Here is a 288,358-nt window from a genome sequence, read left to right as displayed (position 1 = left end):
CTCTTCGCTTCTAAAGAGGAAGAAGTACTTTATCACATACAACTGCGATTCTAAAACATTGCTTTTCTAAAATCCAAGGATACTGGATCTGCTAGGAAAGGTAATTGCCAAATCTCACCACTATTTTTTTTATTTATTTATTTTAAATTAGCCATATTCTTGGAACATCTGAATCTTACAAGATGTTGTCATAGCAAAATTCACCTCAGATGGTTCAAATTTGGCAGACACTTGGGAAACAGAGTTTTAGAAAGGGACTTGCTGGGAAAACTTAATAAGAAACAGAGCTAACAACCCAGTCAATGTTTACACTAAACGAACAAACAAATAAACAACTGTGCCTTTTAGGAGCCCTGACAGTAGGTCTAATCAGCATAACAGATTGCAATAGATCTCTTTCCCACAGAATTGAGAGCTTCAAGTAAGAGTCAGGAAAGGTGGATCTTGGATTTTTTTTATTAGCTGAAAAACAATGACAGTGAACACTCCAAGTTCAATCAGAGAGTAAATAAAAACTGTCCTAAGGAGTAAAACACAACTGTCCTAAGGAGTTTTTTATGAACAAATAAATAAATAAATCTCTCAAAGCAGACCCCTATTTTTCTCTGTGCTGTGGACCAACCTGACACCTCATGCCAGAACTGCCACATGTCACACCTTGAAAACGCATCATAGAATCATTAAGGTTGGAAAAGACCTCTGAGATCATCTAGTCCAGCCGTGCACACAAATACTGCCTACTAAATCCTGTCCCTCAGCATCACACGCACCCTATCCTTACACTTCTCCAGGGTCAGTCACACCACAACTTCCCTGAGCAGCCAGTTCCAAAGTCTAATCACTCTTTCTGAGAAGAAATTCTTCCTAATATCCATACTTCCCACATAAAGCTTTACCAGATCAGAACGCAACTCTCTTTCTAGCAGTTAGGATGTAGCTCTAAATATGCTTTTGGTAGCAATTGCAGGAGTAACCGTGTGCCAGAAGGCAGAAAATAGGAGTTAAATAAGATTTTACATAGGAAAGAAGCTTTATATATGTCCACCGGTCAGCACACATGAGAAAAGGGCATTATTACAGCTGTAGTCACTAAGCTGAATCAATTTCTTAGAAGGATGCAGATTTCCAGGCCTTCTCCCACATCTCCAGTCTCTGATGATGGGAAGCATACTGAATATTATTCCCACATCCCCCTCAAATATCACATGCATTAAACTAAATCAGTCTTGCTTTACAGGTTGGTTATCAACTATCAAAGGAAGAAAGTGCCTTTTTTTTTTTTTTTTTTTTTTTAAGTGATAGAAAGAAGCACTCAGTAACTTATACCCTGTTTGTAATAAAGCAATGAAACTGAAAAGCCACTACTTAAGTTAATTCAATACCAGCTGCAATATAGCTCAATCCAATTGAAATTGAATAAACATTTTCATATAAATTCAATTAATTGATATGGGCTTAAGTATGCAGTCTATGTTGTGAAATTATGAACAATAACTTACACCACCAGCACTGTCAAATAATTGCCTTAAGTCAGAGGATAAAGAATAGAGAAAGCTGAAAATCCATTATACGCTGTAACAGTCTTACTAAAACTAATTAGCTGCTATCTAAATTTTCACACCTCTATTTCATGATCATCTTCTTGCAAAAACAAATACATTCTGACTGAAATGAGGTAAATATAAACAATATGTGAAACCTGAGCATACTGGATCCACTTCTGTGCACTGTTCTGGCACCATGGCACACTGTAGAGGTACCAGTATTGTGACATCAGGGGCTGTAATGTCATAATGTGATGGAAAGTAGAGCAAGGTAACAAAGTACTTGGCTGCAGCAAACAAGGACACAAAAATGAAGTAAAGGAGCCACTTACCTTTGGAAGACTTCAGGTAGGCAGGAAATTTCAGCTAGATGATTTCAACTCCACTGCAAACCCATAGATGAGGTCTGGGAAGGGGAGGAGACAGGATCCACCCCATCTGGTCATTCGTTCAGGGGCACTACATGCACCTGAGCTCCCACAGATTGGTCCTGCCTACCAGCAGGTGCTCAATTACTGTTTCAGGCCATTACTTGGCATATCCACTACAAGGTCTCAGGAGGGGCATCTTCCCATGAGAGGCAAGATGAGGCTGCTCCAAACAGCCCTTTTTGTGGAGCTCAACATAGAATCATGAATGTTGGAAAAGATCTCAAAGATAATCTAGTCCAACCATCCACCTTCTATCAACACTGACCACTAAACATGTCCCTAAGTACCACATCTACATATTTCTCAGAAATCTCCAGGGACAAACGTCCCCTCAGAGCTTTCTAAGTTAACAGAAAATAAGAATACTTTAAATAAGAATACTTTAGAGTAAAACAAATAAATAAATAAATAAATAAATTTTAGAAAAGTAGAAATAAAATAAAATAAAGAAATATAAGCAAAACCCAACCAATCTGTTTGCTTTTGAATATAAAAAGGTCCTGACATTTTAAATGATGTCATCCTGAGTATAATAGCACTTAATATTTTTGCACTGGTTTGTATAACACACTTGAGCAATTTTGGAAGGGGAACACTTGTTGGGAAATGGATACTTCTGCATACTTATGTAGACTCAAAGGGTAGGTTTCAGGAAAATAAGTTTTTGTAGGAAATTTAGATGTTATCTTGGAGTGCATTCTTACGTACTATGACAACATTCACTGGGCTGAATTGTGATGCCATGACATTATTTTCTTGTCAGAAAAACATTTATCATTGTGAAAAGACAAAAAAAGCCACGTTCATCTTGTTTTTGTAGGGTGATATGGCCAAGTAGCATTAAATCTATCTATATTACTGTTATTTATAAATTCTCATAAGGAGAGATGCTAACATGTATTGGTTAATCTGGTAGAACAAACAGCAACTTGTTCAGCTGGTTGAGTTTGATTAGATAAGAAGACAGATATTGCCCTATAATTAAACACTTTATTAATTTTCAGTATTAAATTTCTAATCTGAAATTCATAAGCATTTATAAAATGCTTTATGGAGACAGGATAATACAGATTGCTAATTTAGCAGAAGAGAGGCCTTTTGGGTCTTTACTTTGGAGACATTATTCCCAGAACATCTGAATGAAGAATTCTATCTAAACTATTTTTATGCACGATGTCTTTTATGCAAGTATTCTCAACAAGAAAGTTCATCCCATTGGCCTTCTTTAGCTCATTATAAATGAAAAAGTCTTGAAGTGCTTTCAAAAAACAGCATTTTGCTTGGAAGCAATCAGTGAGTGCAGACAATTGTAGAACAGAGAACAATAACATTTACCTTTCAGCCAAAATAAGAGTTGCCTTGCTTATTTATCAGCTAAAATAACACTCTTGCTGCCTATGAGACAGAAATGGACTTTCTATATTGGTAATTACTAGATCAGAGCATCTTCCAGCTGTTCTGGCAAGGGTCAGCCTTTATTTCCTCACTTTGCAGACCATGAAACTCAATGGAAAATGTAATAATCAGTTCCTGAGCAGAGCATGATCCTTTCCTATCCTCAAGCTGTCCTTACACAGTTTTATGAACTCAAGCTCATTCTATGTTCTTAAATTTTGTATTATACATTGGCATAGTTTCAGCATTAATTTAGATAGTTGTCCAGTTTCAGCTTTGTCTGTAATACAGTTATTTGGGCATTCTTACTGAAATATATTCGTATGCAGTCTTAGACATTCATCCTGATGAAGATCTAAACCCTAAAATGCCCATGTACCAGGAGAGTTCTTCAATCACTCTATTTTCAGACAAATGTCTGCCCAGAGGAACCACCTTTCCCTTCAGCGCTGCCCATGCCCTGAGCACTGTGTTAGCAGAGCTATCACTTCTGCAGATGTGTCCTCCAGGCAGGTGTTCAACCTGAGCTGCATTTCACTCCCACAGACAGGGGAGGACATGCCTCCAACTTGTTTCCCCAAGGGTGTCATTTAAAAAGAAGGAGCATTTCTCCACTAGACTACTTTTGTAACATTTTGCTGCATCCTCCCAACAATCAAACCAATTGCCTCCTGCTAAGCCCCAAGTCTGCTTGGCTATCAGCTCCTATTTAAATCAATGAGCAACATTCTAAGCAAAGTAAAATGTTCACAGTCTGAACTATTCTTGGTGAAATGAGAATAGTCAGTGCATTGTCTGGGAGAAGTGCTGCCCCACTGAATAAATGTCACTTTGGAAGGACAGATATTAGCAAAAAATACATGTAGGCAAAGTCCAGATACTTGTTTTGACAGTACACAACTTTGCTCCCTTGTCAGACTTCCTATTTTTGCTTCCATTATTGTACATGGAATTACATACTCGTTTTTATCTTGTACATGATGATACAGGAAATTTCTAAAATATAGAATACATATTTGCTATTAGATTGGCTTAATGTATTTTCAGGTTTATGCAGCTGGTTTGGAGAATAAATATGCACAGAATTCAAGCACTCTTATGCTTTAATTATAAGGGTTTATACAGGGCCAACTCTCTGCACATTCCCTTTCCACAGAGGTGAATTTCTACAAGGTGATTTAGGTACTTAACATGCCCTACTGGATCTACTGGTTGTGAGCGTGCAACTTTATTTAAAATATTAATTCCTGAATAAGATACAAATAAAATTTTATATAAGAGACCTTCATCAGTAATTATCTACCAATAAAGATAGTTTTATATCCTTAATAATAAAAATAACTGGAAACTTTTATACACATTAATGTTGTAAGTATTTGCAATTATTGGTTTACATTATTTTTCTATCAATCTTTATATCTCTGTGGAATAAAAATCTAAAACATTTTTAACCTAAGCATATACATTTGTAAACCAGATAAATGTTGTGATTATCTCTTCCTGTACATAATTCCTCATGAGGGATTCAGTTAATTGAACATACCTTTCAAAACATAATCTATGGCTTAATTAAGCTTAGCAAATATAAAATTTGAAACCACACACACTCTATTGGCAGCAAAGTTAGGGATTTTTTTATTCCTTCTTATCCAGCACTGCTAATGACTGCTTTGCTCAGACACATGATGCACGCAGGTAGTATGACTGTATCCAAAACAGAAGTTAAGTTTTTGATTTCACTGTCAGAGATCAAAAGTCGATTTTTTTTTTTATACATGCATCAGCTCTTTCAATAACAAAATAAGAACTTACTGACGTTGAGTAAATTTCATAGCTTGTAGAAAAGACACATATCATTGTAATGTGTGAAATTTTAATCAGAAATGTTGTGAAGGATAAAGGTAAACTGACTGCTATAATTAATGTGTTCTGCCACAGAGATTTAGCTGGCATATTTGAGTAGTGTGGTTTATGTTAACTATTCCACTGCTTGAATTCTGTCCTTGCTGAACTGTAGTGCTTTAACCTACACTGCTCTCCAGCCGTCAGTAAGCTTCTTCCAATCTTAGGATATGGTTCTTTTGAAACTAAGAACTTGCAGTAGTGCAGTGGTAGATGGACAAACTGATGGTGATAAGGCTGTACTTGGAAGTGAGCATTAAACTTGACAGCAACTGTTTTCAGAATTGAGCCATTTGAATGCTACATTTTGGTTCCCCATCTCTTGTAGCCCTTCAAATATTCTAATTATTTTATAATTCAATTTTTGACAGCTTGTGCCCACAGACATAGTCTCCTGAATCAAAAAAAAAAGGTCATGTTGCCAGTGGAATGCAGAATACTAAAATCTATTATCACAACAATAAGGAGGACAGAGTTATAAGAAGATTATTGTTCTCAAAACAAAACACCTATCTGTTACATCTAATGCATTTCTGGAAAAAGCCCAAGGCCCTGATTCTGCCACCATTTCTTGCACTGAGTAGAACCATATGGTCCCACTGGAGTTGATCTAACTGTTTTTGGAGCATGCTACCACTCAAAATAAATAAGAGTGGCAGGATCTGGCCCCAAATGAGCACATGGGCTCTGCACCCTGCCCTAGAGGTTAACAAACTGGGTAAGAAAATTCCAGGGCTGAAGGGGATTCAGCTGAGAAGACTCTGATACTGGCTCCCACCCCTCCAGATATTGGTTCTCTTTTGGAAAATGCTCATTTAATGTGCATTCTCTTCAGTAGGTTTTATAGGACACATACTTTTTTATATAGAGTTTGTATACTATCTGACTTTCAGAAAAAATGAGCAACCACTGTAACTAATTGCTCTAATCTTTAATGAAAGAATAACAAACCTGGGACAGACAGAAAATAACAGCATCAGAATTGTGCTTTTCATTCTGTAGTGAAAGAAAAGACTTACATGGTGCAAATAACGTTTGTTCTAACTACTAACATACTCATTCTGCAATCTACTCAAGCACCCAGTTTACCCCTGCCCAGCAAAGGCTGGATTAGCCCCTAACATACATTTTATTTCCCATGCAAATTAATTTCCTTTAAATTGTTCTTACAAATAAAAAATAATAACTTCTACTGTATCTCAAAGAACATGTCAGTACAGCACATTACAGGACATCTTTTCAAAGGGTATTGGGTTGTGATTATGTAAAGCAAATCACTGCAGTCTGTCTGAAATAGATGATTAAACTGATTTCCTCAGACTGCAAGGAGAGCAAAAAGGACTATTCACTAAATAGTAATAATAATTCCTAATTAAAAATTAGGGGTTCTGATTCTATACTTTGCTTCAGTCCTGGCTGTATCAATCGTACCTGTAAAGATCTACTGTAGGCTCTTCTTCACTATGCCAGTATGGGTGCGCAGCAGACAAAAGACATACCAGAAAGGGGAAGACAGATATGCCACTTAAATTAAATAGGAAATGAATTGGCCAGCAAGTTGGCATGTCTGCTGAGACAAATCATAGACAACATGTCTCTCAACAACAGAACTTATTTGTTTTCTCTTGCCAACAGATTCATCACTGCCCAGGCAAAACAGGCAAAATACATTAGTGTCATGGTAAACTGATAAAGAGAAGTGCCTCAATCTAGCATCCTCAATGGCGAAAGTCTTAGGGCTGTATTGATCTGTGTTATATAAATCTTGTTTTCTGTCTGCAGAAGTGAATCAGGAATGACCCTTAAGGTTAACAAACATTGTAATGTCTTTCAGCTGGGGCAGATGCCTATGTGCTCCACACATTGTATTTGGTCAAGTCCCATCTTGTCATTTTACTGCCAAGGAGCTTAACTAATTGCTGGCAATCATAAGACAGTTTGATGGAAGCAAAGAATTCCTACAATTGTGGCCCCTCTCTTTCTCCCTTTTTTTTTTTTTTTTTTTTCCTTTAGCTTTAACAAGCACTGAAAGCCATGTAGCGGAAAACAATCAACACTGAATTAGTCAGCAGGAGTCTTAGCTGAGCTGGAACTTTATGTAATTGGCATGTCATGTTCGTACATAGCCAGAAGCAGGCCTGATTAAGCTGATGTATTTTGTTTCAGTAAACTTTTACAAAAGCAGGTTTACCTCCTCTTGTTTTGGTTGCACGTCACTGCATGTACTTAACATGACTTTTTTTCTAGGGGGAAAAGGGATTAGAGAACTATTGCAAGCATTTGGGGTTGGACGAGTATCACCACATAGGCAGGGGAAATGTTATATAAAAATCAGGTGTCTGGAAAAAGCTAATAACAAAAGAAACACATCCACTATTGAAGTCTTACTTCTACACCTTAGAACTATATTAGGTATAGTTTGTGTTAAAGCCATTTCCATTTAAACTTTCGTAGTTTTCTTACCATTTAGAAAAATATTCCTATGAAATACGAAATCCTCCCAGTGAAGATACTACTTAGGGCACTTAAGCATTCCGTCCTATCTGATCCAATAAAATTTTACTGTGTGTTTCACTTTGCCCTGTAGATAGATTTAGTCCTAAAATGCTAAAAATGCCAGTCTGTATGGAGAAAGAAAGTAGCTAATACTTATCGTTAAAGGTAACTCATAAAGCTTAAGGCATGCCAACTGTATTCCTCTGCACTGCACTGGTGTCCTTCTTGTCATAACCTCATATCAAATGATATAGTTGAACTTGGCATAGATTATTAAAGTTAAAAGAGTGAGTACTTTGTGCTTCTATTACGTCACAGTTGACAATATAAAGACAAGATTCGGGGAACTAATGGAGCTTTTTTTTCTTTTGTCATAGAAAGGTCAAGCTAGTTTTCCACATTTTATATGTATGTCATTCTCAATATAGCAACAGAATCTCTTATAGAAAACAATGCAAGTAAATGTCTCTACGAAGCTACTAGTCACCTGATCAAAAGCCAATGTTGAAAAACACTTCTAATGACTTTCTCTTATGCATCAGTGCACCTACTAATGAGCTGCCAGAAAAGGCTTTGCAAAGCTTTGCTAAGATAGAGCAGGAATGTGAGAAGCCTGAGATCTAACTTCCCTGCTGTGATCCCTGCCTTTCTACTAACAGGGAGCCCAGGCGCAGAGCTACTAATGAGCATGCTGGAGAGAGTGTCCAAACCAGCGCTGGCTATAGACAATCCACCTGTCTGCTCTCCGATGCAGGGTATGGTGCATGACAGTAAGACACCCCGTTGTATTTTATCCTTAAATAATTTAGGTATTTATTGATTTTCTTCACATTTTTAGTGTTTTTTTTTTCTTTTTTTTTTTCATTGACCTTACTCTCAATAGCAACTATCACTCTCTTTGGAAGAGTGTAGGAAGTTTTAAAACAGGTTTTCCCTCACAATTATCATGTAATATGATTTACGGGAAATAATGCCATTATAGCACATTATATCTTTCCAGAATTCTGAATTTATTCCTCATTAAATATAATCATGCTTCCTGAGCTTGATATTACACAAAAATTATCAAGTAATATTAATAACTTATAAAAAACCCCAAATGTTCTTTATTTGAATGGAAAAAAAATCAGCTATAACAGCTGTCTGACGCTAAAAATAGTGCAAATTGCATAAATTAGAGCCCATATTTCAAAGGCGCCACACTCAACATCTTTATCCACAGTCAAAAGCCAGCAGGATACTGGTATAAAACATTTTCTTAACTCTGTTTGCAGAAATTCTGTATAAATGGAATAGTTACTGCAGGATACCTTTCAACTCCAAGCTGTTCATATAACGCATCATGATGATACCTAGCTCCCTTTGGGCTTTTCTTGAGGTTACCCTGCCAGCTAATATTTTGTTAGCCAAAGTGACAGGCTTGCAGAACAGACACTATAGAACATTGCCAGTTAGCAGTAGGATATCGCATTTACTCTGAAAAAAAAAATCCATAAAAATGCATAACAGGAATCAGTAATAATTACTTGTCTTTTGCTCCACATTCTCATTGGAAAATGCTTTTCAGTTCAAGTGAGCCAGCCAAATGATTTGCTATTTCCCATTCACGTAGCCTGTTTTCTACCTGAGGTTTGACATTAAAAAACATGTTGTATGTCACAGCTAGGAAGAAGATGTGTCCTTGGTACATTATTGATCTTCCATAGTTTGGTCTTCAATGTTATGAAAAAATATCTTGGGGATCTATAGCCTCCTCTTGATACTAATTCTTGCTGACATTAATAGCAAAAGAAAACAAACCGGTGATATCTGGGATTCATACAAAATTTAGCATTAAAATACCATTGAATATTATTAGCACACTGTCACCTCCTCACACGTAGGCTAGTCTGAGTGGCAGCATAAATTTTAAATTCAATAGCTTTCATTTCTGTCGACATTTTTAAACAATATTTATTCTTTTTCAGTTAACACCATGGCTTTCCATTCCTTAGAATGTTCTTAAATACTTGATAATTTTTTCTTCTTTGTTGAAATGAGTACTTAACATTTTCAAAAACATGCTGATTTCCAGCATTTCAGCTGAATTTACAGAGGCATGTTGGATATACAATCTTGAGAAAATAAAATTTGGGGAGCAAAGTTTATGCATGATGAAATAAATTATTCTAGTGCATAAAAGTTTGGGAATGCTAGTAAAAATGCTTTAGCTAGATCTGTCCAACTACCTACAGAGTTTTATGAAAGATCTCGTATGAATACTTTGCTGCTCTCTTGATACTTGGCCTCAGTAAATACCTAAACAGTAACTGGTAAAGCAATCTAAGTAACCTCTACAATGTGTTGGAGTCTGCTTTATGAAAGTCTGCCGAAGGAGGCTTCTGAGAAGCAAATAGTTGTCTGCTAGGAGAAAATGCTGGGCCTCACCCAATGCTGCTGAAAACATTATCTGGATTTGGCAAGATGGAACTCCTACACTTCATGTTTCCATCATACCACAAACTCAGTATCAGTGGGAAGCAGAGACATCATTATGTTGAGCTGATTATGTTTGCTTTTTACCATCAGACACGCTTACTTGGAAACTCTAATATTTCAGTACTGTACAGTATCTTAAGTCTGAGACAGATCTGTTTTCTAGTTGGACACAGCTTACAGACCAGAATAAGGGTCAGTGGAAATAAGTCAGGTGCACAAAGGAAAGCAGGTACACAAATCCCTTAACTCTCCATCCTCTTGGTCAATTACTGCCATAGAATATCTGTGAGAGGCCAATAATCATTTTATCACCTTGTACTCAACCATAGAGCATAGGCTACCCTATTTACCTTTTTCCCATTCTGTGAGATATCCATTCTGGAAGATGTCTGGCATTGTAAGGCAGCAGCAGAAGACAGATTATGGAGAAACTCTAGAGAAGGGAGGGACATTCAGACTTTATTATATGCTGTCCTGCTATGTTCTTCCAGATGCCCAGGATGACCAAAATTGCTCAGATCTATGATAGCTCATTAAACTTCCTAGGACCATTACATTACAAAGAACATATAAAATCTCTTTTTCATGTGAGATTGCAAAGCCTTTCTTGCACATGAGATAACTCACATAAACTCTTTCTGTATTTTTCTATAAAACCCTCTATGCCCATTAGTACATCAGCCTTATTCTCTAAGGATACAGTATAATAGAATTAGAAGTGCTTTGAAACTGTCAAACACCTATTTTAGTCTGTGAAATCAAGAAGATATGCTAGAGAACGTAGCTTTTCTAGGTCTATCTCCTTGACAGGAGCTGATCGAAAAATGTCTGTGAAACATTTTTCCCAGTTAATGTACACTTGTTGAAATTTCAAATGTAAGACTTCAAAGTCTGTTGATAATGTAAAGCATTCATTATAATATCACTACTACTATTTTTAATACTTCGATTTATCTAAATATATACTAAAATTACAAAGTCAGAATAGACATACTTCATGGTTGAGTAGAAGGTGATAAAATGATATTTGGCCACCTGCAGGTACCTAATAGTGGTAATAAACTAAATGTATGGAGAGTGAAGAGATTTGTGTACCTGATTTATTGTTGTTACCGCAAATTATACTTCAAAACATGTTTCTTATCTCTTTCTTTTTTTAAAATTCATGGAAGATTACAAAAAATAAAAAAAAAAAAAAAAATCTTACTTCTTTGGAGTGAAGGCTAATTTTAAAATGTGAGATTGACATTTTTTTATCAGCTCTAATTCATTGTGAGCTTACATTTTTGCTGTTGATTTGACAGCTGAGTTTTCCCTCTCCAGTACTGCTGACATGAAATAAATATTCCTTTTAATAACTTTGATTCATTAGCAGAAAAGGTTGGTTTCCCCAAAGTAGCCGAAATATATATGGATTTATGACTCAGTGCAGAAGACCTCTCTAATTGATAGCAACAATTTACAGAGAGTTCCGAGAAGACTAATAGAAATGGTTATGAGGCTGGAAGACATGTATACATATAATTTCACACAGTCATAAGTAAGACATATGGGGAGAATGATAACAGTCTAAATTTTTAAAGCATATTAGCAAGAGAAATAGTGAAAAAATTTGACTATCAGAAAAAAAAAAATCCTGAATTAGGATTCAAAAAAAGCTGAATTAGGCAGTTGAATAGTCTCCAAGGGACTGATGGGAACTCAACTGCAAGAAACATTTACAACTAGATTAAGAAGGCCATATGGATGACCTGTCAGACTTTACAGTTTTCCATGTTTCTCTTCAAAGACTTGAAATAAATAGGTACTAGAAAGTCAAACATAATTATAAAGGAGAACTTTTAGGTCCAAAATGATTATTTTTATTCCTTAGCTGAGATTTGCAATTTCCTGTCATCTTATCTGGATTCCTTGGTCAGCTCTGGGTGTTATGTCAATGAGATGCTGAGTGACTTACCTTGGCTGCTGGTAAAGTTAATGTGTTATAACAGATTTTATACACTATGATTTATGTATTTAGGGATTTTATGTCAATAATTACTGTACATGTTATACGACCATTTCATAAAATTACACATCACCATAAAATAACTGTATATGGCATATTTAATTTTGAACTTCTAAAGACAAAAAATGGAAGTAGTTGCAATAATCATTATTTTCAATTTTATGTAGCTAAGTGGTTTTACAAAAAAAAATTAGCCTTCCAAATTACATAGTTATAACGTGTTAATGGTAGCATAACATGTCATTACATTATGCAACTTAATTTCAGAGGTATTATATATAGTTGGATATTTTAGACTCTTTCATCCTTACAGTTATTACAAGACACTAATTTCTTTCAAACCATACTCTGCTTAACAGTTATTCAGTATAACCTCTGATGATTCAACACATTTGCACAGTTGGATCCCAAGGGAAATCGGTGCTGTTGCCTCCTTTCCATGCTTTGGAATATTGCTCCATCTCTGTGGTTTCCTTTGTGGACTCAAGACACTTTCCTTTATCTTTTTTGCTACTAAAAACATATTCTGCCAAGATAACTGGTGAGGTAAGGATGCTGCTTGAAGAGCAGATGAGGTTGGACTTGTTCTTCTAATTATCACCAGTGAGGTTTGGATTCATCCTATATAGCTTTCATAACTGAGCACCTGATCTAGTGCTTGCACTTAGGTGAGATGGATTTGGGACTAAAAGTCCATATATAATGAAGGTATCTGGAGTATTCAGACCTTGAAATGATGCAATTTTACTGTACTGTGCTGTTGGCCCATATGCGTGATTAGAGAGAGCACAAGAACAAAAAAAGTCTTATGACAAAAAATGACAGAACTGGTAGTGTAAAAAGTCTATCCAAACTCACTGATGTTTGGCAAGATCTTCAGATTTGTCTGATACATCACACTGCTTTTCTTTACAGGAACTTAACCTATTCTTGATCCACACAAAGCCTCAAAATATTCAATCCTTTGAATTTTTAACTTAACGACTTCTCTATTTACTCTACTTCTCAGTTTTGTTGTCTAAAAATTTTAATCAGTATGAAAATAATTTTGTTCTAAAGCTCACCAATGAATATATTGGATAATGCTGATTCTAGTTTCTGGCTCCTAGGTACTCCCATCGACACAGCCTCTCAGTGCATTGAAGCCACATTTGCAGTGTCTGTTCATCTGCTGTCTATAGTCATGTCTAATTATGGTAGTACAGGGGAATGTATCATCTGAGTTTAAAAGAACTTTCTTTGACCATGCTACTGCAAAGAAAGGGTAACTTCATGGCTGGAGACCTCTTTCTCTCTCTCTCTAGCCTGTCTGGCTTCATGTGGCAAGCACAGGCTTTAGCTCAGCTACTAAGCACAATGGGCTGTCTGCTCTATGAGGCATCTGGTGCCCATGTGATGCTTCTTTGTCTCTCAGTTATGGATTGTTGATTTTGTTTACCCAGAGCAGAGCCAGAGTGAAGACCATTTCTAGTGCAGGGAACCCGATCTGATGCTGAACCCATATTAAACACTGGGAACTATTTCTGAGCATTCAACCTGCAGTCCCACACTTGAGCCCATGCCTAGTCCCATTTCAGGTAGCATAGAAAAAAAGCACAAAGACAGAAATGCAAACCTCCTTATTTCTGCTTGGAATAAAGCATGACTGAAAATGCTGGGCCATAGATAGTAAGATAGTAACATAATGGGCTATAGTGAGTAACATAATCCACAGCAGTGTGAGAAACTTTTTTTTTCTTTAAAAAAAAAAAAAAAAAAAAAAAGAATTAACAGCCTGTATCACAAAAGCTTGGGTTTTAGAAGAAAGTGTGGAGTTACAAGAAATCAATTACTTTAAACCTGTAAAGGAAAGTGTTTCAAGGCATAAAAAGAAAGCAGAAGAGAGTAAAGCATCCCACAGCTCAGATAAGAAAACACAATCATTGCCTAAGGACCTTCCCCATGCAGCAGAGTAAGTCAGGTATTGTAGACATGGCTCAGTATAGTAAGGCATCGCAGTCTGTGCACTGTGAGAAGTACTGTACTCTATTGTTAAAGACTTTTTAGTCAGAAATTCCTATGTCCTCTTCTAATTATAAAGTCACTGCTTCTGTTTAAATTTCTCCATTCTGAAATTTTTGATAGCTATACTGTAGTATAACAGTAACTATGAGGGCTGCTCCAAAACTGATGCCTCCTGTTTTATTATGTTGGCTCATGATATCAGAGACTGATTTTGGTGCAATGGCAGTAGAGAATGAATCTTCCCACCAATATTCCACTACATTTTGTTGCTGTGTGACAGACAGTAGCAGAGAGGCAGTCTGACAAAATGGCACCTGACATGGAAGTATGGATGAAGCAAAGGCATGTCACTGAATTCCTCCATGTGGAAAAAAATGGCACCCACTGATATTCATCAATGCTTGCTGAACATTTGTGGAGACCCAACAGTGGTGTTAGGATAGTGAGGTGGTGGGAGGTGTGTTTCAGCAGTTCAGAACCTCCGCTGGTTCAGATTTTTAACAGCATGACATTCAGGCTCCTTTCATTGCTGGCAAAACTGCTAATAGTGGTGACTCCCTATGCTAATGGTGGAGCCTATGCTGAAAAAAATAGCATTTTATTGCTGAGAATTTTCTCTATGAAGTATTGTAATTGTGCTCTTTGTATCTGTTGCCATTTCTATGGAAATAAATAGGAAGCATTACTTTCAAAGCAACTTGTGTAATAATGATTTGATATTTTCCTTAGAGAAGGAACTATTTCACCAGCTTCTGCTGAACGCTACTGGAGTCACATATATATTTTTTATGATCCAAATTGTATTAAAACCTGAATTCAGGCCCAAGCACTTGTTATTACAGAGTCCAACAAGTCGATAAACACCTTGTAGATGTGTAGCAGCACTGTGCTAATTGATCCTAAGATCAGAACATTATGCAGGACTGCAACGATTAAAATACTAGCATGTCTACATTTTTTTCATATGACATATTCCTTCAATTTGCTACTGTGAAATGGTGTTTCATCAACTCATCATCTAAACAGAAATGAAATATATGTAACAACTCTCATGTCTGTCTTCACACTGGAAGTGTTCATAGGCTGCTATATGTTATGCAAAATCAAAGAAGCAAAACTGTTTCTAAATTCATCATTAGAGTCCTGGTAATATGTTCTCTTTTTCCATCACCTGAAAAGTTGGCAGATATATGCTCTGCACTATCATTGTAACAATCTCCATCCAATGTTGTAATGCATGTCTCCATAGCACTTGTACTGCGTAACAACATAAATCATTGCCACTGCACTAAACAGTATACGTAATTTTTAACAACTGTAGCCCGTCCCGATATTTCTATAACATATTGTAAAGGCAGATCACAAATGAAACTAAAAAGTAAGTTTGTGAGTATTCTTGCCCAATAAAGTTCTTTCCAATGTGATTAGGGAAATAAATAAATAAATAAATGTGTATACAGATATTGTTTAATAGTATGTCAGTGAACATCCCTCTGAATCCTGCTTTGGCTACAGCTATGGACTTGGACATACAAGAAATGCCAGATAAGAGCTTTCTGCTACAGCTGTGAAGATAACCTTGACAGAGAAAATATCCTTAAACAACAACAACAAAGAAAAAACTAAGAAAGATTCTCTCCTAATCTTTTGGTCCACAGCTTTACATAACCTAAGGATTTATAGGTATCTGTACAGTCACCTTTCACAGAAAAGTTTATTCCCTTAACTTTAAACTGCATAGGAAGCAGTATCTTTGGATACACGTTTATACATTATACATTTGCCTTCAACTCTAACTCTTCTGAGTGAGTAATTACACATTTCATGTCTTTAAAATAAAGCAGAAATTCCAGGCTTTAGCCATTTGCAAGTCAGCAAAAGTTACTGCAGCTGTGAACTACTAAGGAGAACGATAATTCTCCTGGATATTCAGCCACTTTTGATTCTGTGAGTCTATCAAAATATTACTAGCATCTGTATTTCCTATAACATATTTCATCAAAATTCACTTGAAAACTCTTTACAGAGGAGGTAAATATCTTACACCATATAACAGAGAGAAGCCAAAACACAGGGAGGCTGAGTAGCTTCCCCAGATTTTTTCAGTGTGTCAGTAGGGATTACAGCTTCAGCTTTTTGATGCTCTTTCCAAATAGTGCTACCTGTTCATACTCATGTTTTACTCCCTGCAAAGAAATCACTCACAATATAATGATACTGTAGTTTCAGAGTCAACCAGCATATTCTTGGAGTAGGTTTTAAGTGATAGTTTCTATTAAATTGCTGCTTGGTGTGTTAATTTTTATTAAGATGACCATACAACAGATCACACAAGGCACATCAGTGCACATCAGTGCTATTATTCATCACTGGCCCCAGAAATTGGACTAATGTCAATGAACAAGTGAACACAAGTAGCAAACCTAAACCTTGCCTAGAAGCAGGATACCATTAAAGAGGATTTTAGCTCTGTAGGTTACAACAGCAAGACCTCAGAGTTCACAGCACTTTAAAAAAGTGTTTGAAAACACACAATGCAACAGTAGGATAGTTGCTATACTTGTTAGCTGTTATATTAAGATCTATTTATTTTAAATGGTGTTTTATATTTTCCTTTCAGTTTCCACAGACTTTGAATTGGCAGAAGCAATCAAAGCAAAGCTATACTATGTCTCAGATGGGCCATTTGAATTTTGCTGTGAAAGGAGTTAATCATTTTCCATTTAAGCAGTCCTCTTCATGTTCTGAGATTAACAAACCAATGAAGAAAAAGGACCATTCATTTTTAAAAAATTTTTGGCCAATGAAAAGCAACAGTATTTATTCATTTACACTTGGATCACATGTGCAACGTTTTACTTCTGCTTTTAAACAAAAAAGAATATCTTAGAAAAAAATTTGTGATAACAGAATATGGTGCATGGGCATCCTACATAGCACAAAGGTACAGACTAGATCCCATTTTTGAGTGACTGGGAAGATCACATTTAGGAGACGGGTTTTTCAACACAGATATTTTCTTTTGAATAAGCATTTAAAAAGACGGTCTGGCATATGTAGGAACTGAGACATCAGGTCTCCAGGCAAACCACATATAAGTACACACAGCCTTAAGTTAGAACTTCTATCACATCAAAATAAGCAAAAAAGAATTAACCACTTTGGGCTACATTACCAGAATTCTGATTTTTATTTCAAGTACTGCATTTTTTTTCATTGCACCTAATATGTTTTTTATTTTATTACAGTCATATGTTACAATACTTTAACACCAGAGTCCTACAAAAATGTCCTCCTTTAAACTGAATTAAACTCAGGCGCAGTGTGCTAGCAGGGTGAACCTGGCTCCATTGTTCTTTTACCTTTATATATGAAAGGTTTCCTATAACCACAGCTTAGCAGGGAGGCAATGCCACTTGGAAAAAAAAAAAAAAAAAAAAAAAAAAAGTTACATTAAGTGCACTTGCTGGAACTGTTTATACTTTGTTCCTGAGAAATAGATTGAGTACTTGATAGTATAACACAATAAGAGGTACGGGTGGTGGAGCTCGGATGGGATGCTGGCACGGGGGGAGCAGGGAAGTGTTGCTACCCCAGGAATTTATTTTTAAAGTGTCTGCTATTTCATGCAATCTGGTCTATTTCAAAGGCAAACAATTTGCTCTTCAGAAGTATCTTTATGAGCCCCAAGGGATGAAACTCATCCCTGGCAGAAATGATTTAGCAGTATCCAGAGAGGGGGTGAACTCCTTGAGAGGCAAGAGAATAATTTTTTGAAGGGTGGCAGAATTTTAACAAGGGCCTCTAGTGAGTTCTTGTGAACCCCTTTCAGCACATCACTGTTTTATTAAAATATTCTTCTCAAAATACTGAAACACTGACAGCTCCTGTAAGCTTGCCAAAAATTGAGTAAGGAATAAAAATAAAATGTTAACTTGACATGTGTGAATAATTTTGATTTGATGATAACACCTTTTGGAATCGAGGCCATATTCAAAGCTGACTCGTAACACATTCACATTTCTAAGTTACATGAAATAACTCAAACTTTTCAGTTATTGTTCTGGTGTGGTAAAAGGAGGAGATGTTAGGCACTGTGCTCAAGCTTTTTTCTGAATTAACTGAAGTTAAAAACATTTTAGGTCTTCACATTTGACCCTAAAAAGGGCTAAAGAGCATATCTGGTGCTTGCAAATCAGGCTGGTTAATGCAGGCTGCCTCATTAGGGTAACAAACTGCCATCAGACAAATCGAGTAAACACCAAAAGACAGGTGACTTGCGTGGCTAAAGATAATTTTGAGATAATTGACTTCTAAATCAGGTTACAGTGTTGAGAAGACATTTTAAAGAACGTCCATATTGCAATAGGATTCAGCTTGCACTGGCCTGAAAGCTCTACCTTCCACCTGGGATTCTTCCTAACCCCAAGGACAGGCAAAGCAAAAAGGAAGCTCACACAAATTTTATGAACCTCTTTGGGCAAATCCTTCAAATTTTAATTTTTCTAATTTTATTTTTATTTGTGTGTGTGTGTGTGTGTGTGTGTGTGTGTGTGTAAAGATCTCTCTAGCAAAGACCTAAGAAATGCAATTCTTTACACGCTTCACATCCTATTGCCATTCACACTAGAACCTCAGTCTTAGTGTTGTAATACCGAACTAGCTTTATCTTTCCCTCTGACCCACCATAGTGTTGTCCCTGCTCCTGAAGGCTTGGTAAGTAAACAACACTTAATGACAGTAAGGCTAGCACTGGAATGGTTGTGACCAGTATTAATTTATCCATAAATCTTTGACCAAACCCTGTGGTCAGGAAAGCTGGAGAACAAAGCTGAATGTGGAAAATTACCTTAGACAGATAAAAAATAAACTAGTTCTACCATGATCAGTTGTATCTCCTCACGGCCACAATCAAGGAAACATATCTACCACAGTAATGGGGTTGCAAGTTTCTAGTAGAGTATTCATACCTAGGAGTCATTCTCCTTTTGTGTGCAAAAAAGAGAATTCTTAGGCATTGTACTTTTAGATATTCCCAAAAGGTATCCCTTAGGATCTCCTTTGGGATAGTTTCTCATGTAGACACAACTACTGTACACTGTCTTTGGAGAGAAGTGACATTTATCTCCAACTCATGGCTTTCTCTTGGGTCTACTTTATAAGTCAAAGTGATAAATCAAGACCTCAGAGGTCAATTGATCCTGTACAAACACATGTGACACAAACTCACCATCCTCTGGTTTTTGCTTGTATTCCTCTGCTTGACTGAGTCAGACCGTCTGCTTTTGGTTGATGAAAGCTGTGACCAGGATAAAAACACAAGTGAACATTTTTGTTTTCCAGCATCGTGGCACATTTCCATTATTTCACTGGCCCTGGTATGTATTTAATTTATCGTGTTATTATTTGTATTGGTAATATTTGTATTAAGTGTAATATTAGAATGTATAGTATAATATGGCACAGGTCTCTCTTAGCTGCTACCCAAGGGCATGAGATAACGTTTTTGAAGAATATCAAGTAAATGGGCAAACAATTAATGAACAACTATTCCATGAGTGCAGGAGGTTTTATTTGCCAGAGACCAAATTCAACAGCTTTCTTTTGAAAAACAACAATAGGCTGTAGTGGTAAAAGTAGGAAAATGGGTAAATGAGACACTCTGGACCATACTTTGTTATCATTTGGTGAACACTCAAGATCAATGTTAATGCATTTTAAAGAGAGCAGGCTCCCTACTTGAATTGACTCCTTACTTTAAATGGTTCTAGTTAGGCATTCTTCTCTTTCACATAAGTACAGATTTTATGTTTGTCCCATTACTATATAGAGCACAGAGCATGCAAAATGGATGAGGAATTAAGACAATTTTAGCTAGGCACAATGAACAAGTTATACTGTCTCTCTTTTCCTGAATATCTGAATATAAAATGTTTGGCCTTTTTTTTTTTTTTCTTTTTAAACATTATATCCGTGTAAGCAGGTTAATGACATATTACAGCTGAAATGCTGGTCTCAAAAAATTAGCACATTGGACTACAGACTCCTATTAGAAATAAACTCAGTTCGGTTACATTACGGAAGCAGAAGGTTCTTCAAACATATGAAGGCATAATTTACAGAGGTTACAGAAATAGATGCCATTTGTCTGTATACTGTAGAAATGACAAGTTAGAAGACATAAGCTAAAGGAGGATTTAATATCTCTCTTAGGAAACTACCCAACAGAAATCCAGGCAATAGGAAAGTTTGTCCCAATCTGCAGTTTCATAATCTCTTATTTTAATACCTCATTAATTTTCCCAAATGCCATATTTGTTTGAAGTTCAATCATCAAGTACTCCACCCTGATTAAATTTACTCTTTCACTGTCTGTAATTAATAAACACTGTATTCTTTCTTCTAGGTTGTATATTCTCAAATGCTAATTTCTACCATATTTTCATCTTTATTTCTATGATAAATCATCTCTCTCTTAACTTCAAGGTATTCTGGCATATTCTTCCCTGCAAACTCACCACTAGTCATCTCTGTATGCTCATAATGACTTGGTAAAGTCCCATTTTTTTCTCAAGATGGATCAACCAGTCCTGACCAACACTTCACTTGAACTGAGAAGTGCCAGATCCAGCAAACAGCCGCATGCACACAGGCACAGCCAAGCACACAGACACAGTTGGGCTTGGCACAAAACCTGCCCAGCTAAGTTTCAGGCCACAGATCATGGCACAGAGCAGATTGTTTCCCACAGTCACATAGACAGGATGAGACATTCACAGAGGAGAATCACCTCTCAACCCTATAAAATGAGACAAATGTAGTTGGTATGGGTGTGAGGACAGAGGGGCAGAAAGGCAATAGTCAGCAGGCAGAAAGGCACACCTTTGAGTTTACCACTGCAGATTGTGCCAAGAGCAGTACAGCACACACTCACAGAATTGTAGGGTTTGGAAGGGACCTCTAGGGATCATCTAGTCCAACCCCCCTGCTAAAGCAGGTTCCCTACAACAGGTCATATAGGCAGGCATTTAAGGCAGGTCTTAAGTATCTCCATATTGTATATAAATACAGTCCACAACCTGTATGGGAAGCTTGTTCCAGTGCCACTTTAACAGTAATGATTACAGCATGGTTGTAACTCCTTAGCAAGAAGGTAAAATAGCTAAGAATTGGTTCCTAGAAAAATATCCTTGAAGCACATCCCATACCTCCTCAGAAAACAGGGAGGTTTTGCTCTCACACCCTTTTTTGATGAAAAGTTGTGCTGGTTGCCTGATCTGCTACCACAACCAATCCAAATTTAGAGCATGTATGAAAAGATATTAAACAAGTATCAAAGCAGATACCTGAAGTAAGCTATGACAAGAACATACTAGTCCATCTTTCACTTGGCAACAATGTCCTGTATGCCCATGGACTGCAACGGGGGAGCTTGCTCCCAGTGCAGGGTCACTGCACCACCTGAGCTCCATTGCTGCCACAGGACATCTTTGGAATAACAGCAGAACTACGTGAGTGCCTTCTGCATACTCATCTGTCTTGTGGATACTCAAACTGTTCCACCCTGTAATATCCCAGTGCCCTAAAACTCAGGACAGTGCAGCCAAGACTTTTTCATCCAAGGTGTTGACCCATAAAGGGCACAGAGAAAAGCAGTAGCATGTTTATGGACTAGAGTGAGATGTACATCTTGTTTCCACCTGCTCAGACTTGGAAGACATCACCTCTCTTTAGCAGCTCATCTGGCTGCTTCAGGCTCTGGCTTCAGGCCACCTCATGACGGTACATGAGCACAATTATGTTATCATTTAAAATGACAATTCATGACAAGCTGCTAGTAGGGTGATAGTCCTCCTTACATGGTCCACGTCTGCAGATTATTATAAACACTGACTGTGAGACAAGGCTCAATGCTTCTCTCAGTCTTATCCATCTAAATATACTGACTTCACTGGTCTTTATTGGTCTAACTCTCAGAATTTAACCAGTTGCTTTCAGCCATAAGAAATATTGACGATGTGGGAAAATATGTTAACAGTTAAAATAAGTCTATATGTTGCCTTATTCTAAAGCAGATTCACTTAGGCAAGTGACTCTGAAAGAGCTGTTTGCGAAATATCTTCTAGCTTGTCATAATATATAGACTAATTGAGCAATAATGTTGCCAGTCATTGCTACTTAATCGTGTGATCACTGGAGAATGCACAGCGTAGCAGCATGTTCACCTCTGGGCATGCAACCTGCGCTAAAGAGGTTACATTGCCAGCCAGTGACACAGGGTACCCTGCACCTCCATAATGCTGGCCAAGCACAAATGAAGCAATCATTCACAAACTGTTTTCCTTCTTATTTACATCTGTTTGTTGGTATAGCAACTCAAAGAAGTTATTCACAAACGAAATGTATTACACAAACTGTACGGATCTTTAGTACAATTTCTGAAACAAATGTTAACAGGTGATATTTAAATGACACAGTTTGGAAATAGCTGATCCAAGAAATGCGAAGAACCTTTCCATCAAAACTTTGAATCCTCTGCTGCACGGGCACCTCTGTGGCTTTGGTTCTCACACAATTCAGATTCACTGGAAACAGAGCTGAGCCACATCCAGACAACAGTGGAGGATTTAAAGAGAAGGACGATAAACAGAGATCTCAAAAAGATAAGCATACATTTTGTAATAAATACCCACATTTTCATTTTAACTTCATTCCTGAAAGACCAGAAAGAAAAAGAGGTTTTCAAAAAGGATTTACCAGTGGTAACCCAAAGTTAAGGCAATTATTTTTTACATTATTATATACTGCTCAATTTTGTCAAATTTGTTGGTGTTGCAGTCTATCCATAGAAATAGACATTGAAGCAGAATACACTTCCATCCAGCCTAGACATTCAACTGCAAACCCTGTGCTGGGAGTCAACCCTTCAAACTTTGTCCTTAGGCACAAAAAGTAAGAGATGATTCTTTGGCTAGGGAAAATTACATGAGCATCAGTCAAAAGGAACAAAAACTCATCTACTACCATTTTAGAAATAAAGATGCTCATATTGGACCTCTAAGAGGCTGCAATATGCAGAACCTCCTCCACAAGCATTTCTGTAAGAGAAGGGATAACGCCAGGCTGTGACACAAGGCGCGCCTTCCAGCAGCACCTTGCAAGCTCTATCAGTGCCAAGCACAGGAATTTTATTTCTCTGGAAATACCTCCCACTCACTATTTGGGGTAATTCATGGGAAACAGCAGCTTTGTAGCACCTGTGCTTGCAGCGGGGCTGCAGGCTGGGAGGTGTCTGACTCCCCGGCCGGTCCCTGGTGCCACCTGGTGTCCAGAGAGTGCTCCTCACAGCCCACAGCACCTCGGTGGTACACAAGGCTCACCGTCCCTGCCTGGCACCCACCGGCTGCTGGAGGGCAGTTCTGCTCCACCCCCACGTTCCATTCAAGGCTTCCAAAAAGATGCATTCATTTATTGATACCTCGTGCAGACTGACTAATGATGTATTTGTTTTGACCAAATTACCCTGAAACCCTTTCAATGCAGCACTGGTCAGCTGAATTCCTTTCATTGCTTTTTGAGGCTGTCTAGATGGCAAGATGTGAGAGCTCACCACTATTTAGCACAAATGACAACTGAGAAATACGTATCCCTTCTGTAACAAAAATGTACGACAGAAAAAAGATCCAGGGCATACGCCTGTCAGTCACTGGAAATTTGATGTATATAAGCCAGCCACCTAATTTGCTTGCTGTTCAGAGGTGCTGAGCATTCAGCACAAGCGTTCTAAGTGCCTCAGTGTTGAAAAAATAAATACCGAAGACTCTATTTGGATATTGTGAATTTAGGCACCTAATTTTGGCCACATGCTTTTTTAGGCATGGAGCTTTCCATGAAAAGAAGCCTCTGACTGACCCATATTGGGAACAAGGAAAAGATAAAAGAATGCGTCTGGGTTTTCTTTGTGTACGTGGAGTGACTATACCATACACAGCACTGTTCTAAAGCATGAAAAGAAATATGGCTTTATATGATTGCTTTTTTTTCTATATATATTTTGAAATCTGTGTACTTTCGAGCTCTATCTAGGCTAGCAAGCAGCAATACTGTAGTGCCAGCAGAGCTGTTCTTCTTGTCCTTTAATCTGACCCAGACGAGAAACTACTAAAGATCTCACAAGGAAATCCAATCTTTGGAAATTACCAGCATGAATTCTCAATCAAATAGGCCGAGGTAACATCTGATAAGCTTCTGAACCCAGCCTCCAAGGCTTTTGATGTTCATTCCTAGTATATAGTACCATCTATAACATTTGCTACTTCTACTCCCTGCAAGCATTCTTCACCTCTCTCCCAGCATCAGTTATTAATCCTATTTTTCCTCTTTTTGAGCATGTAACCGAGGCTCACCTCTAATTTTGTTACATTCCTTCATTTTTAATCACATTTGACGTTCTTGTAAGGTGTTAGATTGATAGTGTAGGAAACCAGAGTCCTCCCTTTATCGAAAGGATAAGCGCAATATATGCATCAATGGAATAAATGAGTTCTTAGGCTACCTCATCTGTAGTCAGGTTAGTGTGAACGAGAGAAAGTACCTGATCAGACACAGGTGCTTTTGGTATAGAAAACCAGAGTTAAATAATACACCAAAACTAGCTATTTACTCAGAATGTAGAAAAAAACTATTCAGATCCTAGCTGCATGTGCATCTTCCTCTAAAGCTCAGAGGAAAAGGCAGCTGTTCTGGCACTGCTTTTTGCACGCTCTATTTCTAACATTAGTACCCCGACAGAATGCCCCCAGCCCCATGCCTTGCCTTTGCTGCAGCAAAAGCTTTCTCACCCAGTTCCAGTGGCTGAAGAGAATGCCCTTATACTGCATCTGCCCTACATTATACATAGGTATTCCAGTGTTTTATTTTTGTGAGTATGCATGTAGAAAGCTTTGGCATATTAACCTAAAGAAGTTTCCTGAATTACACCTCAGCTTTCCAGGCTCTTTGCTACACTTCTTCTGAAGCTGTTTTGTACACATACACACTTAAGTGCAGCTTGGATTGAATGTAAAGAGTCATTATGGTGTTCTTCACAATCCTACTGCAGTGTGAGGCACTAAGTACACCCTTGTGGCTAGTGCATTCCAGTGCCCCAATTCTTCACTGTCACGCACCTGCAGGTGTTATTTAAACCACTCAAAAATGGGTGTAAATCACTACTGAGCCTGAATGGCAGAATTTCACACTCTGTAGAGGCAATAATGATGAGATAAAAGGGCAAAGAGGTGGAAATATCAGAGTGGTTTTTTTCTTCCCTTCTGTTCCTGTCACTCAAGTGCACAATTCAGAGGAATTGCTGTGGTCTTCTCAAATACATCCATGCACATCCCTGAAAAACCATGCAGACATGCACACAAGAAGACATACAGACCAACTTTTAGGAAAGCTCAACCATCATAGTGAAATGCATGTTACAGCAATACAGCACTCCTGTTTCTGAAAAGCCTTTTAGAGACTGATTCTAAACAAACTGAAATCATTGTAATCAGTCCCCAGGACTGTCAAGCAAAAAATTAACCTTCAGGTGAATCTTCTATACAATAGGGAAGAACATTAGGGTTTATGTATAGGCAGCACTCTCTTTTTGTACATAAACACATGCTCTTTTGCTTTATCCAAGCTAAGGAAACTTAGAGTTTGGATCTTGTGAATAATAACGAGCGTTTCATACACTCAGGACGAACGGAAAGAACACTTAATTATAATCAGCTATAAGATGTAATTCACCAAGTGTTTCTGTGCTTTTATTCATCTTTCATGCATGGCAAACAAGAAATTAATTACTAAAGGTCTTTCACATATTCCAAGCTATACCTTAAATTACTTTAAAGAATATAGCATTCATCTGATTTCAAATATATAATTTCTAGTGAAATACTGGAATAAGAACTAAGCCGTCCAGCAATGGAAGTCCTTCACTCTAAGCCAGACACATCTAATTATAAAAGATGAAGGCTTTGAAAATTTACATAATTGCTAGCTCTGGTAGGGGTCGGTAACATATTTGCATTAGCTACTTATGCTTCATACCAACACTTTTAAGCACCACTTATCAAAAATAAGTCTACCAAGTCAGAGGTGCGTAGGTGGCTAAATAAAGCCTGCTAAATATGGGTAGCACCACCTCTTTACGTCATGAACAGACATATGGACACACAAGGTATTTTGTCCTGTTTGTCACTTACACATTAGAGTAATGGGTATATTAGAAACACTCTTGATAGGAATTAATACCTTCTGCTCTCTTAGTGTGCATTTGTTACAGCTTTCACCATGGGAAACATAGTATTTATTTGGTTTGATTTGCACTTATATTCTTTTCTCCCCTAAAGTGGCTCTTTTCTCGAACCCTCACTCCAGACAGGAGGATGGCTCCTTGGTGCAGCAGTGAAAAACACTCTGGTCCAAATCTCGCTCTCTAATTCATTCACAATTCTTCCTCAATTCTTCATATAGTGTAAAAATTCTGCTGGACCACAGGTATGTGAAGGGAGAACTGCACAACAGAAAATGACAGACCACTACACACAATTCAAAGGTACTATTTAGAAAAGAGTCACATTACGTTAAAAACAGGTCTTTTTCTTATGTTTGATGTCAGCAAACGAGCTTTAAGGAGCCTGACACTGTTTGAACTTTTTTTTTTCTTTTTAAAATTTATTTTATTGTATACAGTGATTTAATGGTTTTTGAACTTTGGATCAATTTGATGACATTGTGGCTGATCCATTTTATCCTTGCTTTGCTGGGCCACTCTTTCTTTCTGAGGCGCCAGTCTCCCATGTTCATCGAAAGGCTCATTAGGCCTGATCTCTTTTAGCCTTTTTGCTTTTTCTTCTTTCTTCCCCACACTGGACTCTGGTTCGCTTTATTCCTTAGGTCCCCCTATAGGTTAAGCCTAAGCTCTTATCCCCTGTTCTCTTTAGCTCGCAGCCAGCATTTTATTCTGTTTTTTTAACCCTCTCTATGAATCACTAGGCCCGGGCACAGCCCTATCATGCCAAAAGCTCTGTCTAGGAGAGTCACAGTTTAATTTGCACAATGAAGTGTAATAACCTTACCCAGAGATGCATGACACAAACAAAACTGAGCAACTTCCAGAGAGTTGGACAAAAAAAAAAATAATCTTCTGGACTGATGCAGACTTCTATGTAGGAAATAAAATGCTTAAGGTCACAAGTTTAAGTAATAAAGTATTTTAAAGAATTTTTTTTCAAAAAGACTCCAAATAAATTACTATTGCATGAATCCGGTAGTGTAGAATTGGCAATTTGTTCTAGCTTGTTGTCTTGTTTTCTAACTACATCTCACATGCAGAAGATGAGGTTCCTGCATTATTCGTCCTCTATTGATGAATAGATAGAAGTAAGGGAATGCCTTTTAGAGCACACAGATAAAACAGAATCAATTGCGTGCTGTTCCTCAAGCACTGCCAAAAGACACATGGAAAGAAATCAATCCACTTACCTGATTCTATACCAAAACAAAGCATTTTAAACTTCATTACTGCTTTGATGCAAAGACTAATACAAATTTAAATTTCAGGCCACCTGGAGCTCTGTTGCGTTTGTCTGCTAAACCTATTTTAGTTTCTCTGTCACCTTTCCATCACCTCTATCTTCTCTATTGTCTTAATACTGTGGCCATACTTAGTTTGAACTCTCACAACAACATTTTAAGAAAAAGCTTTAAAAAATAAAAATTAGGAAACCCTTCAACTGTTCAGAAAAAATTCTAAGCTGATTTATGTGTAGAAATCTGAAGTGGCCAAATGTACATCTGAATATTGTTACAAAGAGCGTATCTGAAGATGCTCTTGAAAATCTTATTCTACTGCTATTAGAACACATTTCTGGTCATTGTCCAACGTCTCAACACAACACAGTTTGTGAAATAAAATGCAGGCTTATGGGTTTATACAGCATTGTCCTTCTAGAATGCAGAACAGGTTGCAAAAGTGTATCACAACAGGACACCTCCTGGACAACTTCTTCATGCGGACCCGATATCAGGCAAATGATACAAGTTCAGATGAGTATAGAAATAATCTGAGCAATTTTGAATAACTAGTCACAGGAAACTCAAACAAACTGTAACTGTCTTCACTCATGTTACTCTTTTCTTTGAAAGCTTATTCTGTTTTACATTCTCTGGGCAACCAGAAGCATACATATATTTTTAATATATAGAAGGAGTTACCACAGGCATTATAAATAAGAACTTGACAAATACCTTCAAGAGAATTTCCTTGAATATGAGGCATTTCTATATACTTCTGTCACTCTCCAGCATAAAACAGAAAGTCTCCTATTTCACTGTCCCTGCTGTGGCCAAGTAGCTACTACGGAAACTTATTAACTTTCTATTAACTGGATAGCAAGATAAACCGCACTCAGACTTTTTTTTTTTTTTTTGTCTGATTTTCTTCTGTTTCAGAATTGTTTAGTGTTTAGTCACTCTTATTGCATGAGAACTCTTTATTCCAACAGATTTTTCCCTACTAGTGCAATTATTTCTATCATTCCCACAGGAAGTGATTTATTCAACATATTTTCACAAAAGCATTCTTAAGACTTCACTATTGTTCTAAATAATTCTTCTTTGTATTTTTTATTGTGGCTATTTATTTTAGCTGCAGTTTCACTTATCGCGGTAAGCTTCTTATACAGAGAAGAATTTTTAAAGGCAGTACCAACAGTTCCTACAAATAACTTTTTTTTTTTTTTTTTTTTTTCCCCTGAATGCCTATTAAGATGGTGGAACTCCAGTGCTCAAACGTAAAAGACTAAATTTCAGATCAAACAAGCACAGTTGTGGTTCTAGGTAGACTGCATGAAACTCATCATAGTAATAAGGTACACACTTCCTTCATTTAATCCCTAAGCCTACATCAGTGCAATGGGGAAACCTTCCACTCCCTGCACCACAGAAATATGGAATGGTCTGGGATGAAAAGGACCTAAAAGATAATCTAATTTCAACCCCCCCTGCCATGGGCTCCCAGTAGCTGTAGGTGGAACCCTGCCTTGATGTAAACAAGTAGAATGTTTTTACATTTGTAATGGGGACAGTACTCTCCCTACTCTGGCTAAATAGTTACTACTAAACCCCATTAATAGTCTAAACACTTCAGTTTCTAGTCTTGCGGCTATGATGAACACCACGGGTTGCTCCTGAATGGGATGAAGACAAAAGAAAGAGTGGAAAAAAAGAGAAGAGGGATAAATGTGTGAACAGCACTTATCTACTGCTCAGATGGAACACTTATACAGTAACAATAGTAACATCAACCTCACTCAGGTCTGAAGGAATTAATGTTTACAAAGCTAACCATGATTTTTGGCTGAAAGGCTTTTCCAAATGACCAGAGATTAGTATGGCCCACAGTGAGATAAGCTTTTATTTCTCTAATACTTAGAAGTCAGAAGCTGGAACTGGAATAACCACTTTATTCATAACTAAACTGGTCTACATACTTTGGCAGAAGCATGCAGACCAGTTTCCATTCTGTCACCCTCATCCCTACTCCAGGCAGTTCAGTGGCCCCCACTGAGTTACTCTGATTGACTGCACTAAGACTGGGGGAAAAACCAGGCCTTACTGTCTAACACTGTTTTCTGTGTGTTTTGTTCCTTGGTATCAGTCTTTACCTGCGAGCACTCAGGACCAATTGTGAACTGCACTGATCAAAGCACTTTCTTCTCCCTGACCAAAACAATCTATTTCCAGATGCTGTTTTGCAGTATAGGACTAAGCAAAGGACCAGGTACTTCAAAACTGCTTTACAGAATAAGTATGTTGCTATAATTCAGAAATCAGTGCAGTTCAAGGGTGTATTATTGTGTGTGAATGATAAACTGTAGTTCATGACCTGGGTCTAATGGTTACTTTATCAGTTGCAGTGGACAATTAAGTGACTGAGTACTGCATCTGATGGTGAAGAACAGATTTTGCCTCCGAGCAGCTTTCAGGAGTTAGATTTCGCTGTATCATGTTCAGAAAGGTCAGAGCTCTGGCCAGATGACCAGTATAGAAGTGCAGATGGCACTGTATGTCACCTGGCCGCTCTGGGCCTCTGCAACCTGCTGCAGAGGGCTTGGGTTCAGGGAAAGGTTATGGGCATATGCAACTGCAGTGCATTACGGTCTCATGAACAAAATGTCTCTCTTCACAATGAGGATTTAAAAAAAAAAAAAAGTAATAATCAGTACAGCAACTTTGTCCAAGATGCAAACACAGACTGCAGCCATTTTCAGGTGCTATAGAAGAAAAGTTCCCTGAACCTTTAATTCTGACCACTATCTGGAAATATGTTTACAAGTACTTATACTTACAGTATTCTCTACTTCACCCTGATATCTATGTAGTCCTTTTTTACTTCTCTGAGTTCACAATAATTAAAGCTGAATTTGGAATGGTCAAGCGAGAAAGCACCATAATAAGAAAATAATCAATAAACACATTTTAGACTAGCAAGTGTAAAGCAAGCAATTCCATTTGCTGCTGTACACAGCTGGTTAGAGATTTAGTATGATGCAAATCACAGAAAACTCTGTTCATAAGCCTCGGTGCTCTTTTTCCTTATAATTTACCTAATTTCTATAAATTGATTCATCAGAACTATGAATTAATACACAATTAGGTATAATCTATGCAGATAGAAGCGTGCACGCTGACAGCAAAGATGGGAAGGCTACCATGTCTTGGGCTCCATAAAGAAGTACTTTAACATAGCTTTATTTTATTCCAAAATGGATTCAAGTGAACTGTAACCAAAGCAAAAACTTTTTGTCAGCTAGGTGTTTTCTATGAGGAACTTGAAAGAGATGTAAGACTTTCTTTCAGACAATTTCTATGCTACTACTAACTCCTTAGAATGCTCATTAGCTGATTCCATATAATTAAAGTTTAAATGCTTCACTGTAGAAAACAATGCAAATTAAAAAAAAAAAAAAAAAGTAATAATAAAATGGACTGTTTCTGCCAAAATAGATGGTTCAGAGACAAGTTATTGGTACTGCAGGTCTGCAGAACCAGCAGCATCTGAAAGCTGGCACACAGATTGAGCAGCTAAAAGAAGTCTAAAAAGAGTTGAATGAAGCTGAATATGATTTCTAATAGCAAAACAAACCCCTCTGAACAGTTTGACATAAAATGTTTATGTGAACTCAGTGTAAATAACCAAATTTTAAACTGTTGCTTTTTAACACTTCCTGAAGTTCTCAATAAGTACATTTGGGGAGAAATAAAAAACTCAACAACTATTTGTACAATAAAAGATAAATGAAGCAATATGAACATCAGCATGAGTTCCTTCTGCTTAAGATTGAAATGTATTTGCAGAACTTTAGTATAATTTGTAAATAATTTGCCCGAAACTGTCCAGATTTTATTGTTTTTGAAGATCAGAAGATGCTTTTTATCAAACTTTCTCCACCTCTAGTGAGCAGACTTTTTTTTCTTTTTTTTTTTTTCTTTTTTTCTTTGTTCCCCACAGGATTTTAGACTGGATGTCAAAGGAGAAATGAAAATTATTAATAAGCATTCAATGCTGTGTTTAAGTCAAGCAAAAAAACCATTAAAGATGTTGGGAGCTTTTGTTTGTAAAAGCATAGCTTAAGACTCCCCAGATGAGCCTTAGGACTGCTAATCACCTGCACTTACGGCTGTTGGGTTTTTGCTTTACTAGATGCCTCATTCTGGACCTCTCATTTGTAATGAGGACCACTTTGCTCAAGGGTGAAATCCCAGTAATACTGCTTGCTCTGGGAGATACTAGCCATCCTCACGAGTAAGAGAATCAAAATCTCATGGCCTTTGTGTAACAGTTTGACAGGCAAAAACTAGTTTCACACTTTAGTAATGTTCACTCTCAATGAAATTCATGGAGTACAGTGACATCTATAGGAGATTCTACATCTCTACAGTGAAGTCAGTATTTCATGCTATCATGCATACACCTCAGAGATTTTTCTGATATAATTTGTATGAAATATCAGAAGGTAAATTAATCATCAACATTTTAACTTAGTTTACATCCCTCTGGAGAGAGAAAGAGGACTAGAATGCATTCTGTAAGATAAATGTTCTCAAATGCAGCTGAGAAAGCTGAAGGGAAAAGGAACAATTGCTATGGTAACCATGTAATGGGATTAAAAAAAAATCATGGAAAGTGGGAAGAGAGAGAACAAGAATGCAGTACTAAACATGTAATAGCAAATGAATGTTGTCATCATTGATGGAACTTCTGTATATTTTTAATGCAGTAAATAAGAAAGCCATAAGCAGAAAACAAAACACAGAAAAGCGTCTGACAGTCTGCCAAGAGATACTACATTGTTTTCTTCTTTATCAGCTCTGCACAAGGCCATGTAACTTCCCACTGTAGCAAAGACACTCCTTGCACTACCGAATCCAAAGGAGAGTATTTTCCAACTGTTCCCCCCCATATTTCCTACAAGCTATTTTTCGGAAGGCGCTGAGGCCTTCAAACCCCACAGATGAGGAGATGAACTGGGAGATCCTGGCTCATTAACCACAGTAATGGTGAAAGGTTTTCAGGCTTTCCTGGAGCTAACAGAGCTCCTGCACTTGGAGATTGCCTCAAGAGATATTGTGCAGTGTTTGCCTAATTTTCTTTCCTGTATTTTTAGTCATGTATCTGAATATAGAAACAATCTCTAGTTTCTTTTTCATTTTTGGATATGTTTTTTTAAAAAAAAAGTACTGTTGTTCTGATTTAAGCAGAACCTTATGGTTTACACTGAGAATTCCTTTCATTTCCGATCAGAGCTACGCATTCAGTTAACATCCTTCAAGTTCTCAAATTTATATGGAATGTTTCTAAATGGTTGCAGAAATGTTTTAGTTATTTTGACTGTGAGAATTAATCTTGATTCAAAACAGAAACTTCTGACAATGTTTTTGAAGTTTAATCTAAAAATGATTCAAGGAAATTAAACATTTTTTCACCACTTTAGAAAACTTTTAATTTTTATGAGAGCTGGTGAGATGAACAACAATGAAACAAAATATACCTAAAACACAGCAATGCAGTCAGTAACTGTATAGGAAAATGGTGTGGCTAGGATGATACTTTACAGGCTGTATAATTATAAAGATTATCACATTGGAAAGAGATAATCAGAAATAAATGAAATACTCACCTGTGCTCTAAGCAAGCAGAAAAACTCCAAAAGTAGAGATCTCCAGAAAGAGATCAGTCCCCAGGTTCCAGGAGAGGTGCAGCCAGGCTTTGCCCCTTCCGATCACACAGCTGAACTGCCTTCACCTGTGCTCCCACAGCTGACTCAGTGCTTGCCTCAGGTGATCAATCAGTGGTTCAGGCCATGACTAAACAGTTCCCATACACTAGCACAATTAAGCATGGCTATAGTTCAATTCATGTTTGTTAAAATTACCAAGCTGAAAATTGGTTTAGTTTGAAAATGTCATCTGTCATCCTGCTTTCCACCTCCAATGTTACTCCTAAACTGTCAGCTCCACAAAACTGCAATCACCAAAAGATACACCAGTAGGAAAAGTTATGAGGACTTTAGAAGATGTGATTAGAATTAAAAATCATCTCAAGAAATTGAAGACATTATTTGAGATTCATGAGTCAAGTCAAGAACATTGCAAAATGGTGCACTGAAAAAAAATAATAAATTGGATGGCTACAGCTGACCACAAACTGAATAGAAGCCAAGAGAGAAAATGTCATTTGGGGAAGTATTAGCTAGACTGCCAGCTGCAAGACAGAGAAGGTGATTCTTCAAGTCTATTTAGCATTAGGAGGTCTCAGAAGGAATCCTGCATCCAGTTTTGGACACTACACTCAAGGACAATAGTAGTAGCAACCTAAAAGAAATCAATACAAATAAGTTGTTTAAAGGAATGTTGAAAGAGATTGGCTTTACTCAAGACGTAGCATTCAACATCAGGTAAACAAAGTACTATGAAGATGAGGACAGTAGCTTAACCTGCAGATCTGTTAGTTATTAGAAAACAAATATTTAGTTATACATATACAGAAATGAGCAAATAGATTTTAGCATCCTAGATATAGGAGTTTTTAAAGAAAGTTAGAAAAGCACCTGTGAGCACTAGACCACAGGCACATCATCTTTTCTCAAGCACATCTGCTAATATCTGATTTTTACTTTAAGCCAACTGTCTTCATTTTCTGCGAAAATTTTCACCTAGTTGCATTTCACTGGTACTGCATGCATATTACATGCAATGAAATATAGTCATTGTATTAAAACAGAAAATTCAACCTCACTTAGAGCTACTTGTTTGAAGAGGACTAGCTGCTATTTATAACTTTCCTGCCTGCAGGATATGTTTAAAGTAAGTCAGAAGTTAATACCATTTTCCTTCTCAATGTCCATACTCAAGCAATTCCATGAAACAAGGGATGAGCTAGTAACACAAAAAAACATTTTATCTCTGAAGTATGCATCATCATATGGGGTTGTATTAAAATGCCTAAAGTAAACTATTATAAATTGTCTAATTATTAAGCAAAAGAATTTATTGCAGAAAGCATGCAATGGAATTGCCACCAAGAAAGCGAGCGGGAGTACAGAGGAGGTATCAGTGCTCAAGTACCACAGGACTGTTATTCAAATGTATTTGCATGCCTCGGGCATTGGATTTTCTTTTGTCCATTACCTACACAAGCCTTTCTCTCAAAGTAATTATATTGCATCCCACATCTGTACTCCTCTGAGATCTGTTGGAAAACATTATTTAAAGCAAAGAAGAGGAAGTAAGTTTTAAGATGTGAACCAGCTACTAGAAGAAAGAAATTCGTAGTTTTCATCTACAAAGGAAAATGCAAAAAAAATTTGCACTACGTGCTACTGTTCTAAGGTACTTGCTATTAAAAGGAAATATAACTAATTCCCGCAACAATAAGTACCTTTTGAGTGATAGTTGCTATGGTAACTTATTAAAAAGAATTAAATATACACACACACACACACACATATATATATATAAACATATATGTATATATATATACACACACTTTGTTGATATCTAAGTTAAGGATGCCTCAGGGCAGCCTAAAGAATGTCGATGGGGTAGTAAATATATATAAGTATTTAAAAAAACAACTGAAAACGGTTGAAATATGATGATATCAAGAATCAAAACACGTATATTATAGATAAGCACTTTCAAATAAGAGGAAGGGTTACAGGATACAGTCACTGCTTAGGCCACTGTGGGTTTCAGTTATTAGGAAAGAAATCTGGGTTTAAGAGTCTTTAGAAGAGTAGAGAATGAACAAACGACAATATCTTGTTCTTCCCTGAAGCTAAACTGGTATTTAGATACCAGTAAAGTGGAATTGACTTCCTTACTGAAGAGCCTCATTAAGACATGGGGACCTTTTATGCCCAACCCCCATCCCCACCCCAAAATCCCCGCAGGTAAGTTTGAGAGAAAGAACTCCCAGTTATCATAAAGAAAGGACTCCAGAGGAATCTTACCACTGACTAACAAAGTGGCAGCAGATATTATGTATTATTAAAGTGGCTAGCCACTGGATGTCATTGTTATTCCACAGAAACATAACAAAGAAAAATCTCTTTAACTGAAACAAATCTTTAAAGCCACATAAAATGAATGGCAACATGGAACCTAGTTTCAAACACATTCGGTTAAAGTTAGTCCCAGCATCATGCTTCCTGAATGCAGTTAAATTATTTTTAAATGAACAACTAAGCTCTGTCCTGTATATGGAATTTAAAATAGCTGATTAAAAACCACATGAAACAGTGCACTCAATTGGTCTTGTACATTATCTCTCAAAAGACATAACAATTTATTTATTTGTTTAAAGCATTTGTTTTGATGTGAACTAATCTGCTGGACTGCTAAATCTGCTGCATTTCCATCACTGCACCTGAGTCTGACAATCAATCTAACCCCCTTTTCAGCAAGAAACCTCAGCTTGTTCATACTGATTAGTTCTACTCCTATGTCTCTTGTTTGAGAGTACAAACCAAAATTGCAACCCCATATCTGCTCAGCTCTGTGCAGACTTGTTGCATCCCTGTTCAATGTACAGTACCAGGAGTTTGCAGCAATTGCCTTCCACACCACAAGGGAGAAAGGATAAGAACTCCTTGCCCTGCTGAACTGGGATACAGCCAGCTTGATTTCTACACCATCCCCTACTGCTTCAAGGGTATGGCAGCACAATCTGCGCTGGTCCTTCAGAAGTCCAGATCTGGGAACCAATGCTTTTTCCACTGATTAGCACAGCAGAGAATAGTTCCCATCTTACAACAATTCATCTTGTAACACCTCACACTGTAGTTTGTAGCTATGCGCTACAATGAAAAGACATCTCTAAGTCACAGTACTTATAGGATTCCTGTCAGGCTTGTTTCCTACTAGACCTACTAGACCTCCCGTCCCATACCTTGTTGCAAAGCCTGATGTATCTCTCTGTCCAACATTTACACTGGCCTCAGTGATGTGCTAGCCTGCTTAGAGTTATATGTGCACTCAATTTATTGAGAACTGGATTGGAGAGAAAGAGAATTATGCTGAAACAAGTAAGCTTTTACTTCTCTACTGAAGTCTTAGCATGGGATCTTTAGATTTTTGTTTCCTGTTGTGCTTAGCAGGTACCAAGCCATCTGCCTTACTCTTTTTTCTAGACATATAGTGTCTCCTGTAGTTAGACGAGAAGTGGATGTAAGGAATCTCCAGCTCTAGCAACTAAATAGTTACCATTTGATTTCTGCAACTGGGGGTATAATCTCCTGCAGTAGGTGCACAGAGAACAGTTGCTCATTAATCCTTCTATTTCCCTGTTCATTCTAGTACTCAGATGTGGAAACTGGGAAGTTTTCCAGTTTCCTATTTTAGAAAGAAGCAATTTGCATTGTGGGCACTCAGATATTTTCAGTCTCTCACATCCACAGGCACCACAACCAGAGACTCTGGGTGGTTAAGTAGCACGGTTTACTGGGGCTCCCATCTCAGTCAGATAAAATAGATGTAACACATATGCTCAGTTAAATCCACCCCAATTTCCCTGCGACAAAAGTAGTGTTGTATAGGAGAAATTGGAAAAAAAAAAAACAAAAAAACAACACAAATGTTAAGATGCATCCAGAAGCTGACAGAAATGGTAAATTCCCATGAGTTAGTACTCAGCTGCAAGAGAAAAAATAAGAAACAAGAACGGGTTTCTGTCTGGTAGGTAGAAGGGGAAAGAAATACATTTTCAGAAATCAGAAGGAAAAATCTGTACTAGAAAAATAAAACATTATCTTAGCAAGTCAGAGGTCACGAAAGTCTGAGTAATTCAACAAAATACAATTCATCTGAAATCACATCCAAATAGTCATAAATCAGTACGTTCTAGGCTAGTAACTTATATTCAGATGCAAGTGAAACATAGCAGGTTAGCTGCCCTCAGAATCAATGCAAGTTATCCTCAGGTAACAGTTCATGTTCATCAGCAGTAGTTACCTTTGGACTCATGTATCCAATTCTGTTGCTGTTCAAACTTTTTTTTCCGCTATTCTTACTTCATGTCACTACAGATCTGACCTGCAATCTCTAGTATATGGAATAAAGGTTTTGTTTCTCCTGATATGTACCGAGGGGAAGAGGGTTGTCTGCCTGAAAAACAAATAAATCGCCTGACATATCATAGGCAAGAGGAATGGAATGTAGCTGTCTTTAGTTTCTCTTTCAATTAATAGAAAACAGCACCTTGGGGAATTTCTAGTACCACAGGAAAAAGAAAAAAGAAAAAAAAGGAAAAAAAAAAAAAAAAAGGAAAAAAAAACCCTATCACTGAAAACATTAAAGAAGGAGCAGTACAATGTTATTATACAAGATGCTTCAAGAGAAAGTGAGAGAGAAAGGAGCTGCTTGCATGATTTAAAACCTTGTAGTTTCAACAGCATTTTAGAATCATAAAATCATTAAGGTTGGAAAAGACTTCTGAGACCATGTAGTCTGTCAACCCATCACCACTAAATCCTGCCCTGAATTCCCACAACTTCACATTTATTTAACACCTCCAGGAATGAAGACTCGACCACTTCCCTGGGCAACTTGTTCCAGTGCCTGACTATTCCTTCAGAGAAAAAAATGTTATTAGTTTCCATCCTGAATGTTTCTATGGCACATCTTGAGGCCATTCCCTCTCATACTATCACTGTTACCCGGAAGAAGAGGCTGACCTCACCTGGCCCCAACCTCCTTTCACGGAGTTCTAGAGAACAATATGACATCTCTCAAGCCTCATCTCCACAATGAACAATCCCAGTTCCCTCAGATGCTTCCCATAAGACTTGTTCTCTAGGCATTTTACAGCTTTATTGCCTTTCTCTGAACACGCTCCAGTGCCTTAATGTCTTTCTTGTAGCGTGGGGCCTAAAACTGAATACAGTACTTCAGGTTCAGCCCATCAGAGCTGAATACAGGGCGACAATCCCCTCCATGCTCCTGTTGGCAACACTATTTCTGATACAAGCGAGACTGTCATTGTCCTTTTGGCTACCTGGAAACACTGCTGGCTCACATCCAACCAGGTGTTGACTAAACTCCCAGATTCTTTTCCTGTGTGCAGCTTGCCAGCCGATCTGCCTTAAATCTGTAGCACTGTCTGGGGTTGTTGTGATCAAAGTGCAGTAGCTGGCACTTGACTTTGTTGAAGCTTATACAATTGCCTTCAGCCCATTGATCCAGCCTGTCCACATCCCTCTGTAGGGCTTTTCTGCAGCCCTAAATGAACATTTCTCCCAGCTTGACGTTATCCGCAAACTTACCAAAGGTGTGTACAATCCCCTCACCCAGATCATCAATAAAGATATTAAATAGGACTCATCCCTATAGTGACCCCTGAGGGACACTACAAATGACTGGTTTCCAGCTGGATCGCCACTCTCTGAACCCAGCCCTCCAGATAGTTCAATACTCAGCAAAGAGTGTATCTGTCCAGGCCCCAGGCTACCAGCTACTCCATGTAAATGACATGTAAAAGACATTTCTTAAGTTTAGGTAGACTACATCCACAGCCTTTCCCTCATCTACCATGCTGACCAACCAGTCACAGAAGGAGATGAGCTTGGTCAAAGCAGAACCTGCCTTTCATGAACTCATGCTAGCTCAGCCTGAACCCCTTGTTGTCCTGCTCATGCCACATGATTTTGCACAAACTGATCTGCTCCATGACCTGCCTCAATACTAAGGACAGGCTGTCTCCTTTCAAACAGAGGAGGATCTGAAAATCCAAACCAACTTGATTTATAATTCAATGAGACTATGGATTTATTATTTCAAAAACAGATATGAAATTGTTTTTTTCCTAACAATACATGCAGCAGCAAAAATAAATAGCAGCGTGGAGCTTTATGAAGATCTGAAATGACAGTATTGATAGACAAATGTAATGGACCATTTCAGATGTGTAATGAAATCTTGACACTGTAACACACTGCCATTTGTCCCCACCCCACCTGCAGTAATTTGGGATATCAGTGAAGGAATATACTGGTCACTGAAAACAAATCCTTGCTAGTGGGGGCCTTTGTATCATGTACTGATCCTAAAAGCTTATTAATCTGAAAATCATTTTTTGTTTCGTCCCCACTGCTATTGCATATCTAAATGCAATATTTTCACTTTATTTCTCTTCCAAGGAGAATCATTTTCTAAATTCCGGGCTAGATACGTGCTTGATGTCTATGTATCCACATCAGAACACAAAGATACAGAATTTACCCAATCTGTGAAGTGTATTCATCTTCACCAATGACTAAAATCCTAGAGCTAAATACTAAGGGTTCAGTAGGAGTAGCAGTAAATTGCTGCAGACAGACAACAGATGAAATGTTCATAAATGTGCTAGAAGTATCTATGACTGGATGAAACACAGTAACACAGTAGAGGCTTTCATCCCATACTATCAAATTCCAAAGTCAGTTCTCAGTTTTACAAGTGATTTCCTATGCTGTCTTGAACCACTCATTCATCTTTATTTAGCTCAGCTCTTCACCTTCAGAATAAGTAACAGCTTATTCTACTTCGCCTCTATGACTTGTGAATTTCTCAGGGCAATGATATTTCAAGACACAAAGACATTCAGAGGCCAAGCAAACCAAAAACATCTTTGTCACAAATAGTCTCTTCTTGGCAGAGAAGACAAATTCAGATCTTTCACTTCCCAATCAAGTTTTCCTATTTGAAATTAGATGCTTGATTAAGCACTATCACTAACAGTGCAATAGCTGGAGTTTCTTTGAAACTTGTCTTGGCCACCTCAGACAGACATTTCCACACAAGAGACCCTAAAATACCACATAACAAACTGCAATAATACTTATTCTGATTCAGTCTTTATTTTACACACTTCCTTCTCCCCCTCTCCCAAATCAAATATGCATAGTTTCTCAGGAGGCAGCAGTCAGTGGTTTGCATATGGTGCCTTCATATTTGGCTGCAGGACAACCTACTGCTTAATTTGCACAAGAAACCATAAAATGGCATGTTAACTTTTTATCCCCTAAAGGAACATACATGATTTATGAGCATAAATTGTCAATAGGCTCATGACTTATATATAGATATTATTGGAAATGCAATCTTCTACAACTATTCTATTAATATTTTATCCCAAATAGGATAATATGTTTAATAGTTAATGAGCTTAATTTGTTTAAATGTAATAGATTTAATCATTCAATAAGCAAATTTAGGTGTAAAGCACTAATTCCCTGCCTCTTTACCTTTTTAAGATTTCTATATAAAACATCCTGTCATCAGCCTAAAAACCTGCCAAGATTCCCAGTTTAGATGGTTGTTTCTGAACTTGGAAGTATTACTGTTTGCAGCACACCTGTGGTAATGTGGTCAAGAGAATATAGGTACTAAAAGAAAAAGAGCTTATAGGAAACTTTCTCACAGTATTTCCTAAATAATATTGTTCTGTTTAGATTTCCAACATCTGTATCAGTTTTGTATTGAAGGACTGAAGACACAGTATATTCTTGCAGTTATAAAGGAGAGATTCCAGAATTTAAGTTGGCATCTTCTTTTAGCAACTGCCACAAGATGGCGATAGATATCCTTTCACGTTCTATAAAAGCTCGAGGCTTTCTGCCTGGTTATATTGTTTGTTTTGCTACAGTGATGGTTTAAAGATGTTTAATTTTATTACAGCATTTCCCCAAATAGGTTGAACACATTAACTGCAAGGAGTCCCAACAGCCTCTAGAAAAACTAGTGCAATTAACTGTTTCTATAACCGATGGAGTTAGCTACACCTGTAAATGAAGATGTTGGAACATAGCTGTATATTTCATACCAAATAGAACTGCTGCAAAGCCTACTGGAGACCTCCAGTGATACTTAGGCTCGAAGAGGGTTCATAGTTCAAAAAACAACCATATATGAACATTCCCATATTGGCCTGAAGAAAGAGTTCTAATGCTGATGTATGGTTGAAGATGACCTGAGTGGAAATGTACAGCCACTGTGAAGGAAATTCTGCATTTTGGTAAGTTAGTATATCCCTCATTCTCTAACCTTGAGATTTTACCTACAGTTGTTGCATAGCTTACTAAGTCTGAACACAATTTCTTCTTCTTATCTCTTTGATAAGAGGTTCCGTCCCATCTCTTTAATCTGGATAGACACAGCTGCTGCCATAACAAGTAATTAAGTGCCTCCCAGAATAAATTTTCAACTTTTAATGGCCAATATATTCTCTATCTGTTTCTTATTTTGTCAGAAAAGAAATAGCTCGACTATTTTACTAAGTTTGAGACTTGTCTGGCGGCTTTATGATTAAGCCATAGAAGTAAGTTTAGTTGAAGATCATTGAATCTAATTGGACTAGTAAATGATCATCTTCAGGACATCTTTCAGAGTGTCTATGGTTTGAATGCTGATATGATTTTAAAGACCATCTCTTAATGTTAATTGGCTGTGAATATTTGAGCCAGGAAAACATCTAAGAGAAAAACAAACTTACTAGTCACACACCTTCCTTGATTAACCTGTCCAAAACATTGTACTTAGAAAATGCCATGGAAATCCCAGATGAATGTGATTGGATGATTTTGCTACTTTATCTATACCCTACTACCATGAAAAACACAAACCTTACCCCTCCATTTTAAATCAGCATAGTTAAGGAAGAAGGTTAGGCCTTAACTCTCAGTAGGTTCCTTTATTGCCCCAAGTCATTCCATGATTCTATTTCTGCATTTCTTGCAGCTTGAGTTCATTTCTCCTGAAGCACATACAATAACTATATCTAGAGTTTTCAATGAAGTCTGTATTTTTATTTTTACAATGGCATCCACCACTATATTTGGAATTATATTATTGCATTTGAATCTATGTAATGCATTTTTATGATTTATAGTTCACTAGTTGCTTTTTTTTTCCCCTTGAAAATTAAAGATAAAATCTAACAGCCCAGTGGAATTAGTTATCTAGCAATATACATTTAATATTATGTATCACCATTCTTCAGTATGGTACTACATAAAACATAATACCTTTGTACTATCAGTCAAGAGGGAAGAAAAGATTTTTCAGAATATGTAATCAATGATTGATTCAGCTTTAAAAATACTTGCTGGCAAGCTTCATTCTCTGTCTTATTGGAAAGAGAGAAAGAGAGAAAGAAATAGAGAGAAAGAGGGAAAAAAAGAGAGAAAGAAAAGAAAGAAAGAGAGAAAAGCTGTCAAGTAAATGTTGTTATATATAGATGTACAAACACCTTTTTTTTTCTTTCTTCTTTTTTTTTTTTTTTTATTTGATCCAATGTATACGATAACTACATGGCCTGGAAATTTGTTTTCAAACAAACCAAGAAAACATTATCATTTTTTTACATTATAAAACTCCCATTTTTTTTTTTTTTTTTTAATTGTCTCATTTGATCCAATGTATACGATGACTTTCACTCTTAAAATCTTATCTTTCAAGTACTTGTTACTTGGAGAAAAAAGTGCCCTTTCTCTCCTGACATTTACCAAATCAACCATATTTTTGGTTCAGCTCCCTTGCCCTTAGTATCCTGCTCAGTTTCCAGAATTTATACTTTCTGCCTTTCCTTACTTATTTACTTTTGCAGATTCCTTCATTATTTCTTGAATTTTACAGTCTCACTTTCAGCTGCATTTGACATGCTCTTCCTAAACAGTTTTTTTTTCCTTTGGATGAGATAATTTATTGTTACCTGCCTTAGGCATTCTGAGTTAGCCCTATTGCATCCTTTATTCTTTTACAATTACAAATGACTTTGTTATTTCCACTGCACTTTTGAAAGCTACACCAAGAAAACACAAAAGTAAGCCAAAGAAAATGTCAGAGGAAAAACATACCACAAAGCATAAAACTGCACCTTAAAAGCAGAAATCAGCAGAGTGGTTAAGGTATAATCAGACTTCATTTCAAACCAGAATCCCGTAATTCCAGAGCACCAAGTTTAGAAAACTCTTGCACCAGCTGGATTTTAGTTTCTTCTAAAAAAAAGGCAAAACTGAAAATCAAACAGCAAATTCAGATGATGTTTTGAAGTGTTTTCATCCTTTTACTTTTTGAACTTACTCTCCATTTTATTGCTTTGAACAAGGCAAAAGGAACAGAATGAGTCACAAAAATTAGCATTCCAGCTGGAGAAATGATCTGGTTTGTTCATTTGGTTTACATTGTTCCTCCATGTTTTGGAAATCCAGTAACATACAAGGACATAAGTATGTAGTGCCCCTATTGCCTGACTTAGAAAATACAGGCTCTCTGTTTTAGGCTCATTGCAACCATGGCCTCCTTCTATTTCAGCTCTAGCATGCATGGTTTCAACTTTTTCACCTTAAGTTCTACCTTCAATGAACTAAAGATTCATTGACATTTACTGACATGAGTACAATGCCAAGTACATGCTGATCTCACCTATGGCCTCTGGTTCACTTAATAATAGTAGCAGCTCTGACAAGGCTAATGTGTCCAAGCACAGAAGTGACTCAAAATGTGTGAGCCAAACTGTGATAAGAATCTAAAGAAAATAAACGAGTAGCTAATTCAGAGGCAGTTCACTATTTGCTTTTTCATTCAAATATCTCCAAAAATTAACGATATTGACAAACATACTGCTATTATTTACCTAAGACAACAAAATAACATACAGTAGGAATTTAGATGACTCATATGCTATGATATGACTGCATAACATGCTTTATTAGATCAGCTCTACAGTACGTCCAGTACAATGTCTATCAAATATCAAAGCAGAGAAAATAGGCTCCTATTGCATGCATAAACAGAAAGCAGTGTACTGTAATTATGGTAACTCATTTAAGTCCTATTGCTTAGAGAATATGTACAGAGGATAACATGAAGTACAGTCCTCAGTTCAGTAATACTTCACTGCTGTGACATGTTACAGAACCACTATCAGAATACAGGAAAGAGGCAGAACCTTAAAGAAAAAAAATAAAACTCTCACTGTAAAGTATTTTAATATTTGTATCTGTTTATTCAGCACAGGCAGACTGAAAGGATCCCAGTGGTTTGGACAACAGAATCATCAAGAGGGATGCTTACTGCTGCATAGATTTCCTTTGGACTTTCAATTAAACAAATATAAGACAAGTCAGAAATAAATGTTCTCTTTCAATTTGAATCTATCTGTTGAAGCATTTATGTCCTTCATTATCTCAGTGCTGTGGTACAGACTGCAAATACCTGTGAACTTTGCTTTACTTCTAGGTTAGAGAACTATTATAAATCAATTTTATACTTGAGAGTAATATTCAGAGTGACTAAATATCTTCACATCTAACAAAGACCTCTCTACTCATTCAACTAAATGCTAATACAAAAACAAAACAAAACAAAAAAGACTTTAGTAAACTGCAAGCCCTCAGAGGAACAACTAGAACAAGCAAGCATAATGACCCAGCTAGGGGATATAAAAAGAAAATTTGGTTTTGTACAGATTGCACTTTGGCAAAACTACATCAGATCAAAACTTCAGCTGACAATTTTGAACAGCAGGTCTATATGGCACACACACACACACACACACACAAACAAACAACAAAAAAAACAACCATGAAAAAATCTTAAATAAAACAGTGGCAATACCAAACAACCTCTCCACATCTCCGTTAACATGTACAGAAATAGAGTAAAGTGAGAATGGCTCCACAGCTAAGCTGAAGCCTGCTGTTAAAGTCAAAGTCCCAGGTATCCCAATAAAGCTCCTTTTAGGTCAAGCTGTGTTCAAAATATATATAACGTTAAAATGATATATATTAAAATACATAGTTAAATTGATCTCAACAAATTTCTTTTTCAACATAAGATTTAGATTTGACCTGGCGGTTCTGTCCATTGGATCCTCTAGAGAATTTTTTAAAAAAAAACCCTCTTATAAATACTTATGCATGAAAACAGGAAATCTTTATCTGAGAAGTGATTTAAAACATGGGAACATATATATCTCAGCCAGGATAAATGAAAGCTAGAATTACCCTAAGTACATAAGCACATACTACGCAAAATCAGATATTTATCTGATACTGTTATTAACAGTAGTTTGCTCTCTCAGTCATTTGCACTGGCACCACATCCCAGAGGAAACTGTACCAAAGAATGTGCAGGAGAATCAAAACCAGCTCAGTCCTGTGGTGACAGTTTGGATTGGTTAAATGACTCTTATTGAGCTGTAGCTCTGTTCTTGGAAGAGCTCCCTTTAAAAATGTACCAAACAAATCCCCATGTACCAAACAAAAGATAACTAACTCGGTATTTCTGACACAATTCATTGCTATACTTTTTATCAGATTTTACCACCAGTCTTGCATTTGTACCAAAACTGATCTTTATGAGTGCTGTCAAAGAAAAAAAAAAAAAAATAGATTTTATCAAAGCTCCAGAAAAAAAAATGCCAACTAAGATTTTGCTTATTCTTTTATCAATGGTATTTCAATATTGTTTTCAAGCTCTTTCTCCTGGAATCAACAGCACTGAATCCAGTACAATTCAGGCATAACATTAGGAAGAATTAGGATGAATAATCTGTGTCCTGAACCATACATGCCAAGAATCTATAAAGCAGGTGAATTCAAAGTCTCATTAATACATCTCTTTAAAATTTAGATATTAGAATGCAGTTAACCACCTAGCAGAGAAAACTTAGGGGTTGAGTGTAATCCCCAGTTTTTATAATCTTTTCCATAATAGCATAATTTTCATTCTAGGCTACATTCTTCAGAAAAGACAGAGGCAGGTCAAATTCTAAAAGAGGAAAATCCAGCGATGATCTGAAACAGCCTTCCAGAAACTGATGTCCACAGAAAAATGGGAAATCTGACTTTCACTGAACAAATTCTTGATAACTGACTGTTCACAAAGGGAGGGGAGCACAGGAGGAATCTCACGTGAGTAACATCTATCATTGCTGTCTCTTCCAGAAAAGTTACTCATCTACACTGCCAGTCCAGGGCAGCGGTGGTTTTGTCTCAGACCACGCTGCCTTGATTTCTAGAGTGTTTACATGTCAATGAGAATTATTTAAATTATTTCCTCTAGGTTTAGTATTGACCCATAACTCAAAACAGCATTGACATCACATATCTGCCTAAAGAAGGCAGAGTAAGATTACAACTGACAGATATAATCTGAAGCCCGCTTGAAAACATACGTTCATGTGAAATTCAAGGGATTTGGTTTCGCTGTCAGGGCACCTGCTAAGTCTGAGGGAACGCAAACAAATTTCTGGATTGGAAGTCAGACTGTTGTTTCCCAGACACTTGAGGCGGAAAATACCCAAAATGTGCTAATTTATTGAATCATTCTCTTGCAAATTAGTAATACAACTGATTTACCTCATGTTAGGTTCTGTTCTGCCTCCATTCTCTGGAAGGGAGAAAGGAAAGATTTAGAAGATGGAAGAAGCATTCACACCAGGTTTTCCCAAGTTCAACACACTGAACAGAGAAACAAAGCATTTTCAAGCAATGAAGAAATAAAATGAGGCTTGGCATTATTTTGTTGCTTGAGTCACAGCTGAGAGCTGGATCTCTGCAGCTTAGGCACACCCTGCCAAACAGGTTTGCCTGAGGATTAAGAAATCAGAGATAACTCCAGGTACCTTCAGGCTTCATCAGACTCCTACAGACACCCCAGTAAGAATGGAAAACAACAGACAGTGCTCTGCAAGGCAAAAACATTTCAAGAAATAACACCGAGGAAGAAATTCTCCACCAGCTGAGAGCTAGGAGGGAGCAAAGAGCAAAAGGGAAAATACGGTTTCAAATGGCCAGAGCCTGAAAATAAAGCAAATGTGTATAGGAACAATTAGTTTTCTGTGAGTTGTGCTAGAAGCACAGCCCGGGAACAGTGCATCTCTACTCACAGCTGGGCAGCTGGCCAGGGACTGGGGAAGTGACTTTCCTCCCATTATTTTCTCATTTTCATTAAACTGTATTTTTGGGCACCAAAAAACATCTCTATTTTCTTAACATTTTTTCAGGCACATACCCTTTGCTCCCAGCATTAGAAAATCTCTCCTGGCAAATAAAGCAGGTCCCCATTAATTATCTCTCTCTCTCTCTCTCCCTCTTTCACTCCCCCCTCTTTGCAGCTTTACTTGTAGGAATACTGCCACGATTATGGGCTGTTTGCCAAGGGGCCTTACACATGCTTTTTTCATTATTAGACTACAATAAGATTTAACCATATAAGTCTCCAGCGTTGTACCCTCCTGACAATGCCAACAGCCATTCCAAAATAGACTACTTAGGAAAGCATAGTGACCAGGCCTTTTTGCAACTGATTAAGCTGGTTTATTTTTGCCTTGTTAGTAGATGTGTCCCTGCTCTCACTGATTGGCAGTGGAGCAGGCTCAGTTCTTACAGAGTGTTTTAAAAACCATCAGACCTCACGCTCCCATTCTCAGCCCCTACTCAAAAATTAATTTAACTAACTGGGAACATTATGTAGCTGTATTGGGAAGACCTGACTCCAATACAGGAAAACCTGAATTTTACCATTTGGCATTAAGTTGTTTTGGCTCCAAATTACTGCCAATATAACCACACAAAAGAATAAATCTTTCTCTTAACTTTCTACTCAAGTCATGGAGCTTTGTTGAATCTACATAATAAAAAAGATGTTTCTGAAACAGTAACTTTTTTAGTATCAGATGACTTTACCAATGAATGCTACATCATTTTCCCCTTTTAAAAATGGTCTCCTGATGGAAAAAGGAGCAACTTTCTGGTGACCACCCCAGGGCTCACAGCAGACTACAAATACAGGAGTAAGCAGCATGTAGGCTTTGACCATTTTACTTAAATCTAATATGCAATATTTAACTTCCTATTATTGATTTCCCAACAATGGTAAAGAATCTGCCTCAAGAATACAGTCTCCTTTTCCAGTGTGTGAGGACAACACACATGGTAAGGACGCTGGAATTTATTCTCTTGGTGCAGCAGAAGATAGAGTAAATAACACTGTCCCTAATTCAACTTTCAGGAATGTCAGCCAGAGCAGCCAGGGAAGGGCAGCAGCTGCCTGTCCTTTCAGTGTGATCTATTGCAGCAGAAAGGCAATAGGATCAGATGGAAAGGGAACACTCAGAGCTCACCAGCGTGACTATATTGTGCTCCCTTTCATGATGATACTCTACAATTTAAAATTAGAGTTAAGTAGAATTATATCTGAGGCTCACCCTCTCACAAGTGTAACACACAGCAGAAAATCCCACCAGAATTTGGATTCAAACTTTAAACACGCTGTAAAAAAGCAACAGTAATGTTAGAAGGATGACAAGATCAGAGAAAGAATGATATTTTGCATATGCTTGCTAACATGTCACCTCATTCACTTCAACATGTCACTTAATATCTAGGATATACTGAATTTAGCTGAGTATACTGAATTTAACAGCTTTAAAAATATGATTAAGAGTCACTGTCCTTGGCTAATGTGTTTTTAAAAGCTTATGTCTGTAGCAAGTCCTTAGTGCTGTTAGTGTACACAGAGCCATAGCTGCTGGGAAAGTAACAGAAACACATGCTGTTGCCCACTTAGCAAACCATCAGTGTCTGCATCATCTTAAGCATCATGCCGAAGTCACACACAGGATACTTCATTAAAGAAAAATATTTTCTGGTGGAATGAAATCAAAGACATAAATAGCTGTTAGTTCATTTCTTGGCAATTGTAGGAAAAACCCAGTAACTTTAGGGTGGAGAGTGAATTAAAACAAACAGACCATAATTGCACAAGGGCACAGACACTGTATGTCCATTGCCTGTGCTTCCCCGTCATGCACGCATTGCCTAGGGATGTATAGCCCTGCACAGATGGCTTTGCATGATTTTCTGAATATGCTGATGGAGTCATTTGTTCAATGTCACTGAGATTTACTTTCCTCTTATATCTGCACTGCTTTCCCTCTCCTGAGATTACCTTCCATCTTCCATTATCAGGAAGTAGTCCTCTGCTTCCTGCAAACAGCAGCCTGGCTGAGCAGAGCAGGACACAGCCTGGTCCCTGGAGACTAAGCAAGAAAGACAGGCAACCGCAGATTTCACCGAAAATAATGGAGGACTGTTGACTAATTCCAAGATGATGGTGCTATTCTTTTATCCAAAGTGTTTTGTTTTGGATTTTGTTCTCATGTTTTCCTCCTCACTGAGCCAGGACCCACTTGTTCCACTGCGCGCTGCAGGAAGCTGCAGCCACTTCCCACTGCCAGGCCACACTGTCTGCTATGTGATGGCAGAAGGGCAAGGAGCAGCTCTGTGAAGGTCCTGCTAAGATGGCAGGGCCAGAACCACTGGCTATGGGCAGCTCTGATCTCACTCAGTGCTGCCCAGGAGGACAGTGCAAATTGTTTCTATGCTGAAGAGCTAGAAAGGCAGGGGTCTGACTGCGACCTGGTTTTCTCCTTAGGCAGTGCAATTATTTTTTTTGCAGAGTGTGTGGGAAGGCAATGATTTTCACAGCAGAATGATGCGTAATGAAAAAGACCGCTGACAAATCTCCCATTGATGGTGCTTTGTAGCTCTAAAGCCATAGACATACACCCACTGCCACTCCTTATCTGGCTCAGCAGCTGGACAGGTGCTGAACTGACCTCTCCTATGGAATTTTGACAGTGTTTCTCAGAAATCAAGACCCCGCTAATCCCATTAACCCCAATAGCTTGGGTAAATCACTGCGAAAGAATTAGCTTGAGCATTAGCTCAGTGGGCTCCCAACACATACAAAATAAGTCAACTTGTTGGTTCATCAGCTACAGATACTCACTTTACAGGTTGTTGTGGTGTTGTTGTTTTTTTTTCCCTTATTATTTCAGCCACTACATCTCAAGAAGCATCTTTCCACCAGAATTGACAGAAAAGCAATATTCTTAGCCATGCATCCCTTGAGCCAAATCTGTTATGGGAGTACAACAATTAATGTCATCAGGAATATAAAGCGAGGAGGATTTGCTCTGTACTCAGTAATAAAACCTTCTCAAAGAGATGAAATTAAACTTAGTGTAATGTAATAGGAGTGGTTGGAAACCATGTACAGTCTCTATGATACTATAATTCAAGAACTACAGAGCAGCTAGCCTTACAGCTCTGCTGCAGTATTTTACTGGAGATTATGTTAACAAGTGGTGTCTGTCAGGTTCTTGGATTATTTCAAGCTGTTATTTTAATACAGCTCATACCAACAGAGACTGAATATTGAGGATGAAAAATGCTGAAGGAAGAACTGGTACCATTTGTGATCACCGCATAGTGATTTAACTCCAGTGTGTGATAATATGTATGTAAACTCTGCATGCGACAGCACGGATACAGGAATTAGAATTTTGCTTTCTTGATTTTTGCATAGCAAAGAGCTCAGTATGTGCACAGCATACAGAGAGCACTGCCACAAATGAGTCCTTACTGTATATTTTCAGAGAGCATAGACTTGATTTTGAGCACAGCATTAATTCAGTTCCCCCCCTCCCTCTGAACCAGGTTCTCATTGTGATGTCTAAAGCCTTGATTCAGACAAGCACTTCTGTATGCGCTTTGTTGGAACATGTAATTACTTCCCATTAAAGTCAATGGGACTAAGTAGCATGGTTAAGTGCTTTGCTGAATCGAAGCCTAAGTGTCATCAACTGTGCCAGTAAGTTACAGGTGCAAAAAAAAAAAAAACCAAAAAAAAAAACCTCCACCCAAATAACCACTTTTAAAAAATATGACCTTTTTTCAAGCAAAGTTTCCTAACAGGTCTATTTGTGATTTTGTGGTGGATGTAGGTGATAGATGACATTATGAGAGTTTGGTTAGTATCCACCTTTAATCTTTCAAATGCTGCCATGCTGATCTTCACTGCATCTCTGGAAAACAGGGTAGGCATTAAAGAAATGAAAAAAGTATAATGCTGAAATGACATAATATTCTGGTTTGCCAAAAGAAAATGGGGAAATGTAAGAAAAATGCACACACTAGATTGCCCTTGATATTGTGCAATGTGACAGACTTAGTCAAGGGAAAAGATGCATTTGTGTTTGGAGGAATAAAAAATAAAAAAGTAAAACACTCCAGAAAAGCTTTGAGGGTTTGTGACTCCCATTTACCAGCAGCAGGCTTAAATAGCACACAGTACAGGCAGCATCCACGTGCCTCAGTCACACAGTTCAGATCTGTCCCAGCTACTTATTCACATCCGTTAGAAATGTTCACCCAAACTTGGGGCAGACACACAGGAAACAATTTTCTTACTCAGTTAAAAACCTTCAGGCAGCTCAGCACAATATATGTTTGCATTTGCAGCAAGAGTTGTCATATATTAACTCAGTAGAACACATAACGGGTATACTGCATGCTTAACTGGGATAAATATATCAGTGACAGCACCTGAAAGAGCCTGAGAAGCAGTGGAAAAAAATCAAAGAAAAATCATAAGTATTTGTAACTGTCACCAAAAACTGGTTACCTTTGCTCTGTTCAAGTCCTGATGCTATGAACACAGCCTTGGTATCTGAGTAGACAGATATCATACTCAGGAGTGTAACATGGAAAATCTTATCTATGTGAAAGCAACGTCATGAGGTCCACATGACACAAAACTGATGGATGCGCCCATGTCAGAGGTGACACAGAGGACAAACTGAAACACAAAGGAGTGGATCAATGGAATCAAAACAACATGTTTCAAAGTAGACAAATAGCTGTTAGTAAATAGCTAATAGTGGCAGAACAAATAGTAATACCAATAAGAAATTAACTATCAACCAAAAACTTCATCCACAAGCCACATAAGCACAATGAGAAGTACATAACATAGACAGCATGGGAATAAGTCTCTTAAAAATGTCTGATCAAACTGTGGAGTAGAATTACAAGAGCTTAACCTTTAAATCACTATTTCCAAATAAAAAAGGTTAGGTAGCTTTTCAAAAACCCTCAAGTTGAAGAACTCAAGTTCTATTATTTATTCTATTTATCTCTTCAGATTTTAAAATGTGTCTCTCTGAAGATCTAGGGAAAATATACAGATCATTTAAAATTACAGGCAAAATTCCAGCTAATCCAATGGTCACAATATAAAACCTTCCCAGAACCCGGATCCTCACCCTTCCCAGAAAAGAATCCCACCTTTTGAACCCAGTTACCATCACTCAGTCTGTTCCCTAAGAAAAAGCTTGGGAAAATATTTGGGTTCTTCCATTACCAACCAAGAGGTTAGTGATTGGCCTGTGTCTAACATCCCAGGGCACAATGTGCAGTGACAAATTATTCCTGACACTCTCTCCCTTCTCATCCTCTCTCTGGCATTCCTGCTTTATCTGAAAGTTTATTTTGAAAAAAATGATTTTTATCTGCTGTTTCCCCTTTCTCTTCAGAGCACCCGGATATCTCCAAACTATGTCCCTGGAGGTAAAAGGACCACCTTTTAAAGAAAATAATCAAAATAAAAACTCCAGCCCTTGCTTTGTGGTTTTGTTTTTGTTTTGTTTTGTTTTGTTTTAATTCTTTATCGCCTAGAGATGGTCACTCCACACAATGAACTAAGCAGAAGTACTGAACATCGGTGTTTCTCAAAACTGTAATTAAACTGCTCAGTTCCTTGCAGGTAGTAGTGCACTCATTTGGTGGGTGCATATAAACAGAAAAGAGACAGATAGAAATAGAATCAGTAGAAAAACTGGAAACAATGTAGAGCTCATTTCCCTTCTCCTTGGCAAACAGCTGAACTAAGCATTAGGGACGTTCTATTTAAGCCTATTTTTTCAGGTACAGCATCTCTGAAAGAGCTATTTTCATACCCAAGGTAAAATCAGGTCTGCAGATCTCATGAGATTCCCCCCTCCCCTTGCTTTAGTGGAAAAGAAGCAGAAGTACATAAATCACAACACATTAAAATGAAGAGGCAGGGTCGGCTTGCTTCCTATGCTGAGCAGCAGATACATTGCTTTTGTTCTAAGATGAGTTATCATAGACTGTCTGGATGACAGATTGCAGATAATTAGAAAAAGATCCCCCAAAATGAATGCTTATAATGCCATTATTGACTTTTAATTCATAATCTGCTCCTTATTGAACTGAGCAGCCGTGCTATAAATTTAATACACACTGCATAACAGTCTGCTCTTTCCAAAACTTCATTTGTAATGAGATCTGCAGTTGTTAGCTACAGTGATTTATAATAATCAATAAATATTACATATAGTGAATGTAATCCATGGTTTGTAAAACAAGAGGTCAAACATCTAACACTTTAGACCTGAATTATTCCTAGTTTTAACAGAGGATTGTTTCTTCACATAAAGTAAGTTTGATAGGCAGGGAGAGACAGACAGCAGAGCTTCATCTCAAAAGGCAGCAGGCAGGTCCACGCATTCAATCAAGCTTTACTTCACTCCAGGCAGCAGTTCATGGTCTGCACATTCTCCTGAGAAGGCAAACAGTAATTCAAGGCTTCCCTACTCTGATCTCTGAAGTTAGATGCTTTTTCTATTGCAGCAGAATTACCAAAACAAATTGATAGCTGGCTATTCGCACTCCTGTACACTTAGTAATTTTAGACCAGCACTGGGTTGACACTGAACTCCAGAGTGTGATTGAGTGCTTCTCTCCAGGTATCTGCTCTCATTTCTTGTTACCTTTCCCTTTGTATTTTCTGTGATGAACCTTTCCTGCAGCCCTTGATTTTTGCTTCTGCTCCACCTCATTGTCCTACTGCCTCTTCAAGGAACTGTTTATACTTCTGATTCACTTTACAATAAGCAATTTAAAAACATATTTAGCTATACAACATCTATCTGTAGGTAACTATCTAGGAGTAGATAGTTATATGCACCTTTCAAACTGAGTGCAATAACATGTCTTCAAAAACATAAGCTATGACAGTATTTTGAGCAAGGATATTTCAGCCCTTCCTGGTGAGCATCAGAAACAAGCAGGTATAGACTTGGCATATCATTATGTCATTTCTACAGTGGTCTCCTGAGACTGTACGCACTCAGGCTAAAACTGCACTGGTCACGGTTTTGCACAGTGCAGAACTCAGGACAGCCTCCATGCAGGACACCCCTCTGCATTGTGCCTGGTGTACTGCTGCTTGTTAGACATGTCCTGGAAAGGTGTTAGAGATAAATCTGCCTCAGACAAGAGCTCTAGGACTGGCTTTTACTTTTTCTCCTCAGAAGCTGAACTGTATTGGAGGCAATATTTGGAAAACCAGTGAATAAGTACACACAAAAGCTGCAGACAAAATAAATAAATAAATAAATAAATAAATAAATAAATAAATAAAGTAGCATCACAGGGGAGAGATGTGACGGCAAGCTCCCCACCCCACAGTACTGAAAAATCTCTAAGGCAGATTAACAACCACAAATCTGTTTCAGACTGGGGGGCTGAAAGAACTGATAGCAGACAGCTGGTTCAACAGCTGAGGGCCAACTGAGCATGTGCCTAAAAACAAAGCGTGACTATGAGTCAGTCATCTTACCCCATAAATAGTGAGCAGCCCAAGAGCCCCTTGAGCTCTCCTGCACAGCAGCTGGCTGCACAACAGGATCTCCCCTTGAGCAGGGACACCTCTTCAGGTTATGCCTGCACAGAGATCCCTTGCAGTTTGACATCAAGACATTCTGCTGATACAGGTACTCAGAACGTGACTGATGGCCTTAAGCTTTGATAGCTTCCCTAAGATTAGATCGTTGATTGTGCGCACACAATCCCTTCAACATAAAGCATGGACCAAGTCTGGGGGTAGGACTGGGTTCAACTGTGCCTAGGCTCCTAAATTCCTAGAACCACAGAGGTAAGAAAGCAAGGGGGTCCACTCTGAACCTCATGACACAGCAGAAGAGTCTCCCATATTTATGTTTGAACCTACTCTCTATGCAGTAAATAACCAAGTGTATCCAGCCACCTCCGATCCTGTGAAGTCACTGTTAAATCACTACAGCATATCCCTATTATATCAACAAATATAGTCCTGCTTCTCCCTTACAAGTGAAGTGTATAGTGTAGTTGTTTCCATCCATGACAAATGTGCTCTGCTTTGTGTATCCAGACTTCCCAGTTCATCCCCAGAAGAGGCTGTGAGAAGCTGGAAGTAGACTTGCTTGAATGCAGTTTATACCTCCTAAAAATAAAATGCAAATTTCTCCCTCATGGTTTTCATGTGTTACAAGAAATGAAGTTCAGTTTCTTTTGATTTATCAGCAAGTAAATAAGCTACAAATGGGAGCAGTAATCCCCAATTAACTACTGTAGCTTTTGTTTCTGTAACAAACACTGGATCATAAAGAAGTCAACAGCTGAATATTCTGAAGAAGTTATGGGTATCTATTTGAGGATGCAGACCACACTTTTATGTATAGCAATATTCTTAGCTGTAAATAAATTTCTCTTGTTTTAGCAACTGCAAGTCAGAACTGTTGGCTTGAGCACTTTAAACCATTCTCTAATATTATTCAGATCACAGCAATAATAACAGCTTACACACTGGTACTGGAGAAACAGGACCTTCAGGGAAGAATTCATCAGCTCTCAGCACACAAACTTTTGCTACAGCCTAATCAGAAACAGCTTTACAAAAATTCATTACACACATGAAAAAAGTGTATAAACTTATGGTCAAGTAGAGTGCTCTGGCAAGCTGACCCTAGCAGTCCTTCTGGCTGAGTGCATTTTTGTAAAAGCAAGGATACAACTACAGTTTTAGTGCTCAGAAAAGCCACTGACACATACCTTTCTAGAAATGAACAAACAAAATATATCTAAATGAAATATGCCTTACAAATTCATGTCTAGCAAGAAACAAAACTAGTCAAAAAAGATCTGCCACAGCTCAGCTGGGAGGTCACCTTGATGCTTTTCAGTGACTCTGGCAGACTACCACTACCTGGTACAAGTTATTAACTATAATAACGACAGTTATCATTCCAGCCTGGGTGAAACAAGCAACAGCCTATACTGTGGGCTGCACCAGTCTGCTTCAAATCATTTCTAAACACATCCCAAATCATGTAAAGTATGGATTATAATCCTAATTAATGCATGTCCATTTTCCCCAGTTTTGCCTAAATTCTTTAAAGGTACAATATATGCATCCAGCATTGATTACAGCTAGCCAGGAGGTCTTTTACTAACTCTTCTTCAAGCCTACAGATCCCTTTCCTACCTGTGAATTAAGAATGAAGGCCTTAAATAATTAGCTATGAGGTCATGTGTGTGCAACCCTTTATCTCACTTACATTCTCTCTCCTCACTGATACACTCAGATCACTTTTGCCATGCGCAGATTTCTCATTCTTGTTTACTAGAGGTCAAGGGAGTCTGAGCTCTGGAATTACAAGTTCAGTTGATGCAACAGCAGTGGCTTGTGCTGAACAGACCCTATGGTAATGTCTTAGCCAAAATAGCTGAAATAGTTTGATTTAACATTCTCTGAAGCAATTGCCATACATATCCATATCCATATTTGGGTCTCTGACAACAGATAGGAGCTATTGCTGCTGAAGTCCTGCCTTGTATCAAGAGTGGGAAGTTAAAAGGGCTCCTTACAAGTACATAGGTAAAGGTTGTGTCCATAGGATCCTTCCTTTTGGTGTTGAGAATGTCATACCTCAGGTGGAGAGTACAACTTGATCTCAAACTTTTACACTTACCCAAAGGTTTATACAAGGTAGTACATTAGTACTTGCCTCTCGTGACAAGGATTTTCAGGCTTCATTTCTAAGTGTAGGCTGTTCATTGAAAAACTACAGCCAGAAGGTTATCTGAAATTCCCTGTCCTTGCTAATTGGATGAAAGGCAGATGTGGACTATGCTTGAGATAATATAATCTGTCAGCAACAATATGGCAATAACATAGACACAGGGTAGCACTTGCTCCTAAATCAAGCACAGCAGGAGAATGCTGTCTTGGCCAGACTGTACATTTGCATCCAAGTTCTCCCTGCAATACTGAGGTCTGCTAGAGTATACATCTTCCACATTCAAATACTTCATAACATTTCTTCCTATGAACTTAAAAGCTTTTACCATAAATATTTCCCATTTAACATTTTGTCTGGGGAATACTCACAACAATGAATTAAAAAACTATTTAAATAAATTACTAGGTAAAAAATAAGTTTCAAATTAGTCATGGTTGACTCTTTCTGAATAAAAAGCACAGAGAAAAAGGGGGACAAGATCATACATTAAATATCTGAACTCCAACTATAGCACAGAGACCAGGTGGCCAAGAAGCCCAATGTTTTATGGGCAATCCTCTTTAAGTTTGCAATAGCAGTGACTCTGCATCAGCTAAACGATGTTGCAGACATCACAGATTATAGAAATGTAAACCCTGAGAATATTTTTATTCCTGAAAAGCACAAGAGGCTCATTACTGCAAACGTTTCCCCTAAAATTTACTGTTGTTGAAGTCTCTCTGGCACCTGCTCAGCAGCTAGGAAAGCTTTCAAGTACCTGTCACACAGTGGGTGCTCTCTAGGGAAAATAGATCTTTATAGTATGGGAACAAGAGAAAAGTAAGCATTTATTTCTCTTCACAACAGACAGGAGAAAAATAAAAAAAAAATAACAGTGCCAGAAGTGTAGTACCATAAAATGGTTTCCTAAGGGTTCTTGACTGGTATGCCAGTCAAAAGTAAAATACTACAGTTGTGCCTATAAAAGAAGAGGTTTCTATTCTGTCATGTGGATACAGTACTCAGCAGAATTGAAAATACTGAAAAGGAAGGATGCGCTGTGTCTAACCTTGCTGGAATAAAAGATACACTGATCAAAGATCCACAACGTTCTGCAGTAGAGACACCTCAAAATCAGTTTTATTCTTACCCTGTCCTATGTTACCATGTTCACTAATTGTATACTGATTGACTTGCATGTTGTTTTACCTCCTTATGAAAGGGTAGTGAAGGTAAAGGAAAGACTTAAAAATCACATTCAAAGGATGGAGTCCCCCAACATTTGGCATTTCTGATGGAAGGCTGTGGGCTTTGAGACAGTAATCAAACACTGTCAGACCTAGAGTCTCATCTAACTAACAGTTTAATTGCTTGTAGTGGCCAGTAGCTGATGTCCAAGGAGTGATAATCATGGAACTAGTTCTATTTCCCTTACATAGTTTCCTTATTCCTTTCAAGTGTTTTTTCCATACACTGTAAGCAAGTACTGTGCCTGAGTATTAACAGCCACTGTCAGGTTTATTCTTCATTAATGTGTCCTAATTCTTTCTGAACCCATTTACACTTTTGGCTACCAAAGCCTTCTGCCAAAGGATATTCCAATAAAAATATGTTGCATGATGATTTTATTTTATTTTTTTTAAAAATTGTTGCTGGACATTCTTAAGCAGCCTGTCCAGTATCATCTCTCCCTCTTCATCTTCTGTATGACATTCACTATTTTATGCACAATTTTAATCTTCTCCTCAATCACCCCTTATCAAAGCTGAAATGCTCTACTTAGGCTCACCTCACCCGTTCCATTTCACATCTTCCATTAACCTTGTCATTTTCTTTTATCCAGCTCAATTACAGCCTGCTCAGATAAGATAGTCAGAACTGTTTGTACTTACCAAGATATGGGATCAGGTTGATTTATTCTGTTTCATAATAGTGCTTTTTACATGTTTTGTAATAATTATTAGCACTCATTCCCCCCCCCCCCCGCATAAATCATTATGAGACATCAAAAATAATTTAAAGTTTGATGATGTTCAAGTGCTCACCCTCAGAAATTGAAAAGCATTTTAGTACTTGGCCCACTCTCGCTGCACTGGTATGTTAAGGTAAATGCACCGCAAAAGTTACTGTAGATCACTTAGTAAAGTCCACTGTTTACACTTCTGGACCCTAGTATCTACCGTTCTTCTTTTAGTGGCACAGTTTAAAAATGAAAATAAAACAGAAATACACCTCCAAATCCTTAACCTTTCCTTTAACTGTAATGAGCAAATAGTATTTTTAGTGGCTTTTTCCTTCCTTGCTCTATTGAACAGAGCTCTATCTATATTTACCACATTGGTATATAAACTGTTCTGTCATCACTCTGCAGTTATGCTTTTAAATAAAGCTTACATAAAGTACTGCCACTTTATAATTTTGGCAGATCAATAAAGTCAAGAAAACATCAGCCACATCTTTCTGGTAGCTATTACCAAGATTACATTAGTGGTATTTAGTGCATTTAGGCTATTAGAACAGTAATGCTTATATTTTACATAGGTAGGGCAGGTAATACCAGCTATTAGTAAGATTGCTTAACAGTTCCTATTTTAAGGTTCTGTTTTTAATTTTTTAGTTGCTAATAACTTTCAGAACTTTTTGTTTTTGGAGTTTAGACGGTAATTTTCCATCCTAGCTATTTTTACAGAGCTATCACAACAATTTGACAGGTTCCAAAGGAGTGAGGTAGGCTCTTTTGTTCCTGTAATATTTTTTTTCCCCCCAACAATAATGAAACCACAATCCTACCCTCCTCCATGTTAATACACTTCTCTTTGAAATGCGTTAGCACACCTACTGTTTCAACTAAAGAACTGAAATTCCACAAGAAAACATCTTGACTAGTTGTGCTACCAACTGCTGCACAGCTTTCAGTAGAAGTTGCTCTGGGAAGACATCCCCTGCAACACCAAAGCCAAGTGTAGGAGTTAAGACTCAGCATTAAAAAAAAAAAAAAGAGGGATTTATTTCATCCAGAAGCTACATGACTTAGACTGTCTGATACTTCAAGATTGAGGACAACATATCTGCATTTCAGCACATTACAAAATAATTAAGTAAATAAATATTTTTAAAAACACAGAACACCTAGGAAAATATCTAGTTCTTCATTTAAGTCAAGAGATCTAAGAAACAAAATTATTATTATTTAAAAAAATAGGAAAAATGAAGAGTAGCAAGAGGTGTTTTCATGAAGCGCTAGCTTCCTGCCTTCTAGAGATAAACCTGAAATCTAAAGTTAGCAAAACAATTTGAATTTCTGATCATCTTCAAGATAGAATGACCTGCATTAGTGTACTGTGTAGAGTTACACTACCTATGCATAGACAATAAAACCAGGCAATGAAGAAGAAAAACTCAATCACAAAGACCAATTTAAGAAGTAGATATTTGCCCTTGTCATTCAGATATTAAGAGGTACCTAGTCAAAACCTCTAGTAGAAACAAGCCCCAAGAAGATAAACAAGATTTACCTTGGCCTTTCTACTCAATAAGCAAACGTAGAATAAAGCATTGACACCTACTCACCAAGATTTATTTTATTTATTTTGAGGTAGAAAGGCATGGAGATGAGTTGGATGTGGGTTGGGCTTATTTTTGTTAGTTTTAAAATCAATACTCTCATTCCTGTAGGCAATCACTTTATGGTGTATTTGGATTATTAGCATTTGCCATGAAGAGGCATCACTAGCTTTATTTGGCACCACTTTCGGCTTTTACAGCTATGGAGTTAAGGCAGAAATTAGATGGAAAGCGATGGGGAGTGAGAATGTAATGAATTCAGGGAGCTTCTAGGTCAAGACAGCAAGTAAGAGTTTTGTCGACTTTTTAGGCACAAAAAGCCCATCTGTACTGTGTTTTAAGGGTCTGTATCTTGAATAGGCCATATAGGCATATCATTGATTGCATACGTTATCAACATTAATAAATGTGATTTTTTACTCTGTCCCTGAAGTAATTTTAATGAATCTCTTAATCCTAAGCTAGATTTGGAAATTCATCTTTGACTTATGCCTCTTTCATTCTTCTCTAATTAGTAGTACAATCACGATACTGATGAGAAGCAGGTTCTTTTTGCATGTGAAGACCATCTGGTTTTTCCAGCATATTGCTATTCTTATCCCAGATGGCAACCTCTTGGTAAGGCTAAAAGGTGTCTTATATTCAGTTGTTCAATTGTTTTATAATCACAAAAACTTCAATTAGTTACTGGCAATTAAGTTCCAGTAGCTTAATATTGTAAGCAATCTTTTCAATCACTGTAGCATTAAGAGGTAACAAGTTTACCATACTGGTTAATGTCTGTATGAACACAGCTCATATCAATTTAGGAAGTCAAACTACTTCATCATCTAAACATGAACGAGCTCTAGTAAAGCAGCAAGCACTTGACTGTGTATAACCTGGAATATAGCCAGAATTCTGTTTGAAAGGATGACTGTTCTCAGAAAAGTTACAAAAAAGATTACCAAAAGTTTCCAAGGGTCACAAAGAAGACAAGAAGAAGATTCAGCTGGGATCTAGAAGTAGTAGAAGTCTCAGTATTTTTGCCTCAACAGATTTTAGTCCATACTAGCATTACTCTTACCCAGTCAGAGTACGCAGTTAAGTGCCCCCCTCAATAGCCAGTCCCTGTTGCCACTTACTCTTTTCAGTGAGGCTGGGAGAGGCAGCCAAATCCTTGCCAAGGGCTACGGCACAGGAGCAATTACAAGGACTACATAAGTTAAGCATTCATGAGGAACATTGTTTAAAAATCTACAGAATTTTATTACATTGTTACAAGTCTGTAGTTCAGATGTATTCATGGTACTCTACAACACTGACAGGAAAAAAAAAGAAAAAAAAAACAAAACCAGAAGAATTTGATGTTGAAGAATAAAGTATAAAGTTCTGGTGAGGAATGACCATGGCATCCCCCAAGTAACAGACACAGTCAGCACTTGGAAATACTTCTCCCATTCAAAGGAGACTTTTTGTGCAATGTGAAGTACCCTGTATTTTCCCTTGTTTACAATTATTACCATTAAATGACTACAGTAACATGTTGCTAAAAAAGCAACAAAAGCCACCAAAATCCTGCTAAAATGATAATCTTAAATTTTGACTCTTAGTCTTCATGATTTCTTTAAAGGCAGTTGGCATGTATTAAATAAAAGCCAACAGGAGGTTTAGTGTACTAAAAGTAAAATACAAACTATTCAAACTACATGCATCAATCTCTACCTCAAGGAGAGACACATACAAATAATGCTTCTAGATTCACAGCAGTAACTTTGTTTCAAAACTCTCTATAGATAAACAGAATACATTATGGAGCCCAAACATTATTTTTTAGTACTATCCTAAAGGATTAAATCAATAAACATTATAACTATTTTCAGGAACTCCCAATATATATTTATGATGTCTCCTGCCAGTCTGTGCTCTATTTATTGCTAATAGACAAGACCAGCAGAAGTTACAGTCAGCTGAAGCAGGATTTCTTTTTACTCTGTGTTGATAGCAGATTACTCACACTTAATTCTGTTATGCATTTATAGTTACAAGTCCTAGCTGCTGATCTAGACAGCCTTTGGGACTGGTGTCATTTGTTTGTTTCTTCCAAGTCATCCATTAATGTTTGCTTACTCCATCCCCTTGCTCTCTCAGAGAGCTTTAAACGAGGACTGTCAGGAGACAAGGACTATTACATCCTGATGTATTATTTCTGGCATAGGAGACACGTGAAGCTTGAGCTTTAGGGAAAATCACCAGGGAAACTGCAAGGACAAATCACTGAATCCAAATCCTTTCTCTAGCCCTTCAGGCTCAGGAGAGTTTTTGTGACCTGACTGGCTCTTGTTAGTTCTAGATTCTCTAGCCCGCTGTACTTAAATGATTGTACTTGTACAAACACGGATTTCTGTTTAGAGGTATCCACTTCCACACACCACTTGATGTAGCTCAGCATCCCAGTATAGTTAAACATATGCCAAGAAAATCCCTTATAACACCCAGTTCTTTAATCCAGATCATACAAAGACAAGAGCTACTCATGCAATCCAATTCATTAATGTCATTTGATTCATTAATGAATAAAGTTTGAGACATATTGGTAATTCGCAATTAATATTTCCTATACTTGGGACTCAGTTTAGCAAGGCTGTGACAGAAGGCATTTTACCCTTCTGTAGGAAAAAATTTCAGAGGCAGTGCTCGAGGAACTTGACCCAACAGTGCTGTTCAGATGACAGTAAGGAACAATCTGACTCCATGACAAAGACTTTAAAAATAATCTTGGTATATTGACAGCAGCACATCTCTCATGTCTGATGGCTTCTAAGAGCCACAGCAATAATAATAGTAGCAGCAGTAGTAAAGACAAAAAACCCTCCAACACAGTGTAAAATATACCTTTAAACCAAGGACATAAGAAAAAACCAAGTTTCCTGAAACACTGTCCAACAAAAAATGTAGGGAATTTCTAGTGTGTTGATGGGGAAGAAAGGGAAGGTATTTCCTGCTCTGTAGGTCTGACAGTTGAAACACAGGTAGCTACACTCCTGCTGAGCTCAGCCATAGCAGCACTGGAAAGTTTCTCTAAACAGTATGCACTTAATTTCTTCCCCATTAAATGCATTACTCTGTTGCTCTTTCACCATTCTTTTGGATATCAGCCTTGACTGTACCTGTGTTCCTGTATGATCTTTCTCACTTCTGTAAAGTGAGTGAAAAGTGTTATTCTGTGAAAAAGGCAGCCCTTATTTCTATGCACTGGAATAAAGGAGTGCCACATTAAAGTTTTAGGTGTTGTTGTTTCTTTTTTGCCTTTTTTCTTTTTTTAATCACAAAGACAGCAAGATACAAAACTGAAATACAGACCAACTCTCATCACTGCCATCACATCGTGACTTTCTACAGGAAGTTATGGCACTGGGTTAGTCAGGCGTGAGATGTCCCAGGTTTCTTTCCTCTGTCATGAGTCTTTAACAGCCTGCACTATCAGAGTTTCTACCCTTGCCAAAATCCATACCAAACTCAGTAAAAAAGAATTCAGCTCCTTCTTTTACCAGCAGCCAAAGACTTAGGATCTAGGGCTGAGACAAGGCCAGATTTAGATACCTGTTAACAACTCACACTGCAGACCTTTCTCCCTCAGAAAATCCAAGTAGAAAAAAAAGCTCAAGCCCAAGTGACTACAACTAATTAGTCTCCTCACATCACTTTTTTTCTCTTATTTTTTTTTCTGTAAAGACACTCAATGGCTTGCAGCAGATAATTGTGAGTCAGATTTATTTATATTTTTATGAAATAAAAAAGCTGATCAGCCAGGATCAGCCCACCACCACCAGCTCTGTATCAGACCCTGCATATCAGTTCATGAAATTTCTGCCAAAAGCTCACCTCTGCAAGAAGCCCTTTTTGTTCTATATTTGTCTGTATTGAACTGTCATTGTCTTCATTGATTGTTAACTGATCTAAGTCTCCAAATAGCTGGCAGTAGCCTTCTTCATTATTTACAGTGTTATCTATTTACGGCATTACCCATCTGTGCTTTTTTCATTATTATTATTATTATTCCTATTTTCTTTGACTTTGGCAAGTCAATTTTCTTTTTGTTATGTGAACTTAGAGAACTCTCCTTAAGACACAATTTGAAGCTGGAGAAGCACCATCATGTTTACACTCAGCCTTAAAAGAACTCCTTGTATATGCCACAGTTATTAAGGCCTCAGAAAACATGACAGAAATTCCTCCAGTTCACATACATTATTTGCTACTAATTAAATGACTGAAGTAGCACATACAGATCCCTTTTGCTCAAGCTGCAAAGTCATAATGATATGAAAAAGGAAACACAAGTTTATCTCAAGAATAGATTTAAACTTCAACTCCTACCTCATGCTGTTGTACAAGGCAGTAAGAACTCAGTAGGGATCAAAAACATCATCTAGCCACAGATTTTCACCTGTAAAACATTCCTAAAAAAATAAGATTTTATAATTTCAGCAGCTTGTAAAGCAAAAAATATACTTTCCACTTATAGCCACACAAGTTTAAGATCCATGCTTACTCCAAAGCAGCTTTTTTAGGCATTAAAGAGGACCATAAATTGATCACAAATGTTGTAAGAGATCTCTCTGTACTTCCTCTTTAAGGACCTCTGTAAACAAAGCCAAAATACTTAAATCAAACTAAAATCAGGTCCTGCATCTATTATGCAATCAGCATCTTACCAGCACTTGTCTTCCACTGCCCCACAAACAGCCATCTGGCTCCAGGAGTTCTTTGCAGAGAAGGAGGATTGGTTTCCTCCCTGAATTACTACCTTAAAGAGTCTTTAAAGGAGATCTGAAGTAAACTAGGAGGGTGCAGGATGACTGACCTATCTATTGATTACTTGAATGACAAAATAGAAACCTTGGCCCATGCTTTCTTTGGAGGTGGCCTTCTCCCTAAGGCTTTCTGCCTGAGATACACACAAAAATATTTTGCCATGGTGGCTGCAGCTAATAAGGCTCATGTCCTTAGCTTCCACTTTAACCCAGGTTGGCCCTACAGATCAGCTTTTCATCTCCCTGCAAGGTCTGACACCTGAGCAGAAACAGGGCATTCAGCACAGCCTAAACCTATTGCCTAGAGCAAGCTGGCCTCAAAATCATGTGAAGAACGGGAGTGCATGTGGTCTTTAGAAAGAGGATCTTCATTTTTAGATAAAGAAAACACTAGAATTTATTTATGTTGACTTGTTACTGAGATGCAGGACTCTGATGAGAGTAGTTTGCTTTAATACAATATACTCTTTACAATAACATAAAGTTGAGATTCTGTAAAAAACTCAATGCTTCTTAGTGGATTTATAAAAATGGAGAACAAGGCACACCAAATTCATGCTTCAGAATTACTTTGTTCTCATGTACAAAGCAGGTTAATCTCTCCCAGATATTGTATGAAGTCGTACATTTTGCTAAGCCTTCTCAGATGCTTGAGAACAACTTTCTGGGAGTGGTGTCTAGGGGTAGCAGCCTAATTTGGCATTAAACTAACAATTGGTAGCCTAAACAGAAAAGAGGAATGGTCCATCAGGACAATGAGATGGATTTTCTGTGCTGTGCTGTGACTGAAAGTTATTTTTAGAAACCAGGAATTTTCTTTTCCTTGCCTTTTCCTAAAATTAATTTTACTGCTCTATTAAAAAAGTTATTTTTGGAAGCCAGATTTTTTTTTTTTTTCCCCTACTTCTACCTATTGACTATAACAATGTAACAAAGATTTATTATGTTTGTACTGAACCCAAACTGTTTATGTTTTAAAAGATATATATTTGTAACAGTTATTTATGTAATAAATAAATAAAATGGCAGCATAAATTATGAATGAGATTTAAACAAGATTCTCTCAATACATGGATCTGTGCTTTGAGACCACCATTATTTGGCCCTAAAAATTTGTATACAACATTTGTATGTGATAGGTCTGTATTTATTTCTGCAGATGAAAACGGGATCTCAGCTAACTCTGTGGCCAGATGAAAGTTTGGATGACAATGTAAAGGTTAAACACAGGTGGAATTTCTTGGTTACAGGCATCACTTGAAGTGTCTACTGACACCTTTTGAAATAAGTCAATAACTATCTTGCAGAAAAAGTAATTCAGATTAATTTTATTTTCCAGAAATTACCTAATGCCAAATACACATACATACATACATATATATCGACCCATATTTTTAATTATATTGCTTGCATCAGATTACATTCAAGGCACTACTGTGTGAATAAAACACTGTTTCTCCATTTTAAGTCATAGTTTACACACTGATGTCTACATTTTTTCTGCTGACATTCTATTAAGTGCTACATGAAATGAACATATTGAAAACCAACATCAAGGGTTTTTCTTGACCTTTTAAAAATATTTGAAGTAGTTGTACAATAAATGTTCTTAACTTCCTATTCAGCAACCTTGAAATTGTAAATACATTTTGAGGGTAGTAATATCAGAGGAAGAAATGAGCTCAAAAAGGGCACAATCAAGAAAAAAAATCTAACTGAAACCCAAAATCTCCCACCACTTTCAAACCCTGAAAGTCACAGCAAATCTCAAAAATCTGATGCTAGTATCATAATGTAGAATGCTACCCGAGAGAATAATATATTTTCCAATGCTTCTATTTCCACAGCCATTTTATGCGCATAAACCATTTTTCCACCTCTATGTTTTTAGCATTACTTTATAAAAATCTTATAAAGGGAACTGAAAATAACTCTGCCTGCATTATGCAGTGAATGCAGGAAGACCTTTAACTTCAGCATGACTCCTTAACAGAAGCTGTCCACTTGTTTCTCCACACAGCCTTTTTTGCACAATCAGGCTTAAATTAGTAAAGACATATGATGTATTAAGCCATGCACATTACACAGTTCAGGCTTGAAAGTGCCTAATGTTAAGTAAAGTTTCCCACCAGCTGTTTATATATTGTTTTGTACTCCCATTTGAACTATTACTTAATCTGTCTAAAGAAGAATTGGCAAATAGAGATTTTTTTGCTTATTCTAACAAAAACTTGACTATCATTTGGTTTCATAGTGATAGAATTAAACAGAATTTTTACTCAAATTGAAAAACAAAGGGGGGTATGGTAAATGAGGTAGAAACATCATCACTTTCCAAAATCATAATGCTGTGAAAACTTCTGCATCACAGCAGTGTGGTTATTAATGGTATATCTAAATCAACTTTTTTTTTTTCTGCCTGAATTATCATAGCCTCAAGCCTTTACGTGCACTAAATTACTGCAGTATATGAAATGAAGGGTAGAAAAATGATAAATAACATTGTGTACCGATTTTCAAGCACAAGGGATTTAGTGAATGCTTTAAAATATGTGTAATATTGAATCAGATAGATTGAATGAATGTGAATGCACACATGCAGACATTTTAGTTCTGAACTCTGAAACTCATAAATTGCAGCAGTAACATTTTGCCTATTGCAAATTTGTGCACACATTCTCATCTGAAATACAATGTGGAAGCAAAACAATCAGCATGCATAATAAGTAACCCAGTCATTAGGCTCTCACCTGAGTTATTACAGAAACAGGCTGCAATACAACCAGCTGTTTTTGCTGGTGTTTGGAATAACAGCTGAATGTCTCCTTCCAGGAGAACACCTTGGGCTAGGATGGGTCAGTCAGTCAACTAAATGTCTGGGAAAGGGTTAAGACTTACCCCTCCTCTCCACAGACTGTCTCAGATGGGTCCTTACTTACTATTATCCACTGTCTGTAGATTAGCCTTTTTAACTTTGCATTATAAAGGGAAAGTCAATACCTAACTTGCAAAATTGACTAGTGTCTTCCCTTTATGGGGCAGTAGACTTTCACATCAGAAAATGCCAGCTACAAAACTCAACCACATCATAAACTGTGTAATTTCCACAGTAGTCCCACCATAAGAGAGAAAAACACACTTTTTTATTGGTTTACTTAAGACTTTCTTCAGGAAGACGCAGGACTTCTGATCCTTTTGTCATTGCAATGGTTTTTAACCACCACATACTTTGATCATATAGTCTCCGTGGGAGACAGATTGCACGTAGGAAGAAAACAGTATCTATTTTTGATAAGTAAACCCAAGAGCTAGGACCTTTAATAAGTAGAAAGGTCCAAGGGGATGGAGCCACAAATGAATCTCACCATGTAGTAACTGAAAAGAAAAATACCTCAGTTACTTCTTCATTTTTGCTACCTAGTATTAGATGACTTTTTTTCCTAGAGGCAAATATGGTCTTGGAGTCTAACTGTCTCTTAATGCACATATACAATGCAAGCATTTTTGATCAGGGAGAGACAAAGTAGTGATGCAGAATTTACACTGAGGCTTAACTCAAGCACAAGAGCAAATTGAATGGGACCCTCAGAGCCAGGTATCCTTCTGGGAGCACATCAGAGATAAAAAAAATTGGATTCACTGCCATCCATGTTCATCTGAGCACAGACTTTACACTGAAAAAAGTAAACAGTAGTCTCATTTCACTCCTCCAATGACAGATGAGGAGCCAAAATGACCTGTACAGTTCGTATTCATGCTTAGTGGTACCAGTGTTCAGTATATTTATAAGCAGTAGCTAGTGGGAAGCGTGTCTGAAGCCTGAATGGAGGAACATCTGATGAAAGACTGTCTGTAACCATCGTTCCAAGGAGTTATATTTTGTTTCAAATATCGAGCACTGGTGGGGGTGAGAAAGCTCAGAATCAGGCAGAAGGAGATGACACTCCTTCAAAATAAAGAGGTCAGAAATTCATCAACATCAGTTTCTATGTACTCAACACCCTCTTTTCTATTTTTAAGCAACAGCCAAGCAGGCACATTTACTGGTAACACATCCACACAGGTTTCCTTGGCATTCCTCAGTTCCTGGCAGCACTGTTATACGTAAATGCTGCAATTTTCCATCAATGGACAAACTACTCCCCAAACTACCATTCCTTGTAATATTATACCCTCAGATGTCTTTGTGATCTGACAAATGCCTCCTTCTCCTTCCCCTTTCTTTTACTGCACCGGGGTTGGAGGCTAATATTTCTGATTTTCCCATTTATACAATTAAAAAACAGCCCAATGGAAGACTAACTTTTTGCAAGGGAAGGCAAGTTTAAAAATACAAAAACCCAGGGAAAGAGCAATGTGGAGAAGTACTTCAGCACCTTAGTTTAAATTCAGCTCTGTAAAAGCTCACATGAAATATTCATACTTTAATGTCCACAAAGTAGCTTAATCTGATCTGCAGAATCACAACTCTGGCAGTATAATATGTCCCATGGCCATACAAAATGCTGAAGTGAGCAGAATAGGTCCTTATTCCTCTGCCAGAAAAATTCTGACCTGCAGGCTCTGGTGCAAAGCGCCCACTGAACACCCTGTGTAACTATTTAATGTGTGCACCCTCTGGAAATGCTGAGGGCTTCTCTCTTGATGTGTTTGTCTCCGATCCTAGCAATGGACAATGTTTCTTTGTTCAGTGACCTTAGGAATATTAGTACTAAGATCTAGGAGAATTGTTATTGAAAGCCAGCAGTCGTGGAGATTTCTAAACATAACTATGTGGAAAAATACAGCTACAGAACTTTTGGGTTTCTCAGAACACTTTGTCAACACTCTGTTAGACCAACACTATTTATTTGCTTTCCAAAGCAACTCTAATTGATTTATCTGTTGCTCAGAATAACACTATGATAAATAAATTATCACTTAAACACAATGGATTACTAACATTTCCTTTTCTAATTATATTTATGACATGTTACGTGGTCTTGCTTTGTTTAAAAGCTTACATATGTTTTCCTCATCCCTGTAATCTAATCTAAGGTGCAAAGCCTGGCTCTGTGCCAGCGGAGCCCTTTGTTAATATACTGCTGCACTGGCGGAGTCCATCTGGAGTTACTGTTCTGCTTGATGTCACACGGCAGATCCTACCTGAGCAGAAGATGAAAGGACATTCAAGGCACGTATCTTGGGATGACAGTTTTCTTTGTGACGAACCACAGAGTCACAGCTTGTTAAGTAAGACTGTGACAGTGATAAAAGACAAAGGCATCATTTTATAGCAGAATATGGCCTATCTGTACATGACAAGCCATACTATCTCTGCTCACACATGCTGACATCTCATAATGCACTCTCCCAAGTGCCGGACAGAAATAGTCCCTGAAGACAGCACCACCAGAGACTAATAGCACACTGCTTATCTAGGAGCAAACGACTGGAAAAAAAAAATGAAGTGTACAATGTGTTCCTATTAGCATCACAGATAAAAAGAGCTTGCAGTTTAAAGTATTTTCTATTTTGTGTCTGTTTCATTAGTAGGATTAGACTAAAACAATAAGGACAAGTAAGTTGTCTTCGTTGTAAATTCCTCTGACTTTTTTTAAATGTTGAGGGTAAATTTACAAAAGTCAGTTGGGAACCCTTGCCCTCTTTTTTGAGGTCTGTATGTCCATACTGTGCAGACCTTTGCACTGTACTTAACATTCTTTGCACTTAACATCTTTCCAGACTGTCCAAACATAATTAGCTGGAGCTCACAGGTTCCCAAGCTCCCCTGCAGGGTGAGAACCTATGGGAATGTAGGTTATGTTAAGAGGTTAAATTCTGGGCACCTCCTGGAGTAGATGGCAGTTGGGGACAGGGAGGGGACACTGTCAGCAGAGCAGCAGCAAAGAGCTTGAGGCTGTTTCCCTGCTTGAGGGTGCTGAGTGGGAAGGTCTTGTGGCTGCCCAGGAAAGAAAAATGAGGAAAAGCCATCAGGAAGGAAAATATTTGACCTGAAAGAAGAGAGAAAGGATGTATGTAATAGGGCTACAAACTAGCTGGGGAACACTAGAAACGAATGTCTACATGAATCCGGGCAGAAATTAGCTCATCTTGCTATAGAAATCCATATGAAATCCTGTGGCTTCATACATTCCCAAGAGGAAGTGAGCTCCCTTGCAATGCAGTTCAAAGGAGAAAAAACAAAATCCAAAATAAAACAAAACAAACAACAACAACAACAAAACAAACAAACAAACAAAAGCCATAATGTTAGAGCATATAAAAATAAAGAGATATTTCCAGAAATAACCTTGGATTGCTGTGAAACTAGTGATGATGCCGTGACGCAAATACTGCTTACCAGTGAGATGCTGTAAATGGGGTTAATGTAGGTGTTCAGACTGAGTACCCATCACATGGGCTAACCTGAGAAGTACGCCTAGTGCCACTGTACATTTGAGATGCATTGGACAAGGGTTGTAAGTCTTTAGAAGTGACAGTGAAAACCTGTCTGTCACTCTCCTCTCAAGTTGCACCAGTATACGCGTCTGCCTTTCCTACTGCACATGTAATCACCCCCATCCCTGAATCCTTCAACTCATGACCTAGCACTCCCAAACGTTCCATTCCCACTTGCAGTGTAACCTACACATAGATATCTGCAAAAGTCACGTATTGCCTTTAAAATTGTCCTCAGTGGCACCTAGAAAACGCTGACAGAGGTTAAGTAGCTTGTGTCTCAAGACTGCTGCCTGTCATACTGTTCAGTATTACCTCTTTCATGTTGACTGAATATTTCTTCATACATAGATATTAAATTATTTGGTATATGTAAATAAGTAAATACAAACAAACAAACAAAAAACCAGCACCATTAATCAAAGTATACAACAGTAAACTTCTTGATTGCCATTTTTGTCCCTATTACAGTTTTCATTTTTATGTCTTCATTTACAAGGATCCTTAGATTCAGAACTCCTCAAAATCCTCTCATGATTTTGTTTGGCAAGAATCAAGAGAACAGCAACAGCCCCTCAGGTTCTTCAGGCACTTGATATTTGAGTATTTGAATTTGAGTTATATACAACACACAATGCCTATGCATGACATAACAGATGTGGAACACAGAGTTGTTATAATAACAAGATCAGAATGCACACATAGCACAGAGCTGTTGCAGTCTGCTATACCTGATATAATAAATGTCAGCTTCATATGAGCTTGGGCAGACAGTTTCCAGTTGCAGGCCTACAACAGTTGTAAATAATTTGAGATGTCCATTCCATCACCGGTGCAGTACAGACACGGGCATCGTTCATCTGCTGCAGAGCTCCACCCTGTAAAATCTCTGCTATGTATTTACCTGACTATCAGGAACATGCAATATCTTAGCTCTTCTAATTTTGCTCTGGGTGATGGCCATGCTTTTCAGACCTCTCAATCCTGAAGTGATGTGATTATGAGAGAGTTTCAGATTGCATCTGAAGTGAAATTATTTAGCTTTTAGATAATCATGTTCAAAACCCCATATTTTTATACAGAGACCTTTTTTTTTTTCTTTTTTTTTTTTCCCCCTTTCCATTATTTCCTGGTGTGTCATTCATAGTAATGATATTTTTATACTTCAGTCTTGATGTTTTATAGTTGAAGCTAACTCCAATAAAGTGCCCTGTTGCTGTGAAGCAGACTAAACTTCTAGTTTGTAAATTCATTAATAATGTTGCTTTTTACTCATGCAAGAATCCCATCAAGTAACAAACTGTAAGCATAGACAAAGACGGGTGAAAAAGTCTTCCATATTTTAAATGCTTGAGGTACAAGCATTTTGATAATTCATTTAGAACTGTTATAGCTCACCTGTTTTTTCTAACCACAACAATTTTGAAATAAGGACAGAAAAAGTGTTTTATGAAGAAAATCATCATTTCATCTGAAATATTTCTTGTTAATACTTTTTTAGAGATTGATAAATTACAGCTAGATTTTCCCCAGAGTTTGTAAGCTTTCTGCCCACCACAATTCCAGTCTGGACTAGAAGTGTCAAAACAGCATTAAGAAGCAACAACAACAAAAAGAAAAAAAAAGAAAAAAGACTGCTGTTTCCTCAGCCTTTTTGGCTGTGACAGACAGAAAACTCTGAAATCTTTGTAAGGAAAAACAGCATAGTGAGTATTCTTGCTTCGCTCAGAAGAACTTTTAGCTCAGAAAGGCTGATTAAGCACTTAAGATTTGGGGAAGTTTTATAAAGTGAACTGAGACTCTTGCTGTGGTATTGGTGAGGCAGGACTGTATACAGAAACAGGAGAGGACAAGGACCAGATACTCAAATCCAGCTAACATTTCTCACTTTCAGTTCTCAACATAAGGTGTTTCAGTTGTACTGCAGACTTGGAACAGGAACAATCCTGAATCTCAAGAAGATGCTGCATGCCTCAGGAGCAGCCACTGCAATTCCTTTCTAATCATGTCTTAATATTGCAAAATACAGGTAGGAGAATTTTTTGTCAGCAGCAATGACTGGTGTTTGTGAATTTGCAACACACCAGTTACTCCTGGAGATGCTCGCAGTGAATGTGAGATAACTTCATCCATTTCAAAAACAAAGCTGTGAAGTTAACAAGCTTTTCAAAAGCAGAATAAATTATTCAGACTTATTGCTTGCTAAGAAAATCCACAACAGGAGTTAGCACAGAGGAGCTCATGCACATTAAATTCACCTCCTCACATTTTTACTTTGGGGTAACTTCTCATTTGGAGAAGCACTGAGACATTTTGCTTCTGATAGTATTAGGTTACAAAAGTGTTCAGTCTTTTAAAAAACATAGTGTAACATTCCACTACTTTCTTCTGCAATCTATTTCTTCCATAAGCCACATTTCAGATTCTGCAGATAGTTCTAGTACAACATAAAAGATACAAATAATACGCTGATGCAGATGTCAAAAGAAGAGACAGTTAGCTTGAAATATAACTACACTGTTAACATGGATCAATGGTATATTTTATGTCTGAAATACAAGAAAAGTTTGTCTTTGGTATATAAATAATGCTAAGTTTTATACAACTTCATACAGTTTATGTCTTGCATCTTGCTTGTAACAATCTAAAAACCAACAGAACGTTTCTTCTTAAAAAACAGGAGCTCCTATAGCCCTCCCTGGCACACGTGAAAGAATGTAGCAAGAGAAGCAGTTTTTACAAAACCCTGCTGTCATTCCAGATGCACAAGAATTTTTAAAAGCAAGAATCCTGAACTACAGAATCACACAGTAATTCAGGTCAAGGGGGACCTCAGGAGGTACAGCTTCTTGCTCAAAGCAGAGTCAGTCTTGAGATCAGATCAGGTTGCTCTGGGCTTTATCCAGTCTGGTCTTGACAGCCCCCGTGGATGCAGTCTGCACATCAACCACAAAGAAGCAGGCTTCTAACCATATACCCATTTTAAATTGTTTGGTTCAAATTCCCCCTTCATTAAAGATGCTCAAGGAGATGGAGTGTTTGTGAACTGGATGGCTTATTAAGAGAAAGTGTCTTCCTGGGCAAGAAAGCACCACTCTTAGTAAGGCCGGTAAAACAAGGCTCTTTCAGTCTTTGTGTGGTAAACAAGATTGCTTCACTGATTTCACAAGGTCCTAATACAAAGTGGCTTTTTTTACACAAAATTCCAGGATTTTCTGCTAGCAATTTGTTTGCAGTGAACACTAAATTCTGTAGACACAGACTTTGGTTAAAAAGAAAAGGTCAACCAAACAGATAGACTGAAATGATTCAAGCAGAAATTAGGAAATAATTTTAAAAAACCAACACAACAACAAAAACAACAACAAAAACCTTGAATTTCTTGGAATCCTTCATTTCAACTGCACTGCTGTGTTAGGTTGCTATTGGTATCAATTCCTTAAAATACCATTAAACAGAGCACAATTTCAGATGTTTATCTGAACACAAGTCAACTGGCATTCTTTTTATAAATATTCTTTGCAAGTTCAGCTTCTTTCCTTGATACCTGGCTTTCCAAAGTGCTGAGCACCTGCAAGTTCCTGCTGACTACATTTGGAGCACTGCAGTTACCCAGGAAATCAGGTCAGATTGTGCTCTCACTCACACAGCCAGGGCACGGCTTTGAGAGGAAGCCTTGCAGTTCTACGTTGCTGCACATTCTGCTCTTTGTCCATGGATGCTGGAATTGTCTTTTAAAGCTGCCAACATTCCAGATAAGTTCCTGAGCTCATCAGTGAGAGACAAATGAGGGCTGTCGTGCTGGATAATGCCCGAAGGATCAGAGTCTGGAGCGAGGCCTAACCCCAGCTCTTGGTTCTTCACTTCTGTAAGCTGATAGCGAGGAAAAGTGAACTATGAACAGATGCTTGTTTCTGCTCTGCTCTGGCTCCTGGCCAGTCAGACTATCGGAGCAGTGTGATAAAAGAAGCAACCCTTTCTAGGGATACAAGCACTTATTCACCTTATTCACAGGAACAAAGTGAACAAAGAAAAGAAAAGGGGGGGGAAAAAATCAGTACTCTGAAAAGTACCATTTTTCTCAGAGCTGCCTACAAGATAACACAAATTTTAACCTATCCCTATGCAGAGGCACAGGCTAAAAATCCCTACCTGTGCTACATAATTTCAGGTACTTGTGCTAATCAGGGTAAAACAGAAAGGTCCTTGTTTCAGTGACTCTGTAGAGTGCTACTGAAAGTGTTACCGGAAATTAGGAAAATAATTATACATTGTTAAAAGAGTGTGTATAGCATTAATTGAGATTATAAAAAGCTATCTATGTCTGCGGCTAAAAAATGGTGCTATCCCAAAATCTCATTAATAGCATCCAATTACTGTATTTGGTTATATAACTGTTCATCTCACTATGTGGCCACTTATTGCTGAAGTCTTTTGCTGCTAAGCATAAATTGCACAGAGCACAGTGTGTAAAGGCACTAATGGCATTTACTTTGCATTTTGCTGTACTAGAATAAGCACAAGCATATCCTGAAAAAAAATTAATCTTGAGGGGGGAGGGGTAATCCGAGCAAATTTTGTTCATTTCACAAGCTGCAAAATTAGCTCCGTTTTGTTTTTGCATCACAAACATATTACTGTCATGGGATATAAAAGAAAGTAAATGCTTTCTGGTTTAAATAAGTAGTAAAACCAGTACACTAACACATAAAACATGTCATTAGTCTTAAGATATTTCTTCCGAATGCTATACAAACCGCATGCCTTACAGAGATCAAAGTGCCCTTCATTAAGATATGGGAAGATTTACTGAAAGGTCTGCATGTGTAGGCACTGGCCAAAGAAAATGTCAATGAGCCCCTAATGACAACAATGAGTAAAGACAAAGTAGGCAAAAAATGATCTGCAAGGCAGTAAATACTGCAAACAGCAATCATAGCAGGTCAAGCAATTACCAGAAGAAGAAAACTCTGATAAGTCCAGCAAATAAAATGTGATCCCCTCATAAGCCGCAGACATGAGAGTGGATGATGGTAGGCTAAAGCTGGAGCTCCCAGGATATTAACCTCACTGAGTGAAGAGCTGATGATTACTATTGTATCAAATTCAACAGCCAAGCTGTTTGCATAGCAAAATACCTATTTCCTTTTTGGAAAGGAAAACAGAGTGTTTGAGTAGCAAAGCTGCTGTGAGAAGGAAGCAAAATCAATGAGCTGCAGCATAAGGGAACAGTTGCAAACTGAAACAATAAATAGAAGAGTTATAAAGGGCCAAAACCATGGGCTGAAGCAGCAGGAGAATAAAGAAAGAATAGCCTTTATGATTTCTGAGGGGATTGTTTTTCATTTACTTCAAGGTTAATAGTGAGATTTAATTGACCCCTGCTGGAGGAGGATCATCTTCTTAAGAAGGAAACAAAAATGGCTGAAGGACAAATACTACAGCAGATAGTGAAAGGACTCTGTATACAAAAATGACCCAATAAACAACTCTAATTCTTTCCCCACTACAGACCGAATTCCATGCTTATACATTGGTATGGATATTTCAATTCAGTGTTATCTACTGAAAACTAATTATTTAACAAATCACCACAGAGGTTTTTTTCTTGAAGAACAAAACAGCCAACAACTTATTCCCATACTAATAACAGTTCTTAATCCATAACACACTGCCCACTGTGTGCAAGTACACTGCTGATCCTCAGCTGTTTTGGAAGAGTTCTGAAAGACAAACTCCTTCCCAGTCTGTAGAAAGGTAATCCTAAGAAATGAGATATTTGTTTTTATTTGCTGGTGAAATATGACTTATGAAAATAATTGTACATCAATGAGTAACACCAGTCAGGTAAACTGAACTTTCTAGAAACAGCCCAGACACTCAATTCTATGCAAAATACTTTTTGATGAACCCTGACAAAGTAATTATTCAGTTTATTGGGGTAACAGCTGTATTTTGAATTAAGCATTGTAAACTAGTCTTCTGTTGCACACGACATTCCCAATGCAGAAGTTCAGTGTTTTTTACATCCAGATTTAAACAGTCTTTGAAAACACAACTGGCTTAACAAGGTTATTATGTTATAATCTATATTCCACATATGCTTGTAAACAAGAGCTTATACCAGAGTTGTTTATTTTCCTGATGCAATTGCAGTGTTAATTGAGGAAAGTGAGACAGTTGATATAATATATTTGATTTTTATAAGGTCCTTTAAAAAGCACGTCATCAAGTAGCACCTGAAGTATCTTTGACGGATATAGATTAAAATCATGAGTAATGATTATTGATATGTCTAAATGCAACATAATTGTGTAAGATTATCCAGAGAAACATAAGCATTTGCATTTTATTTCTAATGAGTAAGAAAAAAATATCATTATAGGAAAATAAATTTATATATTGACCTAGAGAGAGGAGACGTCTATTAATAAAATAATTATGATTAAACATAAAAATTACAAGTTAATAGTCAAAAATATAAGCAATTTCAAAGACATATCTTTCAGAAGAAAGAAAAATCATTTGACAGACATTTGCAGTAGGACTGAGTAAGAATTCCAATGTAATGTTTTAATGCAATACAAGTATAAAACAAACAAGTGCATAAAAAAACTGTTTAATTTCTGTTATAATTCAATATCACATAGATATACTACAAAAACCCAAAACACACCAGAAAAAGATATCCAAATAAGATCAAAAGCACCAAGTAATAACCACTGGGTAATGCTAAAAATGAAATGTTCAGGAAAAAAAAAAAAAAAGTATATAAATTCAGAGCAGAATTGCTAAACAAAACAGAAGGAAGGGAAGGAAAGGGAAAAAGGGAAGGGAGGAAGGAAGGAAGGAAAATGCTGACTTGCATAGGATAACTAGATAGACTTGATCTAGACTAGATAGTTGGTATGAACAACCACAGAAGCACAATTCTCAGTGCTTGAGGATTTTAGGATGGAACAGAGAGTTCCTTATCGAATACAGGCTCTCCAAAGGTTAAATAGTGGCTGAATGGATTTAGATAATTTGCATCTACCGAAGTGTTGTCTTAGGTGCCTAAATTCTCACTGGATCTGACCCAGGAGAGAGAAGAGCACTGTGCAGTTAAGTGCTGTGCTTTTACAGAAAATCAATGCCTAGCTCCCATTTTACATTTAAAAGATCCTCCCCCAGCATTTGTATAGCCTGCCATTATACTAATTGGACACATTATAAATGCTTAAATACCAAACGGCATTAACAAGAAAGAAAATGTGATCATCTAGTATAGTACAAAGGGGTGTGAAAATCACAAGAAAATTTATCAGAAGAGAGAGCTGTATTCAGGTGAGGAACAGTCTCCTCTCTAAAACATCAGAAGCTCCAGCACTTTAATTATTTAAAACAAGAACTAACCTGGCACTGGCAAATGGAAGCAACCGTGTTAGGGTGATGTCACTCTATGAAATCAGATCTTTTTTCTGTTTTGATTGATTTTGGATCAGTTGATGATTGTCAGAGAAGCATGTGAGAAAATGGTGTGGCATAGGAATGATGTTTGCTTGCCAATATTTCTGAATTCATGAGTGTTTTTCCTCACTTGATTCAGGATAATAAATCCCTGCCTGATACCTTCTGGAGTTTGTTATTTTTCTCAGAAGTAGTTCAGTAGTGAATGTAGAACTACATATGGAAACAGCCTTTTTGGGGTAAAACAACAAAAAAGCCACAGCTACAACCCAGGCAATCAATAGCAGACATGATTCAAAAGGGACCACCCATTCTTTTGCATGTTACATCCAAAGGAGAAGAAATATGGCCACTGAATTCTGGAGATACATATTGTTTTCTAGACAGTAACTTCTCTGGTTGTGGAAGTTATCTCATTGCTAGGGTTTTGCAGCAAAGCAAACAAATTTTAGAAGAACACATTTATACATTTAAATGCAAAGACATTTAGGAATACAAGGAAGAAATCAGCAGGCAAAACCTATAATGAGAAATTCAGTCATAGTGACACCTTTAAAAATAACATTTTTACAAAAACAAAAGAATTGTTCATGCTACTACGATTTATTCATTTTTCCCACAATTTCTTCACCACATTCTAATTATTTTTTAAAATCCTCGTGCACTAGAAGACTATGCAGTTTTTTACTAAATGGAAAACAAAAATGCAAAGTCTGTACTGATAAAATAGGAAACAGAAAAAAAAGAAAGAAAGAAAAAAAAAAAGGTGAAGCAGGTCAATCTTAAACTCCATGATCTGGAAAAAACTTTAAAATATCAGTGCAGTGGATACATTATGACAGCTAAACATAGGTAAGCATATCAGTAGTGAAATGTTCAATATATAGAATGCCAGAAAGGTAATAAAATAATATAAACATCGGTCTTACTTTTTTTGTATTCTAATTCATCAATTCAAATGCTTGGAGATAGGCAAGATGTAATCACTTTGCATTTCAGATATAGAGTTCACAGTAACCTTAATACTAAATTATTTAAATGAAAATACTATCTTTTCCAGGAGCTTAGGAAACCAGTGAATACAAGCCTATACAGGAGCACACAGAATTTTCTATTTATTCTCATCACAGTAGAGGCTTTAAAAGCCATAAACTAATACTAGTCAAAAATGTTTATTATCTGTCCTTGTAGATATAATAATTGTTTACGATGAAGTATAAAAAATTGTTTCCCATTTGTGGAGATCATTAAAAGACTTCAGAATCACTTTCTGAAGGTCTGAAGTTCACAGACATTCTGAAGGTCACAGACATTCACTTTTGGGCTGGGAGCACTGAACTTGAAAGATACTGCATTAATTTTCCAGGTAATTACCAAGCATTTAGTAAAACAAAATAAAACAATCAAAGAAACTCTCAAGACTACCATTAACTACTAACTGGGATATCTGAATCCCTCTTCATTTTAAGATACACTCATGTTCCTAACATTAAATACAAATACCCAGAAACATAACTGGCCTCCGGTTTCACTAGCTGCAGACAGCTGAGTGCAGATGCATCAGATCCAAAACAAATGTCTTAAAAGTCTTCGACACATCAGAAATGTGAGTGGGACTGTGCACATCAGCACAGCCATTTTCCCCACACTATTATTCCATGAACTATATCAACAAAGCTGGGATGTGAATTTTCTTCACCTATTCTAAGCTATCCATTTTCTTCTAAAGGCAGTGGTTATACTAAGCAGTCTCCTTTTTCCTTAGAGGCAGGAGAGCATTTGACAGAGAGGTGAACTGGCAGACCACACAGTAAGTCATAATAACTCATCACTGGAAATAAGTTATATAAAGGAGTGGACATAGTCTGTTTCTTGACACAGTCACGTTTCTATTTCAGTCTTAATTGAAGGACAACTGAGGTCTGGGCCTACAAATACTGTTTTCTACTCTTCCATGCCAATAAGGAATAAAAATGTCACTACAGAAGTCTAGATGGTAATAGCTGAATTTTCATTATCTCTCAGTCATTTTTTAAATGCAATATAAAAAAGAAAACCAAGCTGGATATGAGGAACCAGTACAGCTATGGTTGCAGGAGCTTATCTCACACGATCCTATACCACGAGAGCTGGCATACTTTGAGTTGGAGAAATCCCAAGACAATGAGAAAATGGATTTTCATCTGGAGGACAACTACATCTTAAGGGTCATAAGCACGTGACAGATCCATATTTCTTTATTACTAGATAAATACATTTCTTAACAGGTTTCAAATATAATTCATAAGTTCATGTGAATTCTGGCAATTCTTAGACCTTTAAGGATTTGCTGTCACATCCCATGACAGATATAATCCTTCATCAAAAAAGCACATTATCTGAACTAGTGCCCAGTAAAGAAGGAGAAAAGGAAAAAGATTATGCAGACTGTTTTGATTTTTAAAATATGTATCTTGTATTTTATAACTATACATATGACTTTTTCCCCCCCATCTTTGTGGTTACAAATAGTTTATTCTTTGTTAGTGATAACCAAGACTGTTGAAGATTTTTCATTTTGTCAGTTAGTCAAATAACAGTGCCCATTGATATAATCAGTAATTAGTCCGACATCAATCACTGAGCAAATTATTAATAATTTTCACAGTTCCAGAGATTTGGTGTACAGAATAGTCATCAAATAAAATAGTCAATATGTCCTTTTTCTGACAGTCTCTGAAAAATTATCTGCAAATATTTGTTTAATGAACCAACTCAACTACCTGTCATGTTTACTGAGCAGACTTTAAGTATTCCCCAAGCTCTTTTCCAAAGTAAAATAATATCCAGTTACACAATCTTTATGTGTGCCAGTTACATGATGTTAATCGGACTTTCTTATCTGAGGTCAGGCAGTGGTTCAGAGCAGGTGACAGTCACATTATTTTTATCTGAATAAATATTCTACAGTCATTCTTTAAATTCTCTTCTGCCTCCAATCCCATAAAAAATACTGCTTGTAAGCATACCTTGCCAGACAGAAAACAAACAAACAAACAAAAACCCCCCAAATCTGTTCTGTTTAACTACCTTCTCTCTTATGTATTATTCACTTATTTCTGCTCAAAATTGTTTAATGGGTGTTTTCCAAGCAACATTATAAATATCTTATTTGCAGATATTTAAAGAATATGTCACAAAATCTGTTTGCACACTCAGGGCTAGGTGGAATTAGTTCAGGGTGCTCTGTGCTATATTTTCAGTTCAACCCAATTAGAGGTTCTTGATCCTAATGATGTGACAAAAGCAGAAGGACTTCATATTGTGCATAAATGCATACAAAAGATTATTTCGTTCAACAAACTGGAGAAGAAATGGGCTATTCTAGTTCTAATGCTAACCCCAAACAACTCTACAGCAGCTCAGCAAGTCAGTTAAACAAGACAGGTGAGGAGGCTTTTCCTGATCTTGGAACACAGGAGAGTATCTTCTGCTATGTTAGTGAGAGCTTCCGAGTATATTACTTATATTTTTTAAGTAACACAGTTATTTTGAGCCTATGTAACCTGGCAATCCTTCTAAAATAGAAAGTTTTGTTCTCGAGCACCTATTTTTTCTAGGTTGATTTCAACCTGTACTGATTACGTGAACAATTCTGCTGACATAAGGGAGTGGGCGGCATAGGAGCAAAACAAGGTGACAGTGGTGGGAAAGGCCAGGTTTTTGGAGGCTATTAGTGCCTGCCTCTGAAACCATGATGTCAAAGTTAACACCTCAGAGAAGTAGTGCTCTGGAATCTTCCCTCTTTGAGCTAGTACATTATGTTGCTGCTTCTTTTTTCAAAGACAACATTTCAGTTTTCGTTATTATCAGAAGAAAGAAATATTTATACCAATTTAATGAAGAACTTAAGTACATTTTCTATATAGTTTCCATACATTTTTCTCATATCGAAAACCTGTCAAAAAAATGAAAATTGCTTAGCTTTAGTCAAAACTGGATATTAAAGACACTGTGGTAAAGACCTGGCTGGAATCATGTTTTAGTGTGAATGGTAACACAGAGCTATAGTCCTAAAATTCTTCAATTTCTGTATTTTAATGATTCGTATATGGGGAGTATGCTTATGCATCTCAGGTCACATATTTGTTTCAGTGTCTTTGTGAGAGTTAACACTACATCAGCTTTCATGTGGCCATATTTCCAAAGTTTTGTTTTTCAATAAAGATTAAAGGACTGGATTATGTATTTAATAATGTAAACTGACACAACCTTGTTGAAATCAACATCTTTGTGATCTTTTATCCCAGGAAGGATGCACTTTAAAAACGCCATTCTTTAAATATCTTTTTAAATTTTAGAGTTTCAAGCAGTAAGAAATTGATTTTATGCTAAATTGGGTGGCCACAAAAGAAAGAAGAGCATGAATAATGCTTATAATCCCTTTAAATCCTTAATCAGTCACAGTTTGCAATTGATTGCTATGGTCTCGGACATTTTAGCAGTATCTGACACCAAAGAATAAAACTAAATTCCTTACAGCTTATGTCAGTCCGTAAAAGTAATTTAATTTTTTACCTGCTTATGTGCATGATGTTCTGTCTGGCAGTTTTTACTTTCTTTTCCCCATCATATTCTTTTCATGTACCTAGGGATTTCCCATTTCTCTATTTTTATCCACTGTTTCTACTCTTCATTTTTTTGTGAAATATTTTAACTGCTCAGCTTAGCTTTCATTTATTCAATTGCTACACAGACATCTTGCAATCAAAACTGAAATGTAAACATTTTCTCTATGTTTTCACTTTAATGCTAATATTTAACTCTACAGATAGGTGAAACATTCTTCTTCAGTGCATGAAGTCCATGAAAAATCAAGTAATAATCAGGGGTACATGCATTTGTAAGGAGTAGGATTCTTTTATTCATATTCCACTATGCTATTTACTGTATTTTTATAACAGAGTGTAATTAGCACGATTAACCAGAAAACTCCTTTTGTATTCTTACTGTTCTTATAGAAAATAAAGTTTTTGATTCTTTTCTTTACAAATGTTACGAATGTTCCAATTACAAAATATGATCAATGTCATAGAAAATTTTCAGTGATCCAAATGATGGTACTCTTTGCATGGTAATGTGTTAACAGTATCTAATAAAATAAAATTCTAATTTTTGTTTGGTTAACTAAAAAATTATTTGTCTACTTAGAAATTGGAAGGGGGGGGGGAAGGAAAAAAAGGAGGAGAGAGGTTATTTTCCAATCTGCAGTAGTCTATGCTGATATGAACAAACAACCAAGGCTGTACTGGCACTAAAAAGAAAAGAAATCAGGGTCACATACAAACACTTACTAGCAAGTACACAAAAGATCAATTATTCTGGTCCAGGTAAGTTTCATAGTTTCATAGTTTCGTGCGGGTTGGAAGGGACCTTAGAGATCATCGAGTCCAGCCCCCGGAATTCGAGCCTCTGTGTAGCAGAGCGGCACTTCTACCACTTGCGCCACAGGGGGGATTCGAACTCCGGGCCCCAGTGTTGCAAGGCGGCGTCTTTAACCACTGCGCCACCGGGGCACAGTGATAGAAATTACCTTACTAGACCTATCAGTTTGATTCTTGACAACTTAAGTAATAAGAATAATGTCATGAAAACTAAAATATTCACACCCTCCAAAGCAGTACAATTATTTTGCAGCAATCTGTGTAGTGAACTGAGTCTATTCACAATCAAGATTAATATAAAAAAAGACATTCTTCATATTCTCTATTTATTCTTTCTCATTTATTTCTCATGCTTTTAGTCAGTGACTGACTGTTTTGGTTTTAAGAACAGATCCTATGAACTCCATTCCAAAATGTTAAATTATCACTGCTTGATTTCTTTTAGGTTTCTGGGTACTTGCCATTTAGCTGTGTAAACATCCAGCAAACATGATATAAACATGAAAGGATTTTATTCAACATGCTCTTTGGGATTGCCTTCACATCAGTAAGGACAGCACAGACAACTGGCAGCTCCAAAGCACAATTGTGCTCATTAGAGAACAATTTTGTACAATTTGTGTTCTTTAGATTTTTTAAAATCTGTGACACATATGCAGGAAATACATTTGTCTTTAAATAAACATTTCCTATTGGAGCTTTCTTACCAAGACTTACATAGCACATTCATTTCCCTGGGTCATTTTCCATTTTACAGTAAATAGATTATACAAACAGCATAGCAATCTGATAGCAGCTTTTCCCTCCATCAATAGGATTTCTATTTAAAGATGGGGATTCAAAATCAGTGTTGAAGAAACATGTTTTCTCATGTCAGGGGAGTTAGCACACCTGGACATAACTCAAGTTACATTACTGTAATATGACTAAGTTTATAATTCAAAGAAATCCTGGCACTAAATCTCCAAAACCAAATCTCTACTGCTATGCAGGTGTGGTTCCAAAGCTGGGCTTAAAGCCAGCTCCACTGTCTGAGCATTTTATTTGTGTACAGGAATGCTTTTGGTGCCAGTATTGTGGGTCCAACTGGTAGACATGGAAAGAGTACAGAATCTGAGATATTCACAGTACATTACTGTGCTTTGATGGAAAACCTTCCAGCCATGTGATCAGCCTGTATGTATCCATACGCCTCTGGGGGCAATACTAAATAATCAACTTCAAACAGAAATTATAGCCTGGCCCTCTTCTTAAGATTTGCTATTGTCATTTTCAAGCCCATGTGAGATCTGAAGGCAAATGGAGATTTAGCTAAAGAATTATGGATGTCAGGGTAAGGCTTTTCCCATTTACTAGGTAGGCAGGGAAGATTCCAGCATAGGCACCAAGAAACTGCATTTCAAATTATTGTTCTAGAACCATGGCATAGAACCATTCTACAATTCTATGATTTCAGTCAAAATTACCTAAAGCTAAATCTGGGCAGGAGACAACTTATAGGAGTACACACACACACACAAAATAAACTGTATTTGAAGATGAAATATTTTGTCAGTAAAACACATTAGGGCCCGTTGACTTATGCAAAGGTGTAGAAGGGGGCAGTAATCTTTACTTTTGCCAAGCGTAAAATGTTTAGCATACGGTTGTGTTCAAAAGGTGAGGAGAGAATATACAAAGCTGGCCAAGCTTCAATGAATAGCCTGACTGAGCCATGATCCGTGACCTTCAGTAGCTGCCACAGGCTTTCATGGATGATTTCTGATGAACACAGCCCAGAGTAATTACATTCTTGTAGATTACTTGTTCCTGTGATCACAATTATAGTTACTCTGTCATTCAAAGATTAATTACTGTGTAACTTGAAGGTTTTTGCTTATATAGTATGGTTAGCTTGAAAGCAAATGCAAACATAATAGCAACATGGTGATCACAGGGATGCAGAAAAAAAATATCTGATTGTATATCCAAAAGTAGTCTGAATTTACATAGTAAGTGTTGTCCTTGAGGTAGACATCTGTATCTAATTCTAATGTTCTATGTTTGGGCTACAGAAGCAAAGGGTTGTAATTGTTCTTAGTGAACTGCTGATTTGTATCAATTGATGGAAAAATGCATATCACAAGTAAGATGAAAATGTAGATAAAATAAGAAAACTAAATGAAACATAACTTTAAGGTCTGATTAGGCATTGTATTCACTCTCTCACTGCCATCTTAAATAGGCTCTTCCATCAGAGAAAAACATGTCACTTCATGCTACTCATGTCATTTTATAGACAGAACTCCCTGGGAACAGAGAATGATTATCTGAACTTAAAAAATAAATATCTACCTATTGCTACCAAGATTCCTGGTAAAACAAGCTAGCAAGTTTTTTAAAAATGGTCTAGATGTCAGATATATGTGGCAGATGTCACATTACTGCTATTAGCTAAAAACCATTTTTGGTATATTTCTACTACTTGAGTATGTATAAACCAGTATAAACAAGTTAATCTCTAATCCCATTTAACAAGACACTGTTCATTTCACCAGAGGATTGGGCAACAATTTTTAACCTTTATAGTCCTAATTCTTCTGTACTGTATGACAGAATTGACTTCAGTAGAATTAGTCTTAATTCACTGAGTTATTTAGAAGGAAAGAACATAAGTGGGTCAATTAGAAATCACTAGGAAGGGGAGAATAATCTGAGCTTTAAAGGTGTTGCTTTGCAGTACTGAATTGTTTAAGCAGCAATAGGTTACAGGAAAGACTACTGTATGTTTAATATGTTTTATGCATTATTCTGTCTAAAGCATTCTTACTGAGAAATTTGTTAGTAGAGAAGTAAGTCTACAGTAATAGATATATACATGCATATATATAAACACTTTCCTGTTTATACTGTTTAAAAAAAAAAAAAAAAAAAAAGAGTCAGAAAAAAAAAAGACATAAATAAAATCTAAAATTAAACACAGACTGTAAGAGGCTACATGGGTACATGCGAGTGAAAAAGTTGAATGGTTCTTCTTAGAATCTGACTTATTTATCAAGAGGAGTGAAAGTGAGTGAGAAGATGGATATTTACCCATGGGAATTATTGAGAGATTTTTATTGTTTAATATTCCCTAATTAAAAAAAAAAAAAAATAATAAAATAAAATAAAATAAAATCTTTCCTCCTTTATGATGAAAAAAAGAAAACCACCCTCCAAATTTCGTTTGTTTTCCTGAGTTAGTCTCACAAGAGTTTAGCTAATGGAAGTAACAATACGATGAACACAAAAAGACAAAACCCTTTGATCTTTCAAGAATTTTTTACCTCTGAAGAATAAAATAAAAGTACACATCAGAATCCTATCTAACTCATCAACTGTTATTTATATAGAAATCACAGACAATAGAAAGGCACTGAGTAACATAAAGTAAAAAAAAAAAAAAAAGGGTAAAACTAAATTCTCTGCCTTTTAAATGCTAAAGATAGCAGATGTTAAGGATGTCTTTTAATCACTAAATAAAGAAATGATTGTTAATTTGTTCTTATTTATCTGAGGATTTAAAAGATCCCAATTAAAATTAGAAGTAAAATGTAATCACTGACAAAATCAATCACATACAATGCTATACATTTCTTTTAATTTGAAGCAATAGTTACTTTTGCCTAAAAAAACATATTACCTAACATCATTTCTTCTTTTCCTCACATTTTTTCAGGTAAGGTATTTTGACTTGAACTAGGCATGTTGTTTGGCAGTGATTGTTACACATTACTATAACACTATTGTCCTTTCTTAGGCCTTTTTACATAGGAAAAAAGCAGATGGTATTAAAGCCAGGGCTTGACTACCAGATTAACATATTCCACGATCTGTCTCAAGTGTGAACTATTACAGGACAATTTTAATGCTGCATACGTGCTTGGATTCATAATTAATGAAGTTTCTTAATAATCACAGATGTCTGCTTTCTTTTTAGGTTAAAAAAAAAAAGAACAAAAAAAACCACCAAACATGCAACTTCTTTTTTAGCTTAGTAGGTATGTTCTACTAACTGATATTAACTGACTTGTCTGAAATTCACACAAGAAAGTGTGTGCATTCAACCACCAGCAGTTATAATCCTATAATTATTAACTCAAAACAGAATATTGATAATTTCTGTCCTGTTTTCCATTTTCACTTCCAGGGGCTCTTTCTTGGTGTGAAATGGTCAACAAAAATAAAATAAAATAAAATAAATAAATAAAAATTAAATACAGCCACAAAACACAACCTTAAAGTTTAGTAGGTCTAAACAAGTGAAAAAATACACATTCATCCCAGAAAGTGCTGGATGACAGAATCTGAATCTTGTGTCATAAGAAGAACTGATATGAATAAGTTGCTCCTTTATAACTATGTAATCTACTCATCTTATTTGGAAGTGCACAATTTAGCTATTGTTTGTTTGTCCATGCTTCCATTTCCTTTGAGCTTCAGCAGGTACACTCACCTCTACTTCTTATCATAGGAACCGAACTAGAATTAAGTTGGTATATTGTCCTTTTTCTCTAATGGCAATGTTGTAATTTTTTTTGGTAAGACAATACAAGGCCAATTAAAGGTAGAGTGCTCAAATGTTCCAGGTAATAAGATGCACCTAACACTTGCCATCTGCACTGTGATTGTACTACTCACGATCAAATTACATTTCATATAATAAAGTTTAAGCAAAATTAAATCAAACTCTTTGTGTATTATCTTTACAGAGGTTATTCAAATTAGCCTGATCACACGACTACAGAAAAGGAAAACATGTCAGTGCTGAGAACAGAGAGACTAAATAAAAAAGTAAGAAGAAAATCTGGTAACCAAAAAATGATGTTATGATCCTCCACCTCTGAGATGGATTATATAAACGTGTATGATAAATTCATGAACAAAATTTGTTATTTCTGAATGTATTTTTGGAGTATAGCAGTGTTTTTGCTATTCCTGTAAGCAGAAAATTTGACTTTCATTATTCATCCTGCCAAACCCTTATACTGGATGGTAGATAAATGCTGGGAACTCTAGAAAGAGGATGACAATGTATGTCTTAATTATATTACAGTGAAATAGACATAATGGCAGAGATAAGAAATTCTGGAGAGACTGTAATAAAATCCATCTAAGACAGCAAACAACCATTTCAAAGAAAAAAATATATTTAATCTCCCACTGTCATCATAGATTACGAGAAAAACTCTCACTTGCCAAGTAGCTGCACTTTGTGTTGGCTTCAGCAGGGTTACTGACTGTAGTTCTTATGCATTTTTCTAATGAAAAATCTAGCCATTTATTTGCAGCTGCATCAGTGCAGTCCTGGAATTGCTGGCTTCAGACAGGCACCTGGGTTTGAAAATGTGGCCTACATTACATGTATTTTATCTGCAGAGACAGCAGATCAGCTTGTACACTACAATTGTGACAGAAATTGCTGTTTCAGGATATGGATGTCTCTTCAAATGAATCAGACAAACACCACTGTCAGTAATAAAATTGTCTGTGATCTCAAGCTATGAAACTATGAAATAGAAGTAGAAATACTGAAAGAGAAATACATGAATTGGATGTATTCAAAGTATTCTGGATAGCTATTTGAACACTACTGATTACTACAGTAACAAGAATATTCATTCCATATTATTCTGGACTTTGCTTAATTAAGAAGAAATAGTGTTACTTAAAGAATAATATTGAAAATTGAATGTGAGAAAATACAATAGTATAGAGAAAATATATGTGATAAGGCCAGGTGAAGAAAGCTTCACCTACAGAACTGAGTGTTAGAATATGCTAATAATGAGATTGTAAATGTCTAAGTGAGTGCAGTGTAGAAACTGCAGTTACCTTATTTAGATGAAGTGACTATGTAAAGTATGTTAACAAAATGCAGAAAGAGTAAGGAAGGTTTAGAGCACTAAAATTGAAAAAGCATAGTTTGATCTTCTGGACTTTTCGATTAACATAGAAATACAGAGTGCAACTACAAGTACTAAGATATTTAAAAGGAAAAAAGTCATCACTGTCAAGCCAGTATGGAGATATTAGCACTAAAGACTGGCAATAATTTATGTATTTTACTTTTGAGAGAAATAAGAATATTTCTCTTATGCTGAGTTCTGGGATACCATGTCCAAGATTGTAAAAATCACAGCTCCCTGTTTAAAGCCCAAAAGGCTTTTGGGTCAGAAAATTATTCATAGCAATAGAAGGATAAACACACTTGAGAAACACTTAAGCTGGACTAAGCATGTGAAAATATTATTTGAGTTGATGAAAGTAAATTTTTATACTTCCCTGAAATTGTTTGAATTAATACTTACTTTTGGCTATGAAAGTTTACCATGTAACAATTTTTGGCCTGTCTCAATGTCTTCTCTTGTACTCTCTGATGATAGATTATGAAGCTGTCTCTGCCCCTAATTTCCTAGCTAACTCAATTTCTGTTGCTTTCATTTATTTATTTATCTGGCCCATTTATATTTCCTTCTACTTTTTATTTCTCTCCTTCTTTCTATGAGGCTGAAATACAGAAGTAAATGACTATCACCAGCAGAGAAGAGTTCAGTAGTGAAGACAGAACGTTGAAATTGATGGGAAATGTGGGACAAGGAGTTCTAGGTTGAAGGGTATGAAATCTATCCTAAATTATAACAGATCAGAACAAGGAAGGGAATCAAAACAAAATCCATATTTATCTATTAGAATAAAATTCTGCTAGAATAATTTGTACTGCCAAGACAATGGTGCCCAAATGGGACCACTTTATATGCTTCAAAACTGCATTTTATTGATTTTAAAATGAACCCTTGATAGGAAGAAATTTATGTGTGGTTACTGATTGAAAACACATCCAGTCTGATAGTGTCCAAAGGAGTCTCACTGCCTCTTGGTCACTCTCAAGAAAAATCTCTAATGTGAACCAAACTCTTTCAGAGCAGCTGTTGTTCCTTTCTCCCCTGCAGCTGTTCAGCAATGTTTCACTGTCAGTTGCTACAGAACAGAGGGAAAAAAAAAAAAAAAAAAAAAAAAAAGTAAGCCAGTAAGTTCTGGCTACCCTAACTATATGGAAATACTACCATTTCCATCAGAAATTCAGCTGCTATAATCCAAAACTAGGAAAAAGGCTAAGGTATAGAAGTGGGATTCTTCATCTTTGTGACATCTTTGAAGGAGGTGGTTGAGAAGCATGAGAGATCTGTGAACAGTTTGGATAATGCACTTTTTTTTTTTTTTATGATTGATTAATATTAAGACAGTTTGAAATTCTCTGTGAAAGGAAATACTGCTTGCACAGGATGCACTGGAACTACACACCCTAAAGATCGTAGCTCATCTATTGGCTTTTGCCAAGGACACAAACACTGGATGCCTGCTGCAGCTAAAGTAAGAGAAATTTCAGCAAAACCATAAAACTCAAAACCTCAGGAAGATCTACATCACTGCTGTACTTTTCACAGGCATTAGTTGAGCAGCCAGGAATCACCTTAAACCTGTTTCAAGTATAAGATGCGCTACTTCATTAATCTTCATTAAATAAATAAATAAAAAATAAATAGAATGTGCAGACATAAAAGACATCCAAACTGCACAACTTACCCAATGGGAAATTAAGAAGAGAAGGAAAATTCAAAGAAGAGCAAGAAAATTTATGTGACAGATGATAGTCCTACCACTCAATTTGTGAATGCACTATGGAGAAGGCAGTGGGAATTTGTTTGCAAATAAGTCATTTTAGAAGTAGATGGTTTGACTTAAATGAGTAACTTATAAGCAAGAATTTACCCTTTTCATGCTCTAGCAATGAATACACACAAATCAGAATTTGTTTCTTTTCCCACTTCACTGCATTTTTATTAGGCATACACTGCTGAAAAGACCAAACTTAAGGTAAGTGATCTAGTTATGATAATTCTTACATGAACCATTCTTCTAAAATGTTATGCCCATATTATGATGGAAGATAGATTACAGGAAAAGCATGTTTTATCTTCAATTAAATTTCCCTTGTTATGGAATTATTATTCACCAAAATATGAAACAGCGTTCTCTTAATATTTATATATTGCATGAGGAAAAGAATAACTTTATAAAAGTACATTTGATATGTTGCCTAGTTATTAACAGTGTTCTTTCTGGAATGACAGCTCTCAAAATCATGAGCGTAGCCCTATAATCTGGCTAGAAAATCATCACCAGGCACAGGACATGCTGGGGTCACTTCTGTCACTCTTAATTGGCCAGAGGGGGTCAGCAAGGAGTAATCTGAGGCACCCATTATTGGCCAACTATCCAGAAAACCAGAGGAGCATCTAAATAATGTAAACTCCCAAAGCAAGAGCGCACACCAAAACTGTGGCTTAATATGAGGGAATGAAACCCTGTGGTGATACAGAGAGATATTGAAAGAGTCTCTCAGAGGAAGAAGTGGAAGCCTCATTGCTTGAATAATTTAAATCCTAAATGAATAACACAAACGCAAATATACTGAAGGGAAAAATCCACTGGCAGGACATAGTGTAGATGGATATATTGATGCCTTTTGTAATTCTGTTTTCATGACCTATATGTACTAGTTCCAGAGCAATCCTAAGGCACGAGGTTATGAATCCCTAGACATTCTAACATAGTATGTAATAAGAGCAATGTACACTTTAGAGTAACAAACTTAACTTTCGTGAATCCTTCCAGAAAAAGTTGATACCTGTTATTTTTCCTTTCTTGTCACATGATGTTATGTTACCTTTATCAGCCTGGAAGATTCAGCTCACAGAGGTTCTACGGTTCTATGTTTTGCACTTGTTATTCACACTGTTGGCATCAAGTTGCAGCTCGTAAGAGAGGATTACATATAAAATACATTATACAAAATCCAAAATAACCATAATATACATCTTCATTGGCTACTGAAGTATTCAGCTACCTGCAAAATTAGTAAGGAATTTGTAATCACTTTTTAGAGTATAATACACTGTGGACACTTGTTTTGTCCCTTTGTGATAGTAAAAATTTGATATCCTTCCTCTCATTGAGACAGCAGAAGACATGAATACTAATGAGACCCATATGCAGACACAGTGAAGAAGTAAACCTTAAGGCCAAATAGAATAATAAATTACATTTCTGCAATATCTTTGACATCCACAGCATTGCCAGAAATAGAAACAATTTTTTCAGAGAGCACGGAATATGAAAACATAAAAAAGAAAGAAAGAAAAAGAAAAAAGAAAAGAAATGAAAGAAAGAAAGAAAAAGAAAGAAAGAAGAAGAGAAAGAAAGAAAAAAGAAAGAAAGATAAGAACAGAAAGATAAAAACGAAGAAAGAAAAAGAAAAAACATAAAATATCCATAATCAGACCTACTTCAAGGTGAATTCAGCAACAATATTAATAATGAAGTATTTCCACTTTGCAATTTACACAGCTGTGTAGGCTATGTGGGTGTAATATTTACTCATCCGGGGGTATCACCACAGTGTAAGTAAAGACAAGTTGCTTTTAGAAGGAGCCAATTCTGGCAGCAGCAACTGCCACCACATGCACCCTATAATCTCAGAAGCATCAGCAGAGATTTGCTGTTTGGCTGCTCATTACGTTCAAACAGCTGATTTCTATCTTCTCCAATAGAGGAAATCTGGCAGTCCCTTGTCCCAAGCAATTGCATACTTTGCCTGTGCCTAAAATCTTGCCAGTCGTAACATAATTGATTATAACTATTACTGTGAGGGATTAAAACAATCTAATGCTATATTATAGAAAGACAGTATTAAATATTATTTAAAAAAAAAAAAAAGAAGAAGAAAGAAAAAAGAAAAAAAAAAGACAAGGAAGCAAGACAGAGAAAAAAAAAATACACACACACACAGGGTGCTGATTAAGAGACACAAATCAGTCAAGGAATCACAAAGGCCATCTTATTACAAAATGGAACCGAGATAAAGTTTCAATATTTCATTCAACAGCCCTGAAGACATTCCCAGCCGTATCTAAAACTGAATGAACAGATGGATGAATAAATGACAGTTCACACATGATATGTTGTGTCAAAGCAACACAGATATCTCATGGTAGTTGGAAACATGGAAAAATATCCACAAGCAAAAGCAACAACAAAAAGCACAGAAGAACTATTATGACTTAGTAGTATAGTACTCCAGTACATTATGTATTTATTCAAATGGGATTGCACAAATAAAACTTTTGTCTATAGGAGGGTAAGCTTTAGAATCAGGACAACGACTAAACAGAAAGAACAGAGCATTATTTAAGATTATTATTTAAAGATTACTTAAGCTGGAAAAGAACATTTCTCTTAGACATCCTCTTGGAGCAGCAAAGAGGTAAAAGCATAGATAAGGATGATACGAATACTGAACTAAAACTGAATGACTCATTAGTTTTTTTTTTTCACTAAAATGACGGGAAATATGATCAGAGGTATTTCCCCAGAGTTATCCTCTCCTCAAGATAAAAGGTTTAATTGCTAAATGCTAAAATGTCAAAATAGGACAATAACACATCTACAGACATACACCTCTGTAAATTCTCCAAAGAAACTTGAAAGGAAAGTAGTTAAAATGTCAGCAAAACCATTGACATCTCTGTTTCAATAGAGACCAGGAAATGCCATATACTGTTTTGCTGTGGAACAATGGTATTCACTGGGGACCATGGCTGTGCTGTGGCTAGGATAGTGACATGCACAACTTTAGAGATAAAACAAAAATCTCCATGGCATTCTGCACTTCTTTTATGACAGTTGAGAGGCATATTAATGATGAATTCAAACTTTTTCACTTACATGCATACATTTCCCAATCCCAATTTCCCAAATGTAAATTCTCTCAAGTGATCACTTTACTCTCTGTTACTAAAGTGCTCTCTGTTACTAAAGTTTAAGATATTTTCATCCCATACTTCTCTCACTGTTGGCTTGCTACAGAATAATGTAAAGCTTTATGCAAAATAAGTATTAAGCACTCCAAAAGTAACAGAGCACCTACAGGACTGCAGGGGTATAAATCATAGTGATGACAGATTTTCTGATGCCACCTATTGCTCATATAACTATTATATCCTGTCATTTGTGAAAATTCATTTTCTGTCAAAAAGCACATTTAAAATCTTATCTTTGTGCAGCAGTTATCTTGTTTTGACTGGAGTTAACTTAAACAGTTCCTAAACCAACTAAGTTAGCAAAAAAAATAAATAAATTTGGACCCCAGTGTGTCAGGAGACAGAAAGGAAAATGACAACTGGAGTCATGCCTCTGCTATTTCATGCAAACAAAGGTCAGAAACATGAAAAGATGGGGACTCTGTGAGATGTAAATTGCTGAATTTATTTATTTATTTATTTATTTATTTATTTATTTATTTATTGCCAGAAAAGCAACTGAACAACTCTGGAGTCTAGGAACCTACAGGGTTCCTCAGTTGACCTAGTTTGCTACAAACTGTTAACTACTGGAAGTAAACATTGATTGTTTGATACAGGTCACAATTTTATTTAATTTATTTATTTAGTATACTTTAGTACCAGTTCTTTATGTAAAAATCAGAATGATGGCAATTAAGATTTGACTAGATGTTAGTTATTATGTCACATATAAAAATAAGTATGCTCCTTTCACTTTAGGTCCACTAGTTCTGCTGCTGTTATTGGGAACTTCCAATACATTTTCAGGGCAATATGTGGTTGTCAAGACAAACAGCAGAAAGAGACAAAAAAATCAACCTACGACCTCAAACGTTTCACTATTTTAAAAGCGAGTAAAAATTCCTTCAGAATTTCATTCTCCAGTTTTAATCAGAAAATTAAAAAATCTCATACTTCTTTAAATGTTATGATTACAAAAAATGCGTATGGTTGTTATTCCTTTGATTCATATATCTGAATATATGGACTAAAATATTTGCTTCTGTAAATGAGCAACGCCCACTTCCTAAGATTGATTATGTACTTGATTACACACCACTTAATAGAGCTGAAGCTTTATAATTAGTATACAGTGAACTACTATGCATCCTTCTAAAGACAATTTATGCTTGTACAGGCGCTATTTTCAGAAATTATTTACAGTTGTGTAAATCCAGAATGATTCCATGGAGATTAAATGAAATTAGTTAAGAAATATGCCCACATACTCAACAGACTGCATCCCTCCCCTGACAGATACAGAGGAAGACACGCACAAACAGTGAAACAAAGGCAACACCTGAGAAAAACCCATGGGAATAAGGAAACACCTGCTTATGCTTTAGGAGAACAGGTGGGAGGCGGTGGTTTGTTGGCTTGATATCCTGTGCTTCCTATTACAAAGAACAGGGAGCATGTGCCCCTCTATTTTTTCCGTGTGAGTTTAATAAGAATCCGTTGCTGCCCTGAAGATGCCTTTCCAGCACCGCATGGCTGCCCTCAGCTCTCTCCTCATATCACCTCACAGTGCTGAACACACACCGTTCTGCCTGCTGGGTAGCGGAGGGAGCCCTAATGACAGCTTAAAATAACAGTCGCTTCCCCGGGGAGCTTCCTGCGTGGGGTGGCAGAACCCGAGAGGGGGAGGAGGGGGGAGTCGCAGGGGGAGTTGCGGGCAGCGGCGCCTCCATGAGCTGGTTCAGAACCACGGACAGCGCCCGACACGGCCCCTACCCCGGGGCTCGGCCTTTTAACAGCCGTGCCTAAGGACAGCGAGCGGGGCGCGGCTTGGAGGCAACCCGCACCGCCTCGGCCCCAATAGTTCCCCCTTCCTTGCCAGGATGAGGGCGTGGGGAAAAGCCTTCACCGGGTAACGCCTTGGGAGGAAGGGACGAGCCTTCTCGTTAGGACGGCAACGGATCTCGAGGGCCTTGGTGGTCCCTTTTCTGCATGTTGATACCCAGTAGCGCCCCCCACCCGCAGACAGGGCGTGCACACGTTCGGGAGCCTGGAGAGGGGCGGTGGGGCCGGGTGGAGCCGCTGGGGGCGGAGGAGGCAGAAGCCCCCCCCCCCGCCCTGGGTCCTCGCTCCCCCTGCAGCTGCGGCGGGGGAGGCGGTATGTCGCGGCGGGGCCGGGTGTAGCTCTTTCCCGATGCCGCTGTTTGTCGCGGAGTTTGGAAGAGATTTATTGGCTGCCTCTTGCTAAGCCACGCTTGAGTAACCCGAGCTGCTGCGCGGCGTGGTGAAACCCGGAGGGGGGGAACGTCACTCCCTCTGGCAGCGGAGCAACATTAGTCTTCCAGCCCTCTAACCATCGCTACAGCGTCGGAAACTGCCGGGTCACAGCCATTTGCTTTGGAAAATTGGCGATGTTTGGTGCTAGAGATCGATTACCCTCGTAATCTTTACCCCACCTCCTCCTGCTTTACCCCACCCCTACCCGCCCCAGACAATAGCGTCCGCGGTCCGCCGGGGGAAAAAAAAAAAAATAGAAAAGAAAGCAAGGAAAGAAAGAAAGAAAGAAAAAGAAAGAACTGGGGGATGGATCTGACTCCGATAGGAAAAGCGTGTGTCTAGAAGTGGTGCTAATGGGAAGAGATTTCCGAGCTCCAGAGGACGATGGTTTCTCACAAAAGGTAGCTGGCTCGGTGCTCGGGACTGGAACCGTGTAGGAGATCCTTGGAGAAGTCCTTGTGCACAGAAAGCCGAAGATCTGTACAAACATGCCTGTTCGCAGAGGCCATGTGGCACCACAAAATACATTTTTGGGTACAATCATACGAAAATTTGAAGGGCAAAGTAAGTTCTCTCTTTCTATCTATTTTGCTACAGTAGTTTGATTCTGCTTGTGACAAAATGGACAGCAGCTCCAGACTATTTTAAGTTTGTTGCTTGGAAAGAAAACCCCAGAGGTGAGGAGGGGATCACTCGCAGGAGTAACGCTGTTTTAGATCTAGAATGCAGATTACTGACTTGAATTATTGGGTTGTTGTTGTTTTCTCCAATTTTTATTAACAGTTTTTATTTTCAATTGCATCTCTACTGTGTAGCTACAGAAGTTATATCTACCTTTTCCTGAACTAGAGAGATGGCTGTAATGCAGAGTTTACAATCTTTCTTGTCTGTAAAATGTTTGAGAAAATCGGTTAGATTTATTGATTTTATTATTAATAATAATTATCACTGTCTTTTCAATACAAAGCAGAACAAGCATTGATTTGATTTGGAGGAAACAAATAATATGCAAAGGAGCTATTAAATGGAAACAAATTCTTACCTTATCATCAAGACTGCATTTTAATATAGCTGTCAAATATTTGCTTTGTTTATGGAAGCCTGAATTATCTATCAGACCAGTGCAAACGCATCCTCAGGGAGTCTCTGAGATCTTTTCCAATGCAGCGGTTTGCTACCTGTCAAGGATGCTGAAGCTGAAGTGGCTTTCCTGGCCAGAACTCTGGCTTACTGTTAACAGTAAGCAGGAACACTTGCTGCTTAAAATGAATTTCATTTAGAAACATTAGTTTTATATATGTACATTTATTTAAATATTTAGCATATTTTTAGTATCAGTCCAGTGCAAACCCTTACTGCTAACTACAGCTTTTGTACTTCCTTATACTTAGACAAACATTAGCAATTTAATATTTATTTTATTTGAGAATAAAATAAAGACAGTCTTTATAGTAATAATTTAACCAAATGCTAAGTTAACGTTGCTACTTAAGACAAGTTTTAATGCTGTAGACTATGTATGTTAAATATATACCACTGCCAACCAAATAGACAATCAGTAGTGGAAATTAAGCATGTTTGAATGATGTGAAAAATGCAAAAATGAGTTCTCTCCAAATATTTAAGTGTTAAAAGCCAAATTGTTTTAAAATTATTAAGACTTGTACTACTACCTTGGTATCACATCCCCTCTAAAGATAGGGAACTACTCCCTAGTAGTTAGTAGACTAAGCAGAAATTAATGTTATTGACAATAAAAGTATCAAAGAAGTACATTTATAATTAAAATAGGAGTAATGTGTTATAGTGGTAAACACTGGCAGATGAAATAACAGTCAAATGACAACTTTTGAACTTTTCACCCAGGTGATATAAGAAAGTGTGCTGGACTAAGGCACAGAGCTGCAGTAGACTGAAAAAATGTTTCAAATACTTTGATTTTGACGTGCCTTCAATTTCATGTTCTTGCTAAGGAATGTTTTCTTTTATAACTGTAACAAGCACAGAAAAGAAAAAAATTATCATCATCTTTTCCATATAGATTTGTTAAAACAATGACTATAAACTCAACTCAATGAAAATACCTACTTAGTAGACAGCTAGTTGCTCTTTTTCACAGGAAGCTCCTAAATTATGTAGAACTCCCTTCCTTCTTATTTGCAGCCATCCCCCCAACCCTCTGAAAACAAACAAACAAACAAAAAAACTAACTTTTCAATGACTTTTTCTGGAGTCATGGCTGACAGGACGGTGCTCAGCACCTTCCTCCTCATCATTTGTGTTTCACTGTAGCTCCAAAGGAAAACTAAAGTTGAGTAGTTTTGTGAAAAATTGCGCAGTCTGGATGTATTTCCTTTAAAGACAACTATCTTCATTTTTAATGTACTCTAAATTTATTGAAGTTGCTTTAAAATCTGTGGATCAAATTAAACATAAAAATGACTGAAAATCACTGCATTTCAGGCATTCCAGTGAAGATTGGTTATTTAGCATCCATCTGTGCAATCAACACTTTATGAAAAGTTGAAAGAGTACTAAAAAATGCATCACTTTCTTTTACTGCAGATAAAAAATTCATCATTGCTAATGCTAGAGTGCAGAACTGTGCTATCATCTACTGCAATGATGGGTTCTGTGAGATGACTGGGTTCTCCAGACCAGATGTCATGCAGAAACCTTGCACCTGTGATTTTCTTCATGGACCAGAGACCAAAAGACATCATATTGCTCAAATTGCTCAAGCACTGCTGGGGTCAGAGGAGAGGAAAGTGGAAGTCACCTACTATCACAAAAATGGTAAAGCCTGTTTTTATTGTCAAGACTTTCTGTATATTTCATTATCTGGTAAAAACGTGTCCGGTCTGCTGGCCAGATCCTTCCCTGAAGTAGTTATGGAATTCCTTTGAAGTCCAGTAGAGTACACTTCAGCATAGTAATAAGGGAATTTTCCTTGATAGTAGTGAATGAACAAAGTATATCAGTGTATGCTGACGGTAAAAGCTGAAAGAGGTTAGCACTGCATCTGCAACTGTTGAATAGAAGTTTTCTAGGTTTAAATTTGGTGTAAATTTTCTATAGGAAACAACCCTACAACAGTGAAAAGATAACAGGGAGCAGGAATCCTGTGACTGTTAATTGTTATGAACTATTTGAGCTCACAGAAAGTAAAAATGACATATGAGTTTCAGGTCTTAATTCTGCCAGCCTCACACAATGCAAGTGCATGATTTAAATACAGTATTTTACTTGGAAAAACACAATCGGTTTGAAAGTAGCAAAAAAAAAAATGACCTATAATGAAGAAAGTATCAGCTTATAGAGAAAAGGACAAGACTTTTTCATAGATGAGATTCTGTGAATTTGGAGTATCTATATTTGAATCCAGGAGTTGTCCTAGAATTATGTTGGCATAGTAAAAAATTGTAATGGTTGAACTACGGAGAGTGTTCCTGGTTTTTGGTGAATGTACAGCATCTGCTAAGAATATTGCTGATATAAGGAACAGTGGCTAAATATGCCTTGCTGATGCTTTCTTCCTAGTAAGTGAGCATGAAATGAATAGATGACTGTATTTGCTGATCAAAAAATGCACATCTATGAAAGCTAACTATGATATTTAATAGTTATGTGTAGGCTTTTTTTTCTTTTCTTTTCTATTTCTCATTATCCAGTGTTTTTTTGCAGAAGAATCTGTCCATCAAACAAATCCAAATAATGAATGTGTGGTGTACCTTACTCTGTCTCTTGCTCTGTATATGCGCTTGAACGAAGGAAAAGGAAATTCATATTCAAATGCTGAGCTTAAATTAGTTCTGGAGAAGTGCCAGTGTTTTGTTTGCATCAATTTTAGAATCGCATGCAAAGGATGCTCTCATATTTTAAAGTCATGGAGATAAACCATGTTCTTAGTAATTCTGTTGTTGTCTCGGAGACTTATAATATTATTCTGAGCTTGGGCAGGTATAATTTAGATAGGACTCAGGCCACTCACTCTGCTCACCTACTAATATATAATGTTCCTCTTAACATATTCTCATTTGAGACCTTTATTCTTAAATCTGGTTAGGTGGTTTGTAGCAGTTTTTGATCAAGACTGATTGTTGTAGATGTGCCTTGAACATAGCTGTATCAAGAGATCTGACACTGTGTGTACACATCTAGCCTGCATTTGTGTTAACTTGGCGTGTGTTAAAAATAATACTGCAAAAGGAGAATGTCACTGCTAACTTTCACAGTTGCAAGCCTGAAGCATTGTTTTGAGATCTGGTTGTTTAATAGTGCTTCAGACTTCCAAAATACTGAGGGATAGGGAAGGTGTTTAACTAAAGTACTGTTTATCCAACAGTTAACCTTAGTATGTGTTTTTCTAACTGTGATGAGTCTTGGCATCATACAACACACTATAATCTATTTGAAGCAAATCAAAGCAAAACTGTCCACAAAAATTGCCATACTCTTTGAAAATATTTTTGAGTTTTGAAGTACATTACAAATGGATTACTCACTGTAAACAATTTCATGCATAAGAGTTTTTAATCACTTCTGTGAAAAGTTTTTTTGAACTGAAGGATTTAAAGAACTGTATGCTCAAAGGCTAGGTAATTTCAAAAAACTATGGATAATATTTCTAGACACATCCTTGAAAAATTTACTGGTAAAAATGTGAAATTCATTTATTGTGCACCACATGCTGTGCTGAACGAATACAGGTGATTTTTGAACAATTACATGTCATTTAAAATATTGAGTCATTGATTATAGGGAAAAATTGACAAGATACAAGATAGGTCTGGCACTCAAATACTTAACTCCCTGACAGCGTGATCATCTGTATATATAGATTTTTCAGTTTGGTACAAATCATGCTCAATTTCTGCAGAAAATGTGAGAAAAAAGTTCCGAAGTTTATGTGGTATTATGAAATTTAAATTGCTTGTATGATGGATATAATAAATTTCTGTATGCATATTCTATAGCTATTATAAATTACCAAAAATATATAATTTGCTTTTCAACTAAAATTTAGAAATGTGTTTTATACAAAAAAATATACAGAGTAGTGACAGCTAATAAAGACTTTCTCCAGGTTCTAAAGCAGAATGAATTTAACAAAATTGTGAAGCATTTGAGAGCTTACTGCCTGATTAGTTGCTTATTTTCCATTGCATGGTGTGAGCAAATATGAAAGTTTATTCTATATAAAAGCTCAATACCAGCACAGTTAGACATGCAACTTTTTCCACATAAAAAACCCAAGTTCTTTCAATGAACTACCCAACACTTGAAAAGTTTGATTTGGCATTACATGCAAATATATTTCATAGCCATATAGTGTGTAATACTTCACATAATACTTAAGCGTACAGATGAGGAAGACAGCTTAAGAAGGTGTCAAGTGGCTTAAGGTGGTAACAACTGATGTGTCTGAAGGCTTTATTACAAAGTCCTCAATAAACTCACAGAGAAATGCAAATAAAAGCTTATTCCCTACCACACAGTCATTTGCTTTACATAGCAACTCATTATATTTGAATTTCAGTGTTTCCAAGAATTTTTTTAGTATTTCAAATATGAGTGGGATCATATAACCTCTCACTTTCAAAACTACTCCATCATTAGAAGTCCAGAAGCAGAGATCAAAAAGAGAATCATTATATAACTAATTATTTTCCTTTTAAATTCTAATTACCACCTCATATTGTTTTAAAATGATTCAGCTTTAAATTTCAATTTAAAAGGATCTTCTTTTACCAGAAAAATATTATGTCATAGCTATGGGGAGTATGGGTATTCTCTACTGTCCATAGCCTACTTCAAGATGAAAAAAAAATGCAAGATTTTGAGTTCTAAACACACTGGTGATGCAACATCAAATGCTGCTGTCCATTGCTTTAATTTTTTGGCCAGGTCACACATTTAAAGTGGTGGGGGCAGAAGAATGGAAAAATTTTAGCAGCAGGCTGATCTTCAGAAAATGGCGGCTATTTGAATCTACAGTGCTTTAAACACAGCAGACAAGACAACACAGTTAAAAAAGAATATAGTTTTATACATATGTTACCTGTATGAGGCATGTTTCCATTTGCCCAGACTGGGGCAATCGTAGAGAAGAGCAGGAAGAATATTTGTGGTGGCTTTGTAGAACTGTAGAGGCAGCATCAATATGGAACGGCAGAATTACTGACATAACCAGCAAGCCCTGTCCCAACTGTACTGACGCCTCACACTTAAGAAGTTTTCAACATTTGTAACTACCATCTTTACTAGATCCCCATGCAGTATTTTTGTCAGAATAAATAAAAAGTTATTATAGCCTACATTTTGCTTGAATTTCTTCTCACACATTTTTTCTTTTAGCAGGCTACTTGTGCAATCCAGACTGTTCAGGTTATTCTAATCCCCTGTCATGTTGGAGTAGTGCCACTGTAGACAATTACTTAGCTATTAAAAATATTAATGACTACTGAGAAAAACGGTTAATAGGAACAGATGGATGCCAAAACTAAGGGTCTAAATTCATAGTCTGTCATTATACAACAAGCTCTCAGTGGAACTACTCATGGGTTTAAAGACTCAGTAATTTTTTTTTAAATGTAAATATCCCTTTATTGAAATATAAAAGAACAAGAACTATTATTCTGAAAACTTTTTTTTTTTAAATGTTGCCCATAAGGCACTAACATCTGTTTAATTCAAAAATTATACTGATACCAAAGCAGCTGTACACTATGTTCCTCTCTATTTTGCAATTTCTTTTCCACAAGTTATATAACTATACGATCTCTTTTATTGTTGAACGTAAAATATTGTTTATACAGAATATCAATTCTTATTTTAATAATGTTATTTGTGGTGAAAATGTTTGACAGCTCTTCCTTTGAGGACTCCATTTTGGACTTTAAGTCATTATTGCATAAATCATTTTTGACAGCTGTAAAATATTGCTTGAGGTGGTAAATCTGTAAAGCTTTTGACATTAAAAGTATCATTATTTTGGGATTAAGAATGGATATAGATAATCAAAGTATTGTTTCCCACTCGACATTTTTTTATTTATTTCTCTATGCTTTTATAGAAAACAACGGTCTGTATCTAAGCATTGAGATTATAAAGCATAGCTGATAGAGGAAAATAAGGAGATCATTTAAGCTTATCCTATAAATATCAGATATTCTAGGGATAAGGAGCACTGCAGAAGGATTTTGAGCAAAGATAAGATAAAGCTTTTATTTGCTGCTTACAAACCTTGCCACTTACCTAGATTGAGAAATGTAATTTGCCAGAACTGACTGCAAATTAAACATATTTTTATTCTAAAAACATACTAAGATTCCAAACTAACACTTTTAAGGGCTTTTACTTTTTTATGTTTTGTTTAAAGTTTGACTGTATTCTTGGAGGATAATTAGCTAAAATTTATTCTAAGAATCATAAACATTCTGACATAGCAAAAATCTTATTAAGTGTTCTTATATAGAAAGATCAGGACTTCATTTAGAAGTTCATCATCCAGACTTCAGCAAGGCACTCCTTCACCTCTTTGTGCTTCAAAAATGCTGTAAATCTACAGAGACAATTAAAACTACAACTGAAATGAAAGACCCCTGCATGTATTTCAAGACCCCTTAGGTTAGCTCTGACACAAGGGTCAGACAGTGCAGATACGACTGTGGATTCCTTAACCAGAGCTGATTATAAAGGTGAACTAATGAAGTCACTCTGAAATATTCTACTACTACAGCAACTGCTGGTTTAAGAAATAGTACCTGACTTAACTTTGATAAAGAAAGCTTTACGTCTTCATCAAAAAACTGTCCGATGTCTTGTGTTGGCTTTTTTTTTTTCTTTTTTTTTCTTTTTTTTTGTTTTTTGTTTTTTTGTTTGTTTGTGTGTTTTTGTTTTGTGCAGTTTCAAATATCTAGATTGTGCTCTCTTTCCATCTGCAATTTGTGTCCTTTTTAATGTTACGTACTGATAAGAGAGTTTATCCATAATCCTGATTTGTTTTACTGATTGATTAATCTTCTCCACCAAACTGGCTCACATATCACCAGAGCAACTGTTTCTCTAATAGCAGCCTTACGCATATTTGTATTACACAAACTTCATAACATTGCGCTTTGAATAGTACCGATGTTGACACTGTTGCTGTTCTCTCTAGTTTCATGCAATGGAAAGACAATGGTGGTGTGGATTAGATCTTATCTTACTGGTTTCAAGACCTATTTTAAAGTGTTCCCTATGTATTTGTCTCAGTTTACATGCTAGGTATTCCATGTGCTTCCCAGCTTCCCAACTCAGCATGAAAAAGTTCAATCAAGCATCATAGAATTCCCAATATCAAGACTAAGCCGACTGTGGAAACTGCTAATTCATATCTCAAAAGTGATTAGAAGTGTAGTTGTGAATCTAGAATTCTAAGCAAAGCAAATGAATGACAGTGGCAGTGGGGATTTACTGTTACAGCTGCTTTCATAGTCTACAGTAAGCTGAAAGTCCACACCTCTGAGGTGAGAAATACTGGTGCTATAATTTTGTATATCTGGTCCATTTTAACTCTTGTGTACTGTCGTATTTTTAAAAAGAATATAGCACATGTATTAGAATAATCTTTTGAAAATTAATTAAATTTAATTAAAATGTCATTTGGAAAGCAGAATTCTAGCCATGGTTAGTCACTAAGTGCTTTTTGACCAGTGCTATTTACATAGATCCCCAATTTTATTAAGCTCCCTAGAAATAATCGCCTGATGTAACGCAGCATTTTCATTTCTCATTTTCTTGACTTCTTCTGTAATCACAACGAAATCTTATCAGTAAACATCACTTAAAAAAAAAAAAAGCAATAAAAATTTCAAAATAAATATTATAAATATTATATAGAGGAGATTCTGTTGCCAGTTTCTGTTTCATTAACCAGACTCTAGTTATTGATTTAATTATGCCTACTTCTGGTAATACTTTCTATAATAATGCTGATGTGTTATCTAGAAAAAGAATATATTCCAGCTTCACTGTTATCAAAGATGGGCCATCATATCGTGAAAACCTAAAGATGGTATTTAAATGTCAGCTTTATTAACTGTATGATCACTGATAGTTGAGTAGAACTGACAAGAAGAAAGCTTAGGCCAGAAATCAGATCTGCCTTCAGTACTTCTCTCTTGAAAGTTCTCCCTTTCTTATCCTTGTTCTCCTTTCATATCAAATAGTGAATAAAATTCTTTTCCATTCTGCCATGACCTCATTTAAATTTCTGCTCTGCCATGAATGCAGTGGAAAGCAGAAAGTCTTTCCTTAAGTGTTCAGTTCACAGAAACACAATAGTTTACATCAAATGCTGTGAAATTAGAATTTATCACAATTCCCAAATATAGTAACCTTTGTCAGTACCAGCTTTTAAAACATTGGCCTCTTTAAAGCAAACACATGGAACTAGAGTGTAACTAATTGTTCTGCTCTCAGACACACTCTTAATGATTTGAGCTAGAAAACAATTCTTACAGAAAAAGGGCTTGGCTTGTGTGCCTTCAGCTTTCATAGAATTAAACGACAGACTTTATATCTTACAACATAAAAATACTGGTCTTTCAGTGTTAGCCACTGTTGGCAGGGCCTTATATCCCTTTCATTCATAAAACAGATAAAACATGCCTGGATTTTAATCCATAGAATAGAAAGGCAGAGATGTCTTCACAACAGAGGTAGACATACATTATATTTTTTCTTTCTTCCTCTTAAGCATAGGTTGCTGGAAATGCAGTTAGTCATCATGTGAATATATCTACATCACTAGCAAACATGTTCTAAAGCACTTATTCCCAGATGTTCTCAGACTTTAGAGCCGGTGCCCTTTTAAGATTATTTATTACTTAGAGCATTTTCTGCTACTTTTCATTCAAATCAATGCAAGTGTGTCTCTGAAAATAGCTTGCAAATTTCCTCCTTTCAAAACTCATTTGTGCCAATCTGCTTTACTCCTTCCTCTCTGGGAAAAAAAAATGCTGGATAATCTCATTAATATTTTGCATGTTTATGACTGTTGTAGAGGAAAGCATTTTTTTGTTGTTGTTTCAAAAGAGTATGAATCTCAGTAGTCTGTAAATCCTATTGTCATGGTTTTTAAAGTAAAACATTGCTGCCATTCTTTCTACTTGCTTGAAAAGAGAGCTCTCAATTCACAAGTGAGAGCCTTATATCTTAAATCCAGGTCACTTTTAATAACGGTTAACAAATGAAAGGACAATTTTGTCTTTTTTTCCATTGCAAGTGTCCAACATTAATTGTGCATAATAAAACACACAAAGAAACAACATCCAAGCCTGTAAAAACAAAATCAACAAACAAACAAACAAACAAAACCACAACTCTTGAGCACTTCCCCACAAGACAGTTTCTGGAGACCATTTGTATCCCTTTGACTATGTCTCACACTCTGAGAGAATAATCCTGAGGTCTAGAAGTACAAAGCTAGATATCTATAAGTCTGTATCTAAGCCTTTCCAGTGGCTTAGTGGAGCAGCCCGTGAACTGGTGTGAAAAGATACCGTATGTATAATGCCAATCCTGAACCCGTCTGTGTTAGTTTATGGTTAAGAGCATCATTAGTGCTTCTGTAAGTTATGTTGATTTCCTATGGCAACAAACATATGAAGTGGCACAGAAGTGGCTTTAGTACTTTTTCTTGCAGTCTCAAAGAAAAGTTCTGGAGAGGGATAGCAGAGTGTTAGCATTGCTTTTGGATGACCAAAAAAATTGCACTGAGATGTGGGTTTTCTGTGTCCCTAGACTGTGAAATCACTTCTCTCATGCTCTGAGCAGAACTGGGATCTAAGGAACTGCTCTCAAATGCCTAAAAAGTTAATTAAAAACTAGTAAGTGTTGCTCCAGCTACAAATAAAACTAGTGTCTTTTAAGTGTGATGTTTTTAGCTCAGGTACTACATGCTAGTGGCCTCCCACTTCTCTGGTTAGTGTTAATTTAAAAATTGGAAAGGGGGAAGGAATGTATCATCCACAGATAACTCTTATTCCTAGTGAAACAAACCAAGAATATTACAGCTGAGGAAGATTTTTTGTGTACTATGCCCATCTATTAACATTCATTTATAGTTATATTTTGACCTCATTTATGAAGAATCAGATCCCGTGGAAGCAAAATTTTCAACAGTGTTACTGCTTCTGAAGAACCCCAGATATGCAAAATATAATCATTAGCCAAATAAACACATTCTGGGTGGCTTCTTGTCCTTCAGAGATGATTTCTGTTACACTCTTATGTGTAAGAGTCTTTGTACCATTGGAACTAACTGAAATGTTTACTTTCTAAACAGAACTTTTGTATTAATCCTTTTCTTTATGATCATATTACTGTCAATAAAAACTGTGAAAAAGTACTTTATTTCCACTTGCTGCTGAATTTAAGAAAACACAACAACTGGGTTGAAATGACAGAGAAAAAATTGTGTTTATTTCACCTTGTTGCCTGGGAAGTAGATTGTCCTGATTTTTGTTTTGACCCAATGGACTACAGGCAGTAAAATATTAGTCAGTACTGAAGTATCATAGATAGCCAGGTCAGACTGAGATTTAAAAAGAAATGACTCACGTGAACTTCTACGTGTAAATGCATATTTAAAAGTAGGTTTTCAATTATATGTATCATATATATATTGTAAAATGCAACATCTGCCTCCCTACACATTTAACAACTTTTAAGAATTGCTAGAATTACTCCCTGTTCCATCACAAGCAGATATTTTATAGATCATCAAAGTTTTAGAATTAAAGCATCATTCTTATTTAATGCATTCAATCACAGAAAGCCTGAACTGAACAGTAAATTAAAGCGACTCCAAATGAGCTGGTTGACTAATGAAGTGTCTGTTATGATTCTGAAAAGACTGTAGTTCCAAAATGTTTTAATCTACTCAATTCTTGCACTGTCTTCCTGTCTTTTCTAAGACATTACAAAGATTCTATTGTACTGATTGTATTTCCCAGTATAAATAAGAGCACCGTGTATATATAAAGAAATGAGAGGAGAAAAAAACAAAAAACAAACAAAAAAAAAACAATAGAAAAACCCCAGCCAACTAAACAATCAATCAAAAATTCATCAATCCCAATCTCCACTTTTAAGTTCAAGAAACGTTTAGATGTTGTACTAAGTGACATGTTTTAGTAGGGAAATATTGGTGGTAGGTGGAAGGTTGGACTAAATGATCTTGGAGGTCTTTTCCACCTTTGGTGATTATACTATGATTCTGTGACTGAGTCTAAGATTTGCATAACTAAGTCAGAATATGAGAAGATATTCAGCAAGTGGTAGTTCTGAAAAACGATCTTTAATAGGAAATGAACTGAGTAGGGATTTTTCTTAAACCAGTGTCTCAGTCTACAGGCCAGTTCTGAGAAAGGCATCCTAACATGATGCATATTTTTCAGTGGTTCTGTCCTGTCTCTAATAAAAGAATTTCTAGAGAAATTTCTAGAGACATCTTATGCTGGAGAGAATGCACACTGTAATGATCGTCAAATGCTGTTACAGGAACAGCCAGGGTTATTTTCACATAGTAAAGAGGCCAAACTGATTCCCAGTTTTGCCACAGAGTTAAAGAAAGCAAAGGTGACATTAAGTACTGTTCATCTTTTCCCCTGTAAACCTGATATCAAGCTCAAACAGCAGAGTTTTTGTTACAGATAAGTAGGAGTTACGGTTAAGGAAGTTCAGTGGCTGCTAAGGTTACTTTTTTTATTTTTTCCCACAAACAGAAAACTCTCACGTTGGATTTTGTTGTGATAGTTGTAGCACTTATTTGGGAGAATCATGAATCAGCCAGGCAGAGCTTATGAATCACTCTTAAACTACATCAGTAATTTAAAAGAAAGCAAAACTTTATTGTATCTGAGCACTTTTTGTATTTTATCTTGTGTTTCTTGCATCATACAATTAACAAAGGTTTATTTCCTCCCAAAACAAACAAAATCCTCTCTAAACAACCCAAAAAATAGTTCAAAAAATTACATTATTTACCATTGGGAAAATGGACATTTCTGCAGGATTGAGCACATTTGTTCAGTTTCAGCTAGCTTGTATATTCACCATCAGATTTAGATGTCTTATCCACAGATATTTTCACATTGTAGTCTGGATTATAACATTTTCCTGTCCTGGATTTCACCCTTTGTTTCTATCTCATTTTTTAAAAACTGGCACCATCTGTGTAACATGTAAGGCTTTGTTTCACATGGTGATCTTAAAAAAGCAATCACCCACTTGTTTGCTTTCAAAAAGCATTCTATAGCACTCTTTGTATCAAGAGTCACACTGTTGTTAGTGAGAACTAACAAATCTGATGAAGAGTAGTAGCCTGGCTATGCTCCTGATGGTACAGCTGAGCTGGACATCAGATCTTTCAAGAGATCCCTAAGTCTCTTCCACCAGTAGTTCCTGCCTTTTTCGAACCCTGTCTCAAAACACCAATGTTTTGTGGACTGAGGCAGTGAATGTACTAAGTACATAAGCTCTATCTGCATCCACTGTCAGTAAACCAGCACACTCACTCAGCTGCAGGCTCGCATTATACTTTGTTGGTCTTTTACTGCTAACACAGCCAACAGCAAAAGCTCTTTTTGCTGCCCTTGATACCCCTGGAGTTGCAAGTCTAGCTCAGCTTTTAGTTTTCTAAGGCCAGCCCCACATACTTGGGCAGTGTTTCTATATTCCCCTTTGTAGCCTGCCCTTGATCTCTCCTCTTTTATATGTTCTTTTTGCACTGGAGTGCAGTCATGAGCTCCTGCTGAGCCAGCTGGTAACCTGATACATCAAGTCAATTTCTGAGTATTCAGATGGTCTGCTATTGATGGTTTTTGAGCTGTACCCTCTTGAAAATTTGAATAACTAATGAGTTAGTTGCTTTTTCTTTCTTTCTTTTTTTTTTTTTTTTTCAGTAGATGTAGCTCTACATCTTTTATGATACTAATTATTATTATATTAATTATTATTATATGCCCTCATTTTTTATTACACGAATTGACACTCTGTGCTACTTTTATAGACTCTTTTTCAATGTTATGTCAATCTTTATACATGAAATTTGATACATGTTAGGTACACTTACCCATGCATTAGGAAATTCTGTTTATACTGTATGCTGAGTATAGCTGAAATTGCAGCCTGTATGTTATTTGCCAAAAGATTTTTTTCTAAATGTCATTACTGATATGTTATATGGTATAAATTCCATGCAGATACCCTATATTGTGACTAACTGTATGCTGTACTTAGTGTGTTCTTGTACTAGTGGGCAGTTTGCCTGCCTGGTTTTCATAAAAATGTGTTTGAGTTCAGAAAAAAAAAAAAAAAAAAAAAAATAAAAATCTACTAATGCTTACTTTACCATGGACTGTAATCATTTGGACAGCTTGATGATAAAGATAATTGCAGTGGAAATCTTCTTGTAAGTTTTGGAGGCAGTTCATCCATTATCTTATACTTGGAGATTAATGGAACTAGCCATTGGCAAACAATTAAGGCATCCCTGCATACATTATTAAGCACTTCATTCCCATCTTTAGAGATGTGCAAAAAACATATTTTAAAAGAGAAATAATTTTCACTCCATGTAGAATTCTTGTTGTGGTTTTAGTAGTGAGGTGAGCCCATTGAAACACTTTCTCATTTTAAAAGAAAACGTTTGTTGCCAGCATTTCTTTACAGAGATCATGGCAAAACAAACAAACAAACAAACAAAATTCCAGCACTTGCTTCTCTTATTTCTCCTTTGCAACATTTTATTTCATATTTTCTTCAAGTCATTATCCATATACTTCCTAACTGATTTACCTTAGCCTCTTTTTTCCAAGTTATTGTGTGGAAGGATAAAAATCTGCTATTTTTAGGGTTATCACTTTTTTTTTTTTTTAATTTGATCTGATGTTGGCAAACACCTGCATTACCAATATCACCATGCACTACCTTCCTCCTAGCAGGTTTTTATTATCTATGTTGGCCAGTCTTTATGCCATTCAGCACCTTGCTGGAATAGGGACCTAACAAGTGGAATCTAATGTGTAAGCAGTAGAGCACTGCTGAAGCTTTTCTGATACTCTGGTGTTGACAAATACATAATTTTAAGCCATGCATCTCCTCAAATACCCATCAGCAAGGGAGGTGATTCCATCTGAGGATATTAATAAAGAAAATCGAGACATGATCTCATCGATTAAGTAACCTCGGCTTGGTGGCCCTGGCAGTCTATTCAGATCTGTATCTCATTTCTTGTTTTCTTTCAGTTCTTTATATAGAGGAAAGGACTGCTAAACATATACAATGTGACAATTAAAGCATATTTAACGAGTATTACTAATGATGAGTTCAATTGCTGTTTGAACGTGTTGATAAGCTTCATTAAATAAACTTCCACTGACTAAAACAGCACTGATGATATTTTTAATTTTATTAAAATCATTTTTCTCTCTACTGCTTGCATATTTGACACTTTCAGATCTGTTTGTTTCATGATAGATTTTATTTTTAATCATCATTGCAATGCTAAAAAAGTTCTTCCATAAAACCTGCTTCACTGACTGTCTAAAAGAATCTTTTACTCTCTTCCCATGTGACAAATAAAAGCATCTTGTGAGCGTAAAACAGCAGTTCCTGTGGTTACATTTCCAAGGCTGAATGCCCTTACAGTCAATTATATTGACAACGCAAAAGAGTTGATGCTGAACACAGACATTAGAGTATAGTACCATGTAAGAATTTCAGATTTGGTCTCTTTATTCTTTATATTTATTTTTAATATGTGTGGTTTTTATTTTAAGTTAGGCGCAAAGGCATTCCTACTTCTACTAAAGTCAATAAAAGATTTACATACTGGCAGTATAATTGCAATTATTACTGAATGTAATAGATAAATTGTAAAATGTAGGGTAGTTACTTTTATGTGGTTCATTTTCTACACAGGACAAGTGTGTATAGCACTGTGTGATATATTTTTATATAATTTAAGTTTTAAAATATAATTTAAAGAAATTAGTAAATACAATTTGTTCATTTTTTTTCTCAGACTGAACCAACTGGTTATTGACAGCCAGATAACAGGTGACCACAAACATTGCCTGATTTATGTGAAGGAAAACAATTAAAAGTTATTTGGTCCTACAAAAATTGTGTGAAGTCAGAATATGACCAAGTAAAAATTGTGGTGCTTCTAAACCTTGTGTCTGATATTGTGTTTTGAAGAACAAAGTTATCTTTATGAATAGGTATTATGAAGCAACCATTACGACAAACATTACTGCAGTTATTGTCTTTAAATCAAAAGAATTGCAAACCCAATCCACTGCAGAATAAGAAATCTCATTTCTGAGAATCCTTTCAAATGATCTATGTTTTCATTTGGATTTGTAATTTTTGAAAATATTTGATAGTTAAATATTTAATATTTTAAACTTAGAAGTTTGATAAAGGTTTTACAAACATGCTATTTTGAAAACTTGTTATACGGATGATCAGTGAATTCTTCTTAGCATATTCAATATTATAGAGTACAATTTGCAGTGAGAGTAAAGTAACTTAAAAGGATATTTTAGAACTGAGGTAATTTTGTATTGACTAGAAACCTAATCTTAAGAGTTGTGGCATTTTTATTATTCATTGAAACAGCCGCTTTCTCCCTGTTTCTTGAACCAATGAAAAATAATACAATAGGAAAATTGCAGATGAAAGCAGTGTATTTCATTCCACTGATACCACAGAAGGTATCAAGTTTATTGTCTGGGAGAAATATTTTCAAATTGGTAATACTAAATTTAAGCCATCTTTGAGTCCAGGATCAAAAACTGCATGAAGTCTACCTAATAACCTTTCTGAAATGCAACAAAAATTATTTAATAAATAAAAATTATTTATCATTAACATAGTAGCAGCATGCAGAAAAAAAAGATTACAATTGTATCAACTTCAAATGTGTTTTTGTTTTTGTACAAAGCATATCAGCCTTCTATCAGTCATGACTGAATCGATTTATTTTGACTATCTTTTAGTTCCTTAGGGCTATAGTCTTAAGAGTCATGAGAAGCTTGTGTCTTTAAGCAGGTGGAAGAAGAACATGCAAAAAACCACATTCCTACTTAGCTCTGTGCGTGAAGCTCATTTCAGCTTTAATATTACTACAGCTTTGAGGGGAAGAGGAAATACAAAAGATATTAAGGGAAATGTGGATTCTCATGCATAAACAGAATTACATTTATTACTTGTTGAGACTTTCCCCTAGCTCAACATAAACAAAGTATTTAGAATGGTTGTATGTATTCAACTTTAACTTCATAAATGATTTAATTATGATATATCACCTTCCCTTGAGGCCAAGAACAAGGGTACATGATCAGGTTTTCAATAAAAGTCACTGGGTTGTAATACACAGTTCTTTAACTGTGAGGATTTTGATTTTAGTCATATAAAGGTTATGAAAAAATGGCATGTGTTCTGTGCCTAAATGGCTAGTGATCTTTTCTGAAAACCTGTCCTAAACTTCATCTTTAGGGAAATAAAAACTTGACTTTCTGAATGGTTCACTGTAGTTTTACATTTCATTATGCCACAGAGGATCTATGGCAATTTTAAATCTCAGATATTGCATTCAGTAATATCTACTAAGGATAATAATGAAAAAAATACCATTTTAATGTTGTCTTTTTCATGGTTACTGCTTAGTTGTTTTTTTTTATCCACCTTTTTCATGTAACCCATACAACAAAAAACTCTGGTATGATGATAGAAACTGACTGCAAATTCACTACTGTTCTACAATTGATATTTTAAGAGCAACTGCCAATATTCTGCAGTGCCTACACTGTACTTACTTGTTTTGGTACCAACGTTATTTTCAGCGTTAGTACAGTTTATATGAAATACAGTAAATGGCTTACAGATGTATTGTGGTTGTAATTATTAATAATTTTATAATTAAAAACAAACTGAATGACTAGCACTAGCTATCAGACAATAATACCATCAACGTTATCACAATAATTTGGCTTGGATCTGCATTTAATAAAAATCCAAAAGTTATACACAAAGTTTGATGTAGCCTTTGAACCTGATACCTGTTCAGACTTTGAGAGTGAGGGCATTCTGGAGAAGCTGCATATTACAGACCGTTCCAAGTGGAGAGAAAGCAAACATAAGCATTGTAATAACTATATAAGCATAGTGAAGCACTGAGTGGTAATGACTGTAGAAGCCTGCATGAAATATCAGTGTTTGGCAGAACTGTGAGATAGCAACAACAGAAATATTTCACTTCATGTTCCACCCCACTAACATTTCATTTCATGTTTCAACTGAATCATATCTGCAAATGCTGAATTTCTCTGTACCCTGATTATAAATAGTTGAATTTGAAATCAAGAAGACTGGCTTGGACATTGTTGCTATACTATGATAAATCTAGATCTGTACGGTGTTAGAAATTCAAACATCTTCAAAATGAAACTTTTGAGGTTGCTCTGAGCTTGTGTCAGTAAAGAGCATTTTCATTAAAATGATTATTCGAAACGTACAAGGCTTATAACTTTCTTACAAAATAACACAAAGCAGGCAGAAAGCATGTAAATCTTGAATGGCAAGTTATCCACGAAGTGGAACAAGTCTGTGAACAGGGAATACAGAAACTACATTCAAATGAAGACATTCATTGGAATTGTTGAAAATGCCTAAGTAGAGTAGGAAGGTGAGCTAACACTACTTTCAGTCATCGACATTAGCCAAAACAATCATGGATTCAGCAGAGCAGAGCACTGAAAGTGATGGCTCCCTCTTGTTTTTTTTTTTTTAAAGTGATTTGGTTTCTATTCAATCTTGTTAAAAGCATATTTATTTCTAGGCTAGCAGAATGTCAGATTAATGTTTTTTTGTTCTGTGAAGCAGAGTAAGAATACAAGATGTGAAGTAGTGTGGTGAGAAGATACTGTGCATAGAATATTTTGGTGCTAGATTTTCCTATATGATTTTGTTTCACTACATTCAGATTCCCCCCCCCCCGACTAATCAATTAGAAGAATGTGGTTAAAATAACTGGAAAGAAAGATGTTACGTAGTCAGATGTTTCTAGAAGTCTGGTTTATAGCATGTATGTCGAGAGCTACTATAATTTGAGCCACCACGATTATTTACTCCTGTTTTAAATTACATTGCATTGTGTCTAGATTGTTAGTCTTGTACAACTTGTTTTGAATATCCATCTTTTCCTTCATTAAAGGATCACAAAACAACAACAGACATGTCTACAGAAAGGCAAGGAGCAGTGCAGAAATGTCGCTGTGGACATGCACTATCTCCCAGTCAAAGTAATCATGTTCACATTTGAAGGTTTTCTAAGGTCAAGAACGAAAGGGCAGGTAGTGAGTAAAATCTGAACATTCGGTTCAATTCAGTGGAGAATTCCTCTCTCTACTGCTGCTCCTACTTCATGATGAAAAAAAGACTGTCCTTCATCTTTAATACAGGGCAGGGATTTCCCATAGAGGATAATGCTAGCTGTGCTACTGAGCATGCTAGCAGCTGGTTTGGGAATCAGCTGTAAATTGCACAGCTGGTTTGTACAGACCAGCCTGAATCACTTTGAGTTCTGCCCCTGGCTGTGCAGCTGCATCCACTGCACACAGGTGCTTGGATGACCTATATCCTCACCAAAAATTCATACATATAGATGTGAATGTGAAGTAGTATGAGGTTGAAAGTGAAGAACAATATCTGAGTTAGCAGAACTGGAAATAAACTTACCTTCAAAGCTCCCAGTATGTAGAAAATTAGGGTTATGGCATATGGAAATAATGCCATAATGGAAAGAGAAACTCACAGCTGTGTGCACCCAATAAAACTCACTTGTGCTTCTATCAGCACAACTTGAGAGTAAGTCTATATTGAAAAGAGAGGTACAGGAAGTGGTATGCTCTGCAACAAACAAGAGTTCAGCCTCAAAGATCAGTTCCCACCGAACTGCTTCAAAAGCATTGAAAGCAAAGTGTGGCCCTATGTGGAGACATCTGTGAAGAAAACACAGGCCAGAAGAAGACAAAGGAGACAAAATGCAATCCTGGAAAAAAAAAAGCATTATTTAGGCAAATGGAGAAGGCTGTACCATCTACCGAGCCAAAACATTTGGCTTCAAACTGCCAAAACATAAAAAGATTATGAATAAATTATTATTATTATTATAAATTATAAATTATTATTACAATTTTAATCACAGAATCACCTGGGTTGAAAAGGACCACACTGATCATCTAGTTTCAACCACCTGCTACATTCAGGGTTGCAAACCAGACTGCCCAGAGCCACATCAAGCCTGGCCTGGAATGCCTTCAGGGATGGGGCATCCACAAACTCCCTGGGAAACCTGTCACAACCCTCTATGTGAAAGTGACCAACAACCATGGTTTTCACTTTAAAACCTTTGATCCTCTAGGGGAAAAAAATTGAACAACAGATAACTAAGAAAACAATTTCATTAAAAACTTACTTTCATTAAAAAAACTCTCAATTGAAAAACATGACTAACCCTATTGCATAATTCTCATTAATATCAACACAATCATTAATTAATGATGAAATATGCAAAGAAGATAATAAACAATACATACATCAAAAATTAATCTTAAACATCTAATACCTGAGATAAATAAGGCTATTAAGTTTACTTTTGTCCTGTATTTTCTTCTAAAAAATACAGTATTTGCATATTATTGTAACACACCTCATAAGGAATATTAAAAATACTCAGACAGACCTATGATCTACGTATTACAGGATCCGATAGTATCCTTTCTATTACATAAAAATACAGGGGGAAAAAATAAATGGTGTTTTCATTTATAAAAGAGAAAATTTTAAGAATTATTCATATCTATTTTATGTCTTAATGATAAAAAATTTATAATTAATTTTCAAATATATTAGAAAATTTAAACGTCTTGCTTTTTCTTTTTTTTTTTTTCTTTTTTTCTTTTTCACAATTCCTAAATGTTTATTCTATATTGTTAAATTTCTGTTTAACAAAATGAAAGTACTGACTTACTTACATTCACTAGTTCTAAAGACACTCTTAGCAGCACAAACAGGAAATCATTTTAAAACTAACATTTCCAGTTTCCTCTACTCATTCTTTCATTTTTGTAATTACTTTCATGGTGCTTCAGTTTTAATCCAAACTAGAAAGATCAAGATTTTCCTAACTATACAGCTATACAGTCTAACATACTGAAAGTTTCAGACATTTGACAGCTTCATGGAAAAATGGATGTTTGTTCCCATTTTAAAAGTAGTTTTTACTGCTCCAAGCACTATTTCACCCACTGCCACTGAGCTGCATGCTCCCAGGTGGAGTATAAATTAGTCAGGTAGACAGAAGCATAGGGCAAATCTGGCTTCTTAATTAATACTGAAGACATCAGTGTGTTCTTATGGAATTTTTATCTACGAATCACCTCAAGGCCAACAGTTGCGTCACACTCAGGTGTGATATTTAGTACAAGGGTATATACAGAAATATAGCAGTGAGCATGGATTCCTATGGAGAACCTATTCATCAGAACTTAGAAAAGATACTACCTAGAAAAAATCTTCATGAAAATTTTCAGGCAAAATTGTAAATTCACTATAAAGAGAAAAACTACTTCTGAACAAACACTTCCTTAGAAACCATATTTCTTAATGTGCACTTCTTCCCACCCACCCCATCCCTGCTGGGTGAAAGTAGTTTATGTATTAATTAGAAAAACAGACGTAAAACAAATATAAAAGTTGAGAGGACAGCAGATAAAGAAACAGTGTATGTAGCATCAGGATAGCCCAGGGATGAACACCAGATCCAGCTAAGCACCTATATGCATGTTAATTACTTTTCCAGTCTTCTACTCTTGTAAAATGAGTAGATGGAAAATTCAAGAATCGTTATCCTTTGCAGCTTTATGCAAAGAGTTCTTGGGTGGTAATTCAAGCTTGCCTATTTCTTAGCTGCATGTTAAGTGTTGTGCCCATTTAAAAGATGGTAGTGCCTTTACTGCAGTGCCCCAGATCATCAGAACTCTTTTAACAGTTGCTTTAGAGCACAGTGTTTCTTAAAAAACCATACAGCCCAAAAAGAGTGTTAGAAGTGCAAAACAAGGATGTGACCTGATACATTCATTCTCATCTCTAAGTACTTCCCAAAATAGTGACATACCTATCAGATGCATAAAGGAACAACTACTGTGTGCTCAGTAACAGCTTGTAAGAGAGTTTTTAAATACTGAGTAGGAGGAGAAATGACAGCTGACCAGGAAATAGGGTTATAATACGTTCATTTTAAAAAGCATCATTTTGAAACCTTTCCACGTAAGCAATACTGAAGATGAATGAATCAAACATAAGCTTTACATTTTATCCAAAAGAATGAACACCAAATGCAGTATCATCTCCAATACTGCACTGCGGTACCACTTCTGGGTTTCTGTCCAAGTCTTGGTATGAGACTTAAACTCACAGCCTCCCGGCCAGCTTAGAAACTTACCGTGAACTCAACCATAAAGACATTCACTGTGCTTTGAATTATGCAGTAAAATATGTATAGTTACAACATATATAACAACACAGAAAGACAGTTTAAAAACCAGGACATACTACATTTAAGTGTTTTTATTTCTCTTTAAAATATTTGTGGTGTTGCTGCAAAAATATAAACATACTAAAGTACAATGGACTACATTTTCATTTATCCTGCTTTTATATCAATAAAATACATGAGCAATTTCTTTCAAACTAGTGCAGACAGAGGATCAGACACATTATGCTTAAGAGTTACTAATTATGTTCTTGAGATTGTATTACTAATACTCAGTGCTTTTATAATGTGGTAGTCCTCCTTCAAGAGCTAAATCATTATACAGATGGCATAACTAATCTGTTACTCTAGTACTTCAGTTGTAGTGTATGGCTAATAATGCTCTATTTGTAGCCAAGGATGAACGTTAAGAATTCTAGAGGCAATCCTATGACTGCTAGCAGCTATTCAAATACAGAGATATAATTTGGCTGTGCATCTCAGCATCCAAACAAAAATATGAGATAAATTAGAGGAATGCAATTTTACAAAAGCTGCAGGTTCTCACAGTTGTTTACTTGACCACAGACTTGGAACATAAAGAGCCTGGAACAGCTGATGAAGAAGCAGTACAAAACGCTGCCACATTGTTGTACCATTTCTCAAAAGTAAGCACACTGCCAGAGATCAGAATGAAATTTGAAATCCACAATCCTTCATTCTGTATTTTTTTCTAATAATCTGCAAGTAATCCATGGAGAGCTTCTCCACAGCTGTGATCATTTTCATTTGCATTATTCCTTTTTGAACGCTGCCTCAGAGAAAGAAACCACAACCAAAAACTCATGGATATGAAAGGCATTAGTAAGTGGTTAGTATTCGCAGCTACGGAAACATTACAGGAGCATCCCACTTGTACTAGACTCAGATTAAGTGCTAACCGCTTAATGGATTCAACTTAGAAACAAATGGATTAAAGGTCACTAGCTAGAAACCCCACAGTAGCAGTAGAAGAAATGGACAGATAATCAATTGCTAAATAGTTAAAAAGAGAGCTTAGAGAGCTTTTATCTTGAAACCTTCTCTGCTCTTCCTAAGCTTTCTCATGTACAAGGAGATGGTATAGCTTGCTTACATTTGCATGCCTTACCTGTTTTTCAGACTCATGCATAGAGGAGTGGAAAGTATTTAGTGAGCTCTAAGGTAACCAAGCACTTACTTGGCTCTTGGCTTTTATTATGAATGAGAGAGAAGAATGGTGTGAGCTATTATATGGTAGTTCTTTGGCTGAAAATTGAAGGAATAAAAGCTGCTCTAAGTCAGTCCACATGACATTGGGCCAAATTCTGTATGCACAACTTTTATTATGCATACAGAAAATGCTGGAGGAGGTAGAAGGAGTTTGTACAGATAGATAAATTTCTGGCAGCTCTGAGAGTCAGATCAGTCGCTAGTGTAAGATCAAGGCTTGACTGGAGAAATTTATAAGACATTTGTAGACATACAAAAAATCACAGTTAAATTCCCAACGTCACTGTTTTCTTGCTAATTGTTCTGTTACATATTAACTAGGTCTTCAGATATGAGGACTGTAAATGCAAAGTGTTGGAGCTGTTATATCAGCAGGCAGTCAGGGAGATCAAAGGAATAACAGTTAAACTGCTACCACACAGAAACTTGCTTCTTCAGTCATTAAATGCATTCGTGATTGCAATTATTGTCTTAAACAAATCTCTTCACATTTCAGCTGTTTCATAACAGTTAGGTGAAGAAATACACACAACTGCAGACTAAATATTAGACTGATGAGATTAACCTCATCCAGTGAAGGCTGAAGTTACTGAGGCAAGAGCTCGCTCACTATAGCAAAATTAAGTCAGAATAAACTTTTCAAGACTTGTAAACTTCCAAGAAAGGGCTTTAAAACACTTGCAATCACTTCTAATCAAAACCTCTGATCATCTTATTACAAATGACAAAAAGTATTTTAAAGTAGTCTTGTGAGATATAAACCCAGAACTAATGATACCTAAGTGTAGGACTGCTTCAGTCAGTACCTCTCTGATTTAAACATACAGCTACATGAACTCCATTAAAACTGTTCTAAATGTGCGCATCTGATCAAATGGAATTAGAACTTGGGTTAAAACCAGCATAACAATACGTTTCAAATTAACTCAAGTATTTAAAATAAGGACAAGGCATTGTGAGAATGGTTGCTGTTAGTGTCACTGATAAATTTCTTCTTCACCTCTAATTTTAGGATTAGAAAAATAAGGCAGATAATTTGTCTTGGAATTCTGCTGATTAGTGAAGTGGCACAGATGGAAATAAAACTGAATTGTTGCATTACTTAAATTTCTTTAAATTGCTGATGTTGCAAATTAATCTCAAAGTAGATTAGTAATTACTTCTATTTTTCTGTAAGTTCATGGAATAGTGCACTGCAAAAATGTTTTCACTGCATTTTGGAGGTAATGAAAAAATAATCAATATAATTATTTTAAGCAACTGAAATGCTAAAAAAAAGAAATTTATTGATGGGACAATTCAGTGTTCCATAAATCTTCAATTCAAGGGAATTTGTCAAGTACTTCTAAGGACACCTTCACTTTCAATAATGTAGACTCCTAGTAGTATTATCTACAATAAGTTCTTGTGTTATTATAATAAACATAGCTATCTTTTCCTTAATTTATATTGCTCAATTACAGAAAAATTACATTTTCTTTTTAACTGTGTGCAATTGTGCTGCCTAATGATTAAATTATGTAACACATTTAATCCTGATTGATATTGCAGTAAAGCACAAAATATTCCTGCTACTAATTAATGAGCACTTCTGTATCTACAAAAAAATGATTTAACTAATCCAGTGTATGGATTTTCTTGAGGCTAATTGTTCAATTTAATGAACCAGATATCTCACACTAAAGCACCATGTGCCCTTATACCAAGCAGATAAAAAAAAGTTGTAAGTCCCGCTTGCATAATACCAGTAGTTGTGGGTAAAAGCCTGTTCCAAACTGTCTTCTACTTAGTTCTCAATTATGTTTTACTTGAGCTCTAATAATTTTTTCTTTAATTTGTGTTACAGTCAACTTTAGATTGCTCAAAGTACCAAAAACTGAAAATAAATAGAAACTCAGCTATGAATTAGATTGCCTGAAGAAAACAAATGGGAAGGTATTTTACCTGTTTCTCAGATTTGACTAGTGACAGTGTTACAGTGAATGCATGGATTTCTGGTAGGAATGAACTATAGTAAAAGCCTTTTAGATGCACAGTATCTGTTCATTTTCCATATTTAGAGCTGCTGACAAATTTAGCATGAAATAACCAATTATTAAAACAAAATACAGCAAAGCAAATGAACACAACTAATGTCCCAGAGGGACTTGATATCAGTTGCCATTATTGATGCGTGGGATAAGATGAGTTAAAGATGGTTGATAGTGAATTTTAATGATGTGGTGGAGTGGGATGGAAGCACTTGTGCATGAAGGGAGGACGAACACAAGTTAAAATGAGCAGTTATTTGCTTCTTGCTACTGACTGGAGTGCCAGAGCATCCCCATTCATATGTTACTTAGGATATTCTTTTTTTTTTTTCCTACATATTAGTCCAAATGGAAGACATTTGAAAAAAATAAACAACTACAAATAAAAACAAAAAACAAGCAAACAGACGAGCCTGAAGAAAAATAATAATAATGCCTGGCAAAGGGGCAATTCGATGTTAGCAAATTAGTGATTTATCATAGCACTTATATTTGGAGGATTGCCTCTCATGTCAAAGATATTGCCACACAATTTATCATCTATGCCACCATCTTCAGCAAGAGCACTAATAAAAAAAGAAAATCAATTTTTTTTAAAAGTCTTTGGCTAAAAATGCTGTTCAGACTTTCTAAAGTATAATTAGTTGTTGGATAAGAATTTGTTTGGATACACTGCTTCCAATTTTTAAAACGGATTCCCATGTATATTTGAAGGATCTTTCTGTAATTAGGAAATAAACCAATAGGTAAAAGCTTGCCATACACTGCATTATCAAATTGTCTATGAAAACCAGTCTCTCTAGGTTTTTTTTTTATTGTTGTTGTATTTTAATTCATCATGACTCGCATGAATTGCACAGAATAAATGTGGTGAATTTTTCCTATTAGACTCCTGTTTCTCCCTTGCAATCTTCACTAATTCCATTTAAAAAAGGACTGAGAAAATTTGAGCTGGGGAGAAAAGGGAAATGTTCTTTAAAAAGAAAATAAAAACATTATTCCTCTAATTCTTAAGCTGTATTTTCTGGGTAAACCAGAGACCATGATTATTTAACCAAATTTGTGTAAACATTTTCCATTTTCGTTCTTTTTTTGAACTCCGTGCAATGAAACATTATTCTCACATACATTAAACCCTGACTTTATTACTCAATTTTATATTTTTCCTTTATTTTTCACAGTACAAAACATCAAGCACAACAGTCATCAAACTTTATAAGACAGTCAGAAGATCCCTTTTTCCAAAAAGTCACAAATACATACACACACACACACAAACGTATATGTATAAAGCAAGTAAATTACTACCTAGTTGTATGTTTCATAATGTGGCAGATAAATGACATTATTTTTGTGCTTGCATATTTAAGAGGCATTCGACTGAGTATTACAGATTAGTATATTGTGTGGCAAATTTTTTGCTTTAATGTGTGGTTGAGCATAGCTAAGCTAAGCACAAGGATCAGTTGAAAGTAAGCTAGAAATTAAGTATATTTGAACTTTCCTGACAGTATGGTTGGCTGTGTCAAGATCTAAAAGCTAAGCAAGATTTTCCAGACTCTTATGCTTGTACATTAATAGGCTCCTCAGCAATTTACGGGTTTGCTACTTATACAAAACTGGAGGGAGAAGTCTTCCAGGTTTCAGCATATTTGAACTCATGTATAAAGGGCTTCAGAACAGATTCTTTGTAACCAGGTGTAATTGCCGCATATCCTTACTAAAATTTGATCGATATCGCCTGTCATTCAAGAATCAATTAGTGCAAATGGTGGCCCTGCTAGTCAGGGGGGTTGGAACTACATGATCCTTGAGGTCCCTTCCAACCCGGGTCATTCATTCTGTGTGATTCATTCATTCATTCATTCTGTGTAAATTTTTTGTACACTGTTTAGGCATATCTGACTGCTCTTTCTGATCATCTAGAAGAAAATATTGGCAGATGTGTTTTCAGGGTCCCCAAGTCTCCTCTCTTGCCCAAGTATTGTCACTATTCCCTTGTTATCCACAAAAAGCTCTGCATACATGTAAAATTTTTCTTCTAAAGCATGTGCAGTCAACATTTTTCCTTTTTCCTTTTTTTTAAAAAAAAAAAAAAAATTATTTTCTTTTTTACATTTGTGTGCTTTCCTTAATTGATTTGCTACTTTCTCCTTTACTTGACTGCAGTCCTTTAATTTCCATTACAGGTATGTAATATAACCTAACAGTGTCACTTTTCTCTTGTCCTCTGTTACGTTCAAATAACCATACTGCAGTGGGTGAATTACTTGTAAATAGCATTTTACGGTGGGCGTGAAAAGATTAGTTCCAGACCATCATGTCATAGTTTCCTTGCAAGCAACTTTTAAGCATCTATGAGTAGCAAGATTCAGCTTTCATATCCCAGTGGTTTCACAGAGAGTGACTATTTGTAAAGGAAGTGGCAGAAGTGCTATGGTTGTTATCATGTTTCTTTCTGTGATACATACATTTTATGTTGAAACTGTGCTCCTCTCTTCCTATGACTTTTCCTGCTCCCTCATTACTGTTCCTTTTTGTATCACCTATTTCCCCTTAGCAGGATCATGGGCATTTCTCCCATGCTTTCAATATTATCTCCCCTCAATCATAAAATTTGAATTCATGACTGATCATATTTATGATTAAACTACCTTGCAAGGTCATTTGGGAGACATTTAGAAGTTCTGTGAATATTTATTCTTAAGTCCAGCATCAGTGGATGTTGGTTTTTTCTTCTTTCCCTTTCCTATCTATTCTTCCCTGAACCTGCCTTTACAGCATCACCAATTTCCTTATTTTAGATCATCACTTTTGATATGTTTGGTTTTAAGGACAAATGGAAAATAGGAGAGCAGGAAGAGTTTTATTTTATTTAAAATACATAACACATGATATATTCAATGAGCCACTATAGTTCTTATAACTACTGCAGTGAAGTGCACTTTGATACAAAAATATTAATTCAGATAAGTATTGCAGCAACCATATTCAGCTCTTTATTCTTTTATGTGTTCCAGTTTCTGTTTAATTAAGTACAAAACAAGAGCATTTTAGTGATCTTTTTTGTTATCAAATGCCTGCCACACTCTGGAACAAGGATCAGGTCTAAAAACACAGCAAACGGCCAAGTGAGAGTAAAAGATGGTTTCTGGGATATATCAGGGGTAGAAAAACAATTTTACAATTTTGTTATGAAGTATTCTTCTCTCTACTTCAGTGCCTTAAAACATGTGACACGAAAGATAAGATCAGTCTGGGTGCCTCTTGCAAATTTTTTTCATGCATTTCCTTATTTACCCTGGGAACAGCTTCTCAGACAGAGATTGTTCTGCAGGCAAAATCAGAAAAAAGAGCTGCATTTTGTCCGATTATCAAAAGGTGATATATCTGGCATTCTTAACTAAAGAATGTCATTTCAAGAACAGCAGCATGAGCAGGGACTTTCCCCACAGTGCTTCAAACATTGCCTCTATAAATTAATAGGTCAAAATGCACACAGTACTCACATCAATTTACACTAGAAGCCTTTTTTTTTCAACAAAATTAGTCTCCATCCAGCACTGTTCTTTTTCAAGGATTTCTAGGGCCACAACCTAGTTACAAGCAGCTGACTGAAGTAAACTGCGTTCTGCCTATGCTGTTATTTAAGATACAGTTCACTAAAGGTGGAATAAAAGCTGTATCTTCTGGGAACTGTGCAGCACATTATATGCACATGAAATTGGTAGGATCCTCAGCTAACTGTATCAAGCTCCAACACAATTAAGTATGTGGATGCCATAGTCAGTAGAGACAAAATTGGGCACAAAAGTGAAGAATTGCCAGTGCAAGTTTTCTTTGCTATCTGTGGTGATATACTAGCTGATGTTTCCACCCAGGAATTAATTAGTATTACCTTAGCACATAAAGTGAGGAGATACAGGCAAGAGAAATAACCGTCCTGATGTTCCTTCAGGATAAGAAATCCAACCTTTTAGCCAATGAAATATGTATAAAACAAGTCTTTGAACACTGTAACCTTTCTCTTGTGACATGATCACAACTACATCAGATCCACTGCCAATCTTCACAGTAGACAAATCATTTGAAAACTGGTCAGATCATCTAACCTAGTTCTGCACTGGAGAAGCCAAATGGATTTTCAGAAGGATTGCAGTAGCCAGCACTGCCATCTTTTAATCCTAAAACTGCATAACTCAAAACATTGTCACAGCAGAGACATAACCCTCCATGCCATTTGAAGCATGTGCGCATGGGCTGTAGCACGCCAGGGAAACTGTATGCTTTGTATGTCTTCATTATCTATTTTTGGATCTTTGTACGATTATTGCAGAGACTTCAGTGTTTTCTTTGTTAAATATTTGTTTATGCAACCTTCCCCCTGCAGGCAACTGGGTTCATGTGATCCTTACTTTATAAGGAATTTCAGTCCCATATGTTGCTCCCAGCGCTTTTTTTGCTGCTCTACTGGCACCTCTGCTGCTTGCCCTTTAACTGAAGTGACAATTAAATCACAGAAAAACAAATCTCAAGCTGTAATAGAAATCTCTGTAAGCCTGAGGCTAAAGCAACCAAGACCCCTTGTAGATTTATTTACATGTTATAGACCACATCTGCCCGCATGACAGTAACGATGTACATCCCTGAATTCTATCAGAATTTCAAGACTACTTCCCACAGCTCAAGGAAAGCAGGTTTTGCCTGATATATGCAATTGCTTTGATGTTAACAGAAGTGCAAAACCTTCAAAATTAATTAAAGCTCAAAGTATGAATGCAACGAAGGGACTTCCCTTCCCTTCTGTTCTTTCCCAGTGGAGAAAGGGAATTCCCTTCCCCTTCTGTCTTCTCTCTACACAGGGAGGGAATCCCTTTGCTATTCTTACTCATAATTACGCTTCTTTTCTCTTCCCCAGAGCACTTCTGTTCTTTTTTTTTCCTTGTTTCCCCCTTTTCTTATAAGAGGGTTGACGACTCCCTTTCTATCATTTCTTTTAGAGGTGGAGAGATTCCTTTGCTGGCTATTTCCTGCAGACACTCACTGTACAAGTTTTATGCTTTAATATTTCAGTAAGGAAACTATTTTTTTCAGGCTTCCCCCACGCCCCCATTGCTTTGAGTGCAGCATTTTATCCTACAGAAATATGAAACCAGACACCCATTTTAAATTTGGTTACTGGCAGCTGTGATCTAAATATAACTGTATCCACTTAGTACTGCTGTCTCTACTTTTAAGTGCTAATTAATAATTAATACAGAGAATGGGGTTTAAAAACAGGAGGAAAACAAAATCCATGTTTAATTATAGGGGTTTCTCAGTCTAAATCACACTATCTACAGCTTTTATAGCAAGAATTTAACTTTTTGAGCTAGAACTCACTGGGATAATCCACACTCCAGGAATTACTGACTACTGTGAATTAGAAATTATTCCAAATTCATATTGCCGGAAAGTTATGGCCAAAGAAACCAGCAGTAATTCAAAGATTAAGTTCCATCTCAGCTCTATGCAACTGAAGCAAAGGTGTCAAAGAGTGAGGTATAATTAAACTGAAATATCACTGTACCATGTATGTATACTCTTTGTTAGAATGTGCCCACTAGATTCTCTGTGAGTGTTCTCTTTTCTCTTATAAATATTGAAGCATGCTATAACGGCATTAGGGAACTTTTACCATCCTGTAATTTTCTGGTTTAAAATTTTTATTATTATTATTGTCATTATTAAATTTAAACTTCAGTTTTAATATCAATGTCAGTAGTCAACAAGTTTTAAATGAAGGTTTTCTTTAAAATCAGAGTAAATTATAGTAATAATGAAAAGTGCAGTTAAGGAAAAAAATTTAAAAGGGAATTAACAGTAGTAAAATACCACTTTTTCATCTGAAAGCACAGTTTCTCCTGATTTACTGTTCATTGTTTCTGTCTTTAGTCATGGAAATGACTTTTATTGCTAAAAATAGCATTAATATTTCAATCCATTAGGAAAAGATAGTCTCTTAGGAGCAAATCATTGTTTTAATTAAATTACAACCCTATTGAGTCTATCCGTTTCTGCCTTGAGTGGCTGGTTGTTTCCAGTCTCACAAATGAAGCACAACTATTTTAAAAAACAACAAAAACAACAACAAAAAATCTGCTAAGTTGTCTTTTATATTTAAAGACATACATAAATTAAAGATAAATTTGACAAAGATTAATTTAGCCGTCCTGACATCAGCTTCTCATTGACTTTTTATTTTCAGAAGGGCACTGTGGAAGGTATATCTCTAATACAGCAAGAACTCGCCAATTGTTCAAGAAGAATGAGTATAGAATCATAGAATCATTTGAGTTGAAAAAGGTCCTTAAAAGTCATCTAGTTCAACTCCAATGCAATGAACAGGAACATTCACAGATAGGTAGATCAGGATCCTCAGAGCCTGGTCCAGCCTGATCTTGAGCATCTCTGGGCAACCTGTGCCAGTGCCACACCACACTAATTGTAAAGAACTTCTTCCTAATGCCCAAACTAAACCTTCCCTCTTTTAGTTTGAAACCGTTTCCCCTTGTCCTATCACAACAGACCCTGCTAAGGTGTTTGTCCCCTTCGTTCTTAAAGCCCCCCTTTAGATACTGAAAAGCCACTCTATGTTCTCCCCAGAGCCTTATCTCCTCCTGGCTGAACAGCCCCAGTTCTTTCAGCCTTTCCTGGTAGCGCAGGTTTTCCATCCCCTGGATCATTTTTGTGGCCCTCCTCTGGATGCTCTTCAACAGGTCCATGTCTCTCCTGTACTGAGGACTAGAAACACGACTCTGGGTGAGGTCTCACCAACACAAACTAGAGAGACAGGATCACCTCCCTTGTCCTACTGGCCATGCTTCTTTTGATGACTAAACATTTTATGCATCATTATCACCGTTTTTGCTGGCTAGAATTTAAGGCTCAAAACATGTGAAGAGACTGAATCACTTTGTTTGTCAGAAATTTTAGGGTTTTGCCTAAAATGTTTGATAAATTTTCTTCCACGGCACTGTAACCTTCATATTTGTAAAGTTTGAAACATAATAGCTTGATCAGCAGCATTGCAGTAGAGTGGCACACTATTTTTCTGTATCCAACTGTGATATACTACCATTCTCCTGCCCCAGAAACCACATGGCAAAGAAAACTCACAGCAAAAAGAAGCAGTGTCTGCCACAGAAGTCACACAAACCGAACCATCTTGGGTGAGGTCAGTGTTTCCCTGTGCTGCCAGAGCATGCAGAGCCTGCAGAGGCAGCTGCTTTCCATATGTACAAACAGATCCAGTTCCCTTAGCAACCTGCAGCCCTGTGAAAGCTCCCTAGCAGCCAGTGCAGCCCCACTCTGCCCGCAGAAGCTCTTGCAGCTTCATCCCTTTTTGGACACTATTCTTAAAAAAGTATATCCATACAGCCAGCTAAGATGAACAGTGGAAGGTGCATTTTAATTCTGTGAGGGGTTGGTAGGCTTGTAACCAGCCAAACTGCACAAGAGCTTTTTGCCTACAGTTAGAAGAAATGAAAATCCCTAACACCAGAGTGTGCTTAGATGTATACATTTTGCATGCATGTAAGTGAGATAAACAGTAATTTACTTAGTGATACAAAATTATTGAAATAGAGAAAACTATCAATTGAAATGGAGGATGGATTGAAGACAATGTGTTGTGAGTTTTAATACTTCCTTTTAATCCAGTGCCTGCAGATCAGTTTTTGTCTGCAAGCTTGTTTGTTTCCTCATCAAGTAGAGATATTCTACCATTGCATCAACAATAGCTAACATCTGTGTCAACTGCTTTACCTTCACATCTCTTTACAGGCAAGAAACTAGAAAGAAAAGTATTTTTTAATACTTATATAATAAATTATAATTCAATACATGAAATAGATAAATAAATGAAATTGCCCCATGATGCCTATAGAACAATTTCCTAAAAATGTGTTGTTGTTGTTTTCATTAGAATCACATTGAGATTGTTATTATAATTAGCAGTAGGTAATTTATGTAAACAGAAGTTTTATAGATGAGTCATTAAAAAACAGAAGAATGTGCTTTCTTTTGATGAAATTTCATGACGGTGCTTTCAGCATGGAAACTGAGACATATTCCTGTGCTCGTCTGAATTCTCATAAATAAAAGAGTATTCCACATTGTATTCTTAGTTCACTATGAACAAATTCTATGTTAGAAACATGAAAAGATTATATTTAAAGCTATTTTCTCAGTTTAATTAATAGCTCATACCAGTGACGGTCATGCAACATATTGAGATTTTGAGTTCCTTGCTGTATGTTACTTCATCACATTAAAGTTAGCTCATAGGAGGATTAATAACTTTTACTAAGCAATTTCCCTGCAACATATCAAACAAAAATTGCACTGGCTGAAAAAGAAAAAGCGTTTGACTCTAGCTGATATTTAAAAGGTATTTCAGCCCATCATAAAAGACCTATTGGTAGAAAGAGAGTTAAGAGCATATCAAATCAAAACTTGTCTTATAGGAAAACTGGTACCCAGGGCTATTTGTGTATTTTGGTAATGCAACTTTGGACCGGTGTCTGATTTGTTCTCCTTACCAGGAAACATAAAATTTTTAGTGGATAATATCAATGCAGTACTAGTAAATTGTTCTCTATACCAGTACTTTTCAAGAAGTTCTTGTGTATTCAGTCATGACTTTTTTATAAACATTAATTGTGACTGTTATATTGAGCTGGAAATTAGATGCCTAAACTCCACTTAAAGATAATAGTTGATGGATTTCTTACTTTAAGTACCATTCTCTGCTATCAAGTTTAAAATCCTCACATCTATTCAGTTTGAATTTGATTAAACACTGAAGTTCAATAGCACATGCTATCGCTGTTAGATTTTTAACACAACTTACCTATCCAAATTTCCTTCAACCCCTTGATACTCCTTACCACACAGTAAGAAAAAAATGAGATAATCAAGTATCCTTACCATCAGGATCAGTTTCAGCAATTTGAGCTGCTGTAACCAAAATGTTCTCAGTTGTGTAACAAACAATATCCTAGCTTTTCTTCCTGCATCACTAGAAAGCATTCAGCCCTACTGATGCATTAAGTTAAACACGAGAAGAGTTTGTTTTTAAAAGCAAGATATATAACACACAGACTAGCTGTGCAGTTAAATTGTGAGGCGCCATCAACACTTCATTTTATTATGCATCACTACATTAAAACTAAAGGGTCACTGACCTATTTCTTTTAGAAACAAATTAGACTGCTTATGGCAAATAACAGTGAGTTCAAATCTTTTCAGTGTATCTTCAGACTGGGGTGAAATGGATCTGCAGAAAGAGATAAACCTTTAACTTATTTCACACAGACCATTGTTTTAGCACAAGACTGTCATAAAAATGTGTTATTAACATCCTTATAACAAGTACATCAATGAACTAGAAGTGAATACTACATTTTTCCATTATTCTCTTGAGCTATATGGCCACCCTTAATATGTAAAACTTTTATGGATTGCAAAAAAAAAAAAAAAAAAAAATCTCGTTTTCATGCTTTCGAGCAGGTCCTTCTCTATAAATCTTTGTGTGCTGAAAAACTTCTAAAGAAAAGTTGCATCCAGCATCCAGCTTTCAACAACTACTTATAAAATTTTGCATTATATTATCATCCCTATGATACAAAGATTAACACTGGAACTTCACCTCGAAATAACGTGACTTTATGCTTAGATAGGCATCATACAAAAATAGCATACCTACATACAATAAACAGAGAGATAATGATTTTAATAACCTATTCATTAGAGTATTTGCTTCTCTAGTGCCATCTAGAATTTAGAACAGATCTGTGCCACAGGAATTTAATTTTAGAAAGCATTAAGTTCATGGGGGCATTAAAAAAAATTATGGATCCTCTTGAGCCCTAGATCTCAAAATAGTTTTGACTTTCATGTGTTGCTTCATTCAGCTTTGTAATCCATGAACACACAATCAGTCACCCCCCCTTCAGAGCATAACATCAGTGATGGCATCTCTAGTTGGCTATCAAAGCTTGCTTTTTGGTGAGAAGAATTTCTATTTTTAGAGTCTACCAAACATACTCAGAGTGAATACAGAAATATAAAGAGCTTGGGGAAGTAGGATAAGCATAAAAGAAAAAGACTGGAACTTTTGTGTCTCTGCATTGGATGCAATTTAGGACCTGCACTTCCTCCTAAACAGACCGTTATATCATTTATTCTTAATTCTTATTCTAATAGTTTCTTACCAGTAGATTCTTTCCAAACATACAAAACATACATCACCTTCCTACAGTGAAACTTAAAGCAGTTAGGTGAGCAGTGTCCTAGTCATGCCTACAACAGGCCAACCAAATAGCTCATAAATGCTTTAATGGTGCTTTGACTGCATCAGGAATTTTAACTATGACCAAGGATCTTAAAATCAGATGTAAAACAGTAATACATGCCCACTGAAACCAAAGAGAAATTGACACTTTTGCAAAATAGAAAGTAGTGAGAAGTGTCAAATTACTAATTAGGATGGCAGAGCTTCAGAAGCGCTTAACATTTGTCCTGTCGAAGTGTAACAGACCAGAGTATGAAGCAAACATTTGTTTTTAAAATCAAAAGATCCTGAACTTTTAACTTTTTACATTGATAAATATCTCAAAAAGATCATCTCAGCAGAAAGATAGGATGTCTTCTCAATATTTGGTCAGACAGAATGACTGGACAGTGTTTTCCCTCCTATGTGCTCATGCAAACATGAAATAAGTATGCATTTCATATATTAGGATGAATCTCATACATTTTTACATTTGAAATGGATTAGTATGAAGAGATTAGGATCCAAATTTTGCTCTTCTTTATGCTTCTGCAACTCATTTTGATGCTAGGCTGAGTATAAAGTTACCATAAGCTTAATTTCTCTTGTTAAGGTAAATCAAACATTTTTAGCAAGTCTTGTAATGCCACATGTTAATCCCTTTATTGAAGCTTCTGTCTGGAAATATTTTCAATGTGTTTATTAGGAAGACCATATTTATATCTTCAGGGAAGCCTGTATATAAATGGGAAAAAAACCTTGTAGGGCAGATGTTGCAATTGGCTAAAAGATTGAAACTGAGCTTTGTTTTATGCAAACTAGAGCGTGAACATTTATCATGTAACTAGGATTTAAAGGAACAGAATGAAAGAACTAAAATGATAATATTCAGACAACTTTATGAAAGCATGGAGAATGAATTGATTGACTATTTCCCAAAAACTTTTATTCTTGTTGGTCAACTAAACTTGGTTCTGCAATCTCTATTCAAGCTTACTTAATGGCACACACCAACATCTCACCTAAGTTAAATACCTTGTCCTATATAACTAAAATAATCACATTCAAGCTAGCATAGTCTGCAGGAAAGTGGAGCTTTTGCTGTTAGGACTTAATGTGCATGGATAAAACACAAAATATTAGCATGTCACTAATGTGTTTTCCAGATAACCAAATGATAAATCTCACGTTGTGTGAGAGACTTTTTAACCTTCCCTCATGCAAATAGTATTGACTCCAAATTTCTACGGGCTGAAAAAGAAACTGAATTCATTGTTTTAGTTTAAAAAGATGGGACACCATCTTAACTTCCTGAATATCATCTACGATTTTCCAGATGTGTTGGATGCATCTATTTTTAATAGCTAAGAAGCAAACAGTTTTCCTAAAATTGTGGTCTGGATTATCCAAATAGTCACAGAATATATACTCAAGTTCTAAAGTCTTCTTGTATCTTGATACTGATTTGGGGTGGAAGGGAATATGAAGACAAGGTGAAAAGAAACATCACAAAGCTTTCCCCATAGACAACATTTTGAAAACAGTTATATCCCCACCTATTTTTCATTTTAGAGAAAGGAAAAGTAAAAACAAACAAGTACAATAAAGTAAAACAAATATAAAAAAACAAAAGGCTTTTTTTTTTGTTAGTGAGTCTGAGAATAAAGAGATTGCTTTTATTATCTGTCATTATTTGTTAAGTTATAGCTGCATGAACAGTTGATGTTTTGTTTCTTCAGTAATACAAGCAAAGAAAAAGCCTGGCGCTTATCTTTTTGATTTGCCCACAGGTGAAATACAAAGGGGCCAAACTGACACTCAACATTTAAGTCATAGTTAAGTTGCAAGTGGGGCAATGACTACAGTAACCACCAGCACTCAAAAATCACAGCACTGACGTTAACTGAGTAAACAGTTTTGGGAACTCTAGGTCACCCAAATGTCATTATGTCATACATCTCATTACCTCTCATGTACAACTTCATCTAGAAATGATGACAGGTGAAAACCTCATAGAATTAATATATAAACAATGCAAGTAGTTAAGATCATTGGTACAGTATTCATTATTTAAGAAAGTTTTAACTCTTCTATAAGAATGTCTCATTGACTTTTTAGGCCAAAATTCACTCATGATATTGTTATGACACTGCATATAACATAAGAAAAATTGTAATGCTTAGGAAGAAAACCAATATGCTTTAGCATAATGCTAACTACACTTTTTTTTGTTGTTTGTTTGGTTTTCCTGGGTGAGATATAGCTAAAAATTTTAAGAGAAATTTTTGATTAGGGAATGAAACTCTCACATATCCACTCTCAGCATATGAAATGGATAAGCAACACATACAGCCAGGGCTCCTAGGCTTCACAAGTTCAGCAGAAAGCACCCAGAAGCAAAGGAAATAAGAAAACAGATTCAATCAAAAGGAACTGTACAAAACAGAGCAAGTTATCCATGTTTGTTGCATTTTAAAACTGTGAAACACTAAGTCTCTTTTACCTCAGTCTCTTTTCCTTCCTGTAATGATCATATTTAAACCCTACCTATAAGTATCCCTATAAATATCAGGATTCTCAGTAGGAAAATGGTTTAAGTACTGTACCAGTGTGTGCAAGAAATAGGTCTTATAGCAGAGAAGGCAGAAAAGGTTTGCAAAGAAGGGAAGAGCAAAGATTTTTGGCCTTTGACATATTTTAATGCACTGAGTTGGACAGATGAGGGAGCTGTATTCCCTAACTTAAAGTTGGACAGTGCTTTTAACATGCAGTTTATATATACATAAAGTGTGAAAGCCCATAGGGAAAATATTTGGCTGCATTGGAAAGAATTAATTTTTTCATTCAGTTTTCAGCAATATATGCACTTTTCTCCATGACCCTTGAGTTCTGCTAGCCCTCACAGGAGCAGAAGAGGGTAGACTTTGGCCACTGATCCTTGAATTGTTCCTGAAGCAACATGATTGCAGATCAGATTTGGAACAAAATGCACAGAAGAGCACACTCAGAAACATACTTGTTCAAAAATGGACAGTGGTCTAAATCTTAAATCTAAGCTATAGATATCTATGTAATAAGTATTACAAATGATGTTATGAGTTCAGCTTTTCTTGAGGTAGTAGATGCCTTTTAGATAAATAATCTTCTTACAGGTATGTATGTCTGTATGTTTTGTCCTCCCCAAAACTTTTATCTACTGATAAATTAATGTCTGATTGTGGAAGATGTCATCAGAAATCCCTACCAACTTCTTTACAGTCAACAAGGAGTTTATTCTAGAATTCAGTCTTGTACATAGAGAGCACAGACAATCCTTACCACAAAGAGTAAAACCCAAAAGTTGACCCAGGCCACTCTCCAGATACGTAAGGTTGCTCTGAAAGTAATGTCTCCTATCTCCTATTTATTTCCATGATCTCTAGCCTGCCTCATCCAGACTACATTCAACTGATCCATATCTTTCTTAAAGTTAGATGTGCAGTTTTGGACATTGATTCCCACGGTAGACCCACAATATCACAGAACTCTAAGAATCCAGTCTTACAGGATTTTAAGAACCTTTTAAGTAGTAGGCTATCTCCATGGGCTTTACAGTGATGCAATGCACTGGTTAGTAGTTCTCTAGCTATAAGTACAAAGTATCTACTATAATCAGAATATATTCAACTTCTTCGGTAACTTGATGCTAAGATCATTGGTACAGTATTCATTATTTAAGAAAGTTTTAACTCTTCTATAAGAGAATCTTATCTAGATTTAAATCTTAACTAGATTTAAGATCAAAAGACAACCAAACTCAGTTTCTACATAACTGGACATTAATCAAAGTTGGTGAGATTTGGTCTTTTTTTTTTTATTGTGGATCTTAGAGATACATATATTCAAGTCAGAATTTCCAAGCCATATACATACCTCTTTGAGGCAATGTATGTGTTTTCAGGCATAACCAAAGTCCCAGGGACCACTATATATGACTAATACAGGAATTCCTAAAGGCCATTTATTCCTGAAGCATTTCTACAGACAACTCCGTTTTGGTGTAAATATCCAAACCTGGAGATAAAGTACAATGGCTTTTCCATCCAGCTATTTGGATTTTGAGTTCATATTCGTAAGTTGTAACTTTAAACTATCTTCTCTTAGGTTTAAATCATATTACTTGCACTATTAATATTAAAAAGCTTAAGAGTATCCTATCTGCTTTAGTAAATAAGTGGTTCATTTAAAAACTATAATAATTGCAAAACACTAATCCATCAAGGTGTCATTATTCTGAAGCATACTACTTCCAAATTTGAGTTCATGATAGAAGTTAAATAGCATTATGGCCATCACATAATCTGCTTCTTTATGGCAGTTTAATGTAGGTATTTTCTACCTTGTTAGGAACAAACATCTCTTTTCATTTATATCACAGCTCACATCTACTCACTTCAAAGAGTGACAAAACTGCTAATTTTTGCAGGTACAAATGCATATCCACTTTCTTTTTTTCCTTGGCAACTGTCAATTTGAGCAAATAGAGAAAAATAATAAATAAATAAATAAATGGCACCTCTCAGTACTCACAAGCATGACATACTAAATACTTTTGGCTGGGGATTAAATTATTTTGGTTTTTGTTTGTTCCATGACTTGTATGCTACAGGTGAGCCAAACAATGTATGGCAGTTAAATACTAAGTGGCAACTAAGGACAGAGGTACAGAAAGCAAAACCTCTCAGCTATTTATGTTTTCGGCAACTCTGCATCATTGGCTAAGTTAGTCATACAAAAATCAATTAAAAAACAGCCACAGTTCAAAAGGATTTTCCAGGTTCTCCAGTCTAAATCTTTCTTATGCAAGGTTCTCTAGATACAGAGAATACTATACTGGTGGTTTGCATCATGTTTTACAGTTCTGAAGTCGTGGGATTTCCAGCTTGCCTAAAACTGTTATTCTGTGGTCTAACAGATGCTAAAAGATCACTTTTAGATATGGCTGCTGTTGAAATAAATTTATTGGGAAGAGAACAACATTAAGTCAGAAGAAAAAAGATAAACTATATTGGATATTGGAAATGAAAACATGCTCAAGGAAAAACAAGGGTTAGTGAAACATTTGAAAACAAAACAGACTTAATCAGTATATTCCATCAAATACAGCAAGAATACAACTCTATGACTGCAAGTTATTTTCATCCTATGTGTGTCTGCTCAATTGAAAACAGATCTAAAAATACAGTGTAAGAGGCAGCTTAGGAAAAAAGTGTAAACAGCAGTAGAGGGGCAGCCTGACAAAACAGCATCTGATGTGGAAGTGCATATGAGCAAAGGTGTGCAATTGAATTCCTCCATATGGAAAAAAATGGCACCCACTGACATTCATCAGCAGTTGCTGAACCTTTAAAGAGGCCAAACTCTGGGTGTGAGCACAGTGAGGCGGTGGGTGGTGTACTGGTAACAGTGGTGCAGTGGCAACAGTGGGTCACTTCCACGGTGCAGATTTTTCTGAGTGTGGCATACAAGCTCCTGTTCATTATTGGCCAAAATGCACAGCTAATGATGGTGACTGTGTTGAAACAAATATATAATTTCCTAGCTTAGAATATGCTCTATCAGATACTGTTATTGTGTTTCTTGTACCTGTTAGTTTTCATGAAAATAAATAGGAGGCATTACTTTCAGAGCAACCCATTACCACATTCAATTGCAACAAGAAAAATCTGTAAGCCAATATAAAACTGACCTTTTCCAAAAACACAGAATACTGTTCTTCACTTTTTCTTTATGTTCTCTTCCCCTTTCTTTAGTTATTAATACAGATTAAAGTTCCGCGCATATTTTTAGGAAGTGAACTATATTAGTCTATATTTTAAATTGACAGAATATTTTCACTTTAAATTCTTCATAAGAAGTGGGAACATACATTGGTATCATTTGTACATGCTGGTGTAATTTAGATTCATTTATAGGCTCAAGTACAGCCAGTTCAGGTTAGTTGTCTTAATTATCTGTGCTTCACATGAATTTAATTTCTCGTATTTACCGAAGCTTCTGTTTGTCTAGAATTGGAATGTATCATAAAACAAATGTTGCAGAATAAGATACAGTAACGTATTACATCCTCAGTTTGTACTGATCTTGGGAGGAACAAATCATTTGTGTTAGTGAGACACAGAAGGCACTGAAAACATAGTTACTAATGTGTGATGCATTGTAGCTACTTGCATGTGTAAGTTTATAGCACATGTTCAACTGTTTCTCCAAAAGAATTTCAACACTGTGAATGGCTGCACTGTTCTCATCTGAAACAGTAAAGGCACAGTATCTTGTATTTGAAGTATACGATATTACTTTTTTTTTTTCTTCAAATGAAAACTGAATAGGAACATAAACATGCTTTCTATCTGTAAGACATCTTGAAGCAATAAAGTGCTGTTCAGATGCTTGCTTAGAGATCACACAGACAATCTACAAAAGGTCAGATGTTGTTTAAGAACAATCCAAATTTTGTGGTTTGTTTCAGCTAGATTTGATGTATTTGACACAATTAATTTACTAGATCATTTGTATTTCTACAAATGCAAGGACAAGACCCTGTGTTAGAAGAACTGAAGAAGATGCACAGACAGTTTCTTATGTATTTATCTAATTAATATTATTAATTATTAATAAATATTAATTATTATTAATATTTACCTCCAGGGTACTGTACTAGAGAATCCTGCTTCACATTGCAGAGTATCTACAAGTATAGCTTGATATCCTCAAATGAAGTTTACCTTTTTTCTGGTAAAGCTTCTCCTAAAATTAGTATTGACCATTGCCACAAGCAATGGAAGTTTTCACAGTAAAGCCCTTCTCAGCTTCTATAAACAAAGATATTCTATGCCTTCTGCCTCTACATGATTACATAATCAAAATTCTAACCTAAAATTCTCCTGGCAAAACTTTAAAACAGGTTTGACCTGAGAAAAGTGTCAAGTTCCTGTTCTCAAGAACAGAATTCTGTGTACTTCAAGGATTCTGTAAAAAAATGAAGATCAGATTCCAATAAAGGGAGACCCAGAATCTCTGCCAAAAGAATTGGTACACAAAGCCCAGTTAAGAAAAAAATATTCTTTGTCAAAATCTTACGTACATGTAGCACACAGTACAGAGCAGAGCCAAAATGGGCAGATGACATTTCTAGCTGTTTTGGGGGATTCAGTCAGTAAGGAAATTTAGTCCTTCCATGAGAGCTCAAACATAGGACTGGAAATTTTTACCTAGTCATTCTTTACCCAAGCAGAGATTTGACTCTGCTTCTGAATCTTCTAGTTTGATTTAAAACTTTCTTTGCTAGTTTATGAATGACATTTTGATGAGTCTACATCACTGACATAAGATTAACATCCATACATCTCCAATTTATTCTGGGTTAACTAATTAACATCCATGTGTTGTCCTAAGTGCAGGATTTCAAAAGCTCATCTAATCCACATTTCTCCCTGCTCCCCCTCAATGTAAAATCTGCCAACAAATAAAGATAAGAATGTAGGTTATCACGTATTAAGCTTGAAGAATGCCCATTCCATGGGGCAGTGGGCGGCTGCATCACAAGTTGTGCTGGGCCACATGTGGCCTGTGAGTTGGACGCGTCTGAACTAAGAGGTAGACATACAAAACCTATCACAAATGCATAGTGTTAAAGAGAAGCAAATACTTTACTGAGCAGGCAGCTCCACGAGAACAATTCTTCTGTAGATGGTTGACCAGCTGCAGGCCTATCCAATTTATTGCATGAGGATGCTTGATTACACATTTATTATGTAGAAGACCTTTGTGAAACCAGGTGTTCACAGGGTCAGTTAAACAAGCATTGTTTGATTACTAAGAATTCATCCAGTGTCATCCACAGTGCTACAGCAAGTACTATTATTCTTATTTCTATTTGCCTGGCTAATTGGACCTCATTTTCTTGGAAATGTCACTATCCCAGTAATCAAGATTCTCTTGAAACAGAATGGCACAGGCACATTTCATTCATTAAATCTAACAAACTTTCTTGTTATGTAATATTTATAGTCAGGATAAAGAGAGAGGGAAAACAAGATTTTAGCAGTACTGAGGTCTTCTGTTTCTATTTGTCTGAGAACAGGAAGGTCATTTTTGGGAGGCTTCTTTTTTTTTAAGTTCCTTAATTCTTCAGGGACAACACATAATAGAAACTCACTTCATATCTCAGGCTTTTCTGGATGAAGCCAATTGATGAGTCAGGGAACAAACAAATGCCCTCACAGTATGTATGATTTGAGTTCTCCCTTCCCTTTCAAGATATAATCTTTAAGTCTCAATTGGAGTAGACAAGTATGAGCCCAGAGCACTAAGAAAAGACATCTCCTGCATATTTACAAAAGCATATGAAAAATTGCCACCGTAAGATTTAATTACTGGACTATCAACATGACACTGAAATGAAATACACATTTCACTTTAACTCTAGACAATAAAATGGACTACTGCTCTAAAAACTTGTTTAGCAATAGACATCTACAGAAATGTAACACAACAAATGCAATACTTTCTTATGATACAGCAAGTTGTAACTAACTGTAATCATACCCTCATTTAAAATGTATATTAGCTTTTCAATAAACTTTCCTTTTTTTTAGGCTTAGTCTTTCTGTAAGATGCACAGTTGTTAAGCAGCAACACGCAGGGCTTTATTCAGAGCAAAGGAAGAAAAGAATGTAAATACTTTTTGACACTCTAACGTTAAATACATTTTAGGCTCTTCTTGATTCCATTTCTGCTTGAAATTCTTCAGTCAGCTTTGCCCCTGCCTTGAAATTAGTTAGTAACAGATCATCTGCTGTTAGCCCCAAAAAATGGCCTTAAACTCGTCTAGATCTACAATTTGATGCTCAACTCAGGCATTTCTTAGATTCACAGAGCACTAGTACACCTAGCAGAATCCTTCTGTGGCCTTTAAAATACCTGCCTGACTCTTTCCCCTGTGATTCTGGTAGCCAGATTTCCCAGCACAGATCCAGATGCATTCATGAGCACTTAGTAACCCTTTTAGTTCCTTGCCCTCTCTCTTTACAAGTGAGATTTACTCACCTTGCTGCTTAAGCTACTATTCAGATGTTACTATTGACTCTCAATAAATATATATATTACACATTCCACTCAATTACTGCTTCAAGAAAAAAAGTATTGGCTGTCCTAGTTATTCAAAGACATTTTAATAATCTAACTTGGTACAAATATTTCCCTGTTCTTACTGGAATGAAATAATCACTGCCCTGAAGTACACAGTCTTTTGATTTGACTCCAGCAAGTTTTGTTGAAATGAATTGTTTGCATAGTGAGAGAAAATATTAAGTATATCCTCCAATAAGAACGAGAAATTCTTCAGACTCTGAAAAGCAACCTTTGTAATTCTTACACTTCTATTTGTAATGTCTCTCTGCAACTTAAAGACCTAATTAGGAAACTAATAAAAATATTCTCAAGTACATTGGTAGAATTATGTAAAATTAAATGTGAGGCACAAAAAAACTGGTATAAAAATATAACTATTAAATAGAATGTTGTAATAGCTCCTGCTGACCTAAAAGTCAATATTATTTCTTAAGAAATCTGTATGCCTTAACTTACTGATCTAATAATACCATGGTTGAATAATTGGAAAGAGTTGTTAAATAACTGGAAAAGACATAAAACACATAAGGAGGGTAACTATTACTGATTCTCTAACATAAGAATGCTTGATGTTTACCAAGAACTTATTATAACTATCAAAACCTATTAAGTACTCAAGGTTGGACGTAGAATCTCATGAGAGGGTATTCTTAGAAAGCCCTTATCCTTCTTATCTGATTTTGCTCAGAAAATAAACTTCAAATTCTTCTTTTCTATTTTTTTTTTTTATAGGACTGCCTTCCATTCTTATGTGGTACTTAAAATCCTGTTTCATTTAGAATATGAAACAATTCTTACAGTTTCCAATCATGAGCTTGAAATTTAAGCTATGGGTTTATTTCAGTATGCCATATTTGCTGGTGTACAACCTGCCTCCTTCACAATACACTGAATTAACAGCCTTCAAATTAGTGAATTAACCTGCACACCACATTTAAGATCATATTTTGCTACAGAGACCAGAGAAGATTTTGTCTTCTGCAAGAACTCTGCTAGTTAGAAATGGGCTCCCCAGGGAAACACTGAAGACAGAATAGGTTAAGCTGTTCTTTCACTCTAAAATCAAGCAGCATATGCCTTTGGCAAGCTTGTGGGAGTTGATGGGTCTTGTGGCCAAGAAAGCTGTTAAGTGTTAGCTTTTATTTTGAATGCTAAAGAGTGTCTCCCAAACAAGACAAAGGGAATTGCTCTATACAGGCGAGACACTTGATCAAGCAGAAGCTTTAGTTGCTGTAGGTGAGATATGATTTTAAGCTAAAAGTTGGAATGTGCAGGTAACTGGGTATGAGCATCTGTTCTATTTTTCTGGATCAGGTTCTATGATTATGTTGTTATTACTACCATTACTGATCTTTTTTTTCCCAATATTAGTAAATCTTTTTTGGAATAGTTACATGTAAAATGCTCTGTAATGTTATCAAGTTTGGATACATACAGAAAGGATTTCACAGCTTTAATTATGAGTTTTTTTGAAAAGCTGAAAGGTTACAGTTAGTAAAAGAGCTTTGAAAAATGAATCCCAGTTCTTTGGTTCTTTTTTTATGCAAGTAATCTAAACTACAAGACAACCCTCCCAATAGTTGTCAAGATTAGCATCAAGGTCCTGTCAATTAGCACATGACTTGTGACTGTTTTCTAAGCAGCAACAGACTAAGTAAACCCTACAGTGACAGTATTCTCTGCTGACTTATCTTGGCAGTAGCCAACAGCTCTTAGTATACTAAACACAACTAAAAATATCCACCAGTTCAGAGTGATATTAATGGCCTATTAATGAAACACACATGCAGATACTATCACCAACAGGTACAGAGAGGGAAGCATTGAAAGCAAATTCAGGGAGGATATCTATACAAGCACAGATATCAATAAGCAAGTAATGAGGAGTAGGTTGCCTTAATGTTTTGTTATTAAATGACTAACCCAAAGATTCCTATTTAAAAATAAACCCTGAAAAAATTTGCTTAACAGCTGTCCTCTGGGCAATTTTGCTCATATCTTTTAAGGGTGTTCTTAGCTACAATTGTCATGAAAGATTTATTCTAGAAACCTTCAATGTGCCTTTATATTCCTTAAATTAGAGATACTTTATTCTTTGCAATAAATCATGAGAATGCATAATCATATGCACCTCATTTGAGGATGAGGATTTCACAAGGAAATAAGGCCCACAGTAGCCATGATGAGTTGCATACTTCAGTTAACATTTTGTTTTCTGAAACCAGTCTTAAATTAAAATGCCTTAGTCACAGGGAGATCCCAAGGGCTTGTAATTAGGGTAGGAAAGATACATGTCTAATTTATATTTCTGGAACTGTACCATGTGGGAAGGCTAGAATAGTAATATTGCAGTACACAATTAAATCAAGATTAAACATTGTAGGATACATACCTAGTGTTGTTACAAATATGAGAACACGGGGACAAGACTAAGTAAAAACCACCTTTTACCATAGCCTACCAAAAGAGACTGTAGATGCAAAATAAAGAGAAAAAAAGAAAAAGGGTATATTTTGAAAATAATGTGAATATATAAATATTTTTTTATTTATTGTTTGTAATTTATTTTTCACACAGCTTTATATATAGTCCTTTACCACCAGAATACAGAAATATTTCAAGGTTAAATCACTTCCTCCTCATGCTTTTCATACTCGGTGCAGACAGATTCTATGTTATCCCCATTTTAGAGCTGGAGAAATGAAATATAATTTTCTCTTTGTACTGGCAAAACTACTGCCTTGTACAGTCAAGCTCACAATCAGAATGTTTGCTTGTTGAGTAAACTGTGCATTTGTCTGCACAGAAAAAACAGTGAATGAAAGAACAGTATTCAAAATATACATTACCACCTGGATGTCAAAATTTATGTTTTTAAACAGAAGAAAATACTACTTTTTATAACATACTCCATTATATTGGGCCAAGACCTAAAGGATCTCTTATCTTTTACCCCAGTAATCATCCTTTTTATCCTTTCATCCACTCAACATGAATATCGTCATAGTACTTATTACTTATTATCACTGAATAAATCACTTCCATATTTATGAGCAGGGTCACTGTATTAGTAAGGTCCTCTGCCCATACTTATTTATCTTACTGAAAGACTAAATTGAAGCATGCTTCTGATGAAGCCACTATCTTTAGTATTTTTCCCATCAATAGCATTGTTATAAGTAATTTCAGACTAAAAATACAAAACTACTGCTCCATTATAAATAATCAAGACATAATCTCCCAGTAATCTGACACTTTCTTACTCAACTTCCAGACCTAAATCTGAATCTTACCAGAGACTCAGTTATTTTTCTCTTTAAAGTAGTTCTACAAACTTGTTTTTACTTTGTATGCTCAGGAAATTAGGGTAATGCGGTATAATTCTCTCGTGTGTTTTCATTTTAAACAGACAGTGTTTTAATAATATGATAGTTCAGTCATTTTCCCTGCTGAGTCTTTCTGAAAAACATGATACTTCTTTTTTTTTCTGGCAAGCATGATCCGTACTTAAAGAATGAGAGGACTGTCCATATCTCGTTTCTTTCTAGTCATTTCCCATATCTTGTGTTTAAATTAAATCTCCAATATATAGCATTACTTGGAGCTTAAGTACATTCCATTCTTTCTCTCTGGTTATTTTCTTCATCTGGTTTCATTGCTGGTACTATGTGTATATTCAGACAAATTGAAAAAAAGAAAATGAAAGAATCACAGAATTATAGAATCACCAAGGTTGGGAAAGACCTTCAAGGTCATCCAGTCTAACCATTCACTTATCACCAATATTTTCCCATTACACGATGTCCCTCAGTACCACATCCAAATGTTTCTTGAACATTTGGTGACTCCATCACCTCCCTGGGAATTCCATTCCAGCACTTAACCACTCCCAGAGATTAAATTTTTCCTAATGTCCAACCTGAATTTTCCCTGGCACAACTCAAGACCATTCCCTCTAGTCCTAGTTATGAGGGAGAAGAGGCTGACGTTCACCTCACCACAACCTCCTTTACAGGACTTGTAGAAGGCAAAAAGATCTCCTCTGAGCCTTCTATTCACCAGACTAGACAATTCCAGCTCCATTAGCCGCTTCTCATAAGACTTGTGCTCCAGACCCCTCACCAGCTTCACTGCCCTTCTCTGGACATGCTCCAGGGCCTCGATGTCTTTCTTATAGTGAGGGGTCCAAAAAATGAACGTAATACTTAAGGCATGGAATCACCATGTCTGAGTACAGAGGGATTATTTCTTCCCTGCTCCTGCTGGCAACACTTTCTGATAGAAGCCAGGATGCAATTGGCCTTTTTGACCACCTGTGCACAGTGCTGCCTCATGTTCAGCTGAGCGTTGACCAACACCCCCAGGTCCATTTCTTCAGCCAAGTCTTACAGCCACTCTGCCTTAATCCTTTAACATTGCCTGGAGTTGCTGTAGCAGCATTTACTGTGTCAACTTCCTTTGGTTTCTGCAATGTCCTTTCTAAGTCTATCTAGAAGTTAAGTCACCTACAGGTTCAGAAGAATTATCCCATGTATGGAATCCTTCTCTGTAAATATATTTGCCTTACTGAATTCCTACACTCTCTACTTAAACATTGCCAGGATTACTGAAAAGCTAAACATAGGAAGCTGCACTAAAGGAGCTGAATGAGACTCAGACTGTGACTAATTTCACAGGGTACATGCCATGATTTTTCTTTGTCCATGTTCCTTAAGTTAGAAGAGTAAATTCTCATCTGTAGTATAAGTCAGCAAAAATGGGCTTACACAACAAACTGACACTTTTAAATAATATTGAAAGCTCAAAAACATCCTGCTTTTTTTCCCGCAGAGAATCATACCCTAAAGAGTGTGTGTGGTATTAGCTACTTTGTGGATTTGCAATGTTAATTAGAAAAATACAAATAATGAGCAAATCCCAGGCTCAATATAAGATTTGAGAAACTAAGCTAAGCAGATGTCATTTCTTCAAGGTTGCAGAACTGTAAGAAAGGGCACATCATTAAGAATTCGTTTTGAATTTTAACAGTGTCTTGCTCAGAGTATGAAGTGAATCACGTACCCAGCCTGTCTACCCATCATCAGCTAACAAATAGGGCATCACGAACTCAGACTAGTGCAGTATGTTCTTCTTGTTCTCAAATATAAAAGCTAAGTCAATAATTACTTTGCCTTTGTAGTTTCTTCTCTCACAGCAAACTCTGAATCCATGTAGCCTCATTGATGTCAGTCTCACTACTAAATCCATTAATCTCTGTCTATTCACTTTGTTTCGTAAAATGCCAAAGAGAAAAACCCTTCAACTAATTCCAAGTTATATAGGTGGTACAAACTTCTGGTTAGGACCTTGTCATTATGCCTGAAACTCCTGTCTTTTTCTGAAAGAACTATACACATTGCTCAACTCCAGTCACATGACCAAAATGTTAGGAAGGCTAATATCCATAGCTGATAGTGAACTGCACTTGGGAGACACTATAGTAATCTATGTCTGTAGGAAGCTTTCCATTCTTCAGTCAGTTTGTAATGTACAATACTGTTACCTGATGTGTGAGTCCATCTGCCACACTAGAAATAGCTGCTTTATTAGGTTTCACTGACAGTAGGATTTTGTTCTCTTCTAACAAATTTGAAATCTTAAAAACTATACAAAAGCTGTAAGCAGAGAATAACAAAAATAACTACTTTCTTCAAACTCTGACAAGTTTTACTAGAATATGAAAATTGTTTTTCTTCTATATATTCCAGTTAAACTTTTTCCTGTAGTCATTCCAATCCAATTTTCTAAAAGTGATTTGAAGAAATTATGTTGATATTCAATCATATAAATATGTGTTCGGAAATATATAATAAAGCAATTAAAGGCAGTCATTAGACTTTCAAGACTAGTACAGAAAATAAGAGTGGTAAAAACTCAATTTCAGAATAGAAATAAAGTCTTTTGAAATGTTTTCTTTACGTGTTTACTGTAATATGTTTTTGAGTATCTCAGCATTGTTGCCTAAAAAATCTTTCTTAGCAGATTATCTAACTATTATTTTTTCTACATGCTTTTATCGTATATGTTATATGTGTGACTGTTTATAGTTGGATTACCTTTATTCATGTACAACAATTAACTTGACAATAGTTCTGTTATATCCAATAATTTCTGGCCTATCTTTAATATATTTGAGTACCAATTTTTTTATTTTTTATTTTTATTTTTATTTTTTACCTGAAACATCATTGTTCTGATTAAGGAAATGCTGCTCATATGGATACAGCACCAAATTCTTATACAGTGAACGTATTTATTCACATTCTCTGAGTAGTAAACTGAATATGCAAAATTGTAAATTATCCTCATGAATTCTGTGCCCAGTTTTTGTTATACTTACAATTTGTCCCTAAAGTCATCATTGGTCATTCAGAATATGATTCTCTTCCTTTTCTTAAACGAATAACCTCATGTACAAGCCTGCAATTTCATTCTTTGTACAGCTGAGTGACCATTTAAAAAAAAAAATTTTTTTTAATTTAAAAATTTAATTTTTATAAATTAATTTTATAAAATTTTATAAATTAAAAAAAAAAAAAAACTGTTTCAGGTAATATCAATATCATACTGCATTAGAGTTCTACTGTGCGTAATCTGCAGTAATCCCAACCATCCTCCCATCACCATTAGTACCACAAGCCAATAAACTGTCTCTCATAGCTCCTCATCCAGAAGCCTCTTGAACACTGCCAGGGACGGTGACTCCACCACCTCCCTGGGCAGCCATTCCAGTGCCTGACCGCTCTAAGTGAAAAAGTTTTTCCTTATGTCTGATCTAAATCTCCCCTGGGAGAACTTGTGGCCATTTCCTCGGATCCTGTTTGTCGCCCAGGAGAAGAGGCCAAACCCCTCCTCATCACAGCCTCCCTTCAGGAAGTTGTAGAGGGCAGTGAGGTCTACGCTGAGCCTCCTCTTCTCCAAACTAAAAAATTCCAGCTCCCTCAGCCACTCCTCATAAGAATTGCGCTCCAGACCCCTCACCAGTTTTGTTGTCTTTCTCTGGATACGTTCCAGGGTCTCAATGTCTTTCCTATAGTGAGTGTTCCAAAACTGAGAACAATACTTGAGGTGCAGCCTCACCAGAGTTGAGGACAGGGGGCTGATTACATCTCTGATCCTACTGGTCACACTATTTCTAATGCAGGACAGAATGCCTGCATTATGGCTACAAACTATACTCAGAAACCCAGACTCACACTTAGATATGCCCAAGTCTGCCCTTAGGTTTAAAAAGATGAAAACAAAGAAGAAGTAGTAATCATATTTTGAAAGGCTTTTAACACAACTCATTATTCATGTTTAATTTGTAAGACACATTAAAAAAACACAGGTGGACACTGCAGCAAATATTTATAATAGTCACAGGAAACATACTATTCCTAGGAAACACCAGAATATTATCTCAAATTTTCAACTATTTAAGGTTTAAAATCTTCCATAAATATTATCTTCAAAATCTTTATGAGAACCCTGACTGAGCAGTCCTACATTTATGCTGCTCTGAGTTTAAAAATAAAATAAATTTCCTCAAATCAACTGTCAGACATTGCTTCCAGCTGGAGCATTCATGATGTGACAAAATTAGAATGCTAAGAAAACACACTCGACACAAATGTTCTGGATTTAAAAGTCAGACTTTACATTTCAGCAGCTCTGATGATATCAGCTGTGCTTCTGGTGTGTGATATCTGCATGCAGCAAAGCATGATTGTCATAGTGGAAGTATATGTCAAGCAGAAAATCTTTCTGTAAGCGGGACAGGACCAAGGATCCTTGGTCCAAGGATCCTTGGTCCAAGGAGCCTAGAGATGAGTAAGCTTGGTGTTTCCTCAAGATATTTCAGAGTTCTCTAGGTTCATATTAGGCTACATGGCCTTGGGCAAATTATGGTGGTAAATCTTCAATGAAGAGATACACATAAGCAGCAGTATAAACAAACATAGAATGTGAAAGAAGTGTAACAAAATGACATCATCCCTGAGAAGGAGGGTGGCTGATTTTTCCCCTCACTGACTAAAGGTAGATTATCACTGACCAGTCTAAAAGTGCTTATCTGGATCTATGTATTTTTGAAGGTCCTCTATACTTGGCTTTTGTAATAATTACTTGCTTATTTACAGATAAAAGTTCCAAATAAGACTGAAATAACGAAGTCTCTTTACTAGAATGTTTGAAAAAATGTCTGACAACTGGATGCTGCAATTTCAAAAACCAGTGAGCTTCTTTGGCTAAAAATAAGATAATCCTTATGAAACATATTCAAAAGAAACACTTATTAATTATCATTAATTTTCCCTGTTTTGTCACAAAAATATAAGAAACTTAAGTGCCTAATCCATCACATTTTAATATAGAAATTAGAAACAAATAAAGGAAAAGGAAATACCTGTCATTTTAAATCGAAAATTTTAAATTAGGAAATCATCCTCTCACCTGGGTTTCATATGGATGTGCTTGTTTCTGTTTCAATTTCCAGCTATCCTCTTTTAGAACAATATTTTTGAACACTTTCATCTGGTAACCTTGCACAATTTATTCTTTCCAAAGATAGGAAATCTGAGCCTGACAAATTATTCTGTGCACTAGTCGGTAATCCTTTTATAGAAGCTTTAATGTATTTAGAAAATATATGTTATTAAGAAGTTTCTGCTGACTAAACAGAAGCCCAAAATCCTGCTAAGAATCACACCATAGCTCTTAAAAGCAACTTCTATATTAATGTTACTGCATTGGATTAGTAGCACGAAAATACACTGAGTGATTTGTACTTTAAAAATTTGTTTTGTTCAAATGTATGTGTGCCATGTACGTGTGAGATGGATGATCAGAGACTTACAGTGATTTTGTCTGATTAATGAAACTTTAATGCCTTTGATCCCAAACTATAAAATCCATGTTGCTTAGGAAAAAATTTTATGCTCATACATGATCACACAAAGAGTTTTAAATCTCCTAAGCAGTTTTCTCAGTGAGCTTAAAGAGTGCAGCAGATCTTTGAGCATTTTGACAAGAAAATCCACCATCCTGAAATAGAGGAACAGATTTGTTTGAATATATACAACCCCAAAAGAATAAAACCTCCCTAGATGAGCAAGAGTTTAATTTCTTTTTTTTTTTTTCTCAATATCTTTGACAGAGTCAAAAAAGAAACAGATTTCCAAATGCTGAGGAAAAAAATTGACAGAAACAGTTTTCTTTTTTATACTTAAATACTTCAGATACCACCACCAGAAAACAGATTCTGTTAGCTTAAAAGGAGAAGCTGGAAAGGTTTGTTTTCTCTCTCACACAAATACACAAATAGACGCCAACAACCAAAAGAGCCAGAGTTTGTGAGTTTAATTTTTTAAGTTCCCTAACCGAATTCTTTTATTTCATAAGTCTGCCACCACAGTAAATTTATCTCTGACCATCTGAAGTAGAAAGTGACACTGGATCTACACTAGACTGACATCTTCCACGTGTGAAGGCTCAAGAGCATTCTCTACGCATCTTCCTTTTCAGCCACCCAATTCCAACAGTTACTGCCACAAAACTAGGAATAGTCACTTTGATTTAAGAGCCCCATTGGGTCTCCTCCACACACTCTTGAGTAATGATGCTCAGCAACCAGCTATACCTTCAAGTTAGAGGTCAATTTACTCTATACATGGATCTGGCTCATAAAATACTCTGTACTCCTAACTGTGCACAGAGAACTCCAAAAACTTCAAAGAGGGCTAAGCAAAGGGGGCTGCTATGTATAGCAGTGACTACTAGAAAACTCAAATCACAGAGTAAACTTCAAGTGGCAAGTAAACTTCTGTCCTACCTGGCCTCTGAGGGTGGTGATGTATATTGTTATTCCTAGTTTTCTGGTGCACTTACAAAAGAGCCACACATTTCAAGAACTTAAGGTAGGTTACCCTGATTTAAATGTTGGCAAAGCATTCAGACAGTAGGTATGAGAGCACAGCCCACTCATACAATGCTATTATTAGAGCCAGGTGGGAAATAATTTTCTCAAATTGAGAACACTTTTGAAATGAAAAGAAGAAAAACTTTTGTCACAATAAATTGGAAAAAATCTCAAATAAGAATAAATCAGTAGAAACCGTTTATCTACTTTCAATCTGCTTCTAATTTATAGATAGAAAAATGTATATTTACTATAATTTATTAAAATTTTGAGATGAAAGTCATTATACAATAACAGATGTAACTCAATATAGAAAACATGTAAACAAGAAACTTTTTAAAGGACAGTTTAGAAAATAAATTTTATCCACACCGATAAAAATTTCATAAAATCACAGAATCATAGAATGGCCTGGGTTGAATAGGACCACAGTGTTCATCTAGTTTCAATCCTCCTGCTATGTTCAGGGTCACCAGCCACCAGATCAGGCTGACCAGAGCCACATCCAACTCAGCCTTGAATGCCTCCAGGGATGGGACATCCACAACCTCCTTGGGCAACCTGTTCCAGTGCATCACCACCCTGTGAGTGAAAAGCTTCCCCCTAATATCTGACTTAAACCTCCCCTGCCCCACTTTAATATAAGTTTTAAACTTGCTGTGCCACTATCCACATTGATGCAATCAAGTTGGGAAAAAAGATTAATAAGACAACTAAAATATACTCTATTACTGACTAGAATGAGCTCTTCTAGATCTCCTTTGCTGCTGGAGTGTTGTTTTCTGACATATTTTGTAAGGAATATTCTTAAATTCTTTTCTTAGAATCACCATATGCAAACTCTCATTCACATAGTGTTCAGATTTTTTTTCCTTAATGATTACTATTCATGTTTACAGAAATCAAGCATGAGATGTTATGGTCCCAACGTTGAGTATATACAATTTTAGAAATAGACACAGCAAAATACTCCATATTTTGGAGATGAAATGTTTCCTAAATCTTCAGACAAAAAAAGAAAGAAAGTGTATAGTTACATATACTTACTTTTCAGTATTTGGGAAATGTAATTTAACAGCAGTTAAATAGGAAGTTACAATAAAAAAAATGAGAATTCATTGCCAGGACAGGATGCTCTTGTGGCAGAAAGTGTAAAAAGTTGTTAGGCCTAGTGGTGTTTTTTTTCACTTCCATAATGAACCTTTTCCACATTTCACATCTAGATAGTAACATCACTATAAGTCCAGTAGACCAGGATACCTAAACTCAAGTTTCAGTCATCCTAGAATTTAATAGGTGTGTGCTCCAATATTAAATTGATTTTGTTCCCAGAATGTGGTTATGATGTCAAGGACAGAGTTAGAACAAATCGGAATCAAAAGTACAATTATCCTCACAATTTAAAGGCAGGTTTTAACTAAACCAGATAAATGTGCTATCTGTTTTTAAGCACTATTTATCTTTCATGCTGAGAAAATTAAGAGAGAGAGAGCATTATATCAGGGTAAGAAAGGGAAGGTGCGAAAGGTAAGAAAGCTGGTTTTTAAAAATCATTTTCTGAAAAATTTGCCATCAGACATTTGTAAGATGACTAAAGGTCTCAGAACAGCAGCCAATATATAACAGAGTAGATATTCAGCATAATTAAAAAACTGACTGCTGTAAACGTACAATAGACAACAAATTAATCTTATAAAGGAAATGCTATCATGTGTATACTAACATCTTAAAACATTTTCTAGTCAGCCACGTCTGTGTTTTGGAAATCATAAATCCTCTCTAAGCAATAGAAGATTCTGGTTTTGTGTGCAGTAACTCTAATATACTTCCTCACTATTATTGTGCTAACATCCCGATTTTTATACACTGCAATAATCAATTGTTCCCTACTAGATAGAAACGTGCTATTTCTAACAATTTATTTTTAACAGCATGTTTCATAATAGATCACATTCAATTCCATTTGTGAACTCCCTAAAGCCCAAAATAGCTGTAAATGATGGACAGTTTCTGGGTAAGAAAAATATTTTGTCTGGGCATGTTTGTAACTGGGAAATTTTTAATCCTTAATAAATAAAATCTATCTGCTGTGAAACTGATAATTAGAGCTCAGACACAACAAGGATGCCTATGAAATACTCAACTTTAGACTTAGAAGTTCTGGGCTTTTTGTTGTTTTCTTTGTTTGTTTGTTTTGTTTTTGTTTTTTTTATAAATCATATAAGATTCTTCTTTATATGCATTTTAGAAGCGAGGACCAAAAATATGAATACCTTTTTTCAGCTCTTGTCCTCTGGATGAGGATCAAGGGAGAGACTACACAGACCCCATTAAATGGATCTTATAAAAAATTTGGATGGAAGTAGTCATGAAAGCCAGAAGCACAAATCTAGCATGGAATTTTCTGCTAAACAAATATATGGTATTTAAATTGTCCTAAATAGATTTAATGGATACTGCAGTAATCTTAAATTACACTGAATGTATTGTGAGAATAAGCAGAGAATATAATGCTGCTTGAGATTCTTGAAAGTTCAGCAGCAGATGTTATGTTCACTGTATGTGTTTAGTAACATCAAAGAAATGATCCAGTGTACCTTGTGTATTTGTACTCAGTGTCCCCTGGCTTTCTGCAATCATTCTGTATTTCAAAATATTTCATGACACAACACAAAGGGAGCAATTCACTACAACAAACTCAGTCAGTTTCAAGTATTCATACTCAGGTACATAAATTCAGATTTCCAAAAACACTGTTCTTAGAATTACAATAATTTAATTTAGTGCTAAAAGTAAGCCGAAATGATTTTTGCTGATATGTTATAACCTATTCATTAAAGACTGAATCAGAAAAAGAAAAATTAGAGTGTATGTGGAATAAATGAAGCACTAAAAGCTCCTCATAGTCTAAATGTCTGAAGTGTCAAATAAGTGTCCAAAGCAATGTGTCCTTCCACTAGAACATATTGAAATGAAGTAAAAAGTGGTTAATTACATGGGCATGCTGAAATAAACATATTTACCCAAAATATACGAACCTAGAATTATTGGTAGTAATAGGAAAAGGGATGACTTGAATCTTCTCTTATAATCAAAGAATCCAGTTTCACCCTGTACAGTCTTTTTTAAAACTAAATAAAGTGCGTGTCCATTAGCTCCAGGGAGAGTTTTATCTTGTCCTAATCTGTATCACCATAACATGCATAAAACTTTTGAAAGAGGGCTCTAGTGAACTGTGAACAATACAAAACCCAGAAAATGCAAACATACAGGCCTGAATTGAGTCTTTGAAACACTGTCACAAAAACAGGGTTCTTAACTTTTTCTTAAAAAAAAAAAAAAAAAAAAAAGATCTGGGACCACAATGGGAAAATGTAGAAATCCTTCAAATATTTCTTAATAAAAAGGAAGGATGCTTTTCATAGATGTGGAACCTACTTTGTCCTTTACATTCACAGCAGCCATAAAAGTGCATCCACATTTTCATTCAAATTCACAGAGCTAAAATTCCTCCTAGAAAAGTCAGATCTACAGATTTTAACGGAAGAGAAACTAGACTTCATATTCCCCCTGACCAACAGACAAGTCCACAACTCTGTGCTTTACACATATGAGATGACAATAAATTGTATGAATAAAACCAAGAAAGATAACAGAGGAGAGTAGGCGTATGTATGCTGTATGTGTTGCAAGAGATTGTCAGCAGACAGAAGCTCAGTATATTCTGAAAAACAGAATATTTCAAGAGGAATCATCAACCTCCCAGGGACAAGGAAGGGCCCTACGGAGGGATATGGGTGGGCTGCATTAATGAGCTAATATGATGAAGTTCAACAACTCCAATTGCAGTGTACTGCGCTTTGGCCACAATAAACACAGGCAACACTACAGGCTTAGGGCAGAGTGGCTGGAAGGCTTGGCTGAAGAAATTGGACCTGGGGGTGTTGTTCAATGCTTAGCTGAACATGAGGCAGCACTGTGTACAGGTGGCCAAAAAGGCCAATGGTATCCTGGCTTTATCAGAAATAGTGTTGCCAGCAGGAGCAGGGAAGTGATCATCCCTCTGTACTCAGCTCTGGTGATGCCACACCTCAAGTAATGTGTTCAGTTTTGGGCTCCTCACTATAAGACATCAAAGCCACTGGAGCATGTCCAAAGAAGGGCCATGAATCTGGTGAGGGGTCTGGAGCACAGACCTTAATGAGGAGTGGCTGAGGGAACTGGGATTGTTCAGTCTGATGAATAGGAGGCTCTTGCCTTCTACAGCTCCCTGAAAGGAGGCTGTGGTAAGGTGGGCATCACCCTCTTCTCCCGCATAACTAGAGGGAATGGTCTCAGGTAGTGTCAGAGATTGTAGGAAATACTTCTTTGAGAGAGTGATCAGGAACAGGAATGGGCAATTATGGGAGGTGATGGAGTCAGCAACCCCGGAAATGTTCAAGAAACATTTAGATGTTGTACTGAGGGACATGGTTTAGAGAGGAAATATTGGTGGAAGGTAGTTAGACTTCATGATCCTGGAAGACTTTACCCATTTTGGTGATTCTAGGATTCTATAAATTTATATTTATCTGAGCATAATAAAAAAATGACATATCAAGTATATGCATGTAGTTTAAATTTAACACCTGCTGTTTCATAGGTTATATAAATATTCTTTATACTGCAACATTTCAGAATAGAGGACATCCAATAATGCTATTTGATCTGTTTTAGTTTGTAATTGACAACCTTGGTTATAGAAAATTGATTTAATTGAGCTGTTTCTATAAGGATTCCAGGTCTCTATATAACTCCAAGATTGCAGATCTCTAGTGGGTTTTCTGTAGTTTTCTGGTGCTATCCTGTGTGATATGTGTTAACATACCAATATTTTAAGATCTAAAAAAAAAACTTTGTACTGAATTCCCCATTCTGGACCATCTGTTGTCCTCAAATCACATATGCAGTTTACTTATTTTTTTTTCCTCCAGCTCTATATTTGTTTCCACAGACAACTTAGGCACAAAATTCAGAAGCAAATGAAATGATACAATTACCAAAGTGTTTGATTTCAGATGAAATAGTTATATTATCATATTTGGCCAGCAATGCAAACAGAATCCTCAGACAGAATTGAAATCATGTTTCAATTCCCTTGGCCACTGTACCAAGACCAGTTTCAAATGCAGCACATCACTTCAATACTATAATGTTTTATGCTGTATAATGCTATTAATACAGATCTAAAAAAAAATGTTTTCAAGCACTTTAAAGATAAATTATGAAATCATGCATCAGAATTATATTCCCACAGCAGTGTGTAGGTAAAAAAGCACAATTAGAAGCAGTGTAACTTTTTCTGAAAATACAGAGCAAAGGAAATAGCAAGCACAGCAGTTTCCACTTTCAGTGTCATTATCGTATCAAGTTCTTTGTTTTGCAAGAATGCCCTTTTCTAGCAAAGTGAAACATCAGATTGGTCAATCCATGAGAAATAATCAGAAAGAACTACATTCCATTACCCTTAGTGCACTGAATCCACTTGAAGTAGAAGCTGAGAAAAAGGGACAACCTTTCCCATGTAAATATTATGACAAATTTCAAGACCAATTACATAGGTTACTCCAAATGTAATGCCTCATTTTATGTCTATTTTAACAGGTATGAGAGCACAATAACACCGTTTGATAGAGCAAACTGTCAGCTACAAAACTCTGTTTTTCAACATACACATTTTTGCAAGCAATGAAGAAGCTGCATTCCATTCTCATAAAAATATATCTGAGATATATTCCATAATATTCTTTTATACACTTTTATCCACTGTTGTCGATAGAGGTAACATACCATGAGCACTATGTGTGGCACATCATTAGTAAGAATTTAGATTATTAGAAATTATTTGTCCACAAGAGAAGACAAGAACAACGATATACTTGACAGTCATCCCATGTTTTTTTTCTTTTCTACATTAGTCCATTCATGCTGTTAAAATAAAGTTGCAAAAGCAAGATGTTATAAAGGAGAACTGGAATATAACTTTCCATGAAGCTAAAACTTATTGTATGAATTTAAGAAGAAACTCTTCTTCACAAAGTAAGCAACATTAAGATAAATCAGCAGAGAAAACAGCACTGGTTTGTGTTGTGAACACTTTTGCTTTAATTGTCCTATTTCCATTCAGCCTAAAAAAAATAAAAAATAAAAATAAAAATTTAAGTGAAAATTAAAGTTAATTCAGGGAAACAACTGCTTACATCACAAAAGTATTATTATTGGAAATTGTATTAGGAGAAGGAAATGACAAACTAAGATTATTCTGGATGTTGATAGTAGCAAGATTTCCTCCTCTTTCAATTGAGATGAAATTCAGGAGGAGCTGTAAGTGACATATCATATCACTACTTCTTTATTTTTTCTTATTCCCAAATTCAGGCTGCTGTTTTTTCTATACCTCATAAAACAAATTTTTTTTTCTAAATTATTAATTGCTTTTAAATTAAAGTGGAGTCTAAAATTTCAAAGCATTACAGCCAGTATTCGAGACTCAGCATGTATACTACGCTCTTCTGATTCTGACCTTAGAGATTAATCTTGGAAGTTTAAAAATAAACAAAACCAAACAAAACTTTTCACCCTGGAAGATGAACAAATTTACACTTTTGAGCTGTCCAAAATACAGATTAATTGTGCATTTTTAGCTGATCTTTATCTACAGTGAAAAAAAGGTAGATGAACTAGATTTGTGATTCTTCTAACCTGCCTAGCAGAAAAAGTCATTGCCTTGTACTGCTACTCCAGGTGAAATTAATATGCAGACTGAGAGCTCATGTTCACATATTTAATGTCCGTTGTTGTTATTTGAAGATTTTTTGGTCATGTTGTGAAAATCTTACTGTGTCACTGAGTGCGACAGCTGGCTACTTCTTTGTTATATCTCACAGTAGATTATATTCATGCTGTTCGTCATTAAGCAGCTCTATCCATTCATTTTTTCTCCCAGTGTTAGGTGACAAAAGAACATAAGTCTCAAGGTACTGCAGATAGCCCATCACACAGTATCACAGTCTGGTGCGGGTTGCAATAACATAGTTGGTAAGTGACAGGGAGAATATATGTACCTTTCTCATGAATCAGATTTAATAATGGTGTCCCTTTTGGTGCCAATCCAAAGAAAGACTGAGCCAAACCTGCAAAAAAAAATGTTTCCCTGCTTAACCTAACCATTGGCTTTACTGAGCAGGATTTCAAAGATTTGAGATCTAAAAAAATTCCACTTTCCCTTTGGGTAAGAAGTAGCTTTCATAGGTTTTTTTTAAGAATTCTCCATTTAAAGAGTGCAAAAAATAGTAAAGTTCTATGGGCATACGTAGGAAGTGTTGAAGGGAGAGCCCTCTCCTTCACATATTTACAAACTCCAGGACAAAAACTTGCCAACTAGGAACATGTTTTCTAAAGGAAATAGCAATTTGGGAATCTTTCATGCTTTCAGTGTTCAATTTTAGAACCTAAAGACTCACGAAATCCCACGAAGTAATAAGTATTTATGTCATGAAAATCATTCACTGAGATATTCAAAATTTTATGTACCTATATTAATTACGCTATTAATTTATCTGATTACTGGACATTTCTTAGTAAAGATTAGGTGTCTTAGATGCAACTGCTTATTTCTTTTCTTTGCACATCATAGTCATTGTAATGCAGGCATACAGAAATCTACTGATGGCTGAAATACATCAATAATTAGTCAAAAATTCTAAAATTCAGATGACACAGGAAAACCATTGGATGACTGGACTTTTTTTTAACATCTGCTTGACTTTAGAAACAGAAAAATTCTCTAGGATTTTTTTTAGGGCTTTCATTTTCCCTGTTTTGTTTTGTTTTTTTGTTTGTTTGTTGTTTCTTTTTTTATATACTTTAGAGGTTTAACTGCAATACATAAAATTATGCATATTTTATTTGCTTTTGTATTTCCTTGAACATTCATTTGACATTATTTTCTTGCTCTCATAACCCACTTTTCTTTATCACAGACAACAATTCTGATGCTGGATGATTTACTTTGTTCAGTGGCCTCTCTGTAAGATATGCATAAAATATTCTTTTAATTTGCTCCTTCAATTTTTATTCTAGTAAATTGTCTCTTAGTAGGCTTCAAGATCTTCCGAGCTTTGCAAATAATGTGCCGCTTCAAAGTAGAACTGCAGAATCTGGTCGTTTCTCATTTTCCTAAAGAGCAAAGGAATCACTTTTCCTAATCAAAACAGTCATTTATTTATGAGAAACTTAAGTTGCACATGGAGAGATGATGACAAAGAATTGTAGAATTGAATGTGAGTTAAATTCCAGCTTTATTAATCATTTAAAAACAATAGATCTTTCCCAAACAACCAGCAATTTTCATTGTCAAAACATAACTGTGTGAGGCTTTTTCTTTGTCTCTGTTTAAAATGAGACACAAATCCTAGCATCTCCTTTTCTGGCTCTTTTGAAAACAACTCTTATTTTTAAAGAGAGAAAATAAGTCATTCACAGTTTCAAAAATGCTAGGAGAAGTAAAAACGAAAGTAGAAACTGAGTACATTGCTTGGTTATAGCAATCACTGAGCTTTGCTCAATGGCCACACTCCTGTTTTCATGTGGCAAATATGATTCAAAGGAGTGGACTGGATCTGCAGTCAACTTCACTACCAGCTGAAACCAGCTGCATTAAAAGTACCATAAAGACTATCTCCTTTTGATCTTTACTGCATTATTTTCTTTAACAGGTAATGTAACATAGCCAGTTGGAGCAAGAAGTTCAGAATTCAGTTCTCCTACACAAGAACTATACTGCATACCTACCAGTTTAGACAGTTCAGACAGAAATATTTGATTAATGTTACAACAGAAGGCAGTCCTAAAATGGAAGTCCTACCCATGTTGCTTCCATCTGAAAAGATCCCCAGTGCATCTGTTAAACCTTTGCAAATGTAGTTCATGGTGATTATCTCCATCTACCTCCATAAACAATTTCTTTACAACAGCATAGACAGCTCAAAAGGTCCTGCAGTCATAGGATTTCCAAATACTGTCAATAAGATCTTTCAACCTTTCAGCCCAGCAAGAAAGAATAAAATAAATAGTCCTAAGAGATGAGAGACTGTAGAATCAGAACTATTTTAGCTCTTCACCCCAAATCAAGATATGCCTTGCCCTAATCAGTGTAGCCAGAGCCACTGGCTTCTACTGGTTTAAGCTCACTGCTTTTTTGAGAGGAATGAATGATCACCAATGAAAAATACATATTATCATAAGCTTATGTTCCATATGTCATAAAAAGAACAGCAAACTGGACATTTCTTTTCCCTTCTAAGGCTATTTCTCCAGATTGCCTCAAAACTCCATTCCCAAATAGCAACAGTCTCAGTGGTATTAGTGACCTCTGGTAACAGCCTTTCTATTTTGAGGGGCTATATTGATTTTTCTCTGGCTTCTATGTAGTGATTTGGCATCTTACTGACCTAGAGCCACAAAGTGGGCAGTATCAGTAGCAGCAGGGGACTTTGAAAGATTTTTTCTAGGACAACAAACTAGAACATGTGCAGGTACAGTCTGCAGCAAAGATCATCCCTGCTACTTTCTTACTTGCTGAGATTTGTTAGCTGGTAAAAATGCTTGATTTGCTTGTCTTCAAGTGTGTGCTGGAGTTCCAAGTGTTCTTTTCTTTGCAAAAATCCAAATGAGTAAATGCTTAGGTTTGCAGAGTGCATTAACGTAGTAGTACCTGAAGATCACAGAATCTCCAGGAATTGTCACTCTACAGCATGTTTTCTAATTGCTGAAATGTTTCAGGTAAAGCCTATGGATCTCTTTGATATAGAGACAATTTGTTGGTGGTGTTTTTTTGCTTGTTTGTTTTGTTGGTTTTTGTTTTTGTTTGTCTTGAATAAATAAATATTAATCCACATTCCTTTTCCCCACATAATACAATAATTTTAAATTAATTTTAAATTGTTTGGAATTCTTGTGAATATTCACTCTCAGAGTGAAATTCTCCACATTCCCATTTAAAACTGTGTAATGTACCAAGCTTGCTAAAGGCTTGTAAAGAATCGTTTGCATAGCATCCTATGGAGGAGACTACAGCCATCTAGCCTGGTATCTCAGCCTGTCTGATTTTAACCCTACTGATCTCTTTTCTTCAGTAATTACAAATTAAACTAATCTAAATCTGAATGGCTCCACTGACTTCAGAATGCCTGCTCTGATACCTCCAGGAGTGAACTCTTCCCTAAGTACTACTCGAAAGTGCTCTTATTATTGTGTTTCAAGAAATCAAGGCTGTTTTGTAGGGTGAGAAAGATTTCTAGGTGTTTATCTTTGCATTGTCGTAAAGAATAGCAGGAGTCATGGGAAAATCACAGCCTTGAGATTACTCCCTTTTATTCTCACAATAACTGAAGACACTAGGGTTCAGTTCAGGAGTATCCTGATCTATTTACTGTTACTAACTACTCAGCTGTGTTAGCCAACTGAATTACAGGTCATGGTTCAGCATAACATTCAAGAAACAGTACTGAAGAAAATAAAATTAAATAATAGAATGACTGGCCTCCATGAGAAAATAACACAGGGCAGAAGCTCTCTTTCAAAGAATGACTGATTACAAGTAAAAAATTTTAGGTACGTATATCCCAGCTGAGGATTTTTTTGTCTATAACCAAACCATACAAAGTTCAGTGCTGAAGCTCTTCTGTACAAACCCAACTACAGGAAGACAGACAGAAAAAAGAAAAATCACATAGAGATGGAAGAATACACAGAGAAGATCTGAAGGCTTTATTTTAGTATTTTATTTATTTTAGCATTTTCCTTCCAATTAGGTAGTAAAATTACTCCCAATATCAGAGACTGCCTATTTTTAAATCCCCAGTTTCATACACTTTATTCTGTTGCATTTCTCTCAGATGTCTGCCTGAGGGTTTAAGAATTTACTACTCCCTACTAACCATTTTGCTAACCCTTCTTTAAATGTTTAATATATTTTTCTTCGCCTTCAACATCATTCCTGAAAAGCACAGACAAACATCTAACAGAATTTTAGTGAGGCACTTCAGGAAATTCCCAGAGCACAAGAGGGATATAATACCTCTTATTTCCAAATCTGCTCATGCATAACAAGGGTTTATACATACTTCCTCAGAGTATATTCATCTTCAGTAAGGCAAGTAAGGAACAGACTCCAGTGAATTTATTTAATAATTGATAGTGGAAATAGACTCTAATGAAATTTCCATCATCCAGAAACATGAACTCCATATATACTGTCGTTCATTTGTCTGCTAATATCTGACATGGCAGGTTCCGTGAATTCTCTACTTCGATCCAAGCAGCCAATTCACTCTCTTTCTGTAATAAAACTTTGAAAATCCCAAGGGAACCAGATAAGCCAAGGGTGTTTGCACAGAGGCTGTATACCTCCACAGCAGCACACAGAAGTAGGTGGTAGGGAAGCACCATAAGAGATGAGCCTGGCTATGGAAGAAAACCAGATTATCTCTATCTATATATATTGCATATGTGCCATGAGTTAAGATGAAAAGGATATTCTTCTAACTGTAAATAATCAAGTGTTTGAAGCAGTAATTGGTGCTGGGGTACCTAAATGAAATACACTTTATGAGATTCACAAATCTTGAATCTCTTTATTGACTACATACAAAATTGGGATATTCCCATTTCTGTGGGTGTAAAAGAAGATAATTAGATTTAACTACAAGAAACAGTATTTAAAATAAAAGAAGTCCTTACTAACAGTATAATAATTTTTCTTCTAAATAAGATATTTCCTATCTCAAAATTACATTCCCATAGCATATTTCTAGAAATAAGTTAATTGAGACGTACAAATGAGAAAAGCAAACCTGTTCTTTCCTAATGAAATATTTGCAGTCTAATCTCAGAAATCAAGTATGTCACCATCTTCCTACATATACAGATTTCCTCATCTATTTCAGTGGGATTAATAGTATGCCTCTATAGGTGCCTCCAGAAACAGATTTTTTAACAGCAGCACCATCAGAAGACTTAGTCTAATGATAACTTTTGTATTGACTTTGTCATACCAAAAGTAATTTTATATGATTTACAATTGTGCAGTTGTTACTACAGATACCCAATTTATGGTGAATATTTTACTCTCTATGAGCAGGTGTTCAATCTAAGCTTTTAACACCTTCTTAGTCAGAGTGATCAAAGAGCTTGCTTTAATTTTCCATGACAGTCAAGCTCTTCCATGGCTGACTACACAAGGTTGTTATAAAATAATTCTTCACATGTTACCCTTGTTAATATAAACAGGCATATTCTTCCTTTTAGCCAAAAGTATAGCTATATGCGATATGTTTGTAAGCATATCTGCAGTTAAAATGCCAGAAAAAAATGAATGGGAAGACATGAATCACAAAAATAAAAAAGGAAAATAAAAGTGGATTTGCCTTCCTTATATTCATACATACACACACACACACACACACCACACACACACACAAAACCACATACATACACATATACATATACATTATATACATATATAAAAATGTATATATATTATGTGTGTGTATATATACATTATATATATACATGTATCTGTATATATTTGTGTGTGTATACATATATATATATATACACACACATACAGAGAGAGAGAGAGAACACACATATAAATATATATAAACTTTGAAGAGAACCATTTAGAAGAGGTCTGATGATAACTCATAGTTCACACTGACATTATCACAATAAAGAAAACTGCTACGCAGGAAACCAGTTTGGGAGCTATTTGGTTGCATTTCATTAGGTCAGGAAAGACATTGCTATTAATAAAACATCAGATCCATACACACATATCTCAGTGTTATCCCAAAAGGTGTGACTCAATCAAGTACTTCAGTGGGCTAATAGAAACTAGATTTAGCAAGCTCAAAACTTAGTATTCAGAAAGGACTGAAAGCCTATTAATAGTTTTATCTACAGAAATTTAGGTTTATCTGGGAGGAAAAGTATGGCTCTCTGTGTAGCAATGAGCCAAATGCTACCAGTAGAACACATGTGAGATTTTGGAAACTTCTCAGGCTTAAAATATGAAAGAGATTCTGAGAATTTAGGGGAATGCTTTTCACCTAACTTCAACACAATTTTACAGTCTAGCGCCTTTAAACATGGGTTGGAACATCCTAATTAAAAGTTGGGAATTATTCGGGCATAAATGGTTTTTGGTTAATTTACTCACTAAATTCTGGTTTCTATTTGGTTTTGGGTTTGTTTGGGTATTTTTTGCGCTGTTGTTTTGAATAAGAGTAGAAAAACAGGAGAGCTAACTAACATTTGGCATTTTTACTCTGGAAACAGGTAGGAGAAACAATAACTGCAAAACTTATTTTTGCAATTGTTGCTATGAAAAATTTTAGTGCTCATAGAATTTTTATTTATCTTTAAATAGCAAGCGATTGCAGCATTGTTTCCATCGTATAATCTGATAATCAATCTGACATCATGCTAAAGGTTTTTAGGGCGATATTCTGACATATTTCTAGTCATTGTTTTGTAAAAATATTGCAATATTGTCTTTTAAAATGAACTCATTTTAGTGTAGAAAATAAGTTGATATAAAGATTTGAGATGTAAAATCGAAAAGAGGATTATTTCCATTAACAATTTCAGGTATCAGATAATGCTACAAAATTTCAGATTTAATTACTTGGGGTAACAACAGCTGGTGGTGATGACAATAACAATGAATTATGAGAATATCCCACCCACACCTCCTTTTGTTAGAGCTTATTCTGTGTGCTTTTTAATACAATGTACAATCAAATATGAAAAAGGGTTTATGATTGTATCATTACTATTCAGAAAATTTATTCTCATGTAAAAAGTTATTGGAAAAGTATGCATACACTACAATATAAGCTAATGAATGATAACATTCATGCCGTGGAAAAGGTGAAAGAGTCAGACTTGAATGGACCATGCAAAACCACTATAATGATAGTAACAGTTATAGTGGTCAAAACACTAAGAAATTACACCAAAAAGAAAAAGAAAAAGAAAAAAAAAAAAAAAAAAAAAAGGCTTCTGTAGTATGTTCGTTTGCAATATCATAACAAACTGGAGTGAAGAAGACAAAACCCTGCAAAACAAATTTCAAAGGAAGGCTCTACAAAATTTAAAGTACCAGGTGGCTGCAAAGAAAGGCAGTACATGGAAAGAAATTAAATTAGAATGCCCTATCTTTCATCTAACAGGCTGTTTTTAGTGTCCACTGTTGATTACTTCCTTAAGTGGGGAAGGGGGGGATCGGGGGAGGTGGAAAACAGTCTAGTAGTTACTTGTAAATGAGTAGATTTGTCATGTACCTGGCCAGAATAAGTTGAGTTAAGAATAGTATTCAAAATTAACATGGGATTTTACATTGTACAAAACAGCTAGCTAACAAAACCAGGTTTTCATTATGATTACATGATAATTACAATTTGCAATTGAACACAACAATTTTGTGTAAGTATCCTCATAATCTTGAAAAATAAAAATCAGACTAATCTTGGTTCATCTGCTATGTTACTATGGAAACTAGCAAAAAAGTTAACTTGTCTATCTGCAAAGCTGGGAAAAACTAGACACCATATCTTGGTTCTGGGATGATAGATTCTAAACAGAGCAGAACCACTTCAATACTTCTGAATCTAAAGGGTAGCAAATCAGAGCCTTTTAGGGAGAATTTCATTAGAAAAAAGAACATGACCCATTGCTTAGCATGGTATGATGGATCTAGTTCAGTTGTCAGGGTTCTAATTTGGTTTATTATCCTGCTATAAATTTTCAACATAGTTAATTTCATTTTTAATTTTTAGTTAGGAATGCATTTAGAAACCACATAAACAGTTAATTCTTGCAAAGCAACTTGAAAGAAAAAATGAAAAACTGTTTTATGTTTCTCCTATGAGAGATCAACAAAGGGAGGTTTACAGATACGATTTTACTATTAAGCAAATGGATAAAATAATTTTTACAATTATTATTTTAGTCAAATAATAATAAAAAGAGTTAAATAGATAAAAACTGCAAATAATTGAAAGTACATGCGTGTGTTCTTAGTAAATGACATTCCAATCAAGCATACATTCCTGGAGTTAAACCTCTCCTACAGTTTCAGTCTCAAAATCGAGGTAAAACAGTTACAAAAAGGAAGCACTGAGAACATCATTTGGGGGCAGGAATAAGTCCTTTTCAACAAATCAGCATGTTAGCAATAAATTGTGAAGAGAAAAACCTCAAGTACCATAATATCAACACAAAACTTTTCTGACCTAAACTAGCCCAGTACTAATAATTTCTCTCTTGGATAACCTGGTATTCAGTGCTGACTGTTTTCCATGGATGTTTTGCTTATGAATTAACAACAGAAGACACCCCTGTTTGGAGACATAATAGCTCCATAAGTAAAGATAAATTAGACATCAGTTTGGCATTGTGATGCTCCATCTGTTCAGATCTGTTCATTTTGCTGAAAGCAAAAAAGCAGTTTTCACCAGCGTAAGTGCTGTAACTTTGAGAAACAAATTGGAAGACCACAGCAGCAAGAAACACCTCTGCAGGACACATGCCCAGACACTGTATTTATAGGCTCTTAAGTTGCTGTAGAAGCAATCTCCCATTGTTTGAACTTATGTCATTTCTTTTCTATCATCTCTAGACCCTTAATCAAAAATAGCTTTCCTTCAGCATTTCAGCATGACTGGAGAGACTTTTAGATATTGAACATTTTCTCTCTTGTTTGGTCTTCCCCACTGCAGCAAGGGTCTCCCTGCACTATTACAAAAACACTATTAACATTATTTTCCATTATTTAAGGAAACACTGGACAATGAAATTTTTTCTTACTGGTTCCCATGACAACAACGTTTCAATTACCAAACCTAAACATAAGGCTGGAGAAAAAAAATGTTTCAGGGGAGTGCTGCACCAGTCACAGGAAGTTAAGCTATTTGTCTCCCAGGATAAATATACTGAAGAGTCCTGTTTAAGTGCTTTTAAAAATAAGTTGGCAAAAATGTATTTTTATATATATATTACACATACACACACATATATATATCAGGAATGATTAATACAATTACTCTCACAGATGAATCTAGAGAAAAAAGCAAATTATACTTTGCATGGAAAGTAAATACCATTAGACCACCTGATGTAGCTGGGGGGGTAAGGGAGGAACATAATAAAAAGATATGCAGCTTCAGTGAACAAAGTCTTTTAGAGGATGAAACTGTCTTTCCTAGGAGTGGAATAGGAGTGGTGGCCTTGTGATTCACTTATCCATAAACCCTTCATACACCTTAAGAAAATTCTTCATATGTAATACCTTTCTAACGTTGTGAGCATAGCAGATGTCACCCAGACTGCTACAACAAGGCTGAAAGGGTGGTTTATTAAAAAATAAACACTTGTGTTTGAAATTAAATAGTTTGATTTAAGCCAGTGATTTTAACAGATCTGTATCTTGAATGATTCAAACATAAAATGCTGATAATCTAGCTAAACAAGCTTTGTCTTCATCTAGAGGATTTGATGATAATAGATAGATCAAAGGGAATCTGAAGTTGAATTTCCCCTAAACACAGTTCTGTTTATGAAAACATACTAAATCTTGAAAAGTTTCTCAAGTGAATGTAAACACATTTTTTCTCCTCAATACTATTATTTTCTAATTGGTGATTAGCACTCTAATTCCCAGAGATGAAACTGTCAATAAAAATATTTAACATCTTGGGACTTGGTACTTCAGAATTGGAAGTAAATAGATATCATTGATTTTAATGCTTGGCCTGGATTTTTCACAGTCATCCAAATTTCTACTGAAATACATGGAACATGCAGCACATGTTTTTTAATAGGAAAAAAAGCCCTGCAGAACGCATTAAGGAAAATCTTGGGCCCCATCTGCAAAACTGAACATAAGCAATGGGACAAATTATTGGGTATGACTGCCTGCATAGGAAAAAGCTACTCATGATGATGCAGTTGATCCTTACAAACCTGTTTTAAATGTATTCATACTTAATTGTCTTAATTACATAAAAGTATTTTAATTTAATTAGAAATATGAAACAATTGTTAATTACCTTCATGACTGTGTATATTTTCTTTGTTCATATAAAACAAAAATGCTTTATACGATTGCTTTAATTTTCACTTTGTTTGAAAAAAAAAAAAAAAGGACACTTCTTTAATTATCTTTGAAGGTAGTACACTCAGACTTCAATTTAAATTCAGCAGGTGCCAATGGTAGCATTAAAAGAGAACTCTTGGCTAGATATTAAGTTATATTAGCCTGTTGAATACAACATTATCATGTCAAATTTTATTGTCATTTTATATCTAACATATATTCTGACATTTTTATCTCCAGATGTTACACTATGGACAAGTTAGGTATAAGGGATTATCACTTAGGTAAAAAAAGAACCAAAGGAAGAAGCTCTCTGTTTCCAAAGCCAGTACATGCATGTGTGTACCTATGACAGTTGCCTATGCTTAATCTTCCACATAAAACTACATTTGTGTTCACAGTATACTTAATATAATGTGAATACATCACTCATTTACAAAAAAATAAGTGAAGGGATGTGATAAATTGTCCCATTTATTATCCCATCACTTCTGCAGATTCTGACCCAGAAGCCCATGGTGTTTATTTAAAAGTCTAAATCACTGTTCATTCAAGTATGTATTGTAAGAAAAAGAAAGAAAATATTGCAGACAACTACAATAGAGAACAACACAAATGCAAAAGACCATCCTACATTAAAATACAGCCAGAGAAGATCAGATTTGAAGCCTGAATATTGATTATTCTTACTCAATCACATTAAGCTAACAGAGATGAGCCACTATGATTGAAAAATACACCCAATTCTGACTACCAACACAAGAATACAGACAAGTCCACTGTGAGCATTAATTTTGAGTACCTATTTAGTAACAGCTAATAAATCACAGAGGCAGGAAAGAGGGATGATAGGTTTGTTTTCCTGAAGGACAAAACCTGATTTGGGGAAATAGTGCTGAATAAAAATGAACTAAGAAATCATGGCACTCGTTGCTGTAATTGCTGCTGATTTAGTAAATCTTTCATATTCCAGAATAAAAATTTAAATAATTTGCACCATTTTCTATTGGAGCAACAAGACCAAAATGGGTTTGCATTCAATTTATCACAAAGTGTATATGGAAACAGGATTTGTCAAAACATTTTGAAATGTATGATGATGTCTTTGATGAATGTCAAAAAGATACCGAACTATGACAAATAATGTTAAAGAACATAGGCTGTTTGACATGCTATTATGTTGAATAGACATCCAAATGTGTATCTCTATTAAGCTCATTCTCTGCATGATTGTGACAACCAAATATAATGTTAAGAGCAGTTATGAAAACAAGTTTTTAAAGTAACTAATAGCCAAGACTTGTTAATAGAAAAACACAATGCTGGGATTTGAAAGTATCTTCTATTTTTATTTATTTATTTATTTTGGGGCACAAAGCTTCCCAATTTAAGAAGTTTAAAATGAACAACAATTGTATTTTATAGAGTTAATTTTGAAACTAATAACATCATCTCTGTCATTTATTTATCATTACACTACTCATTGTCCTGTCCTTTTAGAGTAACGAGAAACAGTATCAGAATGCCTTGTCATTTACATTTACTCTTTGAACACAATTACAAATACAGTTCTAAATCTATTTTGAAAGTGGGCACTTGGCATGTTTGACTACTTTTTGTCATCCTCCTTTCTGGTAGAAATGTCACAACACTGTAATGGTGCCTTTTTTCAACCATCAAGGTAGGAAAAAGCTGGACGTTCTGAAATTTTAGATTAAGTTTACTTTAAGTTAACTACTCTTGCAGTTAAGTACTCTTGCCGGGCTAGACTTAATTGCGATCTGATGCTGGACTACTCTTAAATACTATTTTCTTAATATTCTCTATTTCTGCATCTCTCTTGGTACATATCCTGGTATAATATCACATCATGAATTTGTAGAGCTAGATCTGGTAGTGAGGCACTGCAACAGAGTGCCTAGATATGTGGTTGATGCCCTGCCCCTGTAGAATTTCAAGAAGAGGTTGGATGAAGCACTGAGTAGCCTGATTTCTCTGTGTCTGTCCCTATTCACTGCAGGGGAGTCAGACTAGATGACCTTTAAAGGACCCTTCCAACTCCAAGGATTCTATGATGCTATCCTCAGCCATGTAGCATCTTTCTTGTCATATCCTAAGTAGCAGTCAAACCATACTAGCATGGAAACAACAGAACTCTTTAAAACTTCATCGAGTAGAAGATAGTGTTGGGTAGCATAGGGAAGCAAATATCCATCCCATATAAGTTTAAAGCAAAACACACAAATAGACCATTAAAAGGGCAAATGGAACAGAAAGAATTCACCAAGGGAGGTATATATTTTATCTTTTGATAAATGGTTATTTTTCCGCTCTACTTTATATATAAGGATCTCCATATACTAATCAGGTATGTATTCTGTTACATATATGAACAACTAAATCCAGACCAACTATGTTTTCAGGTCTACAGTGAAATCCTGACCATTCTAAAATATTCATGATGCACATTCGCTCCACTACATTTTTGGTGTCAACAGTGACTTGTAGTTCATTTTGAATCACTTTGTTGAAGCAGGATTTCCTTGAAAACAGACAGAAGACTTTCTTCTTAATTAAAATACTTCTACTTTTCATTTCATTAATTTCACATTCCATTTCATTTCAGATCATCAGTGAAAACTAAAAGTCATCTACAGCATCCCTGAGTTTTCAGTTCATATCTACTTCATCCATTTTTCAAAGACTGCCAGTACAGACAGCATTTGTTCATTTGTTAAAGGGTCTTTTTTAATTCTGCCACTTTAGGGGAAAAAAAAGAAAGAAAAATAAAACCTGAACATGCAATCCAAGAAAAGTGGGGGAGGGGGGAATGCAAGTGCAAGAGAACTGCAAAGAGAAATATATATAGTTACTTGAATGGAGCCAGCATTTCATATTTTTCTTTTTGCATACTCATTTTTGAATCTTGTTGACTAAACATTTAGAAAGCATATGTGGTTCTCTATTGATGTGTTATCAAGATATGAATGGGAATGTGGCACATAATAAAAACAGATTTTAAACTCCAGACAAGCTAGCCACTGTTTTTTCTTAATGAATAAACCTTGTTGTACCTTTCTAAGACAAATATTTCATCAGACATTCAGGCCAATTTTGAATAAAGTGAATCAGAGTTATGAATAACTCAGGCAGAATTATTTACTCAAGCTTGTCAACAGAATTACTGGGAGCCTGTAATTGAAATGTCTCCCGCTAAGTCTTTGGTATGATCTCTAAGAACACTGAAAAGGTTTTAATGTAAATTTAATTTTAAACCTAAGACACTTTAGAGACAGGATGTTACTGAAAATCCAACTAAAGGTGTCACACACCTCTACTGGCAGAGATCTTGAGGAAATATAAATATTTTTCATTAAGAGGTGCAAAAGATCTAGCCTTGCAAAGTGTTTCTTTTAGCCCTCTATTTACATAACACTTTCATATTCATTAGCGTTTATCTCTAATAAAATTTTTGAGGTGATCAGACAATTATTACTTTGAAAACAAGTCTTCATTTAGTAAGTTCATGAAAATGTTCAATCAGCAGTAAACATTTTCATTCCAATTTGCACTAGACTTTGGCCGTAGCTGTTATATGATTCTCCTTTAAGGTATAATTGGAACTGTACTGAAGTTCTCTGAAACCATTTGAGAACAAATGTAAATTATTAATGGAGCTGCCAAAGAACACACACAGCAGCTTGGCCACAGAGGCAAATCCTCATTCTTTGAAGACAGTCTGAGTCCCATGAGTGATATGTTTTTAATGAAAATACAAAATTCTCTTGTGTACAAAGTTAGGAAAGTGTAGCATCATCCCATCTTATTTACAAGTAATTATTTTTGTTTGTTTGTTTTTAAAAATTATAAACTATGGATGCAGAGCCAGAGCAAAACACAAAAAATCAATATTTGCCCATTGTGGCTCAGGACTACCTCGTTCTTCCACATTTCACTAACTCCAGTCAAAATTCTGCTTTCTATGTAGCCATAGTGGAAAGAGTAAAAATAACACGTAGGTCATTTTACTCATATAATTTTGCAATACTTGCAATAATCCAAGTATATTCTGTACTTGCTCACTGTCAGAAACGTTAAAGATGGACAGGAAATTATAACTGTAATGAAACTACTGCTAAGACAATGAGTATTGAAAATGTGTATTCTTACTCTATCACAAAGCTTTGTTTGCAGTTTATCTAAAGTTTTAAATAGTTATGGAGTTACAACACATTTACAGCATAAATAGTTATGGAGTTACAACACATTTACAGCAAGCAAACTTAGAACATAGGTCAAGCCAGCCCTGGAGGCAAGTATATGCATTCACAGTCATATCATAGTATCATACTCTCGTGCGGGTTGGAAGGGACCTTAGAGATCATCGAGTCCAACCCCCGGGATTCGAGCCTCCTGTGTAGCAGAGCGGCACTTCTACCACTTGCGCCACAGGGGCATTTGAACCCGGGCCCCCATGTTGCAAAGCAGCATTCCTACCACTGCGCCACTGTGGCACACACTTTTAAGGTGTACAAAATGTACACATTCCTTTTAAAGGTGTACAAAAACTAAGAAAGTAAACATGTTTTGAGCCTTTTGGATGATGAACAATTGTTGCATTTCTTAATTGCAGCAAGTAGCTGAGGGAGACTGGTATTTTAATTTATTTTTTTTCTCAGGTGCCTCCAATAAGAATATGTATTTCATTTTTCAAAAGAGTAACAGCAGAAAATGAACCAGACACAAGTTGCAAATGCTTCAGTTGTAGAACTGTGCAGAAAAGTATACACCCAAGCAGGAATATACCACTTTAAGAGATCAAAGAAAATAGGCCTATTTACCTAAAGGCACATTTTTTCCCTAAATCCAAAAAAGAATGATTGCTTAATATTTACCACATCCTGTTATGACTGAAACCTTTTACTTCAAACAGAGTAAGAGAGACCAAGAAACTGGAGTTCATAAAAGAAGATCTGTCTGCTAAAGAACTATAAATTGGTCTGATTATTGAAGAGTAAAAGGCCAGGCTTTGAACTACCTTCTGGCTTTTCTCCCAAAACTAAAAATGTAACCTATCCCAACTGACCAAAAAGATTTTCAATTGTGATATTCATTTATCTACCACAAACCTGTGTGATTTTCTTCAAGCCATTAAAACTGCATTTAGTATCCTAACATTGGGAACAAGATATGCATTATTTACTGAAATATAGATGTATTTAAATGCTTAAATTAAAGTGTCAATCAAATATATTCAAACCACCTAAAAAAAGTATAAATATACAAGAGCATGAGTCTGTTTCTCTGTGGTAGGACCTTACTAGCTCTGTTTAGCATTACAAGTCATTTGGAGTAGGGCACTATGACTTAGGTAGCCCATAGGATATTTTACACTTCTTGAAAAATTCCTAGCAGCCAACAGTTCTTGACTATGTACCCCTGCCTAGCAGCAACAGCTGCTAATAAATATTTTTAATATCTAATATAAAATGCAAAGAAAACTTTTTAATATTATTTATCTTATTTTTGTGTTAGATATCTAAGTAATTTAAAAGAAATTAATTCTTAGATAATATACTTCGTGTAATCCAATATTTCTAGTCCTATCTCCTTTAGAGACCCTACAAATCTGGAGCTTCTTACAGTTTTGCAGATTAAGAGTTCACTGTAGTCTTCAATAAGGAAATGTGCCTGATGTGCTTCAGGGGAGTTAATCTATAACTAGTCTGTGTTAATAGTAGCTCACTTCTACTTATTTTATGTCATTTCTAAGTGATGCTATGCCCTTAGCTACTCTTATCCTTCTATTTATAGAATGAGAGGCTGAGGCCCTACAGAAGCTGCCCTTCTAATTGTATGCAACAGTAGATTTTTAACACAACCCCTAACAGATTTTAGAGATGAAATTTCTTTTCAATTTTTTAATTCTTTTTAATTTTTTAATCAGATTGTTTCAGCAGAAAAGAATACTTCAGCCTGAACAGCAGTGACATTGCCTAATGCAGTGGAGATACATTTAATCATCATTGACACACTGATGAGGAGGTAGATTGAAATAACCATTGACTTACTATTAATACTACAGGGAAAGTTAAAAATAATTCCTGCACTTGATAAAAAAGAGTTGGAAGAGATGGGAAAGCTGACTGAAAGACAGACTTTAGGAGGGAAATCAGTTGCCAGAGTAATATGAATCCTGAAATAATCTTTCTATGCCAGCAAGTCCCACTTGCCTGCAGCAAATCAAATAACATTTACTAAGTTTACCAAAATCCACCTTAAAATCAGTTAGGCTTTTTGGACCAACTACTTGAAAGGCTGTTTCAGAACTTTATTATTTTAATGATTATGAGCCTTTACCTAATTTCCAGCTGCAACATATAGCTGAGACATTAATAGCCATTTCTTCCATTGCTGGTGGCTCAAGTATTTATTATCTCATCTTTGTGTGTTTCTGTACAGGATGTCTACACCTTTAACACTCACTTTACAAGGCTATCAGTCTTTCTTTGCCGAATATTTTTCTCATTCTCTTGGCTACCCTTTTCTGCACCTCTGCTGATGTCAATACAACTTTCCTGAACTTGAACACCCAGAGAGGTACACAGCATTTTAGATAAAATTACAACAGTGGTCTATAGTAGCATTTATATGTACCAATATTTACACAAAATACTCAAAATTTACCCAAAATTTAGGTTAGTTGCTAGATTTCAGTATCACTATCATCACATTATGATGGAATTTTTTTATCACTTTATTATTATTATTAATTCCAGAGGATGTAAGCAAAACTTATTTATTTGCCTAAAAGTTATTCAAAGGTCACAAAATCCACTACTAAACACCACTCACTCCACAAGTTAGTATACTACCAGTACTCTGTCTTTGGGAATAGCTCTCCAGTTCCATTTAGACCCACATTTAATTGAGTTTTAGTAAGTAGCACTCTTCTTTACACCGTCACATCTACATTATTGATCAATGCAGGAAGCTTCATAAATGTAGATAAGGTATTTTCCAGACATTTTGTAATTAGCATAGTATGATGAGCTACTATAATTGCTTGCCTGACAGCAGTTTCTCATCATTTATAAAGTCTTGATATATAATGCATGTCCTGTAATGTATTTCAATCAATCTATACCTATCACAGTCAATCATTGTGGAAAAGCATCAGAATAGAAGCAGTTTTTATGTCTATAGTAACTGTTTTGTTTCAAAACTTTATTATATTACAATAAGTAGCATTGTTTTACAACCAGGTCTGCATAAACCCTACAGAATTTTGCTGAATAACTTGTTTGTCCTTATGTATTTCAGATCCCAAAGGTAAAAACAACAATGAATCTGAAATATATAATTTCTCCTGTTAGTGGATTATAAATAATGCAAATAGCTTTGTTAGAAAATAAAAACTTCATAATTGCCTGTTGTGTTCAGGCTTTAAACTGAATATTTCTGACACCTGTAAATACTGCGTAGGAAAAAAATAGTACTGTTGTGATTAAAATAAAGGTAGTGATATCATAGGCAAATTTGGAACTGGATCTTTCTATTGTTTGGCATTGCTAAAGAAATGCTCAGTGCTGGCAAGAGAACTGATCCTGCATAATCTATGTAATAAGGCATTGAGGACTATTTCTGAAAATGAATCTTTAAGATAAACTCCTTAACAGTGATGCTGAAAGAATGAGTCCATCTGCTCTGAATGATCATTCTTTAGCCTGTGTTAACCCCTTAAACAAATTAATGTGTATCTCTATAGTGATCCAAAAAAGAGAAGGTGATCTGAATTAATATGAGACGGTCAAAAAACAGTTCAGTTTTAGCTCAGTGTGGTTTCATATAACCATATATGATTTTATGTGTTCACACAATAGGAGTTGCACAGAGTGAAAATTAGTAGTTCAAATGAGGGTACAACTACTTCTCTTTGCAGAAATATAGGCATAAGCTGATGTAAAACTTCTGCAAAACTTGAGTCTTCAGTCCCACTGCCTCAGACTGCTGCTCAATGGGATAAAGATGGCACTTTGAAATTGCCAATGCTGTAAAGCAGACAAAATCCTGATTTATGGAAAATCTGTTAATAATCTAAAGATGAGAAACTGTATTAACTGCTATCAATTTCTAAAGAAGTGCTTATATATAATGACAGTAATTGTCCTATTAAATTACATTAAATTAGATGTAAATAATTATACTACCCACTGGAAAGAGCGTGTGGTACTTATTTATTTGCTGCAAGAGTAATGTACATTCTGAGAAGCACCAGCCTGAGCAAATCAGTATGTAACACCACTTTCGTGGTTTCGTTTTTGTCATTGTCAGGGACAGAAATTCCATTCAGGACTCCAAAAGTTTGAAATGTAGTCTTATTTGGGGGAAAAGAAAAAATTAAAAAAAAAAAAAATAAATAAATAAAGTGATAAAGCTGGAAAATTCACTCTTTGTATGAAGAAAAGTATCCCTCAAAAGCTGTGTCTATCTTGCATTTCATTTTAACAACAGATTTTATTGCATTTTATGCACACTCATTTTCCTTCTAAGCAGAAAAATTCCCATCAGGGACCAAAAGCACCCATCTACTACCAGAGAAAAACTGCTTTACAATCTGATTTGAAAGGATATGGAAATTAAATTTCCCACAGTGATACTGGCTAGGCAAGGGTGTTCTAGATATATAACTCTAAACAATTACAGTGAGCATTAAATGCCTATTTACTTAAATACCTCTGTAAATCTGAGCTTTATCTAAGAACAGTCACTACTGTTGTGACTTGTTTCACTGAATTTTTCTTTCATCCCTTTATCCTACACAATTAAACCTGCTTTCAAGTTTTAGCACCCTTACAAGGCAAAAATGCTCATGGGAAAAAAGAATGGTTTAATCAAACAAACAAATATTTGGTGCTATCTCTCAACTAACACTCCTGTACAGCTTCTACATAAAGCCCAGCATGCCTGTTTCACATAAAGCCACATGCATTTATGAGTGATTTTATCCACTTTATCACTGTGCAGGAATGGCTTGTGTATAGTCATGTTTCCTTCCTCCTTTCACTGTCACCTGTCTGCCTGCTCCAGAATGGCTGCAATTTGTACTGCCCCTGGACTCCTTTTCCTTCTTTCATCAGTCTGTATCTAGAATCTTCCCTTCACTTCTGAATGTTACAATGGAGACAAACAGTATACCTAAAAGAGATCTTGGAGTTTCACGGTGCAAACCTGATTAAGACATATTTTAAAGAAACTAAAAAGGGCACTGGATGGAAATAAATAGATAAATAAATAAATAAATAAACAAATAAATAAATAAATTGAAAATTAAAAAATAGATTTTAAAAAAAGAAAAAAGCCAAATCTAGGCTATAGCATGGTGGGAACATAATGGCATATAACACCATACAAAAACAAAATCCTTACAGTTTCAGTTTGTGTATATGTCAGTCTTTCAAACTGACATCTCTCTCTGCATCACAATCATGAATGGCCCCTTCGATCATCATTTTTTCAGTTAAAATTTCCCACCAACCTAGCACCTCCTTATCTTTGGCTGACATAGCAATTGTAGCCACGGGGTTTCTCATTTTGCTGCACAGAGTAGTTCTGAGCACTGAGACAAATCACAGTGATAAGATGCAGGCTGCAGCTCTTCAGTAGCATCTCACTGAGTGAGAGCTACTCGGGCACCAAAGCTAAGGTTAAGCAGAACAAAGTTACACTATGACATTCTTTCTTGCTCAACATACACTTGATTTCTTTTAAATTAAGAGAATATATTTTATTTTATTTTAGTGTATGTTTGAGTTTCTACTGCAGTTAAAGAGACATACCTATCGTAAATTATAATGAGCCTGCACCAAGTCACACGTTTCATAAGGATGGCTGCCAAGGAGCACCTCAACTAATGAATCTGAGTTAGGCGGGCCTCACTCCTCTGCCACAACAGAAAACTGATCAGCTGCAAGCTTTCTGATAAGCTTTTTTACTCTTATTTCTGTGCTAAGCACTCCATCTAGCTCACAAAAGCTATTTAAAGTGTCAGAAGCAAACAGTCATAATTACCTGAGGCATGAAGTAATATCAGGAGTATTTTCATATGAACTTCTGATAAGCGCTTTTATAAATATAAGTAAAAAGACAACAAAAAAAAGAGAGAAAAATTACAGAATTGCTACTTTATCAACAACAAAAATGGCAGACTTGTTATTTCATAAAGCAGAAGAATTTGTAACACTGGCGTGAATTTGGGCAGAATTCTAGAAATTAATAAAATTGTGTCTGGTAGCAGAAACACTGATTCACATACACTGTGTTTTCCTTCTCTGTCTGCTGTTAAATATGGAGCTGTTAGCAGCTAGAAAGAAAACAGACTTATTTCTGTTGACCAGTCCAGCAGATTATCTTGAGCTATAAAGATAACGTGATAGGAAAAAAAAAAAATCCAAATGACAACATTAGTATAAAAAGGATGAAATATTGGCATTTTCACAGTCTGAATTCCTTCCCATTTCCAAAAAGACTGTCAAATGGCAAATGCAAAGAGCTGATGAGGGGTTAAACAGAACTAAGGGATGGCAATATTCAGACACATATGCTTATATATATTCAGCTCAAACCATCTGCTGTTCATATGTGGAAGCTGCTAAAAACGATATTGCGTCATAGCTGAAATTCATGCAGGCAGGATATCAACTGTTTAAGATCAACATGTTAGAAGAGGGTCAAGCAGTATAACAAATAAGGAAAAACTAATTCACAGCATATTTAAGAATTTAAGACAACAGAAAAATGTCAGATGACTCTGCCAGTTAACTACCAGACACTGAATGGTCATTACTTATCTGTAGATAATGGGATAATATATTCAGGCTCAGGAAAACTCTAGGTAGCTAGCTGTACTATTCACAGCAGGGAAAATACAATTAAGAAAGGGCAAAAAAAACTGGACATGCAGTAAGAAAAGAGGGGAAAATGTGAAAGAAACAACCTTTCAGACACCAAGGATTGCTCTGACAACAGTTATGGACTCTTTGTAGACTAAAGAGAGTTCTTTTTGGATAACAATTCAATTTCAATTGCAAAGGGAAAACAAGTTCATAAAAGGTTATCTGAATGGGAATATCTATTTAAAGAGTGGTACAAAGTAGCCAAAATTATGTTCAGTACGTTTTGATAAAAGCCAAAGGAAGAACTAAACATTTGGAGTATCTTAGTGCATGGTGAAAGAAACATAATACATGAAATGTGCTTTTTGTTCACCTGAGGATTTCTGCTTGGTTTTTGGATCAGGTGACATGGAAAGGTTCAGCAACAAGGATCCTAAAAAAGCACTTGAGAAGTGGGCCCAGGTGAACCTAGTAAGTTAACAAGGCCAAGTGCAAGGTGTTGTTCTTGGGTCAGGGCAATCCCAGATACAAGAATGGACCACGAGAAGAACTCTTTAGGAGCAGCCCTGTGAAGGAGGACTTTGGAGTGGATGAAAAGCTGGACATGAGCCAGCAGTAGATGGCAGATTTGCCCATGGCATGACAGTATATTGTGAGCTCTTTTCACTGAGGTGTTATATTTAAACTTTCAAAATTACCTATACTGTCAGTAGGGATGTAATTATAAATCTCTTGCTCCGATCTTATACTCTGTATCAGCATATGTAGAGTTTTGTAAGGTTAGGAACTTTCACTAGTTTTCTCAATACTTTATTTACTGACATGTCTCTAACTTTTCTGAGAGAAAGACCAGTATATATTTTTATTCTATAATTCTCTCTCCAGTCAAGATTTAAGACTTAGTCTGCTAGCTGGGGAACTATGTAACTCCTTTTCATCTAACAGATGAGAACATGTACTAGTTTATCTGACTTGCAAAATATTTTTAATGACTTTGTTCTATAGCATGGAAGAGGTTGGAGGACAAGATAGATTGTGCCACCATTGTTGGTCTTTAGTAGCATGACCAGTTTTCTCACATTGGCAGAAAGCACAGATGCTACACTGACCCTCAGGAGACAATCTGTCCATATAAGAGAGAAATTTTCAATGTATCTTGACTGCATAGAACAGCATTCTTGTGTTTCTTGAGGGTATAAAAGTGCTGAATAAAGCTGAACATTTCTGGCAGATGAGAGCTGCAGAGGAAAAATAATAAATAATGGTATATTAAACAGTGCTGAATGATATAAAACATTCCTGTGTGATTCAGAAAATAAATGCAAGCAATTACTCTATTTTACACCATGACATTCACAGACACGCTGTATTCTGCTCTAATGCAGGCACAAAAATCTGAGTAGTTCGGCACCAGAAGGAGTTATATATAATTGAATGTTTACTATGAAAATGTAAATTTGTCCTTCCCTGCATTAACTACCATACCAGCTCTCACAAAATTAGGTACACGCTTAAACCATTCCAAGGGTAGGTACATTTTAGCTTCACACCCACAGAGTTCTAAAGGAACCAGAATGAGCTCTGCTTTGTGAAAAGAAATTCACATCAGATGATATGAGTCCAAAGCATTCTAGCTGCAAACTGGGACAGAGTCTGGCTACACATTGGGCTGGAGCTCCCACAGTAACACTTTGTTTATAACTGTAAAGCAGAAATTCTGGTTCTTCACATGGGTGGAAGACATAGACAGCAACAAATGGGGGAAGAGAGGGGTGAAGGGGAAAAAAAAAAAAAAAAAAAAAGGCTGAACTTTGTTCCAGGAGGCAGATTAGGATTAGTTGGATGGATATAGTATAAAAGTCCTTTAGCAAAGTATGATGTTCCTACCTTAATTTCTCCGCCCTGCAGAGTATTTCATATATATTCATTTAAATGTAAAAAAAAATTAGATAAATTAAAAAATCCTGACTACTTATTTGCATAAAAATTACCTCATCTAATACTTTTAGTATTTCGTTAAAGTTAGAAATGATTCAAAAGATACAAAGTAACTGCCCTGGATACCACAGAAATCAGTGAGCTGTTAATTTAGACTGTGCAGGCAACACACCATCTGATTCTGTAGTTTACATATTTCTAATACTAGATTTTGGGTTGTGTCACTTGTTTACTAATCTCAATTCTTTATGGTATCTTTTCAACAGCAGGTGCATTCTGCAAGTACAGTTCAGGTCGAAAAACTGGAAACAAAGTCTATTTTTTTCACAAGATCAGTGTAGCTTTAGTTTACACTGTGGGCAGCAAATATTGCTCTTTGTCCTCTGACTTTGGTTTCAGATTTTATTTATGTTGTATTTACAAGGCATAAATACACACTCCCATCCCAGCACATTAGTCAGGAAGGTAAAAATAAAAATAGGTTTCCTTGCATATCAATATCTATTTGTGAGCCTAAGGTACTCACGGGCTTCTGCAGCTCAAGGCCTCCTTTCTTAGTAAGGCACTACAGGAAGAATTCAATGGCAGCTTTAAGTTCTGCATCTATGTCACTGACATCAGTAGGACTCCAGTCTTAGGAAAAGCTTGGCATAGGCTAGCACTTCATATAGCACTTACGGTGGACAAGAAAGTACACACTCTAAATTGTAACAAGACCAAGAGGGTGACATGAACTGAGCTTTGCACCTATCCATCATTAAAGTCAACAAATGACATAGCTTGTTAAAACTAGCATCTTCCATCTGAGGGCAACAGATGGAAATTTAGCTTTATTGAGTAAAAGTTGCGTCACTGAAGACCCTGCCAATCAACCACAGCTTAAAATCCTCTAAACAAAGCTAACTCATTATGCTTCCCATCACTATTGCAAAGCTTAGTGGGTAAAATAAATTCAGACAGCTCACTACCATCAAGGAAAGCATCCTCTTTGTGCCAGGGGTTAAGTTGCTGTTTCCATGCCACTCCCAGACAGGCATTTTCTGCAACAGCTAATTGCTCAACACCTACCACAATGCATTTCCTGAAGCAGGACTACATGCTAACTAAGAGATATTTTCCTGAACAGGACAGGGTTTAGTTATAGACAATTCTTCCTGAACTGAATTATATTCAGAATTATATTATTTTACATAATAATTCTCGAGTTATTATGAGAGTTATTGTCAATGGTTTGCAGGCTGGTTCAGCCCTGTTCCGTGATGAGTGGGGTAGAGGGATTTTGCAAAATCCGTGCCTCCAAAAAAGAGAAACAGGGGACCCCAAAATAATTAGAAACAGCGGCAACAATCTGAGGAAAAAGAAACTAATTTTACTAAATATGGTATCAGAATGCAAGATAACACACTATAATACAATATAATTAGAATCAAAGCTAATAAATCAAATATAATGAGAGAGTATCTGAAAGTTGTAGGTCTTGCAGTATTACTGAGTGATTAGCACAGTCAGGACAGGCAACAGCAAGGAGAGGTGAAGGAGAAGAGCAAAGAGAGCAATCAGGTGACCTTGCCAGGAGTTATATCTCCTCCCTGGCTGCAAAGTCCCATGGGGAATGTAGTTCCTCTTCTTTTCCGAACAGGTACCCAGAACTGGAACATTATCACTTGAACTCCTAGTGCACTACATGATGTTATGATGTGGAATGCTAGTAACCAAAAATCATGAAACCATGACAGCTATTTAAATGCTTCACAGAAAAATTGTGGAATCACAGAATGGTTTGCAAGGGATCTTAAAGATCATGTAGATCCAAACCCCCTTCTACCATGGGCAGGGATGCTAGAACAGTGTTTGATGACTGGAGTAAAATTTTGATTTCACATCACAAATCTAAGCAGATTTTGCAAGATTTCTGCTATAAGAACCAATTCAACTGCAAAAATGACCATGTTCTCTGGTGTGTCATTACCAGGTGAGTGATAACTCTGCAGAGGCAAAAGTAGACCCCTTGAGCTAGCCAGCACTTTGCTAGACTTGTGCAAGAGGATCCATCTACACAATCTCTATTGTTTGAATGAACTTTGCCTTCATACTGCTTTATGTGGGTATTAAAGTAATTCAAAACTCATAGCCATCTCATGCCAAACCTCAGTAGACACGTGAATTTTACTTACAATTTCTATTGTTATAACTGAGAGAATATCCCACTAATAGTCTTATTTTGGTCTCTAGAAGAGAAAGGAAAAAGGAAAATCTGGCATGAGGCAATTAAAGACTTAAGATAAACAATCAGAACAGAACATTTATACACAGCATAATGTTCTGACAATTAAAAAATTGCCATTTAACAGGAAAATTACTATTTTTAAACAGTATTTAACAACAAATGAACATCAGCATCTGTTTGAGTAAGGATTTTACTACATGTTTTCTGACAGCTTCAAGAAAACCTTAAGGGTAAATATATCCTTTTTTGATTCTTTAGAAAGGAATAGCCATGAAGATAATGCTACGATCTACTGTACCGGCCCTCATATACTTCCCTAGTGGGGTTATTTGCTGTTTTTATTTTTTTAAACAAGGAAAAAAATGAAGCTACAAAATGCTTCATTAAAGTAATATTAATTTACAACAGAAAATTCCAGCATAGAAAGAATAATAATTGATAATATGCTAATGTGAATCCTGGATGGACTCCTAGTTGGACGCGTATTGACTTACATTCTTATTTTTCAGACACACTTTAATCCTGGTTAATGTTTACACAGTTTTAGGCAATAAATTTTGGCAGAGTAGAGGTGAATTTCCTTTCTTTCACACTGACTTTGAGAGACATCCCAATCTGGAATGATTGCTAGATTTTACTTTGAGACTGAAAACTGCTGGCTTGCAGAACACAAACTGTTCCTGCTTATTTTCTCATGTTAGATTATTTTCTGCTTCCATTCTCCCCTTTAGTACCCTTGCCAGTTATAGTTCAGTGAGGTTTAGCCTCCGCTTTCCTTGGATGCCAAAAGGCTACACAGGGTTGAGAGAGAACTTCAGAAGTCTACTGCAGTATCAGCAGAAGACTGGCACAGAAGTCACAACAAGCCTGAATACAGGAACAATAATATCACACAACTTTAGAAGTAAATAGGCAAAGTGTACTCATAGAAGTGAAAACCATTTGTTCCTTCCAAAGGATATACACTCATTCTAGAGTCATGCAGCATTAGAGTGTCCTTCTGTCTCCAGTTGCCCAATAACAGAGGACAACCTGAGCCTTTTTACAATCAGACTATTTTCACTCTCACAGAAACTTTTTCTCTAAGTGAGGCACATGAATTTGGATATGTTATTTAGGACTACACAGTACAGATACAATCTATTACAACTAGCATTTTGCAGCTAGTTTCAGATATAAACCTGACAGATGCACAAAAGCACAGTGTATCACTGAAACAGGAGCAAATACAATCCAATTTAAAATGTTTTGGATGTGAGAAATTTAATTGACTATTTTGACTGCTGACAAAGAAATTTCAATCCAGTGTTTTCCCACCAAGAAGAAATAAAAGTAAACGTTTAGTTTCACGTACCATTAACGTAGATGGGATTATTTTCATTTTTTTAGCTATTGGAAGTTTTGTTTTGAAACATTTTTACAGTACTTTGCCAATCCTAAGATTTACTCACTTATAAGCTATCACAGGAGATGCAGCGTGCCTGGAGAATCCAGAAAAGAAAAGGATAGCGTACTATAAATTACAACTCAAATCTAAAATTGAGACATTTTAATATTTCCCATTTGAAAGATTAAGTTGTCATGGACAAAAATAATAATAATATAAAATAACATATTCACTTTCATTTCATTGTCTTTCCAAGAAAAAGTAAAAAATTCTACCCTATGGAAATTTGACATTAGCTGAAAATGTCCCACACTACTTCTGTTACACTTTTTCAACTAGACCTTAGCTTAATTAAGAATCACAATAGTGAGATAATAAGCAAACATGAAATTGGTTTTGAAAATGCACTGTGTAGATCCAAAACCATCTCTCACATTTGTGCACATTAAGAGCAATTCATTCAAGATCAGTGTTAGTGAAAAGAATATCAACTTTATCTCATGGACATTTAGATTCATTTCAAAAGACCTTGAAATGAATTCAATTTTCTGCACCATAGAGAGTAGCAGACTTGTTTTGATATCTCCTTGCCCAGGGGCACCGAGATGGATCTGCTTCTAAGGTAACAGCACTACAGTTTCCTTCTACCCAGATTTTCAGGGATATATGAAATCTCCTGTACAGATAAGAAAATAGTGTGAGCTAGAATACAGAGCTGTATGCTGCAGTTCAGGTACTAAGCTGCTTAACATGACAATGAAATCTGAGGTAGACATAGCTCTGTGCCTCAAAGGATTGCTTTGCTGCAACAAAAGAATACCTTTCAGCTACCATTCCCTGCCTCTCCCAAAGTCAATCTGTAATACAAGTAGAAGGCACCTAAGGGGAGAGGGCCACTAAGTAGTTTTTTTATTAAAGTAGAATAAACACCAGGGCAGGAGACTTGCTATCAAATCACACACTTGCATGGATGGAATTTTTTCCAAAACATTTATTCCAACACTTACTTAATTTCTTTACGCAGTGGGGGATTAGTAAATATTTCAGTTCTACTGTCATTTCAAATATGAACATAAAGCATACTATTATAACTACAATATCCAAACAATATAAAGATAAATAAAGTAACACACAATGTTCACAGTACTGATAATGTTTGCCAGGACACTTAAGTCAATGGGACTTCACACAGACTAAAAAACTGTCATCTACATAATTGTATAACTGAATCCCAGCCAATGGGCTTCATTATACTGTTTGTGGGCTTTTTCATTTTGACCTTTACTGCACAATATGTTTTGCCCTTCTTGTTGTATTTATAACATGTTCTATGCGATACTTGCAAAGGAGATTACCACAGATTTAACTACAGCAATTGAAAAGGATGAGCTTGCAATGGACTGTTGCAGTTGTACTCCATAGAAAATGCACATTCTATTAAAACAAAATAAATAAAATAGTTCAGTAAATGGAGTATTTTTATATTTATGGCATGGGCATCAGAAACAACTTAAGTAAAATACAATTTTCACATTTTCATTTCCTGAAATAAAGTTAACTCTATCATCATATAAAATCTGTCAGTCTATAAAGTCTTCCACAAAAAAAATAATAGTATCTCAGACATTTAAGTACATAAAGCAGAGTTTTAGTGTGATCATTCATTTTCCCATCTATCATATTTACTGCTGTAATGAAGCAACAAAGTTCTGAATGTCACACTTTGCACTTACAGCTCTTCTTGTTATTCCACTATTAGTTTTTAATCTTCTATATCAGTCCAGCATATCATGAATTAATTATTGGAGAAGCCATATAGGGTATTCAACTATTCCCTAAAGGGACCAGTTTTCCTTAAAAGGTTCTGTAGTCCGCAGAGAAATGCATAACTCTGCACAAGTCAGGTTTCATCTCCACTCTGTTACCAGAAATGCCCATTGGTCTAGTTTTCCTAAGCAGCTGTCAGATTCTACCAAGTACTCCCATTAAAATTAGAGATTTGGTATAAAATGGCCAATTTAAAAATTAAAGATAAATAATTAAAGGTTGATAATATTGTAAACAATTTGGTTTTATGATGAACATTGATGATAGCATTTCATGTACAGAACACACGTGCTTCTGCCTACATGCATGTGTGCTATACGTATTTTCTGAACGTACAAATTCAAGAAACTGCACAGCTAAGACATCAATGTGCTTCAAATTTCCAAGTACCAATTTACATGAATCTACTATCTACATATAAATCACACTTCCATTTTTCTCACAACAAATCTAAAATGAGACATTTGGGTAACACTAATAAGATACGTGTTACTCAGTTGCTGAGGGTCATCAATTTAGAAAGCTGAATGATAATCAATGCCTAGAGTTATTAAGTTTCAAAATCAACAAGGACTGACTGCAGCAAATAGACTATTATGAGAGAAACACACTTTGACATATTTGACAGGATTCTGCTAAAGGATATTTTCAAGACTGGATATGTGATGACTTAGCATCAACCCTTTTTATTCTTGATTATTAGCCAGAGTTTCATTGCAGCTCAGGCCATTACAAGCAGATTATGAGCAGAGTTCATTTCCCATATAGATACCTAAATAATGAAAGCTGTCTTAACCAGCTTAGTGAACATGTGGTATGACAGAGTGGGCTGTGGCTGTGAACACTGCATTATTTTGTATTATGAATTCCATTTTGTACTATGCCTGAAGCAGGTAATGTCTCAAATGGGTTATTGTAATGCATTTTAAACAGATACTCAAGAAAAATGTATGGACTTTTACAGGAAATTGAAATCCAAGATGTCAAATAAGGCCTTAAAATCAGAACCTAGTTCACTAAGTATTAAGTTTTCTGCAAAAAGTTCATGGATGGGATGAAATGCCAGAGCTTCCAAGAGCCAGAGCACAATCTCTCTCTGAGCAACAAGAATTTAGTCTTCCAGGAAACATTAGGAAATATATTTCAGAATGTCCATTTGCAAAAAGTTTTAACTGTTCTTTAAGTGATTTTGTTTTAGAAATCACAATTTTATTTACCTATTTTGGCAACAATTGTGATCACCTGGAAAACAAAGCTGACAAAATAAAACAAAACACTACATGAAGTCCATCCACACACAGCCTTTTACAAGGTGTGATATCTTTCCTGTCCTCCTCCATTTGGACTTTAGCACATAAAAATTTTATTCTGGTGTTTGTAAGTGGTTTGCCTCATTAGTATTATTCAGTATTGACTTTATTTCCACCCCCCTAATATTTGCACTTCTTCCCAACAAATAGCAATGTTTTGCTATTAAATGCTTTAGATTTAGATGCTCAACTTAGAAATCTCACTCCCTCACTCCATGGAGTTGCTTACCATTTTTCTAGCACCAAAAAATGAAAAAGGAAAAAAAAAAAAAAACCAGAAACCTACCCAAAGATATTCTTCACTGCCTTTAAATTTATCGCCTGAAGTGAACTGGGCAAGCATTTTCTTTCTTGTCCACTGCAAACAGCAGGGTTACAGTACACACACACATAAACGCAGGCAGGAAGCCACATGAAGTATTAAGTAAGCATTCAGTCCTCAGCTATGTCCTAGGGCAATTGTCCAGTGACTTGTGGGAGGGCACCATGCCAATCTAACAGATGGACACACATATGGGTAGTCAGTACATCATGTGAAGCCATCAAGTATGGATACTAAGGGCATGATTCCAACCTAAGAACATGAGCTTTCTGTGAAGGTTAAGGGGATGTTAAGCTGGCTTTACATTCAAAAATAAAGAATAAATTCCAATTCAATGTTGGGTAACAGTTATGCTCTTAGTTAATCAGGTAGAATTGTTAGTAGATAAAGAGAGGGTTTTTTTTTTTCTAACAGAATGATTACAAGGTAAGGTTTTAACATTTCACAAGGCATATGTTATTCTGACCAATAAACAAGAATTATTTGGGGGGGAGATCTAGTTAGTGATACTGATTTTGCACTGGCAGTGCTTTGACCCTGCATCACCATCTGGTCCTTGACTCTTCCCAACAGGAAGACAGGAAACAGCTATTTGAGCAGTGATTGCTGCCCAGATAGCCAAATGCATCCTCCAGCATCCATTACTGGAAGGGTCAGAGTTTGTAACCACTGTCCATTCGTGATGGGAATGAGAATGGAAGAGCAACCTCTCCACAAAACTTGCCCTGAAGACCATTGCCAATGTATATCCTACAGCCTTCTACTGCTGTGTCCATCAGCAGAGAGAGAAGGTTAGGAGTCATGCCTTGTGAATTTCATTCACTGTTACACTGCCATAAATGCAAGAATGGGCCAAAGTCTGCTGCTGAAATGAGATCCTACCCCATTATTAAAGGAAGACCATAGGAATCTGACCGGATAATGGATCTAGCAGCTGACTAGATAGAGTACATGAAACTGTTCCCAAGGATAGGGGAGAGCCAGCATCTTTGTTTACAGGGCAATGTGTATCCACAGCAAACCTGGGGCAGGAAGCACTGAATTCCTGTTGAACTCAGATGTTTGGAAGAAAAAAAAGAAATAAAAATTTATGAAGATAAATAGCATAAAGGTTGTGCCCAAAACAACTTGTCTGTTTCTTTCAGCTTGATCTAAAAACATGGAGAGATGGTTCTGATGGTTCATTCTAAGGGCTACAGCTTGAATTATCTGCTTTCAGCTTCCAGACATTTAGGTTCTTTCTGCTAGACTGGACACCTCCTTGGTATTCTTGTACACTTTCCATGAAACAATTGATAGTAATAATGTAAGTCACTCCTCAAACTACTTTTTATAAAGTAACAAAGCCTTATGACTTTAAGATTGACACCAAAAGAAATTTCTGAAACATACAGTTCCTCTGCTTTGTTTATGTCCTCTTCAATTTTTCAATGTTCTTTAAGAATTCAAATGCCTGAAAATGTGTTCAATATTCCAGTTTTATTCCCCAGTGCTACATATAGAGTAAGAAGTCAAATTTTCCTTACATGTGTTTATGTGGGCCATTCTTTCACATTATCCTGAAATTTCTACTGTGAAATTGCATTCTAGGACATAGCTACCTTTTATCAGTTTGGGCCTATGTGCTCTGGTTCTATAACTGCGCTAATAAATTTATCATTTTAGAATGTTTTTGTTTGCATTTAGTATTTCACTTACAGAATAATATAATTCTTCTGTTTTACCTCATTACCATGCTGTCAGCTACTTCACATTCACTTATTTCACATATTTTAGAGAAGTGATTTTATTTTTTCTCACAATATTTTCAAAGCACATGAATACCACTATGGACATTTGTGGGAACATTTACTAGAAACTCTAGTACTGCTTTTCCACTAATGACTTTTTGGAATCTACCTGTCAATTTATAAACCAGGTAAAAAGCTTTTTTAATAAGTTTAATGCTATTATTTAATTATTATATTATGCAGCAATCAGTAAAATACAATACAGAAAGCACATGTCTGTGATGGGTATTTGGTTGCTATTCTGTAAAAAGAATATAATCATAAAATCGAATTTCTTGTCCATTAATAATGTCTATATTACCATACTAAGTGACTTCATATTCCTATCAAGTATTTTTCATTGCATTAATCTAACATCACATTTCATTATTTTTCTTAGAACTGGTGTCAGGCTCACTGCCATACATCATTCCAATCACTATAACCCTCTTTTGAAGGCTGGCACAGTATCACTATTATTCTAAACTCCTGGAACTTTGCCCAGCAAGATATGTTAAGAGGTTACAGTTGTAGAATGCTCAACTGACACCTAGAACGAAGTCAGATGACTTTGCTGGCGTTTTGGATCTAGCAAAGAATTGATGCAATTCATAGTAAAAATGGAAAGAGAAAACTCCATTATAGAGAACTATTCTGACTCTTCTGAAAAATAAATAAATAAATAAATATTTTCTTAAGGGATTTGTCTCCTTACTGCAAAATTATCCGCGCATAATCATTAATAATTTTACAGCAACTGTTGCTATTGAGATTGTAATGGGCTTTCACTATTATTGGATTTATCTTTTGCTTAACCTACTTAAGATACCTGCTTCCTTTCCTTAGACTTGCTCTTATGTTGTCACATTCCTCTGTCAGTGTTTTGTATAAAATATATCAGTCTCCACAGATGCGTATTTACTGTCTGTTATCTGTTAACTACATAGCTTATTTGCTATTTGCTACCTTCACTTTTGCACTGAAACCAAATGGAGTTGTAGCTAAGATTTTCTGCATGTTTGCATCGCTACTGTTTTGTTAAATAACATCTTCATTAAGAATTCCAGACATTCATTCACATTTTATCTGATTTCTCCTCTCAATTATTTCCACCTACAGTTTTCTCAATCACAGAAAACTACCCATTTAGAAGAACCAACATTTTACCATGTGTTCTTTGTTAGTCTGCATTGATTGCAGTCAGGTCATGAAAACCCTTAAGGCAGTCATGAACTTCTGGTCCAGTAAGTTATTCATATTTATCAATTCTAATGAGAACCTAAGTTAAAAGTACACCATGCTCAGTATGGTGCCTTTCCATTAGAAAACAATTTTTGTCTTTTTATTTTAAATATTTCAGGAGCATGAAACCTCCAGTGCATAGAGCTCCCACCATTTTTATTAATATGAATTCAAAATTCCATTATTTTCTGTTATCAAGAACTCCAGAATACCAGATCACGCCTTTGACTAGCAAATCACTTTTAGCTGCTCCCTTTACCCTGAGGTTACATCCCACCGTTTTACAATTCCAGTAGCATGACTACTGCCATCACTTTTCATGACTGGTTTTCCTACTCCAAGGATTTCTAGATCATCCACTTTGTTACTAAGACATAATTATCACAAGAATCTCTTATTTTGTGAGAAACGCATCTGTATTTATAGAATGCTACTCCTTACACTCGGCCAATGGAGCTGGATGCACATTCCATTTGTGAAAGCCTGCAGTAATAAGAGTTATTTCTCTTTTGCCTCAGGAGACCTGATGTTGATTTCTGTTTTTCTATGTCACCCTTTGTACCACTTGTACATTGACTGTTTCATGTCTTCTTTTTTATCTCTATTAATAATTACATTACACAAACAAAACAAAGAAAAAAAATAATATCCTTGGAATGACTCAGTGGGGGTGAAACAGAAGCTGGATCACTACTTCATGGCACACTCAAATGCCTGAGACGAATGAAATTAATCAAACTGAGCTCTGGCTTTTATTTATTTATTTATTTTCCCCATTCTGCTTTGTAAGGTTTTTCAATTAGTTCTTAAAATAGTTTATACAGTTTAATTTGGGGAAATAAATGAGGTTACTTTCACAAAAAAATGTCTTAATCTGCACTTTTTCTGCAAGATGGACAATATTCAACAGACCCGAGCTCCCTTTTCTCATGAACATAATAAGACATTTCTCAGTTGAATGCCCAGAGGATCATGCTTTTAATGAGGGTTTAGAAAAGAATAGCTAGAGAAAGGGGGGGGGAGGGGAAAGAAGAAAAATAGAGAGAAAGAAAAGAAAGAAAAAAATACATTTTCAATTTTAGCACACACAATTGAATAAATGCTAACTCTTACCAAACTAGCTACAAAATAAGAAACTAGGATCACTTTTTGTCACCCAGCTGTATTTTGTTAATGACTTATATTTAAAATATATGTACCCTAAAATCATCGCATGATGCTTGTAAACATGTGTTAAAGCTGCTGTTCTTTATTTTGTCACAAAAGCATGAAAGAAAACGTGCCCTACCATTGGTTTTCACCTTGAGCTAAACATCTGTCTGTTTGTTGAGCGCTATGCTTTAAATAAGCCCACTGAAAACATGAATGAAGGAAGTCGAAGTAGCTAATTTTCACAATGAAACAGTTGTTTTCAAAACTACTTTAATTACACGTAGTTCTAATTAAAGTAATCCCGACCACTATGACCTTTCCTAATTAAAAATTACCTGTATAGACTCGTCTTGAAGAATGAATGAAAATGACTTAAACTGTGAGTTAAAGTGCTATGTAAATGAATGTTGACAACTGAAAACATAGTATAACAAATTCATTTTTGGAGTGTAGATAAATTATGCTCCTTGAGCTGTTGTTACAGAATTTTCATCTACTCCTTCAACGTCAGAAATTAAGCTGTCATTTAATCACTGATCATGATCAAGAGGTACTGATCAATGTCCAGTGACATTGGATATTCATCATTCTTGTTGACAGTCATAAAACTCTAGACAAGAAATTTTAATATGTCCACATCTCACAAGTATCATTCAGCTTAGCAAAAAAAAAAATGGATTTTCTGTACACCATTAACCCTGAACCCATTATCTTTTATGTTTCCAGTTAAATGAACAATTAAAAACAATTTTCTCTCAAGGGAATATTTTTTTTTGCACTACAGGAAAAAAAAAAAAAAAAAAAAAAAAAAGCATTATTATTAAATATTGTCTTTAAAAAACATCAAATATTTCATTTTGAAAAGTCCAAGTCATACATTTCAGTTTTTCACTTTCTAAAACAGTGCTCTATTGCTTGTAATTTTCCTCATGAAAAAGACCAGTGATGAAATTCATCAAGTGTACTATATCCTAAAATCACCACAGCTGTGCTGCAAGTGTACAAAAAAATCAATCGTTTATCCAAAGAAAACAAAAGGAAAACCATAAAAGAGGTTGCAGCAAGGAGGGTGTTGGTCTCTTTTCTCAGGTGACAAGTGATAGGATGCAAGGAAATGGTCTCAAGTTGCACCAGGGGAGGTTTAGATTGGATATTAGGAAGAATTTCTTCACAGGCAGGGCAGCTACCCATTGGGACAGGCTGCTAAGGGAAGTGGTAGAGTTCCCTCGAAATATTTAATTGATGCTTGTACATGACCCCAAGGTAAGTGATTTAGTGACTCAGTAGGTGAGCTTGATGGTTAGATTTGTTCATCTTGAAGTTCTTTTCCAACCTTTTATGGTTCATACAGTCTGTAATATATAAAACACAAACAACAATATAATCCTCTCTGGATATTCAAAGTACAGCTTGCAAAGCACTTACAGACAATGATTAATGTATCCAGAGATGTAGCCCTCAGTGCAATATGCCCAGACCTTCCACGCCTAACTGCTAAGCATCTAATCAAGTATTGTGAGTGGTGCACTCATTTCCATGGAATCAGGAAAAATAATTGCATATAGAACAACATTCCCATTAACAAATCAGAGACACTGCTTTTCAAAAGCAGCAATACTTGCTGTGTTCTTCTGGAAGAAAAAGCATGTGTAATAAATGTCCTAGGCAAAATTTAGGGGCTAAATTACTCCAACTAACACACCAGCTTTGTAAAAAAATATTAGTAAGAACTCATTCAAAAAGCAATTTCAGACCCAGCTTTCACCCCATCATGTGTACTACAGTCTTTATCTCCAAGAAATATCAGTTTGAGAGAGCATTTAAGACTGCCTTCATTCAGCCTGTGCTCCACAGATATGCCCCCTGGCAAAACTCAAATGTAGCTTTGAGGTGAAATAGGTAGAAAGAAAACAGCCTATATTGCATTTTCTGCATCAGCTGTGGAACTTACATAAGTCTTTAGTCCTTCTAAAAATAGTTTTCAGAATGTTTCACTCTGGGCTCTTTGTTTTTTTTTTTCGGGGGGTGGGGGGACGGTTCCTACTTTTGAGCATAAAACATTTATGTTAGTTTATTTTTTATTTCCATGGCAAACATTATTCTGTGTCTTCTGTACATGTTAATATGTGCTTGTATAACAAAGCACTAGGAAATAGTATCTCCATATAAAATGCATTTAGTATTACAGTTAATGATCACAGCTATACTAGGGTAAGCATAGAAGGTTAGCAACAATTGTACCAATGAAGAAATGAAAGGAATGCTGGAGCAAGGAGTGGAATTGTATTTATCTAGCTCTGGAATTCCAGTATAAATGCAATTACAGGGAGAGAAGATTAGATATTTACGTAGCACGCTCCAACAGTGAACTTGTCCACATTCTCCAGAGGGTAACTTTTCTTGGTTTGTGAGTTTAAAAATTATTCCCACATCTTTAAACGCTGTAATTTCATATATTACAAAACCTATGTCAGAACTTCAATCAAATCTTAGCATCAGCAACCATTTCAGTGATAGCACCTATTCAATATGGAGAGGGGAGTGATATGTCAAAGGAAATAGTTCCTGTTTAATTGCTGAAATCTCACTCATAAATATCAGCCAAATATACTCTTCCTCATCTCTGCCCATCCCTCTTAAAAATAGCTATTCAACTGAAGTGTAATATATTTCAACCTGCCATCTATTTTTAGTTTTCTTCTGCTATAAATCTTTTTAAAGAGTCAGGCATACAGATACATCTGCAGTACATTTAATGGGAAGCTGTGAATTCCCCATTCTTGCCACACAAGTAGTTCAATTTCCATCAGATGGAACTGGAAAATGGTGACATAAAGACACATCATAAGATATAGGTAAAAGATAAATAGGAATGTACAGCCCATTACCCAGAGTTCTGCATGGAAATATGCCAGACACATTTTAATAACACAGGACTGATACCAACAAATTCAATTGTGAAAATGGAATCTAGAGATCCTCTACATTACATTTAGTTTCTTTATTCATTTTTATGCAGTTTTGGATACAACACTATTTTTTATGCTTCAGTCCTACCAGTTCAAATTAAAAGTAAAGTACCACCTGTACTCTGTGTTGTATTTTTTTCTTGCTTGTTTTTCTTGAATAAAATTGTTGAGTTTCTACTTACTGTTACAGTGATCAAACTCTAATAATAGCAAAGTAGTAAAAAAAAATGCAACTATGAAAAAATATTCAACTTAATTACTAATAAAAATGGAACTACACAGACTCTCTTGAGTTCCTCTTCATTAAAATGCCACTAAAATTAAGACTAAGCTTAGTAAACTATTTATTGCTGGGTATACTTAGTTGCATTTCTACTATAGTTGATAGTTTAATATCTTAAATTAAACTGTAAGTAATAGACTGTATATTTGTAATTCATCTGTTTAAAGTTTCCACCTCTGAGAGAAGATGATATGAGCATTTATTTTGATCAAAGCATGTTAGATCATACTGTTGGGATGTGGAGAGTACTTATTTCCAAAATAATCAAGGTAATTATTTAATAACAATTTAAAGAGTATCCAGCTTCTGTCATTTGTCCCTATCATAAAATTGCCACATAGCAGAATTCGTACAAGATTGATGGAAGATTCACCTATATGTTTCTTTCAGATCTTTATTCAAACAGACAACAGGACCATTTAGATCTGGAAACACGGCCAGCATCTCTGCCTTTAACTTCTGTCTTTTTTTTTTAGTTGTTGTTCCTAGCAGACAAGTTGTTGCTGGCTCTCTCTTTTTCTGCTTTGATTTATTCCTTCTCACCTTCAATTTTAAATAAACAGAACTCACTATGGATTGTATGGCTAGTATCTACATTGGACTACATGTACACTACAGCAGCATAAAATTATCATAAGCCTCGCAAATGCTAACATGAGGACAGCTCATCCAGAAATATACGTGCGCACACAGAGAACATACTCAAAATCTTTCTTTCCATAGACTTAATCAGTTGTCCAGAGGAGCTCTAGGAACAAAAAAAAATAACTGAGAAGTCACAAATGCTTTGGCACAGAGAGCCAAGGTTGGTTCCAAAATACATTGGAACTGCTCTCAGCCACAATTAAGTCAGTCCTTAAATTCACACTGAAGTGGGGGAGTCCAAATTCTTTGATGGTGAACTGCGCTTAGCAACTGTCACACTCATGCAGAGCAAGAGTGGTAGAGCCATCCAGCAGAACCATAACAGATTTTCAAGGGTTCTGGCAATACAAAGCATGGCACTTTTGAAGCATGAGGACAATTACCTGAATGCCACAGTACCTCATCTCTCAGAGATCCTTTGACATATGTAACAGCCTATGAAAACAGTGCTGAACGGATTGTTCCCATTGTACATGCCCCAAATACTTCTATGTGCAGCTTCAATTTTAACTCTGGGATCACTGGAGCATGTTCTTACATCATGGACTGTTAAACAGCTTTGTGTCCGTTCACAGATGCAAATCCCTAGGTCCAGTACAAGAGAAGCTTCTAAATACTGAATTTTCTATATAAAAGATAGATACTGTCTTTACTCAGCACTATGGGAAGCATTTCAGATGGTAAAGTATTACTGTCTTCAAAAGGCAGGAAAGCTTTCAAAGAGGTGTGTAGCTCATTTGCAAAACCTAATCAACATTTCACCCAGAGCTGTTCACTGCTTTTCAAATCCAAATGCTCCTCAGTCTGGTACTACCTCCAATTCTTTCTTTGTTTGAGGCAGAGGTGTCAGGCTGGGGGATATCTGCTCAATTTATAAAAATCACATGTCAAATCACAAGCTGTACCACGATTTTATCTATTTATTTTTTTTTATGCAACTTAGCTTATCTTTCCAAATTACTGATAAATACAATTTTGACTGCTTAATCTCAATGTGTATTTTTATTAATTGGGAGAAAACGCAAGGATTACTTTAAATTCTCTCCAGACCCTCTGTTTAACCAGTCTATGTTGCAATGCTTGGCCTGAAGCACTTCTATTTTTAGCTCTAATGGAACAGTCTTAAATTGCCTATTTTCTGTTTACTAAAGTCATTGAGCTTGTTACCATGGAAACTGAGGCAAGTGCCACAGCTTAACTGTTTTATTAAATGGATTGAAGGCGCAGCTGCAAAACTTGAAAGGCCAGCACATCAATATTATACATAGCCTGAACTGCCATACATGCCATACTAAATATGACAAACCAGAGTCTAATCTTTGCTATGATTTAAACCTTTAATTTCTCTCATCAATAGAGAAAAAGTGTAACCAAGATCAGGAATCTGTTTTTGTCAAACTATACTGCCTATCAAACTATACTGCATTTGTAAGGGTAAATTGCAAACGATGTACACTAAGCCAGTCCCCAGTTATCTGGACAAGACATTATCTCACAGTTGTGTTTGCACAAAGCATTTAGCTCATCATTGTATTGCTTATAGCAATCACATTGTTTTTGGAAATGCTATACTCAGTTTAAAGGGGAATTAAATAAATCTAATGACATCAGCAAATGAATATTCTTTCAAATGCTACATTAGAAGATTTAACACAAAGCATTTTTTAATTAGATATTTGAGAAGTAATACTCTGAGAAATAGAGGTGTTATGAAGTTGCACCATTTCATTTCAATGTAAGTAGGGTGTGCTCCATATTTACGCAAACAAAAGTACTTCCTCTCCATGCTTCAACTTGAGTATAATATTTCAACTAAATATTCCAAAGAATTAGTAAAAATTACTACATTCAGAAGTTTTTCTTGTGAGGGAATACAGAACTCTCTAAGATCAGACAGATAACAAATATAGTTTTTAAACACAAACCTAAGCAACGTTCTACAACCCCCAATGGAATGAGAGCTAAAATAAGAATAGTGATATATTTACATCCATAAATATTTGATGACTGATTCATCCTGTTGTAATAGAACCAACAGCTCAAAGAATGTATGACATTTAGAAGAATAGGGTTCTGCTTTCTTCAAGTGTTCTTGTTGGAATGGTGTTTGGATTGCTACCTTTGGTACAAAATGCCTCTGCATCACAAGTTTGTCTGTATAGCTACTTCCAGTGAATATAAAACAAAAATCAAACATTTTTTAAAAAAGAGATCTTTCAGAAGATGTAATAATCAAATAAATTATCGAAATATATATCTCTTATTGTGAGAATGCATGTTGTTAAAATATAGTGAGCTTGATGTTCAACTGTTAAATTCAAGGAAATATCTTCAATATCTGTTAGCGTAACTGGATTTAAAAATAATGAAAATCCCTTTGATTAATATATATATTTTTTAACCTTCCTTGTGCAGGGTCTACCTTCATCTGCAATACTCACATAATTCCAGTGAAAAATCAAGAGGGAGTAGCAATGATGTTTATTATCAACTTTGAGTATGTAACAGATGAAGAGAACATTGCATCTCCTGAGAAGTGCAACCCAATATTGCCATCCAAACTTGTAAATCGTAAGTAACTCAATGAAAGTTCTCTGCTTACCTCTGTTCTTAGCTGAGAGTAATTAATTGAGCAATACTAATAACAGAGAAATAGCACAAAAAATGTTGGTTTATATTCATTCTTGAATGAAAGAATTGTCAAATTTAGAAAACTCCACAAGAGTCCACTTCTTACATGGTGAACAGTGTAGCTTTCTGCCCCACTATATGCAGATCAGGTGCTCTTTTGCTGACCTCCATGTACTAAGTGCAGCAACAGCGCATGTTCCATCTGCTTTGCATCTCTATGCACATTCCCTGCTATCACTCCTGAGATCCCCAAAACACATTCTCATTTGTACAAGCTTTTAGTAGAGCACAGCATGCTCCAATAGTGAATGTTAACACTCTCCTCCAAGTCTGGTTGGCTCAGCAACAGCTGGAAATGCCTTTTCACACTCTAATAATCTTTAACGTTAGTATGATAAAGGAGCCTGGAACCTAAGCTTTCAAATCAACACTTCAGCTTTCTGTAGACAGAAAGCAAAGACAGTTACAACCTGCAAGAACTGAGGGGCAAATTTTCCCAGTGTAAACACAGTGTGCTACCTTTGTGATTATATGCTGTTATAATTTCAGTTATATTGATAAGACTGTGAGAAGCAAGCCTGTAGCAACGCATAACAGCATTACCAGGTTCTTCCCATTAGTCGTAATCTAGACTTCCTGCACTGTGTCTTCAGCACAGAATTAGTTAGATGTCATTCAAAGCTCTGTGACACCAAAAACTACATAAACTGCCCCCTACTGTTGTGGAAACATTCACATTTTTAAAACCTTGTAGTTTACCTCTACAATTAATGGGGATTGCCTACAAAGCAGCATTTTCATCAAGCCTAGGGAAAGAGCTGACTGGATCAGTTCAAATGGACAAAAGTCATTCCAGTTACAGCTATATAATTCTACAAGGGCAGTAGATATAAAATAATGAAATCTACTATTGGTGGAAGCTGGCAGCTTAATAATTGCTAATAAAAGCATGTGATATTTCGCAATATTTCTCACAATAATTTGAAACTCTTAAAAATCCAAAATCTTGGGGTTTTTATATTTTATACTTCTCCTTACTCTGTTCTTTAAAAACAGCTACACTGCTTAAGAGCTCAGAAAAACAGATAGTGTTTTCTGTTAACATCATGATAAAAAGCCAGTTAAGAAATATCAAAAAAAAAAAAAAGATTGCATCAGAAAAGAAATGAAAAAAATTACATGAAGTAAACCCCACTTGTATTTTATTTCTACTTCAGGATGCTGTGATTTCATGCATTTGGAATATTTTACTTCCTGGTTTAAAATAACACTTCCTGGTTTTGTAACATAGTAAAACTGTTCAGTTGGTTTGTGCTGACAAAGTAAAAGGTAAAAAACCTGTTTAGGAAAGAATAAAAAAATAAAAAAAATAAAAAGCTTCATGACCTGAAAAAGAGCTGCTTTCTCTGTCATCTCTGATACATCAGTATATACTTTAAAGTGTTGTCACTTGCCATATTCTAAAGTAAAAGCCGCTAAAGAGGACATCCACACACGCACAAAAAAGCACTTAGTGAAAACATCTCTTTCCTGTTTTACAGTAGTTACGCCTGACATGAACAAGGAATCTCCATGCTGAGTGTGCTTTAAAAATACATGGTTGGAGCTCCATGGCCCACTCAAAAACTGAGAAAGTTCAAGATGTAATGAAGGGAAGGTTACTTAAACCATTTTCTGCTAGTGAGTTTAGCCAGATGCCAAAAACTGGCATGAACTACAGCAGGCACGTGGCTGCTCTTACTTCCACCCAGTCACTTGTGTTGTCAGAGCAGACTGTTATGTGGGCAGGGTGGTGATACAATATGCTACACAGCCAAAAATTCCTCTCTGTAGATAGGATTTTCAAGAAAGGGGCCAACTTGTACAAAGTTGTTGTATTTTTTTTTATCAGACCTTGAAGATGTTATGAACAGGCTAATTTGAACAAAACCAAAAGACAAAACCTTGAAATTCAGAAAGGGCAGAGTCCATTTAGGCAGTAGAATTCATCAAAAACATGTCTTTAAATCAGTCATATTCTCAACATTAAAAAAAAAAAAATGCAAAAAGCAGATTCTAAGAAGAAGTTCATTTTTTAATCTTACTCTGATTAGATTATGCAGCATCAGGTAAAAGAACTCTTTCCATTGGATAACATAAAAAATTGACAGTAATGGGTACAGGTTCACAGAGAAGAAAAAAAAGAAAGAAAAAAAAGAAAAAAGTTTTTAAAACTGTGCAACCAATTTAGAGAATTGAAATAGAAAGAGGACAACCAGTCACATAACAAGTACAATGCATCTCTGACAAACAACAAAGATAAGCAACAGCTAATGATAAAAGACAAAAGATTTCAGATTGCATTAGCATCTACTACCCAGAAGGAAACAGATCATGAAAGATTTCTTCCCAGAACTCCTTAGATTGAGTTTTCTCATATTACAATGGCTTTTCAACATAAGAGAAAATAAAAATGACTGAGTCAGGTTGCAGAAAAGAAGTACTAAAACATGCCAACAGGAAACAAAAAAGGTTTTTTATTAAAACAAAAACAAAACAAAAAAAAAAAACACTTCCACACTTTCAGTTTTCTCTAGTTGATCTATTATTACAAGTTGACATCAAATTTATCAAATGTAAGCAGAAAACCTATCTTTTTTTCCTAAAAGCATCTATCCTGCCAGATGCAGCCAGCTGTCCTTAATGAAATCACTTAGAATGGGGCTCCCCAAGACTGAAGGCAAATGCACTCAAAGAGAAAAGAGCTTTGGATGCCATACATACAGTGCAGTCTGTTTTTGAAGGCTTGTACACAGGAAAGAAAGACTGCAACCTGTTAAAGCATATGCAAACAAAGACCAATGGAACACAACGGGCATTTGCTAGATTGAGCTCAGAGGATGGATAGAGGGAAAAGTAAAGTTGCACCAGTTGAATACTGACATTTTAAACAGCATTTGCAATTTCTTTAGAACCTGAATCTTTTCTTTTATGGCACTCCTATGGCTAATACAGCCAGGTTCTGATTCACCACTGTGCCCAGCAGATTACAATAATAGATTTAAGAAAAAGTGCACTAAATTTCCAGGAGTCAGATGACCACATTTGAGTATAAATTATTTTATTTCTAGTCTGGTACTCAAGAGCTCCTGTCACATATGCAGGCAGAGCTTGAATAGGCAGTAATGTGAAAAGTAAAGATACTGGCTTCACAAAGGCCATGGAAAAAAAATCCTTTCAGCTGATCCTTTTGTTCCCTTTATTCTTCTTTACAAGAATGTACCATCACTTTTCAGTGGTAGTCTGACTAATGTTCTGTAGTGAAATAGCTAAGTTTTTAATAATCCAGTATGCACCAAACCTGTAAAGAAATACTAAATCACAGCTGACTGGCTTTTCTCTCTTCTGTGTTACATTGTTTCCACGCTTCACCACAATTCTATTTTTTCCCAAGATAAGCCATTCCACTAGTAAACAAAAAAGACACAATGTAAGACTCCTCTTGGGGAAAGAAATAGAAAACAAAGCAGTTCTCAGACTTTAAACTTCTAAGAAACTTAATGCTTTATCTACCCAATTTGTATATTCAGAGAAGTGAGGAAATTTCTTCTGTAGACATAATTGGGAACATATCTTCCCAATAAGGATGTTTTTGTATAATGTTCAGTTAAAGTGAGACAGGTACTGATTTCTGCTATAGATGACCATTCCTCATCAAATTGCTCTAAGTTTTTTGTTCATTTTCATTCAGTTTTAAATAACCTCATTTGTTTTTCAGTGCCTTTTCTTAGGTCGTGTAAATGGTCTTGTAATTCCAGAAATTAAATTCTGTAAGCAAAGGTGTTATTAACTTTATCCCACTTCACTATATTTGTGAAGCGTTTGAAGGTATAAATAGCTACTTTTTAAACATTATGGTAAATATTTAGCTTAATGAAGTGTTAAGGTCAGAGCTTTCGAGCCTAAAGAATTGTTTACTCATAAAAAACAGCTAGTTCTTATGGGCTGTTCTCTGCCACAGCAGAGAAACTTAACTGATTAGTTAATTAATTATTATTTATTAATTATTTTATAATTATTTTATAATTATTTTATAATTAATTAATTATTAATAAGATTAACTTAACTGATAAGTTAATATTTGCCAAAAGTTCACTATTCACATAAAAACTGAACCCCAGAAGCACTGGTCATAAATGTGCATGATCCAAAACATTTACTTAAGTTATATAAAATTTTCAACTCTGGATGAAATAATGAAGTAGGATATTTAGCAAAACATTTCTAGAAAGAGAACTAAGAGAACTTACTCCTTTTAGGCTCAATGTTTAAACAAACAAAACAAAAACAAAAAACAAAAACAAAAACAAAAAAGACCTTCCTGTACATATTATACAATGAAAATCTGCAAAAAAAATGTGATTTTATCCTAATATAGCAAGAAAGCCTTCTTACTAGTCCACCAGTCTACTAGTATTAGTAGTTAACTGAAATAGACCTAAAATGAGATAAGATTTCCTGTAAGTTATGTTATACAGACTTCAATACACTTTTTTCAGTTAGTATTGAAACTATAATAATTTGAGTTTAAATAATGCTTTCAAATTATCCTATGTGAGTGCCTGATTTTATTCCCAAACCTGTCAAACATTCTGTCATGTTCATCTACTCCATAAACTGGATGAGGAGTTTTCAAATAAGTTTAAGGAACCACTGGCATAAATTAACTTCCAGCATCTGACTGTTCTCCACAGCTGAGATATTTTGTGCATGTAATGCTAGTCTAATAACTGCAAAAGATCAAAATCCATCATGACACGGATGGACAGAAAATAGCTTAAGACTGACTTGTATATGAAGGATATAGTTACAGTTTTACTACTCAAAAATAGACTCTGTAGATTTGAATGTACAAAGTGCAAATATGCACAATAAAGAAAAAACTTTTAAGACTCTGGTTCCAAATTTTTTCAATTTTCTGCTCCATTTAGAAACACAATGTTTTGATGGCTTTTTTTTTTTTTTAATTTACCTGTAAATGCCTTTTCTAACATTTTTACTCCAGTCCGTACTATAGCAAAACTCCCAGTAACACCATAGGCTGAAGTAGCTAGTCGGTTCCCCAATACAACATTCATTATCTCATTGGAGAAAGCTCGGAAAGTTATTTGATAAGCACACAATTTCACTTGGCAGACAGCTATTTAAAGATTGCCTTATTTTATCACTTCAGAATCTGTAAAGCCTATTAAAAAATATTTTTTCGCGGGGGGGGATAATTGTAATTGGTTTTTCCTTTTTTTTCCTTTCTTATTTTGTTTGGGGGCCCCCCAAACATGAGATCTGCAACATATTTTCTTGTACAAGGTTGAAACAAAAAACATCACTAGTACTAATTAATTAAACTTTTCCAAGAAGAAGACCCTTGAATGTGCTTACACTTGACAAAGTTTGGCTCTGTACTGGCTCTAACAACAGAATTACAAACAGGAAGAAATCTCACTTCATTCACTGGAGTTAAATAAACTAAGCATAACTGAAATTCAAATCACAACTTTCTTTAAGTCAAAGAATTAACTCAAAAAGACAGACTTTTTTTCCCTGTCATGAGGAGCACATTGCTGTATGAGTAAGCATAACAGTAAGAGGTAAGCATACTTTTTTGGACAATAAGTTTGTCATGGAAATACTGTATGTTCTTTGATACATAAGTACTTGGTACATCAAACATCACATGTAAAAGCAGTACTAAACTCCTAGCTTTGCCCAAAATGTACTGAGGAGTTTGTCCAGAGTGTTATTTTTAGCCTCATCACCAGAAGCAAATTCATCCTAGGTGAGGGTTAATCAAGAAAATTTGTGACTGGGAGAAAAATTTCTGCCCAGCCAATCACTAAGATAGCTCTGGCAACCCCAACGTCACATATATATTTTGTTCTTTAAAGTAAGTTACAGTGAATGTTAGGTGAACTGAAACAGTGTGGAACTCTTCACAAAGGAATAAAGCCATGCAACAATCAGCAGTGAAGTTAACAGAAGCACCTTTGGTGCTTTCTCTTCAGAGTACACCTAATGAACAGAACACACTTTAAGATAAATAAACCATTTTAGCCTTCTTTTTGAGAAATACTGCTGTGGTGGCTATATTTCCTTTACTCATGTTGGCTATCTCTGGGACTCAAACTAGAAAGGAATACTTGCTAGATTCTGGCCTCTGTAATTAACTACTGTTTGCATTACAGTTCCCAGCTAGGATCACAGTCCTATTGTGCTGTATCTTGTATAAACAGGCAATCTCTGCTTAAAGAGGTCGCAAACCAGAGAATGACACAGCTTTCAGTAGCATCGACTTGTGCAGACAGGATGACAGAAAAAAAGAAAACAGAAACTGACAACAAACAGGCTGTGTGGAGTCCCTGCAAAATCTTCTTACGCTATTTAGATACAGATGTAATAAGTATGATAAGAGAGTACAGGTGAGATTCTTGAATTAGACCTAGGCGGTCTCCTACAGTCCTAAATTTCATTTTATTTGCGTTTTTAAATGCCCTAAAAAAAGAAGATACTTTGAAACTAGAAGGCCAGAATAATGATTTTGCAAAGTCATCTGAGGTTATAACACATACCCTCAAGAAAGTATAAAGGCAGTCAGTTTTGCACCGTTCTCTAATAAAATAATTAAGACATTTCTGTATTATTCATAATAAGAATTAGCACAGAGAACTTAACACATCTGTACACTAAGTTAAATTAATTTAGACATTAATCCCAAAGAGCAAGAAATTAAAATCAGGGTATCTCAGACTTAAGATGACTCTACTAGATAGAAAAATACTTAAATGGATTTGACAAGTTCTCAGATGGACGCTGGTCATATGTTATATAATTCTGTCAACAGTTTGACTGATTCAACATGGAGATCTTATTTTAAGAGAACAAAAAATAAATAAAAACATGGAACTTCACCACCACAGTCCCTTATTTCTCATGTGTAGAGCCCTGCATCGTTGCTAGACTATTTTAAGGAGGAAAGCACTTGGGCAAGCTGGGCATGTCAAAGCCATAAAAGCAATTGGCAGAGACATGAGACTTAGTCAGAGCAGTTCTCCCTATGGAGAGGTGAAATATGTGAGCCCTACAAGGGATATGAAACTTCTACGGTCATATATTGAACAAGAGACAGTGGGGGGGGGGGAAATAAACAAAACAAAACAACAAAAAAAAAAGCCTATTCTCCATAAAGAGTGTGAATTATTCAGATTTTCAGCAACTTTCTTCTAAACAAAAATTGGCATTTCCTAGCACAGCAATGCTCACTAAGAAATTAGATGTTCCATTTCACTGTAAGTAGCACGTTAGTCTGGATACAGCCACTTCAGTTCCCTGTCTGCATTAGGAAACCATAGAGCTTAGTTATTGGAAATATGCTGTTGTATATTACAAAACTGACTAATTATCTAACTACTCTTAATGGAATAGTTACCAAATTTTCTAAATTAAAAAAAAAAAAGACAGTGTACTTTTACATCAAATATTCTGCAGATTATCTACATTGAATGTTAATTCAGTCTACTAAGTTTGCTTGTAAAAAAAATGTGTGAAATTTGATATTCAACCCTCTTTTCTTAATAGTCTGTTTATATTCTGAAAACTTTTCTTTTTAAGCTAAAGCTTTTTGTAAATCTAGTTTAATTGTATTTCAGATGGTAACAACCTTTCAAGTGGCTCTTCTTCAGGTAAATCTATCTTCTAAAATTCTATCTACTAATACCCTTTTATTGCTTTGTTCTGTTTCTACTATTTCAATATCTCATTACATTTTACATCACTCTAGAAGAGCGAAAGTCAAAATATGGTTTTTGCCCCCATTTCCTGAATACTTATTTCTGCAAAACTATGGATATAGCAACTGAACTATTAAATTTAGTATAATTATATGAGACATAAAATTCAAATGTAGTGATACTTCTCAGGTTATTATTGCTAAAAGTTCTTATATGAAGAACATAAAATTTAAATGCATGAAAGGAAACACATTGTGATATTTAGCACTGATGTATAAATTTGCTATTAAAATATAAAGAATACTTCAGGCTTCCTGTCTCAGACAAAAACAACATTAACAAATCTACAAAGTCTGGTAACTGAGATGATGAAGGGTTGGGATTTTCTTAAGAACTTGATTTAATGCATGAAATGAATTATTTCTTCTAGCTATCAGAACCACCATAGTCTCAGCAAGATAGTGTAATACTATGCTAGTTGAGTAATCATTGGCATATATTATTTGATACTTGCTATTTTATTTCATTGCAATTACTTACATTTTCCTTCTTCACTTTTATCTAATAAATAAAGCCAGAAGAAATAAAATGAGAGGATCAAAATTATATTTCCACATCCTTTTTCACAAAGAATAAATAAATAGAGCAATTATAAGCACGTTATAATGAACAAAAGGTAACAATCTTTATCAACAAATGAGAAGACAGACAGTTAAGATCTTTGGACTTGAACTTCATAGCATATAACCATTCTTTCTTTTTCAGATACCTGAGAACACCTACATTTACTAGTCAGCCAGACTCAGCATAGTCCTATGTGAAGTCAGAAACTTTACTCCCTGCACATCTTACAGCTTGAAAAGCTATGTTTTGTTAGGACACTCATAGGTGTATTTGTAAACAGGAAGATTCTGTATCATATTATTCTGAACACTACTTTTTAGGAAAAATACAACCTGAAGCAAGCATCACCATCAAAAGATAAAATTATTTCCACTCAGAAAGGAGCATAAAAATGATTGCTGATACTGATAAGAGTTCAAATGCAAGCTCAAATTTTAGAGAAAACTAAAAGAATAACTGAAATGCCAAAATTAAAGTAGACCACACCAGAGGATTAAAAGTGTCTGCAGTAGCTGAGAATTATAAATTTAAGCTTCTAAGGTTAATAATTGGATATGCCTGCCTTTTCCTGACTAAGAAAAAAAAAAGAACCAGAGCATGAAGATTATTTAATGAGCAAAGTAAAAAATGATCTACTTACATATGCTTCTCTACATTTGGAGGGAAAGGAACAAAAAAAGAAGAAAAAAAAACAAAAAAACACTATAATTGGCTTTTGCTGTAATTCTCTGTCCTTAGGCTTGCTGAGCCCAGTCTGAAGGCAGCATCACATGCCTCAGCATTTCCATAGAGTATATTCAAGCATATGCTATTTCAGATATCCAGTGTTTAGGAACTCCATTTCTCAAGAGCAGTTGATTCCTTCAGCCTGTTGCATTAGTTATTTGACTACATTTCCAAAACTTTGAGATGAAGTTTAGTAATTGCCCATGTATGTATTGCTGACAACCTATATCCTGAAAATTCCTTGGTACTGGTCACTCAGCATCAAAAAAAACTTTCTTGAAAGAACTGACTACTACTCCCTTTGTGAAAGTAATTTTGTTCATTGCTTGGAGTAGATTCTGAACAAAAGAATTGTAGAATTAACTCCTACTCTGGAGGGCAGTCCGTCATAGCCAATTTACCACTCTTGTCAAGAAAATCTCTTTGTTAAGAACAGGCTGATCTTTGCAAATATATGTGCTGTATTCTTTAGCCTTATGTGCTAGAAATATAATTTGTTCTGCACTTTAGCCAGAGTAGTCATGTCATGTGATAAATTGACCCCAGACCTGACTGTCAATGCTGTATCATAGTTACATTTCATTCCTCAACATGGGAAGCTCAGTTTAGTTTGGGCCCTTAGCCTAGGACAAACTACATTGTAACAGGAAACAGTTCTGAGAGCTTACACATTTCACTTAATTTATCTTGTGCAAACCTTCTGCATCAAGCTTTTTTGCTTTGTTTTGGGAAAATCTAAATTTGTGCTCATGGGACAGGGAATTTGCAATTCATGACTGAAGTTCATAAAACTTTTTAGATCAAATTCCCTTGTCTTTTCTCTTGTCTAGAGCTGTGACCCAGACTTAACTGCTTTCTTCAACTGTTTTTAAACAATCCACAGTTATACAAATCTGCCAGTTTTTTCTTAATGCTGAATCAATCTAATTTTCACTTTCACTACAACATAAGGATTTTCATGTAACATCGCCTGTATATTCATAGTAGACTTCTCATTACATCTCAGAAATCTTTCAGTTCTACAAACCATGATAAATCTACTCAGACATCATACCTACAGTGCTGGCGTTGTCCACTTTTGAACAAAAGATTTCAGCCTATACACAAATTATGCCAGGAAACCTCCATTGACACTTCTGGTCTGTACTGGGACATCAGGCCTGGGGCCATGAATTTTGTTTCATGCCAACTTGTATTACTACTGAGCTAAGCAATGAAGTGTGATATAAATTAGATAAATTCTGAAGGGGCTTTTTGATAGTTTAGCCACAGTACTACAGGAGACCACTGAATGTTCAACACATATAGCTCATTACCTCTAAACTGAATAGCATCCCCAAAGGATATTCAAGTTAAAAAGAAGAGAGAGGTTTAAATTTTGAGATCATCTATTACAGTTTATAGAAGAATAGGAAAAAGTTACTCATTTAGGTTTTTAATTTCATGCCCAAGAATCTCAGCAAGAAGCAACATTCTCACAGCGTACTCTTTCCAGCTCAACTGCAGTTAGACAGCTGAATCAGTAATGCAGTATAACATGGTCATATTAATTTGGTGAAGCAGAAAAGACCATCTGCACCACCATGAATGTAACTAGATCAGAGTGCCAGAAAAATTAAAAAAAAAAAACAAACACCCTTCAACAGCAGCTAGACATAAAAATACCATTCATAAGATTGTTAAGATTTATGTAATTGATTAAAGAAGTTATAGCATGTTTTGCCTTTACACAATAAGCTTCCAAAATTGATTTATAAGACACTCTCCAACTCATTTACATGCACATTCAAAATAATAAAATATTTTTAATGTACATCAATGATTTCAACTGTTAACAATTTAAGTACACTTAATAAATAAGAAATATACATGCTTCTGAGGTCGATTCTACCAAATATCAACACAGATGGAAAATAAGCACCTCCTTGTGCTGTCAGTGAACTCTCTATCTACTGTTATGTTATGTTAGTATATTCATTAGAATACATCACATTTTAACACAGGAAAAGAAAGGTCAAAATGAATGACCAGATTTCTTGAGATGTAGAGAATCACAGTTTCATTGTTAAATACATTTTCCAATTCTTTGGAGAAAGAAGATGAGAATGGAACAGTGAGAGTTTGCTGATGACATAAAATTAGTCAGAATAACGATGTGAGATTTTCAGACATACCCAGTATGGAAAGGCCAAGAGATAAAATAGCGAATTACATTTCTTATAGAAATAATAGACTGTAAGTTACTCTGCTAATCTCCAAGAACAGGAGAAGCTCGTGCCACTGTCAAAAGTTACTACATCAGAATGAAAAGGAACTAAGAGTAAGAAAAGCAGTCAGAGAGGCACAGAAACTTTAATATAGCTTAGTTATATTTGCATTCAGCAAAAGAGATACATAAAGAGAAGCTAGCACCTTAGACAACCTGCTTGCTGTAAACCTATGGCAAGAAGTGTTTTTTCACAGTTGTACATAAATTATGACACTGTTTGATATAGCATACTTTCCATACTCAGCATAGCCTACCACACCATTTAATGTACCAAGCCCAACTAAGCCTACATCCACAAAAATGCACAAAAGATGCACGTACAGTTTGGACGCAGAGAGTTGGAAGCTGCATCATTCAAAATAAGTGTTTCATTTAAACATAAAATAAGTGTTGAAAACAACAATAGCGAAACTAACGTACAACTTACTTTTCATAACGATTAGCCCTGGTAACTTTATGTTACATTTGTAGCCCACTTAATAAATCAGCATCACAATTTTAAACACATGAAATTCCACTAGTAATAATATCCACACACATACCTATTTCAGGATACAGGTACAAAGCAAAGTAGTTCAGTGTGTTCCAACAGCCTTATACAGATACACAGATTCAAGCCAGAATGAACCATCAGAATAGGTGACATTATTTGTTATAATACAGACCATAGTATCAACACTTATTCATTTCCCAAGCTCATTAGCTTAGATTTGATTGAAATATGAAGTCCTAACAGGACTTTAACCTGGAAAACCTGGAATTTAACAAACCTCCATATTATTTACACATCCCAATGTAAAACATTATTAATAATAGGTCAAATATTTATGGCTGTTATTACACAATCTCAATGGGTGTGGAAAAAAATAATCAGATTTTCATGACAAGAAACTAACATATAATCTTTTCTTTGTCTTTTTGTTTGTGTTTTTTTGGTTTGTTTTTTTGTTTGTTTGTTTTTAAAAAAACATATATTTACATTTAGGCAAACTTTTTGGGTTCCGGTTACCTGGATTGAGACTTTTAACATACAGAAAACAGTCCTTACCACAAGAGGATCCTGATGCAGTGATAATCGACTCATCTAAGCACAGTGACGACTCAGTGGCTATGAAGCACTTTAAATCACCTACAAAAGAAAGTTGTAGTCCTTCAGAAGTGGATGACACAAAAGCACTGATTCAACCAAGTACATGTTCACCTTTGGTTAATATATCAGGACCTCTCGACCATTCATCACCTAAACAGCAATGGGACAGACTTTATCCAGACACAATACAGACAAGCAATCCACTAACCCATTCCAGATCAAAAGAAAGCATTTGTAGTATACGGAGAGCATCTTCAGTACATGACATAGAAGGCTTTACCGTCCACCCGAAGAACATTTTTAGGGATCGTCATGCAAGCGAAGGTATGGTAGAAAAATCAGTCAGTATTCTGTTCTTCATTAAGAAAGAGATTTTTCACGACTTTTCACAGTAATTACCAATTTGTAACCAAACTACATATATTCATCTCTAGACATTCAAAAATCACAATTAAAATATTAAAGGAGAAAATAAGACTTTTTTAAAAAACTCTAAATACTGCTTTTCATGTCTAAGCAGATCAATGAAATCATTGAGTTGCTCTTAGACCACGAACTGCCTTCTGTACAGGAAAATATCTGTAAAACTAATTTGTACTTGGGGGAAAAAAAATACATTTGAACAATTAAGCCAGAACTGCATGCACAGTTCTGACCCCATACTCACGTATAATATCTCTAATCATATGGAATCCTACTTCAGAGATGGAACAGCTTATTTTCTTAAATCTCTCATGCATATTGTATAATCACTAATCCAAAACTAATTCTTTTTCTTACACATTGGAGAATAATCTCCTCAGCAACTCCAGTTAAATACTTGATGGAATGTCTAGTGAAATACATGGAATTTATATTAAGCAGCTCCTTAAGTGCCAACTACCCCATGCTAAGTCATGGAGTACATCCCATGGTTTCTTCATGTTGAAGGAGGGAATGATAAGAAACTTAGGAAATAGAGGCTTCAAAACCCTGTGAATGGAAAAGTACTTTGTAACTGACTTCCAGAGAAAACTGCCAAATATACAATGCTTTTGTAGATACTAATGACTTATGCAATTTTTATTCAAGTGTGATGGCAAGTAACATACGTGGAATATTTTAAGAATTCAAAAACACGTGAATCTGTACTCGCCTTTCACGACATAAGAAAATGAGTTTCCATTTTCCATGATTGCTCATTCTTCTATTCATTGACTCCAAGTGTAATTCACTTCAGCGCGCCTGCCTTTTGGAAGGTAGGCAGCAAGGTTTCTGCTTTCATACACCTCCTAAAATGCAGGTCTGAGAGCTCCACCCCCACTCAGACTAATTCCTACAATAGCAGAAGTGATTATTCCTTATACTTCTCCTGTATTAAGTATAAGTGAGAAATAATGGGCTTTTTTTTTTGTGGGTTTTTTTTTTTTTTAAGAATCATTATTTGCTTCTTTTATATTCCAATTTTTTTTCAGCACAAGAGAACCTGAAAATTCAATTACATCTATTCCAAACCGTGCCATTTTGATGTATTTTATTTTCACATTCAAGCCAAGATTTCAAGATCAGAATCTGGAGCCAGAAACCAATGTTTAGGCATGTGTTTTGGAATGTTACAGATGTTTCATTTTTGTTTTAACTTCCACAAATCTAAACCAACATTTCAAATAAAACACATTTAAAGACATATTTTGTCAGTTTCTACTTTCAGAACTTACTCTGATTAAAGCACTTCACAGACGGGTCTAAAAAAAATGCGTAATAATTACATTTGATTACTAAGTTCTATTGGTCATAACAGTATAAAATTAACCCAGAAATAGCCAAACAATATCGGCTGCTTGGAAGAGCACATGATTTCTAGCTCCATTTCACTGAGTAGCATTTTTTCAGTTTTAGATACAAGGAACACGGGATTTTATGATAAGAAGCAAAAAACACATTCAAATCCCTCTGATATCTTACACCCTTAGAGTGTAAATAGATGAAACAACGTCATCAGATTTTACTTTGCATATGTAAGAAAACTGTAAAGAATCTGCCCCTTCATTTAAGCCATACACACGCATTCTTAAAAAGTACAGCAGAAGAGAGGATAGATCTCAGTACTCCATTTGAATTATCAACCGTTCTTGATGCCATCTTCTCCCAGTTGCATTTAAATTTGGCACCTTGTGCTGAAAAGATATCTAGATTTTGCTAGCAAGTCCTGCACACCTTAACCAATAGTAAGCTGTAAACCCCCACTGATGTTTTAAAGCGATCTATGCAAGTCAGGTGTAACACAACGGAAAGCACAGCAACAGTACAGCAAGGTCCTAGATCACAGCAAGTGAGAATTTGCTCAAATGCAACAGACATGCACAAAGAAATAATGGAAAGAAGTTGCTTACCTTCAGAAATCCTCACGTACGCTGGGACCTCAAGACATACCCTTCCTCCCACTGCCAACCCTTAAATGAGGTCTCAATAGGGTCAAACCCTCTCTCCACCCCTTCTGGTCACCCAAATCATTGCATGCGCCTGAGTTCCCCTGGGTTGGCCCTGCCCACCCACCAAGTGCTCAGTCACTGCTCCAAGCCCTGACTTAGCATTACTGCTACATCAGGCAACCAAGATTCAGCCTAAATCCTCTTCTTTGGACTACAGATTCTGAGCAGTTGTTGTAGATACTGAAGAATGTAAAACCCTGATTATTTATTGTTTGTAAAAGTAAACTCCAGTCCTAATTTGGTAGAGTGGCAATCATACACTAAAAGGACTTACCTTAAAAATGATGGATTGTAGTTCATTTGGGCACACTCAGTTGAATTCCATCCTAAGCTACTTGTTTGATAGCAAAAGCAGCAGGGCGGGAACTGTATTCCACCAAACTCCAGTCAAATTATCCTCATATGAAGCATCAGCAAACCAGATTTTGCAGGCAGGTACAATTTTACTGTTTTCTGAAAGGGTTCTCAGCCATTCCTGCAGTCTTCAAACTTCTTTGAGAGCTTGATCTCCGAAGCAGGTGACAGTAGCTGGTGGCACACAGGGACACAGACGTATCCTGGGTCTGTGTTCCCGCCAACCTCGGAGCCCCCACAGACTCACCTGTGCCAAGCAGGGTGGGCTGCACAAGGGGAGGGCAGCCTAGGGGTCATGTACATCCCTGAGAAGGTAGGATGGCAACTGTCCACTCACGTGATTTCTTTAAATAATAATTATTATACAGTTTGATCTCAGGTGAAGGTTCAGGGATGAAGGTGCCTATGAGGAGCAGGTGTACCTCACAAAGATAGCTTCTCCACTTCTATTTACCACAAAGGTACCCGTGTGCTGAAAAAAAAACCAAAGTTTAAAGCTCATCTTTCTCCTCAGTGGTTCCTCACTACTTAGTGAGCAAGGATGCTGCTACGTTAAAAGCAGCTCTGGGAGACGTAACTCCTGTCATGACTGGGAAGGCACGAGGCTCGTGTGAGGCCTCCCACGCAGTCCCCGCTGCTGGCCTGGGCTGCCCTCAGCTGTGGGTGCCTCTGTCCAGTTTAATTGCGTTTGACTAATAGTTGTCTTGTGGGTTAGATCTTTGGATTTCCAACCCAGCACAGGACTTGCGGAGAAACAAGTTGTTGTTTTGTTGTTAAAACAAGTTAGATCCAATCCTTTTTGCAACTCCCTCTGCTAACTGTTTTACAAGCTGACTGCCAAAGTGACTTTATCTTGCCTAAAACTTTACATAATATAATCACTTTAATTCCAACCACGTATATTTTGAAGCAATGTTTTCTGCTTTTTCTGATGCAGATTTTAGTTGTCTTTTTTATTTTATTTTCTCTCTTTTTCTTTGCTTTTATTATGCTGAAAACCAGACAATGGTCGCAATGTCAAAGGTAAAGTACCGTCTAGACTACACCTTCCAGTGTCTCAGCAGCCACACTTTTTGGCATGTAACTTTGCCTGCTGTATGAAATGTTCAAAAGCAACATTCTCATGCTGGCCCCACTGGAGCCAGGGCCATTACTGAAGTTATACGTGTTAAATATGTTGTTATTCTCTTAGCTATTGTCTCAAAGCACTAACTACCAATCCCTGGAAAAAGTGAAGGCATAGTTAAACGGTCATTGAACTTAAGTATCTGCTAATTCAAACATAAAGGAAGGGTCCTAGTTCAGGTCGTTTAACTCATTACTGCCGTCTAAGCAGGCAAAACTTCAGTCGAAGCAACCAGAGGTTTTGCCTGTGAAAGGATGAAAAATCAGTCTGGGCCACCCTCGGTCTATTGTACTAAGGTGGCTACTTGTCAGTTAACTATGTCAAAAGTAATAGAATTAATTAGTAGTCCAGTCCTATGGAAAAATCTTCACTTATTCCTATTTTGTCTCCTTAAAACTAGTTTCACGTTCCTGGATGGCAGGGGGTATGATTTCAAGCTTCCTGTAGCGTTAAAGTGTGCATGCATGCACTTCATTGCCAGTTACATGTTGAAATAATACTTCGTGCAGTTACAAAGTTGTTTCTATTCACCAGCACTGAACTATGTCTTTTATAAGCATTTTAAAAATCATCCATCTCTAAAAAGCGATTAAAGTGTTATTTTAGCTATGTCTGAAAACCAGTTTGTGATTTCATGCATGATGCAAAAAGTGTGCGTACTTGGTATTCTCTTTAAACTGCATGTACTGCATGAGCTAGATTCTGTACAGTGAGTCATGGACTATGAAATCATTGCATTTGCTTCATGTTATGTTGGTAAAATCTCGGGGGGGAACAATGTAGTCTAAACCAGATTTCATAAATGTATTTACTGTTTGTGAAAGATGTTGGCTTGACAGCTCAGAAAGTGAAATCCTTTGTTAATGCATTTTGTACGCAGGGGCAATGGAATCCTACCATAAGATGGGGAGCTCACATTTAACCTTAAAGAATCCCCTTTGCACAGTATAGGCAGAAGCATATATTTCTCCCTGCTTATTTAATTCCCTCCTGTTCTGCTGAAAGTGTCAATCAGGATGCCAATTAGAGTCAATTGTGATTTGTTACAGCCCCCTTTTCTCCTTCCTACCATGAGAATGTAGGATAAGTCCACTAGCTCTCAAGAAGCAGCTCTATTGTTGCCAGCCCGTTGTACTTAAGATCTAGTAAGGGATTTTAATTAATTATCGTTATCAATTATATATATATATAAATATCTTTCGCCAATTTTTAATGGAAAAGATGGTGGTTAAAAAAAAGTTTTATTCTCATGTGCGATTAATTTAAATCTAATATCATATGCTAAGGCATGCACGTTATGTAGAGGAGACAGTAATTCCTTTTGGAACAGAAACAACATAAAATTATCATCAAAAAAATCTTATTTATCTAACTGTGGGTTTGGTTAGGCTCTCAGCTTTTTTTTTATCTTAGAGTTCTTTGGATATCAAGAACGTCATTTATCTGATGGATGGTCCCAACTAGATATTCCACTCATGTTTAGACCTACTCAGTATTCAAAAAACAATTGCTACAGTTGTGTACTGAAGTAGAGCTGAAAAAAAAGGCAATCTATCCCTGCACAGCGCACGCCAGGAAGATCAGTCCCTAATTTCTAAGGTCACTGTGTGCTCTGCTTTATTTTGAAGAACACTTTTAGTAGAAGAGTGTTAGAAAGTTGGCATTCTTTAATATCAGCACTAGATGCTTGAGGGATATGCTCCTCCTATCATTCATAGCTTGCACAAAGAGGTCTTCAGTTTGTATGCATTCAGAGGTCTTCCTGGAGGTAAATAGATATTCCATACCTTTGTATGTATGTATACCTGTGGAACTTTTCTTATCAACACAGTCTCAGGGACCTCCCTTATCTATTCAGTGCAAAGTCTTGTGGATCTTCCCCTGTCTGTTCAATACAAAGACACAGACCCTCCCCATTATCTAAACAAACTACAAGGTTATCCATTAAGGGTCTTATCAAGCTGCAACTTGTATCTGTGGCACAATTTGAAGTGGACTAAGGGAGGGATTTTTCCTCTGGCTTACATTAACCCATACTGTATATGAATTTGGGAAGCAGAGAGCACATGTATGATTTTTTTGTAAGTTAACATATAACATATATAAGATATATGATTTTTATGTAAGCTAACAAAGCAAATAAAAAGTTTGCTTCCTCCACACTCATTCTAAATCAAGTGCAAGAGAGACACAATCTTCACCTAAAGAATTTGACAGACAACTAATAACAAGAGCAAAAAAGAGGCCACTTTGTTGTTGAAAAGATAAATCATAAAGGTATAAGCATAAAAGATTAACTAAAGTATTAACTTTCACAAAACAGCTTTGGGCTCTGAGTCCCAAGTAAAATCTCAGGAGATCAACTTATAGAGTTTAGCAGTGCCTGAATTTACCCACAGCGTCCTCCAGGCAGCTGGTTGCTTTGAACTGAGTCACTCACACATTGCAAATACAATGCAGCCCATCTCCTGTTTACTCAGGCTTAACCCATAGCCTAATTCTGTCTTACAGTCTGGTTATGAATTGCAGCACAAGTTCTTGTTTTCCTCCAAGGAATTTAAAAGAAAACAAAACAAAAAAACAAAAAAAAAAACAAAAAAAACCACATTCTTGCTCATTATCTGTTATGCCATTTGCATACAGTAATGTTCTCATGCAGATTAAAAACAAAAACAAAAAACTTAAAACTGAAATCCCACATTTTCCTGACAGCAAGGCCAGGATTTCTTGTTAAATCCACAACTTCTTGTTGTTGTCCATACATCTGTAGAAGTCTTTTTTCCATTATTATTCTCAAAACCAAACTTCCCTTCTATGAATGTTTTTGATTTCTAGGCCAAATCTATCATGACAGCACAAAATAATGTTACTGATCAGTCAGATTGTTTACTTGTTCCAATAACTAAGTCCAATATTTGAAAGAACAATTATAATGGATACATACCTCATGAAGTGCGGTACTTCGTATTTTTTATTTAACATGACTCATTAAATTAATGCAAGATGATTGTGTGTTAAATACTCCATTAATATTCTACATATGGTTGTGCTATTATTTTCAGTATTTTTTTTGTACATGACAGTTACACCAATGCATTTTGTGAGTTTGTGACTCTTCAAAATAAGTCTTTAAAGACAATGTTAGACCTAGGTTAATATTTACATTGATTAAATATGGAGTCCAGTCCATTTTACAGTTTGCCAAAAGGCATTTCAGAACTGACTCAACAGTAAGCATGAGCAGCAGTACAGGTGCTATAACAGGGCCTTTGCTCAATTCAGACACTTATAAAATTGCATGCCCTATTTCTGCTTTTATAAATAACATGAGAATATAGTATTTATACTCAGCCAGAATTATCATAGAGCATACCTGTTAAAATTAAAACAGCTAAGCATAGACCTAGTATGTCTTTTGTATTCCACAGTCTTTACAAAGTATAGTGGAGGCTTTAAGTAAAGGAAATGGCATATTTACGTCCGATGATGAAATTTATTCTGATTACTGGTAGAATTATTGTTAAACTGTGGGTAATTTTACTAATAGCAAATAGTTATTTCTAATATATCCCACTTAAATACTGATAATATCTTACTTCTGTCCATTTGTCAGATTCTAAATATGTGATCTGATTTTTCAGGGCCTTTTAATCATATCAAATCAAGTCTGTTGGGATCTACATCGGATTCAAATCTCAACAAGTACAGCACAATCAACAAAATTCCTCAACTCACCCTGAACTTTTCAGATATCAAAAATGAAAAAAAATCTTCATCTCCTCCTTCTTCGGAGAAAGCAATTATTGCACCTAAGGTGAAAGATCGAACGCACAATGTAACAGAGAAGGTTACCCAGGTAAGGTAATACTCATTATTTAAGTTAATGTTAAGTTTTACAAAGCCGATTATCAATGTACTAGGTCTCTGTACTTTTTCTTTGGATTTCCTTGGAAGGTTTGACTTACTTCACCTCCAGTTTAGTTTCACAAGGTAGTTTACAGTATTCAATGATTCTGCTTAAGTCTGCTAAAAAGGTATTACATTTTAAATAGAGTAAACAATTTAAAGTTAATTTTGGGTATCACTGATTAGTGCAAGACACGACAAGATAAAAAATCATAAGTGTCTGTGCTACTGATGTAGGTACCATAGTTTTGTCTTGTAATTTCTGCCCCAGGTCTTTGTCTTTTCATAATGCTTTTTCCTGTGGGTAGCTTTCCCATTTGAGTACATCAGAAAGGCTGTCAAAATGAAGAGCAGATACCTTTGAACTGGATGTATGATATCTTCTGTTAAGTCTTGGGAATGAAGCACACAACCAAATCTGAAAGCAGTTCAAGATAATGTTTTGATAGTCATCTAGTCTAGCAGGATAGGCTTGTGCTGGTGCTTATCTATAGATAAGTTTAAAGTCTAGCACACCACAAGCTGAACTGTGCCATTTCTACCTAAGCTTCTTGTGTGGAAGGTGAGAATTCATGCTCACGATACACAACTGGAAAGATTTTACCTTTCTAAGTCAGTGTTTCTTGAACAGAGATTTCTCATCTCAGCATGCTAGCTCACCCATGCAGAGAAAGGGATTGCATATGATCCTGATAGGAATCGTGAGAGGGATGAAGAGTTCTTTTCTGCTCTTTTGACCTTCTCAGTTAGTGAGGATAAGGGCCAGTATATACAGTTTTTTTCTGTGTGTAAACAACATGAATACTGTTTACACATAGATGTGCTCTATGCATTTTACAGGTGTGTTTATTAAGGAAACTGCAATATGAAACCACACTTTCAAACAATCTCATTAAAGTATAATATTCACATAAATACATTATGTTCTGGACCTACAGAAACAGACTCTGTAGAATCCAGTGTCCAGTTAGACTGTGCAACTATCTTCACAGTAAAGCAGTATACTATTCACCATTTTATGAATTTTTATGGTATTAACTTTTCAATTTGTTAGCTTTCTGAGGTTCAGAGAACAATATAGACATACTGCAGTTCATTTCTAGATAGTGGTTTGCAGGGGTAAGTTTTTATTCTCTAGGCAAACAAAGGAACCAGTATTTTTCAGTATTTTTACTTGTTCATTGATTAGATTAAAATATCACAATTATATTTAGTGTCTATTAGGTACAGTCTTCCTTGGAAAACCGAATTCAACTTACAGAATCTTATGGAGTCAAATTCCAGAGGTTTATATTTCATGAATAACACAGTTACTGATGTCCTCTGATATTCCTAATGAGTAGAACTGTCTGGGGATATAACAAGATACACAGATCAGTTTCATGCATGAGCTAAGCTCCAAGTTTCATCACCTGTTAATTAGCTATTAGGACACAGTCAAAAAGATATAAGGGTTAGATATTTGATTGACTGCCTGAATTTCAACCAAATCCTTAGAGGCTTGATCATAAGTGGTTTTAAGCAAATTGTTGAAGACCGTAGAAAGACTTCCTGCTCTTGATTCATTACATGGGTCAAATATTATCTTCCAAAATTTCTTGTTGCTACATCTGTGAAAGACAGTTTTTCCTGATACATTTAAAGGAATACTTCTACAGATCACTTTGCTAGATGAATGAAGTAAGTAGTAAACTCCAGCACAGCAGGTAGAAAAGAGCTAGAGAAGAAAATAAAATGACAAGAATGAGCTTATTTCTTCAGCCTAAAAGAAATACAGCGCCCCTGAAGGCAACAGTCTTCAGCTACATTGAGATTCAATCTTACATTTGTATTGTATTAATGTATGAAGATTAGCCAGGACAGTGGCCGTCGTGGTAATAGGGTGGTGGCTGGACTAGATGATCTTAAAGGTCTTTTCCAATTTTAATGATTCTGTGACAGGATACCAGTATGCAAGGTCCTTTAAAAAATAATGAGACACAATGCTCTTTATCCAAAAGAATTCCTCTAGTCTCTATAAGCACAGGATCATCCCTCGAGTGTCCATCTACTGACAGACTGAAGAAGTTTAGATGTGCTTGGTATTAGAATACAGATAGAAATCCTATCAGAAAAATCTTGCCTAAAATGTCTTTCAACTTTCAACCAGCTTTCCCCAGACCAGTCTGCATATTCTCTATATTGCCACTATGCCAGATAGTTTCTGTACTTCTACTCCCTGTGACAAATGCAAAAATGAATGTATTGTACACCTTCCTAGAGAAACAGAGATAGAAGTTCTATCAGTTCTATCTTGAGATCAGTTAGTACCTAAAATGTAATTGGATTTTTATCTTTCATATATTTTGTCTGTGATAGCCAACTTGAATCTACAACCATTGTACTTTCTTCCTTGGTCAGCTGTAAAAGATTTAATCTCTTCCAGATCCATTTCGATATGTTTTTAATTATTCACTGCAGTTATACACGGAAATCTCTTCAAAGATAATATGGCAAAAAGTCAAATTACATTATAAAGGCTAATTATTAAAAGTTATGTAAGCATGAGTCAGGCTTTATTGGTTATTTCAAAATTCTGACTGGATAATTAGTGCCATACTGCCAAGTTTATATCTAATAATGAAACTATTATGGGGAAAAATATTTATGTTTATTCTCAAAACATCATATTATGAAGTTTGTATTATAAAAATTCCAATTCAGCTTAAACGTCCACTGAGCCTCGTGGTTGTATCACTGTGCTCTGGATTCTCTATAATGCCTCAGTATTAACAGACCAAGTGTCAATAGCTTATGATTCAAAAATGAGTTCCCTTTCCAGAGATAACAGTTGTGTTACTTTTATCATATTCACAATTCAGAGAAGTAATTTGAGTAGAAAAGATAGTTAAGAAGGAGCAGTTAGCACGCAGCTGCTTGCAGGAGGTAGGTGAATAGAAATGAACAGTAGAAACCATAATCATGGTCGTTCTGTTTAGAGAGATAGATACATTTTGACAAAGCATTTAAGGAGGAGACAAATGCTTTAGCAAATGAGATTTTATTGGAATAAATTAGGACTGAAAAAAAAAAAAAAAAAAAAAGCTTAGAAAAGACTTTCAAAAGGAACAAAAGTTGTGGGATAGTGGTTGATCTTGAGTTAAAAATAAAAGCTTTAAAATGTAGATGGAGAAAGTGAAATTTTGCTATAGAACTTCTTAATAAATAAATAATATTCTCAAGGTCATACGTTTTAAGTAACATGATAAGCAAATTTAATTGGAAAGAGCTAGGTTAAAAATTCTATTGTTAGGACCCTTCAAATTTTGATTTACTTCTAAAGAGGAGTATTCAGGACATTATGTAGACATTAAGATTGCAGTCACTATATAGCCAGTAGTAACACTTCCGTCACATACTTCACTGCAAGCTATAAAGTAACTGCAATTTTAATCTCTTCATAATGTCCGAGATGTTTTTTGGTTTAGCTGACTAAAACTCCTTGTGTAATACAGAGAGCCATCACTTCTGCATAACACGGACTTTTACTCATATGAATAGCCAAGCAATAGCTTCCAGATAGCCCTTACTGAATAATTGGCTTTGTTATATCCCAGTGTAGATATCTGTCACTAAAATTAGTTACATTTCCCTTCCACGTACTGAAAACGTTTTTTAATGTTTCACATTATGATTTCCTGAGACGCTAAGTTAGGCTGTCTTCTAGAACTTACTTTTTTTCATGACTCACTTTTTGATGGTCTGTTCAGGGAAGCAATCCAATTTCTGCACTTTTTTGCACTGACAGGTTTAGATGGGGTCCTGACATTGATCGAAGACAAGAGACAAGTCTTCCCAGAGGCACAAAAATAGACTTTTTATTAAAGAAAGCAGTGTGGGAAAAATAAAAATAAAAAAATAAAAAAGACATCTATCTCTTAACATTTTTGATGAGTTTGTGAAGTGGCTTCAAAATTATAGCATCTAGAGAACCAACAGTAAGCCATTTTATCTTATTCATTAAACTTTTTTGTTTTAAGTCCTATTACACATTCAGTTCATGCTGATACATGGCTCCAAAGCTGAGAAATCTGTGAATGGAGTCAAACTGGCATGAAGAATACACTGGTCATTATCTGTAATTAATAACAGAGAAGAAAGTATTTCTAAATATCCACAGTCTAACGGTGGCAACAAGCAATTTACAGTTGAAAAGCATGTGAATTACAGATCCCTTTGTTGTGTTATTTAAGGAAGACTGTTCTGTGGGCCCTCATTAATGCTAAGAGAGGTTATTGGTACCCAGAAATTCAGCAGTCTGTTCTGGTTGAAGGACAGTTGTATCAATTGTTTATGATTTGACACAATAACTGAGTTATAGGAAAGTAGAATCATAATCTTTAAATTTTAGTAGATAATATTTTTCAAAACCATCCTCCCACCTGAAATATATGCACCCTAACGTTTTACATGGTTGATCAAATGAAATGTAGCTTAACTAGATACACAATTGACTGTAAGATTGTGTTTCGATTTGCAGACATGCTAGACACTCACAGCTTTTCCTAAAGTGGAGCTCTCAGCAGTGGATCACACAAGAATAGATGGACCTTGTAGTTTTACTTGTATGTTTTTGTAATCTGGCCAGACTCCTCTCTGTCAGTTCTAAAAGATTAGGAAATGAGTTGCGATATCCCCTAAGGCTGACCGCAGCTGTTGATATGGAAAGATCTATTATATGATCGCGATTTCAAATCAACTTTCAGGTTCTCAGGCTAAAAGAAGGCATCTAGGACAAAGAAGGATAGCTTAAAACCTAGAAGCAAACCAAATTATTGAGCTATATATTTTCAGTAGTTTGATTCAGCTGACATGTTGCACTGTTTACAATGTCATGGAGTAAGCTGCACACAAACAGCATTTCAAAACAGTTCCCTTTGGAAAAAAAAAAGTTGTCAAAAAGCAGAAAAATCTGAATTAAGGGGAAACAGATTTGATATGTACTTCAATTATGCAGCATGGCATACATATAAAGAAAAATTGGGAGGTAAGCAGAGCCAGCATTCCCTTATTACTTCATGGAAAGTGTAAATTATTTGATTCTCCTGAAACGTCTTTTTTTATTCAATTATTTGCTATTCTTGTTCTCAATGATCAATTGATATAAATTATTCAGGAATTATTCCCTTTATTTACGATCATGCTTAGCATCTTAATACAATAAAATTTCATATTTTATTGCCATTATATTTCTGGGCTTCATTCTTACTGTAGATGTTGTTAAAGAATTAGAATAAATTATCATTTAGAAAGCACAACTGAAAAGAAAAAAAAAAGCAGAGAACATTACTGTAAAGACAAAATCAACATACCCCAGTCTGGTGTAGTAATTTATAATCTATGCAAAGATGCCACCAAACTTTAAGAATAGACTCTTTTGTATTAGAACAAGAAGCTATACATAGCTTACATATACATGCATAGAAAGAAAATAAAGCCCAGGTTTTGATCAGTTTTAGAAAATGTAACATTTTTGTTAGAGCAACTTGCTATTGAATTAAGTAAAAAAATGGCCAAAGTAATTACAGATTTACAGAAATTGTGAATCATAATACATTTCTTGAGGGTGATTGTTTCCAGTAAAGCCCAGTGTGATAGCTGAATAGGCTAAGACATCAAAACTGATAGTGTTTTGAGAAGATTTCACAACATGTGGAGGAAATGGTGCACTCGTAAAGCCGAGCTGCTTTGAAGTACATAACCTGGAATCATCCTTAATTAGTCCAAGTCATTCCCCCAAGATCTACTCTTCTGAGAAAGGGAAAGCCTGATTTTGCTGTTAAGAAAAAGTATTCAGTATCTTTATTATCTAATTATGAATTAACAATTTCAAGTAATCGGTGTTTTGTATGAGCTCTTTGTTGTTACTGCTTTGTACCAAATACTCAGATCTGTTCTGTGAAGCTAACATGGAATGGGTTATACGTTTTTTGTTTTTATGAATACTGATTTTTTTTTTTCAAGAGCAACATTCTTCATTTGATGCTTGTATATGAGGGAAAATAGGTAGGTCCAGGTTTTCAGATTGTGCTGTACTTGATTCTTAAAACAATGCGATGAAAGTGTTGAGGAAATAAGAACTAAGTAAATAAGACTGATGAAAAACAAGTTGTAGGCAGTATTTTGGTAAACCTCAGTTCTTCAGAACTGAGAAACATTGCATGGTGTATTGACCTTGGAAATTTTTGAACTTGATAAATTAGACAGTGAAAATGAAGAATTTTGGCACCCATCAGAATTATTCCATCATGAACTGCAAGAAGTCAGGCCTCTGCTTATCCTCTGTCAAGCCCCACTGAAATCCAGCAAAGTGGCAGAGTCCTCTGTCCTACCTGGCATACACTGCCTGAAATAATAATGCCTTTCAAGTATGCAGTTCGAGGTGCTATAAAGCAGCATGAAACAAGTCATTCTTTTACATAACCTTAGAACCATACAAAAATATAGTGTGGAAGAGACCTCTAGAGGCCATCCAACCCAACCTCCTACACAAAACAGAAATAACTTCAATTAGACCAGAGTCAAGTGGTTACTATGCTAACTCAGGAAACACTTTCTATGTTTAGGCTGAATAAGCATATATTTTCCCACAGAAAATCACCCAGTGATAGACAGCAATAGCAACTGATGTGTGGAAAGAGGGAGGAAAGAAGGGAGAATACTGTGGATTTCATTGGCCAGAAAAAGCTGGCATTTTTCAAGGCACATGGCTTGTGTGCCTATCATTTAGGATAGTCGCTTAGAGGAAGTCCTGAGTTTTATTTCCAAATAATTTTGCCTGTTAGTTATCTTAGGCCATCTGCTAAAAATTTCTCAGAAATAACCCTGAGCACCAGGACAACAGGCTCAGGAATCGCTCATTCTGAGTGCTCTGACCCTTAAACAGCCTTGGGTTCTCAACACTCTTCTGATGCAAGACATCTCGCAAATGCTGCTAACAATTTAATACTATGTTTTCCAAGTAACACATTTCCCTTCTAGTGTAATATTAGTTCAAACACAAACTGAAAAACTGGTAGATAGTTTGAAAGATAACATTCAAGAAAATAGTTATGTGCCCACTCATGACTGACAAAAGAAACTGATGAATAAACCGAACATTCTTTCAATTTGCAAATAGTGAGGTGATGGTATAACTGGTGATAATCATAAGGCAGTTATCTTATACTACTGATTATAAACCATGTTTATATTGAGCATACAGGAGAAGAACAGTAGAAAGGGTGTTTTTCTTTTGGCTCCAGTAGGAGAAAAGAACGTGGATTGGTTGGTGTACACGTGTTGAAATCTGAGAAAAACAGCTTCTAAATAGGCTTTGTTAGTTCTTGGAATTTTTATCTTCAGATTAGAAAACATAAGAAAAAATAAAGACCATTCAGCCCAATCAGCACAATGTGTTGTTTGATGAATTCTCTGTGACCTCAAAATAAACGAGGTTATGCTTCTCATCTGCAATTTGTCATATGCTAGAACTTGCATAATGCTTTTATCTTGTCACTGGTAACAGAATCAATAGAGAAAGTGGATACCTAGAACAGTTCAGAAATAGTGCCTTTTTTTTTTAAAAAAAAAAAAAAAAGGAGCAGTCATTAAATTATCTTTAAATATTAATTAAGTCAGAGCAAAGGAAATATCTGCAACCTTTGATTCTGTGTATGAATCAAAAACCAAAGGTCATAGGATTCCAAATATTTTATTTGTGAAACAGTGTGCTGGTTAAATAGTGTGCTAATCAGTGTGATCATGTGCAGTTGCAATGCACTTATTGATCTTTATGGATGATACAAGTGGTGCTAAGAAATGAAATCAGTGAGGATTTTACAATATAAGTCTCTAGATGATATTTACTAAAAGCGTCTTATTCAGGCCATCTATGCTTCTTTGTGTGCAACTATACTAAAAAATACAGATCTAAATTATGCAGGTTTTATGAATATCTAGTTAATATTCACAGTGTTTAGAAAACATGCAGAGTTTTTTCTTCACAAAACCTGCACAGACTTGTATTAGAGTTGTCTTAGATAAGTCTCTTTTTAGGAAAAGCTAAATTAATCCTTCACTGAAACACAGGGTAAAATTTTCTTTGAGGTGATTTGCATGTATTTGCAAGTATAACCTTCTATTCAAAAAAGTGTATACACTAAGGCAGTGCTTTTACAAATATCAAAATTAAAGTCACAAATTTTTATTTAATAACTTGGAAACTGGCATGAACAGGTATATACAGCTCTGGGCATAGCCTGTTTGTAATACTACTAGTAGTAAATGAAGTACACAGCTTTTCATAACTTTGCATTTTCTTCTAATCTAAGTATCCATCTTCTTTGAATATATTCCCTTTTCTAAATGAATTTTATTAATTATGAGGAAAGCTACTTTCCTTTTTAACAAAAGAGCTACTACATGTCATAGTCTCACATTTGTACCACTTTGTTCTGTTCAAAAAAGTTTAGTTTTATTGGGTTTGTAGGTGGGATAACAATGAAAGATTATAACTGAAGGAAATACCTTTTGCTGCAGCTTAATCTCTAATGATGTTAGCTGCTAGGCTTGGAATTGAGCAAGAAATCAGTGCCTGGGGCTCATGGTCATCCTGTAGAACTCATTAGAGGCCAGCTAACATATTTTGACAAATTTTGTTAGAATAACATGCTGACTGCAGCTTCCTTCCAGATTTTCAAGCAAAGTTTAATATATAAGATACGTATAGGATGATTATTTCCAGATATGCAATGCTTTTTTTTCCTCTTTTTTACACGTAAGCTAAAGAAACTGAAAAAGTGAGTGATCCATTCTGCAGTTTAAACACCGTGATAAATTTGACAATACATCTGGAAAACAAAAAAATACTGGTAACAGTCAATCTTACAGACAGGCTTCAAAACTTCTTTTTCCAGGTTTACACTTTTCATACCTGCAGCCACACATGTGATAACCTACAGCATCAAAAAGATTCCAGTATGTCCTTGGTTAAATCTTACATTCTCACAAACATGAGCTTAATTTAGCATTACATAAATGAGGTAGTTCTAGTTATTTTTGAATCTCTGGTGTCATGTTAACACAATAGTTTCGTTAGAGCAGCAGAGATGCAAATTTTCTAGGAACTGAAGTTTGCTTATTTTTTGATTATTTACCAATAATTTAGCATGAAACTGAAGATTAAATTTAAATATGCATATAAGGATGGAGATCTTTTTTCCCTTTGTACACTGATCCTGACTGCTATGTCAACCAATACTAGGATCACTGAACAAAAGTAGAGCTTGCACCTGCTTCATCTTTATTGCATGCACTTCGGATATTTTCTTACAGCATTTGTGCTCTTTTGTAACTGAATCAAAATGTTTGGCAACTCTATAAAGATACAATTTTTTTCTGAAATATTTTAAGGGGGACAATAAAACACAGGCACAAAGTCTGCTTTGTTTCAATGCCATACCATGAGCTAACAAGAGAAAATATATTTTAGGTGACTGAAAATCACAGCAGTAATTTAAGCCCTTATTAAAACTACTTCCCTTAATGTTTTCTTGATCAGACATATAAATGCTTGTTAACAACTTACTGGTTATGTTGCCAGATGAGCAATGATTAGCTCGCAAAATCTTCAGCATATTGAAGTGCTGTATTTTCTTTCTCCTGTAATAATATCTCTTTACTTCCTGGAGAATTCATAAAGAGCATCACATTACTTTTAATATGTATTTTGGTATCAGTGTTTGTAAAAAATAGTTGCTAAGTTGCTAATAACTCCTTTCATAATCTGCAAATCACTAAGATTTAAAAATCGCTAAAGCATACTCGAAAAATCTGTATGCTTCTGTGTTGCTCATGCATTGCCCACTACCATGTGAGTAATTGGACACCGAGTGGCAGGAAGAGCCTCTGAGGTTTAAAATCTATAAGCCATTTCTTAAGTTTTTCATGGCAAATAATGGATAGAAAATAAACTATAAAAATACTTCCTTTCTTTGAACATCCATATGAGAAAATGATATGCTAAATGTAGTGAGTTTTCTAAATCATCATATGTACTTGAGTTCAGTGAAGCAATTTTCTTTGTCAGCAACATCTACATGTATATTAATTCCATCAAATTTGCACAATTTACTGAACAAATATGAAGACAATCCTGTTCTACTGATCTATTGTCAGAGTACACATAACTTTACTTGCTAATTTGGTGACTCTGTGTTGCTGCATATTTAAATATCATTAGTTGAATATATTTATTGTATTATATGGTAGTCAGATAAAAATGCAACGCTGTATGAGCTCAGACTTGTAAGGCACTCAGTACTCCAGGATGTCCCAGTTCTCTCAAATTTCCAGTAGGATTTGGAAGTACTTATCATCAGGAAGAATGCTACCTTGCCAAATAGAGACAGATTGGAACACATTTTTTGAAGAATCTTTGTAAATCTTTAAGAGTTAGAACAGTACCACAATTCTCTTCACATAATAGTTAACTCACTTGATAATAACGTGGCTTCTCTCTTTGCTTTGCATTGCTATATTGGCTGAGATATCAAACCTGCAATTACATTTCTGGGAATGACGTTGTTTGTGGATACCAGTAGATGTGAAAAGCAGAGGATAAAGCTGTACAGAGAGATCATTTTATATTTCTAAAAAACAGTAAAATACAATTTCTAGATATACAGAAAGATGGCATGAAATCTTTTCTGTAGTTCACCGTTATGTATCAACTCCCCTTTACAATTATGTATTCTAATCTTTAATAACACCTTCTCAAATACCTTCCAAATACAGCTTAAATGCAATTTGCTATTGGAATGTCAATGACAGTGAAGCTACAGATTTAAAATGTGAAACCTTAGCCAAAAGAGACAGCAAAAAACCATGTAAAACCCATTTGGTATCCTATTATTTGTTCAGTGTTGTTTCCCAAAAGCATTCTCGGCAAGGACGTGAAAAGCCCTTCCTGCTTCAAGGAAATATCTACTTGAAACATGTGTTTTGATGTAGGCTTCCATATGATACGGCTTAACAGCTTCAGCTACGTAAGTTGTAAGCATAACAGTGAATTAGAGGAATTAGAGCACCATAAAGCAGGTGCAGGCAGCAAATTCCCATGCAGGCAGAAAATATTCACCTACACATCTAAATGGAAACTTTATAAATATGTAACTGTAACTAAACTACCTAAGACAGACAGAGAACAATGTAGCTGGAGCAATTTGAATGGTGAAAGCAACAGTATTACGCTCACAGGTGCTCAAGTGGTGTCTGAGACCATGTCAGTTGCTATTCTTCCTGAATTTTCCAACATCAAAATAACCATTTTATGGCAATCAGAGTTATAATTCAGTTAATTTTTTTTCCTTTACTTAAATTTAAACAATTCTAAACAGCAATGAATATCAACTTCACTCAAATAACTTGAACATTTATTATGATAATTGCCTAGCACCAGATCAGATAGAGAAAAAAACATTTCAGAAAAACTCAGCCTTTCATTAAGTCAATAAAAAGCTTTTTTGAGTGGCATTTAAAAAGCAGTCTTAATTCTGGAACAAAATGTCTCAAAACTCAAATATGTTTTGAGGTTTTCTCAGGTTCAGACCATAATAACAAATAAATGTCTTTCACTGTCTACCTAAAATTAAACTTACTCTTGCTGAATATGTGGGCAAAGTCTAAAAACAAAACAAAAAAATCTATTGTGCCGTTTCTGACCCTGCAAACAACAACAAAAAATATTGAGTCTATTGTTTAAATTAGAAAGATTTATTATCTCTTGCAACTGAAGTTCCCAAATGGGAATCATAGCATAAGCAAGGATAACCCATATTTCCACAGTGTACCAGATATTCCTTAGCAACAGCTTAACTTTAAAAATATGAGACCATTAAACATTGTATGATAATATCTCACAGGTATACTAAAAGCTGTCTCATAGAGAATGGTAAATATCAGCATTACATCCTATAAGGTTTTAAAGCCTTTTAAAGCCTTTTAAAGCCTTTAAAGAAAGAGACACGTTCACTTAAATTTAAGTTCCCTTAAAACAGGAAGAAAATTATTTACATTTCCCACGTGATCAGTGTTTCTTGATTAAGATGCTCTTTAATAGATATCCTTGAAAAATATATTAAAATGTCTTATAGTATTGAAGTGTGAAAGTAGAATATAAAGCTGGATTTGTAGGGCACTCTAAATGAAAAGCACTTCAAATTTCTTGCAGCAATGACATAATCTTGTTAGTTGTTCATGTCAGCATCAAGGAAGACAATCATTCAGAAAACTGAAATATGAAACACTAACAGTCTTGTGGGGAATTAGATAATGCCTGTCATCAGCAAGCATGTGTTGATTTAATTTCCATTTACTCAATAATGATTGTGTAATGCTTATTTTTAGGTCTTTTTTGATTCAAAGATCTCTTTAGAAGGTCCAATTTGTGGAGATCTCATGATAATATTATGAATAGAGAAGAAAAGAGTAAAGATGTCCTTGCTGCTTATAGCTTAGTAGCTTCAGTAGAACTGTTACACAAGAGAAATGAGAGCCAACAGAGGTTACATTAAGGCAGTTCCACAAATCTGATAAAACATCCAGTGCATAATCATACCCTCCTTTAAAGCTGAAATAATACTTCTTTATTTTTTGAGCTGTAATAACATTTAAATTTAAAGTACATGCTTATGATAAAATCGGTTTTTAATTGGGGTATATGGCTTTATTGTTTGTATATGCTTCAATATTTTTTCTTATTTCTTTATTTTCCCAGCTTATGGGAAAATGAGTTCATGTAAAATAAGTTCATCTAAATGTGACATCAAAGCTATATGTTAAAGGAAGAGATTGTACTTGAGGTTAGAGTTTTTGGATTACATTGTTCATTCTGTACCATGAGCCGCATCAGAGAGCACACAGGAAGAGTAACTTCACTTTACTTGAACTTAGGAGATGCTACTTTATTTTATAGTCACCAACTGCTGAAAATATTGTTTAATCCAAATAGATTTCCAGTTTTTGTGAAGATACTTGGAGGACGTTAAGATTTATTTGATCAAATACCCTATAGAAGCCTTTTATAAAAATAAGAAAGGTATTAATTTTCTTATGACACCTTTTTCTTTTGTTCTTTAAGAAAAAAGAATATGTTTTATATTCCATTAGTGCAGTTACCTTGTTACACTCAGATAGTGAGTGTGTGTTATTTTGGTTTTGTTTTTCAACCTGGAATTGCTATGTTAAGATTAAAAGTTCTGAAAAGTCACAACTTTTTCTTAGACCTTTCCCATATTTTTAACTAGCAAAGAGAATCATTTTGATTCTATTATCAGGGGTTTTTTTACATTTTCATGTAAATTTTGTATGTTGGCTATACCAAGATATAAGATATTTTATATCTTGACTATGCTTTTTACAATGGGGAATTTTAAAGTGTCTGCAATTTTAATTTAGAATAATGATATTCAAGTCTCTCAGCGTACAAGACCTGAACAGATTGATAGATTTGCTACAGATTCCTTTATTTAAGGATGCAGAAACATTGTCCATTCTTTGGTTAGAGTTGTGTGCTTCATATTGGACTGAGTTTAGTGAGATACTGGCAAAATACATATATATTTTCATTTTATTCATTTAGTGTTTCCTAGGAATAGGAATAGGAATATTTTAACATTTTATTTCAGTGCATGGACTGGTAGCATCTTCCATACTTTCCTGCATTTTATCAGTGGGATAAATTTTAAATATTATATTAAAATTAAAATCTTCAAGTAGCTTCAAGTGTAGGACTATGAAGTTTGTTAAAATGAGAGGTGCTATATAAAAGATAACCTTGTTAGTACAAGTTTCACTTTATCTGTGGCCAAAGTAATCGTGGCAGAACAGTATCTAGTACTGAATAGATCTACATAATGTTAAATATGTATATTTAGCAGTTCATATGAGACATAATTTGTCATTAGAAATAGGAAAGTATCTTTCTGAAAAGCTGATATACTAAGCTTTGTGCTCATCACCCTTCCACGAATACCTCTGTATACCTCTATTTTACAACTGCAATTTTCTTGTTTGTTTGTTTTTCCCTGTATATCTTTTATTTTGTTACCTGGAAACATTGCTCCCTCTGATCATATTTTCCAGATGTGTACTAGTTCTGTCTGTTATGAGAGGTTTTACCTAGACTGCAGATGTGCTCTGTATTATTTGAGCTGCAACCATGAATCTGCTGTCAGTTTGGAAATGCACAGCACAAAAATACTGTTATTTCTTAACAAAAGTGGTAAAGGTCCAGTGCTTTCTGAATAAAACTCATATAACTTCTGGCCTATGCAGTTATGTTATGCCCATGTCAGTTCTTATTGAAAGCATCAGGCATACTTCCTGGTTTCCACATTCATGGGCTTTATATAGTTCTACAGTTGCTTCATTACATTTCCTCACAGGTGGTGCATTGATACCTAGGAAACCACATTGCAATTCTGCAGAGAGGCTTGACAGAAGCATTTCTTTAACAATTCATAACAGATGGCTTATTATTTATTACTTCTGTTATGATATATTAAATTTGTATTATGTGCCTTTATTCTTTGGTTTTTGCTGTCATCATTTGCATTCTCTAATAAATTCAGATTGAAAATGTCTCAGAAGACAGTTCTCTTATGTGTAGTACAGAGCAACATTGGACTCTCAGAGTCTCTTGAAACTGTGCTGTTTGCATAATAGATTATAAAACCAAAATGTTTCATACAGGAAATAAACTGAACAATATCCCCATAAGTTGTAATATCAAAATTAAAAAGAGGAAAGAACAGATATTTGTGCAAATTAATCTGAAAAATAAAAAGAATAAACTAACTTTAGAAGAATTAGAAGAATAATAAATCATTGTCACTACATAATAGCTTCTGTAAATGATTTATGCTGATTATCTCTTGCAAGATGTTTTCAGTTATGTAGGTAAATATTCTCTCCACTATCAGAAGCCAGAGAGGCTAAATGTCAGCTTGCCAACATCACTCAGAAAGTCAGCAGCAGACACTAGGCTATAATTCTCACATCATTTAATATTTTGCCTAATGTTTGCCTCTGCACATTCTCTTCAAATAAGGAAACTGAAAAGAGAAAAATCTTAGTGTTTCCATGAGAAGTGTGAAATATTCTTGCTTCACATGATACTCTAGAGCCCATAACAAGACTACCCTGCACAAAGCAGTTACTGACAGTGTGAAAAAAACAAACAAAAAGCTATCCACTACTTGAGTGCAAGTCCTAGTTACAGGAGAAAAAATAGATGAATAATCTCTACCATCACCTTAACACGGTACTTAATGGCTGCTGGAAGGTACCATACAATCTTTTGAATGGCTTAATCGTTTCTTTACAGCTAAGAGGGGAAGAGTGGTTATTAAGCCTGGTGTTCTCACAACATTTTCAGGATAGAACTTCATTGAATAAGTGCCACTTTTCTATGGATGGGATCTAAGGTTTATAAAACACCTGCTATTGGAAAACTAAATAGAAAGAAGTGTGTTGACCCTTATAATTTTACAAGATTATGTTCAAAGGAGCATGAAATTCATCAGTCTTGTGCAAACTGAAGTCTCTAATCCCGAACTACTTACTGCTAAACAAAAGCATAAAACATTGCTGACACTGTATTTCTCCTTCCAGTCATAATTTCATTTCAGCATGTTTATTCATTATAGCTACTTTTGAAAGGTCTGATTTTCTAATCAACATTGTTTTTAATTAGCTCGGGGAGAAGAAATAAGTAGAAGTAACTGGTGAAAAATGGGCATATACTTTCTTGAATATGCCTTGAATTATCACTTACTCATATGCATAGTAACTGAAGGTTGTCACTGTCTAAAGTTTGCTCATTGGTCTGTGTAAAATGAAGTGGTGATTTGAGTCCCATAGGATTTGGATAGTACTTTCAGCACAGAAAGCAATAATTAGCATCATTGCTGACAGTCTGTATAAGTAGGCCAAGCATTGAGTAGAGGAAAAAAATAACAAGAAAGCTTACATTCTTATCCTTAATGGTTTTATTCCTTCATGTCAAAGTTCAGTCAGACTGGAGTAGCAGGCAAAGAAAATTTGTTTTATCTTTTGCCCACTCTGAGCTTGTTCTCTCCAACAAAGCAAACATTTCAACTTCAAGAGCCAGTAAATCAAGCGATCCATACAAACATAATGTCTTCAAAATAAAATTGCAATCAAACTTAGTAACACCAACAAATAACAAATTCACACTTGAAAGGAGATGATAAAAAGCTTTAGACAATTATAATGAAAGTTAAAGTGAAGCAAAAGGCGATACTTCTGTGAAACCCCTTTGTCACACTTTTAGCTGTGCTGTAACTACAGCCTGACTAAGAATTGTCCATGTGTGAAAATGGAGTTAGCTGTCAAGTACACTCACAGATCTTCATCTAACTGTTCGATTTCTGTTCACCTAATAATTCTGTAATGAGTGTAAAGTCTTTTGGAGTGAATTTAAGCCAACAATAATAAGCTTGCTTTGGGAGAAAAATGCTACACCACAGGAAGAAAAGTGCGTTACAGGCCATGAGCAGGGTGACATTGTGGATAAAGAAATTTGATGGCATATTTAATTATGCAGATTTTAGATTTTATGGCCCAGGTATGGCACTTAGAGGGTGACTCAGGGAACAAGAATCAACCTACTGTGTAAAATTGTCAATAAATTTATTGGGTGTGGCAAATGTCATGAATTGACATGGTATATTTCTTATTCTAGGTTCTATCCTTAGGGGCTGATGTTCTACCAGAATATAAACTCCAAACACCTCGCATCAACAAGTTTACTATATTGCACTATAGTCCTTTTAAAGCTGTCTGGGACTGGCTTATTTTGTTGCTGGTAATATACACCGCCATATTCACCCCTTATTCTGCTGCCTTCCTTCTGAATGATAGCGAGGAACGGAAGAGAAGAGAGTGTGGATATTCTTGCAGCCCACTGAATGTTGTAGACTTAATTGTGGATATTATGTTTATCATTGACATTCTAATCAACTTCAGAACAACATATGTAAACCAGAATGAAGAAGTGGTAAGTGACCCTGCAAAAATAGCAATTCACTACTTCAAGGGCTGGTTCCTCATCGACATGGTGGCCGCCATTCCCTTTGATCTGCTCATCTTTGGCTCTGGCTCTGAGGAGGTAAGCTGAAATTAATGAGAACTCTTAAATCTGAAGTTTTTATATTACTACAATAATCTGTATATCCATATATATATAACTAGTTAAATAATAAGGTTTTTAGTAGTTCCATCTTTTAAATTAAAGATAAAATTAGATTCTTCTTACTATAGCAATGCAGAATATTGACTGTGTCAAGGAATGTTGTCTTGTCAATGTATTTCATTCACAGGAAAAAAAGTTGGATAATTCAACTAATGTTTTTCTATTAAACCATATTTGGTATTATCACTGCAAATACTGAAATAAATATAATGTATGAAGTAATTGTTCTAATGCTTTTATTGTAGAATTTCTGTGAAAGCTGCTCGTAAAGATTCTAAATGTTGGGTTGGAATGAGCACAGTAAAATAACTTATCTATATTCAAAATCTTTAGATCAGATATCAAGTTTGTGTAAAACAGATTAGGCAAAACGTAAACTATGTTATTCAATAGCAATTAACAAAAAGATCTGGCTGTTGTCTATTTTATCAAGAACGTGGACAACCAAAAGAAGATTTGGGGTGAAACGCCAGATTGACAGTTCATGTGGCTGACTTCATTTTATCTGTAGAATGGGTCAACAAAATGCTCAATATATGCTTCGGAAAATTACACAAAGGTGCATATAAGACATACGTTGTATTCTGGTAGCCTGACCCAATTCTGCCTTCTTCCAAAGAATTTTTTATTTAAGAAGGTCTACATTTGTAATATGTAATATGTAATATGTTTTGATGAAAACTGAAGTGACAGGTAGAGAGTTGTGTTCATTTTATTCTGTGATGTATGGAATAAAGGAAAAAAAACAAAAACAAAAACAAAAACAGGAAACCCAGCAAAATATGATTCTGTCTCTTTTCAAAGAGTGGACATCCATTTCTTAAAAATACAGTTTTGCACATACTGATATAAGGGAGAAAAGGGTTTATCAAGTATTTATACATTTCATTAAATGAAGAGAAGAAAGGAAAAACACTGAATTAATCAGCAAAATAAAAGCATGAAACTTGATTTCATTCCTCTATGTCATGATATAGATAAGTCAAAAACTTTTTTCATTTTAAAATTAATTCATTTTTATTAAAGTTGTTTATCAAACAATAAATAGTTTTATATCTGCCTCAGAATTCTAAACTGAATTCTGGACATACACTGTCTATCCTCACAAATGACATTTGAACCTATGTATTTAAGAGTCAATACAAAAGAACTGATGCATACCTAGAAGCACCTTGAGAGTCTTGTGAGATCTTTAAGTCTTAAAAAAAATAAATCAATCAAAAGTAGGATGAATATTAGTTGTGCTTTTCTTCATTTTCTCAAAATTTATAAAATGAAAGTTTCCTTGTACTTCTCAATAAAATAATTCAGCAGACATGGAAATCAATAACAGTCCACTCGATAGTGATATTCATACTGATTTAAACATGAGCATACACATTCAAGGTAGATGACTAATCTGGAGACACACGTAGTGTAATAGCATGCAGAGAACTCTTCTGTAAGGGCTGTGACTAGAAAGCTCAAAGATTCAAGAGAAACTTTTCTCACCTTTTTCTTTTGTTATGTGTGGTAAATCTCAGCCTTGCAAGATTATTTTTTTATCTGCACTTTGGATGACACAGGTACATGAAAGACAAATATTTTGCAATGGCATCACTTGGACCATATAATTACTCTTAAGAACAGTCTTCTCCTTCTGATCACTGAGCACTCATTGCTTCCAAAAATTATGTTTAGTGAAGAGAAGTTTGGAACAACATGAAATACAATGGGGACAAATTCCAAAGCTCTGTGAAGCAGTGCTCGCTGAATTTTACCCTGAGCATCATTCTCCACACCTCCCTTGCTACATATCTTTAACAACAAAGTGCTAAGTGATGAAGTTTAATGTGACAGTTTTTAACATAAGATAAAAGCAAATATTAATAACAAACAAGTGCATTCCTGCAAGTCAGTACACAAACATCAAAACATGGAATCCAGAACATAAATTATTGGACCATGTAATGAGTTTTTGCATATTACAGTTGTAAGTAATAAGTAATTGAACAGTTATCAGGAAAAAGTCTGTTTACGTAATCAGTAATATAGATATTATGAACAGTTAATCATGCCATAATGACTTCTCTCTTTCATTCATGGTATTGAACATGTCAATCACTTTCTCTAAGCTGCTACTTACTGCAGTTCTGCATCCTATGTTGCTAACTGTAACATTTCCACAGTAATCCCTTTGGATAGTTTAGAGAGATGAAGAAAATGTAAAACTGTTAGAATGAAGCATTTTCCATTTAATAGATTTTTATTTTATTTTATTTTATTTTATTTTATTTTATTTTATTTTATTTTATTTTATTTTATTTTATTTTATTTATTTATTTATTTATTTTCAGACATGAGGGTTATCTCTTCTATGAAAAAGCTCTTTTTTGTTACCTGACATTCTTCAAAAAAGATCCCCTATGAACAATTGTATTGAACTCTCTCCTTATTAAACAACATAAGCTCCTAAGAGAGCTCTGTCTGTGCTCACCCAGCTTTGAAACACCTTTATATCAAACTGAGTCTAGAAAGGGCAGGAGACAGTAATCCAAATAGCACATGCAGCATTATCTGAATGCTTCAATTTGAGCTATACTTTGTCAACCATGAGAAAACAATAGAGTAAGACAGTTTACTTTCCAGTTTTTGAATTTAGGATCTAATATAACTTTAAACAATTTTTTTTCTTTTTAAAAAGACTCTTGAAATGATTATGCCTGGTCGTAAATGTTTGCCTTTGTGTATATATGTGCTTTAAACACTAAGTGATATTTCCAAAACTAGAGAAGAGAAAAAAAAAATGGGTAAATAGACTTCTTGGTTTCTAGTCTTTTGAAATTATTTCTAATCAGTGTCTTGAACCTACAGCAGTAAAACATATCAGCAAGTGCTGGCAATGGTTTTAGCAAGAAAATTCTTATATTTTTAGTTTTATTATGAGACCAGACAGAATACTTAGCTGAAATATGCAGAAAAGCACCTTTTTTTCTGTTTCTACAAATAATGATAAAAGCTATTTTACAAAAATGATTTTACAAAAACTAATTTACAAAGTATTAAAAAAAAAACCACTAACATAAAAAAAATGGTGCATTAAGAAAGAAAAAAAATATATATATACAGCATACACACAAAATGTAAAAGTGAATATACCTTCTATTGGTAGCAATAAATAATTAAAAAAAAAAACAAACAGGAGGTTTTTGGGTAAAACGGAGACATACATTCAAAGCACTTTTGTTCTTTTTTGATATAGTTTTGATACATCTTTACTTTATCTGTTAAAGTAAACTTAAAAGAAGATTTACACAATTATAGAATAAGAGATTGAACCCGATTGTCCTGACTGCAGCACTACTGATCAGTAGTCTCTAACATCAGCTTCAAAAGACTAAATTCTGGCATGTGATAAAGATTTATCCCAGAAAGAAGAAATATAGCTGTGCTTAATGTTATAGTATTCATGCCTCATAGATTTAATTGGAGGCTTCAAGAAAGGGGGAAGGATGTTGATTATTTTACAAAAGAAAGATATAAAACAAAAAATTGCTGAGAAACCGAGGAACTTACAATACCAGAAAGCTGGAAAGAACCCTGGCCAACAAAACACTGTGTAAGGAAATGCACCTTAATGCACACTGGAAGAGACATTTGAGTTTTTCATACATATTAGTGTACACCCAAATGTAGAGTAAAACTAAGGATTTGGCCATCAATGAGAAGGTCATGAGTCATAAGGGCTTTTTGCACAGATAGAATACTACTTATGCAGATAATAAATTAGGTCATAAATACCAGCTCTCTCTTCCAGACTGATATAATAATAACTTCTGACCTCTGCAGAGATGCCTTCTTCTTTTGTGCTCTTTTCTTCAATTGTGCTGTCATCAATTGCTGTCCATCAAAGTAACTTGCTGCCATGATTCATTCATCATCGGGACCCAAGACATTGTTAGTGTAAACAAATCTCACTGTTAAATAAGGAGAATAATCAGACTAATCAGAGTACCCTATTGTAATTTGTAAACACTTGGTAAGATAAGTTCAGCTTCCTATACCCCAGAAAATATTTGTCCAGGAGGCAGATAATTGGCAGATAATTTCACCTTTCTCAAGGAAGAACTGAATAATTATTCCAAAATAATTAAAGATACCTTGGCACCTGGGATGGGATAATATGTATGTATATGTAATATATACATGTATAACATATTACTTATGTCGAATGGACACTTTATCTATAGACAGAAGGACATACCCAGGATGAGATCCTGGAGAGAAGCTCCACAGAAAAGGATCTGGGGTTCTGGTTGGTGGCAAGTGGAATTTAGTCAGCAGGGTGCCCTGGCAGCCAAAAGGGCCAGCCATAACCTGGGCTGCATCTGGCCCAGCACTGCAGCCAGGCAAGAGAAGGAATTGTTCCACTCTACTCTGCACTGATGTGGCCTCACCTCAAGTACTGTGGACAGGTTAGGGTACCACGACATAAGAAGGTTATAAAACTAACAAGGTTATTAGAGAATGTCCAAAAGAGAGCTACAGAAATGTTGAAAGGTCTAAAGGAGAAGACATCAGGAACTACTGAGGTCACTTGTTTGTTTAACCTAGAGGAGACTAAGGAAAGAATTCATGCTTTCTACCTCTACTGCCAGCTCTACTTCTAGAGTCAGTACCTCTCCATTGTGTTAAAGAAAATACATACTTACAGTGAATTTCTTGATTGTTTAAAACATATCTAGCTTCAGTCTGCTGATTTCACCCTGAATAACTGGAGTTCACTTACATTGTATTATAATTATTATCTCAGAGCTCACATGGATGCAGTATCTAAGCATGAGTTTGACACTGAGGATGCGTAATATTAGCAAGCCTTGTCTTAAGGATAGTGTGGAAAACTGTTGACAAATTTGGGATTCACAGTCTACTTAGACATATTTTTAAAATGCAGTGTAAGAAAATGTTGCATCTTACATAGTTGTCAAGATATGACTATATCAGTAATAAAATGGTTTCAACTACTCCACTAGAAAAATGCTAGCTTTTCTAAAGTTTACTCTCATCATTAAGGAATTACAATTAGTAAAGCCTGATCTAACTACCAAAAAATTTTCCCTAACGGCAGTATTTGCACACTGAAGCTTAACTTTGTAGCTTTTTGGAAGGATACATGGTTTCTCAGACTATTGAGGTCACAATCAATGAAACAGCCTTTTTAATAGAAATTCTCCCCAATTTGTTACCCAGCTGTACATTATGCTCTTGCTTATTTACTCAGAAACATAGTTAAAAGTTTTCATATGTCCCAGCAGCCAAAATAGTTTTCAAGGTGCATACTTGATAAGAAAATATCTAGAAGAAAGGTTATGGTGTCAAGAGATGATTTCTACTTCCTTTTTAATCAATCAATGGATTTTAATTCAGCTGCCAGTTTCTTCATTTTTGGCATCTCTCATTATCACACATAGCAGATGAAGAATAATATTTGAAATGAAAGTGTACTCAGCAGATAATGACAATGGTCAATATATCTTTATTTAAAATATGCACTGCTTATTGTTTTCTTCACTGATTTTGTAATAAATTTGATAGTTTAAATCTGAAATGGTTACTCTGCTACTTACTTCCCAAAAATGATGGAATTTCTTCTGGTTTATTCATGCTGCCTAATTGAGAGCAAATTTGCTAAGAAAAAAAAAATCATTTTCTGTTTATCTTTTATTTTTACAGACAACAACACTAATAGGTCTTCTGAAGACAGCTAGACTGCTGCGTTTGGTGAGGGTAGCACGGAAATTGGACAGATATTCAGAATATGGTGCTGCAGTTCTGATGCTCCTTATGTGCATTTTTGCACTAATTGCACACTGGCTTGCTTGTATTTGGTATGCCATTGGAAATGTAGAAAGACCTTACTTGGCTCATAAGATTGGCTGGCTGGATTCTTTAGGAGAGCAATTAGGAAAACACTACAATAAGAGTGATGCAAGTTCTGGACCATCCATCAAGGACAAATACGTTACAGCACTTTATTTTACATTCAGCAGTCTCACAAGTGTAGGATTTGGAAATGTTTCTCCAAACACCAACTCAGAGAAAATCTTTTCCATCTGTGTCATGTTGATTGGCTGTAAGTAGTTTTATCTTATTATTTTTTGGATAATTTTTCCCCTTGGTGTTTGAATAAATGACTTAAAATCTGAGCTAATAAGATTATACTAATGCAGCTAGAAGGGCAAATTCATAAAGAAATCAAAGGTTTTATGTGAAAATGTGTTGACACAACAAAGTTTAAGGAATTCTGAGGTATCTATGTTTCTTAGGTGTTGTTGGACCAAATTAAAATGGATATTAGACAAAACCAACAGTTTTTTAAGGTCTACAAGTACCTAAGTATTTTTAAATATTCTTTCTCCCTTTAGTATACTGGCATGAGATTTCCAAGAATATGTAGTACATCCAGTGAAAATCCATATGCCCACGTAACTGCTCTTGCTTAGAACACTGGCTAAATCAGTGTAATAAGCAGTGTAAGCATTACAGGCTATCTATACTGAGCATTCTGTGTTTCTGATGTCCAGATAACCAAATGGTCAGTTAATCTATTTTGTTGATTGGATTGAAGGTCAATGAATGAGACTAGCCAAATTACACAAGTTATTCTTTTTTCATGTGGTACTTCAGAAAAAGCATCTGATGATAAAGAATCTGCAGATTGATCTAAGACATGGTAATTCCTATATTCCACTACAGTCTTCTTTTTGACTCTGTGCTAGTTAATCTGTTTAATAATTTCATACTTCTTAACATCGTATTACTTATAGGTAATGTGTACAATTGTAAGGCTTTCTAAAAATAATCACTGATATAGGCTGGTTTAGCTATAGGGATCAATATATTAGCTTATGGACCAATGTATTAGTGTAACAAAATAAATTAATGTATGCTAGTTCTAAAACTTTCCACTTTAGCTTTGCTTGGTGTGTGAACAGTTTTCTTTTTCTGAGCAATACTGCTTCACAGAAACACCGAAGTCACAATAGTCTACTCTTATCTTTGCATCCACCAGGTGCAAGGACTTTTTGTTAGGTTTCATATAGATTGTTTTTCAGTTATTGTATAATATGATAGAAAGTTGCTCATTATGGCATAACAAGCAATATAAATTTGCCAAATTGGGGAAAAACAGCTGTAGGTCAGTCTAAGGATATCATGATGAAATTGAAGGAAGAATAAAGGAGAGAAAACAGGTGCTCATATGACCACCATAGAAGCAATTGCACCTGTGCAGAGGGTTGATATTAGCATATATTAATGAGTTCATGGAAAAGGATGAATGTGTATGACAATGTATTGCGCTTAAATGTAGAACCTGAACTCTGAGAGCATGCATTTGAATTATCAAGTCACTCAGTACATATCATGAGAATGTAGGAATGTTGCTTTCTAACACCACATTGGAGGTAGAGAGACATTTTCTCTCCAGATTTTGGATGGCAGATACTCAGAACTAATGTAGTCATATTTTTAAAGAAATAAGCATACTTTTTAGAATGCCAGGACTTCATTTTTCATGGTTTATAAATAAGTGAACTGGATTTATTCAGGACCTTTGTGTTTTTCACTGGAGTTTAATAGTTGAATATAAAGCATTAAAGGAAGATAATTCACTGAATTATTTTTCACTACATATAAGAAATAGTAGGGTCTTCTAAGAAAAAAAAAAAAAAGAAAAAAAAAAAGGATACAAATTAATTGAAGCAAATCTTCAATTATTAAAATTGAAATCCTTACTTTACATGTCCAGAAAAACTCTAAATGTCTTGGTACAGTTTACTTGAACTCAGGTATATTTTTAATGCATCACTGGGTGCAATAGTACATTCCAGCCTCAGTCATTTTAAATTGAGAATAATCATTTCAATCATCTGAAACTACGTCCTTTCATCTAATCAGTTGCACTCAGGTTAAAAGTTGCTACTACTCAAAATCTGTAATAAAAACTATTATCCTAGTGTCGTATATCAGTATATGAGTGCCTGTAAGCGAATCCTATATAAAGAACTGAATTTCCAGTTGATTTAGACCATCATTGTTCAGATAGCCATAGTCTTATCTTATTTGTTGATTTAAAACCTGAACTATAAATTTATGTCTAGCATCTTACTTTTGCCTTTTGTTCTTCGTACTTAATTTCAGTTCCTAATGCTTAGTTCTTCCAGAGTGTGTAAAATTTGATGAACCTAAATTGCAAGTTCAGGGCTACAGATCTTTAAAGATAAATGTTTCCAACTCGTTTACCATTCCATATTTGACCTTCTTCTGCAGAGTCAGTACTGCTATAATCAAATAAATAAAAAGGTTCAAGTACTTCAAATCCACATCAAGTCTCACCTGTTCTGTGTACAAAATACACTATAAGAACTGTTGCAAAAACTGAATGATAGGACTTAAGCACATTTTGTTTCTTTTTAATCTAGCATTAATGTATGCGAGTATTTTTGGAAACGTATCTGCAATAATCCAAAGACTCTATTCAGGAACTGCACGATATCACATGCAGATGTTGCGAGTAAAGGAGTTTATACGCTTTCATCAAATCCCTAATCCTCTGCGGCAGCGACTTGAGGAATACTTCCAGCATGCATGGACATACACCAATGGCATTGACATGAACATGGTATGTTCTATTGTTTTTCAGGCAAGGATTCTGTGGAATAGAAAAATGAATGTGAATTTAGAAAATGATTGAGTCTTCATTATTCACAAGATTTATCACTATAAGTTTAAGACAGTGAATATATAGCAATTATTGAAAATCAAACCATATCAAATTTGACATCAAAACATTTAGGTGCCTAGACCATTATACGCTGTAGCAGAAATCTGAACTTTCATTGTGCATAGAGAAGCTTGAAAATTGCAGATAAATATTAGAAGCTTAAGACAAGAAATACCGTGGGTGGGCTTGTTTCAGACGTAACTGTTGCAGAAATTTGTTCTTTGATGATATTCCGCTTCGTGTATCAAAGGATACTTCTGTTGGTATCTACCGAATGACTCTTGTATAAAGCCTGCAGCCACCAACTCTTTTTCAAAACCCTACCTATCATGCAGTTTAGATCCGGTAGATTGTTGGTGGGTGGAAGAGAGGAGTAGGCAGGTAGATCAAGTGCTCTTTTCAGAGGGAAATACTCTAATCATATGATAGTCCAAATAGCTTTCTTGCATTCACAACCACCTAATTCTGTACAAAAACTCCACACAATACTACTGAAGATTCATCAGCCCAGAGTGTCAGTTCTAGGTACTGGCAAGGTAACTGTTCTTGAGGTTTGATTTTAGGTATTGTTTTAAAATAAAACAAAACTGTAAACATTCTTTATATGAAAAGGTATTATGTGGTCAGCTAAAAAACAGTAACATTTTTGTAATGAGCAAAGTAAGCATCTATATTTATAGCTTCTTTTATGAAGACAGCTGCTGGTTTTTGGTCTATTTATTTATTTTGTTATTTTGCTTGGTTTTTTTTGTTTTGTTTTTTGGAAAAGTTGACTTTGGTTTGAAGACACTGAAAGGACTGAGTATCTTAATGCTCAATAAATCTGTGACTCTGGAGGGATACTTTCCAGAGGAATTCTTAGTTACAGATTAAACACTTTGCAGAGCTGTTCAAAAAAGTTGGCAAGAACAAGAAAACTATAAATTCTGATAACAAATTAACTAGAATTCAACTTCCAAAATTTGTGCATAAAATCAAACAGCTCCCATGTGACACCTATAGGTACGTTTGTGAGTAGGACTGTCAATATTACACTTGTACTCTGTAAGCAGGAACAGTCTCAATTAAAAGCTTTTATAAAGTTGAATCATTGACAGCCCAATGTTATGGTTACCATTAAGTAAAGCAGATCTCAAAAGTAAGACAACAGCTTACATATATAAGGCTTCACCTTCCACTTCCAGAATTGTTCCTCCACAGAGGGATATTATACCCAGTACAGTACAAGGATATGTGTACAAACCTCAGCTGGGGACTACTGCAGTGGAAGGCAGCATCAGTAGCTTCATCCTACATGGCACTGAATGGCCCTAATTCCCTGTGATGGCAATGGGAGTGTGGGATACTCAGCACTCTGCAGGATAAGGCCCTTAATCTGTGGGTGGCTGCAGCCAAAGCCTAAAGTAATTCACTGAATTATTTCTGAAGATATTACAAAATCATGTATGTCTTAATTAATTTATTACCACTAATGGTTGTACAAAGAACACCTGTTTTACATGAAACAGTTTCTTTTCATAATTTAGGAACTGGTGTATTGGAACTAATCTTGGATTTGTCATTAACACGAAATAGTAACTAAATGGATTTAACAGCTCGTATTATGCAGTGTGATTATGAGGCAATAAGAAGGCTTTGTCTTAAATAAAACATGAAGAAAAAAATCAAGATTAGTTTATCTTGTTTTGTTATATCTCTTTTTCAGTTCACAGTTCGATCCCTCAAGTTTTATTGTAATCACTTAATTTTCTTAAAATGTGAGTTTGAATATGCTAAACTTAGTGCAAGGATAATGTGAGAACTGTCTGATTTATATTGTACTTATGAAAGATTTATCTCTTTCCTGTCTGCTTCATACCTAAATACATGGAATAACACCACCCACTGGTAAGAGCAGGAGGTATTTATGTCAAATTTAATTCCAGTATAAAGTGTGGAGAATATCCATGTTATCTGTTGGGTTTAGAGCTTGTTCAGTGCTTTCTAATTTTAATTGTAATTTTTTTTAATTTTTTTTTATTTTTTATTTTTTGCATGATGAAGGGGTAGATAGCGAAGGAAAATAATCAAAGTAGAATCAGATGTGGGGCAAAATGGCTACTAAAAATTAGACATTAAGAAATGCTGATCTAACCACATCTACTAATCACTGTTTTACCCCACAACTCAAATCATGCTTTTCTGCCCAAAAAGGTCATGTGCATATTGGTTTGCATTAGATAGTTGCTCTGTAGGAATGTCACTCTGACAGTTGCCATGCTGATCATTCTGCATTTTCCTTTGTGTGAATGCTCTTAGTTCCAACCATATATGCATGTTAGCGCAAGCATCAATGAAGTTTTTTTGGCTATAAGCCATGTGCATAAGAATGGACTTGCATGTGGTATTGAGAAATTAATTTTGCATGAAATATTTGCATTTACACACCAAAAGGCTAATACTGTCCTCAGACAAATGTGTTTGACTCCTGTTCATATTTACTGGGAGTTTGTTGCAAAAATCTGAAGGCAGAATTTGATCCAATCTTTCTTTTTCATTTCATTACTGAAAACTGAATAAAATTAGAAATCTCAATCATCTTTCTTCTTTGAAATATGAAATGCATGAATAGTTTGCATTATATATATATATGTACAGGCAATGTATACACATACACATACATATATATAAATAATATGAGAAAATATATTTCAAAAGATGCTTTTAATTATCATCAATGATATAATTAAGAAGTCAGGAAATGTGGGGAAAAAAAACAACAAACTTTTAAACTAAGCAATAATACTGTGTTAAGACCAAATTAACTTGCTTTCTCAAACAAAGTCTTACACTTTACACTGAATATGAGAAGATGATATTTTGCTCATTTGAAGTGACTGAACTGAAAAGTAGCTTTAAAATTTTGCTGTTGAAATATCCCAAGAACATTCTTTATTTGTACATTTGTTTCCTTCCACTTCATTCTACATCTCTTTTATTATGTTTCATTGCATAATGTGTTTTTACAAAAACAGTTCCACATAATTATGCATGGACTGGATAAACAGGATTTGGGATTTATTTTAATCTGGATAAAAATCTCTAGTCTATGGAATAAGCATAATTTAAATCATAACATTGTGGTATACACTGGCAAAGTTAAATTCCAAGAAAATTATTTACAGTGTATGTATTCTTTCATGAAAGATCTCACCAGTCCCAAAGATTTCAAGATATTGCTTTCATTTCTTTAGACTATCCTGTTCTGTTTTTCCTAGACTCTCTTTGCCTTCTATTGCCCACTTCATTCCAGTGTTATCAGTCCAGCACTGATAATAGCATGCCTGTGATGCTTACTGTAGAAAGATAACATATATAGTGTTTGAGATCCTTTTTTAAGTTATGCATGCAATTTTTATAAACTCCACCTTTCTTTCCATGGATCTTCTGTGCATCAGAATAGCTTTATTGGTTTATTTTATCTCTACAAAAAGAGTTCAAAGAAGCAAATAACTGGGACAAGTACAGGAAGTGTTTAACCAAATGTAAGTTAATTAAAATTTTGAATGCCAAACAACTACATCTTTATTTTGGGCTTTGGTACTATGAAAGGAGAGAGCAAGTCAGCATTTTTCATGTCTAAATTTATGGAAACTTCTCTGGAAAGCATTGTGACAAACAGTTTGTTTTACACTTGCAATTAGCCTTGGCTTCAGCAAATACACGAGTTCAGTAGAGAACAAACCTATTTTGAAAATTTACAACCAACAATGCTAGCATCAAATAAAGGCAGGTTTGTAATTCTGTTAGCAAAGCTTCTTTTGTAAGAGATCAGATATTGTGCCCTGGATGACACCACTACTGTTGTTACTGTTGCCGTGAGCTTTTCCTCCTGTGATCACTTTTTGTAACAAAACCAAGTCTACCAATACAACTACTGCCAGCAGTATGTTTCAAACGGACAGATAGGAGAGAAGATTAAAATTTTTAAAACAGCAAGAAGTTCCTTCCAAAAAAAACCAACCCAGTTGTAATTGGTTACACAGAGAGAATATGTAATCACAGTGAAAAGTGGTACTGTTATTTGCCTATGTGTCACAATGGAAATCATAAGACACATAAGCCTATCAAAGAAAGTACCTCAGTTACAGCTGTAAAACTGTTCCTTCATTTTCTATTGCAAGACTACTTACTTAAAAAACAAAAACAAACCCAAAATCATAAATGCTTATATTTAATCAAACTTTGAGAACACTTCATATAGAAAATAAGTTTCAAAAATGTCAATCATTCATCAGATTCTCACTGGATAGTATTTTATGGTCTAAGGCCTCAAACAAGAAGAAATAACAATTTTCCAACTATAATTGTATCTTTGGAAATAGATCTGATCAACTTCCATCTTCTACAGACCTTATATTTTTCATTTGATAAAAAGAGTCAGCTACTGAAGAAACTGAAATCATTTTCTGTCCTCTTCACCCAGCCATGTAACATTTTAGAGATCACCTTTCAGATCTATTATGAAAATCTTTATGAGACTGTAGATGAAGAATGATCCATTGCAACACCAGTAACTTCAACATAAAATTGTCACATGGATCTGCTTCATTACAATTACTGAAAGCAGAAGATTCTAGTTCTTGGTAAGGTTGTCCAACATCAAACCTCACTGAAAGGTTAATTAGTTCATCATTACAAATGTTTCTTTTTTCTCTCAGTTGCTCTAAAGACCTTCTCCATACCACCAATAAAATAAAATAAAATAAAATAAAATAAAATAAAATAAAATAAAATAAAATAAAATAAAAAATCCAACTGCAACATTTTCTAGTTCAAAGTATAAGAAGAGTCAGAAATGGTTCTTACTCCGTGTGGGAGACCTTAGTTATTCTCTTCTAAGTGGTGGAAAGCCCTTGGAAATATTTCAGTCCTCTGAAAATAGTTAATTTTGTTAATTAGCTATCACATAAATAGTAAATTCTAAATTCTTTCTAATAATGGAGCTGTTATTAAAAATCTTAAAGTCCGGCCTTTGTGACAGAATTAAATTCTGCACTATTCATAATTCAGTTTATTCCAGTTTAAGTTGTCAACTGAACTTGAGATCCTACCTTTATCTTTTCCTCTGTCTGCTGGATACTTACCCATTCATAAACAAATCTGGCTTTGATTCTAGGACAAGAAAAGCTGAGCTAAAGTGAATTTCAACAGGCACTAAACAAACCCACAACAACTCTTTTTCTTTCTCTTCACCCACTGCCTGGCATTTAATAGTTGATTCCACCTAGATCTCAGCAGAGAAAAAGGATGATATCAGAAGACAGTATGCAGACTTCAAAGAATATCTTTGACTATTGGACTGCAGGACTGGACCATTCTATATTAGGAAAGACTGAGACAGCTGGCATTGCTCAGCCTAGAGAAGAGAAGGCTCAGGGGAGGTTTGGTTGTGTAAATACCTAATGGGAGGATGAGAAGAAATTGGAGCCAGGTTCCTCTCAGTGGTGCAAGGACAAGAGGAACTAGGCACAAACTAGGACACAAGAGTTTTAGTCTGAGCATCAGGAAGCAATTTATTTCATTGTGAGGGTGACAGAGGACTGGCAGGTGCTCCAAAAGGTGTTTTAGAGTCTCCCTCCTTAGGTATATGCAGAAGCTGTCTGGACACAGTCCTGCTTAACCTGCCAGAGATAGCCCTGCTTCATCAGGGAAGTTGGACTACCTGGTCTCCATAGATTTACTCCAAAATCAAACGTTCTGTAATTCTGTTGTTATATACTTACATACCTTATAAATTTTTATTTAAATATTCTATGAATTTTGGATTTATCATTGAGAATAATGCTACTTAAGGAGCAATTCCTAGCTTTACGACTTTCAAAATTTCAAACTCATATTTTTGTATCACCTAGTCCTGCATTTATACAATTTCAAGATTTTTCTACCTTTTAACATTTAGAAAAGTCTATCTTTTCTTCTTTCTTGTCACCTTAGAGTATGACTTAAGCATATTTAAAGACTCGGAAAATACAGCAAATAAAAATACTTCAAATACTGTATTTAGATTTTTACCATTTTGAATATAATCTCATATTTTGAAGAATGTTTCAATGTTTTTCTAATATTTAGAGTTGTCAGTATGTATACACATAATATATTGATGATATTTTGGTGTTTAGTGATGAGTATCGTAACTAATGCTCTGATTTGCTTCTACTTTGATGCTGTCCAAATATTTAATGTGGGACAGATGTCAACACCTGTTTCAGAACTGAGTAGAGAAAAACTTTTTGTCAATAATTTTATCTTTTACCCAAATATAACAAAGGTATAATTGATCCCAACATTTCCACTTGTCTGAGGTTAGGACATGTAGTTGTCACCAATTCTGTTGTCACAAATATGTCTGAAACTGGTATGAGTAACATTTAACTGTCATCTTGAAAAAGACTAGCTGATGCTGGTTCCCTCCCCACTTTTAAAAGATGACATTCCTCAAGGTAATATGAATGACATATTATAAACACTAAATTTCAACCCCAAATTGCATATAAAATATTTTATTTCCCTGTCAATGACACTTTCCTCCTTCACAAGCATGCAAAATAGATAAAACAATGTTAATTGACATGGAATAAGTTTCAATCCATACAGGAAGAGATGAGTGAACTTGGACTTGACAACTATCAAGAAGGAACAACTGGAGCCTGGGGTCATAGCATCATGATTGCTTTTTTCCTTGTTTTCATTCTCCTCCCTTCTTTTGGGGGTGGTGTTAAAGATGATTTGCTGCTCTGTTAAGTTTTCTTTTGAAGATCTGTGTATATTCAGTTAAGCATTAATTCTAACCATGAGAATCTAATATTTTCCTCACCAGGGCATGCTGGAATTCAGGAGATAGTGAGTGTAACAGTAGAAAGATGGCAGGAAAGAATGGAGCAATGGAAATCTTGCATAATTTTCTATTAAAATAATTTATGAACTTGGGATTTATCATTGAGAATAATGCTACTTAAGGAACAGTTCCTTGCTTTACAACTTTCAGAATTTCAAACTCATATTTTTGTATCACCTAGTCCCACATTTATATGTTTTCAAAACTTTTCTGTCTTTCATTTTTTAGAAAAGTGTTTTTTAACATTTTCTTGATGTATTGGAATATGACAAGAATGTTTACAAAACTCAGAAAACTCACAACAAATAAAATACTGGAAATACCGTATTTAGATTTTTATCATGTTTAAAATAATCTCACAATTTTGAAGAATGTATTTTCTAATATTTAGAATTGACACTATGTATACATGTAATATATTGATGTTGATTTCCCATGATGTAAAAACAGGATTTTCAACTGAATCGCTCCTCTACACAAAGATATTGGTGAGAATCATATAATACCCTCTTAGCATCAGCCAAAAATTGGTGAATAAGAAATATTTTGTCGAAATAATTGAACTCTGAATATTGGAAATGTACACGGAGCCTGTATGACAAGATGTTGCATATACTGCACAATGTAAGATTTAGTTTGGAAACATCTTATTCTGTATTATAGCATCTACTGGACTTGGATTAAATACCTCACTGCATACAATGTGAGCAATATGGTAAGCTCCTTTTGTAATGTAAGATAGAGAAATGTTTTAGAAATTTATCTTCAAATTGGCTTCTTTCTTGCTTTTCCAATGTTGTGTTAGTAATCTCCAAAACTCCACTGAAAATCACTGTTATTTGTGCACTAGTCTACCTTCCAGGCATTTGAACGCTTTGATATTAAAAGTAAATGTGATTCTTCTCTGATGTAAACAAATGTTTTAGAATGTAAGCTCCATGGGGCAGGGACTTTTTCATCACATTTAATTGAAGATAGGGTATTATTTTTCAGTGTTATGGGTATATAAGGCACTATTAATTAATATGCAATGATTTTAGAACAGTTTCATACTAAGTATAAATTATCAAAATAATTTTTTCTTTAAAGATATCCCCAAAGTATCTTCAGAAATGTAAATCAACACACATGGTCTGCACAGGTTTTGCTTAATGGTAAAGTACAGTCCCTTGATAAATGAAATAAGTAGAAGCTGATATGAAAAAATGAATACAGATTGTCCTATGCTGTACTCCTGAGTTTCTAACAATTGAAATACTTTTTTTCTGTAAGTATCTCTGAATTTAAAAATTGTTTCTTATTTTGCATTCTTTATAAACAGAGCTTTTCTGCATTATATTCAGAAAAGGGTTGTAAGAAAAGAATTCAGTAATTCAAAATGGGTCTCTTTTTACTCATGTGACTCAAGAACAATTTCAAAATGTACACCTGCAACTTTTTCCCAATTGTCTTGCTGGCCAGACAGAATTATTCAGTAAATAAATTGCTATAATTCACAATATTTTTATTTCAATAACAACACATTAAAATCAGCATAGTAATTGCAAACTGATTATATTTCTAGTTGTGTAAGGGACAGAGAAAACAGAGTGATAACATAAATGCTTTTTGTGCATCGTTTTCTTTTGCTTCTTGTTGAATGTTGGCTTTTTTTGAGGATGTGTGAATTTCATGTGATAATGCCCTGAGTCACAAAAGTTTTGTATATATGTGTCTTATAACATTTTGTATATTATTTCATAGCATTTATTTCCATTAGCAATCACAGAATCATTTCAAACTCAGTAAAGGTACTAATATTTCTTTTATAAATCATAGCTTGGCTTGTGTGGACAAAAGCCTCATATGAGAAATGTGTTTGTCTTCTCCATTAGCAAGAAATATGAGTTGAGATTATATTTATGAAAGAAGAATGAGTGCACAGACTGTTATTTTGCTGAAGTATAAATAAATGTAGCAGTAACTGAATGCATTTTGTGGATATATATATTTTTATGTGCAGGAATATTTACTTGTTTGTAGAAAAATACTATATGGGATAAAGAGGAATGAATTAATAGACTGCACTAATAACAAAAAGACGCATGATATTCTCTTAATTAAAAGTCTGCCAGCCTCAGTTCCTGTTTTGTCCTTGGAAGTATGCAACATTATCAGAACAGTGCCTGTATTGATGCACTTAACAGAGAAAGTAGTTTTCATCATGGATAATAGACAACAGGATTTAAATCACAGGAAGGGTGGTATGTTATAATGTGTCAGCCCCATTTTTGAGCACAGAACTCAGAGGTGTGAGGGGGACAGCACTTTCATAGAAATTACTGCAGAAATGTTCATTGAATCTAAAAGAAGGATAGGTGAGATAATTCTAAAGGATTTAGGAAAGCTCTGACATAATAACCACATTGTAAATAGCTTGCTTTTCTTCTTGTAAACAAAATTATCATGTTACCATGGTTCCCAAGAGGAAGCCTCTGGATCTATATCAGGCAAATTCCCATTGTTATGAGTAAAAGATGAAAAGGAACCATAGCAATTAGCCCTGTCACCTGCAGAAGTAATATTCTGCCTATGTAAATATGCACAACATTGTATCAATGATGTATATTATTTTTTCTGATAAAAATCTGTATCACATACTTACAAATAACATATTTAACATGAAAATCTCATCAGAATTCCCCATATCTCACTCAGTTAACTCTCATTTTGCAAATGACAGTTATTTCAGCAGAAGATTCCTCTTATATTAAATGTGCAGGATTTTATAAATTATAAAAAAGAAATACATATATATAGTCTGAACAGGTGAAATGCAGTCAAGATTCTTCTTTTACCTGTCTTATTTATTATTTTACTGCAGTATATTCATTCATACACCTTTATTCCATTTCTGTAATGAAATAAATCTTAATAATTCATATTGTAGCCACTACGTTTTGAACTCTATTAATATTCATACTGTATATTTTTTGAAATATAAATTAAACTATACATTTGCTGAATTGTAATACTCTGACAGCCCTTCAGAGCCACCTCTATTTGTATGTCACTTCTTTCCTTCTTGTCCGGGAATAAAATAAGAAATGTAATATACTGTTATTTTCATAGCATTGATATGAAATCCTTATGCTTGTCTTTCCAGGTCCTGAAGGGCTTTCCAGAATGCTTACAAGCTGACATTTGCCTGCACCTCAACCAAAATTTACTTCAGAACTGCAAAGCTTTCCGGGGGGCCAGTAAAGGCTGTCTTCGAGCTTTGGCTATGAAATTTAAGACAACACACGCTCCTCCTGGAGACACGTTAGTGCACTGTGGAGATGTCCTCACTGCTCTTTACTTCGTGTCAAGAGGCTCCATTGAAATTCTTAAGAGTGATATTGTTGTAGCCATTCTAGGTAAGTAAATTACTACAATGCATGTTAAGGGTCAGAAAAAGAAATGTTGTTCCAGGGATCGGAAATCTGAATGTTTAGTCACTGTCATGTAAAGTCAGAGAAATAATTTAAGGAGCAAAAGTATTCCAATAACTCATGTGCACCAAAGAGTCCACTATAAATTCAGGTGTGGGTTGCATTTAACCAGGGTAAATGGTGAGAAGATGCAAGCTGAGTCAAGCACATGTCAGATTACTCCACTACTGACAATGCTACATCAGTCAAAGCCATCTGATGTCCTTTTCTTGAGCAGCTTGGACTCTAATAGAAAAGTGTGGGTAACATGTAGAAAAGTATAACAGATTGATCTGATCTAGACTGATATCTAACTATAGTAACATAATTATTTCCCTTATATTTCTTAAGAGCATATTCTTACTTATATAGTATGGGGAGTTATTTGGTTTTTTACTAGTGAAGTATGGCTCAGAGCAGTGTCAAATTCAACTGGAAAGCTGCCTACAGCTGGTGATGGCTCTTACGTGGAATCAATAAAATATATTAGTTATAGCAATTAAAAAAAAAAGAAAAGAGAGAAAGAGAGAGAAAAGAAATATAACTAAATATCTACAATGACTAAAAATAACCTAAATAAAACTACAGATTATTTTTCCATTTACTATCAGGTAATTAGAGCAAACAACAATCAAACAGATAAGTAAGGGTTTTGTTATACTGAAAGCTATACCAGCTGTTATATCATTCAGTTCTCTTTTTTCTATTTATCATCCACTGTGGGAATTTACAGCCAAAAAAGTAGCTGAAGCACATTGTGGATTGGTAGCAATGTGTTATTAATTCACTTGTGACTGATTATTCTGCTAGGACATTGCAGAGAGAATACATGAACAGAAATACAAAAGTATGCCTACAGCAATCCTTCCTTATATTTAGATAAATTTATCAAGATAATTTGTTATCTCATGCTGTTGCATCCTATCAGATGGGCCAGATGAAGGCACGAACGTGCAAGAGTGCATGCAAGTACAACACTGTGAGTTGTTTATTTACCTGTATGAGCATCTTCCCCTGATTACAAACAGTGTGGTTCAGTGAGGATTTCAACTCTTACATCAAATACATATAAATTTCTACAGCACTCAACAACCAGGAAAAACCAGCTTATGAACTCATTAATTTCTTCCTGGATGGAAGGTGCAAACCAGTTGTGTTTTGTGTGTTATACACATCAGACACTTGTGCACCTCTCACACTGCAGCAGAACCTCAGGTAACTGCAGAACAATGCCACTGCATATCTTCCAGCATGTATCTTCTCACCCCGGGTGGTGCAGGATGGATCCTTGCTTCCCCAGGGAGTAGGAGTCCCTGGGGTGGGAGCCATGAACAACAGCACAACAGCAGCCAATAAAAGGAGATGTACTGTGGACCCATATACATTACATGGCTCACAAGGCAGGAGCCTGCCTGCCTTATAGCTTATACTATAGCTTATAGTATTCTTCAGGATACTATACTCTAGTATCCTGAAGAAACTGGCATTTTAAAAACAAACAAACAAACAAACAAGTGAACAACAAAATATAACACCACAAACCTAAAAAAGATTATCTGTTCTTAACTAAATATTTTCCTCTTCCAGAAAAAAAAAAAAAAAAAAAAAGTAAGGAAAAACAGACAAAAACCTCTCTGTTCTTTGTTCTCTGGCATTGAAAAACTTCACAGGTCGTGTTTCCATTCTGAACAGGTTTTCCAATTTCATTACAGAAATTAAAAAATTCCAAAAAATGATGGGTGTGTCCACCTGTTTTCCTGAGCAAATCATCACTATTTAAAGCTGGGTCTTGTGTATGTTTGGTGGCCCTGCTAGGCAGGGGGGTTGGAACTACATGATCCTTGAGGTCCCTTCCAACCCGGGTCATTCTGTGATTCTGTGTGATTCTGGGTCTATCACTGAGTATGGTCTGATCCATACTGGTCTGAGAGCAGTACTTCTGTGCCAAATTCTTAGGAAAGATGATGTCTGTGAACCTCAGAATCCACTGCCTCTTTTAGTGCTGCAAAAAAGGATACTAAAGAACTGCCATCATATCAGTGTTGTCATGTTACAAATAAGGTATTATATACCTTGTAGAGGAACCTTTACATTCATAGATAATAAGATGAGCTGGACTATTCAATTATGTCAGCTAATCTCTGTTATATCACAGACCTCTAATACATTTCATACTTTTAACTATCTGTTGTGTCTAATGAGTTGTGTTTGATGAAAGTGTAATGTTGAGAAAAATTATGAATTTTGATCTGAAAGAATAAGATAAAAATTTGATCTCCGTTCATCACAGTTTCTTTCCAGTGAATCATTCTTATTATTAAATATGCATGAAATTTATGAAATTTTCTTTCTTCAGCTTTTTTCCATTGGTTCTTGATTTGCATTCTTCATTATATTCTAGAGGTATTTCATACTGAGTAATTTTCCTCTCCTTAAGCATGTGTGAAATATTATCAAGTTACATCCTTAATCTTCCTATTGATAAGCTAAACAGACCATGCTCACCACAACTAAGCCCATGAAATAATTTTTGCATATCTTAGCTACTTGCTCAGCCATTTACCAGCTTCTTTTAAAACAACAAACAAATAAATAAATAAATGGAGAAAACAGAACTATCTGCAGTAATTTAAAATAAAAACCACAAATGCTTAGTGGAGGCAAAATCACCCATGTCAACTGTTTTCACTTGCTATGACTACTATTCTTTGCAACAAGTGTTTTGCCAAATGTACTCCCCAGCTCTATTTTACAGGTATATCATGCATTCTTTTATTTAAAGAGTATTTTGTACTGGTCCTTGGCTCCTCTGCATTTGTGAAATTTAACAGCAGGTATAGGGAAAATAAGCAATTAAATAGAGGTGACAATTTTAGCAAATAGAGTGAATGTGTCAACATTGATGAAAAGAATTGTAATAATATCAAAACAGAAGCAACTATGTTGAAAGAGTTTCATCAAAGCAGCTTCTACATCTTGGAAGATTAACATTCCCCCAAAAAAGTATAAAACCTAGTAATTTCCTACCAAAATATATTTCAAGTAAGGTTTGTTTCATTGTACATTTTCAACAAAATGAGTTTCTAGGACAGAAAGGTCCTGCACTCTACTGAAAGTCAAAAATTACATCTTTGTCACTGTAAGAATGAAATTTAAATTAATAAATAATGTTTTTCTGAGAAAGGAAAAGGAAACTGCTTTTAGTGACACCGCTTTGACAAAACTGAAGAAAAGCTGTGATGAAACTAGATTTTTCTTTCATGTTTCCGAGTATGTGACTATAATTTTATTGATTTTAATTTACTGTTTAATAACAGTGCTATTGAATTACACCAACGTATGTGCAATGGTAATCAGATTGTAACACTTTGTGTGAAATCAAGTATTTAACGTGAATATCATACATAAATACACAATTGAATTTAATGCCTTATTCACATTTGGAATAATAATCTCCATCTAATTTTCTTTCTGCAGGAAAAAATGATATTTTTGGGGAGATGGTACATCTTTATGCAAAACCAGGAAAGTCAAATGCAGACGTGAGAGCTTTAACGTACTGTGACTTACATAAGATCCAGCGAGAAGATCTCCTAGAAGTTTTGGATATGTATCCTGAATTTTCTGATCTTTTCCTCACAAATCTAGAACTGACATTTAATCTGAGAGATGAAACTGCAAAGGTACCTATAAAAAGTGATATTTTTTTCCTTAGCATTGGGCAAAATCTAATCCACAGTAACAAAACTTGAAGATAGCAGCCTAAATGCCAAGGTTATCAAAATTAAAAAGCCAAGGTTAGCAAAACTAAAAGCTAAAAGCCTGAGGCCAAATCCTATTTTGGAAAAAAAACAAAAAACCCACACTCACCTGACTGTTTTTCCTGGAGTCACTTAAACTCAGCAGGAGTGAATGAAATTATCCAGATAATGTTAATCTAACAGGATTTGGTTCCATATTTAAACAGTATTAAAGTTTTAGCTGGGAGGGTTTGGGACGTTTTGTTAAACCATGGAAAATATGTTTTTTACTAAGCATAACTATAGCCTGGGTCACTACAAGGAGAACTTTAGGCACTAAATATAATTGTATGACCATGAAATAAAAATAAACCATATTTTCCAAAGTCATTCTTTGTCTAACAATGCAGAATATTTAATTGCCTTTCCAACAGGAGTTGATAATTCTCTTGTCTTGGAGTGCACCTTACTTCTAGGAGACTAAAAGCATAGAAGAGACTTTTCAAATGTCATTAATTCTTCAGATGGGCAGGGATTTATTTCTCTTTTTTTCCTACAGTTACTCTTCTCTGTGGCCTCCTTTGCCCAGAATGCATCTTCTAGAATGCAGGAAAAGTAGAAAAATCCTTAGCACTTCCTTATCTCAGGCTGAAGAAGTCAGTCTGAACCAGGAAAAACAAAGGAAAGTTAGACCAGAAGGGAAGAGGGGAAGGGCTTCTTGGGCTCTAGAAAGTGTTCGCTAGAAATTTGTAGGGTACACTAAGCACTGACCACCAAACATGAGTTATGCTACCCAATAAATGGCAAGTTTACATTTCATTCTTCTGAGTTTCTTTCTATTCGTTTGTGGTTTTTTTACCATACTTTCAAGGAAAAGAAATAATCAGTGAGAAGAGGGTAACAGAAATTGACCTTGAAGACCTTCCAAGAAACAGAAAGAACACTTGAGTTTTGGATGATAAATAACAGGAATGGCTTTGCTAATCACATGTTGATTATTACCTTAAAAAGATTAAACAAAAATAGCTTCTGATTAGAGATGACATTTTCTTCTTGAGCCTTTTCTTCCATTAAAGATTGTTCTGAAAATCTGAAAAAAAGATCACTTCTTTATTTCTAAATGTATTCTATTATGTTTATTGAAAAGGTCATCATTATATGGGAAATACAACACAATGAATTTAAAGTCCAGTAATAAATTTAACTTGGAACTGAAAGTTCACATATTTGAAAAACTCCTTGAAGATAAATTTAGATTAATGATTGTGGTCTTCTTAGCATTTTTTTTTCTTGCAATTATAATACCATCAATGTTTTATCATTATTTTTCTAGATCTGAGAAAACTGAAACAAATCACATTATGTTGTAAAGACACAAAGGAAGTTCTTGCTGCTTAGATCCTTTAGAAATTTTTCAGCTGATATTTCTTACTGCTGTGCCAGCTACTAAGAAAAAAATCAATAGACTTCACATACAGGAAAGGACAAGCTTGCCCATGCCTCTGAGCCTGTAGAATCACACTTTTCTCTAGCAGTTTGCATTCCACTGACTGTCACAATCCAGAAAATCATCTCCAAAAAAAGTGATGAACACAATCTGATATAAAAAACTTCACTCTGATGCAGATTTTTTATCTTAATAATAGATGCTTCTGTTTTAACTTCTGCTTCCATCCTCTCATTTTTATAAAGTACTTTTTTCCTCTTGCAGTTATTCTACTAGTGACCCACCATTTAGACCCCTTGGTGATCAGGTTTACAGCGTGTAGAGAAAGATATAAACCTTTACCATGTTTCCCTCTGCCCTTCTCACACAGTATGTTTTCTTGAGTAGCACAGGAAACCTCACTGGCAAATGGAAGGAAAGTACACTGAAGTCAGTGCCTTGGGTGTGTACACAAAGAGCAAAAATTATGTTTTCTTGGCTTATCCATAAATTTCTGAGTTATGAGTGAAGAGTTAAATGTATCTTGTATTCATAAAGGCAACAAAAAGCACATATATTAATGTGTATAGAGAAATACAGCATTATATTAATCTATGGAAGTATCTTCATGAACTGAATAGAGAGGAAAGGAACATCTAGAAAGTTAAAAATAATGAGGAATATATTGCCCGGTGCTTTTCAATCTCTTATTTATTGTTTTAAAATGCAACCTTTATAATTAGTACCATACAATTAAATATAAATCTAACTACAAACAGCTACCACCTTACTCCTTGCAATAGTATACATTCTCTGTTAAAGTGATTTGTTTAGTGTGGTTTTTGGGTTGTTTTTTCTTTTTTTTGGATTTATTTTCTTTAAACTGATTTTAAACACATCTGTGCTAGTTCAGAATGCTGATAATACAGGTGAATTTATTTTTCAGGATACTTTTTCACCATCAGGTAGCAACATTGCCAGTTTTGCTCAATATGTATGAAATTTTTAACATTAGCACTGACCAGTGCTATTAGATGGGGATGATGTAGACTGACATGAGTAATATTACCTTTCTTAAAGCTTGCACATGACTGAGTCAATCAACTATTGAAAGTCTGCTCTCTTTATGTGGGACTAATCTGTCATTATGTTTCATATTTCATTAATCAAGTCTGACATCGTAATAAGATCACAAACTACTAATGATACAAACGGAGATAACTGCAAACTAAGAAGACGGAAATTGTCCTTCCAAAGTGAAATAGAAAAAGGTAATTAACTTCCTTTTTTATATTAGACAGCACTGCTTCTTTATTCTTTAGTATTTCTGGGTACACCAGGGTCCCGTTTTGGTTGTTACTATCTTGAGACTTGTCTTACTGGTCTTGAGAGTCCATCTGAGCAGTAGAAACATTGTGTGCATTGTCCCCTACATGGTTTTATATGTCTAGAGGATATCAGTGTCACCTTTCCATGACCTCACATCCATCAGGGCAGAGCTATTCAAACATTAATCTACTCCAGTATCCTTCAGATAAACATGTATATATATGTATGTTTACATATATCTGTTTATTACCTCCAGGCCATTATCCATTTTCTGAGACATCATGTTTTAAAATGTTTGGAGAAACTAATCTACTAGATTATTTACCAGCAGTGTTGATTTTATTTCCTCAGAAAAGTACTTTGATGAACTTTATGTTAAGTGGTGCTTCTGCGTGGCATTAAAGTGTCTGTTTTCAGGACACAGTAGATTCATTTGGCAATGTGTAAATGGCAGGTTTTCTGTGCTTGCATTCACCTTAGAGGCTTTTGTGAGTAATCCTTATGAAGGAAAATTTAGTGAAATACTAAACCCAGTCACAATATTCAATACTCCAAGATACCTGTAGCTGTAGTCATACTGCAATAATCATGAAGAAAGCTAAATTTATACAAGATCTTCATTTTCATGTAAGGAAAACACAATTGCTTGAATAAATTTATATGTACATGGTCCAATGATTTGTCCAACAAATTAATGTTCCTAGTACACCAGTTTTTCATACTCCTCAGTTAAATCCCAGTCCTAAATACAGCACAAAACCAATTTTAGAATTGCATAGTAGTTGATAATAAATGGGAACACTTTAAAGGTACATGGCAAATATAAAGCTTGATGAAGAAAGACTTCAATCTAGAGTGTGGCTGCTCAGAACAATGACATTGCCATTTGATCAAATAAACATCTTTAGGGCAAGAAGCCAAGACTGACACCAAATCTGTCAAGAAAACATCCCCATGAAATATTCAATCTGCTCATCACTAAGAATCTGTTGACAGAGGTGCTCTGCCTGAATAACCTTCAAATTTCTTATGAGATAACATATGCTCCCATCTAGATATGTTGAAAGTGATCTTCCATGTCACGTCTGCTGCAGAATTACAAATAGGATCCTCAGGTGTCAACGTGGTGCATAGGCCTCAAGATTTTATGGTTCTTTCTCTCTAGGTTATATTGAATACTCTCTCTACAAGATACTTATTTATTTTTATTATTAATATTTATTTTTATTTTTTCTCTCTTTTGAGACAGTATAATTTCTCAGAGTTCTATCTTTGAGAAAAAAATAAGCCTTTCTTTGGGAAAGAGGAGACAAGGCTTGCAACAAGCACCTCAGTCCTACAGTACCTGGTGACTCTGAGTTAGACTTTGAGAAGAGCAGCACATTTAAAGTCCACCTAAGCACTGAATATGCTTTTGACCCACTGGTTTACTGCCCCCCTCAGGTCCCTGTTCAGATTCTTCATATGTTCCCACTGACAGAGGAGGCAACTGGTAGTCATAGTCTCTGTATCACTTTTCTGTGGCCCATCCTATATCCTGTATGAGGTTGTAGAGCACTAGGTTTTACTACTGGGTTGTGAAATTCTCTTTTTTGTTTTTACCTCTCATGGAAGAGAGCTGCATCATACTCTGATCCAGCATAATTAGACTATAACTGATAAATTTTTCAGCGTGATCCTGTAGAGTGCTTTAGAACTGGAAAAGAAAAATCAAGTTCCTGAAAACAGAGCTGGCAAAAGCATTTCTGACCAACATATTCTTATAGATAAAAAATGTCTCACATAATGACTTTTAATGATCATATTTTGATTTTGTAACTGAACAGACTACAACTTGAGTAGACAAACAACATTCTCACTTTAATTTTGATGTTTTACATCTCACCAAATTATTTATATGTAATTACTACAGGGGAGAGGATTACCCATTCTTTTCTTTCAGTCATTGACCTATATTACATAGTTTGAGAAAGCATTATTTTCATCTTTAGTGTGATCATCAGTGATTTTCTCTCTTCTGGAGTGCTAAAGTGGGATTGCATTATCTCAGCCTTTAGTTCATGCTAGCCTGATTTGGACTTTGTTGCCATAGTAACTGTTCCTGCAGGAGTTTTATCAGGGGTTAAAGAAAATCCACACAGCTCTCACAGCTGCAGATAGTGCCACTATGTTTCCAATTCCAAGTAAGACCTCCTTAGTCTACCTATACACATTCCCATCATTTCTTACCTGTGTCAAAAGAAATTGATCTTAGCTGCTACGTATGTTCAATCATACTTCTAAAAGGTCTAGCTTGTTCTCTGGTTTCCAGAAAGCACTGGAAACCACAAGACATCCCCTGCAGAAATTAAAATATGCACTGCATAGCAGTTTATTCTTGATCTCACCTAAAAGAAATTCACTGCAGGACTTTCAGTATAATGGATGAGATTCCTTGCACAGGTGCAGCTGCAGCCTCAGCCAGTTGCCATAGATGCTTGACAGTCAGCCAAGAAATTCTCTCCATGACTGCTCAAAATAAGCAGTATTCCTGCCTGGCATTTCCCAACAAAGTTTTCAGATGGGTTGGCAAGTTAATCTCCTACTGAAAAATGGTGGACAATAAACTGTTCTATCTAAATTCAGTTACTTTATTTAGCAGTGCAGAACACAGTCTTTTCTTGTTCATTTTTTGCTTTCCTCCAGTAATTCCAGTTCAGTGGCAGTTACCTGTTTTTAGCTGTTTTCAAGGGCAATGTGTATGATCAAGAAGTTCCTTAAGTTCTGATTGTTCTGACTGCAGATCTGATATTCAGTGCTGAAAACACAGCATCGCTAGAGTTGGTTCCATCAATACAGAATCCAAACATATAGCTGGAGGAAAAAAAATAAAAATAAAAATAAAAATAAAAATAAAATAAAAAAAAAAAAAGCAAGTAATAGACTATCACCCTAGAAAAGTAGAAAAGTAAGATCACTTGGAGCTTGAAATCTTGAGAATGTTATTTCCTGGAATTCAAGCAATATTACTTTTGCTACTGTCTTGTGTAACTATGTTAACGTACACTTTTGTGACACTATTTAAGCATCCAATTATTCTCATGAAAAGCTATCACTTGCATTCATCTTAAATTCACATAACCCTTATCTGAAAGCTATCAAAACCCTGGACCTGGCCTAGGCACTCACACAGAATTCTTGTGAAGCCATGGAAGCAATCAGATAGAAAATCCTTTCCCAAGATAATGCTGGTTTGGAGCTACACTTGTGCTATACTCAAATCCCATCTGCTCTTTGTTCTTTGAACAGGCCATATAAAATATATATGGCCTAGAACAAGATATAGTGTTCCTGAAATCTCACCTTCAGCGAAAAGTGTATGGTTGTCAGAGAACCCATCGCTGCAGTTTTCCATCCACTCCTATTATTTTTGTTTTTGCTATTACCACAGTGCCTAGGAGCTACCTCAGGGAGCTTCCTTAAGAGTCTTGTTTCTACAAGATGCTCCCAGAGAGGCTGTTTCCAAATGTTGTGTGCAGGCACACATGCCAATAGCTATCCTCTGAAAATAAAATAAAATAAAATAAAATAAAATAAAATAAAATAAAATAAAATAAAATAAAATAAAATAAAATAAAATAAAATAAAAGTACTCATAGCTCTATGGTGAAAACTGCATTCCCTTTTAGAAGAGAATTCTAAACTTCAGCTCTTGACCTGAATCCCTTTTCAGGTGCATATTCATACTTCTTTATTTCTGGTTTTTAAAGTATAGCATTATTTCCTGAAAAATAAATCAAGAAATGTCCTTCCATTATTATCTAATTATCATTAAAGTTTATACAAAGCCAGACAGTGGATGGAAATTCAAAGACTTGTAATTCCCTCTCTAACTTATTAATTATTATATTATATGCATTATAAATGACACAAAAGAGTAAATGAAGGATTTCATATTCGCGTTAACTATGAAACTTGACTCTGCCATCTTCTGAAAATATCCAAGCTTTGATATAACTGTATTTGTCTTGAAAGATTATTTTTAAACAATCAATCAAACAAACAAAATTCCCTGATGGAAATAATGTAATTTCACATATTCTTTGTTTCACCCAAGATTTGCTGGAAATTATGCTGTGCAAGAGCATTACTGTATTTGATATTCAGAGATGGAAAAAATGAAAATGAATGAGGCAGCCCTCATTTTATCATGAGAATTTGGCACTGTTGCTAAATCAAATTATTAATGAATACATGATGACTTCAGGGTTCATTACACTGTTCTTTTATTTCTAAAAATTTGAATCCTATGGTCTTCAAATGTGAAGCAATACTTTTATCAGAGAATTGGCACACAGTGCTTTATTGCTTTCTTTATAACTAAAAAGCTGTAAATGTAACTTTCCATTATTAAGAAATGACCTATAGTGCAAGTAAGTATTGTATTAGAAGCACAGAGTCGTAGAATGGTTTGGGTGGAAGAGACCTTAAAAATTATTTAGTTCCAACCTTCCTGACATGCCCATGAGCAACACTCTTCAGCAAGAAGAAAACCCTGCATAACAAGTTCAGGTTTCCTCTACACACTGAACTCTGTATCAGTACAAGATACTGATACATCCAGATAAGCTTTATAGAACACTACACAGTTATTTAAATTCAGATGTGTAAAAGGTATTCTTTATATTAATTCTCTCATTGTACTAAGAGTTACTATATTATATGCAATATATAAATATTCTGATGATAACCAATTTCTACTTTTTCATATGAGAGCATTTGGAAAATATTTAGAACTGAAATCCTAAGGATTTTCAATACATATTTTGTACAGTTCCCAATCTACTGTTCTCATGCACACAAAAATTGTGATTTTGCCATTCAGATTTCATGCATTTAAACCTATCCAAAAAGTTCTTAGTTACATTAAGGAGATATCTTCATTTCCTAGCAGTGCTGTGGAAAACACAGGCATGGCTGGAACATCAGTGTTCAAGTTATGAATTAACCACTTTTGATTTTTGGACTTCTTTGAGATTTTGCACCTTTTCAAACTGTTTGTGAAATTGTATTGAATGTTTTCTATGAAATGTGTGGTCACTGACTTCAAACATTTGCTGTCTTTGGTGCATGAGTGGGCACATGAGGAATTTTTCTGCTCTCTGGCAAGTTTACTGATAATTTTAAATTAAAGAATAGACAACAAACAGAATTGTTCACATGCAAATATTTTGTTCATATGTAGGAAAAACAGATCGACCATCACAGAAATATTTGTGAATATCACATAAGAAAAACCTAGTAACAATTGAACCAAAATACTTGCTGGGAATCTGAAGACCTGCTGACTTTTTGGGCAATCAACCATCTCTCCTTCAAAGTCACAGTGCATTTCTCCTTACCAAGGGACTTACTTGGTGTAACATAAAATGATATGGTAGGATTTTTCAAAGGAGTGGAGCAATATCATGTCTGCTGAACAGATTTACAGTTATACTGATAATTTTAATGATGAGGATTACGTGTCTTATGGTTTGGGATATAAATTGCTTTCTGTGGGGGTGAGGAAATTATTCCCATCATTTCCTCTACAAAATTGATTTTGTCAAGGCATATTATGGGGCTTTTTATTGGATAGCTGAAAAAGGGAATAAAAATTTGCCTTCTTCTGATACGCTATGCTACATAGCTAAACTAATTAAGTATGACAAATTCAAGTTAGTGAAATTACAGTAATATTAAACAATGCTGTTCCACATGTAATATATTACTGGCACTTTCACCAATATTGTTGCTAGCAGAGTGATATGTTAGGAGAAAGTATGTCTGGCTCATGCAGACTGACACTGTTTGAATAATGCAAAACTTCAACACTGCAGGCTAACCACAACACTAGAAAGAAACTGTGATAATTGTTGCACTAAGCAAGATTTTATCCCAGTACTTCTGTGAGTCATAGTTGCTCTCCATTGGCCTCGTGACAACCCTGTTTCTTTTCTTTGACTTGCATTGTCAGTGCAAGTGCAAAAAGCTCTAAAAACTACTGTGAAGATTTTGGGATTTCCAGACAGCAAATTATCAAATGGCATTGCCTGTAAGATTGTCAGGCATCCAAAACATATAGCAAGCTAAAGCATGTCCCATAAAGAGTGTAAATGATGTTTGTACATGTTTGGTAAAGCAGAAAGTTACACAAATCAACTTCTGTAAAACAGTTTTTCTAGTTCTTAGAAATAGAGAGTCAAAATTGCATTACTAGAAAAGGAAAGAGGAAGCACTAAGATGAGGGATTACTCTCTTTTTCCCTGAAACAGAAGAGAAAGGAGAAAAAAATACTTTTGAAACCTTGAGCCTGTCTGCCAGAAAGGGAACTTATCCATAGATAATATGGATATACAAAGATACAAAATTCTCATCTGGAAAATGATTGCCAAAACAAGGACTGGATTTCATCTAAAAAGTAAAAACAAAAGGGAGAAATTTACTCTGTGAACAAAGCACTGCCTAAATGTGATTTGTAATATCTTCTCATTGAGCTACAGAAGCGCTGCTGAACGGTTGAGCTGAGGTGCTGAGCTTGCACCTGCAGAGCCAAATACAGCTCAGTTCCATTTGCAGAGAAAAATGGGATTATTCTCTAGCATCAGTCTTTAAAGAAAAGACAGCTTATGACTTATCTCGAACACAACAGATGCTATCAGATACAGCAATTGCACTAAAGCCAAAGACATGTATTTTGAGATAGATCATCAGGTTAAAAAATATTCATTGATTTCAATAGGTTTTCAACCATTTTCACCATTTTTCTAATACTAGGGAGTTTGTTATGACTGAACAGCATTTGGAAAAGAATATGTCCTGTTGATTTGCTATAGATGCAGACTAAATGCAGACACATCAGTTGAACCACTCTGTTTTACAGAAGAATAATTGCTAGGATCTTGTTTCTAGATATTTTAATATTCCTTGAATATGACAAGTAAGATGATCTGCTATATTTGAGCTGCTATACTATTTTTTTTCATTAGACTCTCAATGACCTCTCTTAAAATTAGTTCACTGGTTGATTTGTATTCCATAGGGTGCTCATTACTGTTAGTGTACAACATCCCATGAATATAAAAATTACCCTAAAAATGGCAATTTCAGCTTTCATTATAAGGTCTTTTTCACAGTCAGCAGTGTGTCTGTGGTTGAAGTTAGTCAAGCAGTAAGTAATTAAGAAAATTTACTGTACCATGACTGCATGCATTTCACCATGTGAGACATGAGACATATACATTAGAATTTTCTTATGACGCTTTCTTGGTTATTTTTTGTTGTTTTTTTGTTTTTTTTTTTTGTTTTGTTTTTTGTTTTTTTGTTTTTTATTCTTGGGTGATGTGTGGGACATCTACCCAGTCTATGTATCGCCCAAAAGCCTTACACTGTCAGTCCATTAGCATCTGTGTTGATGCCTTAGAAGTATCAGAGTGTTGACATTATCACTTACAGCTAGTAATTCTGCTTTACAAGAGCCAAATAAAGTTAGTTCAGTGCAGGGCTGTGTAAATTTTCCCTAGAGACTCCAGAGTGTACAGTTACAGGAGACCTGCCTTGGTACAGGTTTTATTTTGTAGACCATTACCTACTCTCACTGCTCATAGATGTCTGGAATCCTGCAGAGTGCTCCAGATACAGATACTGCATTCTCTTCGTGCACAATAAAGAGAATTAGATAAGGCCACACTTTCATTTCAAATAGTAATCAGAAATCAAATAAACCTATGTGATATAATAAATGTTGTATTAACCACTTCCATAGTCTGTAAAGACTACAGACATTCCAGAAATATGTTGATTAGTAATTAGCACAAAGCAGATGGGAAGTCATGCTGTCTCCCCAGGAAGTTAATGCAAACTAGTTACAGTATTTATACACTGTTGAGACTACCCTGCTAAAAAGTGTTTTAAATAAATAGTAGAACTGGAATTATCTTGACATTTCAGTTAAAAATAGGGGTAAGACCAAATACTGAATTTGAAATTAGATTCAAGTTCGTGCTGAAAAGAGATCAGGAGTTCTCTATATCCACAAATGATCGTTCTTGTGTTTAAATTCTATTTCCTTCTTACAATGTGTTCTTTAAAGGCACATGCTTTAAATCTGTATTTTTATTTGCCATCTTTTAACACTACTGAACCTCCTGTTCCTCACTCCAGATCCTGAATGCAATTAATTAAAGCCTCATTGTGTAAGTGGCTGGTACTTTCCTACCCTGTATATTGCAGCTTTTCACTTACTTATTCAAAAGATTGGATGATCAGAGCAAAATGAATAGCAGTTAATTCAAAAAGCTAAGGAATTTGGACTGTTGATGCCATTTTGAGATGATCCTACAAAAATAGATAAGCAACTTCATCCTTCTTTTGCCAAGAGGGTTCTATCTCCCATATCAATCCTAAATATAAGTATGCCAGTAATGTACATGGAGAAATACACCCATATTTATCTAGGCCAGCATTTTGTGGTTGAGCTGTGACCTTCGCTGGGAAAAGAATAAACAGCAAAGATGCCTTTATGTAGGTATAACCTGAAAATGTAGTTTTGAAACTGAGTCTGAGACCTATGGTTGTTTTACTGTGAAGACTGCGAGAAAAATCCCAAAATGTGAGAAATTAGAAGAGAGAATTTATTAAGTTCAATTTTTTAAGCATGTGTCTGGATTTATAATGCGTTTATTTTTTGAGGTTTCTCAAATGTTATCCTTAGCTGGAATAAAACAGTGAGTAAATAGGAAAGTTGGTTTGATATAAGCAGCTTTTTGAAAATTACTTGTGATCCAGAGATGAGAAATCACATAACTGCAAATGTCTTTTGTGTCTTTAAAAGAAATATAGATCTCCATCCTCCAACCAGAATAAACTAGAGCACAAGTTTATAAACTGCATATTATTCCACATGATTATTTCTATCCAACAGATTATTTCAAAGAGAACGATCAGAGTGATCCTGAACCCACAGGGGACAACTCCAGATTTTATCAATCTATTAAGAAACACTTTGAGGAGAAAAAAAGTGGCTCATCATCATTTGTGTCCTCCATTGAAGATGAGCAGAAACCCCTGTTCTCTGGGATAGCTGATTACCCATCTGTAACAGAGAAAACTACAGAGCTGGACTTTGAAGAAATGATTCATGCAACAGAAGAAATTCTTACTGACAAAAGAAGTGACTCTTGCAAAGGTAATATAACTGGTACTATTTCTTAAATTTTGATTAGACATCTTTTTTGGTTTGATTATCAAATCATTTTCTTAATGATCCTATTCTTTACATAATTGTTATGTTTGTGTTTTCTGAAGAACAAACAAGAACATCTATTTTAGATCAAAAATTAATATTTCTGAAGAGGACCACTATAGTTTGATACAATGACTGTGGAACCAAATTACAGAACCTCACAAAGGCTATTCCAGGTTTTGTTAACAAATAATCTCCTATCTGAACTGCCTCAGGACAGATATGTAAACAAAATCTCCAAAACTGTCAACCATTTCACTTGAGTGTCCAAGGATGAAAAGTACAATCAAATCAAGAGAGTATGATATGCCAGGGTTGGCTGACAGTACAAAATCCTACATAATGAGTTAAATAAGTCTAGGAGTTGTTCAGATAATTAGTTCCACTCTCTGCATTGATGATGCACAAACAAAATTTAGTGAAAGTAGCTCATAACAGCTTGAAGAAATGTTATCTCATTTTGTTGTATGTGTCAATGAAAATCATCACATCTACAAGGAAAACGTAAGAACAAAGATTTGGTCTTTTGTATTTAAGAAATGATAAAAAAAACTAGGAAGCATCAGTTAATTTTACAAAGGGTTTAATCACAATCAATCACATTTAAAATTACATTGAATATATTAAAATTTTCATTTTATCATTGATGTGAAGGAGAAATAATGAAAACCCATAGATTAATATATTCAGTCTTGCTGAAAGTTCATTTGTAATTGTTTCAGTCTGAAGGGAAGAATTACATACTTACAGTTTAATACTGTCTTCCCCAGCATTTTGTTTAGAGTCAGTTTAACCATTTAATAATTGTTCAATAAACTTTGAATTTTAGGCTATAATTTTAAAATATTCTGATTATTAATCAGGCCAAACAATATATTTTTTTTCATTTTAAAGTTATGATTGCATGAAGTTTGGTCTCTTCAGGATAGGATCATAGCAGTATGAACACATAAACTTCTTGCATACTTAATACAATCTGTAAGCTTACCTTTCCACTACTGATAGCCAGAATCATGTCCTGGAAGCTATAGCAACATTTTCCAAGGCAACCTACTGCAGATTTTATATGAGTTAAATTTAGCATGTATAAAGGTTACATATTTTGATTAAGACTACATTATTTTTTTTTAGGCCGTTAACTAGAACTTCCAATAGTTTGTGTGAAAGCTCAGTCAATAAAATATGATCAGTTTTATGCTTTAAACTGCTACTCCTGCTATTAATTAGAAGTTGTTTGTTTACCGGAAAGATAGTTATAAACATAACAAAATTTTGTAATAAACTCTAATCGTATGTATGTATGTAAATATGTAACTGATACATATTTAGCTATCTTCAATCTTTTTTTAACCCTTGATCCTTACTGTTGATGAATAGAAAGAAAATAACAATATATTGAATACTGTAGCCAGAAACTTTATAAAAGTCACTTCATAATCCTGAAATGCAAATCTTAACATTAAAATATGTCTCTTCTCATAAGATCTGGTAATTTTTCCATAGCTGCTAATCTGCTACAGAAAAATACTGTTTTCTTTTCTTCCTATGTTTGGGCTATAAGATTGATTCATGAGGTGAACCACATTACACACTTATTGATTTACCTCTCAGACTAAGATTCTTCAAGCCATGGAAAACCAGTGCTGGTTATAAAGCTATAACTGTTGTTGAGTCTTTCTGAAAAAGCACATGCCTATGGAAGTACTTGAAAGGATGCTTAGAACAGTACAATCCCATATCCCACAAGAGATAAGTCAAGAGTTTTGCTTACAGTGTATGATCTTATTTTATAATTTGAGTGCCAATTCATTTCCTTTGTCATAAATTGTTTATTTTAATAGTCTATAAATACATATTCTGGGACAAAAATCATTTGTAATTTCCCCAGAATGACAGACATCATTGGAAACTGAGATTTTACTGAATGATTTATTGAGTAAAATAGCCAGCAACGTGGTTTTACAGGGCATTAAAAAGTAATGAAATATAAGATCAGTATTTTTAGTTTCTATTCCACTGGATTTACAATATCAATTATAGCTGTGGCCATAAATGAAAATTTTACCCCTGGATTTGTTGTAAGATTGCTCCCTTCCTTTGCTGAGAGCTTTCCAGATTCCTTGGACACGGCAAGTTGTGACACACGTACCCACTAAATCCAAATTACATGCTTCTCTGACATTGTTTTCCTCTCCTTCTGTTGGCTTAAGTGGACTGGGAACCTGAATATGTATCTGTGTAGCCAAGACAAAATCTCTTTTCCCTTCCTTCTGTTTAGTGCATAAAATCAGTTATAGTTCATGTCACATGAAATCCAAATACTCTACAGCTCCAGGATACTTTCTACCACCTGCTAACCAAACAGCACATAATATAGTAAGCAGCTATTTCTGATTCAGAAAAGGAGAAAGTCTCTTCCTCTGCTCGGAGGCATGTAGTGAGAGCTCCCCTTCCTGGCTAAGTCTATTTGAAACAGTAGATCTAAAAAGCAAATTTCTTTTTCTTTCTTTTTTTTTTATGTTTCTTTCTTTCTGTTTCTTGTTGCTTTCTTCATAGACCAACTCTGCTTAAAGGTGTGATTGAACAGGATTAGTTAATAGTATTTGGACAAGCCTCTCATATGTCACTCACACTCAGTTTTTTCTTCTTTTCTTTGAAACATGGCTCTGGTTGATATTGTTTGCTTAGAAAAATTTCCCAAGTGTAAAATGAGCGTAACCTAAGATGAGTTATCAGCATGCAGTGCCAAAAAAGGTGTTAGGAGAACCCTGAAAATAGCATTCAGGAACTACTGAATGGTGCAGGATTCATATCCAACTATGACTGAGGCTGACACCTGATAAGCGGTCAAGGATTTGCTCCAGTTGTACAAAAGCAGCTGCCTGAGCACAGTAAGAACATTTAATGTATTTTGTGACTTTACATAGTTAAATAATTACAACTATGACTCTAATGGGAGATGTTCCAAAGAGGTTTTAAAGTTTCAATAGCCTTTTTTTTTTTTTTTTCCAGGACAGAGGAGAATCTGAGCAATATGAAGCAATTTTTGATTGCATATGACAAAAGATTGATTCAAAATAACAAAAGCTGAGGATCATAGAATCATAGAATGGTCTGGGACCTTAAAGGTCACCTAGTCTCAACCCCCTGCTATGCGCAGGGCTGTCAACCATCAGACCAGGCTGCCCAGAGCCACATCCAACATGGCCTTGAATGCCTCCATGGGGCATCCACAACCCCGTTAAGCAACCTGTTCCAGTGCGTCACCACACTCTGTGTGAAAAATTCTCTCCTAATCTCTAACCTAAACCTCCCGTCTCAGCTTAAAACCATCCCCTAATGAGGATGATGTGTAAATATGTAGAAACAGAACTGTTCATCATAAATATGTCACCTGTAGGCTCTGCAAAACTCACAGCAAGATCTTTATATCAATATGGGTATGCACAACTTCTATATCCCATAATAAATTGTAACATTTCACCAGTTTGGTGAAAAGGAAAAACAGCCTGAAACAAGGAATGTAAACTAATTTAAAAATGCATAGATGTGTAAATTAAACAAATTGAAAGAGGATGAAAAAAAATAGCTCAAACAGTAAAAAGAGAAGGAGTGCACTATGGTTATTTTTGAAGTCAGTTGCAGAATTTGGCTAAGAAATGCTAGGGACAAAATGAATGGGATTTGTGCAAGCAGGTACAGGCTGGGGCCTGGAATAGTCATGATCATTTTCTACACAGGACGAATATAAATACGAAGGACCCATACAAAGACTAATTTTTTATTTATTTGTGTAAAAGATATACAAGATTAGAAGGGAAACTAATATGAACAATCTAACTGAACCTCTATAGTAAAACCTAATTATGCATTTGAGCATTTTAGCTTGAGGTAAATTTACTGTTTGCACCTTAGTCCAAAATGTTACCCATAGTTCAAACAGAACTTTATGTATGTATTTACCATGAAAGTTAATTCATGACCTAGCGATGCAAAATATTTCATTGTGTTACAAGTCATAGAATACTAAACAAAATCAATTGGCCCCCTTTACATCACAGTACAGCACCAGTCTCTGAAACATACTTTACATACTGACATAAGGGTTGGGTTGGAGGCTTATGGTGCTAAAACTACATCAGTGCAAATCTTTTTCCTTTTGAAAGTAATAACCAATTTGGTTATTTGGTTTGGTTTGGAGACATTCCAGCACACTGTAATGCACGTCAAATGCTGTAAATGCAGTGTAGCAAGTTCTCTTTTTTTACACCAAAAAGCTGACCAGTAAATACAGCTAAGGACATCATTTCATACACTTGATCTGAAGCAAATATGTCTCATTTCAGCTTGAGAAAACTGGGGATTCACTTTTAAAAAATAAGAAAACTAAAGAAATAGAAGTCATTACTCAGCAGCACTCTTATGATATTGACTATATATAAAGCTACTTTGTGTATGTACAGCTTAAAATATTAGCATGTTGCTACCCTTATGTTAACATTTTATAATTTTTGGATGTGTCCACTGTTATTTTTCCGTAAACACTGGTAAGGAATAAAGACAGTTCAGACAAATTTCCACCACATCAAGTTGTTTCCTAAGGTTTGGAGAAACACTGGAAAATGGGATGTTCTAGTGGTGCCAACCCTTTTTAACAGCATGTGTGTAAATCTATACTTTTCCTATATTTTGTTTATTTTTCCTTAGATATCACTGATAAAAGAAACTGGGAGGAACAGAACGTGAGGGAATACCAGGACTCCCCAAGTCACTCAGCATTACCACACGTAACGTGGGGTATCTGCGATACTGAAAGTGACTATGTATATGGAGAAGTGGAGAATCGATTAGATTTACTTCAAGAGCAACTCAACAGGTAAAAACAGAGATATTATAAAAATATATATTTGTAAAAGGGTCTACAATTCAATTTATATCAATGATTCTATAGTAGGAATGAAATTGCATAGGAGATCTCCAAAGGTATTTGTATCTTCAGAGGCTACAAAAAAAAAATGTGTTGTACATATGAATTTGTAGCAGCCTAAATATCACCTAAATTCAGCCTTCCAGATTCTTGATAAAAAAAACAATTCTGGGAATGCTGAGTACAAAAAATGCTGAGTAATTACATCACTTACCTCTAGGTACCCACATTAATGACTGTGAATTGCCTTGTAGAAGAGCCTTTCTCATTATTTTTTGAATGAGAAAATAACATTGTTACCAATAAACTAAGATATAAATTGTTATGCATTTTATTTAACACTTTTATTCTTTAACTGTTTTCATGTTTATAAACCCTTTCATGATTTCAAGTTTTTAATATTTTCTGGATCTTCTAGGAATGCTATGTTTTAGGCAGTATTCTGTCTTATGTCAGAACTGGCTTGCTGGACTAAAAAGCAGGATCACTTTCACCTGTCTTTTTCCATGCCAAGTCAAAGGCCTGGCACGCTAACCAAATTGTTAAAAGGATATTGAGGGCTGGAAAGCCACTGTACCAGGACTCTGTGCCTAGTGTTATCTCTATTTCTCCTCTTTAAGCTTCAGTTTGTGGAGGTTCTGGGCCAAGTACTTCAGGTTCCCCTGTTTGTTTTTGCTTGTTTGGCATGATGTGGACCAGTTTAAATCATGGAGAAAGGAGGAAGAATGATGAATAAACATAATCGCTTGAACTCTTTGATGTGAAATACAGAGAAAACCTTACGAATTGCTGACACAATAAGAAGGAAGACATTTTATAATTAACTCAAAGCAAGAGACAAGTGCTGATGCAAGTCCACCAATGCTATATCCCTTATATTCACTGAGATACTGAATCTCAAGTTTAGCAGACAGAAGTTCTCTGGATGGTGGCGTGCTGCTGCTGCTGCTGCATTATTTTCCCCTGTGGCACAAGCATCATGCTTGTGTGAGATCAGCATATTTTCAAGTAGCAAACAACCCAAGGGAGATGAACAAGAGGGCAAGTAGAGCATGGCTGACTAACCTCTGTTTTTGTGCCTTTCATTACAAAAGCTGATGCCAAAGAACTAGCTTCTCCCAGTAAATGAAGAAACAGCATCCTAAAAATCCTTTGGGCATACCTTTCAGATTAATTTCATGTATGCCTTTATAAATAAGAGACACAGGTGATGGACAACTCCAAAATGAAAAAAGCACCATGCAAACAGCAGAGATCCTGGTGAAAGCAAAAATCTGTCTTCACAGGATCATTCCTGCTTCTGTAGGGAGTCCAGATAGTAACATTCACAACATTAAAGGCTGCTGACAAAGATCTGTTTGCTCTTGTCAGAAGATGAGTGCTGTACAGCAGGCTATATCTGAACTACATTTTGTCTGTCATAGTGTGCTTCTATCCTTTCAGCAGCTGAGGGGGCATTATGGGCATTACCTATTGCTGAGCTGGTCAATCATATTGGTAAGCCCATTTGAAAATCATTTCAGTGCTGTGAAATTATATGAATGACATAAGCAGATCAAATGTTTCAGAAGTCATATAAAACTAAAATAAAGGAAAATAAATAGAACTACTGAGTTTGAACATTGGAAACGCTGAAATTACTAATGTCTTATCAGTAAACTTCCACTGTAAAGAAATCTGATCAGATTTATTTTTTGTTTTTAAAATAATGATATTGAAAGAATCTGTCATTTCTAACTGTGGAAGAACACTAGTGTGGTTTTCTGCTTATTTCAGCACATTTTATTAGCATTGGGAAGGTCAGAAATAGTTGCCAGATACATCAAAAATAGTGTCCCATCCTCAGCCAGTACAAATCAACTTAGTTTTGATGGAGAGTGGAGTTATTCCTGTTAACTTCAACGGAAGATCTGATCCCCTCTATTAATTTTTATTCCACGTTTAAGAGACAATAATGAACTCATTCTTAATGTTGCAAAAAGATAACAAGCAAGCTGGCAAGTATGATCTGTGAAGGAAAAGGAAAGCTAGCATGCCTTGGAAAGGCTCAGCACTCCCTCTTCTGTTCTTTCCTAGTAAAGGCATGCTCATGTCACAACAAGAGCTTGCTTTATTAATAAGCTACAAGTTCTTTCTGAATACATCTGTAATCATTATGTTAAAATACATCCAGTCCTGACCACATGTTCACTGATTTTGTTACTTCTTTAGGCTTGAATCCCAGATGACTGCAGATATCCAAACCATACTGCAGCTTCTGCAGAGGCAATCAACACTCATTCCACCTGCCTACAGCATGGTGACTGCAGGCGCAGAGTATCAACAGCCAGCAATCCGGTTTACACAAAATCTTCATCCTGTAGCATCAATTAAAACAGACAGAAGTTTCAGTCCTTCATCTCAGGTTTGTATATGCCCAAAAAAATTAAAAGATCCTCGCTAATCTTGTTAGTTTAATATGGGGGGGGATCACAACAATTTAGGTGCTTGTTCATTAGTTTAAGGAATATGAAATTACTATTTTGATGTAGCATCTCTGTACTGGACTTTTGATGCTGTAATTTCAGAAACTACATTTTCTGTGAGACTTTTAGAGATTTATACAATGATCTTATAATCTAATCAATTCACTTAATGATCATGCACATCACCAAAATTAGCAGAAATGATAATTATTAGACACAAGTGCAAGCCATCAGAAGCATGAGACCTGCCTGCTTGGGTGCACCTGCCAAAGGTCCCATTCTTGAAGTCCTTAGAAATAGCATAACTGAGCAGGGTGGTCATAAGTATACATAAATATATACTTCTACAGTTAACCAACAGAACTGCAGTCACATTAAATCAAATGTAGTACCATGTAAAAATACTTCAGCACGCTGCCTAACTGTCAAATGTGGATTTCCAGCAACAGTCTGAATGTGCTAATTTTGAGGAGAAACAAGAATCTAGAAGAGTCTGATAAAGTTATTGCCATATTGTTTATTCTCCTTTCCAGTGTCCTGAATTTCTAGACCTTGAAAAATCGAAACTTAAATCCAAAGAATCTCTCTCAAGTGGAGTACATCTTAACACAGCCTCAGAAGACAACCTGACTTCCTTTTTAGATCAAGAACGTGAACAGTCTGCAGAGTGTCCCCCACAGCATCCTAAACCTTATCTCCCATCAATTAGGCACCCTTCCTTGCCAGAATGTTCAGTAAGCACTGTAGGAATCTTGAGTCTTCATAGGCATGTTTCTGATCCTGGTCTTCCTGGGAAATAATACTTTACTTTTATACTATAATTTCACATAAAAAATGTAAGTGCTTTTAATGGCTGTTTTTCCTTTTTTTGTATTTAAATCCTCTATACTTGACTCAGGGGCTACAAGGAATATATATGCAAAAGTACTGTATATTTTCCTAAATCTGAAGCTTGTAAGGTAAAGTTGAGCAGTTCTGATGTAAATATATATATACACACACACACACTAACTGTATGTTCCAAATGTAAAACTGCCAGCATTCTCAAGGCACCTTATATTTTTATTTTTTACTAAATAACATGCATGTTCTATGATTACAGTTTACGTTGCATGGAGACAACCATTTACTGCTGTCACAGAAACAGTATTTTATTGTGGATATGTCTTCAGAGCAAATAGGAAACCAATAATTTACATAGGAAAAAAACTCCTTCTTGACCAAGCTAAACTCCAAGCAAAAACTTCTAGCTCACTTTTGAAAATTTGGGTTGACTTTTTTGTAGTAAGCTTTTTACAATAAATGGTTATGATTCTGCACCTAGAAAAAAAAATAAAATAAGGTAATCAGGTCTTCTAGGTTCAAAACAATCAGGACTTAGAAAGCAGCCTCCTTCCAAACCAGCTGAAACAGGGCAGGACTTTAACAGTGAGGAAAACTGCCACATGCTGGAAAGTATCACAACAGACTGCATCCACAAAGCCACATTAATTGAATAGTTTTTTTTTCCAGTACTACTTCATTTTATTTTATTCACAGCATAGAAGTTAACTGTCATGAGCAGGCAGGTACTCTTCATCTGTCACACAAACATAATCAAATGCAATAAATCTAATTTCTATATAACATAGAAGACTGTGTTCCTTTTGTTCAATGCAAGTTATGAAGAACCTGTATAATTAAACATACATTACAATCTTTTGTTTTATAATTATTAGGGTGGTTGTTTGGAGTTCTCTCTTTTTACTGACTGGCTCATCTACAGCATTCCCAGATAGAGTACATATGTATGTGGACACACATACCACATACACGTTCCCATAGGTGTGCATGTGTGTAAATGATATATGTATATATGTGTATGTATGTGTGTATGTTTATATACACACATACACACAAGTGTGTGTATATACCTACACTTACATGTAGGAGTATAGATATAGAGTTATATATATATATATATATATATGTATATATGTAAGATCACTTTGAGGAACAATTGTAAACTTTCTTATTACAAAAGAAGTAAGCTTAGCTTGTGTCCAAAGCTGACTACATTAGAATGAAATGATTTAAGGTCCGTAGGCTTTAAATACAGTATGTACTATATGTGCATAATGCTTTGTGAATACTTAGATTTAATTTTATTAAAATATTATTCTGCTTCAAATGTTGTGTTTATTTTAGAAGGAAATGACTTTTTTATTACTGTTTTAACATATTTAAAATTGTTCACATGATTTTCTAATCTGAAAGCTTTAATGTGAAATTCCTCTGGGAAGAGAGCTGATTATAGAAACGCATGTAACCCAGTTAGTGGGTGAGCACTGAAAATTTAACTAAAAATCCCTTTGCTGTAAACCAGTGTCCAGGGTAATGCAGTAGTGATTAACCTTCAAATTAATAGATGCATAAATTATACATTGGCTCAGAATAACGTGGCACTTTTAGACATACACAGCAAGTAGATATACACAAAGAGGCTGAATCTTCTCTCCTTTAAAATTTGTGGGACTGTTGAATTACTGAGCAAGGCTCTGCTTCATTTCTGTATGTAAAGATACAAAAATGAATTAACACCCTTTGTAAATTAGAAAAATCCAGCCTCTCTCATATACGATCAAGTCTTCTTCTGTCTCGTGTTACTGCTGATTGTTGAAAGGTTCAAATCATACAACACTCTGCTCTTTCCTCTACCGCAATGATTAGAGTTCTTACTGCATAGTGCCTTGTAAGATTGGATCCCAGGTGACGGCATCGTTGGGCCAGTTGGAATGTTTGCCTCCATATACTCCACTGAAACAGCAGTGCTGAATAAGAAAGTAAAATAGCTTCTGGGTTTTGCTGTTTTTATACCTCAGTGGCAAGCATTAACATATTCTGCTCTAAGTTTAGTAACTACTTGTAGTATCTGTTACAAAGAAGAAATTAGCATTTTCTAAAAATATATTTCTGGTTATACTACATTTAAAAGAATCTGGTAAAAATTAAAAATAAAATTAATGAAAAGAAGTATAATACATGAGCACTGCTTTACAAAACATGTTTTGCTCAGTTTCATGACTTGGGATTTTATATTTATGCCAACAGACCAACAGTGGAGTAGAGTAACAGAGCTGGGGAAGAGAAAAGTCAGCTGTCACAGTTGTTTCAAGAGAAGGTAAAGCTCCATCCTTCACTCTTTGCAATGGCTCCCAGAGCCTTGTTCCTTCACTTCTCCTTGTACTTATCAAAAAATAATTAAAATAAAAATTTAAAAAAAAAAATTAAAAATCTGAATTGGGATCAAGTGAGGGAGTTCTAATTCTAAACTCTGTAACATACCTGCTCCTGGGTAAAGAAACAAAACATCAAAGATAACAGTTCCACTGGCTGTCCCTTCCCTACCAAAGATCTGCCTTCTTAGATACCTTCTTTTCTTGTTTAAGTACAGTGAAACACACAAAGACACACTGCTTTGAGATTCTTTTCTTCCACAAACAGATGCAAACCATTGTTTTTGGAAATGTGAACAGCAAAAATTATCTTATTTTGTTGGGTTTTTTTTTGTTTTGTTTTGTTTTGTTTTGTTTTGTTTTTCTGTAGCGCAGTTCATTTCTGACTCAGTGAAATAGTTCTGAGTTATCCAGATAAAGCTGGAAGTAATACAGGAGTTGCATATTCATTCACCAATACACAGCTGTAACGTTTCCATGGATACTTTCAGAACTTTAGGAGATGTGGATTTGGTTTTGCTTGAGCCCAAGAAGTCTCATCTTGACTGTTTACATTTAAAACTTGTGAGTAAAAATACTCACATACAGAGAAGTATCCAGGAAATTCAAGAATAGCTGATGTAACTGAAATATCAAGGAAATCAGTACAATCACTCCAGCGATGAGAGTTACCATGCAGGCTATACATCCCCATCCAACCTGGCCTTGAATAACTCCAGGCATGGGGCACCCACAACTATTCCTCCAGGCAGCCTGTGCCAGTGTCACTGCCAAGCCATCCTAAGTGAATTAAAATGTGCCTGATAAGAAAGACCTGTATGCCAAATGCCAAGCACATTGATAGTTGCAATCATGTGTTCAATAAAGCTTCTTGAGTTGTTTTTCCTCTTTTTTTTTTTTCACACAACAAAACAAAACATAAAATCCACGTTCCCTATTTGTTTATTTATCTCTTACATCATTATCACTAATGAAAAACCCACTAAAATATAGGTGGATGCTCTTGTTTGAAGTAGTCTCACTTTCTAAATTCATATCAAATGTTTAATGAAAATATTTATTGTAAATTGTAAAGTTGTTTCAAATCTGAAAAAAACTTGGTATGCAGACAATGGCATAAATAATTTGTAAGTGGCGTCTTACATACTTGGAATAAAAAAAGCATGCAGAAAGTCCTTTACATGTGCCTACCCTGAATCCAGCATTCCCTTAAGCTTAACTAGAAATTATAACTTATTTCTGTGATGCAGTTATGAATACACACATATATTACACTTAGTTTACACACCAATTTGTTTTCTAGGCTGGAAAAAAAAATAAAAAAAATGACTGTAATATTAGTTAACCAGCAAATAGTTTAGCAGGAGAAAAATAAACAAGGTCCAAGCATAGATCACATATGCAAATCATCACAATGCTCAGTTTTATCAGTGATAGTAAAGGAGCATGTCCTCGATCTTGTAACTGCATGAAGGCATCCCTATGGCAAGCTTACATGTTCTCAGTGTATATCTGTGTATGAGTAGTAGACAGAACTGCATTATTAATGAAGAAACATTTTTCTTCATCTAGCTACTTGTATTTTTTTAATGCCCACTTGGGAAGTTCTTTGATTAGCAATGAATACAGAACATAGCTCTTCTCTTTGGAATGGAAATTAGGTGGGCCAAATTAAAGTCTCTCACAGGAAGGATTTGCCCCGTTCATGCATTATTTACAGTTTCTATACTAAAACTTCATGATATTGTAAAGTTGAAGACAGGAAAAAAATTTGAAAGTTTAATCTATATAAATATTTCACCATTATGAGCTGAGGCAAATCCTGTTTGTATAACAGGATTTTGTATAATATAGTTAATATAAGTTTTATTTTGCTTTCAGAAAAGATCTCCTGGAAAACTGTTAACTGCATATATATTCAGTATTTCATACCACCATAAAAATTTATTTGCAACAAGTAAACAAATAAACACATTACATTTATTTCAGTCACGAGTAAAAGGATGTGAGTATTTCATTTGTGATGACATTGAATTCAGTCACCACAATACAAGCACCACTAACAGGGATCCAAAAAGGCCAAACAAATCTCAGAGTTGAAAATACCAAGCAGAAACTTTGGAATTATATTTAACATAGCAGTATGGGAATAAACAGAAAAGCAGGAGATGGAACAGGACACCACTCACTGGCCTGAAGCACACAGAACACAGGCACAAGATCAGATTGTTTCAGAAATTCCTATGCAGAATAATTTCCATGCAGCATATATTAGGCACCATCTTCAAGGAGAACTGGAATGTATGTTCATGACTAGTCCCTTGAACTTCAAAAGTCAAAATCTATCTTCCATTTATAAAGTAGGGATTATGATGCTGACAATTCATTTGAGGCTACGTTTTTACAAATGACTTTGATTGAAATGATTGATCCTGGTGAAATGCCCATCCTTAAGCCAGACAATTCTGTTCATCCTGTCATTTTCTTTTGGAGAATTTACAATAAATCATGGGGTGGATACACCACGTAAGGCCTATTCAGACTGTGATTTTAGAGATCCAGATCATCACTGGAAGCTTTTGAGGTAAGCTGAACTCTTAAAAAGAAAAAAATAAGAAAATCCGGATTTCCTTATGGAAAAGCCTTAGGTGGGATTAAAGATACAATCAGATGGAGTCAATTCCATCTGTGCATAAATACTATTATCTGACCTTGCCTCACAACAACAAGAAGTAAATAAATAACTGCAATTCCAGCAAGGAAACTTCAAAGTATCATAAAACTTTTAAAGATATCTAAATACACAAGATGGCTGTTTAAAGAAGTAATACTAACCAAGTTTTACAACGGAGACAAGCACAACGGTCTGGTTTGTTTAAGTCATCTGGAAGGTACTAAACACCAGCATTATGAAAACTGAGCAATGAGCCCTATAGTGACCTCATTTAGACCGAGTTGCTAGACAAACAATATATATTATGAAAAATCCCTTGTGCTGAAGCCACACCATTCCATTCTGCTCAAGGATGTGTAATACAAACATTATCCAAATCTTATACAGCTGTGGCTGTGGTATAAGTGTCACTGTAGTTACCCTACTCTCCTACTTTATAAAGGCCAGTACAACTTTTCAGGTGGATGGTGCATAGGCTGCTCCGATGCCTTCTACTTATTTCCACAAAAGCTACAACAAAGAGCACTATTTGATAGAACAAATCCTCTGCCACAAAACACTGTTTCAGCATAGTCATTTCCACTTGCTCTGCGTTTTCACCAACATACACTAATGGCACTGAGAGCTGCAATTAAAAAATAAAAATAAAAATAAAAATAAAAATAAAAATAAAAATAAAAATAAAAATAAAAATAAAAATAAAAATAAAAATAAAAATAGGAGGCATTACTTCCAGAGCAGCCCTGTACATCTTCTCCTTCCTAGAAGGTGGCAACAGCCACCCCCAAAAATAAAAATAAAAATAGGAGGCATTACTTCCAGAGCAGCCCTGTACATCTTCTCCTTCCTAGAAGGTGGCAACAGCCACCCCCAGAGTGGTCCCAACATCAGGCTGCATTGACACAAGTAAGGTACAGGCATCCTTGTAGTGTCTGCAAACTCTCTGACCCTACAAAGGACTGCTCTGGTATCTGTGCCTCAGGTAACACTGCTGTGTGCACAACATCTGTTTACACAAACTGTGCCTTAGTGACGGCTGCAGGTCCCGAGGCCTTGCCAGAAACACGGGCTGGTAGGTATGTTAGGAATGAAGGTGGGAAAAAGTAGTGGGAAGAGGAAGTTGTTCAAGTGAAACTCCGAAGTGCAGTA

General features: G+C 35.5%; 1 protein-coding gene and 1 long non-coding RNA gene across 2 annotated transcripts; both read left to right on the top strand.

Annotated features, from left to right (window-relative positions):
• Positions 1-1,806: 1,806 nt before the first annotated feature.
• On the top strand, positions 1,807-17,656 carry LOC107317018. The gene is made up of 3 exons (XR_001556679.2): positions 1,807-1,892; positions 8,428-8,523; positions 16,888-17,656. It is a non-coding gene; the product is annotated as an uncharacterized LOC107317018 (long non-coding RNA).
• An 80,543-nt stretch (positions 17,657-98,199) lies between these two features.
• Positions 98,200-285,710, top strand: KCNH7 (potassium voltage-gated channel subfamily H member 7). The gene is made up of 16 exons (XM_015868998.2): positions 98,200-98,925; positions 100,927-101,157; positions 201,238-201,393; positions 213,821-214,249; positions 217,753-217,773; positions 221,518-221,732; positions 238,569-238,994; positions 244,791-245,190; positions 247,541-247,740; positions 257,865-258,117; positions 261,649-261,854; positions 264,509-264,608; positions 273,608-273,871; positions 278,636-278,804; positions 281,067-281,259; positions 281,854-285,710. Exons 1-16 carry the CDS (start codon positions 98,850-98,852, stop codon positions 282,118-282,120), a joined length of 3,606 nt encoding a protein of 1,201 aa, XP_015724484.1. The 5' UTR covers positions 98,200-98,849; the 3' UTR covers positions 282,121-285,710.
• The last annotated feature ends 2,648 nt before the right edge of the window (positions 285,711-288,358 follow it).

This window comes from Coturnix japonica, chromosome 7, assembly GCF_001577835.2.
Source record: "Coturnix japonica isolate 7356 chromosome 7, Coturnix japonica 2.1, whole genome shotgun sequence".
In the NCBI taxonomy this organism is placed as follows: Eukaryota; Metazoa; Chordata; class Aves; order Galliformes; family Phasianidae; genus Coturnix; species Coturnix japonica.
The sequence above is the reverse complement of the archived record's forward strand: the minus strand, read 5'-3'. Positions and strand labels throughout refer to the sequence as shown.

What these genes read in the sequence shown, in the direction of transcription:
- KCNH7 (XM_015868998.2), top strand. Translation starts at nt 98,850, where the DNA reads ATGCCTGTTCGCAGAGGCCATGTGGCACCACAAAATACATTTTTGGGT. An exon ending in CTGTGTCATGTTGATTGGCT is followed by an intron (nt 245,191 to 247,540) that starts GTAAGTAGTTTT and finishes TTTTTAATCTAG; the next exon opens with CATTAATGTATGCGAGTATT. An exon ending in CTTCAAGAGCAACTCAACAG is followed by an intron (nt 278,805 to 281,066) that starts GTAAAAACAGAG and finishes TTACTTCTTTAG; the next exon opens with GCTTGAATCCCAGATGACTG.